This window comes from Geotrypetes seraphini, chromosome 5, assembly GCF_902459505.1.
Source record: "Geotrypetes seraphini chromosome 5, aGeoSer1.1, whole genome shotgun sequence".
Classification (NCBI taxonomy): domain Eukaryota; kingdom Metazoa; phylum Chordata; class Amphibia; order Gymnophiona; family Dermophiidae; genus Geotrypetes; species Geotrypetes seraphini.
Window position 1 is genome coordinate 189,440,766 of NC_047088.1, and position 241,414 is coordinate 189,682,179.

Below are 241,414 nucleotides of genomic sequence, written 5' to 3' on the forward strand. Positions count from 1 at the left end.
CCCATTCCACGCTGGTCATGATTTTATAGACTTCTGTCATATTTCTTCTCAGCCATCTCTTCTCCAAAATGAAGCCTATTTCTTCATGGAGAAATCATTGAATCTTCTTTTGCATTTTGGTCACCCTTTTTTTTTAGCTTTTCTAGATCTACTGTATTTTTCTAGCGATGGGGTGGCCAGAAATGCACACAGTGTAGTCGAACATGAATAGAAACAAAGGTATTATAATATTTTCAGTTTTGCTTTCCACTCTTTTCTGTGGAGGGCTGAAATGTGAAGAGCAAAAGTAGAGTATGTTTTTTTTCTGAAATGGACAGCGAAGCAATTCAGAGAACAAAGGTGCTAATTTTTTCTGTGTGAGCTATGGTAGGTGGTCAAGGTCACGCTAGGTTGTAGGAAGCAACTTTAGAGTATTCTATGGAGTGAAAAGCTGTAACAGGTAGAGCAAGTTTGGAGTATTCTGCATATCTGTGGGTGGGGAGAATGGAAGAGACAGGACTGGTGTTTGGTTGAACAACTGCTAGGTTTCATAGTTGCAGGAAAAGATTTTAGATAGACCATTTCTGGATTTCTGCTAACCCCATTCTTTTGTTCTTTGGGACCTGCAACACTGATTTCAAAGCCACATGTCCATAATGCATTAAGTACTATTAGAGACTACAAATAACTTAAGATAGATGTACATTTAATACCAGAACTGGCCAAATGATCTTCCTCCTGCGACTGCATAACTTGGCTTAACTATGGTTGAATTGAGGAGAGTAGGACTGGACCAAGCTAGAATATGCTGATATGGGCTATGGTTGTAAGCTGTAGGACTGCACCAGGTTGAAATGTACTGTGTGGATATGGGTTGGTTGTGCTTAGCTTGAACCTACTATGGGAAGCTGGGTTGGTATGTGCTAGTTCTGTAGAACAGAACAGACCAGGGCTGAGCCTGCCCACAATGTACTGTTGTGGGTTAGAACTGATGGGAGCAGTGATATAAAGAGATGGAATATCCTTGTGTAAGTTATGGGTTGATTGTAATATGTGGGATGTGGCTATGAGGTACAGTATTAGATAAGACTAGACCAAGGGTTCTCAACCCATTCCTGGGAACCCTCTCAGCCAGTCAGTTTTTCAGAAAACTTATAATGTATATACATGAGATAAATGTCATACCCTACCTCCATTGTATGCAGATTATCTCATGCAATTCATTGTGGATATCCTGAAATCCTGATTGGCTAGAGGTGTACAGAGGACTGGGTTGAGAACCACTCGGCTAGAGTGTGCTGGTGTGGGATGACTGTACTAATATAGGTTAAAATATGACAACAGTGCTGATACTAGTTGTCCTAGGGTTGGTTGTGTTGGTTGTGCTGTAAGGAACAGGTCTGTGCAAGGTTCTACCCTGTTTCTCCGAAAATAAGACTTATCCCAAAAATAAGCCCTTGCATGATTTTTAAAGATGCTCCTAATATAAGCCCTATCCCAAAAATAAGCCCTAGTTAAGATTGATGCAGGGGGAAGGTCGCAAAGCAGCCCATTCAGAGCGCTGCCGCCACTGCTGTTTTTGGAGGCCTTGGAGTGGAGGTATGCCAGTCTCTCGGTGGGAGGGTCGGTGGGGTTCTGCTGCACAGGGCGATGAGAGGGAGGGATAGAGAGATGCTGCACCATCGGATGGGTGAGAGGGGAGAAAAGATGCTGCACATGGGGGGGGCGGGAGAAAGGAAAGAGGAAGAATTGGGGTGGAGGAGAGGAAGGGAGAGATGATTGTTGTACATGAAAAAAAATAAGACATCCCACGAAAATAAGCCCTAATGCATTTTTTTGACTCAAAATTGATATGACACTGTCTTATTTTCGGGGAAACATGGTAGAATGTGTTGCTGTGAGCTATGATTGTAATCAGCATGACAGAATCAGGATGGTTTATGGTGAAGTAGGCTGTGAAGATGTGGGTTGACTGTGCTTTACTGGGTTATACTATGAGAAAATAGAGTAATGAGATGGGGGTAATGTCCTATTATGGATTAAGAACTGGTTGAACGACTGAAAACAGAAAGTAGGTTTAAATGGTCAATATTCTCAATGGAGAAGGGTAAATAGTGAGGTTGCCCAGAGATCTGTGCTGGGACCTCTGCTTTTAACATATTTCTCAATGATCTAGAGATGGGAATAGCTAGTGAGATAATTAAATTTGCTGATGACACAAAGTTGTTCAAAGTTGTTAATTTGCAAGAGGATTGTGAAAAATTGCAAAAGGACTTTGGGCTAGATTCACTAAGCAAACCAATCATGTACCGATCGGTTTGCAACCCCTTTTCGACCTGATTTTACTCCGGCCCGATTCACTTACCTCTCTGCCGATCTGATTCCAATCCACGCATGTAAATGAGGGGAATGGCATGCAAAGTAGGCATGGATGTGATTCACAAAACAAATTTTATGACCCGACTGGACTGGCTGATCAATCCAAGAAGCGACTGCTGGGGACCAGTCACAAATGTCCTTTCCAACTCTCCAGCTCCATTGCCGCCCTCCTCTCTGCCCTGCTCTCTGCTGCCCCGATGCTCTGCCCTGAATCTGTCCTGCCTGCTGTGCCCCGAATCTCTCCTGCCTTTCCATGCACTGCGAGATCATGGTTTTAACCCGTGGTATCACACACTAGCGATCTGTGTCAGCGGATGGGGGCATTCTACCGATCACCCCCATTAGAATATTGCCAGTTTGTGAATCCATCGGACCTTCCCGGATCAGACACGGATTGGTCACGGTCAGGCAGGTTATTGAATCTAGCCCTTAGTGAGACTGGGAGACTGGGCATCAAAATGGTAGATGATGTTTAATGTAAGTGCAAACTGATGCATGTGGGAAAGAGGAACACAAACTATAGCTATGTGATGCAGGGTTCGACTTTAGGAGTCACTGCCCAGGAAAGGGATCTATGTATCATTGTGGAGGATATGTTGAAACCCTCAGCTCAATGCATGGTGGCAGCTAAGAAAACAAATAGAATGTTAGGAATTATCAGAAATGGACTGGAAAACAAAGATGAAAATGTTATAATACCCTTGTATCGCTCTATGGTACGCCCACAACTTGAATACTGTGTGCAGTTCTGGTCGCATATCTAAAAAAAGATAGCAGAATTAGAAAAGGTACAGAGAAGGGCAATGAAAATGATAAAAGGGATGGGACGACTTCCCTATGAGGAAAGGTTAAAGTGGCTAGGGCTCTTCAGCTTGGAGAAGAGATAGCTCAGGGGTGATATGATAGAGGTCTATAAAATACTGAGTGGAGTGTAAAGGGTAGATGTGAATCACTTGTTTACTCTTTCCAAAAATACTAGAACTAGGGGGCATGCAATGGAGCTAGTAAGTAGTAGATTTAAAACAAACAGGAGAAAATATTTCTTCACACAACATGTAATTAAACTCTGGAATTATTTGCCGGAGAATATGGTGAAATCAGTTAGCTTAGCAGTGTATAAAAAAAAGTTTGGATCATTTCCTAAAAGAGAAGTCCATAGGCCATTATTGAGATAGCTTGGGGAAATTCACTGCTTATTCCTAGGATAAGCAGCATAAAATCTGTTTTACTACTTGGGATATGGTTAGGTACTTGAGACCTGGGTTGGCCACTGTTGGAAAGAGGATACTGGGCTTGATGGGCCTTTGGTCTGTCCCAGTATGGGAGTTCTTATTGCACCAGACTAATGCAATAATGTGAACTACCACTGTGGGAAATAGGGCTGGAGTGTGCTGGCCTGGACTGGGACAGTGGGACACAGGGGGGGGTGGCTGGACTGGAATATGGTGATGTGACTGGGGCTGTGGGGAACAGGGTTCCATTGAACGGGGCAGAGTTCTAGGCCCCATCCTACTCAAGACACAGCCTGTCCTTATGCAAAGAGTCATAAATGAGGCTTTTGTTGAGCAGCACATGGCACATCTTCTCCCTCTCCCTCCCCACCCCCCCCCCCCTCCGTGGAATGGCAGGAGAATGAATGTGATTAGAAAAGAGGCAGAAAATAAATGAAAAATAAATAGGGAAGGTCAAAATATAAGGAAGAGCTAAGGTGAGGAAAGGAAGGGAAACCAAACAGAGAGAGAGACAAGTCACAGAAAGGACTGCAAAGAAGTCATGAGCTCAGAACTTGTTCTTATCCATCTGATTTCAAACTCCAAACTACTATATTGGGTTGAAAAAATTTCAAAGCAACCAAGAAGAGAATGATGTGGAGTCACGAAACTTACAAGTTAGTCCACACTTTTCTTAGGCTGAGAACTTCTCAACCCCTGCTAGATCCAACCGAACCATTTCATGCATAATCCAGTTCTGATTCTCTTATATTGGCAATATTTTTTAAAGTGGTAATATAAGAATTATTCAGCCTTTTCCTTACTATATTTAGATATCACGCATGTCCTCAGTTTTCTGAGATCTCTCTCTCGCTCAATCTCTCTTCCTGTGTATCGTATTATTTCAAGTTGTATGCCGCACAGATGGCTGAAACTCTAATCGAATGCATGAGAAAATAAATCAATCAGAAATAAAGTTTCAATAAATTTGAAGTAAAACGTCCAAAACTGGCCATTGATGGGCAAGTTGAAGAGAAAAAAGTCATCTTCCAATTATAAAATCTGGCAATTCTTGTGCAATGAAAGCAAAAACCCCGCGAGGATAGGAGAGAAACCGTGGAGAACTGTTGTGGAATACAAAAGCTTTGCATTTTACGTTCCCCTTCATTTCCGCCCTCCCCAGAGACTTTTCCCTCTGGTTTCCAATTCAGCAAAGTGACGCATCAGCTTATACGGTAAAAACCAGAACAGTTTAGTGTTTAAAATGAGAAATTTTGCATGGAAGAATGAAGTCAGGCAGAAAGAGTCGCCGCTTTTCATAAATTACAAAAAAAAAAAAAATGCAGATACAAGGAAAAAATACACACAGATATTTAGGGTTCACATGATATGCACATATGTACAAATATGTAAATAAAGAACGGACATACGTATACGTTAAAGATACAGCCGAAAATGCGTAGCTTACTTATTATGGTCACCTGTATGCAAGAGAGGGGATTAGGAAAATAAAAATATATCAGTGCGACCTGAAAACGGCAAAGAGAGATCTCAAATATTTTTCAGCATCGCGCATGTTGCTGGTTTTGCTTTGTAAAAAAGTCCCGAGAGGCCCAAACTAAGGATTCTAATCCCCCCCCCTCCGAAAAAAAAAAACCCCTATTTGCTCTTTAACACGCCCTGATATACTAAAGCTGCACTTATTCTTTCATTGCTACCATACAAGATTTACAGTGTTGGCAAATCCATAACTGCTGTATCACAAGTTCCAAAGCAAGTCATTAATCCAAAAGTAATGAATATATATAATTTCCAAGCAAAATGCACAATTCTTGTTAAAAGTTGTGTTCACCTGATTTGAGAAATTAAAGGTGAGGTATAAAGGACGATTCAATCTGTAAATGACATATATTTAATCTATCTACCCTCTTCCCCCCAGTGTTGTATCAAAATTTAAACTGAATTCATCGAATTCCACCTGTTTTTCCTTATAAATCTTCTGCGCCTGGCACAAATAGGACTTATGGGTTTTGCCTATCTTTAAAGTTCAGGGGCTTTTTTTGAACAGGAAGGGAACCTGGGTTTGAAAAATCAACAAAAATCCTGTTCTAATCATGCAGTTATTCAACGACTGCAGTAATACGATGTCGAAAACAAGGTTTATAAGTCATTTATGTCCAGGATACGCTCGAATTTTGCATTCAGGGAATGAAAATTAAATTACATGTAAACTTTTTCTTTAAAGATCGCTTAATGGCTGTAGAGAATAAAGAAGATGACGATAAAACCATTTTTATTAACATAATCATCATTTGACCATGGAAACATTACATCTGAATTAATAAAAAAAAAAAGAAATAAACCTTACTTGATATTTGACAATAAAACCGTCTCACTATGTTAGTGGCTAACTATCTGGAGCAGATAAAACATTAATTTTTAGCTGTTCCAACAATTTCCAAATGCAGTTTAATTATGGCTTCTGTGAGGTAAGTAATAATTAGCCACTGGCAAGGACAACATGTTTATTCTACGTGATAATATAATAATAATTATCATCATCATATGAAACTATGCACATAACTGAGGATAACCATCAATTAGAACAAGAAAGTTAGGGAAAAGGAATGACTAGCTCGGTAAGTGAAGGACCCCCAGTATTTTCTTTATAACCTCTACAGACAATATAGAGAGATCTTGGGCACTCGGGCACTCCCCCCCCCCCCTCTTTTTTTTTTTTTTTCTGAAACGCTTAATCTATCCTGCGGGTAGAAACAGGTCCGCGGAGTCTGTAACTGGCGACAGATGGTCACTTTCTTTTGGCCACAAAGAGATGGAAGGGAGAGCTTGGCTGAATACAAATCTATCTGCTCACGTGACACCCGCGCCGCTCGCTTGACGTGGATTGCCATATGGCGCGTGCCGGGAAAGGTTTGGGGGCGGGGTTTGAAGTCGGTGGGGGGAGGGTAGAGAAAAGCTTCAGCATTAGGAGCATTTACCTTCGGATTTGAGCGCTCTCTCTCTCCCCCACCCCCTCCCCCCTGCAGTGGCAGCCTCACGGGAGCCTCTATATAATCTGAGCGTCCCGTAGACAGCTCGCAGAAATAAGAGGAATAAAACCCGCATACAAGCCCGCGAGTCACGCCAACCACGGCACTGGCAGGGGTATGAGACTATCATTGCCAAGGACATACATACACAGGTAATTTTGCACCCTTTAAGGTTTGTTTGCTTTTTTTTTTTAATACTGTGCTATCAATAAAATAGCAATTTTTGATCCTGATCCTGAAAATTGTATCAGCTGAGAAAGAAATAGCGGATGCAAAATATAAAATTGTTAGATTTTTCTATTTTTCATAGTTTGAATTTAGTTAGAATGATTATAGTTTTCCGATGACCGAGATTTTCTCTAGCACTATGATTAGATTTGGTTGAAAAATTACATGAATGGAAAAGCTATATGTCCTTTCTGGAGAACGCTTTTCTACAAAATTCTAGCAAATGAATCCAGGGAGTACGTGATACAGAGGGGCGCGAAAGAGTATATGCTACCTGTTACAGTGCGAGAGGAAGCCATCAGAGCTGAAACAGGAGTGAGACAAGCAAGCCTCAATTGTTACATTGAATGTGCCTTCGTCTACTACATTTACTCATCAATGAGCTCAGAATTTTTAAATGCAAATATATTAGCAGCGGCATATTATACTCTTTCAAAAGCGAGGCAGCAACCTTCAAAAGGTTCGTGCAATGGACGTATGTATTACTGAGAAATTATTTTGCACCTGATCCCGAAGTGTGCGCTGTCCAGTGCTGAATATAGCCAAGCTCTTGTTATGCAAGTCAAAAAACCGTCGCTGCTATTGGGAGGGGAGGGGGGGGGGGGAACCAAACTCTGAAAGGGGGTAACAAACTGAAAAATAAAAGGAGGTGTCTGAATTTGTGTCTAAAATTTTTCCTTCATTGCGCAATTTATATATATTTACCGGTGATCACTAGTATAATATGATTACATTCCCCAGGAATATCAATAAGTCATGTAACTATTTAAGATTAGAGCTAGTATAATATGATTACGTTCCCCAGGAATATCAATAAGTCATGTAATTATTTAAGTTTAGAGCTTTATATGATGGCGGGAAAGCAATAGCCTGATTTATACAGGAAAATATATTAGGTTTGGGGTAAATTGATGATAATTTACAGTGCTGTTGTGTTAATTTTGAAAGCATTGTGTATTTACAAGAAATATTTTATTCTAATACTATGACTCTAATATATTCTGTTTAATTTATGTTAAGACTGGATTTAACACTTTTATTTTTACGATAATCATGTGGCAATTTTGTTAGGATGATCAATTTACAGAACACCAATGATTTTGATAGTATGAATTTTTTTTTCACTACTCTAAATGTCTTTATTGATTGAATGTCCTTAGTTCTCTTTTTTATGTTTATATTTTTATTTCCTTAAAAATGTAGGATCTGAAAATGACCAAATCCTACAGAGAAAATGGACTACCAGTGTCTGAGACGCGGGGCCCTCGGGCATGGGTAGAGGAGTGTCTGAACTCTCAGGACAAGAAGGACGAGGAGCTGGAGTCCATCTTCAAGGAAGATGAGGAGGAGGAGGAGGAGGAGGAGGAGGAAGTCTCCCTCATCTCCCTGAATCCAGAGGAGGATGATGATGATGAGGAAGATGACGAAGAGGATGAAGAAGAAGACAATGACGATCAGAAGCCGAAGAGGCGTGGCCCCAAAAAGAAGAAAATGACCAAAGCGCGACTGGAGCGCTTCAAGGTGCGTCGCATGAAGGCCAACGCTCGGGAAAGGAACCGCATGCACGGCTTGAATGCTGCACTTGACAACCTACGCAAGGTTGTACCCTGCTACTCCAAAACACAGAAGTTGTCTAAGATAGAAACCCTGCGCCTTGCCAAAAACTACATCTGGGCTCTTTCTGAAATTTTAAGATCTGGGAAGAGCCCAGATTTGGTGTCTTTTGTACAGACCCTCTGCAAAGGCTTGTCACAACCTACCACCAACCTAGTTGCTGGGTGTCTCCAGCTGAATCCTAGGACTTTCCTTCCAGAGCAGAATCAGGATATGCCACCTCATATGCAACCGGCAAGTGCTTCCTTTCCATTGCATCCTTACTCTTATCAGTCTCCTGGTCTTCCTAGTCCACCATATGGTACTATGGACAGCTCCCATATATTCCACATTAAACCACTTTCCTATGGTGGAGCCTTGGAGTCATTTTTCGAAAGCACTCTCACGGACTGTACCAGTCCATCATTTGATGGACCCCTTAGCCCACCCCTTAGCGTCAATGGGAACTTTACCTTCAAACAGGAACATCCATCTGAGTTCGAAAAGAATTATGCCTTTACCATGCACTACACAACTGCAAGTCTAGCAGGAGCTCAAGGCCATGGGTCAATGTTCTCTAGCACAGCCTCACGCTGTGAAATTCCCATAGACAGCATTGTGTCATACGATAGCCATTCACATCACGAACGTGTCATGAGTGCCCAACTGAATGCCATCTTTCATGATTAACTCATGGAAAAACTTTTATCTATAGAAGGAAAGTAATGTAATCAATTGTGCTTACATTGACTGTATTGTTTACAAAGGGCAGTCCATTGGGTACCATTGCTGCAAATATCCAACGCTTCAAGTGATGTATGTATTGTTGTTACTGCCTTTAGGAAAAGGGGGATGAAATGTTCCTCTGCATATAATGTATTGTTTTTTAGAGCTCTATTTAAAAGCTGCATTACAAATTAGTTTGTAATTTTAATAAGATCATGTTAATTATCTGATCCGGATGACAAAAATACAAGCAATAATTAGGATCTATGCAATTTTTAATGGGACAATTTTTAAAAGTATATATTTTTCAACCATTTTATTACTTGTTATCTTTCCCATGCTGAATTATTTTATTGTGATTTTGTACAGAATTTTTAATGACTTTTTATAATGTGAATTTCCTATTTTAAACCATGCAGCTTCATCAATTTTTATACATATTGGAAAAGCGGAATTATATCTAATTTATACAAAATGATTTAAGTAATTTAAACCAGCAGAAAAGTGCTTTGAAAGTTGTTTTGTTGCCTTAGCACTTCTTCCCTGACAAATTTAATATAATTGCACAATCTTTGCAATTTCTTTTCAGCTAATATTTTTTTTCCTAGTAAGTGAACCAGCCCAATAATGCTTGAATGGATGTATATATGAGAATGAGGTATTTTCTATTAAAGCATATCATTTGGACACATTTACTTGCACAAATTGTATAGAAATGTTATCAGCAAATGCCAACGTCCTTTTTTAAAATTCAGAAGCTGCTTGACTATCACATGTGATCTGCACAGGTTTTTTTTTTTTCTTACCTGTGGCATTCTCTGCATCTGCAGAAGGCCAGAAACATTGAGTGATTTTAAACCACAAAACTGCATGTTTTAATCCATATTTACACAATCTATGGCTTTTCATACTCTGAACTGGAGCTTAAAATGAATCGGGTTATTAACTCTGAGCTGTAATCAACTAGTACAGTAGTTTGTTAAATTCAAACCATTTTATCCGTAATTAGAACAATAGATATTGCATGTACAATGCAGTCCAGAAAAAGTGCTGTCTAAAGTGTAATGCTGGTTCATCTGGAATCCATTTGTACTGTAATTTTGTTTGTAATTCTGTATATTATGGTGTAATGCACACTGGGTTTTAAAAACATCAATTTATAATGACAATAGTATTGAACATTTGGTCTAATGTTGCATTTCTTATTAAGTGACTTTTTTTTCTTAGTGTAATTCCTATGGGATTATTGTTTTATTCCAAAACCTCATAAAAAGTGAAACACATTATTTGTAGAATAAAACCAATTAAAGTCTACACCATTTTGTAGTTCTTTTTTCTGCACAGATGTATTCTTATTGTCCTTATGTTGGGATTAAATAATTTAGATTATTCTTGATAGCAACAGATTGGTATGGTTTGAAATTTTTAACTTGGTTTTTTAGGATTATATTACTTAAATTTATTAACCCCAGATTGATATTTTGGGGGGTTTGAAAAATTGGTGTGTGTGTGGGGGGGGAGGGGGAATAGTCTCTATCATACAGCTTTATATGAGGCATTAAGCAAAAGTCTATTTTTCTTCAGATTATTGAAGTTACACAACCGAACTATCAATCATTACAAAGCCTATGTTTTCTATGATTCTAATTATTAAAACAGAGAGCAATAAAAATATTATCCGTTTTCATTCTTATTTTTCATTTCATGTCTGAAAAGGGATAACGTAAGTGTGTGCAGTTTCTAAAAGCTCCGAAAACAATGACAGTATAACCAAAGCTAGAGGTAAATAGTATTAAAATTATGGAACACAGAAGCAAAAAAAAAAAAAAAAAAGTGTATCCTACAACTAGCCTCTCTGCTATTCCAAATGCAATTGATCTTATCTTCCTAACAAACTGGACTAGGCATAGGTACCTTTCCTTATTTCTGGGCAGGATTCTTTCTAGAAAGTAGAACTTCTTACGTTCTCAAATATCGGGATGATAAACCTATTTATGCTGTTTCCCTGAATAGATTAGATTAGTTTAGATTGAGGAAAACATTTGGCAGATTGCAGTCAAACTTGTCACCTTAGTAATGAAGTCTGATTCTTGCAATGAGGTGCTATAACTTTTTTTTCCTGGGTAACCATTATCCAAAAGACGTAGTATGCCAAACAAAAACCTTCCTCCAGACACAGTAAATGGGTTTTAAATAACCGATGTAGCTTGCTGCTTGTTTTACGTATTTTGAAAAACACCTCTGTTCAACGTGGAAGCTTGTTAGACAACTGCAGGATGGAAGCCTTGCAGGACAAGATGGACTTTCCTCATATTACTCCTCTGTTGAAAGTTATTTCCAGTTAATCTGGTAGCCTGCAATTCCGACCTTTAGTCACAGCAGGTACTTCTTCACACAGGTAGCTCTCTAGAATGTCACATTGTATATATTCCAGTTTGACCTTCTATACACCACTGAGTGATCGCTAGCTATGACTAATATAAATTCTGAATCGAATTCACAATGAGACAAGTCTAAAATATCCAAAGATCAAATCAGTATAGACTTGTAAGATTTAAGAAGATGTAACCAAGCTGTACTCTCAGATACCTGCTTGGTAAATCATCAAAGATTTCTACAACCAAATTTGCAGGTATAGGTATCAATCATTGAGTACAGAAGGAAACTCAAAAAGTGCTCTAAAGTGTTTCAAATAAATTATTGCAAATAAATACTTTAAATAAATTGTGTAATATTCAAACAACACACTTATCTTAGTGATGTTGTAGTGATATCTAAAACCGATATCTTAAAGGGTTTAAGATATCGGTTTTAGATATCACTACAACATCACTAAGAATTTGGTTGTAGAAATCTTTGATGATTTACCAAGCAGGTATCTGAGAGTACAGTTTGGTTACATCTTCTTAAATCTTACAAGTCTATACTAATATAAATTCTGGTAATACCTTCTTTGTGTTTCTCTATACTCATAGAAGTTCACTGGAAATACCTTTCCAGTTAAATTAACCATTGGAAGAAATAAAATAGAAAGCATTCCTGGAGAGGTCTAAATTAAACAGCTTTTTAAAAAAAATAATTTAACGTTTTGCTATAGTTAGCAACCCTTTGGTACCTGCTTACTAAAACATATACATTCGATTAGTCAGTCAAAGGGCAATCCGCATGCCACCATCTTTTATTCAAACCAAGAGAGGCACAGATGTTCCTTATGCAGGGGAGGTTTTAATTTATGAAAATGATATTGTTTATACATGAATGCACCCGACAGAACACACTATTTCCATCTGATGAGAGAAATGTCACACAACCGGTGCCAATGACAGGAACATATTCTGCAGATTTAGTTGTTTAAATGTTTATTCTATATTTGAAACTTTTCCCCAAATCTTCAATGACTGCATCTAGCAAAAGGAAGAATTTAGACACCTAGTTAGTAACAAGAAATGTGTTCATAAAGTAATCGTGTTCATAATTAGTATCTTATACACTATTATTGTATTTCTGATACATCAGACAACAATATGGCTTCAGACAAGTAGAAGAAAAAAAAACAAAACCCAAAACACACGTAATTTTTTGTGGTGCATTTCAGTATTCTGTGATGTTGCTTCTTTTTGCTATAGTTTACTCTGTTCAAGCGATGATTTCTTCTGAGTTGCTGCAGATCCTTGTGATTCAGGAAGCTCAGAAGAGTTCCTTTTGCCTGCAGAACTTGGTTTAGAAAGAGCAGCTGAGCAAATCTTCCATGCTGAACTACCAGTCTTGGATTCAGCGGTGCCTCTTGCTGACTCAAAGAATATAGTCCACTGTATATTTTGCCCTGGAATACTGTACTAAGATGATATTTAATTCCCTAATTATTAATGACTCTTGAAGTGAAAGAATCTTCAAGTTTCCCATTCATACGGCCGAAAGAGATTGGCCTTGGATAGGGAGTTGCTTAGTACGATGTGAGTCCCTCTTCTTCCATGGTATTTAGGAGAAGCCGGAAGGGGAGATTTCTAAGGCATAAAAACATTGGCAATAGGCTTGGAATGAGTGAGGGGGCGAGTGTACTAAAGGACACATATAAATGTCAAGGCTTTATTTTATCTAGTCTCTATTTACAACGTCACAGAACCAATTCTGAAGGATTAGCACCTATCAATATGAAATCAAATCTAGCGCTCTTTTGTGAGGTTCGGGTTGCCTAAGTTTCAAATAGCATGAAAACGAAGGAAGGGCAAACTTATGTTTAACTTATAAGTATGAGAGAATGAACGCTGAATGTTTAGGACATAGTAATGCATTCAATAAGGTGTGGAGTCAATCGACTACATATATAGGGTCACATTAGCTGACATGTACTTTTTCTTATTAGATTACTTCCTTGCACATATAGGGAGGGAGGGAGGGAGGATAGTAATATTATGTATGGTATATAGTTTATAGAAACTATAGTTATAAGTATATATTTCTAATTATTGCTAGTTAAGGGAAGGGGGGAGAAAATGATTTGTTTTAAAATGTTTGTATGTGTAAAGTGCTTTTTCTGATTTGCTCTTGATAATTCATTGTAGTGCACTGTTATTATTTAAAAATCAATAAAGAATTTAGAAAAAAAGAAAATGAAGGAAGGGACAAAACTCCCCATGTAATTGTAATGAGATCACAAAATCAAAACACCCCTGTTCAGTCGCATTTACACTGCAATTATAAATCCGCTGACAACCAAGGCCAATTTAGCCACATTGGAGCTCACTGACAAAATCAGGTGCTAAATTGCCCTACTGCAATCCTAAATTTATCACAGATGCAATTTTTAATAGGAGGGTAATTTTCTGCAAAGCAATGCAGAGCAAGTCACAAGAAGCTGATTTTCAACACAGGTACAGTATTGAGCAGCTGAATAGGCTTCAACACAAGAGGTTAGAGATTAGCGGGTGAATAGGGTGTTTCTCAACAATTTTTGAATGGACAGTTTTGTGGGTAATATCTTTGGCTAACAAGTTTGCCCCCGCTTTTTGCTGTAGTTCCCATAGTTCTGGGTGCTCAGTTTTAGTACTCATGTCAAGGGTTTTAACCTCTGCTAATACTGTACACTCTAGTGACAATAGTGATGGATTCTAAATTGTTGTCCTTCATTAGTACCAGCATTATGCTTATACCACCTGGCAACTCCAAATAAAAGAAAATCAGAGTATGTAAAAAAAAAATCAGTACAAGTATGTAGCAGCCATAATTCCAGATAGTTGCATTGAAAAATATCAAAGCAGGAATATAACTGCCCACTAACAGATGCCCTTACACATACATCAATGAAAGGGGAAAATCTGCTGCTGCTCCTTGAAATACTATGGAAGGACATCAACTACACTCCCTTGGTGTTTGCATTAGAGACAATTGAATCATGGTCTCTTATATCTGGGTACTGTACTAGCAGATTTTGTTTCTATATTTGTGTAGTAACTTATGGATAAAAGTGACATAAGGTCACATAGCTCCCAACCTCGTATCTCTATTCAACTTGCAGGAAAAATTATTTATTTAATGAATGCCATTTTTATTTTGTTACTAACTGATTACCCGGCATTGCCCGGATATTTATTTATCCCAATCTTCCGGTATCGATAGACTTGTATTCAGTGATTACGCCTGGTAAAACGGGAAGTATTTGATTGTTTATTTTATGGACATCTTCATTTTTAGCAGCAAGAATGGCCCTCTGTATGGTGCTGAACTTGGACTTAAAGGGCATCGGGAGTGTCAGTATTAATCTCAGCGAGGGCAAAAACTATGGATTAGACACTAATATCTGTTGTTTTTGATAATTTTTACATATCACCCCCCTCCCCCCCCACAGTATTTTTCCCCAGATAGTAAGTCATATGTATACCAAGTTTGGTTGAAATCTCTCCATGCGTTTCAGTTATGTTGAGTATTCATCTCAGCGAGGCCGAAAACTATGGATTAGACAGTAAAATCTGTCATGTTTGAGAATTTTTATATGTCACCCCCTTCCCACCCCACAGTATTTTCTCCCAGATAGTAAGTCATATGTATACCAAATTTGGTTGAAATCTTTCCATGCATTTCAGAGTTATGCTGGAACTTATACACACACACACAGATACATCCGAGCACAGATACGCCCAAGCACCTCCCCAGACCCAGACCCCTTAATAATAGTACTGTATTGCAATTTCTTCCATCCATTTTTCATATACTCACAATATAATCTTATTAATACATAATGGTAACCACAAAATTTAAAAAAAACACAAAGCACAGAAAATGTTAATCATTTATATTCTTGTTTTTTTTAAAGTGGTTAAGGCAGATGACTTTAAAATATGTAATGTTACCCCAGTAACAACTATAGAAAAATATAGTTCAAAATATAGACAGCAGATTTAATTCTCAAAACTGACACATTTCGATCACTAAATTGAAAATAAAATCATTTTCCTACCTTTGTTGTCTGGTGATTTCATGAGTCTCTGGTTGCACTTCCTTCTGACTGTGCATCCAATATTTCTTTCTTTCTTCTCCTGAATGCTTCCTCTCCTCCGGATCTCATTCCCTTCCCAAACCAACATCTCTCTCTGTCCCTTGTTGGGGGGATGCACTTGCAGCTGTTCACATGCTGCACGTGGCTGACCCACAAGTCTTCCCTCTGCCGCTGAAGGAGTTAACTGGAAACATCTCCCCCCCCCCCACTGACCCGGAAGGCTTTCCTCTTATGGCCAGGAAGGAGGGAACCCAAGGGGCGGCTTCCACAGATGGGCGAGCAGGAAGGAGGGATCCCCAGCGGTGGCTTCAGTGGATGGGTGGGCAGGAAGGAGGGATCCCCTAGGGCAGCTTCAGCAGACGGGTGGGCAGGCAATATCCTCGGCAGCGGTCAGTGCCAAGTACCCCCAACAAGTGGCTCACATACTCCTAAGGGTACACTTACCACGTGTTGAGAAACACTGCATTATATGTCATTTGCCATTTTGATGCCCAGTCTCCCAAGGTCCTCTTGCAATTTTCCATAATCCTCTTGTGACTTAACAACTTTGTGTCATCAGCAAATTTAGTTTACCACCACTTTCTTTCAGTCAGCCATTTTCTGATCCAGTTTACCACCTTGGAAACCACCTCCAGGGCACTCAGTTTAATTACGAGTATAAGCCTCTTATCAGGAATAGCATCAAAGCCTTTTGCTGAAATCTAAGTAGACCAGATGCAACACATGCCCTTAATCTAGTTCTCTAGTAATCTAGTCAGATAAATCATTCAGATTCACTTGGTATGAGCTTCCTGTGGTAAAAAACCATTTGGCCTTGGATCTGGCAAGGATAAAACATGCTAAGATATTGTTAAGTAGTTTAAATTAGTAATTCTTTCATTTTATAATCCATCTCTAGGGATTCATTCTTAATATTTTTTAAAAGTGCTGCATATTCAATGAAAGTTTGTTCTACCATTCTGTTATGAATGTTTTTTTCTATTCAACAGATATGCTTGGAAGGATGAGAAACAGATGTTTTCATTGCATCACATGTTGTAAATGTAATATTCACTCATATTGTGTGAATAAGTTTCTCTATAATTGGTTGCAGACAAGCATCTTGATATTTGTAGTGACTAAGTAATGAACTGTTGTTTTAAGAGAGAAATGATAAATTGCATGATAAAGTTAAGAACTAAACCCCTTTTACTAAGCCATTGTAAAGGTTTCTACTGCAGCCTGGAGCACAAAATGCTCCAACATTGCTTGGGGCCATGGAAGAAACCTCTATCATAGTTTAATTTTTTATTTTTTTTTAAAGGTAAAGGAGTCTCTTTTCAATGGTGCTCTTATGCATGAATCTACAGCACACACACATATGCATGGCTTTGGGAAAAAAAGAGACTCACCCCATCAAAGTTCTTATACTGTCCATTATATGTCCTTTAAATTTGGTATGGGTTGGACACACACACACACAAAGATCTATTAGTGGGAGACACAGGTAAACAGAGAAGGAGAGAGAAAGAGGCTGAGTGATGTTATATGCCTTCTATACATCTCTGCTCATTTTTTTTTCTAACAAGTTGGAAAGAATTATGTAAAAAAGTCTTGTGTCTTGTCTGTCCAACTGCATGCAAAATAACTCTCTACAAAAAAACAAAAAAGATAGAAAACTGTTACATTTAACTTGCTGGAAGAAAATTAGAATATCTTGAACAAGTTTGCATACACCTATTTCTTAACAGCGGGACCTGGAGTGACCCGCCTCTATATAACACATTACCCCCTTCCCAACATACCTTTCACCTATCTCAATGAGACAATACACTTTGTTGGTAATACCTGGCCGCAGCCCTGTTTATTGAATATTAACATATTCAGATAACATTTACATAAATCAATATATAAATTAACAGCCATAAATAACACATTAACAATAACCCATAACAATGGTATCACCATTGTGACCTTGATCCCGAGCTACCATTAGATGTAATTGGCCCCCGACCCCGCCGTCTAAGCTAGGGTCCGAGGGGTGGCATGTCCCACACATGCCCCATTATCCAGGGTCATCCGACCCACCAGGCACAGCTCCCAGCCGGCCCACCGCTCATCCCTTGATGAGCCCATTAGCCAGTAGCTCGGGATACCGCCACCCTGACTACCTTACACACCCCAAAACTAGAGGGTGGGCGGGCGGGGAAAGCTGCTTCGGAGGACCCAAACTGTTCGGGTCCTCCGCAAGCCCTGCCTTTTAACCCTTCCCTCCCCCACAATTCCTTTCGGCCGCGACAACCCACGCGATCCCTTCTTAGTGACCGCCCCCTTTTAGGCCCGCTACCCCTACCCCTCCTTCGTCCTAACTAGTCCGATGGGCGATCCGGCGGGCCACCCAGCCCCGCGTTAAGTTCGCCCATCGAGACTAGCTCTTGGGCTTTTTATAACAGCGGGACCTGGAGTGACCCGCCTCTATATAACACATTACCCCCTTCCCAACATACCTTTCACCTATCTCAATGAGACAATACACTTTGTTGGTAATACCTGGCCGCAGCCCTGTTTATTGAATATTAACATATTCAGATAACATTTACATAAATCAATATATAAATTAACAGCCATAAATAACACATTAACAATAACCCATAACAATGGTATCACCATTGTGACCTTGATCCCGAGCTACCATTAGATGTAATTGGCCCCCGACCCCGCCGTCTAAGCTAGGGTCCGAGGGGTGGCATGTCCCACACATGCCCCATTATCCAGGGTCATCCGACCCACCAGGCACAGCTCCCAGCCGGCCCACCGCTCATCCCTTGATGAGCCCATTAGCCAGTAGCTCGGGATACCGCCACAGGCCTGTAACGCGTTACAGGCCCCCCCCCAAGAAAAGGAAAACAGGGCTGCGGCTAGAAGACCAACACACGATCGCAACAGGAGGCGACGTCGCCCAACCGCAAATCACAACTGCTAGTCCATCATGAGTCTCAACGAAGTAGAAGCCCAGCAAGACACAACCCAGGCCAGTTGACCTCCAAGCACCAACCCCGAAGCCCCCAGGACCCACCCAGAGACGGGACGAGGCCCCAAACGGACCCCCAAGGACGAGGCCCAAACCCTGCCGAAACTCCCCCGTTAACAGGACGACAAGGACCCTGCTCGCCCCACACCTCCCCCATGGAGGAACCCCCTGAACAGTCCACAAAGCCCAAGCGAGACAAATCAAGTCGACAGCCCTGTACCTCACCAGAACAGCCCCCCTGCCCCTGAATCTCCAGACTGTAACCCAAGGCACCAACCGCCAGCATAGCAGCTTGGAAAAAACTGGAGGGAAGGCACCACATAACACAGCCGCAGGGCAATCCCCCCGCAGGAAACGGCCGACCCACACCCAGACACACCCCCGCCGGCACCAAGCGTATAGAGAGCCGCTCCGACCGATTGCAACCACGTCAACGAGGCGTCAGGAGAACCCGAAGAACCAGGACTGAGACCCCACACCCAACTCGCACCTATACACCAGAGGGGCGACAAGGAATAACGCGCCCGCATCCGGCTCCAAATCCAGCAAACTAGTCATGACCAAGAAGTCCCCGAAGGAACCGACTGGGACTGACCAAATCCACAATGGGCCTCCCCCCGACACAGCCCCGCCCAAGCATGCACCGAACAACTCTACTCCAACCCAACGGGGCCACCGAATAAAACCCCCAGGTCCAAAAGGGGATGGCCATAAACTCAGGACGGGACCCACCACCAGGTAACGAACAGATATTCCCAGAGCTATTGCGAGATACTGCAGGACCACCCTAGCTCTGCCTACCCAAAACGACCCAAGACAAGCGCCTCGAACTGCAGCAAGCCAGCCAAAGGAGGAAGGGGGAGAGAAAGGGTCGCAGACCGAGGCACCTGGACCGCACCCTATATCACACCGGCCCCCATACAGCCCGCGCCCCAAAGAACCAGGACCACCCACTCCTGCCACCACCCGACCAACCGCAAGTCAGCGCACGACCGAAATATGAAAACAACCAAGCAGGAGCCAATCACCCGAGGAACCCTGATAGCAACTCCACAACACCCACCAACCAGCAGCGAGCCCACGTAGCACCTGGTCCCCTGCCCCTAAGAAACCACCAAACACCTAGTCCACCCACAACCCGCCACCGAGGCACCCCGAAACAGCCCAACGTTGCAGGGCAGGGGAATAAAGTCCGTCCGCATTGGAACCAGGGCCCCTCAGCGCCCCGCACTGCAGCACCCCCACGAACCAGGAGCACCCGCTCCATCTGGGACCAGCACCAACCATCCATCACCACCCCTCGCCCTAGGGGAGGGCACTGCAAACCCATGGAATGCAGGCCGACGCCACGCACCACCAGCAGTGAGCAACCAGAACCACCCAGCCCGCACTGGAAAACCCCCAAACTGACCTAGTCCTCCCTAGGAGGTCTCAAAACCATACCCAGTCTCAATCGTGCTCTAAGGAGATCACCAGAACCTCCTCAAGCTCGCCCCATCCTTGGCTACCAATGAACCTACCCCAGCTAGCCCCAAGGAAACCATTAGCCCTTCCCGGGAGTCCCCAGAACCGTTGCCCGGATCCTCCCCCCCAGGAGTTAACCCAGAACTACCTTCGTTCTGCCCCCCCCCTCCCGGGGAGTCCACAGAACCCCCCCGGTCCTCCCACCTCAGGGAGGCCGCCGAACCCCACCCTGGACCTGTCACCCCCAGGGAGGCCACAGAACCACCTCAGTCCAGCAACCTCCGTGGAGTCCACAGAATCACCCCAGTCCTGCCCCCCCGGGGAGTCCACAGAACCACCCTGGTCCTGCCACCCCGGGGAGTCCACAGAACCACCCTGGGTGTTCCCCCCGGAGAGTCCACAGAACCACCCCGGTCCTGCCCCCCCGGGGAGTCCACAGAACCACCTCGGTCCTGCCCCCTCGGGGAGTCCACAGAACCACCTCGGTCCTGCCCCCCCGGAGAGACCACAGAACCGCCCGGTCCTGTTCTCCCGGAGGGTCCACAGCACCATATCGGCCCAATCCCCCAAGGGGAAGCCAGGCCACCAACCAAGCCACATTTTGCTGCCACAGAACAACTCCATGTCCTGCAGACAGCTGGCAAAAGGGCATGCCACCGTAGCAGTGGCGCCCTCGAAGCAACCACCAGTCTCTCAGCGATCCAAAACCAGACTGGAAGAAAGGATGGCGCCGTTCGCAGCAACCAATGTGTCTGCTGACCCCCAGCTGTAAACCGTGTCACCAACCGCACTAACAGTCCAAGCCGTTGCTCGGCGGCGAAGCAAATGGGAATCCGGTAGGCAGTGGCGCCATCCGAAGCTACCACCAAGTCGTTGGACCCCGTCACACGCTGGCTCCAACGTATCCGAAATTCCGTCCAAGGACCACCAGTGAAGAAGAGACGAACCCCAGAGACTGCCATCACCTGACCTGAAACAAAACCAAAAGAGCAGCAGCAACTGTCCAGGAGCGCCCCAGACCCACTCCCCAAGCATCCACACCCGATAGAACACCCGCCTGTGGCCTCAGCCCCTACTGACATCCCCACTTCCCGGCCAAGCCCCCCCACCAGAACGAACTCCCCCACCTGCCACCAAGGCACCCGCCCTCCAACGGAAGGACCCTGCCTCCCGCCGCACGGACACGAAGCCCGCGCGTAAGAGCAGCGCCCACGTGCAAGAGCAACTGAGAGGAGCCAAAGGGCAGGAAATCCCCCCACAGCAAGGGCCGAGGCAGAATCTGTATCCACCGCGCCCTGAACCTGATTCAATGAGGTTTGGTTTCGGTTTTATTTCATTTTATTTACTTTAATTTTATTATATTTATATTTTTTATAACAGATTGGTACAGAGGAAAAGGGGGGCCAAATCCGCCCCACCGCCTCACCAGAAGGCCTAGCAGCCGCCCATGAGGCAGTCAAAACAGCAGCCCGGCAACCCTGTGAAGAAACAGGCAGCACACAAAGAGCACCCCCACTCCGCCCCTAGTGATCCAGGATCCTTTGCTAAGGTGGCCGAGAGAGGGGCAGCAAGCATGAGCCCCACTGCACACACCAAGCGCCGTCCACTTAAAACGCTAAGAGCGCAGGGGTGCCCCGATCAGTGCCCTCTCGCGCCTGATCCTCTCCCTATCCCCGCCGACGTGACCCAGAGGAGGAAGACGAAGAAGAGGAAGAAGAGGTTGAAGAGGAGGAAGAGGAAGACGAAGAAGAATCTCGGCCTCCCCGTCTCTTTTTACCCTTACCCTTTTTCTTCCCCCGTTTTCCCCGAACACTAACCCCAGCCCCTAGGGCCATGTCACCTGTGATCCGGTCGTCTCCAGGTCTGTGTCCGCCTCCAGCCGCTCCCGAAGTGGCGCCTTCCGCAGCAGCCACCGTCGCTGGACGCTGCTGGTCTTGAGCATGCTCTCCGCCGCCGATCTGTGGAGTTGCAGCCGTTCCTTCACCAGACTGTCCAGTATCCGAAGTCCCAGCCAACTCGACAGGTCCCGCAGCGACGTCCTGTGGGAAGAAGTCCAAACAGGGGCCAGCAACCGGCACAGCAGAAGGGTAAGTTAGCCCCGTATAACCAGCCCCAACATGAGGTCCCCCGCTACCCCCCGACCTCCCAAGCACACCCGGGCCCCCAGGGTAAGGAGGAAACGGAGGAGGGATTGACGCCCAGGGAGTTCCACTCCAGGGCGCGCACCAGGGACCTGTAGACCAGGGAGCCCACCCGCCCGCTGGGCCTGTTGGCCCACCTCCCCCCATTCCTGATGTCGAAGGGGTACCAGGAACCGCGGCAGACTCGAGCGCATTCCCCCCCTGCCCGATCTCATCGGGGACGCGGGCGCCGCCGCAGGCTCTCTCCTCGGCCCTCCTCCCCCCCTGCAGGCAGGCTCCGGGGCCACCCCTCCCGGGTCCTCGATGGCCTCACCGAGCAGTGCCAGTTCCGATTGGATCTAATTCTATAAATTGTGCGTGCAAATTTGCACTCTAATTAAAAGTTAGGCCTGGAACTTTCTAGAATTAGTGGACTGGGGACTCCTTAGCTGACGGATGCAGAAAAAAAAAAACAAAAAAAAAACATATCCATGAAATCATTGCAACATGGTGATGACAAGATAAATTGGGCAGTGGAAAATTAATCTAAGCATAAAGGGGTAAAAAGGAGAGCTTGTCCCAGTCTTACATTGATTCTAGACACAGTGTCAGTACATTAATGCTGAGTAAAGTAGCAGCTTCGCAAGGTCTAAAAGGGGATGCTGCACAGACAAGATGCAGCAATTGATATAGCACATAAAGAGTGTGCTCCAATTCTGCCAGGAGCATCAAGTTGAGTTTAGTAATAGTAAAGAAATACATTCCACACAACCCATCACCGTGATGTGAAACATTCAAAGGGTTTTCAACAATTGCCCTTCCCGCGGCCGGGTTCCGGCTCCTGCCCCTGCGGGTAGACCCCACACCACGACGTGCACCCGGCGCCACCCCCACTACCTCCAGCGCTATAGCAGCCCGTGCCGATGCATGGGAGCGCCTCGGAGGCAACTGCCTGCCCCTCCCCACCGCCGCACTCACCAAGAGGTCCCCGTCGGGGGAGTCGCTTGCAAGTAAGTAGATCTCCGCCGGGTCCGCGGCGGCGGCCTGTGAATTCGCCATGCTCGCCGGCCACGTGGCAGCAAAATATTTTTTTTTAATTTTTTATTTTATACCTTGGCCGTGCGTGCCGGCGAGATGGCTGGCAGGCCCGACGCGAAGCGAGCGACGAGGTAGGCCTCACCCGTGCCTTCGAACCTGGCCGGAAAGCTTAACCCTGAAAGCTGCTTCGGAGGACCCAAACTGTTCGGGTCCTCCGCAAGCCCTGCCTTTTAACCCTTCCCTCCCCCACAATTCCTTTCGGCCGCGACAACCCACGCGATCCCTTCTTAGTGACCGCCCCCTTTTAGGCCCGCTACCCCTACCCCTCCTTCGTCCTAACTAGTCCGATGGGCGATCCGGCGGGCCACCCAGCCCCGCGTTAAGTTCGCCCATCGAGACTAGCTCTTGGGCTTTTTATTATTATGGCATGCTGTTAGAGGCTGCTGAATACTTCCAGAGAGAAGAAAAACTGAAGAAGCTGGCAAAGAATAACAGCTTTCATGTCACCTCCCCCTATCTATTAAACCCCCTTCCCCCTACATACTGCAGACTACTGTACATACACACCACATCTCCTGCCATCTACATTCCTCATATCCATCCTCCATCCCCAACTCCCATGCATGCTTACATGGATCTCCCACAGATACAGAACATCTCTATATACACAAAAGGACTGGGGTAGCCTCTACTAATGAAGTCTCCCTCAAACATAGAAACGATACAGGAGCTCAGTGCACAATGCCAGATCATATTCCAAATGGTGGGCCTACTACAGACGCTACTTGAGCAGCACTGGCCCCCGCAATGAGGGCCATGGACACAGGGACTGAATGGCCATACTAAGACAGCCCAAAGGTCTAACCAGCTCATTATCCTGTTCCTCTACCATGGCTTTGTAAAAGCTGGTGTTAAGTAATGCATCTCATAAAATTATCATAATTATAATTAAATCATTTGAAAGTAACACAGAATAAATGAGTTTTTTTACATGTTCCTAAAAAAAAAAATACATATCCCCCTTTATATTCATGGGGGTTATAGGCACAGCTCCCTTGTGAATATTAAAAAAATTGCGAATAATTCTAGGGTCCCCACCCTCCCAGACCCCTCCACAGTTTACCAGAATATTGTTTCTTTTTATACTTTAATAAAATAAGTTCAATGTAAAATCATAACTATTCAAAGCTTGTGCGGATGGGATCAGATGGTTTGCAGGGACGGGGCGGGGACCGAGCTCATGGAGACGGGGACCAAGCTGGCAGGGACAGGGTAGGGACCAAGCTCATGGGGGTGGGGTGGGGACAGGGACGGGGACCAAGCTCGCAGAGATGGGGACAAACTTTTTCCCAGTGTCATTCTCTATTCCATATTTAAAATCTGTGTTATAGAAGACCTTTCAGTTTTCAGAGCTGTCATTACTTGTTCGTTTCTGAAAGATTAAAAGATCAGACAAAACATTATGCAAGCAAGAATTTTGTTTAGTGTAAAACAAACAAAAATACATCCAATTCCCCTTGCCTCCCACAACTATATTACTTCCAATACTTCAAAGGATATAGTACAGGTCAAAAATTGTATTGCTTATATTCTTTCCAGCAACGTTTGTAATTTTTTTTTTCCGAAATTAAAAAAAAAATAGACAGCTGCATATTATCTAAATAGGTGACAGAAACCTGGAACAAAATAGCTTTCAGCATTTTTATCAATATCATTAAATGTTTTGAGTGAAGCTGTTGCCTGGGAAGTGATTTAAACTGTGATGCTAAAAAAGTAGGCTGTTTATTCAGTTTTCAGTGTGAATTGGTGTAGATTTTTTAAAGCATCATAAAAAAACTAACACTGCATTAGTATTAAAAGTGAAAAGTAGCTGAAACAATGCTGTTAGATTTATTTTATTTTTTAAAGTGTTTTCCATATTTGCTGCTGGAAGGCGGGAGAGACAGAAGACAGATAATTCTCTTGCAAATGTAGCTGAAATGGAAACACTGGATTTGGCAGTAGTCATTTCATGGTATATAGAAAATAATTCTGTATAGGTCATTTAGGTGAGAAAATAGATGTTAAGAGCTATATAAGTGAAAAAAGCGAACAAACTACTGGTTAATATTCAGCCCATAGCAGCAAGGTCAGATTTAAAGGTAGGCCCAGTAGGCACATGCCTCGGACAGAAAGGGGGAAGATGAGGCAGATTCTGGATAGAAAGGGGGGGAGGAGGGACAGGAGCTGATAGAAAGAAGGAGGAAGGGACAGATGCTGGATGAGGGGGAGAGAGGGAACAAACCCAGGATAGAAAGGGGGGGAATCAGACACTGGATGACATGGGGGAAAGAGAAGGCAGATGCTGGATGAGGGTGAGAAGAGGGGACAGACACCAGATGGAGGGGGGGAAAGGAACAAACACTGGATATAAAGGAAGAAGAGGGAGCATACACTGGATGACATGAGGAAAAGAGAAGGCAGATGCTGCATGAGGATGAGGAGATGGGGAAGAAAGGGGGAAGAGAGAGGCAGACACTGGATAAGGGGATGGGAAGCAGGGAGGGAGAAATGCTAGACAATGAGGGAAGAAAGAGATATAAATGTTAGACAGAGGAAGGAGAGAGATGTTGGATAACAGGGCAGGAGAAGGGAAGAACAGCAGGAGGTAGAACTGGATGGAGGGAGAAAGAGGAGAGATGGACCTTGGGGAGAGGGAAGAGAATGGGTCATGGTGGGGGAACAGAGATGGGCCAGGAAAGTGGTGGAGGGGAGAGAGAGAGGAGGTGCTGGGCTACAAGAGTGGAGCAATGGGAGATGCTGAAAATGGTGGCATCATGTGGGAGAGATCAAGGGGAGGGGTGGCAAGGAGATGAGTGAGAACAGTGGTAGAAATGTGATAATGAGGTGTAGAAGATGCAGGGAATAGGAGGCTGGGGAAGGAGTAAAATGGGAAAAGGCAGTGCTACAGCATGAGATAAGGAGATGAAAAACAAAAAGGTGAGAAAGAGGATGAATTTGAGTGGATAGAGGCAGAAAAGAATAATAAAAAAAGAAACTAAAAGGGAACTATCAGTATATCAGAGACAGATGTAGTGAGGGAATGAAACAAGACAGGAGAGATGAGTAAAGTCAAATTGATAACAGAAACTGGAAAGAAAATTAGCAGACACAGAAAGGCAGAAGAGAAACTGGGACTAATATGATGGAAAAACAAAGGGCCTGATTCTGTAGAAGATGGCAAGTCTCAGCAGCCGCCTAAGCGACTTTTGAGAATCACACACGGGTGTTATATACAGGATCGCATCTGCCACCCCGATTCTCTAAACAATGTCCATGTCATGGGCCCATTTAGAGAATCGTATTGCTGCTAAGCTGACCGCAGCAAGGAAATCTCCCTGTCACGATCAACTGAGTGGCAGTAGCAGGGAACCTCCCAAACCCAACCACAAGCTGATTGGCAGAGGGATGCCCACTCCCTCCTGCCGCAAACCCCAAAACAATCCCCGGCACGAGGGATGCCCACATCTTCATGCCGGCACCCACCCCAACATCCCCTGGCAAGAGGGATGTCCACTCCCTCCTGCCAGCACCCCAACATCCCCGGCATGAGAGATGCTCACTCTCTCCTTCCGGCACCCCCCCAAACACATGACCCCCCCCACGGGAGTGGCATTAGGTATTTGGCCAATCAGTCATGTGTTCAGGTGGGGTGCCTGCAGGAGGGAGTAGGCATCTGTCCTGCTAGGGATTTTTTCAGGGTTTGTGAGGAATTTGGCATCCCTCCTGCCAGGGATTGTTTTGTGGTGTTTGAGAGCCAACTTCTGTAGGCACATGAAAACATTTACCAGTAGCTTATAACGTATCCTATCCTTTACCTTCAGCCAATACAGACGTATATAGTACTCCGTCACATGCTCACGTCTTCCCAAAATAAATAGAGATCTCACCACCGAATTCTGGGCAACCTGTAACACACACCAAGCTGACCCTGGCACTCCCCAAAACACCAGACCCACTCATAAACCTTTTGTTGATTCACGGTGCTATGTCCCTATTGAGTCAATATCTGACAGTGAATTTCCACAGGTTTCACTCCCTCTGCCCAAAGAAAGTGCACTACTGCATGTTGTTCTTCGATTGTGCAATCTTGCAATGGAGCATCCATGTTTCTGACCTTGTACCTGCTACATGCCTAAAGGCTGAGCACTGCACTGTGCAAGGATGAACTATCAGCAGGCAATGTACATATGTTGAGTTTTGCTAGCTCTGTTCCAGTTAACATATAATGTAGCAATTGGCTTTACTTTTTGATTCACCCTCATAGTAGCAACATTCCATGCTACTGATTCAGGGCAAGTAGTAGCTTCCACCTAGCCTATTTCAATAGCAGACTATAGACTTTTCTTCCAGAAGTTATCCAAACTTTTCTTAAACACAACTATGCTAACTACTATAACCACCTTCTCTAGCAACAAATTCCAGAGCTTTTGTTCTGGAGTTCTCCTTTTCAGTCCCCTACTTCACTCAGGGTGAGTGGAAAGCTCCCAGGGGGCCTTTACATGCTTTTATGCAGATTAGGTCCTTCTATCTGCTGTAAGGCTGCTATACCTGCTGGCCCATGACAGGAACTATCATGACTATATGTTTTTATTTAGGGATGCCATTTACTGAATGCAGTGATTCATTTGGGCACATGTGTTAGCTGATAGGTGCCAGCTAAGAAGCATTTCCATTATAATTTATAGTTATGCTGTCAATCCACGCATGCAAGCAGACTACCACAAATTTTCTTTTCCAGATATGTCTGCCATTACCACATGAAACAAATGCACATGCAAGCTGCCTCCCTCCTCCTGTGAACAGCACTTTTTTTTTTTTTTTTTTTGCCAAACTTACAATTTGTATCTTATTAGTTGCCCACATATCAAGTGATATAGCTGTCTTCTGCCCACACTCTACCATGTGCTTACTGCATCAACCTCCCAGTTAGCTATCGGTTACTGCATCAACCTCTCTTAGCACCCCAAACAGGAGACTGTCATGGCAGTCAGGGCCAATATTGAGCAACATTGACTATGGGCTGCTTTTACTAAGGTGCGTTAGGGCATTAATATGTGGAATAGTACGTGCTAGATGCTAATGCCTCAATTGAGCTGGCGTTTTGGCGCATAGCACGGGGTTAGCGCACGCGGCAATGTAGCACACGCTAAAAAGCTAACGCACCTTAGTAAAAGGAGCCCTAAGTTCCACCATATATCGGTTCCTAGACTGTTCTGCATCTTTTAAGCTGGCACCTGACAGGAACCTCCATTACCTACATAAACTATGCTGAATATTGACCTCTAAATTCTTGGAGTCATTTTGCTTCCAGATATTTATGACAGATCTCTTACATTATATATAACTTACTTTCCAACTTCGGTTGGGTTACCAATAGTGAAAAGGCCTAGTTAATTATACAATACCTACTTTTCCCCTTCATAAAGGAAGTGAAAACAAATCCCGCATCTAATTAAAACATATCACTGTGATACATTTATGCCGTATGTGAATGACTATTTTCTTTTTAATGAGTTTAACCATTAACCTTGCTTATTTAGGAAAAACCATCTGTTCTACACAAAGTGGGATATTCATAAGTCTCTGATTACTTTAGTCAGAATTTAAAGGACTTTTTTTGTCGAAACTCAGTTAATAGTAATGTTAAAAGGTATTTTCAAGGAGAGGCTCCAGGTTCTGCCTGAACCTGCGCTAGACCTTGACCCTCCGAAGTTAAGCTGGTGTCCACGTGACGTGACCACCACCTACTCTAGCCCTCAGCAGTAGCTGTGCGCCCGTGCTCCTCCTCCCCCGTTGCCCTGGCAGCAGAGAGCGCGAGGCGTGCGTGTGCCCCTGTTACCCTGGCAGCCGAGGTCGCCGGGCCCAATCGCGCCCCAGGTGTCGCTTTCAAGTTAGCTGCAGTTTCCGCCAGCATGGCGACATTTGTGCGTCCCAGGGTGAACGCCTGGTGCGACCAAAAGAAGCTGCAGTCAGAGGCCGCAGAACATCGCAGCCTGGGGGTGGGGAAGAGAACCTCCTCCCTGCCGCTGCTGGGCACCTGCGAACGTGACGAAGCGCTGCCGAGTTCCCGTGGACAGGATGAGCTGAGGTCTGATAGCGCTTCAGCAGACCCAGTTCTCCTGCGTGGGATCTTTGCCATTGGCAAGCAGAGCTGCGACGTGGTATTATCCGCCAGGAAACTTTCATGGAGTCCCATTCAGCCGGAGATACCAGGAGGTAAGACAAGAGCAACACCAGAGTTTTCGGGTCCCTCGATTTTGTAATCTGACTTTTGTTATTTGCGACACCTTAGTTTGTATCAGGGGTCAAAATAATAAAACAAAAATGTGGAGCTATAGTTCCAGGCGCACGCCTTTTACTTATTATTATTATTTTTTTTTTTTAAAGTAAAAAACATTTGAAAATGCAAGTCACAACGTCATAGGTGAGAAGCAGCAATGCCCATAACAAATTTTACAAGTCCTTGCAGTAGTGTAGTAGGATTTCTTTAGTCCCATAAGACCCCACTGTTAGCTGGGTTTTCAGGTTATGGTCAACTAACATACTTGAGATAAATTTGTATATGCTGGGATTGGGGGCCGGAGCCTCAAAACTTAACGTGCCCTTAAGGACGGTCACTAAATCGGTTCCAACAGGTTTAGCATGCCAGTATTTTACTGGCCCATTATCAGAATGGCTCACTGTGGTCTTTTCTGAGCTTTCCAACTCTGCCGTGCAAATGTAAGTATAAGGTCATTAATATTAAAATGAGAGTAAAATTGACTCATTAATATTTAAATGAGCACTCTGGGCGATTTTCTATCATCACCTCAGTGGCGTACCTAGGGTATGTGGCACTCAGGGCCCATCATTTTTTGACCCCCCCCCATCTATATGAAAAATATGATTTTTAGTAACAATCCACATATCGCACAAGAGTGTACCTAGGAAAAGGCAGCACCTTAAACACTGCAGTGAGCACTAGAAACCAACACATACATTGTAAAACTAAACAAGCCAGATCCCGCACAGTCAATTGATCCTGTAGTCAATGCCAACTGAAAACTATGTTCTTTTCATACACACAGAACAGAGATACACCCTTGTCCAATATGGAATAATCACAAACTAAAAATAGAAATATGTAGACAAAAGTTAAACTGAACCGCCAAGAAACCAGACCCTGAATACAATGCAGAGAAACACAAAAACAAAAAAAGGATCCAAAAAAGATCTGCAGAAAAAATCAGCCAGAAGCAAATAAAACAAAACTGCAGACTGTGTACAAGATGCAGGCAAATTTTAATACGCTTTACTGCTGTTGGCTTTTTTGGCGAACTTGACACTCACAGGTATCCCGTCGATATTCTTCATATTTTGTGGCTTTTTTAGCCCCCCTATTTTACCATGGACCCCTGACGAAGGTTTGTCCGAAACACAGACTGTGTCGGGTCCCTTTATTGGTAAAAGGGTTTTATATATTGTGTTCCTGAATACAATGCAACACCACAAAAACAGTAACACAAGTCCTCTAATACAGTGCAAAATATAAAGACAGTAGATGTAAATTTGAAAAAACTGATACATAACAATCACCACTTTACAAATTAACAAATAAAAATAAAACAAATAATCTATATATATAAAATCGGAGGTATGTATGTGTGTATGTGCCGCGATCACGCAAAAACGGCTTGACCGATTTGAACGAAACTTGGTATGTAGATCCCTCACTACCTGGGATGATATGTTCTGGGGGTCTCGCGGCCCACCTGCACACGTGGGCGGAGCTACAAACATAAAATCAGATTTCACCCATTCATGTTAATGGAAAAAATGTAAAAAGCTGCCATTCTCACAGTAATTCAAAAATGGCTTGACCGATTTGAACGAAACTTGGTATGCAGATCCCTCACTACCTGGGGTGATATGTTCTGGGGGTCTCGTGGCCCACCTGCACACGTGGGCGGAGCTACAAACAGAAAATCAGATTTCACTCATTCATGTCAATGGAAAAAATGTAAAAAGCTGCCATTCTCACAGTAATTCCAACTACCTGGGGTGATATGTTCTGGGGGTCTCGTGGCCCACCTGCACACATGGGCGGAGCTACAAACAGAACATCTGATTTCACCCATTCATGTCAATGGAAAAAATGTAAAAAGCTGCCATTCTCACTGTAATTCAAAAACGGCTTGACCGATTTGAACGAAACTTGGTATGCAGATCCCTCACTACCTGGGGTGATATGTTCTGGGGGTCTCGCGGCCCACCTGTACACGTGGGCGGAGCTACAAACAGAACATCAGATTTCACCCATTCATGTCAATGGAAAAAATGTAAAAAGCTGCCATTCTCACACTAATTCAAAAACGGCTTGACCGCTTTGAACGAAACTTGGTATGCAGATCCCTCACTACCTGGGGTGATATGTTCTGGGAGTCTCGCGGCCCACCTGCACATGTGGGCGGCGCTACAAACAGAAAATCTTATTTCACCCATTCATGTCAATGGAAAGGATGTAAAAAGCTGCCATTCTCACAGTAATTCCAACTATAAAACACTTTATATGACACTATAACCACTAGGGACATCTTTTCTATTCTACCACGGACACCATACATATAGAGTTTGTATGTTCTAACTGTGTTTGTAACTGTTTCCTTCATGCACCCCAGTTCATAATGTTATTACATATGAGTACTCACATATGCTGAACTAGGCACACAGGTTCCATTCTGAACCGGGAAAAAACTGCATGGAGTTTCTTTTCAACCTGAGTTTCCACATATTGAGTTGTTTAAATCAATACTGAAACTTTTGGATGCCACTTATTCCAACAGATCTTCCTTTTCAGTTTAAGAGATTGCTAATTCCAGTGAGACTTGCATTCATTCACCACTATAAAGTATCTTTATTTGAATCCATTTACAGTGTTATTGCTATAATTAAATTCCTGTGCAACGCCGGGGCATCAGCTAGTGAGAAATAAAAAAATACCATTTTATTGGACTAATCCCCGTAAGCTCGGTCCCCATCCCCGCAAACCACCTGATTCCATCCACACAAGCCTTGAATTGTTTATATTAAAGTATAAAAAGAAACAATATTCTGTACAATTGTCAATTTATAAATCAGCGTCTTCTCCCCACTCTCTCTTCCCCATTTCCCTTCAGCATCCTCAGCCCACTCTCTCTCCACTTTCCTTCAGTGCACGCACATAAAAACAAGCAAGTAATTTTATATCATTTACATTCTATTCATTCATAGAAATTAAAGTCTAAATAATGCCAGTCACATAACAAAACATGATTTTACAAAACTAATTCCCTGCACAGTCAAGCCTGCAAGGATTACTAGATGTCTTTCAGCAGCTCCCCTCCCTCCCCCCCCCTTACCTTTGTGGCCAAGTCAAAATGATCTACCAACAATAAAATTTTAAAATCACAAAGCACGCTGTACGCAGAAAAAATGTTAATTATCATTTATATTCTGCGGGTTTTCAAAGAGGTCAAGGCAGATGACTTTATGCAATGTCACCTCAGTAACAACTATACAAAAATAGACAAATATTCCCCTCCCTTTTTACTAAACCGCGATAGCGGTTTTTAGGGCAGGGAGCTGCGCTGAATGTCCCATGCTGCTCTCGACGCTCATAGGCTCCCTGCGCTAAAAAACGCTATTGCGGTTTAGTAAAAGGGGGCCATAGTGCAAAATATAGACAGCATATATAAATTCTCAAAACGGACACATTTTGATCACTAAATTGAAAATAAAATCATTTTTCCTACCTTTGATAATTTCATTAGTCTCTGGCTGCACTTTATTCTTCTCACTGTGCATCCAATATTTCTTCCCTTCTTTCAGCCTCCTGTATGCTTCCTCTCCTCCAGACCTCATTCCCTCCCCAAACTTTTTCTTTGTTTCACCCTGCCCCCTTCTTTCTTTTTCTCTCTCTCCATATTCCCTTTCTTTCTGTATGTCTGTTTTTCTCTCTCTCTCCGTTACCCATTTCTTTCTTTGTTTCACCCTGCCCCCTTCTTTCTTTCTCTCTCCATGCCCTCTTTCGTTCTGTATGTCTGTCTTTCTCTCTCTCTCCGTGCCCCATTTTTCTTTGTTTCACCCTGCCCCCTTTCTTTCTTTCTTTCTCCCTGCCCTCCCCTATGCCACCACCATTGGGAAAATGCTGCCACCGCCACTGGGGAATAGGCTGCCACTGCCGCCATCGGGAACAGGCCGGCACCGAGTTCGCCCTGCTTCTCTTCCCCGCGGGGCCGACCAACTCTCGCCACCCAACATCAATTCTAACGTCGGAGAGGATGTTCTGGGCCATCCAGGCAGCGATTGGCTGGCCCAGAACATCCTCTCCGACGTCAGAATTGACGTGAGTAGCGAGAGTTGGTCGGCCCCACAGGGAAAAGCAGGGAGAACTCGGTGCCGGCCTGTTCCTGATGGCGGCAGTGGCACTCAAGTGGCTAAAGAGCCACCCCCTTCCTTATATTTAAGATGATGGCTGGCAGGAGGGATGCCTACTCTGGCCAGGGAAGTGTGTGGTGCAGTGGTTAGAGCTACAGCCTCAGCAGCTTGAAGTTGTGGATTTGAATCCCACACTGCTCCTTCTGACCCTGGGCAAGTCGCTTAATCCCCATTGCCCCAGGTTCATTAGATAGAGTGGGAGCCCACCTGGACAGTTAGGAAAAAATGCTTGAGTACCTGAATAATGTGTAAGCTGCATAGAATTGTAGAATATGCGGAATATAAATTATTAAAAAAAAATTGTGGGCCTTCTCCTTCCCGGTGTATATTTAGTTTCTACCCTTTTGCTAGGCTTAGACTCACCGGTCTATAATTTCCTGGATCACATCTGGAACCCTTTTTCTGTTAATGTCCCTTCTGGATTCCATAAGCTAGGTGTTCAATCCCAACCCGCAATCCGGGAGCTGCAGAAATCCACAAACTTTTCTGAGCACATGCTCCACCCCCTTAGCCTGAGAGCTATCTAACACAGGGTTCTTCAACCTTTTTACACCCGTGGACCGGCAGAAATAAAAGAATTATTTTGTGGACTGGCAAACTACTAAGACCGAAATAAAAAAACACATTTTCGCCCCGTCTCCGCAAGCTCGGTCCCCACAAACCATCTGATCCCTGCACAAGCCTCAGTTATGATTTTATATTGAACGTATTTTATTAAAGTATAAAAAGAAACAATATTCTGTACAATTGTCATTTTATAAATATAAATATTCAGAGCAAGGACCAACAAACCCCTGTCTCCCCTCCCCTTCACATATATCCCCTCTACTATCAAGAAAACTGAACAAGCCAAATTATTACAGAATGCTACACAGAAATATCATGCTAACAGAATACTGCAGTCACACATGATAGGAATAGTGTTAGGCTTTGCAGTCCCCAGTTATGTCTCTAGCAGGATATATATTTCAAATATGATATATTGTAATTACAAAATAGAAATAAAATGATTTTTTTCTATCTTTGTGGTCTCTGCTTTCATCTTCTTTCCACTCTTCCTTCCAGCGTCTGCCCGTTCCATCCACTGTCTGGTCTCTCCCCCTTCCATATGTATCTGACTTCTTTCTATGCCCCTCTCCCCTTTTCATCCAGCCTGTGCCTCCTCTCTCCTTTTTACATCATTCATTCCAGCTTCACTGCTTTCTTCATTTTTATCTCTCCTACAACAGATCTAGCATCTTTATCCGTCTCTCATTTCTCTGCTGACCCCCTTTCCAGCATCAATCTCTCTCCACTTTTTCATTCCTGTCTCTCCCCTTTCCCTCCTCTAATCTCCCTGCCAGCTGTTTCCTTCCTTTTTTCCTTCTCCCTTCCCTCCTCCCCCCTATCCAACAGTAGCTCTCTTCCCATCCCTTTCCCTCTTCCTCTCCCAGCAGCATCTCTCTTTCTATCTCCCTCCAGGTGCAGTAGCAGCTCTCCCTTTATCCAGCAGCTTCCCAGCCTCCAACAGTGGCTTCCTCTCCTTCCAGCAGCTCTCAGTACTTGCCTGCAGCAGTGATTTCCTTAGGCAGCCTTGGGTCCGTTGCCGCCTCTGAGGAAAGGGGAAGTTGCCAAAGTGAATCACTGCCCTGGTAAGTACAGAGCTGCTAGGAGAGGAGACAGCCACTGTTGAAGGCTCCCCATGATCTTACTCCTGCTGTGCCCTGCATATTCGCGACCCCCCACAAGCCGGCAAAAACATCTTTGCACCGCAGGCCTTGCCACCCAAGACGAACTGGAGGACCCTACCCGCCTGCACGTGGGCAGACTCTCAGCACAGACGCTGCTGATGGGCCCCAATCCACATGCTGCCCCCCACCACGCACGCTGACCATCTCCCTTCTACTTGCAGCTTCCCCGCGGCCCTCTTCGGCGACTCGGCAGGGGCAGCGATCAAGACAGACTGCCGACGTCGGGACCGTCCCTCTCTGAGTCCCGCCTATTTTGTTTCAACTTCCTGTTTCCGCATAGGCGAGACTCACAGAGGGAATGCCTGACGTCGGCAGCCTGTCTTGATCGCCTGAGGCTGGGAGGAACAGAAGATTTCCGCGAACACCACCGGGGCAGGAAATTTAATGGCGTCTATCTCGCCGGTTTTGCACGGACCGGCAGGAATTTTCTGCGGACTGGCGGTTGAAGAACTGTGATCTAACATATCCAGTTACAATTTCTGCATGCAATCCATGCAGAAGTCTTTTGCAGTTGCTTTGTTTCTATTTTTTTTTTCGCTTAAAGTTCATTTGGTTTGGTGGCGTCGGAGGAAAGGACGCAGTCCCGCTGCTTCACAGAGAAACTCTTTGATCTGTGGAGCCTGCTGTATGCCACTTTTCTTTAAACCGTGGTTCCTTCCCCTGGGAGTTTGCTTGTTTGCTGACATTGTCACGGGTTTCAAGCGCAGGCTGTGTGCATCTGGAGCGAAACCCGCTGGTTTCAAGGCACAGGCTGCTTATCCTGTGGTGAGGATCCGTGGGGTTGGAGGTCAGAGTCAGTGTTTGGCCAACTGGCAGTCTGAAGATCATCAAGTCTGGTCATTTGGAGTAGTTTCAGAGGCAGAAAAATTATTTCCTACATTCTGACATTGTGAAAAGTCCTGACTTGCTGGTACTGCAGAAACTGAGTAACCCTCCATTATTTCCTATGGGAACTTCAGGGGTGGATTATTAAAGTTGTTTAAAGCTGTTTTTCACAGTTTCTGAGCGTAAGGTTCAGGTCCCCCATCTCCCCAGATGCTATTTTTTTTTTAATTTTTGCCGTTTTTGGTGTGAATTCTTGTCGGTGGCCATCTTGGATTTTAAAAACTATCTTTTTTTTCTAACTTTTTATTTCTGCCTCAGAAAATCCTCAGTTTGATAGAAAAATGTTTGGTATGGACTCCCTAGCCCCTAATCTGTCAAATTTGTACATTATTGTACTGTATGCTGTAGCATGCTGGGGGATAGGGCGGGAGCTTCGGACTTCACCTCAGGTACTCTAGTTGGCCTGGGTCCGTGACTTCAGGATAAAATCTGGCCCAGAGGCCTGTAGTCTGGTGCAAAATGCCTGCATTCCAAGTCTGGGGGCTCTTTTGATGCGGCACATGTGCCTCAACAGAGCCCTGTCATGGTTGCGGAGTGTACCTTTTCTCTGGATTTTATTCAACTTCTCTGGAAGACATGTTCTTCAGACCCCACTCATTTGACGTGGCCGGTGGGCGTGTTGATGTTTTCTCGGCCTGTTGCGGCGGTGGTGGAGCTTTCGGGAGCCCTCTCGTCCGGCTGGCAGACCTCAGTTGCAGTAGTTGCCATGCAGATATTATGCCTTTTCTGTCTCCTGACACTGCTTCTATATTAGATCAGACTGATAACTGGATTTGGGTGAATGCTAGAGAGATGCGTGGGGACAGAAATCCCACCTGTCCCTTCCCCTCTGTCCCCGCCCGTCTCAGCATAAAAGTTACATGTCCCTATAAAAAGCAGCAGTTACTTCTGACCGTTCTGATTTTTTTTTTAAGTCTTAGTTTGTTTAAACCAACAATAAAATACAATATAAACAAATAACAGTGAATAGAAATAACAGATGCATACATCACCGGAAATAATTAAAATATACATTAGGTCATGTGACAAAGTAAGACTGTAGGGTCGACCATTTCTTAATAAAAGAAATAAAAGGGTTGTATTTTTTGGTAATATAAAGCTCATATCTGTAGAGCAAACAAATCATGTTCCACCATCTGGCATAGGTACCATATATACTCGAATATAAGTTGAGACCCCCATTTTTCCCCCCCAAAAGGAGGCAAAATGTTTGACTCAAATATAAGTCAGGGGCTTAATATTCAAGTGCCATGCCCTACCAGGATCTGCACCCAGTGTCCCCTCCGTCACGTCCTCCCCTGCAAGGTTCTGCACTCAGCCCCACTCCCTGCCAGGCTCTGAATACTGTCCCACCTTCCTTCCCTGTACCCTCTTCCCCCTAAAAAGAGCCAACCTCATCAGTGATGTCACAGTGGCTTGATTGTCCCTTACTCCGCTCTGCCCTCCAACCCAGCCAGCAGTGATAGCTAGCACATGGTTCAATACCATGCACTAGCTGTCACGATTGGTGATGGTGCAGTTGAATGTACTATCACCTGAAAAAGAGGCAACAACTGCAGCTGTGCTATCAGCAGCCTGGTAGTGCAAGGCACTGTCAGGATAGGTGCTGTGGCAATTCTCCTCCCCCAATCACCCCAATCACAAATACTAACCCCAACAGCACCCAATCCCTACCCCACACCTCCCAATCCAAACAAATTCACTCCCACCAACAGCCCCTTAACTTAAACCACCTTGTGATAGGCCAGGACAGAAGGAATCCCTCCTGTCTCCTGCCCCAGCCGACACTAACAATTACCACCCTCCCTCCTTCCCTCTCTCGCCGTACCTAACCTCTTAAAAATACCTCCCTCACCGGTAATCCTGGATGGACGCGCCTGCATCCTCCAAACATGCTGTGCAGGGCAGGAGCGATGTTTGCAATCTGAAGCCTCACCCTGCACCTTTCCTGATTGGCTGCCATCAGTTCTCACAATGGCAGCCATTCAGGAAGCAGTGCGGGGTGAGGCTTGAGATTGCAAACATTTCTACTGCCCTGCACAGCATGATTGGAGGAGGCAGCACCTATCAGCGGAGATGTCTTCGGAGTTGGACAGAGGTACACGCAGAGGGGCTTGGGCCTCTGCTCCACAGCTGGCACCAACCTGACTTCAAGTGTCCGCGCTTTCCACCGGCATCAAGTTTGCTCAGGTATTTAAGGGGGATGATTTTTTTAAAAGTTCAGTTACAGTACTCATCTAATGGGATGGCTTATCTAACAGCAAGTTTTAATGTCTTTAGATAAGCTGTCCCATTTAATCAAGCCGCACCCTCTAGGCCGGAAATACGGTACTGTCCATTTTATATTTTCAGATGTATGATTCTCATCCAGTAATCGAGTAGCCAAGATACATGATTCAGTATGCCAGTTATTAATTTACTGTACAGTCACAGTTATGTAGCTGTGATTGCTTTGCTTGTGTGTCCAGAAATCAGTTGTCATCCCAAACTGCAGCACTGAGGCTAACTTCTCCACGAGTGTGATCTTCTGTTTCTCCACAACATCATTAAGATGACGAGAGAGAAAGTTGACCCACAAGTCAACATTCCCATATTTAGCACCTATGGAGATGAGCTTCAATGCCAAGTTCCTAAATCCTTCCCCTTCAACGCAAGAAAAGGCCTGACATCTGTTGCACACATAGCGGAGGGGCATAATCAAAAAAACGTCTATGTCCCCTTTTGGCCTAAGGCCTTAAACGTTGAAAGTAGAAGCAGGGAAAATGTCCATAATCAAAAAAAACGTCCAAATGGAGGTTTTGTTTTTTGATAATGGCCTGCCTCTACATTCAGCTGTTTAAATGCCCAGACCACCACTACGTCTACACTTATACCCCCACGACGTCTACACTTATACCCCATAATGAACCAAAAAAACGCCTAAGCCCCAAACGTCCAACACAAGGGCTTTTAGGCGAAGGAGGAGCCAGTCCTTTGTCTAAAAGCTGGATTCTGTAACCGATGTCTGTCAAAAACAACACCGGTTACACAATCCACACTAAACCCCCCCCCACGACATCGGGGCAGGAAGGAACCCAAACCTTCCTGCCCTGCAGCACCGACCCCCCCCCCCCGATTACGTTTGGGGCAAGAGGGAGCCCAAGCCCTCTTGCCCTGCGGCACCCCGATGTTCCCCGACAACATCGGGGCAAGAGGGAGCTCAACCCCTCCTGCCCAGGCGGACCCCCTACCCCCCACCCCCCACTACAATACGGGCAGGAGGGATCCCAGGCCCTCCTGCCCTCGACACAACCCCCCCAACGACTGCTCCCCCTGAACCCCTGATCAGCCCCTCCGCTGACCCCACGACCCTCCCACCCCCAATCCCACCACCCATACCTGTAAAATGTTGACCGGACGGACGGGTGCCAAACCTTAGCTGGGGCCTAAGGCGCCTGGGCCAACCAGAATGTTGATTGTACATACTGTATATTCTAATTGTAATGATATTTGGAAATTGCTTGTATATCTTAAAAAAAAAAGTCAATAAAATTTTTATGAAAGCTTTTAAATTATTTATTACTCTGATTCACATAATAGGAAAGTGCAAATTTGAATCAAGTGAAGAAGAGGGTGCTGGCCCACAAGCAAGGCTGACCTTCCTCTATGCTGGTCTAAAAGAAAAGGATACATGTGTGTTTATGTTTATTAGATTCTTTATATATGTGGTACAATGAGTTTTTTTTTTTTTCAGATCCACACATACAAAAGCTATTTACTTAAACCATGTTAGAAGCACAAAAACTGTCCATCTCTAGCAACATAGTGGAAATAGGGTATTTAAGCTCATCTACAGATGGGACTTGCCCTTTCTAGATTAACAAAAATATATGGAAAGGGTAATGATAGTTGCTATAAGAGATTCATAGAAGGGGGAACCTTTATACATAGGTAGTGGCAATATAAGTTTATAGCACCCTTATGGACAACGGTGTGTGAGGTGATTAGCTCAGTTGTAGAAGTGGGTATTGCACTGAATCCCAGGTATATTTATTTTAATTTTTTTTATTATTAACTTCTAAAAATTTAATATCAATAATATTTTTGAAAATGAAGACAAGGTTGTCATTACATAATTATATAATAACAAGAGTAAAAGTAATACAATCTGACAATTTCCCAATTTTAAAGAGAATACAAGGGAACAAACAAAGTGAAAAAACACAGAATCCTTCCATTCTAGACCACCATACCCAGCTTGTCATCCAGAATCAGATAAGCTCAGCAACTCTTGGCATGCGAATCACCATCTGTGTCACTTCACAACACCTATCCAAAAGCAAGGGTTCTTATGTAGCATAAAATGCAGCCCCAGTATCCCTCTCTCCAGCCCTTGGCAGCTAGAGCCATACTGGCTTGGATATAGATTGAAGGGCCAGGGGACACTGTATCTGGACAGGAAGTCCTGGGCAAGCCCAATTTGAATGGGCTTTGGGACAGCGAGCCTTTATAATACACTTGATGTCAACACTTGCTGTCAATACTTGCTGTGTGGCTGCATTATCCTGCAGTCTACAAAGTCCCCCATTAGGTAATTAATTGTTTGCATGTCTCTGAATCTTTTCTAGTTATGGTTGACTCATTACAAGATATAGCAGAACTCCACACAACAGATCTAGAATTGTGATGTCCTCTATTTTCCATTTTTTGCCTACTAAATCTTAATATTCTATTTACTCTCTCATTTGATGGCCACCACACAATGAAATAAGTATTTCAACATATTGCCCACAATGACTTCAAGATCTTTAGTTTGCAGTGCCTAATAACCAAAGTCAACCTCAAATACTGCCGGTCACTCTTTTTTAACTGTGTCCCCCTGGCCTAACTTTATAAGTTAATTACCTGACTGCCAGTTCTGGAGTATTTATGATTCACCTCCTCCTGCCCGCTGTGCTCATTGCTGCTCACGCTGGCTTCTGAATCTTACCTTTTTGATTTTTGAAATCCTCTCGGTCTCCTCTGCTCAGGTCTGGACTCGCCTTGGTCTCAAATTAAACAGGCTTCCGGACTCCTCGGGTTTCTCTCGAAAGGATTCCTTCCTTAGCAACAGCAGCAGATGAATCCAGAGACCAATGGGATAGCACACATCTACCAGCAGGCGGAGATAGAAAAACCTATTTAACAAGTGGTCCTATTGGCTGGCACTCCTCCTGTATCTTCAGTATGCTCTATCTCCCAGCAGGTGATGGTCGCTATTCAACTAGCTTCTGTATTCTGTCTGTGACTGGAAAATTATTTTCTCCTGTTGAGGTTTCTCTTCAGTGAGACTGCCATTCTATTTCTCCTGTTGAAGTTTCTCTTCAGTGAGATGGCAATTTTATTTCTCCTGTTGAGGTTTCTATTCAGTGAGACAGGGGTGTCCTGCTGAACAGTGCCAGCTTTAGGGGTTACACCTGGGCCCCCCCAGGTCCCTGCCTCACCCTCCCTCCATTGCTAGAGGGTCTAACTGGGTCTCAATTTTTTTTCTTCTTTCCCTTCTCTGTTTAAAAAAAAAAAAAAAAGGAGACCACAGTAGCTACATTCTGTCCTGTTAGTGCTGCACAACCAGCTCTTACTGGCTTCATCCGGCCCTAACAACAAGCTTGTGAATATGTATGTGTTTTTATACTGTTGTTTGAACTTCAGGTTCTGTTTGGGAGTCTTAGTACTGGGTTCGGTCAACGTACGTTTAAGGAATGGATATTTTATTAAGGCTAAGTTTTATGACTAGAAATCCGTTGAGGGAGCCGGGACTATCCCGCCCTTTGCATGCACGCACTTGGTTTCCTTGTTGGTTACAGCGCGGCAGTACATAGACATATAAATCTGCCCAAGCTTGTCCAACACGTACAACTTGTCTGAACCGTAAAGGAGAGAAGCCGCAGCATACCCTGACCAAAGTCAGCTGGAAATGAACTACCAGAACACTGCAGCTCTCTCACCATCGCCGGAGACCCAAGCGCACGCGCTTGATTCTTGCCGACACGTGGCCGCTGCATCAACGCTCCTAGAAACATAGTCTGATTCAAGCCCCGCAAAATTTACCCTGCCGTGGCCTGCATAGAAAGAAAATCAGACTTGGGGAATAACTAGAAGAATGGTGCGGTGCTTCCCACAGCGCTGGAAAAAACATGTCCCATCTTATGCGCGCTGCTATGAACCGGCACCTGCACAATCAGCTGCACATGGCCGCGACAAACACCGACGAAAGAGAGCCTCGGAATAAACAGGACTACTACTGCTGCACTGAAACCCAATGAGGAGAACAAGCGCGAGTATGAAATCGCACCGCTACTGCCGCGCTGTAACCAACAAGGAAACCAAGCACGTGCAAGCAAAGGGCGGGAAAGTCCAGGCTCCCTCAACGGATTTCTAGTCATAAAACTTAGCCTCAATAAAATATCCATTCCTTAAACGTACGTTGACCGAACCCACAGTTCTAAGACTCCCAAACAGAACCTGAAGTTCAAACAACAGTAAAAAACACATCCATACTCACAAGCTTGTTGTTAGGGCCGACTGAAGCCAGTAAGAGCTGGTTGTGCAGCACTAACAGGACAGAATGTAGCAACTGTGGTCTCCCTTTTTTTTTTTTTTTAAACAGAGAAGGGAAAGAAGAAAAAAAATTGAGACCCAGTCAGACCCTCTAGCAATGGAGGGAGGGTGAGGCAAGGGACCTGAAATTCTGGATAGTAACAAAAATATTGTTTAAATGTTGTCAAATAAACTTGCAGACTTTTGGATTTTTTTTTGCACATAATTTCATCAGGTGTACTGTTTGTTGTACCTCCCTGTGCAGATTGATTTAATTCCAAATTCAACACAATATCAGAAGTTTGAAATATTGACCTTGATATTTTATTAAGTCTCTTGCTTTCTCTCTCTCTGTCTCTCCTCATTGTGGTCGGTATCTTAAATTGTAAACTCTTTGATATGGACTCTAATCCCAGTGTCAGAAATTTCTATTTTTCTTTCTCCATCAACCTACACCCCAGCATTTCCTTCATGGCCTGTTTTCTCCCCATTTCAGAAGGGGACTAAACATTTCTGTCTTAAAGATTCAGTATAAAGTACTCTTCCTTGGGTTCAAAGCTTTCCTTCAAGTTCCCCAGACTACCTCTCTTCCATGACAATACCTTATTCATTTTCTTGTCTCATCAGATCAATAAATGACTTCTGTATGGTTCTATCATGGTTCTACCAGGACCCTGTTTAGCCGTACTTGAGTCCACCCGTGACAGTTATTTCTTTTTTTGTGTGTCTCCTTCCCTGTGAGGAAGTGTGCTATGGTTCAAATAGCAGGGCATGGCAGACTTTCTAAGCTTTGGAGAGTGTGTAGGAAGCAATTTGTGAGTATTTGCAAACATAAGAAAATATACTTGTAAACATTTTTATATGTTAAAGCAGGTACATAACTAGTAGATGACCAAGAAATAAATAATGAGGGTGGAGAAGAAAACATAGGTGAATTTTTGTTGGACCATTAAGGGAATTCGGGGAATAAAAACTTGAATTAAGAATAATTTGTAAGAGGCTGAAATTGGAAAACTGCCTTTTAACTAAAAGACGTTCCTTCCCCTTTATTTTCCTGTTCCTAGTTTGAGACATGAGGGCTGAGTTCAGTTTTCTGTCTTTGTCCTCTGTTTCTTCTTGATCTCAGAGCTGTTTAGTTAGATGTTGGAGTTAAAAGTTTTATTTATTTGATATTCCTTTTTATAATAGGTACATAAAATTGTTTTGTGTGTGGTGTGGTATACATGTTTGGGATCCCAAAAATAAGTGCTTGTGAGTATCTGAATTTAGAATATGGGCAACATTTAAACAGTATTATAAAGAATATATACTCTGCTGTTTTCAACTTTAGAATGGAATGTGAAAAAAACCCAGCTTGGCAGTGACCTCTCAGACCTTTGGCTTCTTGGAAAGGGGCCTCACATTCTGAGACACTAAAGAAGAAATTAGCCTGGTGTATTGAGATCTCTCTTTCTTGATTATTTGTATTTACATTCATGTACATTGACATAAGACTATTTTCTCTGTTTAGAATACATAGGAATTGCCATTCTGGGACAGACCGAAAGTCCATCAAGCCCAATATTCTGTTTCCAAAAGTGGCCAACCCAGGTCTCAAGTGATAAAACAGATTTTAAGCTGCTTATCCTGGGCAGGAATAAGCAGTGGATTTCCCCAAGCCATCTCAATAATGGCCTGTGGACTTCTCTTTTAGGAAATTATCCAAACCTTTTTTTAAACCACACTAAGCTAACTGATTTCACCACATTCTCCAGCCTAGCGTCCTGCCTACAGCCACCACCTTATCATACTGTTCAATGCTTTTAAATTCTCAGACACGATCACCCCAAGGTCCCTCTCCACATCTGTGCATATTAGCCTCTCACCACCTAGCACATATGGTTCCCTTATATTTTTAACCCCCAAATGCATCACTCTTCACTTCTTCGCATTAAATTTTAGATACCAGATGTTAGACCATTCTTCTAACATTTGCAGAAATTAAAAATCAATCTTATGGCCGTATTTTCAATCAGTCTTATTCTTGTTAAACAGTTTGTGTCGCTCACAAACATATTGAACAGAATCGGTCCCAGCACTGATCCTTGAGGCACTCCCTCCGAGGGAATTCCATTAACCATCGCCCTCTGGCATCTGTCCGGCAACCAGTTTCTAATCTAGTTCACTACTTTGGGCCCTAACTTCAGCCCTGAATTTTATTTAAGAGCCACCTATGAGGAACCTTATCGAAATCTAAGTAAATTACATCTAGCGCACATCCTTGGTTCAGTTCTCTGGTTGCCCAGTCAAAGAGTTCAATCAGATTCGTTTGGCATGATTTACCTTTAGTAAACCCATGTTGCCTCAGATCTTGTAATCTATTAGATTCTAAGAATTTCAATATCCTTTCCTTCAGCAATATTTCCATTATTTTTCCAATTGCCGAAGTGAGGCTTACCGCCCTTTAGTTTCCCGCTTCATCTCTGTGACCACTTTTATGAAGCGGGACCACATCCACTCTTCTCCAGTCCCGTGGGACCTCTCCCTTCTCTAAGGATTTATTGAATAAATCTTTAAGAGGGCCAGCCAGAATCTCTCGGAGCTCTCTCATCTTGGGACGGATCCCATTCGGTCTCATAACTTTATCTACCTTCAGTTTTTCAAGTTGTTCATAAACACTTTCTTCCATGAACGATGCAGTATCCACCCCATTCTCAGGCATAACTTTGCTAGCCAATTGTTGTCCTTCTCCAGGATTTTCTTCTGTGCATACCAAACAGAAGTTTTTGTTTAGCTTTTTCCTTGTCACTTTCCACATAGACTCATAATTCCATTTTTTGTGTTCCTCCTTTCACTAATATACTTGTTAAAATTTTATCTCCTTTTTAAAAAATATTTCCAGCCATTTGCTCTTTTGCCAGACATATCTCTCTCTCTTGGCTTCTTTCAGTTTCATCTAATGTTCCTTTCTGTACTCCACTTTTTGAGGTTTTTTTATATTTAATGAACGCCAAGTCTTTTGCTTGATAGGAGAACCATATTGGTTTCCTTTATCTCTTATTTTTTCTTTATTTTCCTCACATAAAGGTTAGTAGCCATTTTTATTGCTTCTTTCAACTTGGACCACTGTTTATCCACTTCTCTTGTATCCTCCCATCCAATTAGCTCTTTCATCAGATACTCCCCCATACTACTAAAGTCTGCACATTTGAAATCCAGGACTTTGATTTTTGTGTGGCTGCCCTCCACTTTGGCTCTTATATCAAACCAAACCATATGATGATTGCTACTTCCCAGGTGGGCCTCAACTCTGGACATTAGAGAGACTTTAATCAAGAATTCTTAGCTGAGACTAGCACAGAAACAGGATTTATGGCCTTGTGCTTTAGAATGGGACCTTTAAACCACAGTATAGGGATGGAGGCAACATCAGCAGAAGAGGACCTGCTGAACTGTACAGATTTGGCAATACCTGCATCAAAGGCCACTCTTTCTGTGCTATAAGGAGTCTCTTTGTCTTGTAGTGGTATCTGAGGTTTTTTTTTGTTTTTTTTAAGGCTCATGAAGGCATACATACAGTGTTTGTTTGTAGGCCTGATGATTATCTGAGCCAAATAGAGTGTGGTACAGTAGTTAAAGCTACAACCTCAGCACCCTGATGTTGTGTGTTCAAACCCATGTGCTCCTTGTGACTCTGGGCAAGTCACTTAATCCTCCCCATTGCCCTAGATACATTAGATAGATTGTGAGCCCGCCGAAACGGACAGGGAAAAATGTTTGAGTACCTGAATAAATTCATGTAAACCATTCTGAGCTCCAATGGGAGAACGGTATATAAAACTGAATAAATAGATGAGATGAGACTACCGTATGTCAAAATTTGCAATTTTTTCTTTTTTTGCAGGTGGGGCAGGATTAGAAGTTTGGCTTTATCTGTGCCGTGGTTCTATGACTGTTGTGATGTGGACAAAAATAATTCTTTTTAAGAAAAAAATAATTAACTTTAAATTAGATAAAAAAACCAATAAGAAGCAATGCTGGAACACCCAAACACAAAAATATTGCAAAAATTGGAGAGCATTCTTTCACATCCATTCAGCAGAGTGGAAAACCAAACAAACCTGAAAAATCTGAGGTGGCTACTGTCTTACTTCTAAGATCTGGGAGAGATGTTCTTTTCTTGTGCGGTCCAGCAATAATATCACTTGTGTGCCTGCTTGTTCACAGAGAATGAGTAAGCTATTGTTATAGCTATTGGTAGCAGATGTATGTGAAATGAATACCCGTAGTCTAGTCTGAATGCCAAAAATGAGACATCTGTTATTTTTGCAAGCAGGCAACAGTATTGCCCACACAGTCCAATTACTTCTTCTAGATCATTGAAGTTATCATTTCATTATCAACTTTTTGATTAATTATGGTTGAATGATAATATTTGAATAATTTTTTATTTAAATGAAAAATGCATTTATGAGACTAAAAAGAATAAATCTATGCATTTGGATCATATATTTAAGATTTGTGATAGGTTACAGTAATCTTAACATTTTGGATTTGAGATTGGAAGGTTGGAAATGTCATAAGAGTACAGTCTCATTCAATGGGTCAATTCATTGTGCCCTTTTCATCTCGGAACATTTCAGTATGGCTGAGATGAAACGGCCGTAATAAATTTTCCCATTACGGAGAGGCTGGACTTCAGGCGGCACGCTATGTGACGAGAAAGCTCTGGTGGCAGCTTCTCCCCCCAGGGCCCAAGCTCCCCACCAGCCACCTCTTCTGCAGGGGGAGATCGTGCCTAACTAACTTATTGCACTTCTTCAAGGCTCACTTCTATGAATGTTAATTTTTCTGCTTGATTTCCATTGAAGAATTGGTCAGGTTCTGGTATGTTAGTTGTGTCTTCGTTTGTAAATATAGACGAATGTCCAGGTCCTCAGTCATCTGACGGAGGAAGGAGGAAAAGGACAATTGATTCGCCAGAGAATAGCATCAAGAGGGTCTCGATGACCTCGAGGCGCCTTGAGTGGAACTCCACTCTCTTTGCAATTCCCAACAACCACAAACTGCCTCAGTTCTGCTCCAGGATATACTCTCCTCATCGCCTCAAGGCAGATGCTTTTCTACTGGAATGGACGAATCTCTTCCTGTATGCATTCCCTCCATTCCCTCTCAGTCTTAAGACTCTTGTCAAGCTCAAGACCGATCATGCCACCATGATTCTAATAGCTCCTCAGTGGCCTTGGCAACCTTGGTATTCTCTTCTACTTCAACTCAGCAGTAGAAAGCCATACCTTCTACCAGTTTTTCCCTCTCCGCTCATACAGAGTAAAGGATCTCTACTTCATCCCAACCTGCAGCCTCTACACTTGACAGCTTGGTACCTCTCAACACAACTCCTCTTCAGTTTTCTTAACCTGTTTGAGACATTCTAGAGGCTTCCAGAAAGCCTGACACTAGGCAATGCTACCACAAAAAATGGACTAGATTTTCCATGTGGTGCATTTCTCATAATAAGGAGCCTCGAGATATCTCCTTATCTTTTGCACTTGTCTACCTCTGGCCTCAAGTCTACATCCATTCAAGTCCATCTCAGTGCAATTGCTGCTTTCCATCAGCCTATCGAAGGAAAACCCCTTTCTGCTCATCCAGTGGTTCCCAAATTTATGAAAGGAATTTTCATTGTCAAACCTCCTCTCAAACCGCATCCAGAGGTTTGAGATCTCAATGTTGTTCTTGCTCAATTGATGAAGCCTCCTTTTGAACCAATGGATTCGGCTCATCTGAAATATCTTTCTTAGAAAGTGGTGTTTCTCATTGCCCTCACATCTGCTTGAAGAGTCAGTGAGACGCAAGCTTTAGTTGCTGATCCACCTTTCATAGTTTTCCATCATGACAAAGTGGTCCTCCATACTCATCCTAAATTCTTACTTAAAAGTGGTTTCAGAATTTCACCTCAATCAATCCATTGTACTTCCATTGTGTTTTCCACGGCCTCATTCTCATCCTGGAGAATCAGCTCTTCATTCTCTGGACTGTAAACGTGCTTTAGCCTACTTGGAACGTACCAAATCACACAGATCTGCTCCTCAACTTTTTGTCTCCTTCGATCCAAACAAGTTGGGATATCCAATTTCTAAGCGTACCATCTCCAACTGGATGGCTGCTTGTATCTCTTTCTGCTATGCCCAAGCTGGACTGCAACTACAGAGTCGAGTCACAGCCCACAAAGTCAGAGCCATGGTGGCTTCAATAGCATTCCTCAGATCCACTCCTATTGAGGATATCTGCAAAGCTGCCACTTGGCCCTCGATTCATACATTCACTTCTCATTATTGTCTGGATACTTTTTCCAGATGGGATGGCCCTTTTGGCCAGAAAGTATTACCAAATGTATTCCCCTAAGTAGCCAACACTCCCTCCTTCCCATTATGGTTAGCTTGGAGGTCACCCACATGCAAGAATAGGCTGTATGCTTGTCCTGGGATAAAGCACAGTTGCTTACCATAACAGTTGTTATCCAGGAACAGCAGGCAGCTATTCTCGCAACCCACCCACCTCCCCTGGTTGTCTTCTCTACTAGTTATCTGAACTGAGGAGACGCTATGAAATGCCCTAAGAATTCTAAGACACATGCCCCTGCACCTTCAGGATGTTGGTTTCAAGCACTGGAATTTAGTGTGAGAAAACATTTTTGTAACATTACATTTTTGTCCTACAACATTCTACCAGACTAATGTGGTTCAGCACCTGCATAACTTCTTGGCAGCTGCATAGGAATTCACTGACTGCATCTTTCAAAGAAGATCAAGGAAAAATCTCAGAGGCGTAGCTAGAAGTTCATTTTTGGAGGTTTCCAATATTTACCTCCCCCCCCCCCGCCCCGCCAGCCATATACATCTCCCCTCTGGGTTGTATCTACTGCAGCACTTAATTTACTTAGGCACGCTTCGATCACTAATGCCAGCTCACCTGCGCATGTTCAGTTAGATCTGAACTGAGCATGCATGATAAACCAGCATTAGCGGCCGATGCGCACCTGAGTGAATAAAATGCCGCTGTTGACACAACTCCATTTGGTGATATCTTCAGTTGGCAGGGCTTGTCATCCTCGCCAACCATGAATGCAGAGGAGTCCTAAGACAAAAGTAAGGGGGCCCAAGCGGTCCCTTCAAAGCTATGCCACATTTCTATTCACTGTTTGGTCAAAGCAAGAAACACATGTTATATTCTTGTATGATGCCTTGAAATGGCATCAAGGGTTCGTAGATTAGGTGTGGGCAACTACAGTCCTTGAGGGCCACAACCCAGTTGGGTTTTCAAGATTTCCATAATATGTGTAAGATTGATTTGCATGTGCTGCTTGCATATTAACTTTGGAAATCTTGAAAACCTAACTGGGTTGTGGCCCTTGAGGACCCTGGTTCTGCATCCATGCTCTTTAGATAATTGCTTTTGTGACGATGAACAGACCACCACTATTTCTTGTACAAAACAAACCTCTTTGGAGATAAATAAGGTGAGTAAAGGTACAGGAGTCAAGAATCTAGGATGTAATTTTTTTTCTAAAATAAATAAATAAAAAGCAACCAGAAAACACTTCCAGAATAAGACACCCTCAAGGTACCAAAAAGGTTTCAGATCTCACCGTGGTGAAGGTAGTAGGTAGCAACCCAAAGCAACAGCATAGGAGACAAAGAAACAAAACAGTCCATGACATTTATCTAGATAAATTTATTGAATGAAAGGTGACGCAACACAATTTGTGCTTCAACCACTAGGCCTGCATCAGGAGTTAGATTTGTGGATGGAAAATATAATCATAGCACAAACAGCAACTCTTTATGAAAATTCCATAGTTTAAAAGCCTGTTTGGTCATGATGGCTTCAGTTCTCGCAAGAATTGAGGAAGCTATTCACGCAGCGGGACAAGGCAGGAGCGCGAAGAGCTCTCACCTGCCTTTTACCTGCTTTGACGCTGCTGCAGCTAGTTCGGGAGTCAGCAGGAAGGAAGGGCAGGACCGCCGGACCGCTGGAGGAATTAAATAAGGTACGGGGGTTGCAAGAAGGGGGCCCTGCCTGCTTGCTTGCCTGCCTTGGGGGGGGGGGGGTGCCCTGCCTGCCTTCCTGCTTGCCTTGGGGGGGCCCAGCCAGCCACTAGGCCTGCCTGCCTGTCACTAGGCCATTAGGCCTGCCCTGTGCTCTGTCCCTGCCTACCACTAGACCACCAGAGGGGGGACAGGGTACAGAGCCTGGCAGGGAGGGGGGACAGGGTGCAGAGCCTGGCAGGGAGAATTTGGTTCAGAATGGATTTTTTCTTGTTTTCCTCCTCTAAATCTAGGGTGTGTCTTATGGTCAGGTGTGTCTTATAGAGCGAAAAATACGGTAATTCATTATATATGAGTCTACTACTATTGGGCTAGCTCATAGGAATTCTATGAGTGTTGGAGCTTTTACTGCTGTGGCTGGTGATAAAAAGCCCTAACGCTATTTCACAAAAGGTGGGATTAAAGAGGAAAGATGCACATAGTACCCAGTGGCATGAGAGAGATGAGAATTTTCATACACTTCCCCAAAAGTTATTAATAACAAAATTAGGATTATTAGGATGGCCTGAAGTCTAAGGGGACTTTATACTTGGGGGGGGGGGGGAGGCCTTCCTTGTAGTGGACTCAGGAATTTGGTGCTGAGTTTTCTGCTGATAATTTAATGATATTTTGTTAGGAAAGCTATAATCTGGTCTCCAGGGCAGATCTTCAAGAAACAATTAAAAATAACCCATAGAATTTACATCACTAGAATTTGTGGATGTCAAATGTACTTATGGGATGATTGTTTGTGCTTTAGGTATAAGAGTCAGAATAGTACCTGGATTCATACTTTTTTTAGAATGTCTAGGGTTAGGAAATTTCTCTTTGTATTTTTTGTGTACTGGAACGGGTCCTTGAGGTGGAAGTTCCACGCACATATGGGTTTTTTTAATGTTGGGGGTTTGGGACAACGATGGTGACAATGTAGTAAGTAGCAGCCTGTCTAAGGCACAAATAAATTTGTTTTATATGTTTTATTGATGGCACAAAATGTTATCTTGAAATGCTGGAAACGGAAAGACTCCCTGAGTTACTAATTGTGGTTGCTCCAAATGGGGGCTCTTGCTAAACTTGAAACTAGACCATGTAAGGGTAGTAAGACATTGAAAGTTCTGAGATGCATTCATTTAAGGGATATTTCCTGAAATGCTTTTTAGGAGCATCATAGAGAGGACTAACCCCCACCGCCCTTTTACAAAACCACAAAAGCAGTTTTTAGCGCCAGCCAGTGCACTGAATGCTCTGCACTGCTTCAGTGCTCATAGAGTTCCTGTGAAAGTTGGGAGCAGTGCAGAGCATTTAGCGTGCTGGCCTGCGATAAAAACTGCTTTCGTAGTTTTGTAAAAGGAGGGGTGTAAGTTTTGGCTTGGAAATATAAAACACCTGGATATATTTGTTTGACTTTGAGAATATTGGGTGAGAGAAGGGGGGAAAGGGGTATGAGTTGGTAGGATTGAAGTATGATTGTGGGTGAAATAGTGTAGGGATATTTGGGGGATATAAAATACCAGTCTGGAGTACAGAAGTGTTCATTTTCCCACCCAGATAAATACATTTCCTCCCCCCCTTTTACAAAACCAGAGTGTGTTTTTTAGCACCAGCTGTGGCAGTAACATCTCTGACGCTCATAGGTTTTGTAAAAGGGGGAATAGTTTTTTTTTAAAACTTTTATTTGGGGGGGGGGGGGGTGTTGGCATTGGACTGCTCTATTTGTTATTAGAGATGACCTGTGTAATTTTTCAGTTCTTTATACTGTCTTATTTGATATTTTGACTTGCCTCTGACTGTTATAAAAGATTATTTAAAAAAAATGAAATATTGGAAAATACTATAATTCTTCATAATCATTTTTTTTAGTCAGCAATAAAACATTGACCAATAACCCTTTCATGGATGCTTTTTTTTAATCACATGCACATACTGTTAAAACAGAATGTGTTGTGCATTTGATACAGATATTGCCTCATTGCCATAAGGAATGCTATTATTTTAGACAGCATCTGATGTGCTAGTCTCAGATTTCCTACTCATATGCTTATGTTTATTTCATAGATGACCCTAAAAACATCTGCTAGGTTTGTGGTAGTGTACTAATTTCCTCTCAGATTTGGTCTTTATTCACTTGCTAATGGGATGCAGTGAATTTAATTTTCTAATTTAATTTTTGATGTTGACTATCAAAAGCTTACAGAAATATTTTCAAGGTATTTTTGTCACACACTTACTTCCCCAGTATATAATCCTTTGACAAAAATGTCACTCCATTGTGAATTGTCACTGGCTTCTCAAAATATTTAATCAAAACAAGCCTCAGACACAGACTGGATAAGCAGTTCCAAGCCAAATACTTTAAGCCAGCAAGGTTACAGGTCATTAATCACAGGCTCTTCTTGCAAGTCGGGAGGAAGGTTCAGTAAAAAACTCAGGCAAAAGCCTGAGAAAAACCTGAATCCCACCTGACTGCAGAGTATTCTATACAGTGTACAGTCACAAAGCAGTGTGCCACAAAGTTAGACAAAAACCAAAACCAAAACACAAAAAGCAAAAAAGCCAAGTTCTTAGCTGGGAAAAATGCAGTTGAAGATCCAATGGGCTGTTTCCAGGCACTGCAGTAGCTCCAAACATTCATAGACCGGCAACTTCCCTTCAAGCTCCACCCAGCTGCTAAACTGGGAACTTGCTGTACTTCAAAGACGATCTAACACAGGGTCCCGGTTCCAGCCTTGTACACTGCAGCAGTCCAATCGTAGAAACACATGATTCTTCAGTCCTGACCAACCATGCCTGGATATACTCAAATTTCACTTTTCCCAGGTTGTACACCAGGCCAATGGTAAACACATTAACCCTTCTTCTACAAGAGCCTTGTTTCACAGGAGAGTTGCTGCATTAAAAGAAAATGGTTCAACAAGAAACACAGCGCATTCCTTCTTATACGTGTATATGGTGAAATTATAAGTTTTAAAAGTAGCACTTAACTTATTACTCATTTAGCTCAGCCCGGGAACCATTAGACCCGACATGTTTTGCTTTCGCTGTCTGAAAGGTCTCCCTATAGGAAAAAAATTATAGAGTAACATATTAATTTACAATGTAACTACACCATCAACCCACTATCAAAACAGTGCTAACATTTATAAAAAGAGCTAACTAACTTAGCAGAGCCGCCAACATCAAATTCCTCACTGATTTCTTAGAGTAAGATGGCGGTGGCATTCTCACATTAGATTTAAATGTGTCAGTTTTAGAAAACAGCTGAGCCCTTACACTCCCATAGGCCGAGCTGTTAGGTTAGTGAGAGCCACTCCAACTCTGCATTTAATCCCCGTGGTTCCACTGTATCAAGACAATAGATCCATCTCTGCTCTTTAAAGTTTAATGCTTTTTCCACATTTCCTTCCACCCTCCCTTTCTTAAGTTGGTCTGTAATATGCTATCATATCTCCTCCACTGAATTATTTTTCATGATAAAGTGTATCTTCTGATTGATAATATGGAATTTATGTTCTGTCAATATAACTTCAATAGGTCTTCCTATGCGCCCGATATAAACTAGATCACACGGGCACAGTATTGCATAGATCATTGAGCAACTATTACAATCAGTATTCTCTCTGGCCCATAATACCCTATTCTTCTTAGGGACTGACCAATCTGTCCCTTCTATAGTTTTCTCACACCACTGGCATCTCCCGCATTTGACATGGTACCCCATCCCAGACCCTCTGTTTCTTCTCTAATTCTGAACTTCTGAAAGTTAAGTTTCTGCCCTATAGTTGTACCTAGTTTATAAGATATCAAAGGGAACTGCTGAAGAGGTAAATGTAATCTAAGAATATGCCATAAACCCTTCATAATACCTACCAATTTATTGGCCGCTTGGGAATATGGAAGCACTCACGTTAAACTAGTTTCTTCATTTTCATCTGATTCAGTTTTTTCCTTTATCAGCAGTTCCTTATTAGCAAACCTTGCTTTCAAAAAGGCCTGCCTAATAGACTTCTAAAACCCGGGCTTGATATTTATAGTCTTCCAGCGATGAGCAGATGCGCCATACTTTTAAAAATTGGCTAATGGGTAGATTAAATTTTAATATTGGGATGGATACTTGCAAAGTGTAAGAAAGTATTCCATGCCACCGATTTTCTATAGAGGGTGGTAATAAAATTCCTATTGTTCACACTTATAAGCAGATCCAAATATTCTATCTGAGTCTGGTGGCAAGACATCGTAAATTTAATTTGATGGTCTACTGAATTCAAATTTTGAACAATACTTTCAAGTTCATCAAATGACCCCCTCCACAAGAAGAAAATATCATCCAAGAAGCGGTTCCAAAATTGTATATTTTATGACTTGGGGAGCTGAATATAAAAATTGTTCTTCAAACCTTGCCATGTACAGGGTGGCCACTGAGGGCACCAAAGTTGCCCCCTTGGCCACCCCTTAGATTGTTTGTAGATGTCCCCTTGATATTCAAAATAATTAAATTGGATTATCCACTTAGCTAATTGAAGTAAAAATTCAGTAGAAATGCACTGGGGAGGGCTTCTGGATTGAAGCACTTCAGATGTTTCTAACGCTTTACATTGAGGAATTTGGGCGTAGAGGGAAGTAACAGCCAGATTTGTTCTAAATTTCCTTCAAAACTGTGCAGCTTGTGTAAAAAATGTGGAGTCCTTTAAATACGATCTCACATTAGACGCCTCTTTACACAGAAAAACATCTATACACTTCGATAAAGGTTCCAAGATTGATTGTCAACTATTCACAATAGGTCTTCCCGGTAGTTTTCTCAATGTCTTATGTCCGTCCGGCCATCAAAAAAAGGTTAAGGGGGTCCTGGTGGGGGTTTCTGGGGGATCCGGGTGGGGGTGGGCTGGGTGGTCTGGCAGGGTTTCAGCAGAAGGGGGGGGTGTACGGCAGGAGAGACTGGGCATCCTTCCTGCTGGTGAAAAATGATCGTGCCAGAGGATCAGGGGCTTGTCTGGCAGGAGGGACTGGGCATCCCTCCTGCCAGTGAAGAGCGATCGCGCGGGGGGTTGATGGGGGAGGAAGGTAGGCGGTGGCAGGAGAGATTGGTCATCTCTCCTGCTGCAATCATTATGGGTGCGGGGGGACAGGATGCCTGGGCTGCCGCAATCAGCTCAGCCTCAGCCCCACCACTCCACCGCTGTAATATCTTGTTACTGCGGGAAGAAATTACATGGTGCAATCATCACTGGCTATTTCATTCATTTATAAGTGCTTTTTGTTTAAATAGTATGTTTAAATAAATAATTTATTAGGTAATAGTAAGAAATACTGAGGTTCAGTGTACTTATCTTATGCCAGCTAAACCCTGGGAACATGACCCGACATGTTTCGCACCGTCTGTGCTGTATCAAGGGTCCCCCTAAAATAGTAACAGGAAGGTGACATTAGTGCTTATTCTATAACATCACCCCACCCGCTAAGTTTTTTAAGTAATTATTACCCAACTTTAAAATCCAGTGTCTTACCGGGTTGCCTATGTCATCCGACTCTGTCTATGTTTGTAAAAGAGCAAGATGGCGTCGGCGTGTACACCGGTGTTTATATAGTGTCCTCCCATTCATGCCAGTAACTCCTCCCCCTAAGTCCTATTGGTCAGAATCGGTCAAAACAATGGAGCCCTATTGGTCAGAATCTATCAAAACAATGAAACCCACTCCAACTCACAATTAAGTCCATAAGGTTCGACTGTATTAAGAAAAAAGATGTTTCTCTGCTCTCGTTCATTCAACTTAATTAAATCTTTCCCACCATCCCTCCCCACAACCTTCTCGATAACCCTCCATCTTTATCTTCTGAAGAGAAATCATTGATGGACTTTAAGCCACTTTGGCCAGAATAAAAATCTGATGGTATGTGGCATTCAGAACCATCATAAATTCCAATACCATAAGGACTTAATTTGTTAACCTCCATAAGATAGTGTAAATGGTCACCTAAAGATACACAATAATAAAAGAAATGTGAAATGAATCAGGGAAAACTTATAAAAACATAATGTTGAAAGGAACAGGTGGAAATAGGATGCCTAAGTCATAGTTTCATCAGAATAAATAAAACATCAGGATGGGCCAGGACCTGTCCATCCACTCTGGACTACTGCAACATTATTTACTTGGGGATACCTAAAAAAAATGTGAGAAAATTGAGAATAGTTCAAAATACGGCCGTCCGCTTAATATTCGGACTAAAGAAAAGCGATCATGTTAGTCCCTTCTACAAACTGCTTCATTGGCTACCAATTGAAGCATGAATTCTATTCAAATTCTCCTGCCTTTGCTACAAACTAATCTGGGGATTGGCCCCCAGCTACCTACTACCTCACTTTGAATTCCACTCCTCTACCAGGTCTACCAGAAACCGCAACCTTTTTACTTACCCGAATATCACAGGCTGTAGATATCGTACCTTTTTTGACAGAACATTCAAGTTCCAAGCCGGTAGACAGCAAACTTGGCTAGGCTACTTCACTGATGCCGCTAGAGAGACATACAGTGTCTTTAGGAAAGAATTAAAAACCACCTTGTTTAAGAAATTCATACCCTAGCCAGACTTTTTACCCCTAAAATCAGAGCTTCCTCCCATCCGAAGTCCTTCTTTCACCATAATAGGAGCCCGTTAATCTTCATCTGCCATAATCGTCCTCACCACAATCGTTACCAGTTTCCTGCTGGTGCCCGATCATCGATAATGTATCATGGAAACAAGTAAATTCTTATCAACTTCCTATGTTATCTTTACATCTATTCCGTCTTGCACCTTGTAATTCATTGACCGCACAATGTTCTCTTATCTACATCCGCTCTGAATTCCGCTGATTGTATAGTGTTACTTATTGTGAACCTTGTAATTCACTGATCCTGTAACTCACCTTGTACTATAACTGATTGTTCAATGTTCTCTCATCAACCTATACTCTGTATAGCTTTTCTTCATTGTGAACCGCCTAGAAGTCGCAAGATTATGGCGGTATAGAAAAATAAAGTTATTATTATTATTATTATTGTACCATAAAGGACATAATGACGTTAAGTGGCGATAGGCTAAGGAATAATCTAAGGAAGTACTTTTTTATCGAAAGGATGATAGATGTGTGAAATATTCTCCCAGTAGAGGTGGTGGAAACGAAGACTGAATTCAAGAAAGTATGGGACAGACACATAGGATCTCTTGGGGAAAGGAGAGGATAATGGATGCTGTGGATGGACAGACTAGATGGGCCATTTGCCCTTTATCTGCGGTCATGTTTCTGTGTTTCTATGTATTCAATTTTTTAAAGAACTTGGTGGCCCTTTTACTAAAATGCACTAGAATCTGGGCTTAATGCTTGTTAATGCAGGATTTAACTGCGTGCTAAGCCCAGATTTAATACATCACTTTTAAGGGATATTAAATTTTTTTTTTGCAGGTTGTGTGCCTATGTTGTCATTAGTGTGCAGTTGACTGTCCTTTATTGAACAGTGATCTTTGGTCAAGTTTTCAACTAGTTATATTCAATTTTATTAAGAAATTGGTAATGAGTGAACTTAAAACAGTGCATTATCCCAGGACAAGCAGGCAGCATATTCTTGACTGATGGGTGACGGCACCGACGGAGCCCCGGTACGGACAATTTTAGAGTGATTGCACTCTAAGAACTTGGAAAGTTCTAGTAGGCCGTACTGCGCACGCGCGAGTGCCTTCCCGCCCGACAGAAGCGTGCGGTCCCCAGTTTCTTAGTTTCCGTGGAGCTAAGAAGACGCACTTTTCAACGGCTGTTGAAAACTTTTTTCCTAATACGCCTTCCCGCTCGCGAAAACCTCTACGGAAATTATATTTCCTTTTTTCTTTTATTATTTTCTTATTTTTAAAAAAAAAAGAGTTTCTTTTTTCTTTCTTTTTTCGTTTTTGCCCTGGCGGGGCCTGCTGCCACCATCGAGGCCTCGGCCTTCGATTTGGCAGACGCCGTTTTTACATTCATGCCCCCCCAACCCGGGTTTAAGAAGTGCCAGCGGTGCGCATGGCCCATTTCTCTCACCGACCCGCATAACTGGTGCTTACAGTGCCTGGGTCCTGACCATCGGGCGTCCACCTGCACCCGCTGTGCCACTTTAAAAAAGAGAACCTTGAAAAACCGTCAGATCCAGCAACGGTTATTGTTTGGTACCGATATGTCGGATTCTGCGGCACCGGCCCCGACATCGGCCCCGTCTCAGTCGGCGCCTACCTCGTCGACACCGCGCCAGCGTCGCATCCTCCAGGTAAGCCGGCTAAGAAGCCTTCCCCACTGGAGCGTCCTCCGGTCTCAGTAGCAGCGAGCCCAGTCCTGCCGACCTCAAGGCGCCCGCGGAAGCGCTCCGCACCGATTGAGGTAAGCCCCTCGACCTCGGGTTCCTCCTCTTCGGAGTGTCGAGCGGCACCGAAGGTACCGCAGAAGAAAAAAGCGGTACCGGTGCCTTCGCTGGATGAGCGAATTGCCGCCGTCCTGCAGGTGCAGCTCAAGGAGCAATTGCAGCAGCTCTTTCCTGCTCTCTTGAAACCGAGCCTTCCAGTCCCGGTCCGGTCTGAGCCACCGGTACCGACAGTGGAGCAGCCTCTTTTATCTGCATCCACTTTGTCGGTACCGGTACATTCTGCTTCATCGGTATCCATGCCGATCTTAGCGCCGGAACCGAGGTCCTTACACCAGGCTGTGCAAACTTCGGCACCGACACAGCCCTTAACATCTCCCGGTACCGCTTCTCTAAGGTCGGGTAAGTCGACACGCAAAACTCGACACCTGGAACCTTCCACACCGGAGTCCCGGGATCGCAGCTTCCAAGTTAGGAATCCTGATCTGTGGGGTGACTCCGAAGAGCCTCTTCTCTCTGAGGGGGAATGTTCAACGGCTGACGAGGATCCTTCTGTTTTAGATCCGTCCTCTAAGCCTGATGCAACCTCTTTCACCTCATTTCTGAAAGAGATATGTGACTCTCTCTCTATTCCCTTGGAGGCTGAGTCCAAAAAATCCAAAGCGTTTCTTGATGCACTGGATTTTGACCAGCCTCCAAGGGAATTTTTGAAATTGCCTCTCCATGATATATTAAGAGAGACTTTTTACAAAAATCTGGAGACGCCTTTAACCATCACAGGAGCCCCTCGCAAACTGGACTCCTTATACAAGGTCATTCCCATTCCTGGCTTTGACAAACCACAACTTCCACATGAGTCTCTCTTGGTGGAATCCACTTTAAAGAAATCCACGGGAGCTAGTGTGTACGCCTCAGTCCCTCCTGGCAGAGAAGGTAAGGCCATGGATAAATTTGGCAAAAGGTTGTATCAGAATGCGATGCTAGCTAATAGATCAGGGAATTATGCTTTTCATTTCTCATTCTATCTAAAGCATCTCATTCAAAATCTGACTGCTTTTGAAAAGTACCTCCCTGACCGCAAAAGATTTGCCTTTCGCCAAACTTCTTCATCACTTTTACAACTTCGCAAATTCATGGTCCGGTAGATCTATGACACATTTGAGCTGACCTCTCGAGCCACGGCCATGTCGGTGGCCATGCGTCGTCTGGCATGGCTCAGGGTTTCAGAACTTGATGTCAACCATCAAGATCGACTGGCTAATGCGCCTTGCCTAGGTGATGAGCTCTTTGGAGAATCCATGGACTCCACTACCCAAAAGCTCTCAGCCCATGAGACTAGGTGGGATACTCTCCTCAAAACAAAAAAGAAGACCCCACCTACCAGGCCTTTTCGGCAGCAATTGGCCTACCAACGCCGCTATGTGGCTCGTCCTTTTCCACCGGCCCCTCAACAACCTAGGCGTCAGCGACAACAACAGAGGCAAAACCCTAGACCGGCACAACAACAACAACAGGTGAAGCCTCCTCCTCCACAAAAGTCTTCCCAACCCTTTTGATTTGGTTCTCTAGGACATAGCCAGTATTGTATCATCTGCCCATCTTCCACAACCCATAGGAGGATGCCTTGCTCTTTACATAAGCCGTTGGGAAATCATCACCTCGGATCAGTGGGTCCTCAACATCATCCGCCACGGCTATTCTCTCAACTTTCAGACTCTCTCTACCCAAAGTCTGCCAAAAGAGTCTGCTTTGAACACTCCGCAGTCTTTCCTCCTTCTTCAAGAGGTTCAATCCCTCCTCCTGAACGCCATAGAGGAAGTTCCTCTAGATCAGCAGGGACAGGGATTCTACTCCCGTTATTTTCTAGACCCCAAAAAATCAGGAGATCTCAGACCCATCCTAGATCTTCGCGATCTCAACAAATGCTTGGTCAAAGAGAAATTCAGGATGCTTTCTCTGGCCACTCTTTACCCTCTTCTCAATCAAGGCGACTGGCTATGTTCCCTCGAACTCAAAGAGGCATATACTCACATTCCAGTCAATCTGGCCTCCAGACAGTACCTCCTCTTCATGATCAATCATTGTCATTACCAATACAAGGTGCTACCCTTCGGTCTTGCCTCCTCTCCAAGAGTGTTCACCAAATGTCTGATTGTGGTGGCTGCCTATCTACGCTCTCACCACCTTCAGGTCTTTCCTTACCTGGACGATTGGTTAATCAAGGCCAATTCATCTCAGACAGTACTTTTGGCCACCAACCAAACCATCCTGTTTCTACAGCTTCTGGGGTTCGAGATCAATCTACCCAAATCTCATGTCATCCCCACTCAGAGACTTCAATTCATTGGGGCGGTGCTGGATACAATCCTCATGAGAGCGTTCCTGCCATCCAACCGTCTTCAAACTCTTCAATCGCTATGTCAGCAGGTGCTTCCACAACGTTCCATCTCTGCCAAGCAAATGATGATACTCTTGGGTCACATGGTCTCCACAGTTCATGTCACACCCTTCGCACGTCTTCACCTACACACTCCTCAATGGACCCTAGCTACCCAGTGGTCCCAAGCGACGAATCCTTGCTCACGACACATATTTGTGACATCATCTCTTCGTCAGTCTCTACAATGGTGGTTGATGTCCTCCAATCTCTCCAGAGGTCTTCTGTTCCATCTACCTCCTCATCAACTTGTCATCACCACCGACACCTCCCCTTATGCCTGGGGAGCTCATTTGAACGAATTCCAAACTCAGGGTCTTTGGACAGCCCAGGAAATGAAGCATCACATCAATTTCCTGGAATTCAGAGCGATGTTTTATGCCCTCAAGGCCTTCCAACATCTTCTCTTTCCTCAAGTCCTCCTGCTCTGTGCAGACAATCAAGTTGCGATGTACTACATCAACAAGCAGGGTGGGACAGGCTCTCGCCTCTTGTGCCAGGAAGCCCAGAAGATTTGGGCTTGGGCCACAAATCACCAACTATTCCTGAAAGCAATCTACATTCAGGGAGAACAGAATTCCTTGGCGAACAAACTCAGTAGAATTCTTCAACCTCACGAGTGGACTCTCGATCCTTTAACCCTACAGTCCATCTTCGCTCAGTGGGGCACTCCTCAGATAGACCTCTTTGCAGCTCCTCACAATCACCAGCTGCCCCTCTTCTGCTCCAGACTCTACACCCCTCACCGTCTAACAGCAGATGCATTTCTCCTGGACTGGTCGAATCTGTTCCTGTATGCTTTCCCTCCGCTACCTATCATGTTGCGAACCTTGTTCAAGCTCAAGAGGGAACAGGCCACCATGATCCTCATCGCTCCACGATGGCCCAGGCAACATTGGTTCTCCCTTCTACTTCAACTCAGTTCCAGGGAGCCTATTCTTCTTCCATTGTTTCCTTCTCTGCTTACACAGCATCAGGAGACCCTTCTGCATCCCAACCTCCAGTTTCTGCACCTGACAGCTTGGTATCTCTCGGGCTGACTTCGAATGATACTCTTTTGTCCCAGCCCGTACGTTCTATTCTGGATGCCTCCAGGAAGCCTGCCACTCTTCAATGTTATCATCAGAAGTGGACAAGATTTTCTTCCTGGTGTCTTCTTCATCATCATGATCCTACGTCCCTTGCAGTGGAGACTTTGTTGGATTACCTTCTTTCTTTGTCTGACTCTGGTCTCAAGTCTACTTCCATCAGAGTCCACCTCAGTGCTATTGCTGCTTTTCATGAGCCAGTTCATGGAAAACTCCTGTCAGCTCATCCTTTGGTTTCCAGGTTCATGCGGGGTCTTTTCAATGTGAAACCACCTCTTAAAGCTCCCCCTGTAGTCTGGGATCTCAATGTGGTTCTCTCCGCCTTAATGAAGCCTCCGTTTGAACCTTTGGCTACGACTCCTTTCAAGTTTCTCACTTGGAAAGTGGTCTTCCTTATTGCTCTAACCTCTTCCAGGAGGGTCAGTGAGCTACATGCAATAGTTGCGGATCCACCTTTTACAGTCTTTCATCATGACAAGGTGGTTCTGCGTACACATCCAAAGTTTCTCCCTAAGGTTGTCTCTGAATTCCATCTCAACCAATCCATGTTCTGCCTGTCTTCTTTCCGAAACCTCACTCTCATTCTGGAGAACAGGCTCTGCATACTTTGGACTGTAAGCGGGCTTTAGCTTACTATTTAGAGCGTACTAAGCCCCACAGATCATCTCCCCAACTCTTTCTGTCTTTTGATCCGAATAAATTGGGACTTCCTGTTTCTAAACGTTGTCAAATTGGCTTGCAGCGTGCATTTCATTCTGTTATGCTCAGTCCGGACTGACACTGGAAGGTTCTGTCACGGCCCATAGAGTTAGAGCTATGGCAGCATCTGTGGCTTTCCTCTGTTCCACTCCTATTGAGGAAATCTGCAAAGCTGCTACTTGGTCCTCAGTTCATACTTTTACATCTCACTATTGTCTGGATGCATTCTCCAGACGGGATGGACACTTCGGCCAATCTGTTTTGCAAAATTTGTTTTCCTAATGGCCAACCTTCCCTCCATCCCTCTTTTTGTTAGCTTGGAGGTCACCCATCAGTCAAGAATATGCTGCCTGCTTGTCCTGGGATAAAGCACAGTTACTTACCGTAACAGGTGTTATCCAGGGACAGCAGGCAGATATTCTTGCGTCCCACCCTCCTCCCCGGGTTGGCTTCTTAGCTGGCTTATCCTAACTGGGGACCGCGCGCCTCTGTCGGGCGGGAAGGCACTCGCGCGTGCGTGGTGCGGCCTACTAGAACTTTCCAAGTTCGTAGAGTGCAATCACTCTAAAATTGTCCGTACCGGGGCTCCGTCGGTGCCGTCACCCATCAGTCAAGAATATCTGCCTGCTGTCCCTGGATAACACCTGTTACGGTAAGTAACTGTGCTTTTTACCTGCACCTTTAAAGGTAGCTAGTGTGAAATTCTAGCATTAGATAGGACAATTATTGAAATTTTTGTCTATTCTCTTCATTGCCTTTTTTGACAAAATTAATTGAAAGGGTAGCTTATGGGTAATTGTTAGACTTGGTGTCAACTCATGAAATTCTTGATAATTACCAATTTGGTTTTAGAAAACACCATGAAGCAGAAACCTTGTTAATTTTACTTTTTGATGAGATATGAGCTGGATTTAATAAAGGCAAAATATACTAGTTAGTAACTCTGGATATATCATCTGCTTTTGACACACCACATCAGGTAATTTTGAAAAAACTGCTTGAGGTCTCTTGGTATAGAAAGATAAAGTGGTGTTTAGATGATTTCAATCATTGGAGAGAAAATTTCAGATGTTTGATAGGAATGAGGGATCTGCAGAGGATGAGATCAGGATAGGGATATCCCAGGAGTTCTGCCTATCAGTAATGTTGTTTAACATACATTTGTTAGCACTCTGTAGACTTTTGAATTATCTAGGTTTACAATCTCTATGCTGATGATATCTAATTTCTAGTGCCAATTGACTAGTTCATGGAATACAGTATTAAGACCTTAAATTTGTGTTTGAGAGCCACTGCCTGACATGCTCCCAACCTGCCCATATCCTCTGTTGACTCATACATACAGTTGCCCACTCTGGAATTTGAGCGAACAGCTTATAGAATACTGACCAAAGCCAGTTATATGCATATCTACCAATTAGCACCAATTAACACTAATTATAACCAATATTGACTGTTAAGGCCATGTAGCAGCTACTTAACTCATGTTATGCACTGCACTGACCTTATTCTATAAGTTTGCATGCAATTTTGTGCACTAGTTGGAAATTTGGGGGCACAAAGTTCTAGAATTAGGTACTAATGTGCATTGTAATAAATTAAGTATTCCATTTTTGTAAGAGCTGCCTTTAGTGTTCAGTATAACTGTTAGTTAATTTGAACTTCAACAATATATTTTTCCATCATATTGGTCATTTATGGCAGATAGGTCCTGTTGATACAGGTTCTCTAGATACAGGAAAATAGATTTAACTAGGTCTACTAAAGCTCTAGAAATGCAAAGGAGCAGATGTTACTCTCTGCACAATTATATGTATCCTAGAAACAAATCTTTATAGAGTATGAACTGATTCTTAGGAAAACAGAACTTGGCAAACAAATGACATAAAATCCCTGACTTCAGCTCAAAGTACAGTACTAGTGATTAAATATAATGTTGTGAGGCAGAGGAAAGTGAGCTTTGTTTAATTAACCTATGGTTACAATTTTTTTTTATTTTTTTGAAAAAAAAAATTAACTGAAACAGCAGCACTATCTAAACTCTTCAAAATATCGGTTTGTCTGTTACTTTATTTTTTCTTTTCATCTTATTTTTGAGTTTCCATTGTACTTATTTCTCAGAGTATGCTTATTTTAAAAATAAAATGTATGCACATTTTATTATAGCAAAGCCACATTCCTTATTTGTATGATAACTGTATGGGTTTATAATTAGCACTTCTAATTTTAGATTTTAAGAACTAAGAAAACACCCATGGTGCAAAAAAATAAAAAGATATTTATTAAATACCACTTCCCTTTTGTAGTCACTCATTCCTGTATTGATTTATCTTGTATCCTTTACTTTATGTGCTGTTTTTGTATTTTCTGCTCTGAGGTTTTCTAAGTGACACAAGCATATGTATTTGATTTCACTGGAAAGTTACCTAGCAGTAATACCCATGGCATGAAAACACTGATAAATATAATTATCCCAGGACAAGCAGGCATGATATTCTCACATGTGGGTGACGTCATCTACAGAGCCCCAGCGCGGACAGCTTTTCAAGCAAACTTGATTGAAGTTTCAAGTTTGCTACACTGCACCACGCATGTGCATGCCTTTTTGCCCACTAGAGGGCGCATCCCCACCTCGTGGTCCTCAGTTCATTCTCTTCCGCGGAGCCAGAAGCCCTGTGGAAATTGTGCTCTTAGTTTTGCCTTCTGTCACCGCGGCTGTGTCTCTTTTTTGACTCGGTCGCTGTGTTTCTCTTTTTTGTTCCTTTTATTTCTTTCAGTTTTCGTCGAAAAAAAAAAAAAAAAACTTTTTCGTTCGGCTCCGGGGGCTCCCAGTAGCCGCGGCCGCGGGACCTCGCTTGTTCCCGGCCGGTTTTTGGGCCCATGTCCCGTCCTGTGACGGGCTTCAAAAAGTGCACCCGGTGCGATCGGCTTCTTTCTATTACCGATCCTCACCGGTGGTGCTTGCGTTGTCTGGGCCCTGAGCACCCCACCGACACTTGTTCCCGGTGCTCCACTTTTCAGAGGAGAGCTCTCCGCCGCCGTCAGGCTCGTATGGCGGAGCTCTTTGCAGTGGACCCCGTGGCGGGGAAGGCCTCGACGTCGGCCTCGGCTTCGGCCCCGGCCTTGACCTCGGCCTCGACTCCTTCGTCCTCGCCCCGGGAGCCCTCGACGTCGAAGCCGGTGTCTTCGACTCCGAAGTCGGCGAAGGGTAAGTCCTCACTTCCTTCTTCACTTTCAGCCTCGAAGAAGCCATCCTCGAGTTCCTCGGCGGGGGCGGGTGGGTCGTCCTCGGCCCCGCCCCGAGAGCCAAAGTCGGGTGCCCCGCGGGAATACTAGGTACCGAGGTCGCCCTCGAGGGAGCACCCGACGGCCCCGGATCTGCCAACTATGATGGGGGTTCCCGTCTTCCAGGTCTTGCTCCGGGCTCTTATCACCTCGGAGCTGTCCGGGGCCATCACGCACCTTCAGCAGGCTTCGGCCTCGGCTGCCCTGGCGTCGGTGACCTCGGTCTCGGTGCCCTCGACTTCGGGCCCGGGGGAGGTTTCGGCCTCGGCCCCGACCTTGCCCTCGGCCTCGGTTGACCAGCCTGAGCGGAGTGTGCGGCCTCGGGACAAGGTGCAGCGAGTTTGGAGGATCTCTTCCTCTTCGTCCTCATCAAGGTCCTCCCGGGGTTCCTCGCCCTCGGGTCGGCCTCGGGCGAAGCGTCGATCGAGGAAGCCCAAACGCCAATGGGCTTCTCCTCGGCGCCGCGGTCGCTCCTCGCCGACCGGGGCCGAGACCCTGCGGGTCTCCGAACTACGCCTCGATAATCCGAGGCTGTTCCGTTCGTCTGAGGTTGAGTGCTCGAGGGACTCTTCGCCAAGACGAAAGGGGCGTGCCTTGGTGCCCCATACCCCGGGGACTTCCCGAAGGGGTTCCTCGGGGCATGGGCGGTCCCCGACCCCGCCTCGATCGCTCGGGGCGGCTTCTTGGGGTTCGGGGTCTGGCACGGGAAGGGAACCTCGTTACTCACGCGAGGCTTCTCCTTCCTTCTTGGCGAGGCGCTCGTCTCGATCTCCCTCTCCACCTTCAAAGCCCTCCTCTTTGGTGGTGTACAATTCTCTTAAAGTTCAAGTAGCGGCCATTGCTTGTTACAGAGGCCATGTGTCGCGATCTTCCCTTGCTTCTCAGCCTGATGTAGTTCGGTTTCTGAAAGGTGTACAGCATATTCGTCCACCTGTTAAGAAGCTCTGTCCGGAGTGGAGTCTTAAGGTAGTCCTTGGAGGCTTACAGAAACCTCCATTTGAGCCTTTGTCCTCTGCGACTCTAAAGGATGTCACGTTGGAAGCGGTGTTTCTGGTAGCTATAGCTTCTGCCCAGCAGGTTTCTGAGTTGCAGGCGTTGTCCTGCAGAGACCCTTTTTTGCAAATCTCGGATTCAGGGGTCTCTATTCGGACTGTACCTTCGTTTCTTCCGAAGATTGTCTCTTCCTTCCTGCTTTTCAAAAGCAAGATTGGGGAGCGCGCTTCTCTTCGCTCCATTGCCTGGATGTGTGTCGACTTCTTCTTCACTATCTACAGGTTACTAACGACTTTCGACATTCTGATCACCTCTTTGTGCTGTTCGCGGATCGCAACAAGGGTATGGCAGCGTCCAAAGGTTCCATTGCTAGGTGGATCAGGGAGACCATTGCTTCCGCTTACTTACTAGCGGGAAAGCGGTTGCCGGAGGGTCTTCGTGCTCATTCAACTAGAGCAATGACTACTTCTTGGGCTGAGTCTAGAGGCTTTTCCTTGGAGGAGATTTGTTGTGCTGCTACTTGGTCTTCTAAGAATACCTTTTCTAAACATTACAGGTTGGATGTGGCAGCGCGTGCGGAGTCTGCTTTCGGTGCTTCGGTCATTGCGGTCATCCCACTAGTCTCTGGATTCATCTGCTGCTGTTGCTAAGGAAGGAAAAATTATGTTCTTACCTGTTAATTTTCTTTCCTTTAGTCGCAGCAAATGAATCCAGAGCCCCACCCTTTCTGCATATTGTCTGTTGGTTTGCCTTTAGCAGGTTTCGGATGTTTTGTTATGGTTATTAGTTGTGTTCTGCATTCATATCTTTGCAATTTGTTATGGGAAAGAAGTTTTTTGCATTCTGAGAATTTTCTGGTTCCGGATGCTTGGGCAAAGAGCGATACTGAAGCTGAAGGAGAGGTTCCATCCAAGAACACCAGTTAATCAGTTCTCTGTCTCCACCTGCTGGTCGATGTGTGCTATCCCATTAGTCTCTGGATTCATCTGCTGCGTCTAAAGGAAAGAAAATTAACAGGTAAGAACATAATTTTTCCATAGATATGTTAAATAGCGCTGGTCCCAGTACAGATCCCTGTGGCACTCCGCTATTAAGAACATAAGAATTGTCATACTGGGACAAATCGAAAGTCCATCAAGTCCAGTAGCCTGTTTCCAACAGTGGCCAACCCAGGTCCCAAGTACCTAGCTAGACCCCAAAGAATAAAACAGATTTTATGCTGCTTATCCTATGAATAAGCAGTAGATTTCCCGAAGCCATCTGAATAGTGGCCTATGGACTTCCCTTTTAGGAATTTGCCCAAACAATTTTCAAACCCCGCTAAGCTAACTGATTTCATCATATTCTCTGGCAAAGAATTCTAGAGTTTAATTACATGTTGTGTGAAGAAATATTTTCTCTGGTTTGTTTTAAATCTGCTGTGTTTGTTTATTGTTTATTTGATAACCCGCCAGTGCAGAAGTTCTAGGCTGCTACTAAATAGCTTCATCGCATGCCTCCTAGTTCTAGATTTTTAGAAAGAGTAAACAAGCGATTCATATCTACTGTTTCCACTCCACTCAGTATTTTATAGACCTCTTTTATATACCCCCTGAGCCATCTCTTCTCCAAGCTGAAGAGCCCTAGCTGCTTTAGCCTTTCCTCACAGGGAAGTTGTCCCATTACTTTTATCATTTTCATCATCCTTCTCTGTACCCTTTCTAATTCTTTTTTGAGATACAGCAACCAGAATTGCTCTCTGTGTTTATGTTTTGTCATTTTGTTCTTTATAATCGTGTCTACCATTTGGGCTGGCACCAACATCAGACTCATTGGTCTATAATTTCTCAGATAACTCTGGAACCCTTTTTAAAAATTGGTATCATGTTGACCACCCTCCAGTCTTCCGATACTATGCTGGATTTTGAAGAAAAATTACAAATTACTAACAATAGCTCTGCAAGTTTGTTTTTCAATTCTATCAGCACTCAGGGATGTATACCATCTGGTTCAGGCGATTTACTACTGTTCAATTTTTCAAACTGACCAATTACATCATTCAGTGTTACAGAGATTTGTTTGAGTTTCCCTTATTTATCAGAATTGAATATCATTTCTGGCATTGGTAACTCTCCCACATCTTCCTCAGTGAAGACTGAAGCAAAAAAATCATTTAATCTCTCCATTTTGGCCTTGTCTTCTCTAAGAGCCCCTTTTATTCCTTGGTCATCTTGCGGTCCAACTGATTCTCTTCCCAGCTTCTTGATTTTAATATACCTAAAATTGTTTTTATTGTGTGTTTTTGCTTCCAGTGCAATCTTCTTTTCAAGATCTCTCTTTGCCTTCCTTATTAATGCCTTGCATTTGACTTGCAATTCCTTGTGCTGTTTACAATCATTTTCAGTTGGATCTTCCTTCCACATTCTGAAGGATTCTCTTTTAGCTCTAATAGCTTCCTTCACCTTGTTCGTTAACCATGCTAGCTGTTGTTTGGTCTTCCTTCCTCCTTTTTTTAATATACAGAATATATCTAGTCTGGGCTTCCAGGATGGTATCTAATATAATAAAACCCTAAGCCATGCATGCTCACTCCAACTGCCTGCGCCGGTTTTCCGTGAGCTGTAGGGATCTGCAGGTAGGAGTGCTCATGCGCGCTTAGGGTTCTGTTTTTCGTCCTGTTTTTCGGTCTGGCCTACTCCCTGCTTGCCTTGCCATATTGTATTTTTTAGTTGAAAGATGCGGCGGTGGCTCCTCTTACGATCCCTGCCTGCGTCGGACTTCTGACGCAGGTGGGGATCATGAGAGGAGCCGCCGCTGCGTCTTTCAACTAAAAAATACAATACGGCAAGGCTAGCAGGGAGCAGGCCAGACCGAAGCTCCGACTTGAACTGCCAGTTGGCCGGCTCCCTTGCCGGAGTTATTTTTCAGTTTAAAGGTGCCACCGCGGTTCCTGTCACGAGTCGCACCTGCTTTAGAGAAGACTTCTAATGCAGGCGGGGATAGTTAGAGGAGCCGCCGCGGCACCTTTAAACTGAAAAATAACTCCGGCAAGGGAGTCGGCCAGATCACCACGGCAGCCATTGCCCCCTTCCCGCCCTCTCTCTGTCTGCCAAAACCCCCCCCAAAAAACCAACAATCGCTGGCATGTAGGGGGAAAGGGGAGCTTGCAACAACCAAAACTCCCAATGCCCGCGACTGTGACCCCCCCCCCCAAAGTAAAATCCCCTGGAGCAAGGGGGGAGAGGGAGATCATTCCCATCTGTCCGAAGAAGGAACCGGCAGGTTAGACGGTCAGCTGGGGCAGGAGCAAGGGAATCAATCATGAGATGAGGGTGGAGGACAAGGAGGAGAATGATAGTTGAGTGGGGGCGGAAAGAGATGCCTGATTGGGAGTTGGGGCCTGGGTTGGTGAGGAGAAGAGAGACATGGGATAGCCACTAGAGAGAGAGGCTTTGGGCTGGTGAGAGAAGCAGGCATTTGGAGTGCAGGTAGGAGAGAGAGAGTGCATGGATGGGGTGGCCCACCACCACCTCAGCGAACGAGAGCTAAAGGAACCCCTCTCCTCCCCCACCAGGAGTATGCGGGCAACTGACTACAGCTGGATTGAGGAAAGGGCAAGGGATCCCTTAGCTGGCACCGCTGGAAGGCCGCTTCAGTGAGGGTCTGGACAGGGAGAGCAACAGAAAAAAAAAGATAGAAATAAATAAATAAAGATAGACAGCAGGAGGGAGAAAGAAAGATAGAAATAAATAAAGAAAGATAGACAGGGCAGGGAGAGAGACAGAAAGAAAAAAGATAGACGGGGCAGAGAGAGAGACAGAAAGAAAGGAAGAAAGAGACGGGGGGGGCAGGAGAAAGACAGACAGACATCTATTCTAGCACCCGTTAATGTAATGGGCTTAAACACTAGTTTTTGAATAGCATTGTTCCTACTATTAGTGCTAATAACTTCAACTTAAAATTTATAGAATAATATCAACACCTAATGTAGATTTTTGACCTTTGCAGCTGCTCCTCTAAGATATTTTTTTTTTTAACCATTATCTTCATGTTATCATAGTCTCCTTTTTTAAAGTTAAATGCTGTTGTATTGGATTTCCTGTGTGAACTTATTCCAGGGATTATATCAAATCTGATAATGTTGTGATTGCTGTTATCTAGCGGCCCCAGCACTATTACCTCCCAGTTCATGCGCTCCACTAAGAACTAGATCTAGAATTGCTTCACCTCTTGTCTGTTCCTGAATCAGCTGTTCCATAAGGAATTTTATCTCCATCAAAGAATTTTATCTCCCTAGCATGCCCTGATGTAACATTTACCCAGTCAATTTCGGGGTGGTTGAAATCATCCATTATTATTGCATTACCCAATTTGTTAGCTTCCCTAATTTCTGATAACATTTCAGCTTCTGTCTGTTCATCCTGGTTAGGTAGATGGTAGTACACTCCTATCATTATCCTTTTCCCCTTTACACATGTAATTTCTATTTATAGAGATTCCAAGGTGTGTTTCTGCTCCTGTAGAATTTTCAGTCCATTCGATTCAAGGCCCTCCTTAACATATAGATCTATGCTTCCACCAATTCGATCCACCCTTTCACTGCGATATAGTTTGTACCCTGGTAAAACAGTGTCCCATTGAGATCTGGTGAAAGGAAGATAACCAGAGTTGCTTATTATAGCTATCTTTTCATTTAGTGCAATATATTCTAACTCTCCCATTTTGTTTCATAGGCTTCTGGCATTTGCGTACAAACATTTCAAACAATGTTTGTCATATCTATTTACAATTTACTCAGCAGTTGACATGGATAATTTGCAGTCTTTAAAATCAGCCTTCTCTGTATTTAAGGAAACCTGATCTACTGTGGCCTGTGTTGCAATCTCGCTATCAGGATGCTCTGTCTTTCCTTTTATTTTGTTATCTTTTAAGGATACCTTGTTCCAAATTATGTTCTTTTGCGCAACTGTCGACCTTCCCCCAATTTCTAGTTTAAAAACTGCTCTATCTCTTTTTTTATATATTGATGCTAGCAGCCTGGTTCCACGCTGATTAAGGTGGAGCCCATCTTTGTGGAATAGTCTCTCCATTCCCAAGTATGTTGCCAGTTCCTAACAAATCTAAAGCCCTTCTCCTTTGCCTTATCCATGCATTGAGACTCCGGAGCTCTGTCTGTTTCTTGGGTCCTGGGTGAGGAACAGGAAACACTTCTGCAAATGCTACCCTGAAGATTCTGGATTTTTACTTCCTTCCTACCTAAGAGTCTAAATTTGGCTTCCAAAATCTCCCTACCACATTTCCCTGTCATTGGTACCCACATGTACCAAGATAGCAGACTCCTCCCCAGCACTTTCTAAAATCTTATCTAGGTGATGTATGAGGTCCGCTACCTTTGCACCAGGCAGGCAAGTGGTCAAGTGATACTCTCATCCACCAGCCACCCAGCTATCTACATGCCTGATAATTGAATTTCCCCTTATAATGGCCATCCTAACCCTTCCCTTCTGGGCAAAAACCCCTGGAGACACATTCTTGGTGCGAGAAGACATTGCATCTCCTAGTGGGAAGGTCCTGGCTACAAGATTGCCTCCTACTTCACCAGGATGATGATCTCTTTTAAGAAGGCCTCCCTTCTCTGTAGCAGCACAGAGGCTGCCAGACTGGCGGTGGAACTTCTCTACAACGTCCCTGAAGGTCTTATGTACCTCTCTGTCTCCCTCAGCTCCTCCAGGTCTGTTACTCTAGCCTCAAGAGATTGGATCCATTCCCTGAGTGCTAGGAGCTCTTTGCCTTGAGCACACACATACTCTTATCAACTGGGAGCCAATCAAACATGTGACACAGTGCAAAAGACTGGATAGCCCCCTTCTTGCTGCTGGACTACTGCCTGCAGCTTAATATTGGTGATTTCTTTGTTAAGTTGCTAAGGGAGTTGGAATATGTACAATAAGGTCCTCTAAGATTGCTAGTTTTATGTTTGGCTATGGTAATATGTAATTTTTATTATTATTTTGTAATTTTGTAATTGGTAGGTAACCCTCCAAGGATTTCTTAGTCTATTTCTTAAGAGCTAATTACTAGCTAACAGAGATTAGCTAATTACTTTTTTAGCCTTCTAATTGCAAGAGTAATTCAAGGACCTATAAATCAGAGATCAGGCCAGGGGTGGGTGGGAAGGAGGTAATTAAAGTCTAAACTGAAGCTTCCTGTTCCTATTAGCTGTGTTTTATACTAATACTGTAGCAATTCTAAAATAGCCTGTTGAAATGCTAGCCTATGTATACTAACAGAGATTTCCTATGCTAATAAAAAAAAACCATGTATATAAAACTCTCTTGTTATGTGAGCAAATACTTTAAAATAAAATAAGTTCCTGAGCTTATCTGTTTAGCTTTTCCTAAGTTTGTATGCAATTTCTCATCAAAGTCATTTGATCTGACTTGGTGGAATACCATTCAGTCATATCCAGGGTGATTCATGTGCTAGACGAGTCTCAGCTGGGTTTTAAACTACTCCAAGAGCCACCTGAATCCTTTGCAGTCTCTCAGGTACCTTGGAGTTTGGTTCAACAGCATGGGCTTGACCTTTTCAAACTCAGGAGAGGTAATGAAACTACAGGCCCAACTGTCTGTGTTGTGCACTAGGTGGATTCTAAGAGCTTGGGATTCTCTTCATCCCTTAGGCATCATGATGGCAAAGTTAGAAGTGGTTCCCTGGGTGCAGGAGCTTGTGTGGCCCCTTTAGCATGTGCTTCTGTCCCAGCATTTTGAGACCTGGAATTTACTGTTTGGCTCTCTCAGGAAGCAGTTGGTGTGGTGGGGATCCTCATAGCAGATGCTAAAATGGCCTCTCTGGACCTGCAGTTCAGATGATTGATGCTATCCTGTCAGGCAGGGCTGTCCATTGTCTAGATTGGTGGTCAGGGCTGGAAGTGGCTTTGCCCATCAGTCACCTGGGCACTTCATAGCTTTCCTTCACCTTGTGAGAGGAAGGGTGTTTGAAATTTGTCAGATAATGCCACAGTGGAGGTACGGCTTGGCACAGGACATCTGCTAGCTATACTGCTGTGGAGGGAGTGAGCTGCAGGTGCTCAGTTGCTCACATAACAGAAGTAGAGAATGTTCAGGCAGTCCTGGGGGAATAGAAGTTAAGTCCCTTGGCCTTCCAATTAGTGGTGAAAAAGTGGAAAACTGTCTTCAGTCCTGACTTATCCGTACTCCAATAAAAGAAAAAAGGTAGCTTATCCAAGACTGATACACTGTTCCAGTGAACAGAGCTTCTGTATATTTTACCAAGCATCCATTTTGAGTTATTGTGGTGGTTTCAAACTGGCTTTGCAGGCTATGACAAGTCAGATATTAGAGCATCATCAGCTTCAGTTGCTTTATGGTCCAAGTATGTTACTTCAGTTACAGTATCTTAGGAGGATTACATATGGGTTTTGACTTTGCCTTTGAGAAGATCCACTTGGAGTGGAAGAAATATTTGGCATCTTTTGTTAGTACTCTGCAGAGAGCTTATAGGAGCTACATTACATCTTTTTGACCTATATGGAGGTCTAGTGTGTTTTTCAATTACGATGTATAGAGCAAGAATTGTCTGCCTGGCAGGTGAGCCTAATTGTTAATGCAGTGGACTAAGAATCTGGGGAATTGTGTTTGATTATCACTGCAGCTTCTTGTGCCTCTGGACAAGTCATTTAAGCTACTATTGCCCCAGGTACCAATAAAAGAAAACAAAAAACACTTAGATTGTGAGCCCACTAAAGTTAAGGAAAGGACCTGTATATATAATAAATGTAAACTGCTTTGATTGTATCACAGGCAGGATATCAAGTCCACATCCCTTCTATTTCAACCTTTTTACAAGGTAAGCTTGTCTAGGGTTTCCTCCTTAGCTATCACAAGGTCCAAATAGCAGTGCTATTTTGTTTCAGAAACAAAGTGAAAAGTTCCTCCTTGGAGGCATATGTGGATATTTCTCTGATTTTGAGCAGGTCTGGTATATATCTCATCATGTCTGTGTGGTGGTTTGTTTACTGGTCTTTCTCTTATTTGTCAAGGCCAGTGCATGATGGTGTTTTTTCTTGATCTCAGACCTCATGGCTCTGCTTCCTGATTTTCCAGGCAGCCGCTACAGGCTCCAATTCATACGGCTTTCGAGCTGTGTTCTTCAACTGTTCTCCTTACCAGTTTTGGTTTGTTTCCTCCCAGATTCAGGGGGTGTATACTTGTGCTAGCCACATCTATTTGATTACAGGGCCGTCTTGTTTTTCCATTTCCTAAACATCTGGTTTTTTTACCTGGTTGTTTTTTCCCTGAGAGATGATTCAGATGTTTTTCTCACCCATCTCCTTTTCTTTACTGTTTCATTTTCGTACCCGTTTTCCTGTCTGTGTTTCTTTGGGGTACTTTTTAACTCCACTCTTCTGAGAGTGTTTCTTTTTTCAGATTGTTTTCAATCTTACACATGTTGTTTCTTTTGGACAACAGACATTCTCCTGTTTCTGTTATGCCACAGGTCAGACTACGTTCTTGGTCTTTTGTTTTCCAGTGGTATTAGGCGAGGGCTTGTCTCTCAAAGTTTGTATATCTTTGATCTCCTCTAAACATAGAAACATAGAGTATGACGGCAGAAAAGGGCTGACGGCCCAAGAAGTCTACCCACTCAAGAATCCTCCCTCCCTCGAGAATCCATCTTTTAAACATTCCTCTGGAGCGACCCCACCTGTCTGTCCCATCGTCCCTTGAAGTCGAGCGTATTACTGGCCTCGACTACCTGACGTGGAAGACCATTCTATCGATCAATTACCCTTTCGGTGAAGAAGTATTTCCTGGTGTCTCTATTGAGGTTCCCTTTTTTATTTGTCACCTCTTTGCATGGTCTTCATGCTTGCTGCATCTATTTTCATGTGGGGGGTTCATGTGGGCATTCTACAGCCTCAGGGTCTTTCGCCTGCCAGACATCAGATTTTTTCCATTTTTTTCCTAATTTTTCTTATGATATTTTAGGACCTCATGATTTTCATCATCTACTCTGTCCTCAAGTCTCTCCTTCCTTGCACAACCAATTCAGGGGTTTTACACTACATGTAATTGAGCAAGGAGTCTAGGGCTCTCTCCTGTTATGTCAGGAGGCCCTGTTTTTGTGACCTTGGAGGTGTTGGTCATCTCCTCTTGCTGCTTTTCATGGGGAGCTGAATTTCTTAGCAGCCAATTTCAACAGTTCTTTTTCTCCTGGATTGGGCGAGCATATTTTTATATGCATTCCCTTCGCTTCTTCTCCTGTTGCCATGATGCATGGTGACCCAGTCAACATGGGCTCTCCCTTCTTCATCCACTCAAATTTTAGGGAGCCCTTTCTTCTTCTCATTTTCCTGCTTGGTTCACTCTGACTCAGGAATCTTTGATTTCTTTCAATCTTCATTGTTTTTTTCTTTGGGCTCTGTTTCATTTTACATCTTTCTCAGCCCATTTGTTGATTTCTGCCGGGACACCAGCCACTCGCCCTTGTTGATATCAAAAGTGGTTTCGTTTTCTTTCCTGGTGTATTTTTTCTGCCTGTTTCCACCTTCTTAACCGGTGGTATTTTTTCTTTGTTTGCTTCTAGTCTCGAGCCTATAGCTCTCAGACTTCTTTTTAAAACTATTGCATTTTTTCCCTTGATCTGTTGAGGAGTGCCCTCTTTCTGATTTCTCCTCAGTGGAGAAGATGCGGTATATAAACCTAAGGCTTAGTTTAGTTTAGTTTAGTTCCCAGTATCATGACGGGTGTTTTTCATGTATGTAACCACCCTCTGTCGTCTGGACTATTTCTGTGGTTCTTCCTAACTGTTGATGCTACCATTTATAACAATAGCGTTAGCTCCATTTGAGTTTATTAACTGGAAAATGGTTTTTCCTTTTTGTCTCTCACCTCTTTCAGGGGGATCGGTGAGTTTTCATGTCCTGCTAGCAGCTTCCTCCTTATCAGTCTTTCATCAAGCCAAGGTGCTTCTGTGTTTATGTCCACAGTATCTTATACTATTTTCATTTCACTCAGTCAGTTTTTCTGTCTGTGTTGTTTCCTGCACCTCGTTTTTCCTACGAGGATCTTGGCTTTATATGTTTTGTCCTATAAGCAGTTTTTTTCTCCTTCTTGTAACTCAGGTCGAAGCCGCGGTGATTTTATCCCAACCTTTTCTTTTGATTCAACTCAGTTTGGTTATCCTATATTCATGGTAACAATTTTCACTTGGCTGATTGCCTCCCTCTCGTTCTCCTTTCCTTGGACTGGCCAGGCACGGGGATTTCCCATAAAGATACTAGGTGTAACTTTGGATCAGTGCCTAACCATGAGAGACCAGGTGGACTCCTTGATCAGAAAGGAATTTTTCACTCTCTGGAAACTCAGATCCATTAAAGCTTATTTCGATACAGCGGCATTCAGAACCCTAGTCCAATCCCTCGTACTGAGTCTACTTGACTACTGTAACATCGCCTATTTAGCAATTTCCCCAAAGAACATGCAGCATTTACAATTGATGCAAAATGCAGCGGTCAAACTGATCTTTGGGCTGAGGAAGTTTGACCACATGACACCCTACTACCGGCAGCTGCATTGGCTGCCAATGGAGGCGCGCGTAAAGTTTAAATTTGCCTGCTCCTGCTTCAAAGCACTACACGGACTTGCCCCTAAATATATAACTGACCTTTTTGTCTTCTCAGCCAACAGACACAAGAGAAGCTCACATTCCAACTTCATTTCCCCCCCAGTGAGAGGTTGTAAACTGAAAAAACACCATGAACATCTTCTCTTGCACCAAGCAGCATCATGGGGTAAAGACCTAGAACAATTGCTTTCGCCCACTACTTATGAGGAATTTAGGAAACGTCTGAAAACACACCTGTTCCTAAAGTATCTAGACAACTGATCCTCTCTTCTCTCTCCCCTCTATAGCGATTAACTTGTTCTATTGATCACTCTCTCCTCAAAAATGGATTTCCTGTCCTATTAACCCTCTTTCTTCCTCCCCTCTTAAAGTCAATCAATTTGTACCTTTGCTTAATCTTTGTAAACCGCATAGAACTTCACGGTATTGCGGTATATAAGCTGTTATTATTATTATTATTTTGTGTCCCAGTTCTAAGTTCAAATTCTGGCAGCTTTTGTTGTTTTCCTTATAGTTACATTACTGAGGAACTCTGTACAGCTGCCACCTGGTCCTCAGTTCATTCCTTCATAAGAACATAAGAACATAAGACTTGCCTCTGTCGGGTCAGACCGGAGGTCCATCGTGCCCGGCAGTCCGCTCACGCGGCGGCCCCTCAGGTCCAGGACCTGATAGTGCTCCTACCCTAAAACTCAGATATGCTTTTCGCTTTTGTCCTGTAGTGTAACCTTCTATCTATACCCTGTAATCCCCTTCTCTTTCAGGAAGTCATCCAGTCCCTTTTTGAAACCCAGTATTGTACTCTGTCCTATTACCTCCTTTGGAAGCGTGTTCCAGGTGTCCACCACCCTCTGAGTGAAGAAAAACTTCCTTGCATTCGTTTTGAATCTGTCCCCTCTCAGTTTTTCTGAGTGACCTCTTGTTTTTGTTGTCCCCGCTAGTCTGAAGAATCTGTCCCTATCCACCCTCTCTATGCCTTTCATGATTTTATATGTCTGTATCATGTCTCCTCTCAGTCTCCGCTTTTCCAGGGTAAAGAGCCCCAGTTTGTCCAACCTTCTTTCTATTGTCTGTTTTTTTTCTCCAGACGGGATGGGCACTTTGGTCATTATAGAAACATAGAAATAGACGGCAGATAAGGGCCCACGGCCCATCTAGTCTGCCCACCTTAATGTCCCTCCCCTACCTTTGCCCTGTGAATAGATCCCATGTGCCGATCCCATTTGGCCTTAAAATCAGGCACGCTGCTGGCCTCAATCACCTGTAGTGGAAGACTATTCCAGCGATCAACCACTCTTTCAGTGAAAAAGAATTTCCTGGTGTCACCTCGTAGTTTCCCGCCCCTGATTTTCAACGGATGCCCTCTTGTTGTCGTGGGACCCTTGAAAAAGAAGATATCTTCCTCCGCCTCGATGCGGCCCGTAAGATACTTGAACGTCTCGATCATGTCCCCCCTCTCTCTGCGCTCCTCGAGCGAGTATAGCTGTAATTTGTCAAGCCGTTTTTCGTATGGTAGATCCTTGAGTCCCGAGACCATCCGGATGGCCATTCTTTGCACCGACTCCAGTCTCAGCACATCCTTGCGATAATGCGGCCTCCAGAATTGCACACAGTATTCCAGGTGGGGCCTCACCATGGATCTATACAATGGCATAATGACTTCCGCCTTACGACTGACGAAACCCCTTCGTATGCAGCCCATGATTTGTCTTGCCTTGGACGAAGCCTGCTCCACTTGATTGGCAGACTTCATGTCCTCACTGACGATTACCCCTAATTCTCGTTCTGCTACCGTTTTTGCTAGGATCTCGCCATTAAGGGTATAAGACTTGCATGGATTCTGGCTGCCCAGGTGCATAACTTTGCATTTTTTGGCATTGAAGTTGAGTTGCCATGTCCTAGACCATCGCTCCAGTAGGAGTAGGTCGTGCATCATGTTGTCGGGCATTGAATCTTCGTCTACAATTATGATTTACAATTGTATTTTCTTTGGCCAACTCTCCCACCATCCCATCTCTATTAGCTTGGAGGTCACCCATCAGTGAGAATATGCTGCCTGCTTGTCCTGGGATAACCTCTTCAAACACTAAATAATTTTCATGAATTCAAAAAAGGCAAAAAAGTCAAAACTCTATCTCAGTGATATAACAAAAATAAGATGATTCTGATGTAAAATATGTGGGATATCAGATTGACCCTAGGAGTTATTCTAACTCATCGGGGCTGTCTCTTCTTCATTCATCCCTGCATCTTAATCTTAATATCCTGTTTCATTGCATAGTTACTTATAAATAGTTTGAATAATTTAAATAACTTAGCTTTTAAGTAGTACTATTTTATAGTCCAAGTGGATTTCTCCAGCATTTCAATAATGCTCCTCTTTTTTTGCCAAAACATTTCGCAACTCTTTAGCAAGGCTGGGGATACTAGGGAAAACACAAGAAAAATAAAAATAAAATTAAACTTCAAGTTTACAAATCTTCTAAGATAAAGTGTAAAAAAGTTACATATCTTAAAGAAATTACATCACTGTCTACTATGCCGCCGGCATCCAAAAGATGGCTGCGGCGTTCTAACCACCCACTGAAATATACTTCACCTCTGACATCACATCCTGCAAACCCGGAGTCGACTAAGCAGCTCCGCTCAAAGTTACAAATAAACTTCGGAGTGGAAAATTATTGAATCAACCTGGGCTAGCCAGTCTGAAGTTTCATTTAACCCTTCCGGAGCCATAGATTTCAGCATAAACATCCACCGTAATTCTTTCAAATTAAGGCTCTCTCAACGTTACCTCCCTCCCACCCTACTATTACTGTGTCTAATACCATCCACTTAAGATCACATAATGTGTGGCCACAAAGCTTCCAGTGACGTACAAAAGGGGAAGCTTCATTTTGGGTATGTACACGGGATTTGTGTTCAGTCAAATGGATTTAATCGATCTCTAGGTCCGTCCAACATACAGTTTCGGGCATGGGCATTGAATAAGATATATTACATGATTAGAGTTACAATTAGTCACCGCTCTAGAGCCATAGGTGTCTCCTGTTATTGGGTGAATCCATATTTCTCCAGGCATGGTGAAAGAACACCACTGACAATGTCCACAAGGCAAGTGACAGCCCTCAACCCTGAGTGTGAAATCCCTGAGAGTGCTATGATTAACATATTCCCCTATATTTTTCTTTCTTTTATAGGAAAAAATTGGTCGGTATATTTCAGATTAAGATGCAGGGATGAATGAAGAAGTGACAGACCCGATGAGTTAGAATAACTCCTAGGGTCAATCTGATATCCCGCATAAGTTACATCAGAATCATCTTATTTTTGTTATACCACTGAGATAGAGTTTTGACTTTTTTGTCCTGGGATAAAGCACAGTTACTTACTGTAACAGGTGTTATCCAGGGACAGCAGGCAGATATTCTCACAACCCACCCACCTCCCCGGGTTGGCTTCTTAGCTAGCTTATCTTAACTGAGGGACCGCGCGCCTATGTCGGGCGGGAAGGCACTCACGCTTGTGCAGTGCGGGCGTCAAAAACTTTTTCAAGTTCTTGAAGTGACCGTATCGGGGCTCCGTCAGTGATGTCACCCATCAGTGAGAACATCTGCCTGCTGTCCCTGGATAATACCTGTTACGGTAAGTAACTGTGCTTTATAGACTGTTCACAGGGAGATGGTAAGGATCTAACAGCACTTAATTTTTGATAGGGTGTTTATAAGAAATAGAATATGAAATATAAATATGGCAAATCACTATATGCAGTATTATATAAAGAGTCTAGGCTGGGATCATTGTATGGATGCTTTATAGCAGGTCTGTGTTGCATCTACTTGTTCTGAAATTAGTGCAAATTTGAGATAATTTAATTTGCAGTTAAAAGAACAGTTAAACATTTCAACATTATTTAGTATCCAAAACTTATTTATATGATTTGTTCCAGATCTATGTTTTAATTTTCATATGCCATACAAAACTAATATTTTATCCATATTAATTATAATTTTGGCACATTGTGTACAGTTGATGCAATTGATGCTGGAAAGAGTCTTTCAACCATCTGGAAGCAATAAACTTTTCTAAAAGGCTGCACTGAGCTATTTAATCCTGCAACTTCTTACTGTGTGTTAAATTAAGGTTTGCTTCAGTTGTGTCATATCATATTGATATCAAATTTACTTTAGCAAAGCTTTAGAGTAAACTTGAAAATATACAGTTATAATTAATTGACCTGCTATTTTCTACTTAATATGTATTTCTTTAGAAAGTATATGCAGCTTTTTCTCAACCAAGGGTATGTGAATCCATCTATTTGAGTACTCGGATATAGTTACAAGTTTACAAAATTATACAAATTCTTCTTCATATTTCTGTTGCAAGATGCAGAATTTGCATGACACTACTTTATTTAACCATAGATGCAAAAACTCTTCGATCTGGATACATGCCACCTAATTTTGATCTCAGTTTTACACACACAATCATCTAAAACAATACTCTATAGTCAAATTAGAAAAACAAAATAAACAATATCTGTGCCATACCCACCCTGTGCAGATCCTTCCATCAAATAACCTGGGGGCAGTCCAAGATGGCGGCATCTCTGACTCGGCTTGGAAGAAACTTTTGAAATTTTACCTTCTGTGCCGATGTGACTCACTCCAAATGCAAGGGGATGTTTGACCTGATCCTTCAGCGGCAAAGACTTCCTTCCCTGTGCAACAGTTGATTTTGGAATCATGGGTTCCCGTGTGGCATCTGGAGAACTGTCTGCAGTGTCATCAGCAAGAAGAGTTGCCGAGGACCTAGACCTGGAAATATCTTTGTCTCCTCCAGAAGTTGTTCCTCCACTGTGTCATACTTCAATTGCGGCTCAGCTTGGGGAACCCTATGGGGATTCCTTCGCGAGGGAGACCCCAATCCAAGGGGCTGTTGCTGTGAGAAGTTGGAGAGAGCAGAGAGATTTGGGAGCCAGCATGGAGGTTTGCTCTCAATTGGTGAGACCAGCGGTGGTGACCTTAGAGAGCATTTGGGAAGCTCTCTCGAAGCTGAACATTACAGTCACCAAGTCTTCACAGGAAGTTGTAGCTCTTGTGAGTACTGTGGAAGTTCTGGGCAGTGGCGTACCTAGGGGGGGGGGGGGGGGGGCGGCCCGCCCCGGGTACCAGCCCTAAGGGGGTGTTCCCGGCCTTGCCGTTCAGTCCCCCGCCACCCCCGAAGGACCGCTCGCCCCACTGACCTTCCTGCACCACCTGTGAAGCAGCCCGCAGCAGGATCGCGAAGTCAGCGTCAGCATCCCTGCGCTGCTTCCTGCGCCGCGATCCCGCCCCTCCTCTGACGTCAGAGGAGGGGCGGGACCGTGGCGCAGGAAGCAGCGCAGGGATCGCTGACGCTGACTTCGCGATCCTGCTGCGGCTGCTTCATAGGTGGTGCGGGGAGGCCAGGGGGGCGAGCGGTCCTTCGGGGTGGGTCGGGGCATCAGGCCTTCAGGGTGGGGCGGGCGGGCAGGCAAGCAGGCTTTCAAGGGGGAGGGGGGTGACAGGCAGGCAGGCAGGCCTTCAAGGGGGGACAGGCCTTCGGGGGGGGGTGCAGACCTTCAAGGGGTGCAGGCCTTCAAGGGGGGCAGGCAGGCCTTCAGGGGGGTGCAGGCCTTAGGGGGGGGGTGTAGGCCTTTGGGGGGGTGCAGACCTTCAAGGGGGTGCAGGCCTTCAAGGGGGGAACAGGCCTTCAAGGGGGGAAAGGCAGGCAGGCCTTCAAGGGGGGGACAGGCCTACAAGGGGGGGGGGACAGGCCTACAGGGGGGGGGACAGGCCTTCAAGGGGGGGGTGCAGGCCTTCAAGGGGGGTGCAGGCCTTCAAGGGGAGTGCAGGCCTTCAAGGGGGAGACAGGCCTTCAAGGGGGGGAAAGGCAGGCAGGCAGGCCTTAAAGGGGGGACAGGCCTACAAGGGGGGGACAGGCCTACAAGGGGGTGGGACAGGCCTTCAAGGGGGGGACAGGCCTTCGGGGGGGTGCAGACCTTCAAGGGAGTGCAGGCCTTCGGGGGGGGGGGTGCAGTCCTTCAAGGGGGTGCAGGCCTTCAAGGGGGGGAAAGGCAGGCAGGCAGGCCTTCAAGGGGGGGACAGGCCTACAAGGGGGGGAGAAGCTACAAGGGGGTGGTACAAGCCTTCAAGTGGGGGACAGGCCTTCGGGGGGGGGTGCAGACCTTCAAGGGAGTGCAGGCCTTCGAGGGGGGTGGTGCAGGTCTTCAAGGGGGTGCAGGCCTTCAAGGGGGGACAGGCCTTCAAGGGGGGAAAGGCAGGCAGGCAGGCCTTCAAGGGGGGACAGGCCTACAAGGGGGGGGGGGAGAAGCTACAAGGGGGTGGGACAGGCCTTCAAGTGGGGGACAGGCCTTCGGGGGGGTGCAGGCCTTCGGGGGGTGCAGACCTTCAAGGGGGGGACAGGCAGGCAGGCCTTCAAGGGGGGACAGGCCTACAAGGGGAAGGGACAGGCCTTCAAGGGGGGTGCAGGCCTTCAAGGTGGGACAGGCAGACCTTTAAGGGGGGACAGGCCTTTGGGGGGGACCATGATTTAGAAGTACACGGAGGGAAGGGGGTGTTCAAAGAGACATGCATATGCCAAACTTTGGGGGGGGGAAGAAATAATGGGTCTGAAAATAGAGGAGAGGGAGAGAGATGATGGACCATGGGATTTAGGGAGGGAAGGAACAGAAAGGGAGAGAAATTGGACACAAGGGATGGTGTGGAGGAGGGATAGAGATACTGGATAGGAGGGTAATTAGGAAAAGAAACGGAGAGATGGTGGACTCTGGGATTGTGGGGAAGGAGGGAGAGATGCCGGATGAAAGGGTATTTAAGAAAAGGTGGATCTGTGGAGGGAGATGAAAAAAAGGAAAGATACCAGACTTCCTGGGAAGGGAAGGGAAATGGAAAGGGAGGACAGAGTTGGCAGATGGATGGTTAGCATGCAGAAAGAAGGAGACCCTGGCAAGCAAGTTATCAGAAGAAAACCAGAGCCTTGGACCAACAAGATTTGAAATATAACCAGACAACAAAAGGTAGAAAAATTAATTTTATTTTCTGTTTTGTGATTATAACATGTCAGATTTGAAATGTGTATCCTGCCAGAGCTGGTGTTGGACTGCAAACGTGAGCTAGGATTTAACAGAAAGAGGAAAAGTCCTTTTTGTTTCTTTATTTTATTTACACCACAGCGCCAGTGTGGTTAGGAGAAGCCAAAGGGGGTGAAAAAGCTATAAAACCCACCAGGAGTTTTGAAAAAAATTACCCAACTGGGCAGGAAAATCGAATTGAAAAACCAATTCAATAGGGCTGAATCGAATCAAAATTTTTTTTTTCCTGTATCTGGCAGCATTAGTTTGCGCTACTGTCTTAGACTTTAGGACCTGGGATTGGGGAGAGATAGCATCCTCAGTACTTTATAATGCAAGTGAAACGAGGATTTGGTCAGACTTTTGAAGGGTCTGCAGAAAAAAAATATTGTATAGGCCGGGGACATGAGACAGCAGGAAATGGGAACTTTTCTTCCTTCTATTTTTGTGAATGGAAAGGCTGAGGATGTCAGAGAGGTCAGTTAAAATATGTGCTTTATAAGAAAATATAATAATGTGTTTTATAAAGTTTATAGCATAGCTGGCCTACCCAGTGAGGTGTTCCTAGTGGTGATGGTGGCAGCGTGTCAATGTGTTGAGAGGAAGAGGTGGTCTGGGAAATTCTGCTGAGCAAACTCCGGGCCCATTTCCACCCCCCAGTTAGTCCACTCCACTCAACTGATTCACACACTGAGTGGGTCTTTGGGTGTTGTTTTGGGATCTCTTCCAGTGGTTTATCTCCTTCTGGTCCAAGGAAGGAAACTTTGTTATCCTTAGCATTGACCTACAGAATATGTTTGTAACAGCGCTGCTTGTGTGGCATTAGGCTATGTAGTGATCGAAAGAAAAAAACAGACCTTTGCACATTTTTGCACTATATGGTGGGTGTATGAGGAGATTCACATTTCCTGCACAGCTAAGTCCATGTGAAGTTACCTTGTGCTGTATTTGACATCTAGCAAGGTCTCTGTTTGAAAGGAAAGATCTAAACTTAAAAATGAAGTGGCCAGAAGTTATGGTAAAAGCAGATAGTGTAGCTGGTTTTAAGAAAGATTTGGACAAATTCCTGGAGGAAAAGTCCATAATCTGTTATTAAGACATGGGGGAAGTGTCTGCTTGCCCTGGATCGGTAGCATGGAATGTTGCTACTCTTTGGGTTTTGACCAGGTATTAGTGTCCTGGATTGGCTACCATGAGAATGGGCTACTGGGCATGATGGACCATTGGTCTGACCCAGTTAGGCTATTCTTATGTTATGTTCTCATCTGTAGGGGCCTTTGTTTTCACTTCTTATTTTAATGTATTTTTTTTTCTGGGAACTTATCAGTGTTTTTTATAATGGGAACAAAAATGGAAGAGAATTAATGTGTGTGGAATGGGGGGTAACTAATTTCTTCAGCTAAATAATTCAATCCACTTCAAACAGACATAGGAGAACTTGTGCACCATTCACACACCCTCCAACCAAAAACGTCAAAAGAAAAAAACTGTTCGACAACCTCCTAGCCATTCGAGCTGCAACACTCGACCCCCAACTCTACAACCAATTGATATCAACCACAGACTGCAAAACCTTCAAAAAGAAATAAAAACCCTTCTATTCAAAAAACACATAAAACCGAACTAACACAATCAGAACTGTCCCAAGCATCACCTGCAACTACTCCATATGTACTTCTAATGTCATGACAATTTAGACATAATTTATGTTATGTTATGTTTGGAATAATGGTTACATATATGAGGTTCAATAAAAGAAAATTTTCACTGCCTGTTTCTATTCTGACCATTTATTCCATTTCATGGTCATTGCAAAAAAAAATAAATTTTTTTACATGGGGGGGGGGGGTGTCAAAAAATGATGGGCCCCGGGTGCCACATACCCTAGGTACGCCACTGGTTCTGGGGGAAAAATTAGATGGTAGAAAAAAAGAATTTTCCTCTGAATTGAAGCAAGATAAAGATAGTGTGGAAAGCCTTCAAGTCTTAACATCAGGAATTATCAAAGACAAAATTTTGATAAATAGGAAGTTTGAACAACTAAAGAACTATAATCGTAGATTGAATATGTGCTTTATGAACTTTCTAAAATCTCTGGGAATGACTCCTATGGAAATATTTCAAAAGTATCTAATTGAGGTTTTGAGGTTTCCCCTGAAAATATTCTGCCAGTGAATCAAATATACTATTTGCCTATAAAGAAAGGAGTAGGAGTTAATCCAGAGTCAGAAGAAATGAACTTAAGCATAAAAGAAGCTTTAAATGTTATGGATTTGCTTGAAACTACATTATCTGAAACATCTTGAGAGAGCCACATTATTAGTATCATTTGTCGTTGAGCAAGATATTAATGCAATATTTAGATTATATTTTCATAACTCTCAAGTACTATTCTATAGAAAAAAGGTTTGGATGTTCCCAAATGTAACCAGACAAATACTAGAGCAAAGGAAATTATTCCCGGCAATGAGAACTGAAACAGTGACTTTGGGTGCTTCATTTCTTTTGTCCTATTCATACATGTACATTCTACTCAACTACCTCGATTCCATAGGCATTTCGGGACAGGTACTAACCTGGCTCACAGGCTTCTTAAAAAACCGCACCTACCAAGTACACAACGAGGGAACCTACTCCCACACCTGGTCCAACCCCTGTGGTGTTCCACAAGGCTCCCCCCTATCACCTTCCCTAGTCAATATCTACATGACTTCACTGGGACACATGTTATCTGACCGAAAGTTGAAATCCTACATCTACGCAGATGACATCACAATTGTGTACCCCATCTACTCATTCTCGCAAGAAACAGAGCAACACATCTCATCAGTACTTACTATGGTCGAACACTGGACTACTCAGTCCAAACTGAAACTAAATCCAGAAAAGACCAAACTCTTCCTAGCAAGTCCCAACTACAAATTAATGAACACCACCTTACAACACAACGGCCTAACTTATCCTATTAACCCCACCATCAAAATCCTTGGAGTCATCCTAGACCGCTGCCTGACCTTCGAAGACCACACCAACGCCCAAGTCAAAAAATGCTTTTATACCCTCTGGAAACTCCGTACCATCAAACATTACTTCGACTTCCCCTCCTTCAGATTGCTGGTCCAATCCCTAATCCTAAGCACACTATAATTTATAATTTATACAATATAATTTATATGGGCTCCTACAAGAAAACCATCAAACGACTGAGACTTATCCAAAACACCGCGGTCCGCCTAATCTTTGGCCTCAAAAAGTCAGACCACATCAACCCTTACTATAGAAAACTGCACTGGTTGCCAATAGAAGCGAGAGTCATCTTCAAATTCGCCTGCCTCTGCTTCAAAACCTTAACTGGCTTATCCCCGATTTATCTGTCTCACCACTTCGTGTTCCTTGGAACCACTCGCACGCGTAATGCCAACCTGTTTACCTACCCTTCCCCAAAGGGATGCACCTACAAAAGATTCTTCAATAGAACTCCCTCATACCAAGCTGGCAGATGGACAAACTGCCTGACCACCCTCATCTCATCTGCCCCATCTTACTCATCCTTCAGGAAATCTCTCAAATCTTTCCTCTATGACAAATTTCTGGAACCTCCCCCATCACCAAATAATCAAATACTACCATCCTATAACTGATACTAGTTATCTTCTTGACATTCACCACCCTGCATTTGTTTTGTACTCTGCTTTGTTCTTTATAATGCCTCTCGCACTGCCTCTCCACTATATACATATCTCTGCTGTATATGTACAGTTTCCTGCATGGTAAATCTACACTGTTCTTTGCTGTATAAACACATTTACTGAATATGTACAGTTCGCATTGTATCTTCGCTGTAAATGTACAGTTTCTTACACTGTAAACCGCTTTGAACTGTTTGTGGTACTGCAGTATATAAAAATAAAGTTATTATTAAATATCTTGGAGTGAAATATGTATTTTATTCACCTGAACATGGCAAGCCTTTTTAGATTTGAAGAAGTTGGTGGCAGGGATTATTTAGCTAGCATAGAACAGCTGTTAGGATGAGTGGGACCTAGCTATTATGCCAATACCACATTACTATGTTCTAAGTAAGATACAGTGTATAGATATTTTTCTTTTTCTTAATATTTCCTTCTGTATTACTGAAGCGATAGTGTTCTTATAAAATAAGTTTAAACCACAATAAAATATAAATTAAAAAAAACAAAACTAACCTGTCTGTAGTTAAGAGTGATAGATGCATGGAATAGTCTCCAAGTATAGGTGGTGGAGGCAATGACTGTGTCTGAATTCAAGAAAGTGTTGGACAGGTACATGGTATCGCTTAGGGAGAGTAGAAGATAGTGAATACTGTGGATGGGCAGACTAGATGGGCCATATGGCCTTTATCTGCCATCGTGTTATGTTTCTATGTTTGTATCTAAGTTATTAAGTATTGTTAAAGGCCTAAACAAAACAACAGAAAACCCACCTTCCTGGCATTTCTTGAATTGCTCTGTATTTATTAACAGATTGCTATCAGTCAGTAACTTGGTCCATTCCTGCTTGAGAAAGATGACTCTTTTCTCTTCAAAGTGTACCTTCAATAGAGTTGAAATAGTCAAATACCATGTTATTTCTTAAGGCTCTACTAGGGATGAACAGATGAAAAATGTTTGTGTTGTGGTGCGCATATCATTACCCATGCGCATACTACAAGAAAAGAATGTACGTCTTTTTCTAACAGTACATTCTGGTGCAAAGGGTACAGGAGTCTTGACAAGTGGATTGTGTATCCCCACACGCGAGTTTATGTAGGTGTTAAATTTTAATTTAGCTTCACCTCCTGCTCTGGGGTGCACTCCATCCCCTCCTCAGTTTTTCCTTCTACATGCAAGTTGGAAGGTAGTTTCCTGATCTGCCCTGAGATCATTTTTACTATTTTCTGGTATTTTATCTGGATTGTGAGTCTTTTGGTGCTGCAGAGGATCCCAGTGCTCCTGGACAGCTCTGCTAGATTTGCACTGGATGGCTGAAAGAAGAGTGTCCATATGCCACATTCCATGGAGCACATAAGGGGGGGGGGCAGGAGCCATGGGCATAGCCCCCTATGATCACTCAAGGATCATGGATTTACAGGTGGCTTGGTCTGTGGGTCAAAAATCCCTCCTGGAGCTTGGAATTTGCGACTCAGCATCTGCAGCAAAGTGATATTGTGTGAATGCCACTGGGCCCTTGAGGAAGTGAAGACAAATCCTGCAGGAGTCCTTGGGGCGCCCTGGACATGTATTTACCCCTGATTTTGAAGGTCTATGTGTGAAGCCTATATAAATTATAAAGGTCAGTCAGCACCATCTGATAGCATGCCTGGACTTGCGCAGGAGGTTGTACTCTCAAAGAGCGTAGTTCCATATTCATAGTGTCATGGGCACTATATGAGAGGTCCAGTCAGAAAAGGACTGGAAAAATTGGGGTTTGGATTTGATTCCTTTGATCCCCCAAAATGAATCTTCAGTGTTGGAAGATTCAGGGTCTCAGATGGAAGACACCTATCAGGAGATCGTGGCAGTCCTGGATCAGGGGGGGAGAATCTGATAGTGTGCTTCCTTTATAAACTGGGAAATTTACTGGAGATTACATAAGAACATAAAAACTGCCATACTGGAACAGACCGAAGCCCCTTTCCAGCTGTGGTCAACCCAGGTCCTAAGTACCTAGCATGATCCCAAGTAGTAAAACAGATTCTATGCTGCTTATCCTAAGAATAAGCAGTGAGTGTCCCCAAGCCATTATGGCCTATGGACTTCTCTTTTAGGAAATTATCCAAGCGTTTTTTAAATGCTCCTAAGCTAACTGATTTCACTACATTCTCTGGCAGTGAATTCTAGAGTTTAATTACACGTTGTGTTAAGAAATATTTTCTCCGGTTTGTTTTAAATATTCTACTTAATAGATTCATCACTTGCCCCCTAGTCCTTATATTTTTGGAAGGAGTGAACAAGCGATTCACATCTACCCTTTCCATGCCACTCAGTATTTTATAGACCTCTATCATATCACCCCTAAGCCATCTCTTCACCAAGCTGAAGAGCCCTAGATGGTTAAGCCTTTCCTCATAGGGAAGTCATCCCAAACCTTTTATCATTTTCATCACCCTTCTCTGTACCTTTTAAAATTTTGCTATATATTTTTTGAGATACGACGACCAGCACTGCATACAGTATTCAAGTTGCAGCTGTACAATAGAGCAATACAAGGGCATTATAACATTTTCATCTTTGTTTTCCATTCCTTTCCTGATAATTCTTAACATTCTATTTGCTTTCTTAGCCACTTCCACACATTGAGCTGAGGATTTCAATGTATCCTCAACAATGACACCTAGATCCCTTTTCTTGGGCAGTGATTCCTGACTAAATCAATTGCAGAATTGTTGCGGGAACTAAAGCTAGAACCTCTGCAAACCCCGGAAGCTCAGTGTTCTGTCCATGAGTGGTTCTAAGGATCAGACCACATTCTTTCCCTCTCATCCTTATATTACCACAATGCTGATGGAGCATTAGGAGGCCCTTGACGGGCCCTTTAAGGTTGCAAAGACCATGGTAAAAATGTCTCCAATAGTTTCTGACTTTCATCAGATGTTTGTCCAGCTTAAGGTGGATTCCTTGGTAGCACAAGTTACCAAGAAGACTTTGTTCCCTAGTGAAAGGGGGGGGGGGGTGATTATAAAGGATGTGCAAGATCGCAGGGTGGATTTAGTTCTCAATTGGCAGTTTTAAGGCCTTGGCTTTGGTTGTGAAAGTGGCTGCAGCAGCTTCCTATGTTGCATATGCTTACAGTACCAGATTGCGTTGGATTCCTTTGTTGGATGATGACATTTATCCCGAGTTATTAATTGCCAGGGCGTGAAGTGAAGGGGTGGATTATGTGGTTGAATAGATGTCCACCTTGCCTTGAATAGACGCCCACCTTGCCTTTTATTGGATTGTCTGGACTTTATGGTAGGGTATTCTTCTCTGTTTGCAGATGCTCTATATGACATTTTTAGAGTAATGAACAAGGTTTCTGCATATTCGATCTAAGCCTGCAGAATGCTCTGGATTAGGCAGTGGGCAGGAGATTTGACTTCAAAGGCCACTTTGAGCAGGCTACCTTTTAAGGACCAAATGCTCTTCAGCAAAGGATTGGATAATCTCATGGCCAGTGAGTTAGATCGTTGGCCTAAGTCTTTGCCAGACAGTAGATCTCATGAGGGTCAGATTGTGGTAATTTTTGAAGTTCTCGGAGATTTTGTCAGCCCTTGGCATGCTGTTGTACTCGGAGATCATATTACGGCTCATGGCAGAGATAAGGCAGTTCAGGCGGACTCAGCCCACTAGTTTCCAGCCAGCAGCAGCAACAGCATCCAAAAAGGGTCTAATGACGCCAGGTCTGTAGCCGCACCGCCACTGATAGGTGGGGGTGGAAGGCTTTCTGGGAGGCTTGGCTGCAGATATGCTTGGTCCACTGGGTATTAGACACCATTTGAGAAAGATACAAACTCAAACTCTTTCATCCCCTGAGGGATGTATTTGTGGACTCCCTGGTCGGTTGGCTGAAGAAAGCAAAGTGCAAGCAACAGTGAGAAGGCTATTAGATATCCGGGCTTTAGAGCCCATACCAAAAGAAGAATCGGGCTTGGACGGATACTCTATATACTTTGTCGTGCCCAAAAGAGACTCAGATGATTGGGATCTGAAGTCAGTAAAATACAGTACAAAAATTTCCCCAATTCTTCATGGAGACCGTTCAGTCGTTAATTGCAGTGGTGACTCCAGGGGGAATTTCTAGCCTCTCTGGATTTGACAAAGGCCTACTTGCATATTCCCATTCTTTCAGACCACAGGAAACCTCTTGAGTTTTCATGTGCTAGGAAAACATTACCATTTTGCAGCACTGCCCTTTGGTCTAACGACAGCATCTAGTGGGTAGCAGCATACTTATGCAAAGCAGGAATTCAGGTGCATCCATACTTGTAGAATTGGCTGATCAGAGTGACATCTAAGACTGAAGGTGAAAGAGCAATGGCACAAGTGGTCCAGCTCTTACAAGATCTAGGCTGGATCATCAATTTATGGAAAAATCACCTGGAACTGACTCAATCCCCAGAGTACTTGGAACTTTGGTTCAACATGGCAGCGAACTGAAGCTAACCCGCCCAATTTCAGACATCCTGGCAGTACAGACACCTACAGTATGACACTATCTGTATGTGCTGGGTTCGATGATAGCAACCATAGAAATTGTACCTTGGGGAAAGGCTCATCTATGCCCGCTACAAGACACATTGTCCTGCTGGTCTTCACAGAAGGATTATCTCCAAATGCTTTTGTCCTGGATGGAGGACACATAGTGAGTTTGCATTGGTGGCTACAGCTGAAGTTGCTGGCCAAAGGCCTACCTCTCCACATAGCCTCCTAGGTGATTTTGACAACAGATTCCAGTCTGTATGGCCAGCATGTATAGCTTTGTAAGGGTCGCCTAGTCCAGCGACATTGGTTGCCCTTTCAAAGGAAATGGTCTATAAACAGACTGGAGCTTAGGGTCATCCATTTGGCACTGTGGACGTTGCAGAGCATTGTGAAAGGCAAAGCAGTAAGGGTCTTCTTAGACAATGCCACAGTGGTGACATATGTCAACAGACAAGGAAGGCACCAAGAGTGCTCTGTTAAAACTAGAGACCCAGGTGTTTCATTGGGTGGAGGTCCACTTGCAGGCGCTGTCAGCAGCACATATAGCTGGCGTAGACAATGTGCAGGCAGACTATCTCAGCCGACAGACCCTGGACTTGGGGGACTGGTCACTGTCATAGTATTGTGTGTCAGTGGGGACATCCGACGTTCCATCTAATGGCATTGGACAGCAACAAGAAATTCTTGCATTTCTTCAGGTGAAGATGCGAACCCAGAAGCGCCAAAATGAACGCTTTAGTACAACTGAGCCAGAATAGAGTCTATTATGCGTATTTTCACAATGGATCATGATGGGCCAGGTCATTCACAGAATTGTGAGCCACCAGGGATTAGTAATCCTGGTTGCCCAAAATTATCCACGTCAGCCCTGGTACACGGGTCTAATTCGATTACAAAGAGATAGATGTCTCAGAGTGCCACTTTATCCACATCTTCTCTCACAGGGTCCAGTTGTCCTAAGCAGTGTTTCCTCAATTTCTTCAAGTCAAATACCCCCTTGATCAATCAATTTTCAGCCGAGTATCCCCTGAGCTCCAAGCAGCAGAGATTTTGAAATGGATATTGTTAAGCAGTAACTAACTAGGCAATATACATAACAAATACAGGTCACTGCAACTGGCATACAGACCAATGCATACTTGGCATGATCTGTTATATTTCAGTCTCATGTAAAATGGTTCTTTGACAGGTGGCGTGTCAGTCTTACAAACTGAGTGAAAATGAACAATGACATTAAACAGGGCCTATTAATAAGAACAGAAGAAAAAGGAAGATCTCCACAAACATTGCCAATAGTGACCAATACAGTTTCATCTTTTCTCTGGGAAAATGAAACATGAAATCTGATTGGTCATTATGGGCAAGTTGTCTTACACATTCACATCCCACTTGCCCTCAGCCACTCTACCCTTCTCTCTCGCACATTCCACTTGCCCTCAGCTACTCTGCCCTTTCTCTCTCTCTCACACATCACACTCACACACATCCCACCTGACCTCAGCCATTCTGCCCTTCTCTCTCTCTCTCTATCAGAGAGTTTGTTGATTTTGCTTTCAAATGAGATTGGGAGTTACACGATCAACATGCTCTTCTTTTCTTGCAGCTCAATACATCAATTACTGCAAAATGTCTAAATCACCGTCTGATGTTTTAAAAATATAGTTTTTTATAAATATAGTTTGTGTTATCACCTCAATAAGGCCAATACATAGTCCTGCCACTGCAAAACACTATGCACAAACTTGTTCAAAAAAATGAGTTGGATTCTTATCATATCTTAACAGTACTAACTCCCAGGACTTAAAGAGCAACAAACTTATGTGTGCAAAAAAATGCACCATAAATATTACACCAATGTCTAAAACATTAATACAATACCTAGTGAGAAAACATAGCAATGAGACTGCTACAAGATTTCTATACAGAAACATTTCAACTAATAAAGTCAGATTGAAATACTTTTGGGGGCGTGGCTACGAGGTTGACTAAGATGGCTCCCTGCTAGTGTGGCTTCGTGCTACCCAGGCACTAAAGGTGATTAATTAGCGGAAAGAGCGGCCCCCTTTTCTTTGAAAAAGTGTCTTCAGCGCGGACTTTTTATTGCCTATCTTTCTTTGATGAGCGTTCGAGCTTTTAGTCTTGATTTTTCAAGTTTTGCTTACACTCCAGAGGAGCGGCCTGCGAAGCGTCTGGCTATGTCGACAATGGATAGAACGCGTACCACACCCGCTATGGCGGCTCAAGATCTGCTCCCCTCGACACCGGAGGATCCTATTTGTGAGATTCATGCGTGGATGAAGGAGATCAGGGAAGACTTAAAAACAGTGCGAGTGGAAGTGGCCTCTCTGGGGGCTGAATTAAAAGCGGAGATCGTGGAACTTGGTGGTAGAGTGAAGGAAGCTGAGTAACGCCTCAAGTAACATGCCAATTCCCTGACTACAGTGGATAAACATTTGGTGACCCTGCGTGATACTTGCACTGCTTTGCAAGATAAACTTGAGGATTTAGAGAATTGTAGTCGGCGTCACAACTTGTGATTTCGGGGTCTTTCCGAAGTCCTGACTTATACTAACTGTGTTTCGGTGATTCAGGGAATTGTGGGCTCTCTTTTAGCGGTGGAAACTGACAAAGTGCATCTGGACTGCGCTCATCATGCTTTGAGCCAAGTGCGAGCTAATCGATTTGAAAACATTTTGGCATGCTTTATCAGTTATCGACAGAAAGAACAAGTTCTGTAAGCGGACCACAAAGTGCATAAATTTTCTTGGGACTCTTTTGAGATTGAAGTTTATCAGGACCTTGCAACCTTGAGATGCCGAGCAGATTTGAAATCTTTCACCCAGCATTTGCGTGAACTTAACATTAAATACAAATGGCGGCACCCTTTTCCCTTGCTATTTTACAATTGTTACTTCTAAAACAGGTCAAGTTGCATCAAGTTTGTACCTTGCAGGAAGCGCGGAAAGTATTTCCTCAGGAGTCTCTGCTTACTACCTCGCAGGCAGACTCTGGTCCTTCAGTTTTGAATTTGCGCCTCAACCCAAATGGCAGCATCTTACCAGGGGCAAGGGGCATTTGAGGTGACATAATGCCTCTTCGGGAGAGCCTGGAGCAAAAACTGCCACTTGAGCTTGAGACTTGCTCTTTTTGGCCTTTGGCTCTTCTGCCTCCTTTTTGGACCTGAGCTCTGTTTTACTTGTCTTTTTTGGACATAATAGCTTGGTGTTTGCAGTATTATTGTAGTTTATCCATTTTTAAGGAGGCTTGCCTTCCCAGTTTTTTTCCAGTGCATGGGTTAGCCTTGTGGTACTCCCCCTCTTTCTTTATTTCTGCTGGTGTAGGTCGGACACCTTTTGGTGTTGGAGCCCATCAGTAGAATCTTGTTGGGGATTGCGGCTGGGTTGTTGGGGATGAGTGGAGAACTTCTTGGTGGTGTTTTTGGGGTGTTTTCCCCCCCTTTCTTTTCTTCTACAGGGGGCACTATGTCTATACTTCAGCAGCTTCGGGTTTGGTTGGGAATTGGTTTGTACTGGCAAATATGTATTTACATATCTTTTTTTTAAAAAAATTTTCTTTGACCTGGTATGGCTCTCCTTAGATGTTTATCTTTGAATGTAAAGGGTTTGAATTCCTCTCTTAAACGTCACCTCCTGTTTAGAGATCTTTTGCGTGCTCGGGCCCAGGTTGCCTTCGTATAGGAAACACATTTGTTGGTACAACATGAATCTTATTGTAAGCATCATTCCTTTTCTCATTTATATTTTGCATCTAGTTTACATACTAATAAGACACGGGGGGTTTTGATAGCATTAACCAGAGATTTGCCTTGGCAAGTTCACAAAATTATTCGAGACAAAGAGGGAAGATATTTATTACTCAAGGTGGCTTTGGGTTCCCAGTTTTTCACGCTGGTTAATGTTTATTTTCCCAGTGAAGGTCATGTAACCTTTCTTCAGTCATTGACACAGCTTATTTTACCTGTAGCAGAGGTTTTTCTTCTTTTGGGAGGGGATTTTAATTTAGCTTTACGATCTTCTTTTGATTGTTCTGCTCCTCGGGTATCCTATGGCGCTTCTGCGAGAGCTGCGTTGGAATTTTTTTTTTTTCCCTTTTATTTTTTATAAGATTTACAATAATTAACCAAGAATTAACTCTTGTACAGAAAAAAAGGGATAATAGTCTATAACAAATTAAAGCAAAGATATATATATTTACCTAAAAAATGAAAATTTTTTATTGCTATGGACTCTTTATGATTTTTGGCGGGAGCTACACTCGGACACACATGATTATACTTGTTATTCTGCAGTTTAAAGACCTTTTCTCGTATTGCCTATTGGTTTGGGGATGCCGGTATTCTTAGCCTTTTAGTTGATGTAGAAATTATGACTCGTACCTTTTGGAGTTTTCTCTTCCCCAGCTTAGTTGTAAGGCTTTTAGTTGGCACCTTAATGATGCTTTATTGTTAGATTTTAAAAATCTGGAGCAGATTGAATTAGAACTTAAAGATTACCTTACTCTTAATGATACCCTAGATCAGGGGTGTCAAAGTCCCTCCTCGAGGGCCGTAATCCAGTCGGGTTTTCAGGATTTCCCCAATGAATATGCATTGAAAGCAGTGCATGCACATAGATCTCATGCATATTCATTGGGGAAATCCTGAAAACCCGACTGGATTCCGGCCCTTGAGGACCGACTTTGACACCTGTGCCCTAGATGTTGAGTCCTCCATTGTTTGGGAGGGCCATAAGGCCATTCTGAGGGGACTCTTAATAGCTTTACAGTCTCATTTGCATCAAATAGCGATGGCGCAGGAAAATTCTTTGCCTTCTCAAATCTCTACTTTGGATTTGCGCCTTAAGAGTGGAGAAACATCTGTCCCACTATATTAGCAGCTTCATGATTTACGTCTAAACTTGCATAAGTTGCATTTGGAGACTCTGGCTTCCGATTTGGAGAAAGCGCGTCAACAACATTTTGAGTTTGGAAATAAGGCTAGTAGGCTTTTGGCGCACAAATTGAAGCAACAAACTGTACGAAAAGCTATCCCTCCTGTATATGGACCAGATGGTTCTCTTTGTGTGTTTCAGGATTCTATTTACGCTGCCTTTACAAGTTATTATACTCAGCTTTATACTCCTGACCATTCTCCTTCTTTAGAGGACATCAAACATTTTTTAGATACGGTATCCTTGCCTTCTTTACCAGCTTCAGCATTGGAAGATCTTTCTCGTCCTATTGATCTGGATGAAATTTTGGATGCTATAAAAGCTTTGCCATTGGGCAAATCACCTGGCCCGGATGGCTTCTCTAATCGTTACTATAAGCGGTTTAGTGTAATTTTAGCTTCTTTGCTTCTCAGGGTCTTTGAGTCTTTGGACCAGTTGGACCTTCTTCCCCATTCTTGGCGACTGGCAGCTATTACTTTAATTTTAAAGCCTGTCAAGGATGCTCCTCAGTGTCAATCTTATAGACCTATCTCTTTGCTAGGGACTGATTACAAGCTTTTTACAAAAATTTTAGCTACTCGATTGCAGCGGTACTTGCCTGATTTAATTCATGAGGATCAAGCTGTATTTATTAGGGGACGACAAACTTTTGACAATATACTTAGGGTTCTTCATTCTATCCAGCTTGCTCGAGATACTGATATGTTCATGCTTATATTATCTCTCGATGCCGAATAGGCATTTGATCACGTATATTGGCCGTTTTCGTTTTCAGTTTTGCAACGGATGGGTTTTGGGGCCGTTTTTTGCTCTGGTTGTGCTTGCTTTATATGGGTCCTTTGGCCTTTTTGAAGATTAATCAGTCTCATTCTACTATTTTTCCTCTCCATAGAAGGACGAGACAGGGGTGTCCCCTTTCTCCCCTTTTGTTTGCGGTTGTGATGGAGCCCCTTGCACAATCAATTCGGGATGCTGCAGAGATTTGGGGTTTTTCGTGGAGCAGTATTCAGCTGAAAGTGGCTCTTTTTGCAGATGACGTGTTTTTTGACACTTACGCGGCCGGAGTAGTCTTTGCCGACTCTTAAGACACTTTTGGCCCAGTATGGCCAGCTTTCGGGCTTTAAAGTCAACTATACTAAATCAGATATTCTTAATGTGATGCTTTCTCCTGAGACGGTGGTGAAGCTTAAACCTAAGTATCCTTTCCGTTGGGCTACAAAGAGTGTAAAATATTTAGATATTAATCTTACCCGGCACATGGGCACTCTATACAGTTAATCTATTGGCCAAGACTCAGGAGTTATTTCAACATTTAGATCAGTGGGAGGGGCTCACAGTTTCCTGGAGTGGTCGGATTCAGGCCATCAAGATGATTCTCCCATACTCAGACCTGAGTTTCACCAAAACGGCTTCCTCAGGATGAGTACAAACTAATAACTACAAATAAAAAATAAAATTACAATTAAAACACGCAAAATTAGTTGTCACAGAAAGATGCTGACAATAAATACCTTCCACTAGTTTTTACCACTATTTTATTCTTCTTATAATTCATTTTTCAAATGCATGAATGAGGCAGCCTGAAAGGGCTGGTGAAACTCAGGTCTGAGTAGGGGAGTGACATGATTTTAAATTCACGGAGCACTTTATCACTTACACTGCAATGAAAACAGAAGAATAGCACCTACTGGGCCGATTGAGCTGAGACATGATATGATTAACATCATGAATAAGATAAGTGATTTTTACTACTGATTTGTCATCATTGTATTAATAACTGACTGCATAGTAGATAACCAATAGCAATTGAAAAATTTGATAAAAATCACTATCGGGGACTTGGAAGAAAAGTGTAATGATGGGTCCTGAATCTGTTTCCCTAACGGCTCGTACTTGTAGGAAACACTTAGACACTGAACACTTTTCACAATATTTATTAATAATTTATTAGAATTCAATATAAGGTACGCTATATATTTGATTGATTTATATTAATTTAAGCATATCATTATAGTCTTTGATCTCCTTAATATTTATAGTTGCTGTTCTAGAGACAAGTATGTACAGTTTCATTCGGATCTTTGTGGGATGGGAGAGGGTCAGTGATCATGGGGGAAGAGTGTGTGGGGGAGGGGGGTCATTACTTAATCCCTCCAGTGGTCATCTGGTAAATTTGGGTATCTTTATTGTACTTAGATGCTTTTAAAACAGGTCTAGCTGGGGTTGAGCAACTTGCATATCGGTCAGTTGTATTGTTTATTTAGCTGCGTGGAGGGGGCCATAAGAATATTGGACTTCCCCTTTTGTTTTCATAAGGTTCTTGTTGAATTATGTTTTCACTCATTTGTACTTTCTTTATCTGACATGTTTCATACGCAGCTTGTCATTTATCGGGATGGGGGATGGGACTATAATTTCTGTATATTGTATGACATGCGTTGTATTGTTAACATTGTCTATGCTGGTATTGTCATAATAAAAATTGTTACTTCTTAAACAGGTCAAGCATTGACGTCTAAAGTATCACTGCAAAATGTCTAAGTGCTAAGCCTGCTCAAAGCCCACCCATAACATACCTCCAACACGCACCCTCGAATTTGGATGCACAGCGGCTAAGAAGCCTAGCAAGACGTCCAGAAAGTCAGTTTTGAGACTCGACAGTTGGATGCTTTGGCGAGAAAAATGTCCAAATGTCGATGTATGTCATTTTTGGGACATCTTAGTGTTTTGAAAATGTCCCTAATTGTGTAACAAATTGGTGCAACTCCTCAATATATCACTGTTAACAGAACAGAATAATATTGTCCAACTATGCTTCAGAATATTTTCCCTTCCATGTCTGAAAAATGCCCTAGTTTAACATTACAATACAATTTCATTTTTGTAAGCACCCTCATTGTGTTTTATTAGTAGCATTAGTGGAATTTATTTAAATAATCTTGACCTTTTTGAAACTTTTCAAATTTTTGCAGTTATTGATTAAAGCTCCCTTTTTCCTGGTGTGATTAAAACCCATTTGGCTCCAGATTTACTTTAAACCCAGTTTAACTTTCTTATTGCCAATTAAATAGTGAACTTGTGTATAGAATTAAAGTATATTCAATTTTATTGCTGCCTGTGTCCTACTGGTTTTGCACAGTGTGAGGTGTATTCAAACAGAATTTCATATTCTTAATTAGGAGATTAGATAAGTAATTTAAAATGACAAAAAATTGCAGGATACCCCCATTGCTTCTAAATCTAATGTAGCATAAATGTGTGCATAAAATACATTTTTAGAGATTTAACAGGCAGGCTTAATTTTTCATGCAGTATATTTTTAAAAGTGGACATGTGCAGAACTGTGAGCACAATTAGTGTCAAGCAGATAAATCCAGCTCTAATCCTATTTATGGTTTACATAAGACAGATGTGCCAAGATTGATTCAGACAAACTGTCCGTTTACAATTATAAATATAAGTGTGTGTACATTATGTATCTATAGGTCTATATCTGTATCCATGCCTGTATTTAAGAAACATTCACATATATACGCATGCTTGCATATGTTATTTATGTCATTCCTTTTAAGCATTTTATGAAAACGTTCAGTGTGACTGGTTTTGCAACTCTTTTAACTACTGCACTAATTTAGTTTATGTATTTCCCTGGTCAGCTATCATGATGATAGGACAACCCAGTAGAAAAGATTATCTTTATTCCCTGTAATTAAATTGACTCCCCCATCAGAAGAAACAACAATAGGAAGTGGGTGCTGAATTAAATAAATAGCATGATATCCAGTAGATGTGTGCCTAAATCCTTGGTAGAACAGATGGCATCCAGTATCCTAGGAAGTAATGTGAGAGGACAGTTAATGTTCTGAAACCAACAGCTATAACCAATATGACACTAATGAACCAATAGTTGTTAAATGAGAAAACACGTTCAGACAAATATTGTTTAACTATTTAGCAGTTTCTGCAGCTGCAAATTTAACATTTTTTTCTATATAGCTTTTATAGGCAATTAAAGATATAAATCAAATGTTTAAAATGTTATTCTGTTCCTTTCTCTATTGAAATATTGTTATCTATAATAATAAAATGCTAAGCGCGCATGCGCACTCTTACCGTGTGCTTCCCTGATCCCTGATCTGTCGGGCTGTGGCGATAGGAGTGCGCATGCGCGCCAGGCAAGCCTCCCTGCTCTCCACCTCGCGCCGCTGCAGAAACGGCCCCACACTTCCGGCTTCAGGCTCACTTACTCCCTTGCCGCTCCCCTTCCCTTCCCGCGATCCGACCGGCTCACTTAGTCCCTTCCCCCCCTTCCCTTTCCGCGGTCCCGACTCCAAACCTGCCGACTCTAGCAACCTGCAGCACTGTACACATGCTGCTTTGGGGCCTTCTACTGCCCTGATTTACTCTGGCACGTCCCTGATGACATCATCAGAGACGCGGCAGAGCAAATCAGGGCAGTAGAAGGCCCCGAAGCAGCATGTGTACAGTGCTGCAGGCTGCTGGAGTTGCAGGTTTGTCGGGACCACGGAAAGGGAAGGTGGGGCGGAAAGGGACTAAGGGAGCCAGCCAGACCACGGAAGGGAAAGGGGGTAGGGGAAATGCTGCTGCTGCACAGGGAAGTAGTGTGGGGGGAGGGAATGCTGGTTAATAATAGGAGAGACAGAAAAAAAAACCAAAAAAACACATACAGCAGCCAAAGAGACAAACGCCAAAACAAACACAGACAGAGAGACCAAAAGTAAGAAATACAGACAGCAGCCAAAGAGATAGACAGAAGGTGACAGTCAAAAAACCACACAGAAGAACAGGGGTCTAAAGAGACAGATTTAAAAAAAAAAACAACAACAACTTTGGACAAGGAGAGAGAGACAAACAGAAAAAAAAGACACACACAGAAGGACAGGGGGGCTACAGAGACAGATTAAAAGAGACAGACACCAAAACAAAGACAGACAGACATACAGCAGCCAAGGAGAGAGAAAGAGAGAGACAGAAAGAAAGACAGACACACAAATCTATTCTAGCACCCATTAATATAACGGGCATAAAGACTAGTAATAACATAGTAAATGACGGCAGATAAAGACCCGAATGGTCCATCCAGTCTGCCCAACCTGATTCAATTTAAATTTTTTTTATTTTTTCTTCTTAGCTATTTCTGGGCAAGAATCCAAAGCTCTACCCGGTACTGTGCTTGGGTTCCTACTGCTGAAATCTTTGTTAAAACCTACTCCAGCCCATCTACACCCTCCCAACCATTGAAGCCCTCCCCAGCCTATCCTTCTTCCTGTACTGTTTCTCTATTAATATGTTCAAGGGTAATTTTATATCTGCCTGCAGCTGAAATTTTAAAAAATTTGTTTAGGGCCCCTTTACAAAGCCGCTGTAGCGAGTCTCGGTGTGGCACATGCAACACAGCTTATAGCTTATAGGAAATGAATGACTGCGTTGCATTTGCTATAAAGGACTTGCTACTGTGGCTTTTTAAAGGGTGCCCTTAGTTTCCTACGCCATTTATGGTAATTTCCAGTGCAATAGGTGAGACATTCTAGACAACAGGGTTATTTCTCCATACTCGCATGGATTGCAGAAGGAATCCACTTCGGATTTTTCACTCTGCCTCCAGTGTACTTCACAGCTCAGTATAGTGCCCTCTAGCAGTCTTTCCTTCTGCATGCATGGCTGTGGCTGTGTGTATTCTGCTTTCCTCATTTTGTTGTTTTAATTCAACATAGTTCGTCCCCTTTGTGGGAATTTTCATGTTCAAGGATTATTAATACTGTGAGAAATTGCATTTTCTCTGTCACTGCACCCACATTATGGAACTCAGCGCCAGCTTATATTTGAGAAATTAGTTCATTAGGCAAATTTAAATCCAGCTTAAAAACTTTGAAAAGGCAGGATAACAAAATTTAAATAAACTTGAAACTATAGCAGACAGGACGATCCCTTTCTGGGTACCTATTAGCCAGTCTGCATAGAATTCCTTGGAACTCGGGGCCATCCCTGAGGTTGGCTCTCCAGCTGTTAGGCGGAGGGTGAGCGCAAACTGCTTGGTATGCTTAGGGGGCTCAGCGGTGTCTCACAGTGTGCTGGCTGCATTTTTGCACCTCTGCCCGTCCTGATGCGCATCCAGTGGTCCATAGGGGCGGACGCATAATCAGACAGGGGAGTTTGACCAGCAGCCCGAAGATCAGCTTTGAGAAAGCATTCCCAGCATTGTGGCAGTGAATTCTGAACCGGCTACTGAACAGAGCTGGAAGCAGGTGCAGCCCAGTGTCTCTGGTAACATTGAGTACAGCAGAGCTTACAGGCTCTTGCAGCGATTTTCAAAAGTTAATTTCAAGGGGTTTTCTATGGTTTCAAGTGTACCCCTGTGTTCCCCCACCTGAAAAATCCTAAAATCACCATTTTTTATTTTCTGGAAGTGTTTTTTAGTGCATTTTTGGCGCAAATTCTGTGCCGGTGGCCATCTTGGATTTTTAGCAATCTTTTTTTCATCTTCTCCCTGATGCTTTCAAAACTCAAATTTTTGCAAGGAAACTTGATGGGATGAAGTCCTCAGGGTCTCCTCTTGTGAACTCATGTGAAGTTTGTGCAAATTTAGTGTTTTTTGAGCATCCTATTGCCATGTGCCACATGGCACAGTGAGGGGTAACGGTAACTACCCCCTCACAGAAGCAGGTGATTCCACACTCAGCTAGCCCAGTGGAGCAGCTATCATTGCTTTCGGAGCTTGACTCGGCTGGTCCTTCAGGCAGCCAAGTGGCAGACCCTCCGCAGTCTAAGAAACACAAGTCTAAGTCATCTAAGGGTGACACTATGCCCCAGGTACCTGATATTTTTTCTGACTTTATGAGATTTTTATGGTTCGAATTTCAGACCATAGGTTCTGTGGCTTGCAGTTCTCCACCTCTGACATCTGTGGGCGGCAGCATGCCCTCAGGGTTCTCCCCTCCTCCGCCTGCTCTGCCCGTTCATGTTTTGACTCCTGTTCTTGGGGATCCAGCGGATGATCCTGACCTCTCTGATCTTTTGTCTGATAGTGCAGCCCTTCCTGGATTAGGGGATTTGGAATTGGGTACTGGATCCGCAGATCCCTTAGGGGCTCAGGATCCTGGGGATGATCCGTCTGTGCTGGGCTTATTTAAATTTGCATCTTTGCCTGATCTGATTACTAAATCATTGCAGGAATTGAACTTGGCCGCTGAATCAGCTCCGTCTACTTCTTCTTTTCCCTGGCTTTGCAGTGTGCGCTCACAACCTGTGACCTTTCCTTGGCATCAGAATATGAGTTGTATGGTCTCTGAGCAGTTTGACTCTCTGGAAGATCGTTTGAGAAATGCTAGGGCTATGTCTTGCTTGTATCCTAGGGTGCCGGAGTGCCAGCAGCTTCTGACATAGCCCAAGTTGGATTCCTTGGGCTGTGCTGGACTGCTGTGTGAATGCTGGACTGCTGTGTGAATGTGGCCTTAGGAAAATTTTTAAGGCAGCAAATTTAGGCATTAAAGCAGTTGTGGCAACGTCCCTTGTGGCGCGTGCCTGTCTCTCTCGGCGGTATACGCTGAAGACTGATGCGGTGGATTCTCCTCCCTAGCTTCTAATGGCTGGGATGGATTACATGGCAGATGCCTTATATGAACTTTTGAAAGTGCTGGCAAAGGTGTCAGCATATTCTATTTTGGCATGCTGAATGCTGTGGGTTCAGCAGTGGGCTGGTGATTCCACCTCCAAGGCAACTTTAGCACGGCTGCCTTTCAAAGTACAGTTGCTATTTGGCAAGGGCCTGGATGATCTCATGGATTTGGTGGTGGACCGTTGCTCATAGACACTGCCTGATAGTAGAGCTCGACCTTCCAGAGGTTCTGGGTGTTCTAATTTTCATGGCTCCTGCCGAAATTGTCATGACTACCATAAGTTCCTTCCTCATCGCAGAGATCTTCACAGAGTTCCCGGGGGTTGGTACGGGGGCTACAGGTGTTCCCAGCTTCTTGCCACCCATCCTGCATAACCTGCCCGAAAGACCGAATGACACCAGGGAGCCGATTGCCCCTCTGAGGTTAGGGAGTCGGCTCTCGGAGTTTCTGCCTGCCTGGATGTGCATTACAGCACACCAATGGGTCTTGTAAATTATTTGGTCAGGCGCTGGAATTTTATCAACCTCTGTCAAATTGGTTCGTGGATTCTCTATCTGGGCACCCGGACAAGGCGCGCAAGGTCCAGCACTTACTGGATATTAGAGCTATAGAACTGGTGCCACACAACCTCTCCGGCTCAGGCAGATATGCTGTATACTTCGTGCCAAAGAAAGGATCTGAAGATTGGAGACCGATTCTAGATCTTCAGCATGTGACTGCGGCTCTCAAGATTCCTCGATTCTGCATGGAGACTATGAGGTCAGTCATTGCAGTAGTGGCTCCCATTTTTCCATCCCACTGCAAGTTTCTGCTTTTTCATGTTCTGGGTCAGCATTACCAGCCCTTTGGGCTAGCGACAGTGCCCTGGACCTTCACCAAGGTGATGGTGGTAATGGCAGCTCATCTGAGGAAGATGGGGTTGCAGGTTCACCCTTTTCTAGATGACTGGTTGATCAGAGCTCCCTCTTTTACAGAGGGTCAGCACACAGGACAGGTGCTCCAGGTGCTGGAAGACCTGAGCTGGATTGTAAACTACAGGAAAAGTCATGTGATGCCCACGCAGTCACTGGAATACCTGGGAGTTTTTTTGAAACGGCGGTGGGCCATGTTTACCTTCCCAGAAGCTGTGTGCTCAGATTTCGGCCCTATTAAAGAAGTCAACTCCTGCGGCGTGGAACTACCTGCAGGTTCTGGGATCCATGGTGGCCACTCTCAGTGTCATCCCGTGGACGACGGTGCACATGCATCCTCTTCAGAATGCCTTGCTTTCCCACTGGGCATCCCACTGGGATGCCTTGCAGATGTGTCTGCCATGGACTCTGAAGGTCTGAGTGAGCATGAGCTGGTGGCTTTGTTCTTAATCGCTTTGCAAGGGTGTTTCATTGCACATTGCCTCCTGGATTGTGGTAACGACAAATGCTAGTCTTCATGGCTGGGGAGCTCACTGCAATCATCGTCCTCTTCAGGGCTATTGGACTCTGTCTCAGAAGAAGTGGTCAATCAGCCGTCTGGAACTCAGGGCCATTCGTCTGGCCCTGAGAGCATTGTAGAAGACCCTGGAAGGGCAGGTGAACTGGGTCTTCTCAGACAATGTGATGGCAGTGGCCTATGTCAATTGCCAGTGAGGGACCAAGAGCTCTCCCTTGGCTCAGGAAACCTGCATTTTTTTTCCTTTGGGCGGAATGTCATCTCCTAGTGCTGACGTCAGTGAATGTGGCTGGAGTGGACAATGTTCAAGCAGACTTCCTCTGCAAACAGACTCTGGATCCGGGCGAGTGGACCCTGTCATCAGAGGCATTCCAAGCCATTGTGAGGCGCTGGGGAAGCCAAACTTTGACCTCAAGCCCACGGCAAGAAACAAAAAGGCACAGCGCTTCTTTAGATGCAGACCCGAGCCAGGAAGTGAGGGGCTTGATGCTTTAGTGCAACCATGAACTCCAGGAGTTCTTCTATGCATCTTTCCTCCCTGGCTCATGATCGGCCAGGTGCTTTGGATGATTGCAGCTCATCCTAGCCATGTCATTCTGGTGGCTCGAAGACCATGGTACACAGATCTAATGCCTCACGGATCTGATGTGGATGTGTGTGGGACGCAGTCTGCGCCTAAGCATCTGTATGGACCTTCTCTGTCAAGGTCCAGTGGCCATGGAAGATTCGGGTCGCTTTGCACTTATGACATGGATCTGGAGCGCGCTGCCCTTGAACATAAAGGATATTTGGATCCGGTGGTTCATACGCTTCTCAGGTCTAAGAAGTCATCCATGGTCTCAGCCTACGTTAAGGCATGGAAGTCTTTCCAGCATTTGTATGCCCAAGACCAGGTAGATCCTTTTTTGGCTCCGATCGCACTTATTCTCGCTTTTCTTCAGGCTGGTTTGGACATAGGCATTACTGTGACTTCTCTGTGGGTTCAGCTGGATGGACTGTCCTGTATTAGTTCCCGCAAGAGCAGATTCTCTTTGGCGTCGCATCTTGCTGTTGCTCATTTCTTGAAGGGGGCTCTTTAGGTCTGGCTGCCCATTAGGAATCCTTTCCTAGCTTAGAACCTTAACTTGGTGCTGTCGGCCCTTGCCGGAGCTCCCTTTGAGCCTCTTCAGGATGCTTTTCTCTTGGATTTGACACTCGAGACTGTTTTTCTTGTTGCCACCACCTCTGCCTTGTTGCCATCACCTCTGCCTCACCCTACAGACCGGATCCTCTCTTTCTACTGCCCCTCTTCTCCCTTTTAAGCTTATCTGCTCTGGCTTCTCTCTCTCTCTCTCTCTCTTCCTTCCATGCCCAGCAACATACCAAAATCCCTACTAGCTGCCTACTCCACCCTTCAGCCACTACATGCTGTTTTGAGCAGAGCCAGAAATTCCTCTATTTGTAGATGTAGCAGTTCTGATCACAGTGAGCCTTTGAGATATCTCCCAATCTGCTAGAATCATATCTTTATTTGCATCAGTTTAAGAGGTAGAATTGAAATTTTAGAAGGTGACAATGAGCGGTCAGAAGTCATAATTCAGTGAAGGCAGGCACAGCATCTCCTATATGCATTTCTTGTCACTGTTTGTCTCCTGTCTCCGCATCGAACTGCAGGCATTGTTTTGTAGAGACCCTTTTCTCCATATTTCAGAGATGGAGTTTTTTTTTTTTGTGTACAGTTCCTTCCTTTTTGTCGAAGGTTGTCTCAAGTTTCAAGTTTATTTAAATTCTTTGATTTACTCGCATACTCCAAATCCAATGCGATTTACATAAGTTAAGAGTTAAGTTAAAATAAAAAACAAACATAACAATTAATACTAATTATAATAATACATTTAGGGAAATAGGGGCCGGCAACAATTGGCTTAAATACAATTCTAAAAAAATATAATAACCAAAAAAGGAAGGTCTAATGACAATCAAGAAATGTGTTTGCCTGCTTTTCAGCTGGTAGGTTCCAGAATTCAGGATCGCCTGCTGAAGAAATTGGACATGAGCAGGGTGTTCCTGCGTTATTTGGAGATGATTAACGAGTTTCAGCTCTCTGACCATCTGTTTGTGCTGACTCATTCGATTAAGCAAGGTGCTTCCGCTTCTAAAGCCATGCTATCCAGATGGATCCGTAGGGCCATTTTGTCCGCTTATATTCTGGCAGGGAAACGGTCTCCTGTTTCTGTCGGGGCAATTCAATCAGGAGTGTGGCTTTGTCGTGGGCTGAAGCTAGGGCTGTTTCTCCTGATTCTTGAAGACTGGTCAGCTCTTCGGGGTTGTGAAGAATTAGTACATATGTTCAACTTGTTAGGGAGTGGTTTCTGAGCTCCTTTGAAGTCTAGGTTGGCAGTTAATGGTATTGTTTAGTTGTTTATGAGCAGAATATTTGTTGTTTCAGGTGCCTCTACTTCACTTGTGTGGGTGCCTTTCTATGCTTGGGTACTGACTGCTAAAGGGCGCTATAGTGAGCTGTGAAGTATACTGGAGGCAGAGTGAAAAATCCGAAGTGGATTCCTTCTGCAGTCCATGCGAGTTTGGGGCAATAACCCTGTTGTCTAGAATGTTTCACCTATCTACTGGAAAAGAGCTAACCAGAATAAGTACATAATCTCTTTTTCTGTTTTGGGGTTTTAATTTTAATTTATTTTTTTTTTGTTTCTAAATCAATATCATTAAAAGTATGTATTCTTCCAAAAGAGTGCACACTATTGGGAAATGTGCATTATTTGCAATAAAAAGTGTACTGTTGACATTTTCCATGTCATTTCAAACAAATGTAACATCCCTAGTACTTTTATTTTTTTTAGTATTTATATACCACTTATAGCCCCTAAGTGGTTTACATTCAGGTACTCAAGCTCATTTCCCTATTTGTCCCGGTGGGCTCACACTCTGCCTAATGTACCTGGGGCAATGGGAGATTAAGTGACTTGCCCAAGGTCACAAGGAACAGTATGAGATTTGAACACACAACCTCAGGGCTGTAGCTGTAACCACTGTGCCACACTCTATGCTATGTAGGCTTTGCCAGATTTCAACAGATTTCAAAATAAAAGTAAATGTATATTTTTGCTTTGAAATTATTCCAAGAAACTTGTGTGCATTCATTTGTACCTGATTTTTTTTTGTATAAAGATCTTCCACACATATATTTGGAGTTTGAAATACAGTAAAACCTTGGATTGCAAGTAACTTGGTTTGCAAGTATTTTGCAAGACAAGCAAAATATTTTATTACATTTTAACTTGATATACAAACAATGTCTTGCAATACAAGTACATACAGTATACATACATCACAACTGAGCGATGGTTCTTCTGTCTCTGACACTGCAAGAGTGTAATGACTGTTCTAAACAAGCAAAGTCTTGCAATATGAGTACATACAGTATACACACATCACATCATCACAACTGTGCCCATGGTTCTTCTCTCTCTGACCCTGCAGGAGTGTAGTGACTGTTCTAAATAAGTGAGGTCTTGCAATACAAGTATGTATAGTATTTTGTATTAAAGTTTTTGGGTTGTGAAATGAATCGTCTGAGTTTCCATTATTTCTTATGGGGAAAATTGCTTTGATATACAAGTGTTTTGGATTACAAGCATGTTTTTGGAATGAATTATGCTTTTAAACCAAGGTTTTACTGTATAAGTAAATTTGCATGCTGCTTCTCCATTCTGTCCCTGGAAATAGCTCTGGTTGCTGCAGGTAAAAGTATAAATATACCGGCCCTACACATATACTTTGGCTTACATATTAGACAAGTATTTTTCTTAAAGCTCATTCCCTCACATAAAATATTGCTTTACTAGCAGACATGATGTGATGCTGAAATTTGTTACTAACCCATGAGCAATGAAAACTATTAGCATGCATATTGACTCTAGAGCAATTGGTGTGTCATTCTGGACAAGTGGGCTATCTACCCATGGCCTCGAGCCCTTGCAGAAGGATTCCACTCTAGAGTTTTTCTATCACCCTACTACTTCACTGAGAGCTCTACTGCCATCTTCAGTTTTTCCCTTCTTCATGCAAGCCGGAAGGAGTATTTCTGTTCTGCTCTGCTCGTTTCTTTATTTTCTTTTAGTTCTTTTTGGATTTCTTCAGTTTTTCAGTGCTTGGATCTTCCCTGTTTGTGGGTACAGCTCTGTCTGCGAGGAGTGGAAGTAGACAGTGGTCTGCAGCCAATCCCTTGTGGTACCTGTTGACCAGCCTGTGGAAGCATTTTTTGAGCTAGGGGCCGTCTCTGGTTAGCATTGTTCACCTACTGCTTGACAGGGATTTGAGTGCAGGCTGTCAGGCATCTGTAGGAGGCTCAGTGGTATTGGCTGTATTTTTTGCATCTCACCTTCTAGTTGTGCATCCATCAGTCTTCAGGGGTGGGGGCTTAGTCAGACACCATGTCCGACTGGCAGCCTGAAGATCAGCGTTGGAGGAGACGTTCTAGATGAGGCAGTGATTTCTTCTCCCTTTGCAGCTACTGTTCAAAGCTGAGGCAGGCTGTAGCACATTGCCAGCACAAGTGACAGTAAGGCTGTTACAGCCTGTGAGGTGAATTGGAGGGAGGGGGGTTGTTCAGAAAATCCAGTTTTCATTGACATATGCTTGTTCCCCTATGTTCCCCCTCCTAAAAATCCTAAATTTACCGGTTTTTGTCTTTTATTTAGTGGGGGGTTTTGGTGGGGTTTTTTAAGTGATTTTTGGTGCCAAAATCCTGACAGCAGCCATCTTGGAATTTAGCAATCTGTTTTTCAAAACTTTCCTGCCTAAAAACTGGTTGGGATGTAGTCTTTAGGCTCTTTACCACTAATCCATGCCAGGAATGTGCAAATTGTGCGCCACAGCATCTGTCCACATGCTGTGCCACTCGGGAAGGAGAGGCAGGAACATCTGGCTTTGCCTCTCCCTTGTGCTGTCGGGCTAAAGAAAGGGCGGCTGGCCTGATGGTTTGGGCATTTATCTTTTCTAGACATCAGAATGACTGTCCTGCACAAAAGAGTGCGGTAGCTGCAGAGCCCAAGAGACACAAATTGGAGTCATCCTCGGGTGACTCTCTGCTACCTTGTACAGCCTTTTCTCCTGAATTTGTTAATTTAATGTGGAAAACCTTTCAGGAAAGCCATCCTTCAAAAGCAATGGTGGGCTGCGCTTCGAATGCTGCAGGTGAGAGCTCAGCCCCTTGGTGCATTTGCCTCACAGTCTACCACTAACCAGGGTTTGGGTGATCCCTTTGATGGGGGCACAGAGGATAACGAGTCTCTCACTGTTACCTTATTGTCTCATGATGTGCCTCAATAATCGGGGGTGGCAGGCCAGCAGTCTGGCGCTTTGGATCCGGTTCTGACTTTAGATCCTGGGGATGATCCCACAGTCCTGCGTTTCTTTAAGCTCACAGCTCTGTAGGAGCTGAACTTAGACTCTCAAATAGCTCCTTTTACTTCCTCCTCTCTTATGAATGGAGTGAGGGTTCAGGCTTCTACTTTTCCCTGGCATCTAGACATTAATGTCTTGGTTACTGAGCAGTGGGATAGATAGTGGCTCTACATGGTCAGGAGCATAGGAAGATCACTCCTGCCCCATTTCACCACTGGACCACGAGGGCTTTCAAGGTAGGTTTTCTAGAGGTCTGGGAGGCAGGAGGAAGGTGTGATGTTTCAGAATCGGCCGGGACAGGAGGTGGGAGGGATCCCTCCTGTCCTGGCTCACTGCTGGGCCATCAAGGCTTACGGCAGGCCTGGAGGAGGCAGGTGGGGGAGCCCCTTGGTCTTTGTCTCAATGCAGATAGTATGGAAAATTGCCACCTAAAAGACTTCCACAGCATATTCAGCAAGATAAATGTCATTAGTGGCATCAGGAATGGAAAAATCTGAGCATGAACATTGGAGAATTCTGGGTAGGAGGTCTGTTTTAAAAAAAAAAAAGAGGTAATATTCAGACAGTATCGGTCAGCCTTCTTTTGAAATGACTGCCTTCACTGAAATTATGCTATATATTCAAAGTTGTGTCATGTCTAGGCACTGGTTTTAAAAAAAAAACCATTTACCATGTGCATCTGACTGGCACTTAACAGGACAAGTGGCAATATTCAGCTCTTAACTGAATAAATTAAACCAGACAAGATAGGACTGCTATATATGTGGTCCTATTTTCCCGGTTAATTCATCCAGTTAAGGACTGAATGTTGGCACTTATCTGGTAAAATACTGATTCTACCCCAACTCTGTCCTGGGCTGCCCACATAATAGCTGGTTTCAGCTTTAGCAGTAAGATGGAATATTCAGTGACATTATCTGGGTAAGTGCTGTTAACTATTTCCTCGGGGTCTGGTCACCTTGAGTTAACCAGATAAGAGCCTCTTAACTGGGTAACTCACTTTGAATATTGACCCCTAAAACAACAAATTTTGATCTGACATAATTTCATATTGAATTATGCTAGATATATAGTTTCCACAGAATGTACAAAGCGTTATCTGAGTATCCCACCTGAATAATGACATCTTGGGACTGTAATAACCTCTGAGGCCTTGTTAGAACATGGGCTCAGCCAGTACTATTACCTTTTAACAACTAATGGCTTCTGTCTACTCTAGGCTATCATCTGATATGGCACTTGCTTAGTCCTTCATCACTGTTGAGCTATCATAAGATTAATTTTAGGGTAGTATGACTACAAAACAAAATAAGCAATAAAAACATTCTTTGTGTACTGGTTACTGTCTTGTTTTATTTTACGGTAAGAAATGGGACTAAATACCAAAATTTTTTCCATAGAGTAATAGTTGATTAAATGCAAAAGCCTTAGTCCCACCACTCCACCGCTGTTAGGATTCTGAACCGCGGGAAGAAATTACGTGGTGACTTTCATCATTGGCTCTTGTGCATTTACCAATAGTCCAATACTAATATCTCTAGATTTTTATATATATTTAAATATTCATTTTCTATTTTTCTTCAGCTATTTTATCATATATGATGTGCACTTATCTCTGCATTGGCCAACATCTGGGAGCATTGGCCAACATCTGGGAGCCTGACCAAATGTTGGCCAATGCAGAGATAAGTGCACATTATATATGATAAAATAGCTGAAGAAAAATATAAAATGAATATTTAAATATATATAAAAAACTAGAGATATTAGTATTGGACTATTGGTAAATGCACAAGAGCCAATGATGAAAGTCACCACGTAATTTCTTCCCGCGGTTCAGAATCCTAACAGCGGTGGAGTGGTGGGACTGAGGCTTTTGCATTTAATCAACTATTACTCTATGGAAAAAATTTTGGTATTTAGTCCCATTTCTTACCATTAAATCATTGCAGTATATAGACGGATATTAAGGTTGGAATAACACAACTAACATAGCCATTATTCAAGTTGTTTTATTTTACAGCATATTTTTTTATTTCTGTTTTTGACAGATGTTTTGAGGACAGAATTTCAGCATAAGGAAGAATTTGTTGAACTGAAGGACATATTTGCTATAAAACTAAAGCGCCGTCGCTCTGTGGGTCAGCAAAATGAGGGCACTTTGCTAGGTATCACAATTTTTATATGCCTAAGGAAAGGAAAAAATAAACTTAAGGACAGCACCATCAACCTTAATAATATAAGCGAAGAGCACTGTAATTCTTGGTTCAGACAGATAAAGGACATTTTAAATGGTAAGTAATCTTGCTTGACAAAACTCCAGACATCAGGTACCCTCATTAGTCCCATATTAGTGGTAGTTATTTTCCATTTTTCTTTAGGGTTGAGTATGACCACAGAGAATGAAGACTTGAACCCAAGTCTCCAGTGCTGCAGCATGCAATGCTAGGTATACTGCCTCAACCTTAAATGATTTATTTTTTTAACAATTGAAATGTTTTCTGTGATAGTAATGTCATATTTACACCACGATTTGCAAAGCACATCATCACATATTTGTTGCATAATCATTTTATAGCACTGTCATACTCAGGCTTATTTGTGAACTAGTTTTATTATTGTACAGCCATCTATTTGTCATATAGAAAAATAAAAAGGATCCTGCCTTTTTTTTTTGTTCAAAGTTTGCCCTATTTTAAATGTTTGTGTTCAGTATATCTTTAAGGATCATTTTCAAATGAAAAAAATGTGCAAGAGAAAAACACACAAAATCAAGCCATTGGGATGTCTGGGGGGCCAGCAGCCTTATAAGGCTGGCCAAACAAACATCTCAGCAGAGCAGTGGGGCAGATTAAGAGGCAATTTGGTTTTATTCTTTATATTTATTTAAATTTTTACATAATCCACAAGAATACTCCTCTTGTACAAGTAAAACAGAAAAGGAAACAAATTAGACAAACTTGCATTTACTGCTACTAGGAAAATAGTCCATCTTTCTTAGACCATTAACTCAAAAGTGGGGAAAGGAATTGAATAAATGAAGAGATATACAACATAAGAAAATTACAATAATTGAAAGGCTTAACAGCTATTTAACCCGTTCTTTTCTTCCTGCTCATTAAACATTCCCAGTAGCCAGACCTTTCAAATCTAAGAAAGCACATAACTGATCTGGTGTAAAGTAGACATATTTAACACCTTGATATTTAATCAAACATTTGCATGGATATGCTAATAAGAATGTCGCTCCAAGGGTTAAAGTCTATACTCTCATAGCTAGGAATAGTTTTCTTCGCTCCTGCGTTCTCGTGACGTCAGGAAACATCCATACTATCTTTCCTAGAAACACTAGTTGAGGATTGCAAAAATACAGTCGCATAACTGCATTCATATCTTATTTGAAGACAAAAGATATGAACATTGTGGCCCTCTCTGTAGATTCAGAAATAGTAGTTTCTAATAATTCAGTAACATTTAAAGAGTCTGTTGGTAAAAGTTCCTCTGTACCTGGGGCAGTTCCTATATTTTTCTTTTTAGGCAAATAGTAAATTCTGTTAAATGGAGATATATGCTCTGGGGAAAACTTTAGTATTTCAGTTAAGTACCTTTTCCACATGTCAAGAGGTGTAACCCCCAAGGCCTTCAGAAAATTCAATAAACGCACATATCCTCATGCATAAAGAACCTCCAATCCTGGGCATTCACAATGCATATGAAACTAAACGAGTCCAAAACAAAACTCCTTTGGCTCGGCCCAAAATTAGACCATCTACCTTCCTCCATCCCATTGTCCTCCGGCCCCCCATTACAGCTCGAGTTCTTAAGCAAAGTTCTGGGTGTCACCTTAGACTCTTCTCTATCCTTCAACGAACATCTCCAATCCCTGGTGAAGAAATGCTTCTTCAGCCTTCACATGCTAAGGAAAGTCAGACCCTATTTTCACCAAAAACACTTCACAGTCCTAGTACAATCCATCATCCTCTCCAGATTGGATTATTGCAATTCTATCTACCTCAGCCTAACCAAGAAAAGCCTCCACAGACTTCAGCGGATTCAGAACGCCGCAGCTAAGCTTGTTTTCGCGAAAAGCAAATTTGATCACGTCTCACCACTCCTGTCTAAGCTCCATTGGCTCCCAGTAATCCCCAGGATCCACTTCAAATGTGCGTGTCTGGCCTGCAAGATCCTACATGGCATCCTTCCTGCCGTTATCCCTCTATCCTGGAACTCCCCAACCCCTACTTCCTCCAGATCCTCCCAAATTTTTAAACTATCCTTCCTTCCATAAAAGGTATTTCCCATGTAGGCAAACTTGGGTCATCCCTCCCCTTTAGAATCACTGAGATCTGGAATAACCTCACCTCCCCTCTCCGAACCTCAAGCTCCCTCCAACTCTTCCGCAAACACCTAAAAACCTGGCTATTCTCAAAACTGTAACACTTCCCCCCTCTTAGGCCTCTCACCTTCCCCCTTTACACCTAACTCTTTAATCTCTCCACTGTAGTTCCTCTCTCATCTTTCTTCCTGTAAACCGTGCCGAGCTCCGCATTCGTGGAGATGGTGCGGTATATAAACCCAAGGTTTAGTTTAGTTTAGTTTAGTTTAGTTAGTCTTCGGTTATAATTTTCCATTTGTTCAATTTTTTTACTCAAAACTGTTCGTTCTTTTATCAAATTATTAGTTACAGCTTGAATATTTACCACATTGTCCTTAGCTTCTTTTATCTCCTTTGAAAAATTTCCTTTAGTTTTCTCCAAGGATTTACCCAGAGCTTACTAATGTTGTTAGTTCTTGTGAAGATCTGGCCACCTGGGAGTTTAACCGCTCGAGAGAATTCCAAATCTTCTCGAGGGTAATGCCTCCGACTTCTTCGAGGGAATTAACAAACAGATGGACAAAGGAGACCCCATAGACATCATATACCTAGATTTCCAGAAAGCTTTTGACAAGGTGCCTCATGAACGTCTACTCCGGAAACTGAAGAACCATGGGGTGGACGGAGCCGTGCATAGATGGATCAGAAACTGGTTAGCGGGTAGGAAACAGAGGGTAGGGGTGAAGGGACACTACTCAGACTGGAGGAAAGTCACGAGTGGTGTCCCGCAGGGCTCAGTGCTCGGGCCACTGCTATTTAATATATTCATAAATGATCTAGAAACAGGAACAAAGAGTGAGATAATAAAATTTGCGGATGACACCAAACTATTTAGTGGAGCTCGGACAAAGGAAGACTGTGAAAAATTGCAAAGGGACTTGGACAAATTGGGAGAATGGGCAGAGAGATGGCAGATGAAGTTCAATGTAGAGAAATGTAAAGTATTGCATGTGGGAATCAGAAACCCGAGGCACAGCTATACAATGGGAGGGATGTTATTGAATGAGAGTACCCAAGAAAGGGACTTGGGGGTAATGGTGGACATGACAATGAAGCCGACGGCACAGTGCGCAGCGGCCGCCAAGAGAGCGAATAAAATGCTGGGGATAATCAAGAAGGGTATTACAACAAGAACGAAAGAAGTTATCCTGCCGCTGTACCGGGCAATGGTGCATCCGCATCTTGAGTACTGCGTCCAGTATTGGTCACCATACCTTAAGAAGGATATGGCATTACTCGAGAGAGTTCAGAGGAGAGCGACACGACTGATTAAGGGGATGGAAAGCCTTTCATACGCTGAGAGATTGGAGAAACTGGGTCTCTTTTCCCTGGAGAAGATAAGACTTAGAGGGGATATGATAGAGACTTACAAGATCATGAAGGGCATAGAGAGAGTAGAGAGGGACAGATTCTTCAAACTTTCAGAACATAAAAAAACAAGAGGGCATTCGGAAAAGTTGAAAGGGGACAGATTCAAAACAAATGCTAGGAAGTTCTTCTTTACCCAACGTGTGGTGGACACCTGGAATGCGCTTCCAGAGGACGTTATAGGGCAGCGAACGGTACTGGGGTTCAAGAGGGAATTGGACAACTTTCTGCTGGAAAAGGGAATAGAGGGGTATAGATAGAGGATTACTGCACAGGTCCTGGACCTGATGGGCCGCCGCGTGAGCGGACTGCTGGGCGCGATGGACCTTAGGTCTGACCCAGCGGAGGCATTTCTTATGTTCTTATGTTCTTAATTCAGAGCCTGCTGTAATGGTGGCTCACGCTGCTCCCTGCTCTCCTTCGATTCTCGAAAGTCCAAGCCCCTGATACAGGGTTTCCCCAGCGCTCACTTCCGCAGAGGGAGCCTCCGATCGGACCACAAGTTGGGCAGGGTGTGGAGATGAAACAGACTCCGGAGGGGTGATAGAAACCTCCTGCCCGAAGTCCCTAATCACTCTTCCAGCTGGAGAAAGCCTGAGCCTACCTCCTAGAGCATCGGGGTCAAAAGAAGCTGTGGCAAAGTTCAGGATTGATCGCTGGATAGGGGTAGAAGTCCAGGCTGCAGCAGGCTCAGAACGGACGCTACCCTTCCGTTTAGAGTGAGACATTGCTGAATTCAATAGATGAAAATGCTCCTGGATCGCTGGTAAGACCGCCAGCTTCATGCTGCCGCCATCTTGACTCCTCCCCGATTAACCCGAGTATCAGATTAAGAGGCAATTTAATGAACTTCACATAAAAGGTCCCAGGTACACATCACATCATATTTTGTATGGTGATCCCTCCAGATAATAGCAAAAACATACTATACCCAACTGTACACCAGTACTATAGCCAGTGTTCTCCCCAGAAATTTTTTCCAGCCAGGTGGCATGAAAAAGTAGTCAGGTAGGGCGGGATGGGGAAATTTGGTGGTGGGGAAAATTAACCCCCTCTTTTACTAAGGTGTGCTAACATTTTTAGCACACGCAAACTCCCGCGCTACGTGGGAAAACTAACGCCATCTCAATGCTGACATTAGCATCTAGCGCGCGTGGTAATTCTGTGCGCACTAAACACACGCTAAAACCATTTTCGCAACTTAGTAAAAGGAGCCCTAAATGTGTACTCTTTTTATTAATTAATTATTATTATTTTCCAATGCTCAATATGACTTCCTTTTTTAAGGTTGACACTTGTGCCAGAATATTTTTACTAAATTTAAGAAGCATCCAATGCTAGAAGGGAATAATTAGATATTTGCCTTCTTCCAAATGGTATAGAGGTTTAAAAAAGGGAAAGGTGTTAATGAAGTCATTAGGTTCAATCTAGCCATTTATTTCTGCATGAATTTAAACAACAACAAAAAAAAGATAAATATGGCTCATCCAGTCATACAAGAAACGCTCTACAGCAGGAGTGCCCACACTTTTTGGGCTTGCGAGCTACTTTTAAAATGACCAAGTCAAAATGATCTACCAACAATAAAATTTTAAAAACACAAAGCACACTGTATGCAGAGAAAATGTTAATTATCATTTATATTCCACGGGTTTTCAAAGAGGTCAAGACAGATGACTTTATGCAATGTCACCTCAGGAACAACTATACAAAAATGGACAAATATACCCTCTCCCTTTTCACTAAACCACAATACCGGTTTTTAGCGCAGGGAGATGCGCTGAATGCCCTGCACTGCTCTCGATGCTCATAGGCTCCCTGCTCTAAAAACCGCTATTGCGGTTTAGGAAAAGGGGGCTATAGTGCAAAATATAGACAGCAGATATAAATTCTCAAAACGGACACATTTTGATCACTAAATTGAAAATAAAATCATTTTTCCTACCTTTTTGTGTGGTGATTTCATGAGTCTCTGGTTGCACTTCCTTCTTCTGACTGTAAATCCAATATTTCTTTCTTTCTGCCACTTCCCTTTTCTTTCTGTCTCTCTTTCTTTCTCTCTCCCCCCTGACTGCCTGTTTCTCTCTCCCCCTGCCCCTCTTTATTTCTGCCTTTCTTTCTCTCTCTCCCCCTGCTCCCCAAGCCATCTGGCTGATTTCTCCACTTCCCCGATTCTTTCCCTACCCCCTAAGCCACCACGCCGATTTCTCCCTGCTGCTTCCCTGAGCTAGGCCAGGCACGTACAAATATCTAATCACAAGACTTCACCTCTGATGTCAATTCTAATGTTGGAGAGGAAGTTCCAGGCCAGCCAGGCAGCGATTGGCTGGCCCAGAACTACCTCTCCAACGTCAGAATTGACGTCGGAGGTGAAGTCTTGTGAGTCTGGCACTTGTATGCACCTGGCCTGGCTCGGGAAGGCAGGAAGAAAAAGATTGCAAAGACAACACAATCGACTCGCATTGCCTTTGCGATCTACTGGTCGATCGTGATCGACCATTTGGGCACCCTTGCTGTTATGGTATCCTATGCTGACCTGAGGAAAGGGGTTTAGTCCCAAAAAAACTGCCTTTTTCAATTTCCTATTTATAAACTTGAATTAATACAGTTACAATACTAAATTCTATGTAAAGCAACAAAAAAATTTTTTTTCTACCTTTTGTCATTTCTGCTTTAATCATCTTTCTATTCAGCGTTTGTCCTCGCTCCCTTCCATGCAACATCTGTCCTCTTTGCCCCTTCCACCCAGCCTCTGCCCTCTCTCTCTCTACCCCTTCCATCTACTGTCCACCCTCTCTTTGCCCCTTGCATCCACTGTCCACCCTCTCTGCCCTTTCCATCCAGTGTCCACCCTTTCTCTGTTCCTTGTGGCATCTTCCCTCTTTCTATGTCCCTTCAATAAACTGTATATCCTGTGCCCTTCCCACTCCACCTCATGGCCTGGCATCTTTATCTTCTTCCCTTCTCTCCCCCCATATGCCTTGACATCTCTCCCCCCCTCTATGGTCTGGTAGCTCCTTTCCTTTCCTTCCCTCCCGTGGTCTTGGCGTCTCTTGCCTCTCCTCTCCCTTCCCTGGTCTTTCTTCTCCCCTCTCTCTCCCCAATTGGGTGCTGCTCCAGCAGCAATTCTCATCCCCCTCCCCCTCCCCAATTGGGTGCTGCTGCAGCACGTCTCTTCCCCTCCCCCTCCCCAATTGGGTGCAGCAGCACTTCTCTTCCCCTCCCCCCTCCCCAGTTGGGTGCAGCAGCAGATTTTCTCTTCCCCTCCCATTGGGTGCACCAGCTTTTCTCTTCCCCCTCCCCCCAAAAAATTGGATGCAACAGCAACATTTCTCTTCCCTTCCCCCTAAAATGGGTGCAGCAGCAGAATATTTCTCTTCCCCCTCTCCTATTCGGTACAGCAGCAGCATTTCTCTTCCCATCCCTCCCAGCTAACAAACCCGTCGGTAGAGTTGCTAGGCAAGTTGTAAGCTTCCCTCCATCGCTGACCTATCTTTCATAGGTCAGCGATGAAGGGAAGCTTACAACTTGCTGCTTTTACTTGCTTCGGGCCTTCCTCATTGCTGGGTTCTGCCTACTTTCTGTTTCCGCGAAGGCAGGACCCGGCAGAGAGGAAGGCCTGAAGCAAGTAAAAGCAGTAAGTTGTAAGCTTCCCTCCGGGGCTCTATTGTGTGCATGCCGGCTTCCCTTCTCTTCTCTCCAAAACCGGAAGTTGTGTCCCTTGGGGGGGAGGGAAGAGAAGGGAAGCCGGCACACACACGATAGAGCCCCTAGAGGGAAGCTTACAACTTACTGCTTTTACTTACTTCGGGCCTTCCTCGCTGTCGGGTCCTGCCTTCGCGGAAACAGAAAGTAGGCAGGACCCGGCAACGAGGAAGGCCGAAAGCAAGTAAAAGCATGCTGGCAAAAAAAAAAAAAAAAAGGCAGGCGTCAAACAAAATTTTTGGCGGAGTCAGCCTGGAAAGGAGCATCAGTGGCAGCAGAAGGATTCGCCGGACGGTCATCTAAATTAGCTGGGTGGTGCGCCCAGCTAAAAGGCCCTGGGGAGAACACTGACTATAGCCCTTATGCCTGCAAGTATCATCTATATGTGGGTTTGGTAGCTATTTTGTGGTTTTGGAGTTCTCACACTTATCCACTAAAGTGTACCAGGTAGAGTGGGATACGGGCCTGGGACCCTTTCTTTACAGTCTACTGCACCAGCCAATAGGTTACTCCATGGACCTGCTTGCTGCTCTAAAAGGAATGAACATCTACAGCTATCATAGAGCCTGGTATACTGTCACTTTTACTTCTTAGGAGGATGGGAGAGGTGTTAGTGACCACTGGGGGATTATGGGGAGCATCACGCCTTTAACCCGTCCATTCCTTGTCATTAACAGCAGATGAATTCAGAGACGTGTGGGTTATGATTATGTACCAGCAGGTGGAGATAGGGGAAACTGAGCTGAATTCTGTCTTGTAGGATGGTATACTACTTGGTCAGCCAGTATTTCCTTTATCTCTAGCAGGTGGTGGACAGTCTCTTACCAGCTCCTGATTTCATCAAATGTCAGGGTAGATTTGATTTAAAGCAAATTGATTTGATTTAAAGCAAATTGATTTAAATTACTAGTTAGACTCAGTTTAAATCATGGCTTTCTAGAGACTCATTCTTGCTAGTGTAATCTTAATATTTACAACCAGATATAGAATAGACCAGTTTTTGATATACTGCTCAAAATAGTCCATTACAGAGTTCCATCTAACATCTTGTGGGAGCATGATTGTTTTATTTTAAATTTTAAATGGTATATCTAAATATATGCTTATATTTTTTTATTAATGTTGTATCGCTTAGTAAAACTAAATAAACGATTCATCAAACTAAAATAAAACTTGAAACTTATTGAATTATATAGCAATTTCAATGACATTAGTCTTTATTTCTGGGACATTGAAGTTTTTCACTAGGAGGTGCAGCACTGCAACCCTATGTTATTAGCTTAGGTATTCCCTTTATGCTTTTCTAACTCCCTCCTTTACAAAGCCGCACTAGCATTTTTTGCTGCTACTTCCTGTAAGTATTCTGCTATAAGTGCATTTCCTGAGGTATCAATTGTTTCTACAAGAAAGACATTCCTTTCTTCTGTTGTCCACAATGATCCTGTTGTATGTGTTTTTATATTACTCCACCCATCAAGACTTACCATAAAATGTAAACATTTAATGAATTTACAGCCTCATACAACATAATTAAAACTATCCTTATTTCCAGTGCAACAAGTGTATCATTCTGGACAAGTGGTTATCTGCTCATAGCCGCGAGCCTTATGCAGAAGTAATCCAATCCGGATTTTTTCTGTGACTCTTCTATTTCACTGGGAGCTCTACTGCCACCTGCAGTTTTTCCCTTCTGCAAGTGAGCTGGAAGGAGTGTTTCTCTGGAGACAAGCAGGGGGAACACTTGCTCGTGAAGTCCTCTAACTAAGCTTGTGTGCCCATGCTATCCCCTAGATACAGTAGTTTTGTTATGGGTTTTTTTTTTTTTTAACTACTGAACATGTGCGGATGCCTTGCCTCCCGAGCTCCACCCCTGGTTACTCAATTTTTTCTTTGATCGGTGCCTTACAAGTCGCAGCTTTCCCCTCTCCTTGCCTCTTCAGTCAGGAATTTTAAAACCCCCCAAAACAAAACCATATATAAATACTTTTTGATTCCTATTACCATTAAAAGAAACCAAACACAAACAAGGTAGTTCTTTTCAAAGGCTGCCACCATAGTTTCTTTATTAAAAAAAAAAAAATTTTGTAACGATGGAGAGAGACTTGCCGGCAGCAATTGAGCTTCTTTTTCTATGTAGCAGAACTCTACACAGTGGTGCTTCATGCCAATGTCACTGGAAAATCTCTGACGCCGCATTCCTCACCGCTCACTCAAAATGATAAAAGAGATATGACTATTCTTGTATGAGGAAAGACTAAAGGGACTGGGGTTCTACAGCTTGGAAAAGAGATGATTGAGGAGGATATAATTGAATTATACAAAATCCTGAGTGGTATCGAATGGGTAAAAGTGAATACATTTTTTTATTCTTTCACAAAGTACAGAAACTAGGGGATACTCAATGAAATTACTTGGGAATACTTTTAAAACAAATAGGAGGAAATATTTTCTTCACTCAAAGAATAGTTAAGCTCTGGAACTCATTGCCAGAGGATGCGGTTAGCGTTGCTGGGTTTAAGAAAGGTTTGAATAAGTTTCTTGAGGAAAAGTCCATAGCATGCTATTGAGACAGACAGACGTTTGGGAAGACACTGTTTGCCCTGAATTGTTAACTTGGAATGTTGCTACTATTTGGGTTTCTGGGACCTGGATTGGCCAGGGTTGGAAACAGTAAACTTGGCTAGAGACTATAGACTGATCCAATATGATTGTTCTTATATTCTAGCCATATTTGTTTACCCTATAGATAAGAAAGATAATGTTTATTTAATATTGTTAAATCATGATAAAAGTAATAAAAGAATTAAGGGGACAGGAACTTGTATACTGCCTTTTTGTGGTTATACATTCAAAGTGGTTTAAATATATAAAAGTACTTAAAATTGATTCTTCATGTATAGTAAAACTAAATTCATCCTGAAGCTGCTGTTTTCTTGTAACTGTTACATCTTTCACTTGCCTAGAAAATAATGGGAAAAAGTAGCACTGGTTTCTTTTTGCAAGAGTTCATGTGTTTCTCACAGTATAACAGAAGAAGTGAGAAACAAAATAGCAACACTTTAAAAAGTGGCAAATCCTTATTAGTCCCTTTGGTATTTATTAGACTATTAGCAATGAAGATGAACTGCCATAAGAATTCCATTGTAATGTGTCATTAACATACTGCAGGTGTTGAAGGCAGGTAATTGGGATTTAAAAGAGCTGTATTCCCAAACTACATCTAGAAATAAGTACAAATACATTCTGTTCTTCTTGTAGCTATTTAAATGGAATCATAATGTATAATTTCTACTTCCAACTTTCAAACACTTGTACCATTGTGTTAAACTTAAAAAATGTTTAATATATTTTTTATTTCATTATTATATGGCATCACCACTCTGTAATTTAGAACAATGAAACTAAACAAAGTTTTGGCAATACAAAGCCAGTGGGAAGCTGAATATTCCTTAAAATAAGAGCTTAAGCATTAGAGAATACTTACTGTATTTAAATAACAGGCTTTTTAAGCAGGAGCTAAAAAGACACCAAGTAACTTATTGTGTAACTCAGTGGGAAGTTTCTTTCACAGAAGGTGGAGAGAGTAGTGGTGGAGATCTGGGAGAGTGTTACGTTAGTTGAAATGGGATAGACATAAAGGGCTGGATTTAGTAAACAGCATTCAAAATTGGCGCTGAATAATATTCTATAACAGGTATTCCAGGATTGGTACCCTTTATAGAATAGCACGTACAGTAATGTCAGGATCTGTGCTCATCTTTGGGCACAGGGAGTTATACCATTAAAACTGGCACGCAAGTTGGGAGCAGATTCACACTATTCTATAACATTGCATACACTTTAACGAACGCCCCTGACCTGTCCTTTTGCATGATGAGTTAATAAATGTGTTTGGCATAGTTAATAGTACACATTGCAAACCACCTGATGTATTATGTCCTTCTATTATGAAATCTTTGAGGAATCTTTTTATTCATGTTTGAGTATTGTGAATGGCTCATTATAGGAGGGTTGTGTTCCATGACCAATTGAAAACTGTGTTAGTTACTCCATGAATTAAGGGCAAAAACTGTGAGTAATAAAGTGGAAAATATAGGTCAGTGTCATTTGTACTATTTTTTAAAGAGCAGTGTTTACCCAATTAGTGACATATCTACAGAGTCATAATAATGGACATGGTAGCAGCCTGTCAAATTAGAGAATCTTCCCCACTGTCTTAGCATGGTTTAGATCATTTATATCAGATAGGAAATTCTGTATAGCATGGAATAGTACAAGTTCATCTGAGTTTGATTGTCTTTCTGAAGTGCCGCAAAGATCTTGTTTGTCTGTGGTATTAATATTTTTATGTTACCTGTATGTAAAGTAATGCGTTATTTGGGAGTTCTTTTGCAGATACACAGGAGTCCATACTTGACCTGTTGATTCCCATTTCCCATAAACTGCAGATGGATATCCCTTTAAGAATTTGAAAACGATTCCCCTTTTGCAGTGGAGCACAGCATACTCCTCAGTTATTCCTTCTGCAAGAGAACTCAGAAGGTATGTTCTGCTCTGCTCTATTTTTCTTGTTTTTGGTATTTTGTTCCACTGGATTTTCGTGGCTTTGGTGCTCGGAAGTCCCCTGCTCAGGTGTACTCTTCTAAGGAAAGGACACATTCCTGCGTGGGAGGACTGCTGCTTCTAGGCCAATCTCTCTGAGTACCTGTGGAGTCAGCTGCTTTGGGTCCTTTCAGGAGCTTGGGGTCCGTCTCCCTGGAAGCAGCTCACCTGCTGATTCGGCCAGAGGCTTAAGCACCAGCTGTGTGGCCCCTGAGTAAGAACCCTAGAAATATCAGGGAGCCAGATACATAATTTCTCTCCCCTTCATTGCTTGAGGAATCCCGGGTGTGGGCGTCAGTGGCCATGGTGCATCCAGCCTGCATCCAGAAGATTTCTGAGTAATTTCTGGGGCATAAATCTTTTTCCTGCAACCAGGCTGATTCAGACAGGCACCCAAAGTCATAATGAGTACTCCCATTATTCCTTATGGGGGAATAACAGGGGGGGAGGGAGGGCGTTCTGAAATTTTGAGCTTTAGTGGTTTTGGGGATTAGTACTCGGGTCCCCCTCCTTTAAAAGCTACCATCGCTATTTTTTATTTTTACATTTAGCTCCAATGGCCCGGTTTTGGCGCAAATTCTTTTATGGCAGCCATCTTGGATTTTTAGCGATATGATTTTAAACTTTTTTTCTACTTTAAAACTGCTCATTTTGATAAGTGATTGCCTCTGATGGATACCTCAGTCTTTTATAGTCCCGGATCCTGAGTCGGTTGCGCAGAGTTGCTGGTTGAGAAGCAGCTGTGTTCCACATGCCGTGGGAGGAAGGGGCGGAAGCTTCAGGTTCGGCTCCCATTCAGTCCTCAAAATCCTGGAAGAACTGGTCTAAGGGGTAAGAGATTCTGCTCAGAGGAACCTAGCAACAATGGAGCAAAATGCAAGTGCATATTGGCAGAAGATGCATCTCCTCTCCAGTCTGGAGGTACTCAAGGAGCCTTAGGTTCCCCATTGCAAGGCTTCTCAGATTTTGTCAGTCTTTTATGGAAATCGGGGCACCATGATCCTCATCACATCTTGCAGGCCATGCCAACCTTGGTTCCCTCTCTTCTTACAGCTCTCAACTTGGGAACCCTGTGCATTACAACTGTTTACAACATTGCTGTCACAGAACGAAGGTTCTCTCCTTCATCTCAACCTTTGCTCATTAGCATTCACAGCATGATATCTCTCTCCAAGCGCATGAATACATATATACTTTCCACTTCAGTATCAGCTATCATTGAAGTTTCTAGAAAACACTCCACACAAAAATGGTGTTATTTCAAATGAATTTGTTTCACTGTCAGTGTGGACCCCATTCTCTAGATCCTGTCACTTGTCCACTATCTTCCATTCTAGACTACCTTCTTTGTCTCTAATTCAGGCTTAAAGACTAACTTGGTTTGAGTTCATCTCAATGCCATTAGTGCATTTCAATCTCCATTGGATAAGAATTCACTTTCTGTTCATCCCTTGGTTCCCAGATTCATGAAAGGACTTTACCATACTAAACTACTTATCAAACCTACGTGTGTTTCCTGGGATCTAAACATGGTACTTTCTGCACTTATAAAGTCTCCCTTTGAACCACTTCCAACTTGCTTGCTCAGACATCTTACCTGGAAAGAGGTTTTTCTCATATCCCTTACTTCTGCATGCTGGGTGAGTGAATTGCAAGCATTTGTATAAGATCTATTCTATTCAAGATTCTGCCATGACAGAGTAATCCTGTGGATTCATCTGAAATTCCTTCCAAAGATCATCTTGGAATTTCACTTCAATCAGTCCATAGTTCTACCTGTCTTTTCCCAAAATCGCATGCTTATCCAGGTGAAGCAGCTCTCCACAGTTTGGACTGCAAATGTGCTCTGGCAAACTACTTGAATCGGACTCACCCCGAAATCACCCCCACGGCAACAGAAGCGCTAAACCTGATGGAACAATGGACCACAGAATTCAGACTGAAGCTTAATTCAGATAAAACTAAATTCTTTATAGCCTCGCCACACCCACCTGTCACCACAACACCACTACGCATTAACAATCTCAACTACCCTATTCAACCTACAATGAAGGTTCTGGGGGTAATACTGGACCAAGGTCTAACCATGAAAGACAATGTGGACTCCCTAGTCAGAAAGGGGTTTTTTACTCTCTGGAAACTTAGGTCCATTAGAGCATACTTCGACGCTTCAGCATTCAGAATTCTGGTACAATCCCTAATACTAAGCCACCTTGATTATTGTAACATTGCCCATCTGGCAATCTCCCAGAAGCAAACGCAGAGACTACAACTGATACAAAATGCAGCAGTCAGGTTGATCTTCGGGTTGAAGAAGTCCGATCACATAACCCCTTCCTACCGACTCCTGCACTGGCTGCCAATGGAGGCACGTGCGAAGTTCAAGCTGGGATGTCTCTGCTTCAAGGTACTGTCTGGTCTAGCCCCTAAATATATAACTGACCTCTTCTCCTTCTCAACCAATAGACATAAGAGAAGAACACACCTGAAGTTCGTTTCCCCACCGGCTAGAGGATGCAAATTTAAGAGACACCATCAACAACTTCTATCGTATCAAGCAGCCTTATGGGGCAAAGACCTGGAAAAACTAATTACACACACAAACAACTATGGTGAATTTAGGAAACACCTAAAAACATACCTGTTCTCGAAATACCTAGGTAACGAATCTGGACAATAGACCCCATCACAATCCCACCCCAAATCTGATCTTGTAAACTGTTAACCACTAATCTCTAACTATGAATGTTCCATTCAATTTGTAGAATCTTTCTAATTCATTGTAAACCGCATAGAACTTTACGGTCCTGCGGTATATAAACTGTTGTTATTATTATTATTATTATTATTAAACCTCATAGAACTTCCTTCCAATTCTTTCTCGCTTTTGACCTTAACAGACTTGGAGTCCTGTGACCAAGAGAACCATCTCCACTTGGCTAGCAGACTGTATCTCTTTTGCATATACTCAGATTGGGCTGACATTACAAGGCTGTGTTATAGCTCATAATGGTAACTTCAATAGCCCATTTCTGCTCTACTTCTATTAAATATCAAACAATAGCTACAGGCAATTTTCAAATGTTTTCTTAATATGAAAAACCCAGAGGAAGAACACCTCAATATCAAAACTATGTAATAGTTCTTCAAGTATGCACTAATTTGGAGTACAGGATCCACTCATAAAATTATTGCAATTATTAATAATTTTGTAATTTGGAAGTTCTCGGTGTGAGTTGCATAAGTCAGATAAGCGCAAAGCATTCAATGCTTATCTTGTGCAAGAGCACTAGGCTCAATGCAGCACACCATCATAGGATCTTCCGGGGTACATAATTAATAGTGCAAAGTGAAAAAAAACACTTCAAAAATAATAATGTGAACAAATAAAGATAATAAAATGAGTGGAGACCAATCTCAAATGCTCCAACACTGCACAACCCAATAAATAGTAAAATAATCAAAATAACTTATCTTGTGCTGGGAAAACGGCTAAAATGTTGCTGTGTGTAAACATTGTTAACCACCCCTTTGTCAGGAACGTCCAAACTGCTGCTATAGTAATAACTCCAAATAATTTGAAAATAATTTTCAATGGAACGAAACATGCATGCTGAACTGGGCAGCTTCTGAAAGGCAGGACGCTAGAACTGCTGTTTTTCAAAGTCCTACTTGTGACATCATAAAACAAACTTTATTGCTGCTGAAAAGAATTACATGGAATCAGATGATCGTGTTCCACTCGATGTTCTCATTTAAGCCACTTGGGGCTACTGAATTTAGCTTGAAGATCCAATATTGTTCCCTCAATTGAATGTATTGTTTCTTTCTTCCCACAAAGTTATCAGGAATCCATTCCAAAACAAATCATCTCAGTTGTTCAAAGGTATGTTGAAACATATGACAGTGGGGCACCATTGGAGCTGTAGTCTTGGCTCTTTACAATCTGCTCTTGTGCAATCTAGTTTTTATTTTCCTTGTGGTATGACCCACAATACATAACATAACATGGACATATGATGACGTAAACCACCCAAGATGAACCACACAAAGTTCTGTGTCTCAACCTGTATTCTTTCTTAGTCAGTGAATGACTCTATGTTGTGCAGGTTAATGAGGTGGCACACATACCACAACTCCCACAAGGGGTGTACCCAAAGGCAATTTCATCAATGGGCTCCAATATTGTATTTTTATATAACAAGTTTATAAGCAATGCAGGGACCTTTGTTAAACACTTCATGGGTGGTAAGTACTTGCCAATGTTGGCATATAATATTGCTATGCACACAAAACTGCTCCACCCGTTCAGCTGAGAGTAATGCCTTTAATGGAAGAAAAAGCCTCAGGTTTGTTTAGGCAGGGCATAAATTCTCAAGCCTCCTCCACCCACATCATTGGCATAAAAAACTTCCATAAAGACTCTACACTTGCTGCTAAGCTTGTTTTAAATATGGGCCAAAAATCACTTGAATAGCAATGTTGCCAAATATATTGAAATGTAAACGTGGCGTCTCTTAAAAGCCAACTTTTCACAGTCCACTACCTCTTCTTCAGGGCTTCCTGACACCCCACATCTTCACACAACTCTGTAAAAATAAAGTATAACTCTATCTCATATCCTTAGCAGGCTCCTTCTATTTTACAAGGAGAAAATCATGCAAGTACTCACTGTGCTGCTTGCTTACGTGATCTCTTCAGCGTCCTGCTTGTCAGGCGGCACTTAGAAACTTTAAAACAAGATGCACCAATAACTCACCTCCACGTCACTACTACAGAGGGAGTTTGGACTATCCTCATTGGATGGCTCACCACGTCAAGCCATAGTAATTATTCATATTTCTTCACTTCGCTGTTGTTGATTTAGTAGGCATATAATATTGGTCATCTTCGCTGATTTGTCTGACTGGGTGAGTACACAGACTTGTTTGTCCATGGAACCATTGGTTTGAGGCTGAAGAATTAAGTCCGGATCAGCATGTAGGGCCTGCAGATAGGCCTGACGTATAGTCTTTTCAAGATAGTTCCTATTGCAAAATCTTGCTTTCAAAACCTTTGCTTCCCTTTTAAACTTTTTTACAGTAGAACAAATCCAGCTTATACACAGGAATTGACTGATTGGTAAAGCCTGCTTCAATCTTTATGGATGGCTACTGTCATACCTGAGATGTATTCCTGTCAGTTGATTTGCTGTATACAGACGTTATCAATTCAGTACCAACTTTAGTGACTCTAGTATCCAAAAAGGTCACAGATTTTATGCTCCATGATATAGAAAATTTAAGATTTGACATCTAATGTATTTATCCAAATCACAAATTGGGCTAGGGTAGATTCAGTATGTGTCCAGATGAAAAAGACATCATCAATGAACCTTATCCACAGACGAATGTACTGAAACCAATGAGAGCCATAAAGATGATGTTCCTCAAAGGATGTAACATAGAGGTTGGCTACACTAGAAGCCATAGCGGTACCCATGGCCACCACATATATTCGCAGGTAGTAAGTGTCATCATATGTTTAAAAATTTTTCTGAAGTACCAACGATGAAAGAGACATTAAAAAGTTCACAGTGATCCTATGCGAGCCGCATGCCTTATTTAAAGCTTGTTGGGTAACCTGCAAAGCAGCCTGTTGAGGGATATTGCTGTACATGACTTCTAAGTCCATAGTAGCCAGGATATCCGATGATTGAACTCCTTGTGTCTCTTTAAGTAAACCCCCCAAATGGGTAATATCACATACATAAGATCTTGCTGTGGAAACTATAGATTTTAAAAAGAAATCCACAAACTTGGACAAGGGTTCTAACACTGTACCCCGGAAGGACACTATGGGATGACCAGGGGGATCACATAGAAACTTATGTATTTTTGGCACTGTATAGAAATTTGAGGATCTCTCAGGTTCCTAAGCCAGAAATTTGGCTTCTCTTTTGTTAATGATCTTCTCCAAAGCAATTTTAACCTGCCCATCAATCAAATTTATCAGAATAGAAGTAGGATCACTAGTTAAAATCTGATACCAATCCAATCTTTGAAGATGTTGATCAGGCTGATTCTTACATTTGGTCACATTTTGGACAACTGCTGCTCCTTCCTTGTCAACAGATCTAATCACTAAATTGGGGTCCAATTGCAAAGACCTCAATGCAGTCAAATGGGATTGGGTGAGATTCATGTAACTCTTTGTTTTACTGTAAACAATGCTTCAATGTCACGTACTACCAAATCCTGAAACACCTTGATATTAGGGTCCAAGGGGCTCGGAGGTACCCACTTGGAGAGGGTTGTAAAAATAGGCCCATCATCAGTACTATGTTTTGGTCAAAAAATAATCCAACTTGGAGATTCCTGACCACCCAAGCAATATCACACATAATAGAAAATCTGTCACTTTTAAAGGTTGGCACATAGAAAAGACCTTTGTTAAGAAACTCAAGTTGGCCCTGAGATAGGATTTGTCCTGAGATGTTAACAACTAGTGATTTTTCTGGGTCTGGGAACGTGTTGCTGGTTGATGTTATTGCGGTGTTCAAGTTGTCTGAGGATAATTGTAATAAGGCCTTATCCCAGGACAAGCAGGCAGGTATTCTCACTAGTGGGTGATGTCATCAGACAGAGCCCCGGTACGGACGTCTCACAAGCACGTGTTGCTTGTAGAAACTTAAAAGTTTCTAGATGCCCGCACCGCGCATGCGCCGGTGCCTTCCCGCCCGGAGGTCCGGGCGTGTCTCCTCAGTTCTTTTCTTTCCGCGGAGCTGAGAAGTTCAACTTCGTCATGCGCTAGCTGAATTCAGTTAAATTTGCCTTCCTTGTCCGCGTTTTCGCTTTCTTTTAATTACAATTAACAGTACTTTTCTTTTTCAGTAAAAAAAAAAAAAAAAAAAGAAGATTATTTCCTCCGGCGGGTCGAACGGGCCGGCCACGTGGCTCAGGCCCACTGGCTTCGACCTCGCGGCGGAGATTTTCCGGCCTATGTCCCGGCCAATCACCGGGTTTAAAAAGTGCAGCAAGTGCCAACGCGCGATTTCACTCACGGACCCTCACCGGCGCTGTTTGCAGTGTTTGGGTCCTGACCACATTCCGAAATCGTGCAGGCCTTGCTCTACCCTTACGGCACGCTCATTCAAACGGCGTTGCCTATTGTGGGAATCGATGTTCAAGATGGACGCAGCTAAGGATCCCTCAGCCTCCACTTCATCTGATACCTCCCCGGTTCGGGCGAAACCGGTATCGACCCCTCCTGCATCGAGTGTGGTGAAACCGGCATCGTTCATCCCGACACCATCCACGAGCTCGACGTCGGTGCCTGCCCCGGTCTCCTCGGTTCAGGTACCTCTTCCTTCCACAGTACCACCAGTGGTCATCAAAGTGCCGAAAGCTACTAAGCAGAAGCACTCGACCTCGAAGGAGCGCGATGACCGTGCAGGAGGACCCCCTTTCGGTGCGGATCCCTCCTTATCGGCTTCGCTACGGTCCATGCTGGAAGCTCAATTCGTTGAGCTCATGCAGACCATCGGACCCGGGCTCATCGCTGCCATACAGGGTGACCTCCCGGTACCGGTCCAAAGGGGCAGTCCGCCCCCTCCCCCTCCTCCACGCCGTTCGACCTCGAAAACCGACGAGGACGAACGGGGGAGGGCGGCGATGCCCATACGGCAAGCCTCGCTTACCGATATGCCGCCATTAGAGCCCATTACGCCTCCGCGCCAACATGGGACCAGACCTCCGATCGATATTCAAAGCCCTGGGCATAGTCAGGAAGAGTTCTTCCGTACTCCTTACCAGACTTGGGTAGCATCGCAAGAATCCGCATCGCAACCCCAGTTGCGATCCACCGCTTCCAGCCCTATCCACCACCTGGGGGCCTCGGGAGACCATGCGATGCACAGACGATCCCGATCCCCGTCCCGCCACCGAGACGGGCACCGATCAAGACACTCATCCTGGCACTCTTCACGCCATTCGGAGGTGTCACCGCAGAAAAAACTGCAACGTATGGGATACTCCTCATCAGAGGTGTCCCCTCCGGAGGGACCGGAGTACGAGGAGACACCCGTACCCGATTCTCCTTGCCACTCCCCGATGTCCATGGACCCGGAGGCCTCTTCCTCCTCCAGCCCGTCCCACAGACCGACGCTGGCGGATCAATTGTCTTTCTCATCATTCCTCCGACAAATGGCGGATGATCTGGATGTGACCCTTGACACGGGCTCCCGATACTCCAAAGAGTATCTGGACACCATGCATTTACCTAACCCTCCAACGGAGTCGCTTCGGCTCCCCCTGCATAAATTGCTGGACCAGACCTTCATGCAGTGTTTCGAAACACCGTACTCCATACCGGCGATTCCCAGCAAACTCGATGCTCGATACCGCATCGTGCACCATAAAGGGTTTGAGGGCCCTCAACTCTCCCACCAATCCCTACTGGTCGAGTCCTCTCTTAAACGCTCTCATCCCTCTCAGGTCTACGCCTCTGTACCGCCGGGCCGAGAGGGGAGAACGATGGACAAATTTGGTAGAAAATTCTATCAAAACTCCATGATGGCGTCACGGGTGCTGAACTACAATTTCTTTTTCTCTTCCTATCTGGAGTTCTTCTTGCCGGTGCTCCGCAAGTTCACTCCATTCATAGACACCCAAGCTCGATTCGAGTTCGAGGAAGTGGTAGCCTCCCTCTCCCAATTACGCCTCCAGCTGATGCAATCCTCCTTCGATGCATTCGAACTCTCGGCACGTGCTGCCGCAAGCGCGGTAGCCATGCGTCGCCTGGCATGGCTCCGTACAATCGATATGGACCCCAACCTCCAGGACAGACTCGCCAACGTACCATGTGCGGGAGCTGACCTGTTCGATGAGTCTATCGAAACTGTTACCAAGAAGCTGTCGGATCACGAAAAATCTTTTCAATCCATCCTGCGGCCCAAACCCAAACCTCAACAGTCTCGACCTTCCAGGCCACCCCTGATTTACCAGCGGCGTTACATGCCCAGACAAACGCCTGCCGCGAGACAACCTGCGAAGAGACAACCTCCCCAGAAGTCTCAGCAAAAACCTCAGCCACCGGCTGCACCTAAGGCTCCCCAGCCCTTTTGACTCCCCTCCTGGGAGCATAACCGACACCGTTCTGCACTCAGCCTCTCCCATAGGGGGCCCGCCTCCATCTTTTTTACCATCGATGGGAGGCCATAACCACGGACCTATGGGTCCTTACCATCATAAGAGAAGGATACTCTCTTCACTTCCATCGGGTCCCCCCGGACCATCCTCCAAGAGAGTATCCTTCAAGCTCGACACAGACCGCCCTTCTTCTTCAGGAAGTCCAAACCTTACTTCAGCTTCGGGCTGTCGAGCCGGTCCCGTCAGACCAATTGAACCTAGGGTTTTACTCCCGGTACTTCCTCGTCCCGAAGAAAACGGGCGACCTGCGACCCATTTTAGACCTTCGGGCCCTCAACAAGTTTCTGGTCAAAGAGAAGTTTCGCATGTTGACTTTGGCTTCTCTATACCCCCTCCTCGAGCAGAACGACTGGTTATGCTCCCTGGATCTCAAGGAGGCCTACACTCACATCCCCATTCACCCGGCCTCCCGAAAGTTCCTCAGATTTCGGGTGGGAAATCTGCACCTACAGTATCGAGTGCTACCATTCGGCCTCTCTTCGTCCCCCAGAGTCTTCACAAAGTGCCTGGTGGTAGTGGCCGCGGCACTCCGAGACAGGGGTCTACAGGTGTTCCCATACCTCGACGACTGGCTCATCAAGGCCCCGTCAGCCCCAGAGGTCACTTCGGCGGTCTTGGCTACAACCTACTTCCTCCAGAATTTGGGCTTCGAGATCAACTTTTCCAAGTCTCATCTACAACCCACCCAGTCCCTCCCCTTCATCGGAGCGGTCCTGGACACCACTCGACTCCGAGCATTCCTGCCTCTGCAACGCATGGAGTCTCTTCTTCATCTCTGCCAGTCGGTGTCTACTCGCCAAACCCTACCGGCGAGACAACTGATGGTGCTCCTGGGCCATATGGCCTCCACAGTACATGTGACACCCTTTGCCAGACTCCATCTCAGGATCCCCCAGTGGACCCTGGCATCACAGTGGAATCAGACGTCCGATCCACTATCCAAACACATCTTAGTCACACCTGCTCTTCGGCAGTCTCTACTTTGGTGGATGACCTCTTCGAATCTATCCAGAGGTTTGCTTTTGCACTCTCCCCCCCATCAGAAAGTTCTCACAACCGATTCGTCGAATTATGCATGGGGGGCCCACCTGGATGGTCTCCACACCCAAGGATTCTGGACCAGTGCGGAAAGACTACATCAAATCAATCTACTGGAGCTCAGAGCCATCTTCAATGCGCTCCAAGCCTTCCAACACCTACTTCACGACATGGTGATCCTCATTCGCACAGACAATCAGGCCGCCATGTATTATATCAACAAGCAAGGAGGCACGGGCTCGGCCCTCCTTTGCCAGGAAGCTCTACGAGTCTGGGACTGGGCGGTACGCCACAACGCCTTCCTCAGAGCTGTCTACATTCAGGGGGAGAACAACGTCTTAGCAGACAAACTAAGTCGTCTGCTACAACCGCACGAATGGACTCTCCATTCCAGCCCCCTTCACCAAATCTTCACACAGTGGGGGACGCCTCAGATAGACCTCTTTGCGGCTCCCCACAACTCCAAACTGCCTCAGTTTTGCTCCAGGATCTACACTCCTCATCGCCTCGAGGCAGATGCTTTTCTACTGAACTGGGGGAAACGATTTCTATATGCGTTCCCACCATTCCCGCTGATCCAGAAGACTCTGGTCAAGCTGAAACTCGACAGGCCACCATGATTCTAATAGCTCCTCGGTGGCCCAGACAACCTTGGTTCTCCCTCCTACTTCAACTCAGCAGCAGGGAACTAGTACCACTTCCAGTGTTTCCTTCACTACTTACTCAACATCAAGCATCACTGCTTCATCCCAACCTGCAGTCTCTCCACCTGACAGCTTGGTTCCTCTCAACGTAACCCCTCACCAATTCTCACAAGAAGTGAGGGAGGTCTTGGAAGCTTCCAGGAAGCCCGCCACTCGACAATGCTACTCCCAGAAATGGACTAGATTCTCCTCATGGTGTGTTTCTAAATCAAAGGAACCTCAGCGAGCTTCCTTATCCTCCGTGCTGGACTATCTCCTACACCTATCTCAATCTGGGCTCAAGTCTACATCCATACGAGTCCACCTGAGCGCTATTGCGGCGTTCCACCAGCCCCTACAAGGGAAACCCCTCTCGGCCCATCCGGTGGTCGCCAGATTTATGAAAGGACTCTTCCATGTTAACCCTCCTCTCAAACCACCCCCAGTAGTTTGGGACCTCAATGTAGTCCTTTCCCGTCTCATGAAGCCCCCGTTTGAACCACTCAACAGGGCCCCTCTTAAGTATCTCACCTGGAAAGTGCTTTTCCTTGTAGCCCTTACGTCCGCTCGCAGAGTCAGCGAACTCCAGGCATTGATGGCGGATCCACCATTCACAGTATTCCATCATGACAAGGTGGTCCTCCGCACTCATCCGAAATTCCTGCCTAAGGTGGTCTCCGAATTTCATCTCAACCAATCCATTATACTTCCAGTATTCTTCCCTAAGCCCCATTCTCACCACGGAGAATCGGCCCTTCACACTCTAGACTGTAAACGTGCTTTGGCTTTCTACCTGGATCGCACCAAACCACACAGAACCACTCCTCAACTTTTTGTCTCCTTCGATCCTAATAAGTTGGGAAGACCCGTATCAAAGCGCACCATCTCTAATTGGATGGCGGCTTGTATCTCTTTCTGCTATGCCCAGGCTGGATTATCACTTCCTTGTAAGGTCACAGCCCATAAGGTCAGAGCAATGGCAGCCTCAGTAGCATTCCTCAGATCAACACCAATCGAGGAAATTTGTAAGGCTGCCACCTGGTCCTCGGTTCACACATTCACCTCACATTATTGTCTGGATACTCTCTCCAGACGGGATGGACAGTTTGGCCAAACAGTATTGAAAAATTTATTCTCTTAAGTCGCCAACTCCCCCTCCATCCCACTGAGGTTAGCTTGGAGGTCACCCACTAGTGAGAATACCTGCCTGCTTGTCCTGGGATAAAGCAATGTTACTTACCGTAACAGTTGTTATCCAGGGACAGCAGGCAGCTATTCTCACGTCCCACCCACCTCCCCTGGGTTGGCTTCTCAGGCTAGCTACCTGAACTGAGGAGACACGCCCGGACCTCCGGGCGGGAAGGCACCGGCGCATGCGCGGTGCGGGCATCTAGAAACTTTTAAGTTTCTACAAGCAACACGTGCTTGTGAGACGTCCGTACCGGGGCTCTGTCTGATGACATCACCCACTAGTGAGAATAGCTGCCTGCTGTCCCTGGATAACAACTGTTACGGTAAGTAACATTGCTATCTGCCTGCTCAATTTCGACTTCAAGGCCCCCCTCTTGTGCCTCTTCCTAAAAATGCAGGACAGTAAGAGCGGGTTGAAGATTCCCCAAATTCACTCCCAGTACTTGTCCCATCAGTTGTAAAATGAATTCCCTGTTGACTAATGAAGCATTCATAGTAACATCAGCCTGTATAGAGTGCAGAACCTCATCAGATTTGGCTTGGATCTCCTTCATTTCTTCCTGAATGGTGAGTGATGCTCTAGGTCAGTGTTTTTCAACCTTTTTACACCTATGGACCGGCAGAAATAAAAGAATTATTCTGTGGACCGGCATCGGTCCGTGGACCAGCGGTTGAAGAACACTGGGCTAAGTCGTGGGCCAGACCCCGCCCATCTCTACCCAATCTCCACCCCAGACCCCGCCCCCATAATAGTACTAATTGCACCTTGCATGTCCCGTGCCTCATCTGAAAGCCTTCCCTCTGACGTGCAACGTCAGAGAGAAGGCTTCTGGTTCAGGCGCAGGATGCCTGTAGGAGCCACTGCCCGTGGCTTTCTGCACTGAATCAGTTAGGAAGAGGGAGCTGGCTTGAAGATCGTGCCGCATCGATAGACCGGCGGTTGAAGAACACTGTTTTGGGTCTGATGCACGTGCTGGCCCTGTGGACCGGCAGGAAATTTCTGTGGACCGGCACTGGTCCATGGACCGGTGGTTGAAGAACACTGCTCTAGGTGTCTCTCCTCAATGTGTGTGTGGAGGTAGGGGAATCAATGCTGCAGGGGAGTTTCCAGGTGGACCAACCACCTTACAAAGCTGCTATCTTTTGGGGGGAAACTTACATTTGTTATCCCTATGTGCAACTTCATCAAATTGCAGCTCCCACTGTATGTTGAGGAAATTGAAAATGCAGGTCTGTACCTATTTTACAAAAGGCTCTACATTTGGTATAGCCTTTTCTAAAATAGTATGGGGTTTCTCCATGTCTTCATTCAGATATGTGAATTCCACATACTGTCTAAAATGTGCCTCCTCACTTTTTGTATGTTATTATGTCCTGCATTTTTAATGCATGTTTTTGTGTCCTAATATGGTAAGCTTGAGATTAACTGATATCTTATCTGTCAAAATGTTTCCATTTAACTAACTTTTAACTTAATATATATTTTACTTAATTTTATAACATATGAGTAAAGGTACATAACTGCAGCATAATTGAAAGTGGTTAATATCTTTAAACATAAAGGAATTGCCATGAAAACGAAATACTAGAAAGAAGCACAGATGTGAATTTGAAAGTAGGTCTCGGCTGTCCTATCTGTCTTTGTTTTCAGAATGCTCTGAATAACCCTCACTATTCATGGTTCACTGATTCACTGATAGATCAAGTTTAAACTAGCACATTTGTTACTACTAGAGAAGCAGTTGGGCCATTTTTTTTTTTTTTTCTTAAACTGCTACTTCATTATAAACTAAGGAGGGCTAAAAAGAAAATACAACTACAAATTGTGAGATTTACATTCACCTCATGGATAGTTTCAAATTTGTACAAACATGTTGACAAACAAAATAAAAAAGAAGATGGGCTTAAATGTTTGAATTCTAATAATTTGTTCTTGTAGAAAGTTTTGTGTTGGGAGCCAAAATGAATATTTTTAAAAGGAGAACTAACAATCACATATTTTCTAATGCATTTTATAGTCCTTTTTTTTACCATGAAGAAATTGCTACAGTATCTCCTAATATGAGTCTGCATTATGCTTTACCAATATTTTTAGTCATGTTTTCTGGTAATTAAGGGCCCCTTTTATCAAGCTGCGGTAGGGGTTTAACACGCGTAATACCGCGCGTTAAACCGCCTGGCGCGCTAGCCGCTAATGCCTGCATTGAGCAGGCGTTAGTTTTTTAGCCGGCCGCGGGGGTTAGCGCATGATGAAATGTCTGACACGCTAACCCCGCTAGCGCAGCTTGATAAAAGGAGCCCTAAGTGATTGTAGGATTTGTGCAAGTTGTTTTGAGTCATTTATTTCATTACAGCCATATTTGTGCAGTAGACTGTCTTGTAGGTTTTATGTTTGATAAGCTTGATATATAGCCTAGCCTTCCCGGATCAGGGTGGTTTACAAAACAAACGATAGACATAAAGAAAGAAAAGAACTCTAACAAATAAAAAGAATAAAAAACCCAGGAAAGATCTAACATACATTCCAAGAGCCCATTCACTTTATCATACTACAGCCCTAATAGTAATAGCAAGTAATGTGTAAATATAATAAATAAGTTCAATAAACAAAAGTTTTCTTAGAGCACAGGCTTTTTCCTGTGGAGAGAATACATCAATAAACTAAGGGTCCTTTTACAAAACTTCAGTAAGCGCTAGCGCATGCTTACCACAAATTAAAATGGTATACTACAGCAGTGTTCTTCAACTGCCGGTCCGTAGACCGGTGCCGGTCTGCAGAAAATTCCTGCCGGTCTGCGCAGGGCCAGAGAGATCATGGGGAGCCTATGATAGTGGCTTTCTCCCCTCCCAGCAGTTCTCGGTACTTGCCAACGCAGCAATTCACTTTGGCAGCCTTGGGGCTTTTGCTGAGTCGTGGCCGCCTCTGATGATGCAACTTCCTCTTTCCTCAGAGGCGGCGTGACCCATCAAAGGACCCAAGACTGCCTTAGTGAATTGCTGCGCTGGCAAGTACGGAGAGCTGCTGGGAGGGGGGAGAAAGTCACTGTTGGAGGCTGGAAAGCTGCTGGACCAGGGAAAATAAAGGGACAGCTGCTACTGGACCTGGAGGGAAGGGAAAGGAGAAGGAGAGGTGCTGCTGGGAGGGGAGGAGGGGAAGGGAAGAGAGTTACTGCTGGACAGGAGGAGGGAAGGGAGAAGGAAACAGGTGGCATGGAGATTAGAGGAGGGGAAAGGGAGAGACAGGAATGAGAAAGTAGAGAGACTGATGATGGGAAGGGGGGTCAGCAGAGAAATAAGCAGAGAGGGATAAAGGTGCTAGATCTGGTGTAGGAGAGATAAAAATGAAGAGGTCAGTGAAGCTGGAATGAATCATGTAAAAAGGAGAGAGGGAGCACAGGCTGGATGGAAAGGGGAGAGGAGCATAGGAAGAAGACAGATACCATATGGAAGGGGGAGAGGACAGACAGTGGATAGAAGGGGCAGATGCTGGATTGAAGAAGCAGAAAGGGCAGACGCTATAATTGTAGTTCTATGTCATTTTAATTTTAAAGTATATGAACCATTGCTAAAATATTTAAAATAGAACTAGAAAATAATTTGAAAATTAAAATTTGACATTTTTCACTTAACCCCCCCTTTTTTTACAGAAACGTAGTTTGATTTTTAGCGGCGGTAACAGCTCCGGTGCGCATAGAATTCATATGAGTGTCGGAGCTGTTACCGCCGCGACTGGCGCTAAAAACCAAACTACAGTTTTGTAAAAAGGGGGTAAAATGTTTTACATCAGAATAAATAAAATCACAAAGCAGTTTATAGTAATAAAACTAATATATTAAAAGGATAATAAAGAAAAAAAAGAAGAAAGGAACCAAAATCCAGATTTATCTACTTATTATAGAGATTTATTAACTTCCTTTATGAAGAGATTCGATATTCACCCAAGGTGGTGTACAGCAGGTACAGTTTCACATAAAACTTATAATTTTGTTAACATCATAACAATGATCAAATATAAACATAATTATAATAAACGAGGGGAAGAGAGGGCCATATTTCATATGACCCATAAATTTGACCATATGTCTCTGTTACTTTTTTGTCGTCTTTGGCTTCCTGTTTAATTTTGCTATCAATTTAAAAATCTTACTGTAATCCATAAAATATATATTATGTGCAATCTTATAATATCCTGCTGAATCCTCATTAATATGTTGCCTACCTAAGCAGGTAGGCAACATATTGTTATTTCCAGTGCAATAAATGTGTCATTCTGGACAAGTGGGTTATCTCCCCATGGCTAAAAGCCATATGCAAAAGGAACCCACTCCAGATTTTTTCTGTGACCCGGAAGTAGTGTTTCTGTTCTGCTCTCTCCTTTTCTTATTTTATTCAGTGTTTTTTATTTTTATTTGATGTTTTTAAGTGCTTAGAGCTTATCACCTTTAATGTCAGCTCTGCCTACATAGAGAAGAAGCAGACTGAAGTCTGCAGCTGACAGGCCGATCCCTGGTGGTATCTATTAACTAGTCTGCACAAGTATTTTGGAACTTGGAGCCGTCCCCGCTTACCTTCCCTTACCTATTGCTTAGCAGGGGTTTGAGCATAGGCTGTTAGGCATCCTTAGGAGGTTCAGCGGTGTCTTGCAGGGTGCCAGCTGCATTTTTTGCTGCCCACCCCCTTCTGGTAGCGCATCCGTCAGTCTGCGGGAGTGAGGGGTGCAGGCAGATGCCATGTCTGGCAACCTGAAAATGAGCATTGAATAGGAATTTTGAGCATAAGGCAGTGATTCTTCTCCTTTCCAGCTATTGTAAAGAACTGAGGGAAGCTGCAGCACATTGCCAGCACAGGTCAGTGAGTAAGGCTGTTAAATCCTCTGAGGTGAATCAGGAGGGGGTGTGTCTGAAAATCAGATTATCCCAGGACAAGCAGGCAGGTATTCTCACTAGTGGGTGATGTCATCCGACAGAGCCCCGATACGGACGTCTCACAAGCATATTTTGCTTGAACAAACTCAGAAGTTTCGAGATGCCCGCACCGCGCATGCGCCAGTGCCTTCCCGCCCGATGCTCCGGGCGTGTCTCCTCAGTTCTTTTTCTTCCGCGGAGCTGAGAAGTTTACTTCAACTCTGCGCCTATTGAACCCGTTTTTTCGCCTTCTGCATCTCCGCGGTTTGAGTTCTTTTGCTCTTGCCGTGCGTTTGTTTCTTTCTTTGATTTCTTTTTTTTTTTTTTTTAATTTTTTTCTTCCGACACCGGGTCGGCCGCGTGGCTTGGGCCCCGCGCCTTCGACCTTGCGGCGGAGCTTTTCCGGCCTATGTCCCGGCCGATCACCGGTTTTAAAAAGTGTAGCAAGTGCCAGCGCGCGATTTCGCTCATGGACCCACATCGACGCTGCCTGCAGTGTCTGGGTCCGGAACACCTTCCGAAATCGTGCCGGCCTTGCTCCACTCTCACAGCGCGAGCGTTTAAGCGCCGCTGTTTTTTGTGGGAGTCCATGTTCAAGATGGAAGCTGGGTTGGAACCTTCGGCTTCGACATCAACTGGTGCTTCGACTCCATCTGTGAAGCCTTCTGCTTCCCCTGCTGCTTCGGGCCTTCTGAAACCGGCATCGTTTACACCGGTTTCGGCCTCGACCTCGGCGCCGGTGCCTTCCTCCATCTCCTTGGAACAGGTACCGACCCCTACAGTTCCACCGGTGGTGCTCAAAGTGCCGAAGGCTGGCAAGCAGAAGCACTCGGCACTGAAAGAGCGCGGAGACCGTGCGGAAGGGCCCCCTTTTGGTGCGGATCCCTCCATATCGGTTTCGTTGCGGTCCATTTTGGAGGCTCAGTTTGTGGAACTCATGACCACCATGGGACCTCGGCTGATTGCCACGATCCAGGGTGACCTTCCAGTCCCGATTCCGAGGGGCGGGCCACCCCCTCCTCCTCCTCCTCCGCGCCGCACGACCTCGTTGCTCGGCGAGGAGGAGCGGCGATCGGTGGCCGGTCCCTCGAGGGAGGCCTCCTTTGGTGACATGCCTCCCTTGGAGCCTATTCCCTCGAGGAAGGCCTCCCTTAGTGACTTGCCTCCCTTGGAGCCTATTACCCCTCCCCATGACACAGTGTGGCATCCACCCTCGGGGCCTCCCAGTCCTGGGCATAGCAAGAAACAGGACGAGTTCTTCCGAACCCCCTATCAAGCCTGGGCGGCGTCTCGGGAGGCGTCGAATCTTCCGCCTCTCCAATCTACGGCCTCGAGTTCTATCTGCTCTTTGGAGGCTTCTGGGGACCAGTATACTCACCGACAGTCTCGATCCCCCTCCAGGCATCGAGAGGGGCATCGAACAAGGCACTCTTCGAGGCATTCCTCTCGGCACTCAACTGTCTCTCCTCAAAAGAAATTGCCTCGTATGGGGTACTCTGCTTCGGCTGGGTCTCCTCCTCCGGGACCGGAGTTCGAGGACCCCGATGTTTTTCACTCACCCTGTTGTTTGCAGGCCTCTGTAGAGCCCGAGGCTTCGACTTCTTCTAGTCCTTCTCGACGACCGGCACTGGCGGACCAGCTGTCTTTTTCCTCGTTTCTGAGACAAATGGCGGATGACCTGGACATTACCCTCGATTCTGGTTCTCGATACTCCAAGGAGTACCTCGACACCATGCACTTGCCTCATCCTCCAGCCGAGTCCCTGCGCCTGCCTCTGCATAAACTCCTCGACCAGACCTTCATGAGATGTTTTGAGTCTCCTTACTCTATCCCTGTGGTCCCTGGAAAATTGGATGCTCGGTACCGCACGGTGCATCATAAGGGCTTCGAGGGCCCTCAGCTTTCGCATCAGTCCCTTCTGGTCGAATCCTCTCTCAAGCGGTCTCATCCTGCCCAAGTGTATGCTTCGGTGCCTCCGGGCCGCGAGGGCAGAACCATGGATAAGTTTGGACGACGCATCTATCAGAATTCTATGATGGCGTCCCGAGTTCTGAATTATAATTTCCACTTTGCCACTTATTTGGAGTTCTTCCTTCCTGTACTTCGGAAGTTTACGCCCTACATCGAGTCTCAGGCTCGTTTTGAGTTCGAGGAGGTAGTTGCTTCGCTGTCCCAGCTTCGTCTTCAGTTGATGCAGTCTTCCTATGATGCCTTCGAGCCCTCGGCCCGGGCTGCTGCCTGCTCTATGGCGATGCGCCGCTTGGCCTGGCTGCGTACCATTGACATGGACCCGAATCTTCAGGACCGACTAGCAAACGTTCCTTGTGCTGGGGCGGATCTTTTTGATGAATCCATCGAGACGGTCACGAAGAAACTGTCTGATCATGAGAAGTCCTTTCAGTCCATTCTTCGGCCGAAGCCTAAGCCTCAGCAGTCTCAACCCTCTCGACCGCCCTTGATTTATCAACGGCGTTATCAGCCGAGGCAAGCTCCACCTGCGAGGCAACCTTCGAAGCGGCAGCCTCCTCCGAAAGCTCAGCAAAAGCCTCAGCCGTCTACTGTCCCCAAGGCTCCTCAGCCTTTTTGACTGTCTCTTAGAGAGCATAACCGATCTCGTTATGCCTCCTCCTGATTTTCCCATCGGGGGGTGCCTCCATCAATTTTATCATCGTTGGGAGGCTGTCACCACCGACCTCTGGGTCCTTACTATCATCAGGGAGGTGTACTCTCTTCAATTCCATCGGGTACCTCCGGACCGCCCTCCAAGAGAGTATCCTTCCAACTTGACTCAGACCGCCCTTCTTCTTCAGGAAGCTCAGGCTCTGCTCCGGCTTCGGGCCGTCGAGCCGGTCCCTGTGGACCAACACAACCGGGGGTTCTACTCCCGGTACTTCCTTGTCCCGAAGAAGACGGGCGACCTGTGACCCATCCTGGACTTCGGGTCCTCAACAAATTCTTGGTCAAGGAGAGGTTTCGCATGCTGACCCTTGCTTCTCTCTACCCCCTCCTCGAGCAGAACGACTGGTTATGCTCTCTGGATCTCAAGGAGGCCTATACTCACATTCCCATTCATCCGGCCTCCCGCCAGTTCCTCAGATTTCGGGTGGGACATCTACATCTGCAGTATCGAGTGCTTCCATTCGGCCTGTCCTCGTCTCCCAGAGTCTTCACGAAGTGTCTGGTGGTCATGGCCGCTGCACTCCGGAACAGAGGTCTCAGGTATTTCCCTACCTCGACGACTGGCTCATCAAAGCCTCCTCAGCCCTGGAGGTCATTTCGGCGACCCTGGCCACAATTTGTTTCCTGCAGAGTTTGGGCTTCGAGATCAACTTCCCCAAATCTCATCTACAGCCCACCCAGTCTCTCCCCTTCATCGGGGCGGTCCTGGATACCATTCGACTCTGAGCATTCCTTCCTCCTCAGCGCATGGATGCTCTTCTTCATCTCTGCCAGTCGGTGTCTTCTCGCCAGTCCATCTCAGCGAGACACATGATGGTCCTCCTGGGCCACATGGCCTCTACAGTTCATGTGACGCCTTTTGCCAGACTCCATCTCAGAATTCCTCAGTGGACCCTGGCTTCTCAATGGACTCAGGTGTCGGACCCGTTGACTCGACACATCATGGTCACTCCTGCTCTTCGGCAGTCTCTACTTTGGTGGATGACCTCTTCGAATCTATCCAGAGGTTTGCTGTTTCACTCTCCTCCCCACCAGAAGGTTCTCACAACCGATTCCTCGACCTATGCTTGGGGGGCTCATCTGGATGGGCTTCGCACTCAGGGATTCTGGACCAGTGCAGACCGGCTCCATCAAATCAATCTTCTGGAGCTCAGAGCCATCTTCTATGCTCTTCAAGCTTTTCAACATCTGCTGCACGACATGGTGGTCCTCATTCGCACAGACAACCAGGTCGCCATGTATTATGTCAACAAGCAGGGGGGCACGGGCTTGGCCTCCCTCTGCCAGGAAGCTCTCAGAGTCTGGGATTGGGAGAGTCTGGGATTGGGCGGTGCGCCACAACGCCTTCCTCAAAGCTGTCTACATTCAGGGGAAGGACAATGTCTTGGCAGACAACTTGAGTCGTCTACTCCAGCCTCACGAATGGACTCTCCATTCCACCCCCCTTCATCAGATCTTTGCACAGTGGGGGACGCCTCAGATAGACCTCTTTGCGGCTCCCCACAACTTCAAACTGCCTCAGTTTTGCTCCAGGATCTACACTCCTCATCGCCTCGAGGCAGATGCCTTTCTACTGGTTTGGGGGAATCGCTTTCTGTATGCGTTTCCTCCATTTCCTCTCATTCAAAAGACTCTGGTCAAGCTGAAGTCCGACCATGCCACCATGATTCTGATAGCTCCTCGGTGGCCCAGACAACCTTGGTTCTCCCTTCTACTTCAACTCAGCAGCAGGGAGCCGGTCCTTCTTCCAGTATTTCCTTCACTACTTACTCAACATCAAGGATCACTGCTTCATCCCAACCTGCAGTCTCTCCACCTGACAGCTTGGTTCCTCTCAACGTAACTCCTCACCAGTTTTCCCAGGCGGTGAGGGATGTCTTGGAGGCTTCCAGGAAGCCTGCTACTCGGCAATGCTACTCCCAAAAATGGACTAGATTTTCTTCCTGGTGTGTTTCCAATTCTAAGGAGCCTCAACGAGCCTCCCTGTCCTCTGTATTAGACTATCTTCTGCACCTGTCTCAGTCTGGTCTCAAGTCGACATCTATACGGGTCCACTTGAGTGCTATTGCTGCTTTCCATCAGCCTCTACAAGGGAAACCTCTCTCTGCTCATCCTGTGGTTTCCAGATTTATGAAAGGACTTTTCCATGTCAATCCTCCTCTCAAACCTCCTCCAGTGGTTTGGGATCTCAATGTTGTCCTTTCGCAGCTTATGAAACCTCCTTTTGAGCCTCTCAACAAGGCTCCGCTAAAGTTTCTCACTTGGAAAGTGGTTTTTCTAGTAGCCCTCACGTCTGCTCGCAGGGTCAGTGAACTTCAGGCCTTAGTGGCGGATCCACCTTTCATAGTATTCCATCATGACAAGGTGGTCCTTCGCACTCATCCGAAATTCCTGCCTAAGGTGGTCTCTGAATTTCATCTCAACCAATCTATTGTACTTCCAGTGTTTTTTCCAAAGCCTCATTCTCATCCTGGAGAATCAGCTCTTCATACTCTGGACTGTAAACGTGCTTTGGCTTTCTACCTGGATCGCACCATACCACACAGAACTGCTCCTCAACTTTTCGTCTCCTTTGATCCAAACAAGTTGGGACGACCTGTATCGAAGTGTACCATCTCCAACTGGATGGCGGCTTGTATCTCTTTCTGCTATGCCCAGGCTGGATTACCCCTTCCCTGTAAGGTCACAGCCCATAAGGTCAGAGCAATGGCAGCCTCTGTAGCCTTCCTCAGATCGACACCAATTGAGGAGATTTGTAAGGCTGCCACTTGGTCCTCGGTTCATACATTCACCTCTCATTACTGTCTGGATACTTTCTCCAGACAGGATGGACAGTTTGGCCAAACAGTGTTACAAAATTTATTCTCCTAAGTTGCCAACTCTCCCACCATCCCATTGAGGTTAGCTTGGAGGTCACCCACTAGTGAGAATACCTGCCTGCTTGTCCTGGGATAAAGCAATGTTACTTACCGTAACAGTTGTTATCCAGGGATAGCAGGCAGCTATTCTCACGTCCCACCCACCTCCCCTGGGTTGGCTTCTCTGCTAGCTACCTGAACTGAGGAGACACGCCCGGAGCATCGGGCGGGAAGGCACTGGCGCATGCGCGGTGCGGGCATCTCGAAACTTCTGAGTTTGTTCAAGCAAAATATGCTTGTGAGACGTCCGTATCGGGGCTCTGTCGGATGACATCACCCACTAGTGAGAATAGCTGCCTGCTGTCCCTGGATAACAACTGTTACGGTAAGTAACATTGCTTTTTTGAGGGTTTATTGCATGTTCCCCCTCCTCAAAAATCCTAAACTCGCCAATTTTTTTTTACTTCAGAAAGTCTGTTGTTCTAAAGATTTATGTGCAAACATCTTAATGGTGGCCATCTTGGATTTTTAGCAATGTTTTTTTTTTTTTTTTCAAAAGTTACCTGCATTTCCAAAACTCAATTTTTTTCCCTCAAGACTGGTTGGGATGGAGTCCTTGGGCTCTTATACGTTCAGATTTATGCCAGGATTGCACAAATTATGCACCTCAGGAGTGTCCTTGCACCATGTGCTGTACTGCACTGACCAGAGAGGCAGCAGCGGCCAACTTAACCTCTCCTCTGCATGCTCAGCTGACAAAAAGGGCAGTTAGCCTGTTGGTGTGACCTTTTCTGTTTTCAGGGCCTGGAAATAGTGACCGTTCTGCGCAAAAGGACGTAGATACTTCACAGCCCAAAAAATGCAAGGTAGTATCACAGGATGACTCTTCGCTCATGATACGGTTTTCTTCTCAGAATTTATGAATTTTATGTGTTCTTCCTGCACAGTCCTGCTACATGTTGGACTACCTCATCAAAGCGTAGCCTCTCAGGGCGTATCTGTTTCTCAGACTGCTGCCATTTGGAACTGGGGTGACCTTTTTGCAGAGGGATACCAATGATGAGGATAATTTTACTGTCTATTTTACTTATTTATTTATTTGCTCAATTATTTAGCCCGTCCTCCAAAAGGAGCCCAAAATGGGTTACAAAGTACATCCACAATATAATCGAGGTAGGACAGAGATGACATAATTTACAATATAGACATGACAATGAAACATATACATTAACCAGCATCTGGTAAGAGTTATGTTGCGTAGGTGCGTTGACTCTGATGGCATTTCTGGGTGCATGTCCTTAAGGCGCTGGGTTTGTGAAGAGGAAGGTTTTCACAGCTTTCCTGAAGCTCTAAAGTCCATCTAGTGTTCTAACGGATGGGGAGATGGTGTGCCATAGTCTGGGTATGAAATGTGAGTAGGAGTGTTTGTGGGCTGTTTTCAGTTTTGAGGGAGCGGCCAGGAGGTATGGTCAGTCGTTTTTCTCCTTGGGACATCAGTGGTCGCTTTGGGAAGTAGATTTGTAGTTTAGTTGTCATGTAGTATGGAATTGTTTTGTGGAAGGTTTTGAAAGCAAGTATCAGGGCCTTGAAGGTGCAGTGTTTTTGAATGGGCAGCCAGTACATGGAAGCTAATGCAGGGTTAATGTGGTCACGAATGCCAATGTTTTTCAGAAGACAGATTGTAGCATTTTGCACCCTTTGGAGGCGAGAGAGAGTTTTGTAGGTAGGTCCACTAGTCTGTTGCAATAGTCTAAGCAGGATAGTACAAAAGCGTACAGTAGTTGGGCGAATTTGGGTTCTGAGAAGAATGCACGTATGGTATTTAGCTGGCGGAGGTAGTAGAAGGAGAAAGATACTAGTTTGGATACGTGATCTGTCATTGATAAGTATGAGTTGAGAGTTACTCCTAGGCTGCAGACATTATCCTTGGGTGTAAGGGTGTTTGTGCCCCAGGAAAAGGACGGGCGGAATATACGCAAAGGTCTTTGTGGATCCAGAGAAGTTCATTTAACTGTAACTTGTTCCCGGTCATCCAAGTCTTTATTTCAGTTTAGCAAGACTGGAGATTTTTGATTTGTGTGTCTCGATGTCGGCCTAGTGGAAGGTACAATTTTAAGTCATCCGCGAAAGAGTAGATTCTGATTCGGTGTTTTTCCACTATGTCCAGTACTGGTTTGACATAGAGATTGAAGAGGAGTGGTGATAGTAAGGCTCCCTGAGGCACTCCATAGTGGAGTGGTTTGGGTTCAGATAAGGATTTCCCTAGTAGAACTCTCTGGGATCTGCCGTTCAGGAATGAGGAGAACCATCGAAGTGTGTTGTCACGGATTCCAATAGTTTTTAGCCTGGATAGGAGGAGAGAGTGGTCGATGGTGTCGAAGGCGGCACTGAGGTCTAATACTACCAGCAATGCATCATTTCCTTAATCTAGGATTTTCCAGCAGTAACATATGCTGGCACTTTGGTTTTTACTTTGCCTCTAGAACCTGGGGACGATCCCATGGTTCTAAGTTTATTTCAGTCCGCTGTCTTTACCAGATCTCATTTCGGAGTATCTGCATGAGTTGAATTTGGACACACAGCCAGATCTTTCTACCTCATGTGTGGCATCTAGACATAATGTCTTGATTTTGGAGCAGTGGGATTCCCCTGAAGGGTCTCTCAAAGTAGCGAGAGCCATGTCCAGGCTATATCCTATGGCAAAGGAGTATCAGCAACTTTTTAGTCAGCCTAAAGTAGATTCCTTGGTTGCACAGGTTACTAAGTTCACCTGCCTTCCGAGTGAAGGTGGTATAATGCTCAAAGATATGCAGGACCACTGAGTGGATGTTCTCAGGAGACTTTAAGAGGCAATGGCTTTGGGAGTCAAAGCTGCCCCGGTGGCATCCTTTGTTACACATGCTTGTCTGTCCAGACTGCGCACTTTGGAGAATGAGGGAGATGTACCGCCTCCTCAGCTTCTTTTATCTAGTATGGATTATGTAGGTCAGTGGTCTCAAACTCAAACCCTTTGCGGGGCCACATTTTGGATTTGTAGGCACTTGGAGGGCTGCAGAAAAAATAGTTAATGTCTTATTAAAGAAATGACAATTTTACATGAGGTAAAACTCTTTATAGTTTATAAAACTTTCCTTTAACAGTTAAAAGGAAAGATATATAAACTATAAAGAGTTTTACCTCATGCAAAATTGTCATTTCTTTAATAAGACATTAACTATTTTTTCTGTTGCCCTCTAAGTACTCTATTTTTTTCTGCAGCACCCACATTTAAAGTTCAATATCTTTTCTTTCTCAAAACTGGCACATTTCAATCACTAAATTGAAAATAAAATCATTTTCCTACCTTTGTTTGGTAATTTCATCAGTCTCTGGTTGCACTTTATTCTTCTGACTGTGCATCCAATACTTCTTCCCTTCTTTCAGCCTCCTGTATGCTTCCTCTCCTCCAGACCTCATTCCCTCCCCCAACTTTTTCTTTATTTCTCTATGTCTGTCTTTCTCTGATTCCGTGCCCCATTTTTTGCTTTGTTTCTGGTTCCCTGTCCCCCCTCCTTTTTTCTTTCTTCCTTCCTTCCTCCGTGCCCCATTTTTTGCTTTTTTTTCTGGCTCCCTGTCCCCACCCCACCTTCCTTCCTTCTTTCTCTCTCTCTTTATTCCTTCCTTCCTGCCCTCCCCCATGCCACCGCCACCGCGGAATAAGCTGCTGCCGCTGCCGCTATCAGGAACAGGCCGAGATCTCCCTGCTTCTCTTCTGCACGGGGCCAACTCTCGCTGCCCGATGTAAATTCTAACGTCGGAAAGGACGTTCCGGGCATCCAGGCAGCGATTGGCTAGCCAGAACGTCCTCTCGATGTCAGAATTGACGTCGGGCCGCGAGAGTTGGTCGGCCCCGCAGGGAAGAGAAGCAGGGAGATCAAAGAAAAATGGTGCCGGCCTGATCCCCGATGGCAGCAGTGAGAAGGGAAGGGAAGCAGGTTGGGCACCACTGCTCTAGATGAGCCGCGAACCGCACTCTAAGGAGAACAGTGGACCGCCCCCCCCTTGGTACGCCACTGGAGCAGCAGCGTGTCTGGCCGGCTTGTTCGTTCAAAGCCGCGGGTGGCGGCTCCTTGCAAGATCCGTGCCTGCGTCTGAAGTCTCTCTGATGTTGTGACTTCAGAGAGGCTTCCGATGTAGGAGTGGATAGCGCAAGGAGCCGCCAACCCGCGGCTTTGAACGAACGAGCCGGCTGCTGCTCCAAAAGGAAGAGAATGATCGCTTCCAGACCGCGGGCCACAAATAAAACCTGGAGAGCCACATGCGGCCCATGGGCCGCGTGTTTGAGACCGCTGATGTAGGTGAAACTCTATATGATATTATATGTGTCCTGGGTAAAGCATCAGTTTATTCAATTTCTGTTCGTAGAATGCTTTGGTTCAGACAATGGGCTAGTGATTCCACCTCTAAAGTTAACTCTTGCCAGACTCCCTTTTAAGGGGCAGTTATTGTTTGGTAAAGGCCTGGATGATCTCATGACTGTGTGGTGGACCGTCACCCCAAGACCCTGCCTGACAGTAGACCCAGAACCCCTAGAGGCTCAGGACACACTAATTTTCATGACTCCAAGTCAATATTCTAGTTCCACATTGCAGATATTCTCCTAGGGCTACTGGTAGAGGTTTTCAGGATCCAGGTGTAACCAGGTCTCAGCGACACATACTGCTCCATACACCAAGAAATCTCAATGACACTAGGCCGAGAGAGGAACCTCTTCATTATCAGGGACAGATTCAACATTTCTGCAGGCCTGCTTTCTGCACTCCTGCCCCACACTGAGCCCCTTCCTGAATGGGCGCCTCGAGTTCTCATGACCCAGTGGTGTACTTGGCATATGAGCGAGCTTTCCTTGCTCCTGCCCAGCACTGAGCCACTTGCTGAATGGCTTCCGCGAATTCTCATGAGTTCTGCGAGAACTCAGGGCAGTTATTCAGCGAGTGGCTCAGCATTGGGCAGGAATGAGGAAAGCTTGCTTCTGCCCAGTACACCACTGGACCAGTAGGGATTCAAAAGGTACGCAGGGGGAGGTAAAAAAAATTGGTAGAGTCAGCTGGGACTGGAGACAGGAGAGGTCCCTCCCAACCAGGCCTTATGGCAGGTCCAGTAGAGGCCTGCAACAAGTCCAGAAGGGGAGGTGGGTAGGCAATGACCCGCATATAAGCCGAGACCCCATTTTTGGCCCCAAAATCTTGGTTTATATTCAAGTATATACAGTAAATCTCACCTTTCAGTTGACTCAGGGCTGTTTAAGAAACATATACCAAACTTAATAACAGGATATGATTACATTTGAAAATCTGGAAACCTGCTTGTTTCTTATATAAATACAAAACTGCTTATTGCTCATTCCAGGTTACTGCAATTGTTGATCTTCTTCTCATCTCTCAGAGAACAGCACTGCCACCAGATTCTGGCTGAAATGTCATGAGATTGATATAGTGCCTGGGGCATCCTAGAACCTGACAAAATTAAGCATGGTTCAATAATCTGCTAATAAAGGCCAAATTGATTATTTTCAAAGTAATCTTTATGAGTATGTTGGGATTAAAAAGAAATATTCAAGGAGCACATGTTGTTAGCAAGTTTCCCTTTAAAAAATATTCAGTATTATTTTTTTGTTTTTCCCTTCCTTTTCCTTTCCCTCTTCACCTTACAGAACAACAGTGAATTCCCTGTGCATCTGCCCCTTCTGTGGCCTAAGTGATATGCAGCTTTGAAATCCAGAAAATTATAGTATCAAATCTCAGTACCAACTGTGTGGTAGTACCATTATCAAATCCCTGCTGAGTTCCCTTTATAATCTTTCTTTTCCCTGCTTCCCATTCAGGTTTGAACTATGACCTTAAACCTTTCTCTTGCTTTCTACATAATGCTATAGGTGGTGATGTTATTGACTTATCTTCATCCCTATGCTTATCTTATAACTCATTAGTGGCTTTATAGTCCTTTAGGTGTCAACTACATGTAATGGGTATATGCATTTGGAAAGTGAGAGAAAATTGGACTTAAAAATTGGTTAACTGCAAGAAAATTTATCTCCTATCTAGGTAAAAACAACAGATGATGGTTCAATGTAAACATATTGTCTTAATTAACAATATTACTAAAGGTTTTGCCTTAACATATATTTCATATCGTGTTAGCTTTTTAGTAAAGTATATTACATTATCAGCATACACTAATGCTATTAACACACATTGGGGGGTCTTTTATTAAGGTGCGCTAGCCGTTTTAGCACGCGCTAAATGCTTACGCACCCATTATATTCTATGGACGCATTAGCATTTAGCGCGTGCTGAATCAGCTAGCGCCTTAGTAAAAGGCTTCATTATTAGTAAATAGTTCCCAGGTAAGGTTAGTCTCAGTTAGGGCATTGGTCTTTGACCTAAGGGCTGCTGCGTTAGCTGACTGCTGGGCACGATGGACCACTGGTCTGACCCAGCAGTGGCAATTCTTATGTTCTTATGTTCAGTGCATAAAATATGACCTACTATAAATAATGCACATTAATGATATTAGCACACTAACACAGTAGTAAATCTAGCCTAATATTTGTAACCCTTTACTAAGCGTTTTCTGTTTTCTGATAAAATTTTGATTTTAATTTTAGAATGTCAGTAGTTTTTCAAAATTAATTATTTATTTTGTGAGTTAAATTTTGTCATTGTTTTGTTTAAATGTAATGTACTAACTGAATTCTGAATATGTTTCTTAATAATATGGTATTTACAGAGCTATCTTTTTCAGACTTAAATTTCTCTTACAGGGAAAGAATAATATTTGTAATGAGGAACAACCAGATGTTAATAAATATGCTAATTATCTACAGGAGAAATTAGGGGAGGTAGAGCCTAGTGAATCTAATGAAGGGGGATGGTTGGGGAACAATGTTGTTGAGCCAAGTATGGGATGGCGATCATTTAAGACAGTAAGTAGAGAGGAGATAGGTCATGTCATGACACATATGTCACCAACATGCGGTTTTGGATCCTTGTAATTCTAATATACTTCGGCAGATACCTTCGGTCTTAAGTACATTTTATTTATTTATGTATTGTGTTAAAATCCAATAAAAATATTTTAAAAATGAATAAATCCTTGGTGGGGGGACAACTCCCTTTAGGATGTAGTTACCCCAATACTAAAGAAAAAAGAATTGGATGTTGAGAACTTGAAAAATTTTCACCCTATTTCTGTCATACCTTTTTTGGTAAGGTGATTGAGAAAGTCATGTTAAACCAACTGAATGAATACATATTACAAACTAATTACCTTGATGCATCTCAATTCGGATTCTGTCAGGCACAAAGTGTAGAATTGTTGCTGTTCTCAGTGATGGAGATTTTATGAGAGGGAATTGATAAACAGATAAACATAAGAAATATCTTATGATATCACTTGATGTATCAGGTGCATTCGACACAGTAAATTTGGATAAGTTGCTGGTGAAATTGAAGCATTTAGGTTTAGTGGGAAAGGTCTTGCATTGGTTTGCATCATATCTAAAAGATAGAGCTTTGCGAGAAAGGAGTGGGCAATCTGTCTCCATAACTCTGGAGGTTAAAAGGGGAAGTACATCAGGGCTGTGCTCTTTCTGCAATTCTGTTTAATATTTATATGTCTACTTTGGGGGCGAAGTTTCAGGAGATGGGAGTGCAATATTGAATATACGCTGATGATATTTTATTCTTTTTTCCAGTTAGTGATGCACCCACTGCTGAGCAATGTTTGCAACGATATATGGAAATGATTGTAGGGTGGATGGATGATCACGATCTGAAATTAAATGTTAATAAAACAGGTGATGGTGGTGAAAAGTCAAAGGGATAACTTTGAATTAGAAAGTGTCGATGTGATGGGTGAGAAACTGTTAGTTAAAAAAGAGATGACGGTATTGGGAGTATGTTTGGATAGTTGTTTGACTATGGAAAAACAAATATTGAAAACAATTCAGATAGGATATATGCAATTGCAATTGTTATATAGATTAAAACTTATGCTACCATCTTATGATTTCTGTAGTGTGGTGGAAACAGTAATACTAAATAGAGTGGATTATTGCAATTCTCTTTATTTGGGAGTTACTAAAGTGAAGATGAGGGCACTGCAGATGTTAGTTAACTCTGCAGCAAGATTGATTACTGGGGGTTTCAAGAATGACTCATATAACCCCAGTGTTAAAACAACTTCACTGGTTACCTATGCAGCAGAGAGTACAGTTTAAGATTCTCTCAGTCATACAGCAAATCTTATATCACGTTTCCCTAAGGGCACTAAAGGAGTTTTTTTTGAAATCTATCAACCCAGAAAATGTTTGAGATCTGAAAATGGTATGAAGTTGAATTTGGAGGGTAAGATGTTAGTTTCTCATATTAAGATTGGGGCAAAAATGCTGTCTGTAGTAGGTGCCAAGCTTTGGAATGCGCTACCTGGTATTCTGCGATTTTATGATGGGAGACTGAATTTTAAGAAAATGTTGAAAACACAATAGTGGAACCTCGGTTTGCGAGTAACGCGGTTTGCGAGTGTTTTGCAAGACGAGCAAAACACTCAGCCAACTTTTGTCTCGCAAACCGAGCACCGCCCCGATAAACGAGCTCTCAACTAACTTTGATTGTAGAACGAATCTTCTCAGTTTGCATTATGACCTATGGGGAACTTTGCTTTGATATATGAGTGCTTTGGCTTACGAGCATGCTTCTAGAACGGATTATGCTCGTAAACCAAGGTACCACTATATTTGTTAATGCCCTACATGTGCTAATGCTATTTGCTGCTGAAGCCTTACCATCCTGTAAATGTTTTTATGGGATTTTGTCTTGTCCATTTTGTTGTATGAATTTGAAAAAAGCTTTTAATAATGATACAGTTATACAGTGGTACCTCGGTTTATGAGTTCACTGGTTTGCGAGTGTTTTGCAAGATGAGCAAAACATGTAATGTAATGTAATGTAATTTATTTCTTATATACCGCTACATCCGTTAGGTTCTAAGCGGTTTACAGAAAATATACATTAAGATTAGAAATAAGAAAGGTACTTGAAAAATTCCCTTACTGTCCCGAAGGCTCACAATCTAACTAAAGTACCTGGAGGGTAATAGAGAAGTGAAAAGTAGAGTTAGAGGAAAAATAAAAATAAAATAAACATTTTAACAAGACAGCATTGATCTAAATACTTTGGAAGATAGAAGAGAGGAGAGAAAGGAATAGAAGCAGAAGGGGGAGCCGTTGAACAGTAGAATTCTGGAGAAATTTAAATGATAGAAATAGAACAAAACAAAGACAAAAGGCAAAACAATAGATAAGATTAAAGATAAATCATAAGCTGGAAAGAAAAATAAAATAAAACTTTGTCTTCAATCCACGGTTTCAGCGTCAGTGATAAAGTGGAGCAAGTAAGTTTAGGAGGAGCGATTGACGTTTCCAGAAAGGGCTTCTTCAGGGAAGAGACTTGGCAGACAGTCCCAGGATGCCTATGTCTCTTCCCCTGCGATGTTCTCCCATCCATGCATTCCCTCCCAGACACACTGCCCGTGCCCCAGCCGCTCCAAGGAGGCAGCCCCAGATGAGGCCCACGGTGAATGCAGGATTCTCTCCTCTGCGGGAAAGCCGCCCGGAGCCGACAGTCGATCTTCTTAGCGGATTGCATGGGGGGAAGAGTTCATACTCTTGGTAGGATCGGGTCTGTGTGCTCTCGGTGGTTGTGGCTGGTCTCGCTGCTTAGGTGTAAAAGCAGTTGATCTCCACTGCTGCTGATATTTAAAAGCAAGCAGATTGATCTCTCCAATGGACTGCAGGGGGAGGAGTTCACACTCCTGGCAGGATCGGGTCTGTGGGCTCTTGGTGGTTGCGGTAGGTCTCGCTGCTGCTTGTATGTAAAAGCAGTTGTTTTTCTACTGCTGCTGATATTTAAAGCAGGTAGATTGATCTCTTAAACGGGATATAGGGGGAGGAGCTCACATGCCTGGTTGGATCGGGGCAAGGGCTCCTATTATAGGCTGCTTAGGTGTAAAAGCAGTTGATCTCCTACTTCTGATAATATTTAAAAGCAAGCATATTGATTTTTCTAACGGAATGCTGGGGGAAGAGCTTACTTGTTTGGCTGGATCAGGGCAAAGGGCTCTCGGTAGTGGTGGCTGGTCCTGTTGCTGCTTAGGTGTAAAAAACAGTTGATCTTCCTAGTGGACTGCAGGGGGAGGTGGAGCTCACACTCTTGGCTGGATCGGGTCTGTGTGCTCTTGGTAGTTGCGGATAGTTCCGCTGCTGCTGAGGTGTAAAAGCAGTTGATTTCCCACTGTTGCTGATATTCAAAAGCAGGTAGATTGATCTCTCCAATGGACTGCAGAGGGAGGAGCTCACATGCCTGGCTGGATCGGGGCAAAGGGCTCTCGGCAGTGGTGGCTGGTCCTGCTGCTGCTTAGGTGTAAAAGCAGTTGACTTTCCTAGCGAACTGCAGGGAGGGTGGAGCTCATATTTTTGCAGGACCGGGACTGTGGGTTTTTGGTGGGTTGGTCCCGTTGCTGCTTAGGTGTAAAAGCAATTGATCTCCCACTGCTGCTGATATTTAAAAGCAGGCAGATTGCAAAATCGACACCTTGGAAACCGAGCTTGCCTCGATTTACGAGCCCCTCCCCGGCGATCCGGCACCCTCCTCCGCAATCTGGCATCCCCCCGCTCACGTCGCTCCTCCCCCCCCTCACCGCGATCTAGCATCCCCCATGCATCCATCCACCCACCCGAACACATTGCTTACCCCCATCTGGCACCGGCACCAACGCACAGGACATGCCGGTGCCAGTGCCCGAAGATCTGCCGTCTTCTTTTTACTGGGCCTTGAGCATGCGAGCGAGAACTCGAAGGCCTTGAGCATGCGCAGATGCTCAAGACACAGCATAAAGAAGACGGCAGATCTTCAGGCACTGGCATGTCCTGTGCGTTGGTGCCGGTGCCAGATGGGGGTAAGCAATGTGTTCGGGTGGGTGGGTGCGTGGGGGATGCCAGATCTCAGTGGGGGGGGGTGCAACACGAGCGGGGGGATGACGGATCACGCGGAGGGCCTTCGTGAGCGGGGGAGCAATGCCGGTTCTCAGGGGGTAGAGCAGCGCCGCTGGCCTCGGGTGGGGGTGGGGGTGGGAACATATCAAGCGAGTTTCCCTTAGTTCCTTTGGGGAAACTCGCTTTGATATACGAGTACTTTGGTTTACGAGCATGCTTCTGGAACGAATTATGCTCGTAAACCAAGGTTTCACTGTATATGTTTTATTGTGTTTGTTCTGTCGAAACATGTTTTATTATTTTTAATATGTATGTATGTAATTTTGTAAACTGCATAGTTTTTATGCGGTATATAAATTTTAAAATAAACAATAATAAATTAAAATGCTAGTGTTCACATCTTTGAATCTTCTTTATTCCTTTTTCAGGGTTTCCAAACAGACCAAAGTCTCTAAAAATAATCATTAACCCACATAGCCATAAAAAAGAAGCAAGGCAAATCTATTCTGAGCAAGTTGAGCCTCTCTTTAAACTTGCTAATATCCAGACTGATGTTACATGTAAGTTATTTTAGAAGGTAAATAAGCTCTATTTGAAACAGATATGTAGATAACTGAGACCAGTCTTATTATAACTAACCCCTGTAGGCTTTTTGGGGGAATTTTATAAATGGTGTCTAGCTTAGGTGCCACTAGGCACCTAGCCAAAATCTGAGTGCAACTTAACTTTTTTAATTAGTTTACTTGGTGTGCTAATTGATCATGCCATTATAAACTAATTTTTAAAAATGATTTGCACGTAGAATTCCATTTGGTGCCTAGTGACATCTAAGTCGAAAAGTAGGCATGGTTAGGGGTGGAGAATAGGCATGTGTGACTTAGACATCTGTAGTAGGCACTGGTAAATTTGGCTAGAAAAAACCTTGACCTAATGTCAAGGCACCTACCACTAACATGCCTAGTGACACCTAAACCTAGTGACACCTAAACCTGCATAGTCCTTTATTTGGCATTGTTGCTCAGAAGCAACATGTGTCTTCTATAGCTCTTATGGGAGATCTGCATCTCCAAATGCCCATTACTTGGCATTGTTGCTCTCGTTCAACATCAAGTTATGTAAAGCAGCCTATCTGCCAATTAAAGGGTTAAATGCTGCAAGGTGTGATTCTGTAAATGGTGCCTAGAGGTTGATTGACAATTATGCTGAATGGTGCCTAGGAGTTAAGTGTCATTAAGCTCTATTTATGGAATCAGACCCTTTGTACATATATATATAGCCCAGTAGACCATCAGATTACATGCACTACTCATGCAGTTGAAGATCAATTCTCATAGTTCTCTTGCATTGTCAGAGACTGAGTTTTAGTTTTTATAATCAGCTAAGGACAGTTTTAAATTTAATGTTTGAGGTGAATTTTTTTTTGTTATTGTATTGATTTCAAACAGAAGAATTATCTTATTTTGAAATTTAGAAATCCACAGTGTGTATCATTTAGTTTGGAGAGAATGTGGGATTCTGTTGGCTAATGTGCTCTGTAATCAGGTGAATCATTTGTAAGGACAGTTGTGAAATCTTTTCACTTGATGTTCTTTTGCTAATTCTGACACCTGCTGGCTGAGTTGTTTATCAGATTATCAACTAAACTTTTTTTCACAACTTTTTACATCTGTTTTAGTAGTTAAAGCTCATTATTCATAAAGCTCATGGGGCAGTTCTGGAACTGGATGCTTCCACTTAGGCACTCTGAAGTTGCACAGTGAGAGCCTATTCTATAATGGCATCTAATGCCTAGATTCCTTTATAGCGGTGCCTCTCAAACTGTGTGCCACAGCACAGTGGTGTGCCCTGAAGAGATTCTGGGTATGCCATGAGAGATTCCAGAATTTTACTTTATCTTTAAAAATGTCATTCATAAGTATACACTATAATAGATGCAAGAGTCTGTCAATGTTATGAGCATATGTGTGCTTAAGGATAGAACCACCCAGACAAGCATCATACTTTGACATGATTGGTCCTTGAAAACTAACAGCAAATAATTTTATTTTAATTTTTTACGCAGCAGTTATCTTAACTTGAGCAACAAAGCAATCAAGGCTTTATTACCGTTTGGATATTCTTATCTTTGCGAGCTTAGATTTTCAGCTCTGACAGAAATTAAATTGAAATAGAGAGAATAACTGCAGATGGTGGATGATGAAATGTGTATTTGCTTGTTGACTATCACGCTGCATTTTGAGTTAATTTGCACTCAAAAACAAGAACATCCATCGCATTGATTAGCAATTCTATTCTATCTACTTTGTTGTTACAATTACCCATACGTAGCATAAAGAACTTTAAATAAATAACTCTCAAATTTAATTTTTTGTTGGTTTTCAAATTTTTTCATTTCAATTATAATGTACCGCAAAAAACATTTGCTCCTTTTAGTGTGCCAGAGCTAAAAAAAAGTTTGAAAGAAACTGCTTTATAGGATACTAATATAACCCAGTATCAGTGTCCCTTACATTCTTTTACCCGCATCCCTGTACACTACTCATATTGACCTGATGAAGCTGCAGTCACAGAAATATGGCAGGGATGAATGCAATTTTCTGTAATCTGAGACAAATAAGTAGGACCTCTGTCCATTATCGACAAATGCTCTGTCCGTGTGTATGATCCTCTTGCATTAAACGCTATGCCACTTATGCTCTCTGTTATTAAATAGTTCTTAGGCACCCTGCTAGATGAGTAAGTGTAAACTTAAAACAGAGAAACATGAAGACAGATAAAGGCCATTTGGCCCATCCAGTCTGCCCATCCAGAGAATCCGCTATTATCTCCTCTCCCAAAGAGAACCCACGTGCCTGTCCCATGCTTTCTTGAACTCAGAAACAGTCTTTGTCTCTACCACCTCTACTAGGATTCTATTCCATACACCTATTACCCTTTCTGTAAGAAAGTATTTCCTTAGATTACTCCTGAGCCCATCAGCTCTTAACTTCATCCTATGCCCTCTCATTCCAGAGCTTCCTTTCAAATGAAAGAGATTTGTTTCATTTGCACTTATGTCATGTATGCCATGCATGTCCTGCTGTAGAAATTAATATATTATGTCCTCATTCTTCTAGACCAGTGGTCTCAAACTCGTAACCCAGGGCCACTTGTGGCCCTCGGTATTTTTATCATAATCACAAAAGTAAAACAAAACAGTTTCTTGATCATATGTCTGTTTAGCTATAAATGACAATATTATTAAGACTTAGCCAAAAAGAAAGATTTATCCTATATAATAAAACCGCTAGCCGCGCATGCGCAGTCCAACTTTCGTGATCTGTAATCCCTGTTCCATGTTCAGTAGGTCCGCGGCCAAGCAGGAGTGCGCATGCGCGAGTCCCCAGCTCCTAGCTACACGCGCAGCACTGACCGCCATTGCTGGACTCCCTGCTCTTCGGTAACTCAGCAGTGGATAAAGACACCGCCGATCTCCGTTCCTCCCGGGGAGGGGGGGTCTGGGAGGAGAGGGATCGCGGCCACTCAGCGCCCCCACCAAAGAGCCCAGCAACTTTCACGCCGCAGCAGTAGGGAACAAGTCGACGACTCCCCCCTCCCGCACCAACCGCTGCCGCTCCTGTTTGAAGCGGCCTGATGAGGTTCGTGGCCGGCTGTAGCGAACCTCGCAGGCCGCTCTCCACATGAAGCACGTTCCCTCTGATGCGATCGCGTCAGAAGGAACATGCTACCATATGGAGAGCGGCCTGCGAGGTTCAATACAGCCGCCCATGAACCTAAGCAGGCCGCTTTGAACAGGAACAGGAGCGGCAGCGGCGGCAGGAAACATGGATGCATGGAGGAAGGTAAGAACGGGAGGGGAAGCCAAAAAAGAAGGGCCCTGGAGCAGCCAGAAAAGGGAGCTGTTTTGGTGGGAGGGTTGTGCTGAGTGCACGAAGCAGGCAGGCAGCCATTGCATAACAGAGGGAGAGGCAAAGGGGGCTGCTTTGGGGGGATGGATGTGCTGGGGGCCGACAGCAATCATGGGGGAAACAGAAGAGGGCCACGGAGCAGGCAGGCATGGCACAACTGGGGGCCGGGGGGGAGGGAAAGGGGGCTGCTTTGGGGGATGTTTGTTCTGGGGGCAGACAGCAATCATGGGGGGGTGGGAACAGAAGGGGGCCAAGAAGCAGGCAGGCATTGCACAACAGGGGGAGAGGGAAAGGAGGCTGCTTTGGCAAGCAGGGAGGCCAGGGAGACAGACAGAAAGAAAGACGCACAGACAGGGGACCAGGGTGAGACACAGACACAAAGAATGACAGACAGACAGCATCCAGAGAGAGAGAGAGAGAGAGATAAATAAAAAACAAAAAACAGACATACAGACATCTACTCTAGCACCCGTTATTGTAACGGGCTTAAACACTAGTAAACTATAAAGAGTTTTACCTCATGCAAAATTGTCATTTCTTTAATAAGACATTAACTATTTTTTTCTGAAGCCCTCCAAGTACCTACAAATCCAAAATGTAGCCCTGCAAAGGGTTTGAGTTTGAGACCACTGTTCTAGACCAATCCAGACCAATGTAGATAGAGGTAGAGAAAAAAGGTGAAGATTCTAATAACATCACTGTTATAACAGGTGATGTAGCTAAGAACCTGTCAGTATTTATCTGCCTCCAACAGTTGGTGCAGTTCAAATTGGTACAGCAGGATTTTTGTGGTAACAAGCCTGACTCCACCAGACATATTATATGACCTGTATTCATTGTTGAGGTTGGTCAGTGGCTTTCAGAAGTTGGATTATGATCCTTCTCTTTGTTCACTGCCCCCATCAAGCATTTATTCATTTCCCCCCCCCCCCAGCCTTGGCCAAATGGCCTTTGCTTAGTATAGCTATCTGACATACAGTAGGTTCTTACAGGGTCTTTCCAGAAAGGGGTACCTTTCTCCCTTTTTCTCCTTCTACAGAATTATAAAAAAAGTAATTTTATTTTGGGATCCCTTTATTTTCTTGCTTTTAAGGGAATAAAGCTGTTGCAAAGATATAGGATTCTGTACTGAGGCTGTTGTCCTCCTCTAGTTGTGATCTTTGCAGATGGTTGTCGCTCATATCTTTCAACTCATCCCTTTCACCAGTGGAGAATAGCTTCCTTTTCAGTTTTTCCTTCTGCAGGCAAACTGAGAAGGTGCGTTTTGATCTGCTCTGCTTCATATTATTATTTTCGGGTATTCTTGTCTGCCATATTCTGTGTGGCTTTGGTGCTTGGTGGTCCCCTTCTTTGGGCTACTCCACTGGGGAAAGAACATGGACCAGCGAGGGTGGGCTTCTGCTTGCAGGCCAGTCTCTTAGGAGTACTTGTGGAGCTAACCTGCTTGTGATCCATCGAAAGCTTGGAGTCTGTTCCCCTGGGAAATTGTTTGCCTGCTGATTTATCGGAAGCTTGAGCGTAAGCTCAACCCTTTGGGTATCAGGGAGCTGGCTGCATATAATCTCCCCCCTCCCCCGATGCACCACATTGATTTATGGGGTTGGAGTCTTTGGTTAGAGTTCCTTTGACCAGCAGACAGAAGATTTCCAGTGATGAATTTGTCTTTCCAGTCTTCTGAGGCAGAAATTATTTCTTGCAGGGAGGCTGCTATAAGCTGATAGGCACCAGTGAAGCAATAGTGAGTATTCCTATTATTCCCTGTGGGGAAAATCAAGGGGGGGGGGGCAGGTTTTTTTTAGTTTTCAGGAAAGCTCTCGCAGGCCATTTTTGATGAGATTTTTCTGGCAGCATCCATCTTGGATTTTTAACAACCTTTTTTTCAAAAGCTTCCATCTGACTCAAAACCCCTCGTTTTGACCAAGGATCACCTGCTATGGATTTCTCAATCCAATCTGCCTCTGTATCATGCCATTTTTGCACAGCTTTGTAGGGAGAAGAGTGGTCATGTTCCATGTGCTGCGGGATGCAAGAGGAAGGGGCAGGAGCTTCAGTTTCAACCTCCTTAGTTCTCCAGGGTGTAAGAACCCTAAAATCCCAGCCAATAGAAACTGCAAGTCATGAGGGTGTGAAACACAAGTGCATGGAAGCAGCGAAGGTCCAGAAACCCCAGTCAGAGATCCTGCAGGGGTCCTTGGGGGCCCCCTGTGTAGGGTCTTTCAGACTTTGTCAAGTCTTTTGTGGAGAGCCCATTTGACGGGCCTAGGGAGAGCTGTGTTGCCTGTGAGCGCACCCACCAGCACCGGAACAGGGAGAGTTCCTTCCTAAGAAGGCTTCCCCACCACAGAACAAGTTGGCTCTAAGAGTCAGTGACCAATCAGAGCAGGACTGGGAGGACTGGAATCCCTTCCCATGCCTTTATTATCTCAAGGCTCAGATGCGTTCTTGGATGATTTAGGGGCCTTGTTCAGGGCTGGAGGTCATAAAGGCTGTGGCTGCTCTTGATCAGGGTGACAATCCTTCAGTGTGTCATCTTTTCAAGTCCACAACTATTTCATGTTATTTCTGACATGTTATTTTAGACATGTTATTTCCACAACTATTTCACATGTTATTTCAGATCCTCAGCAGCCCACCACCTCCCAATGTTCCATCGTGGGCGGCACAAATGCACAGACTGCCTATTTTCTGACACATCTGGACATCACTTCATTAGTCACTGACCAATGGGAATCCCCAGAAGGCTTCCTAAAGGTGGCAAAAGGGTTTACCCTTTGGCTCTGGAATTCCAGTGGCTGTTTTCTCAGCTAATGGTGGATTCTGCGGTAGCTCAAGTGACCAAGCGTACTTCCCTTTTGAAGTCAGAGAGGGGTGATGCTGAAAGGTGCAGTAGCATTGGGAATCAAAGCAGCAGCAGCAGCTGCCTCCTTTGTGGTGCTTGCCTACACACTAGATTGAGGTGCAGTTCCAAGGAACAGGAAGACATCTGCCCTCATTTGATGGAAGGAGTGGACTCTAGCAGATACTATTTATAACATAAGAGTCATGAGCAAGATATCAGTGTACGCTGTTTCTGTCTGCTGGATGCTCTGGATCAAAGAGTGGGTAGGTGATTCAGCCTCCAAGGCTGCTCTAAACAGATTATCCTTTAATGGGCTGATGCCTTTTGGCAATGGCATGGATGACCTAATGGCCAGTATGGTGGATTGCCAGTATGGTGGATTTATATCTCCCAGATAGCAGAACTTGGTGTTACGCTGGGGAGGCAGAGGCACTTTTTGTACCTCTCTGAGATTTTGACAGTTGTCTTCTGGTTCCTCTTCCCAGAGACCTTTCCAAGGGTCAAGACAGAGTTTTGGCAACTACAGATGGCAACAACCCTCAGGTTCACACAGCCAACAAAAAGCCACAATGGTGCCAGGTCGACTGCCATGCCTCCCCACATTGGTAGGAGACTGTCAGCTTTCTGAAGGGAATGGGAACAGATCTCCTTAGATTGCTGGGTCCTGTACATTATTGTAAAGGGTCACAGGAGTGAGTTTTCTCACCTTCCTTCAGGTCTGTTCCTCAACTCTCCTGCTGGAAGGCCAGAAAAAAGAGGTCAGGGTCCAAGTGATGGTACAACATCTCTTTGACATACCTGCCATAGAACCAGTTCCTGAGGAAGAGTTGTGCTCCAGCTGCTACTCTATATAATTCATAGTGCCAAAGGAAGACACAGAAGATTGGAGACCTATCCTGTAAATGTGGCATGGATGGTTCTGCACTTCTGCATGGAGACAGTCCGGTCAGCCATTGCGACAGTGGCTCTGGGGGTATCCCTAGCCTCAATGATTTAATGAAGGCATATCTTCACATTCCCATTTTTTCAGACCACAGAAAATATCTAAGATTCTATGTTTTCCAGAGACTCTTCCAGTTTGTGGTGTTACCTTTTAGATTGGTTACAGCCCTGTGCATCTTCACCAAGGTGTGAAGGTGCTGGTAACGGCTCACCTTCGCAGGATGGGCATACAGGTTCACCCATACTTGGTCGATTGGCTAATCAGAGCTCCTTGACAGAGGCGAGCATGCAGTGAAGCAGGTAGTAGATCTGCTCCAGGGCTCAGTTGGATAGTTAACTTCAGGAAGAATCGGCTAAAGCCAGTGCTTGGAGTATCCATTATCTGGGGTCCATATCGACACGGTGAGAGGCTATGTCCTTCTTCCCAAGCCATGCAAACAGAAGCTCAGGAAGCAGATTACAGAGATCTTAGTGATGCCAAAGCTAATGGCCTAACACTACCTTCAGGTACTGGGATAGATGCACCCACTCCAGGATTCCTTCCTCTCCAGGTGGTCCCCGCAACAGCATTCTCTTAAGATGCTGCTCCTCTTGTCATGATAGGCAAGGAACAACTTACCTTGGTGGCTCCAGAGGGATTCCGTCTTGAAGGGCATATCATATATGAACCAGGTTGTGATGTAATTATTTTGACATTGATTACTTTATGTCATGTATTTTGGTGCACTATTACCTATCTTTCTGTGTATTTGTGGAGTTGGGGGGGTTATCAATATTTTCTGTATATTCAAAAAACTTTTGTATAAATATTAGAAGTTTTATATTTGTTACTGCCAGATCTTATTCACTTGGGAGCTATTTCTTTGCTGTTTACCTGCATTTTGTCTCTCTGTTCTTCAGAGCTTTTCTTGATTTGTTGTATTGCTCCTGAGTTTCAATAGAAATGCTTCTATTAAAAAAAAAATTGATTCACTTGTATTCGTTCTACACCACTCAAGATTTTGTATACTTCAATCATATCTCTACTCAACTGTCTCTTTTCCAAGCTGAAGAGGCCTAACTGCTTTAGTCTTTCCTCATATGAGAGGAGACCCAACCCCTTCATCATCTTAGTCGCTCTTCTTTGAACCTTTTCTAGTTCCACTATAACTTTTTTTGAAATAAGGGGACCAGAATTGAACATAATACTTAAAGGTGAGGTTGTACCATGGAGCGATACAGAGGCATTATAACATTCTTAGTTTTGTTAACTCTTCCTTTTTAAATAATTCCTAGCATCTTGTTTGCTTTTATGGCCGCAGCCACACATTGGGTAGAAGGTTTCAGCAAATTGTCTGCAATGACACCCAGATATTTTTCTTGGGCATAGGACTCCCAAGGTGGACCCTAACACCTGTTAACTATGATTTATTTGGGTTATTCTTCCCAATGTGCATCACTTTGCATTCCACATTACTACCACTAGGGGGCATTTTTCCATTTATAGAAAATATATAGAAAGATCTACTCTAGTAATAGTATTGCAAGACTATTGCTAGGGGTCATTTTTCTATATATAGAGAATATCTCCTTACATTGAAAAATGTCCTATAGCGTTCATACTGTGATACTGTGAGACTATCGATAGGGTCAAGGTAGATATTAGGATCCTGGTCTAGGCCCAACCAGGAGTAGAGGGAGACCACTCTAGCACACCCCCCACTGACCACTGTGAATATCCCTAGATAGGTACTGAGGGAGGATTGGGGTGGTAGGAGAGGAGATTTTCTTCAGGGACAGTGCTTTTGGATGGGCCAGGGTTTGTGTGCAAGGGTGGGAGGAAACTGGAGGGGGGCCTTCATGGAAGGGATCAGTAAAGAGGGGTTGTGGGGTATGCCGCCGTGGCTACCATTTTTTTGTGTGTGCCCCCATCCCCTCCACTACCACCATTGCTACTGCAGTGACAGTTAGTGCAGTACTCCTTAATTATCTGCTACTCTACATAATGCAGTAAGTGTTATACAGCTAACACATGGTAAGTACAAAACTTTATTGCACTTTAGTGAAAGACCTCCTAAGAATTTTAGTGGAGAGAATGTGCTGGTTTTTCTTGTATGATATAAACTTATTATACTGAGCCAACATGAATAATTTAGACTTCTCTTTCCCTTAGTGACTCAAATATTCCCTGATCTTTGCCTGCCAGAAGCCAAAAAATATTTTCTGTGAGTTGAACCTGCCACGAAAACAGAAATACAGTCATTAAAATGAATTTTAAACTTCTTCAGGGGCAGCAGTCTTCTTCTGGTTGTGTAAGAAGATATTAATAGTCAAGGTAGCTAATGTTTACAATAGTCTATTTTTCCACTGATCGAAGTACAAAGTGGTGCATATGGGATAAAGGAACCCACATGGTAGCTATGTGATGCAAGGATCCACATTAGGAGTCACTGCCCAAGAAGATGATCTAGGTGTCATTATTGACAATAGTATGAAACCCTTTGCTCAGTGTGCTATTGCGGTGAAGAAAGTGAATAGAATTTTAGGAATTATTAGGAAACAAAAGTGAAAATGTTATAATATCTTTATATTATTCTACGGTGCAACCACACCTCAAATACTTGTGCAATTCTGGTCACTACATCTTAAAAAAAAGATATAGCAAAATTAGAAAAGGTACAGAGAAGAGTGATGGAAATGATAAAAGGGAAGGGATGACTTTCTTATTAGGAAAGACTAAAGTTGCTGGTGCTCTTCAGCTTAGACAAGAGATGGCTCAGGGAGATACGATAGAAGTTTGTAAAATACTAAGTGGAGTAGAATGTGTAGATGTGAATCACATGTTTACTCTTTTCAAAAAATATTAGAACTAGTTTGGCACACAACTTATTAAGTAGTAAATTTAAAACAAAAAAGAGAAAATATTTATTCACTCAATGTGTAACTAAACTCTAGAATTCATTGCCAGCAAATGTGGTGAAAGCAGTTAGCTTAACACAGTTTAAAAAAGGTTTGGACACTTTCCTAAACGAAAAGTCCATAAGCTATTATTAAAATGGATGGGAAAATCCACTGTTTATTTCTAGGATAAGCATCATAAAATCTGCTTTACATTTTTGGGATCTTGCTAAGTACTTGTGACCTGGATTGTCCACTGTTGGAAACAGGATACTGGACTTGATGTACCTTCAATTAGAGAATGACACGGTGGCGGTTTACCCGCGGCCACCGCATTTTAGCCGCGGGTCACCCGCCGAAAACGGGGAAGAAAACTAGCAGTCGCTGCGGCGACGGGGACAAGGCCATTCACCGCCCGCGGGGCGGTGAATGGTCTTGTCCCCGCAGTGAGGCATGAAGGATCGCGCGGTCCCCGCAGCTCACACCCGCCTGCCCAATCGATTCTAGTGTTTAGCCAGCTCTCTCCCTTCTCCTCACCTTAGTTTGTAGATTTTCTTTTTCGGCGACCCGCACGCTATCAGAGAGCCGCGCACACGCGGCTGCTCAGTGTTCAATCTTCTGCTCTGACGCAACCGGAAACAGGAAGTTGCAGCAGAGCAGAAGATTGAACACTGAGCAGCCGCGAGTGCGCGGCTCTCTGATAGCGTGCGGGTCGCCGAAAAAGAAAATCTACAAACTAAGGTGAGGAGAAGGGAGAGAGCTGGCTAAACACTAGAATCGATTGGGCAGGCGGGTGTGAGCTGCGGGGACCGTGCGATCGCTAGTGTTCCCGGCTCAAATTGGAAGGAGGGAGTGAAAGGGAAAGAGATTCTGGGCCAAGGGGATGAAGTCGGAAAGAAAAACCCACAGCAGGAAAGAAAGGGAAGGACTGGCAGGTGAGCCAGATGCTAGAAGCAGGAGGGGGGGGAAGAAAGAGGGAAAAAAGCTAGATGGGGTTGAAAAGAAGAGACACACTGGTATGGAAGAGGAAGATAGGGGAAATCTGGACACAGGAAGGTAACAGAAAGAGGGGAAATTATGTGCATGGGGCATAGGGACAGAGACATAAAGGGGACATGCCATGGGGATGGTATATGGACACAGGGGGGGGGGGGCAATGGCAGATACATATGGGAGATATTAGAAATGGGGAAAATAGGAGCACAGAAGCGAGATGGTTTGTGGGGATGGGACAGGGACCGAGCTCGCAGGCTCCAGTGGCTTGCACAAATTACATTGTAACGTGCCATGAAAATAAGAGGGAGGAAGGTAGATAGATAGGCCACGCGAGAGAAGCTGAAGGGTGGTAGAAAGGAACAGATGGTAAAGGAGGGAGGGAAGGGTGGTGGTGGAAAGGAATAGGACAGACATTGAAGGAGGGTGGAGAGGAACAGATCCCGAAGGGAAATGTGGAAGACAGAATGGGAAGAAGACAGATGCCAGACTATGGGGGAACGGAGGGAAGAAGATGGGTGCTAGACCAATTGGGGGGGGGGGTTAAGGGAGAGGCACAGTAACAGCAAATGGAAGACGCAGAGAGAAGACACACAGTGGATGGAAGGAATTCAATGAGAAGATGTGGAAAGCAGAAACCAGACAACAAAGGTAGAAAAAAAAATTATATTTATTTATTTATTTTTTGCTTTAGGATAAAATAGTATATTAGTTGTGTTGATAAAAATTTATAAACAAAGCCCTGCCAGCTGAACATCTCTTTCTCTAGTTCAGCAGCAGGAACTTTGATTTATAAGAAAGGAATAAGCTAAATATTACAGTACTAAGGCTTATATGGATGCAGCGGGGACGGTGACGGGGCGGTGAATGGGATGGCAGTGGCGGTGACGGGGCGGTGAAAGGGATGGCGGTGACGGTGACGGGGCGGTGAAGGGAACGGCGGTGACGGGGCGGTGCAGAGGATGGTGGGCCGGTGACGGGGACAGATTTTTTCCCCGTGTCATTCTCTACCTTCAATCTCTCCCATTATGGTAATTATATGTTCTCAAACACTGGAGCATAAATGCTTTTTAATGACCCTTCCCATGACTCATCTCATTTTTATGCCAAGCAAAAGATATAAGGTATTAAAAACAGTTGTTCTGATGCTTTTTATAATCTCATGTTGCATATAATGTATTCTTTTATAGTAACTGAATATAAAGGACATGCATTGTCATTACTGAAGGAATGTCAGCTCCAAGAATATGATGGGTATGTTGATTATTTGTGTGTTTGTAGTATTTTGTAGGTATGTTTTATAAAACTTCGCTTTCATAAATAAAATTAAAATTAATACTTTACACTGTTATAGAAATTTAAGTTTTAAAGAACGTTACAAGGAATGTAAATCATATCAATAGGTTACATATTAAATTAACTACTTCATTAATTGATTATGCAATCATATAAACAGTAAGTGGATACTCTGGAGTTAATTAGATAATTGGCATATTCAATAAAGGGAAGTAGGCACCTGCTTTCCTATATATAATAACTATCATATTAGATAGATATTGCATATATGTGTTTAAGCTTGAACACTTACAGTATGCCAGCCATATAGTTGGCATGTATGAGCCTGTATTCCAAAGATACAATAACAACACCCTGCCAATGATTTTTTTGCCCATGCATGAGCCCACCTACAGTATAAACCATGCAATACTAAAGATATGCATCTAGTTACAGAATAGTGCTTAGGCACATATCTGGCATTTCCTTAGTGCTAGCAGCAGATGAATCCAGAGACAAGTGGGTTGAGTCCATCTACTAGCAGGTAGAGATAGAGAGTATTGAGTTGAACTCAGCCTTATTAGATATACAGCCTCCTAGTCAACCAGCATAGTCTATCTCTAGCAGGCTGATGGATATGTCTCTCCAGTTCCTGGCCTCTGCTGCTAAACTGCTGGCCCAGCCTGGTTCAGTGGAGTTGAGGGGTATATTGATTGAGCGGTGAGCCCCCCAGGTCCCTTCCTTTCCCTCCCAAGGTAGTACTGTGCAACCCTTTTCCCACACTTAAAAAAAGGAGATAGCACGAGGAAGTTTGTACTACCTCAGTAGTAGCCCCACTAGCTACAAGTACTCATAATCGTGACTCTTGCCTGAGGCTCTCCCTCTACTTCAGTTGCAGAGTGAATAAGTAGCCCTGCTTGCCCATCCGGTAAGTGTTTGTGTTTTCTTGGCGGGTAATTCATTGTATATTTGCTGCTTATCGTGCCACCTGGTCCACGTTGTTTTGGGTTTTTGTGGCAATATCTTTTGTCCTCTGGTTCAGATGACACCATTTCAGTAGCTTCAGTATCCGCAGCTGTGATCTCTGATGGGGCAGGGTAACGGTTTGGCATTGCATGGCGGCTGGAGATTTCACACGTGATGTGGAAATCCATGAGCAGTGCCAGCAGTCTGTCTCGGTGGCTGTTTAAGATCCTTTTATGGCGGAACAGCAGTTGCAACCGCTGGGCTCTTTGCCAATGTGGGAAGGGCCTGCTGCTTCTCCTTAGTGCACTGTTATAGTTTGTTCAGCTAAGAAAACGGTTCCTGCGTTTTTTTCTGCTATGATGGTTTTGCCACTTGGGCCTACCTTGCCATACGCATCAGCAACTTTGGAGGAAATGGTATACGCTAAGAGTGCTGAAAAGGGGCATTTTTTTCTTATAGACCACCAATGTGTTAGTTGCTGCACATAACTTGTTTGTTCTGTGGAATGGGGGTTTTGTCTGCAGGGGCTTTGCCAGCTTCTATTCAAATTTTGGATCCAGCATGGAGGCCCAGATAGCCTCCAGGCACGGCAGCCACTCATCAACGGGTAGCGTCGGATCCAGCAGTGGGCTTCTTATCCCCTGCTTCTCCTTCTGGTCTGGTAAGGCTAGGCTGGATCCATAGCATGGACTCTCTGTGGGTAGTTAGAGGACACAGAAGCCCTCAAAGCTTCTGTCCTCACAGCAGTGTGGGTCTTTTGCAGAGCAGAGCTTCCTACTTATATTGTTCTAACACTGCCAGCTCTTAACATTTCTATGCCTAGGCAGGTCTCCCTGCTGCTGCATCTGCTCTGGAAAGACCAGCACTCTCAAGACATGGTGCAATGCAGGAGCTGCTCTCAGCTCTGGAAGGGCACTCCAGATGGGTTTGCTCATGCCTAATGCTAGGGAGTGCCTTCCTAGAGGGGTTTTCTTTAGTGGCTGCAGTACCATCCCTCTGGGCAACCTAGGGATTAGACATTTTAGGCTTAATGGGTTGCATATTTAGTGACCTTGTGGCCAGGCAGTATCTTTCCCTGCTTCATAAGGCAAGTGCCTTTATGGTCGGTGCTGGTTATGGCCATGGAGTCCACATACACTTCTCCCTCCCTATTTGCGGGGGTTAGGGGCAGAGCCAGCAAGTGAATAGTGAAAATTTGCGAATAACTTTCGGGCCAGCTCTGACCCACCCCCGGACCTTACCTGGTGGTCTAGTGGTGACACAGGGCAGGAGCGATCTTAATACACTCATGGCCCCAAGTGCAGAGCCATGCTGTGAGTTCCCGTGGTCTCACGAGACTACAGCAGGAACTCCCATTGTAGTCTCGTGAGACCACAGGAACTCACAGCATGGCTCTGCATGGGGCAGGAGTGTAGAAAGATCGCTCCTGCCCCGCGTCACCGCTAGACCACCAGGCAAGATCTGTGCTCCTGGGGTGACTGCTCACCTCCTCTGCCTCAGATTGCCTCCTCCTCCTCCTCCTTTGATCGCCTCCCTCCTCGCCCCAATCCAAGTCCTGGGGCCGTGGTTTTTTTTATGCGGGCTGCCAACGAGCAATTCTCGGGGGGGGGGGGGGAGTGTACTGGAAAGACCATTTGGCTCAGCAACTGGTAGCATCTTGGGATGAGTCACTTTTGGCATCTTTGCAGTGTTTCCATATAAGTTTTTGGTGAGATCTCATTTGTGTACAGTTCTGAAGAATGCAGCTCCAAAAACATATAAGCAGGATGGAGTTAGTTCAGAGAGATGCTACTATATGGACAGTGTTCTTTGTCATAAAGTATATGGGACCAGACTTAAAGATCTTAATATGTATACTTTGTTAGAAAGGTGAGAAAGGGAAGATATTGTAGAGACATTTAAATATGTCTATGGCAGGGGGGCAAGTTTCTTTCAGTTAAAATAAAGCTTTGGAGTGAGAGTTATAGAATGAAGGTGAAAGGGGATAGGTTTAGGAAAAATCTAAGGAAAAATGTATTTACAGACAAGGTGATGGATGCATGGAACTGCATCCCAGCAGTGGTGGTGGAGGTAGACACTATGGGGCTCATAATTATTAAATTCAAACATCCAAAAACTGTCATAAATCATTACTTGGACGTTCAAATTGCTGGGAAGTCCAAGTGCCGATTTTGGAAGCCGTTTTTCTGGACGTCTAGTGAGGCGTTTTGTGTGTCCAGAGTTCCAGGGAGCATGTTGGGAGGTGTGTTATGGGCATGCTTAACTTGGATGTGTTGCGGCAATAATCAAATCTTTCCCAAGATGGACAGAACTTAGATGTTCTGAGTTAGACCTGTTTTAGAAGTGTCCAAGTGCCACAAAGGTACCCAAACTGACCAGCTGACCACTAGATACATGAAAGTATGACTCCCCACACTCCCCCATTGGTCATGGACCCCCCCCCAACACACACATACACACACACACACACACTCCCAAAAATTTTAAATGAAAGAGTATATCCCTGTCTCTAGAACAGCAGTATCTAGTATGGGAAAGCCTAGTAGTGTCTTAAGTAGCCTGGTGGATGGGCTAATGAGCCACAGAGAAGGAGGACTGAGGCCCATGAACCCCTCTAACCAGTACATTTATGGTGGAAAGTGATCTCACCAAAATCCACCCAAATCCTACTATACTATCATTTAGGTACCACCTGCAGCCATAAGGGTTATTGGGCTGGTAAACAGGTGGGTATAGTAGGTTTTGGGGGAGTTTTGAAGGGCTTATCATAAATTATAAAGGGGTTATAGTGAGATGTACACCTGACACCCTTTATGTGAAATTCACAGCAGTGTCCTCTACTCTGTTGACATGCCTGTGTAGCCAGTTCATCACAGTGATGGCCACTCCCACATTCAAATGGTCTAGATTTGGATGTTTTCAACTTGGTGATTTAAAAAAATGGACATTTAGCAGTTCAGCTTTCAAAAATGGACATTTTGGTGCTTCGGACTTTGGATGTTTTGTGGGGAAACATCCAAGTCAGATTTAGACATCCTTTTTGAAAATGGCCCTCCATGTCTGAATTAAAGAATTCATGGGAATATTACAGATGGTCTCTAAAGGAGTGGAGAGGATTGCCGAGCTTAGTTGGTATGATTAGAAAAACTGGGTAAACCCTATTGTCTTTATCTATTACCATTTTCTTTATTTTCCATATTTCACTTTATTCCTGTTGTCTTGTTTCCCTTAACCTTGTGATTCTAGTCCGATTTTTCTTGTTTCAAGTCTGACTACTTGTAAGGTATATTGAAGGTTAAAATTTATTTCTGTTCTGCCTTTAACAAATCAGAACACAGTAAAAGATTCATAAGAATAACAAATATATAATAAAATACAAACAATAATGGAACACAAAATGAAATCCTGAAAAATAAACAATAAAAAGTACCATACATCTGAACAATCATATTTTAAATGACAAACTGCTTGAACATGCTCATTTCACACAAATGCATACTACTTTTAGCATTAACAATCCGCAGATAATCCATATGCTAGTGTAAACAGATGACCCTCTAATTATCTTTTGGATAAAGTGTATTATCTGTTTGTGTCCTAATGCAAACTCATTCCATCCTGTGGGACTAGTAGCTGAAAAAGCAGTTTCTAGTCTCCTGTAGATGAACTAATTTAAATGAAGGGACTGTAAACAAATATAATCCTTCAGAACATAAGGACCTATTAGAACATAGAGGTCAATATTCAGCTTTCAGTGGTGAATGTTTTGCTCACTGCTGACTGCGTTATTCCCAAATATTCAATGCCGGGACCTGTATGGTTTTTGGCTTTAAATATCTGGTTATTTTTAAGCCAGCTGATACATGGCTGCTTAAGATGATATTCCTCACTTAAGCGGCCATGGTTTACTTCTTAAAAATAGAACAGACTTTTCTGCGGTCCCATTTATGTGGCAAACCTGGCTACTTAAGGGCTGAAAATCAAGTGCTGACTCCACCCCTAGAATGACCCCAGCATAGCCAGCTTTGTATTCAGCACTAACTGTGATATTCGGTGGCACTTAGCTAGTTAAGTGCTGCTGAATATTAGAGAGTATTCCCTACCAAATGATTTAACCATTCAGTAATTGGCTAAATCGCTTCATATTGGGCCTATAGTTACATTATACATCAATCAAATGTTTTGGGAGGAGGGGTCTACATGATGATTTCATCAGCAACACCTTATAAGTAATCAAGAAGTAGTAGGAGTTCCAGAGAAATAACCTCACCCCAAAAAATGTTCCAATGCAAATTTAAGGATGAAGCAGTTCCAGCTTTTGATACACTGAAACATAGCAGTTAGAGAATTGATCCTTTCAAACTGCCTCACCCCCCCCCCCTACACTCTCCTGGTCACAGAAACACACATGCATATACATATATGGAAGGAGTATTTTAAATGAGACCTGTGCCAATGTTCCTTCTAAGCTTTACAGCAGTCCTCCACATTAATTCCTGCCTGTAGGGAGCACTGTTTCAGTATCACTGTTTCAATAGCAAGGGGCAAGCCAGGTTAGAGGTATACATGTTAGAAAGAACTCCATGAGCAATGCTTTTCCTACGTTCCCACGTATGTCAAGTCACAATGAGTGAGAGGTTTACTTTACTTGCTCTAATATCTTCTTTAACACAAAAATTAAATATTTGCATGAACTATGGATGCCAGTAACTTGGATTGGATTTGGATCTGAGGTTTAATTGCTCATCTTTCTTAAGATCTGAACTCAAGCAAGTTATAAGCTGGTATGTAAGTTAGGTATTTCTCTGCCCAATTGGTATTTGCAATCTAGGCTGCACCTAAGGCACTAGAGTGTGAAGTGACTTGCCCAAAGTCATAAGGAGCATCAGTGAAAGAAATGAGATTATGAGCTAGGGCTTCCTCGGTTCTCACCCTTTTGTTCTAATCACTAGGCTACTCCTCAAATCGACAAGCTAGATGAGCAGAGCTCCTTATGGTTATGAATGGTGTACAAAATCAATATGGACTCTGTTAAGACTATTGTTTTATCACTAGCTCCTTCTATTCTAGCAAAGGTTTTATTTTATGCAGTGAGATCTAGTTACTAATAAATGAGGTTAACAGTAAAATACTGTGTTTCCCCGAAAATAAGACCTACCCCGAAAATAAGCCCTTGCATGATTTTCAGGATAGGTCTTAATATAAGCCCTATCCCCCAAAATAAGACCTAGCCATCAGCAGCAGCGGTGCCCTTGCTGCACAGTCAAACTGCCACTGACCCTCCAACCTTCCTTCCCAACCGAACTCTTCCGACCGTGACCATAAATACTTTCCAGCAGCACTCTAAACTGGCTACTTCGTGGCCTTCTCACTGGGGAATTCCCTCTGCTGCATCACTGATGATGTCATCAGTAACGCAGCACACAGAAGGCCCCAGCGAAAAGGCCACAAAGCAGCCTGTTTAGAGTGCTGCTGGCCCGATGCTGATCTGCCGAAATGTATTTATGGTTGCGGTCGGCAAGGTTAGGATGGGAGGGAAGGATGGAGGGTCAGGGGGGGTTCGGCATCGGGGGCAGTGGCAGGTGCTCAAGGGTTCTGCTGCACAAGGGATGGGAGGGAAGGATGGAAGCTGGGCAAGGGGTCTGCTGCACGGGGGGATGGGAGGGATGAAGGGATAGAAAGATGCTGCAGAGGGAAGGCACAAGGGGATGGGTGAGAGGGGAGGAAAGATGTTGCACATTTGGGGGAGAGAAAGGAAAGAGGAAGAATTGGGGTGAAGGAGAGGAAGACCTATTGCATTTTTTGGACCCCCAAATGAATATAAGACACTGTCTTATTTTCGAGGAAACACGATAACCTGTCAGTGGTAGCCCATGTTGATAACTTTCCCCCAGTTCTCTTACTTTAGTTATCTATAAAGCTGAACAATATAAAAAGGCTTCTTTCTTGCTAACCAATTAAACCTCTTATGTTACAGATTGGTGTGTGTTGGTGGTGATGGATCTACCAGTGAAGTAGTCCATGGTTTACTTCTCAGGGCCCAGATAGATGCTGGAAGAGATACAGATTCCACATTCATGCCTGTGAGAGCACAACTTCCTGTTGGCATAATATCAGCAGGTGAAATAAGAGGCCACGATCTTATTTAGATATGTATCTGCCCTGAATCTCTCAAGTACCATCCCTCATATTCTGTATTGCCTAAATTTGGGCACAGATCATAGATGTGCACATAAACTAATTAGACAATCAGGCATTAATAATTATTGGATTCTCAATTGACACTAATTAAGAGTTTGCCCTTAACTGTCCTTTGCCCTAGGGGTAGATTCACGAACCTGCCCGATTGGGACCAACCCATGCCCTATCCAGGCAGGTCCGATGGATTCTTTAAAGTTGAATATGCAGATGGGGGCGATCGGAAGAACGTTTTTAGCCTAGTGAGCCCATGGTTATAACCTGCAGGTTAAAACCGCAGGCTCTCAGGGCGGGGAAGGGCAGGAGAAAACCGGGTGGCAGGCAGGAGAAAACCGGGGCAGAGATGCAGCGATTCGGGGCGAGCAGGCAGGAGAGATCTGGGCAGAGTAGGGTGGTGATGCGGCGATTTGGGGCAGAGCAGGCAGGAGAGATCTGGGCAGAGCAAGGCGGCGATTTGGGGTGAGCAGGCAGGAGAGATCCGGGGAAGAGCATAGGGGTGGCAGGCAGGAGAGATTCGGGGCAGCAGAGATCAGGGCATGCAGAGAGCAGGGCTTCTATGGAGTTTGAAAGTCGGAAAGACATTTTCGACTGGTCCCCAGCAGTCGCTTCTTGGGTTGATCGGCCAGCCCAGTCGGTTCAAAAAATTTGGTTGGTGAATCGCATCCCTGTCCACTTTGCATGCGTTTCTCCTCATTTGGAACTCCTCATTTGGAACTCCAAATGGAATCCATGCATGTATGATGCAAAGCGGTTCGCAGGAGAGGTTAGTGAATAGCGCAGGAGGGAAATCTGGTCGCAAAGGGGTCACAAACTGATCGTTACACGATTAGTTTGCTTTGTGAATCTAGCCCTTATTCTTTAACATGCATGTCTAAATTCCATAGTGTGCAACTCAAAAGGAAATGGGCATGAGCAGGTCATGGGCATTCCCAGAAAACAGGTGCAATTTAATACAAAATACTTAGATTTGTATGCCCAACTCCCTTTAGTTGGATGCAAGCATTTATACCAGTCGTTGACAGGTGTAAGTGTTCATGCCAAAAGTTAGGCAAGGAAAGAGCACCAGACTACTATTTATATATTGGAATTTATTAACCACCTTTATGAAGAGATTCACCCAAGGTAGTGTACAGCAGGTACAGTTCAACATAAAATTTACAATTTTGTTAACAGCATAACAATAATAAAATGACCAAATGGAAACATAAGTACAATGAATAAGGTAAATTCAAAATCAGCAAACTGAAACTTAGGACTACCATGAAACAGTTTCAAAAATATTCTTATTTAACAGCACTGAAATTCAAATAGCAGAGATATAATACAAAGTGGACATGACAGCACGAAAGGACGCCACTTTTGGGTCCATGGTTTTCACAGCATGCTCATCTGCCTCACCCTAGACTCAGGGAACTGCTTTGGTACAACCCACTGGTTCAAGACTCGTATGCCTTATGCACTAGGTTCTTACCATGATAATCCTCTTTCTAGCATAAGGGGTACTGAAAAGTTCTCAGCCCAACCAACTTCCTAAATTCTGAGCATTATGCCACTGTAGCTGAAAAGAGTGTTATTTTATTTTGCAAAGTGCCAATCTGCAGAATCATAATGCTATGTTTTGACATTGTTTCAGATTATTGATGATTGAACCATGTTAACGAAAAGTGTGGAATTTTCAAGTGTGGAACTCTAAGCTATCATGAAGTTCCTATTCTTGCAGAAGAAAACTCCAAATGGAATCCATGCATGTATGATGCAAACATTGAGTGACAAATGCCCATCATACTCCACAGTGAAGAAGTGATGTGCAAACTTTCAGCATGGAGATGTCAAGACTGAAGGTGTCAAGACTGCAAGGTCTGGGAGACCTCAAACTGTATCAGTTCCTGATATTTGTTGACCATGTCCATGACCTGATTTTGGCAGCTTAACAAATATCGGCTACAACAATTGCTGAGACACTTCAACTAGTCAGATTACCACAAGCTGCTGGGTATGCAGAAGCTGTCAGCCAAGTGATTTCCCAAATATTTGAATGCTGACGAGAAACGACATCAAGTGGAAACTTCCAAGTTGATTTTGCAGCATTTTTAGGGTGCTGGTGCCAAATTTTTGGAATGACTATTTACTGTTGATGAAACATGGTTACACAACTATGATTCTGAGACAAAACAATAGTCCATGCAATCAAGGGTGAGTCAGGAATCGAGCCAGGGAGTACAAATGCCCTTAAACTGAGAGAACTACAGTACACTGAGATGGGACTCCAGCTTGAAGACATGGGTGTTAGCTAAGCTAAGTATTTTAAACAGTCTTCAACTTACACTTAAACAATTTTTCTTCTTTCTGTGCTAAATCTTTCCAGAACTTCCTTTTCTATTTTTATCCTTCTTTCCCAAACCAGCTTTCGATGCATACTCAACATACACACCCTTTCAAGTGATCCTCTGCATAAGGTATTAAACGAATGCTCAATAGTACTTATAGTAGTGCATGGTTGGGACAAAGTAATGAGAAGAGCATGTTTCGTTTGTGGAAAAAAGGTCATCACTTCTTTTACTAATTGTCATCTCCTTCATATTGTCATTCTTTGCTTTGCTTTCTTCTCTCGCCAAAACTTGTACCAGAGCTCTACCTCACTATCAAAATTTTCCAAATTATAAAATCACAGAAACACTGCACTTTTTTTGATAAACTCTTTGATTGACATCTCCAACATAACATCAGGGTGCAATAATAGAAAAGAAAATGCAGATAAATTTTCATTGTAAAATCTTATCAAAGAATCTAGATAATAAAAATTATCCATTTGAGTCCAGTCAACTGATAGAAGCTCACTTTATTTCAATTAAGCCTAAACAGAATCTAATGTTTCAATGCTATCTAAAAATAATGTTGCAGACAGTTACAAGATTTAAAAGCTTACCTCCAAAAAAATGTACTTATATCCATTGTTTCACTTACAAAGCCAAAAAACAAGTAATTACACTAAACTGCTGTAAGTCACTTCACAAGTTGGTTTAGACCGACTGACTGAAGCAGAAAGCACTAATTTTATATGTTTCCAGAGTGTAGTAGCATCCATGTCCCCTCACCCCACCACCTCTCTTGCTTGCATCTCTTCTTCCCTTCACATCTTCCTTTCTGGGTCACTTTCTTTCTCCCCCACTTATGGGTCCAGCATCCATCTCTGTCCCCTCCCCTTCACCCTGTGGGTCCACAATCCATGTCCCCTCCTCTCCCCTCCCCCAATTGCAGTTCACCATCTGTCCCCTCCCCCAATTGCAGTTCACTATCTGTTCCCTCCCCTCCTCCTGTCCTCTCTCACTCGCCAACAACCCCCCCATGCCATTCCGACAACCCCCTCCCTCCCCATGTGGGCTGGCCTCTGGACCCCCTCCCCCGTGTGGAGCTGATAGTTCTTACCCATGGGCCCTTCCAAAGCAGCAGCAGCCAGCCAGCAGAGGAAATGCTGTAAACAGGTTGCTTATAGCCCGTCCCACCAGGGCTTTACCTCTGCTGTGCTAGAAAGGCCCTAGTGGGGCTGGCTGCAAGCATGTAGCCTTAATTTGTTTTTGGTTGGGTAGGGGGGGTGCAACTGCACCTTCCTGCACCCTGCTGACTACACCCATATATGCAATGGCAGCACTCAGATTCTCCAAGGCCAAGGAAATTTAAGACCCCAAAGTCAGCCGGAAAGGTCATAGTCACTTTGTCTTGGGATCAGAAAGGTGTTGTAATGACTGACTATCTTCCAAGAGGTCAAACAGTTAATGTAGACTATTACTGTAACTTGCTGTGCCGATTAAAGAAGACATTGAAAGAAAAAAGGAGAAAGAAAGCTGCGGAAAGGAGTTCTCTTTTTGCAAGACAATGCACCTGCCCACAAGGCTGGCAATATTATGGATGTTTTTTGACATAGTTGGGATTTAATTGTATATAGACCATCCACCCTACTCACCAGATCATGTTCCATCTGACTATTTTCTGTTTCCAAACCTTAAAAAGAGTTTGAATGGTGACAATTTTGCAGCGATTCAGAGGTGATTGCAGCAGCAGAGTAATATTTAAATGACCAGACAGAGTATTTGGGGGGGCTACAGAAACTTCAGACACAATGTAGCAAGTTTGTTGAACTTAGGGGTGAATATGTGGAATAACTTGTAAGTTTCATGGCTCCACATCATTCCCTTCTTGGTTGGGCTAAGAATGTTCCAGCACCCCCTCATAGAAAGTCATATGAGTCTTGAAGGCCCACCCTGTCAGATTTAAATTAGCCTGCTTTTTGTATAAATTAAGTAAAAAAAAAAATTAAAATGCTAATATGCATTGATAATTGCACTGTAAATAATATAATGCAGAACTTGACAATTTGTATGTTCTATTTCTATAGAAAATTATAGATGTGTGTGAATTATAATTTTAAAGATTTTCAACATGTGTTTCTCTTTTGATTAAAATGACAAGTATATTACATCATATTTCCTATAAAAATGGCAAACTATAGGAACATAACATAAAAATTGCCATACTGAGACTGATTAGCAGCTTGCCCTTCATTTGTCATTATAACTTTAATAAATATGGTGTTTTGGCATGGAATCTCTCCAGCTTTCACTGCAGGCAAATTGGCTATGCGTAGGTCACTCTTTCTTCATTAGTACTTCTGATAAACAGATGTGCTGTATATTACCAGCCTTTAAGAAAAGTGCACTCAAAGCTAACTTTCTATTTTTAGATGTCTGCAAGTTATTTTTTCTTTTTTTTTAAAAAAAGGTGAAAGTAATGCTTGTTAACATTTGATTGGGAAAAATATTCTGCAGAGTAAAATGCATATTTTGATGTGGTATATGTGCATTTTTTGCAGTTATCCATAAGGAAAGAAGCTTTAAAGAAAAAAACAAACATTTTTTTTTCAACTTGATAATAGAAGCAAGAAACATTGTGTATGGCACACTTTTTTAAAAAAAAACTTCTATAATGTATTTCCTGCCCCTGCCAAAGCAGCTAATCTTCAAGGTTCAGCACAGATGCTGAGAAGGTTTACCTCCAGAGCAGTTGGTCTCCTGGGAAGTAACACTCAGAGGGAGAGTATTTTAATGAATTACTACATTGAGCCAGTACAAAGCTCTAATATTATGGTAGGAATCAAATGGATCAGATGTGGGGGAGCTTACAGTTGCACTGTTAACTAACCATTTACATTTGTTTTTGTTGCTATGGAAACTGGATCTAAGTTACTAAAGAGAAAACTGAAATAATTAAAAAAAAATATTAGAAGGACATGGACAATGTAAGACAAATTCTTCTATGAAACAAGGTCATAAAATTGCTTGGATTGTATGCATTATGTAGGCCTAAATAGTTAATTTAAATAAATTCATTGTATCCAATTAATTTAGAGTAAATAAAACATTGCTGTGGGACTGTTAATTTCAGTGATATTTCAGGCAAGGAATCACAGTGTTGGTGCAATTTTTATGAAAAATTTCAGATATGCTTGACTAGCTAGTCATTACATCACATTTATCTGTTTGGATGTGGGAGACATTAACAATCTAATGAATATTCATGTAGTCTGGTTAATTAAGTTAATTGTTCTGCTGAATTGCATGCAGTTCCAAGGACAGTCATTTTCAGGATTTTTGCCTATTGCTATTAATAGTCAGTTGTTACATTCCCTGCTGAGCTTTTTGTACTTTGATGCTTTGACAAAACTTAAAATAAGTAAAAACATTTACTTTTTAACATGGTAACATAGTAGGCGATGGCAGATAAAGATCAAAATAGCCTGTCCAATCTTCCAAGTAAGTTTGTTTGATTTGTAACAGCTGATTCATGAAAGCAACCCCCTTGTCTTTTCTTTGTCCTTTGATTTCCTACTTTTATACTCCACCCTATGCTTTCCCTTACACCAGTGTATCACAAACTGTGTGTTGTGGCACACTGGTGTGCCTTTTGATATTTTAAGTGTGCCGTGGCTCACAGGGCAGGAAGAGAGACTCCAGCGCCTGTCGCATAGCACGAAACTGCCGGGACTCCTGTCTTCCTCATCTCCATGTCCCCGGACCAACAGCGGCAGCTCTGTGTGTTTTTAACTTTGGCACACAGCTGCCACTAGCAGTAGTTTAGCCTGGTTTCATCAGGCAGCCTTGGGGCCTTTGCTAGGCTGGCCCGCATCGTATCATCGAAGCGGGCTGGCCTAGCAAAGGCCCCGAGGCTGCCTGATGAAACCAGGCTAAACTACCGCTAGTGGCAGCTGTGTGCCAAAGTTAAAAGCATAGAGTGAGCTGCCGCTAGCAGTGACAGGAGAGATATTTCTGGACAGGGAAAGGAGAAGGGGTACTGCTGAACATGGGGAGCAGAGAAAGGGGGAAGTAGTACTGCTGGACAGGGGGGAGGAAGGAAGGGAAAAGTGGTAATGCTAGATAGGGGAGGAGGGAAGGGAGAAGGCATACTGCTGGACATGGGGAGCAGAGAAAGGAGAAGGGGTACTGCTGGACATGGGGAGCAGGGAAGGGGTGCTGCTGGACCTGGCAGAAAGGGAAGGAAAGGAAAGGTGCTACACACTGGAGGGGAGAGTGAGATGGTGCATGGGGAGAAAGCATGTTGGATTGGGGAATGGGAAGGAGGGATGCCACTCAAGGAAATAGGCAAGGACAGAGAGAAAGTGTTGGACTCATGGAGAGGGTGAGATGGATGGGGAGGACAGAAAGGAGGGAAGGAGAAATGTTACACTCTGGGGAAGGGGGAGAGGGCAGAGAGTGAAAAGTTGGACTAGAGAGAGAGAAATGTTGGTTGGGGGAAGGAAGGAGGACCAGAGGAGAAGCATGCAGGAGTAAGAGAGAAAAAATGTTGGACTGGTGGAAAGGAGGGAGAAATGTTGGACTGGGAGGGGGGTCAGAAAGGAGGAAGGGAAGAAAGAGGGCCTGCAGGGGGAAGAAAAGAAGAAGGGAAAGAGAAATGTTACACTTGGGGGGGGAGAGAGATGACTAAAGGAAGGGAGAAATAGACCAGGGAATAGAAGGGAAGGAGGGGAGTCTGGTAGCGCTATAATAGTAGAAATAATAGTAGTATTGTAGTAATAGTAGAATAGTAGAAATAGTAGAATAGTAGAAATAATAGTAGTATTGTAGTAAAGAGAGATGCCAGATTATGGGAAGGAGAGGAGAGAGATGCTAGACTAGGAAGGGGGGTAGCAAGGAGAGAGATGTCGGACCACTGGGGGGGAAGGAGGGAAGGAGAGAGAAAGAGTAGATTTTGAGAAGAAAGCAGAAAAATGGAAATATTGAATGTTAAGTTAATGCCAAAGATAGATGCAAGATAAATACAGAAAAGACTGATTTCGAAGTTACAGTTTCCAAGGAGTGTTCAGATTCTATATAATGCGCTCAGAGATATGAAACTCCAAAATTGGTGGGGGCGGGGTAAGAGTTTACCACCCTCACGGTAAGAGTTTACCGTCCAGTCATTGCGAACTTTATATATGTGGTCACTCTCTGAGACTTGATTAGGTTTATTTTTTAAATTCTTTCATTTCTTCATTTCATTTTCTAAGATGATTCATAAATATCTTAAATTGCAAATAGGCAAAGAAATCACTGGATTAATTAACTCTTCACTTAGCTTTTCAAAATGATCTGAGGGGGTCCCAATGTGGTCCCATTTCGAGATCTGCTTCAGGAGAACCAATGGAAACTTTCAAAATTCTCAGTTCAAAATGAAGCTTAACGGGTTTATAAATCGATCTGGCATACAAGAAGCCCCTCTGATGTCCCACTGGTTAAAACATCAACACGACCATGCAGATTTAAAATATTCCATATCGGATACTGTCATTAGCACCAGAGGAGGCGATGTAGCACACATATTGTGGAAAAAAGAACAAAAATGGATCTACACTCTCAACCCGCTTCATCCACACGGACTCAACAATGAATGGCTGGTTTTCTTCTGAAGAACATTTGAATTCTATAACTGTGTGTTGCTTGCATGTATGGCATTTTGTTGTTTTGATTTTTGATTTCATTACATTCAATACCATTGTTGTGTTTTGAAATTTTTGAACTTTATTTAGTTTTGGAATGCATCTTTTGCTACTTTAGTAAGGTTTGAAGTCATCACGTAGCAGTACGCAGAGGGGGCCTCCCCCTTTTAAAAACGGAGCGGAGGATAGCGTCTTTTGTCAGTTGAAACTCCTTGCACAAGCATCGACATTCAGCAGTGGTATGTAATGACTTATGCGTTTCTTTTTGCATGTTTTGGTAATGAAACTTAGTACTTCGGCATAGTGTGGTTATGAGGTCTAGTCCACACAGTATATGCTATTTCACATTTTTTGTATTGCAGATACGACCGCAAATCACGGAGATTTATAAACCCATTAAGCTTTATTTTGAACTGAGAATTTAGAAAGTTTCCATTGGATCTCCTGAAGCAGATCTCGAAACGGGGCCATGTTGGGACCCCTCAGATCATTTTCAAAAGCTAAGTGAAGAGTTAATTAATACAGTGATTTCTTTGCCTATTTGCAATTTAAGATATTTATGAATCATCTAAGGGGTTAAAGTCATTGCAGGAAAAGTGTATGAAGTGTATGAAGCGTTCAGAGGACAATACTGAAAAACAAAAATGTTTTGAAAACTCTTCTTTCTTACTGAAGTAAGATTGAATGTCCTTCATATTATCAGTGTATCCAGTGAAACAAGAAAATATATTTTGTATATTATTACCCTTATGCATAGAATATTTTTCTGATTACAATGTATTTTCATTTGCATAGGTTCCACTAATATATTGGCATACTCACTTCATGGAACTAAACATCCAGTCACAGCAGCACTGCATATTATAATGGGTAAATATTCTTTTTATCATCTATAATTTTGGCTTGTTAAATAAATATAAATCCCTTTTTCACTCTGAAAATCTAAATTTTTATGATGAGGCTATTTTCCCTATTTTTCATTTTCTTTACATTTGAAATCATGCTAATCATTTTCTGGTTTTACTGTCTTCATATGTCAAAAACTTATTTTAAATTTGTCATGCTACAAGTTTCAAGTTTATTTAAAATTTTTATACCGCCTAATCAAACTTGTAGGTGGTGTACAAAAATAATACTATATAATAAACAGAGAAGATACCATAAAATCAGATTAAAAATTAACATTGCAAGACAATACCAGGGTATGTTAGTACAACAAATAACTTGACATACAGACTTACTTCAAAGAAATGGGAGATGAGCAAAAGAACTACAATCTTTGAAGAAAAGAACACAGAGTAGGGAAAAACAATAGGGAAAAAAAAACAGAAGAGCATTGTTTTAGACCTTAGTTATTGTCCAAACGCATCCTGGAACAAGAAGGTTTTTAGCTTGGATTTAAACTGGCTTAGTGTGGACTCTACGTGTAAGTAATTGGGTAACGATTTCCAAAGAGAGGACAGCAAAATTATTAGATCTCAAGGTGTTGATTAACTTTAAAGGTGAGGAGATTCTGTGACATAGAACAAAGTGATTTGGATGGGCTATAAGGGATTAGAAGACTATCAATGAATTCTGGCTGGTTACTCGAATGGATTTTAAAGGTTAGAAGTAGGATTTTGTAGCTGATTCTATGTTCTACAGGTAGCCAGTGTGCTTTGAATAGAAGAGGGGGAACGTGATCATACTTTTTTGTGTTAAAGATGATTTTGATCACTGTGTTCTGCACAATCTGGAGGTGTCTTATTTCCTTTTTTGTTATGCCTTTATAGAGGCTTTAAAGTAGTCTATGCTGGAAATCACAAGAGAGTACATCAAAGTATTCAAAGATGCAGGTTCAAGTAGTTTTGAAAAATAGCAAATCATTCTAAGTCGATGAAAGCATTTCTGAACAACTGTACTAATATGAGCGTGGTAAGTAAACTTACTATTGAAGGTAACCCCTAACAGCTTTAAAGTGGGTACAATTTTGATTGGTAGGGACTCAAGTTTAAAGGGGACCTGTAAAGTTAATCCATCTTTGAAAGGGAAGATCATTAATTTTGATTTATTAATATTGAGGGACAGCCTATTTGTGTCTAACCATTAATCAGTAATTTTTTCCAATTTCTGATTAATGGAAGCTACTTCTTCTGGGTCATTAAGATTGATTGAGTGGATTAACTGCACATCGTCTGCGTAAGCGAATGTAGTAAAGCCAATAGACTGACCTAGAGTTAGAAGAGGGGCCATGAATATATTAAAGAGCAACGGTGATAGGATAGAGCCTTGCAGGATACTGTGTTTGTGTGTGAAAGACTCAGAAGATGTTCCATTAAAAATTACATTTGATGACCTTTCTGAAAAAAAATAAATTAACCAGTCAATGACATGACCCATTATACAATTTCATAAAGCCCGTGTTAATAGCAGCTTATGGACGATGGTATCAAATGCAGAAGAAAGATCTAAAGAGATAAGAACTGACTGATGGTGATTGAAATGGGTAGAGTACCTTTGTAGTTAGGCCTATAAGTGAAAGTTCAGTGGAGTGATCTTGGCGGAAACCAGTTTGATTGGGATGTAAAGGCAGAACTTTTGATTTTTGGTCCTTTCAAATACCGTCTATAACAATATGTGTCATCACTGAGCACAGACTCTTGCTGCTGTCAAACCAGTGCTTCTTAACATTAAAATAATTATATTTTCAAGAGCAATGACTGATTTACTAACCAGTGTGGTAGAGAGGGTTTTTTTTAGGTTTTATTCGTCGTCGTTGTTTTGTTTTGTTTTGAAGGACATTTGGGTAGTCTACAATTATGTAATCAAAAATTTATATAAATGGGATTCAGTTGCTATAAAATCTTATATTTCTCACGCAATTGGTTTATTTAATGCATTTATGACTCACCTCTTATTATGGTTGGAGGCAAGTGGTTAGAGCTACAGCCTCAGCACCCTGAGGTTGTAGGTTCAAATCCCATGCTGCTCCTTGTGACCCTGGGCAAGTCACTTAATCCCCCATTGCCACAGGTACATTAGATAGATTGTGAGCCCACTGGGACAGATAAGAAAAAATACATGAGACCTGAATGTAAAACACTAAGGGGCTCATAATAAAAAAAAACATCTAAAAAGTGGCCTAAATGGGTACTTGGTCGATCAAAAAGCCTGATCGTCCAAGTACCCATATCCAAAGCTGGTTTTAGACGTATCTAAAACCAGCTTAGGCTTTTCTCCTGCCTCTAAACGCATAGAGTGAAAATAGGTGTTTTTAGAGGAGGGGAAAGGGCGGGAGGTGGGCTGACCTAGACCTAGGCATACAGCAGGTATAACCAAAACTTAAGGCAAGTTGCTTAGTCGGCACTTATACGTTTTGACTTAGCGGCTGGCGCGATCAACTCAGCGGCCCAGCAACCTACCCACCCCCCTACCACAACCATCCTGGCAGGAAAGATGGCTCATGTCCCCTGCCGCAATGAGATCACCCCTCTACCCGAATTGCTGCAACCCGTGACATGAGAGATGCCCAATCTCTCTTGCCGCGGTTTGTGGCAATTCGGGTAGAGGGGTGATCGCATCGTGGCAGGGGAGATATCCAATCTCTCTTGCCGCAATTCTTCACCCCCCCCACACACACACACAATGATCCAGGCAGGAGGGAGCCCAAGCCCTCCTACCCCATTAAGCCGCGACCCCCCCCGCCGACAACATCGGGGCCGGAGGGACCCCAAGCCCACCTGCCCCGGCGAGCCACAACACCCCCCCTCTCCCCGCAATTATGATCGGGCCAGGAGGGAGCCCAAGCCCTTATGACCAGGCGACCCCCACCCCGCCGACTATGATCTGGGCAGGAGGGAGCCCAAGCACTCCTGCCCATGCGACCCCCCCTCCCCCACTAATATCTGGGCAGGAGGGATCCCAGGCCCTCCTGCCCTCGGTGCACCCCCCTCCCATGATTGCCCCTCCACCCCCAACTTCCCTCCCTGTACCTGTAAATATGTTGGCCGGATGGATGGGTCCCAAGCCCATCCATCCAGCAGGCCCACCATCCGTCGAATGGCAGGCCTGATTGGCCCAGGTGCCTCAAACCCTGCCCACAGGTGGGGTCTGAGGTACCTGGGCCAACCGGAATCGGCCCAGTAGCCTTAGGCCCCTCCTGTGGGTGGGGCCTTAAGCACATGGGCTGGGTTGGGCCATGGGAGGGAGGGGGTGTTGAGGGGGCCGATCGGGGGGGGAGATCGGGGGAGGGGGGTACGCCGAGGGCAGGAGGGCCTGGGATTTTGAACTGCCCGAATCTTAGTGGGGGGTGGGGGTAGGGGGGTCACCTGGGCAGGAAGGCTTGGGCTCCCTCCTGCCCAGATCGTAGTCGGCGGGGTTGGGGTTGCCGGGCCAGGAGGGCTTGGGCTCTCTCCTGGCCTGATTGTAATCACGGGGGGGGGGGGGTGGCTCCCTCCTGCCCAAATGTTGAAGGGGGAGTCACGGCTTGCCGGGGCAGGAGGACTTGGCCCTCCTGGCCCGATTGTAATCGTGGGGGGGAAAGGGGGGTCGCGGCTCGCCGGGGCAGGAGGTCTTGTGCTCCCTCTTGCCCCGATGTTGAAGGGGGGACGCGGCTTGCCGGGGCAGGAGGGCTTGGGCTCCCTCCTGCCCGATGTCGGGGGGTCGCGGCTCGCCGGGGCAGGAGGGCTTGGGCTTCCTCGTGCCCCGATGTCGGGGAGGGGGGGGTTGTGGCTCGACGGGGCAGGAGGAACTCTATGAGCATCGGGAGCAGCACGGAACATTTAGTGCGGCTCCCTGCGCTAATAACTGCTATCGCATTTTAGCGATTCAACAAGTTAAAAATAAACTTAAAAGGGGGGGGGGTAAGTTAGGTGCCTAACTCTGTAGGCCCCATTTATAGAATTAAGCACTCAAAGAGGTTACAGTGGAATTACCTTTAAAACAAAGAGGAGGAAATATTTTTTCACTCAGCAAATAATTAAGCTTGGAACTCATTGCCAAAGGATGTTTTAATAGCAGTTTGCATATCTGGGTTTAGAAAAAGGTTTGGACAAGTTCCTGGATGAAAAGTCCTTTGTCTGCTATTGCAACAATCATCAAGGAAGCTGTTGCTTGCCTTGAGATCCATAACATGGAATGTTGCTATTATTTAGGTTTCTGCCAGTAACATATAACCTGTATTGGCCACTATTGGAAACAAGATACTATCTTAACATTTAACTATTATAGTTAATTGCAAAAAAAAAAGAAAAGTGTGTTTAGTTATTTTTACCCTTAATTATGTTTCAGGCCATCTTCAACCAGTAGATGTCTTGACTTTCAGCAGCCACAATAGGCTTCTTCGCTTTGGCTTCTCTTCCATGTTTGGTTTTGGTGGAAGGGCTCTAGCCTTGGCAGAAAAACATCGTTGGATGCCTTCTAGTCAACGAAGGGAATTTGCAATAATCAAAACATTAGCAAATCTAAAGTAAGTTAAAGAACACTGCTTTTTGTTCACTAAATCTATATTTGTATAGCATCTCAGCAACTATAAATACCAGAAATATACAGTGTTCCAGAATGGTAGCCTGATACCGTATTTTCACGCATATAACGCGTGCGTTATACACGATTTTTACAAACCGTGCATAACCTTGCGCTTTATATGCGTGAGCGTGTTGTATAATTTTTTTTTTAATATAGTTCCCCCCCCCCCCGACGCCCAATTCATCACCCGGAAGGAGCGCTCGCACACCCACCCCGAAGGACCGCTCGCACCCCCACCCGAAGGACTGCTCGCACCCCCACAGCCTCCCCCCCTCCCCCTCCCACATGGAGAAGCTGCCTACCTTGTTTCTGGATGCCAGCAAGCCCAGCTGTTTCCTCTGCCGGCGGTCCCGCCCCTTCTCTGAGCCCTGCGCTACGCTGCTTCCTCTTCCGTCGGTCCCGCCCTTTCTCTGATGTCAGAGAAAGGGCGGGACCACCAGAAGAGGAAGCAGCGTAGCGCAGGGCTCAGAGAAGGGGCGGGACCGCCGGCAGAGGAAACAGCTGGGCTCGCTGGCATCCGGAAACAAGGCAGACAACTTCTCCAAGGGGGAGGGGGGAGGCTGTGGGGGTGCGAGCGGTCCTTCGGGTGAGAGTGCGAGCGGTCCTTCGGGGTGGGGGTGCGAGCGGTCCTTCCGGGTGATGAATCAGGTGTCGGGGAGGGGGGGCATCAGGCTTTCAGGATGGGGACAGGACTTCAAGGGGGGACAGGCAGGCCTTCAAGGGGGGACAGGACTTCAAGGGGGGACAGGCAAACCTTCAAGGGGGGGGTCAGGACTTCAAGGGGGGACAGGACTTCAAGGGAGACAGGCAAAGCTATAAAATAAACCCACCAGCGTGTCAATGTGTTGAGAGGAAGAGGTGGTCTGGGAAATTCTGCTGAGAAAACTCCGGGTCCATTTCCACCCCCCAGTTACCCTAGTCCACTCCACTCAACTGGTTCACACACTGAGTGGGTCTTTGGGTGTTGTGCCTGGGTAGTTGTTTTGGGATCTCTTCTAGTGGTTTGTCAGTATCTCCTTGTGGTCCAAGGAAGGAAACTTTGTTAACCTTAGCATTGACCTTCAGAATGTATTTGTAACAGCGATGCTTGTGTGGCATTACCGTAGGCTATGTAGTGATGGAAAGAAAAAAACAGACCTTTGCACATTTTTGCACTAGGTATATGGTGGGTGTATGAGGCGATTCACATTTCCTGCACAGCTAAGTCCTTGTGAAGTTACGGTACCTTGTTCTTTCTGTATTTGACATCTAGCAAGGTCTCTGTTTGGAAGGAAAGATTTAAGTTATGGTAAAAGCAGATAGCGTTGCTGGTTTTAAAAAGGTTTGGACAAATTCCTGGGGGAAAAGTCCATAGTCTGTTATTAAGACATGGGGGAAGCGTCTGCTTGCCCTGGATCGGTAGCATGGAATGTTGTTATTCTTTGGGTTTTGACCAGGTATTTAGTGACCTGGATTGGCTACCATGAGAATGGGCTACTGTGCATGATGGACCATTGGACTGACCCAGTTAGGCTATTCTTATGTTCTCATCTGTAGGGGCCTTTGTTTTCACTTCTTATTCTAATGTATCTTTTTCTGGGAACTTATCAGTGTTTTTTATAATGGGAACAAAAATGGAAGAGAATTACCGTAATGTGTGTGGAATGGGGGGGGGAGGTTTAACTACCATAATTTCTTCAGCTAAATAATTCAATCCACCTTAACCAGACATAGGAGAACTCACGCACCATTCACACACCCTCCAACCAAAAATGTAAAAAAAAAAACTGTTCATTCTTATAAACATCCGTATAACTTTTAATCTAGAGTTAGTGAGTATGAATTCAGCAACAAGAACAGAAATCACATGTTCATTCTTATAAACTATAACATTTACCGGTAATCTACGGTAGATCAAACGAAGTATCGAGGACAAAATAATCTAAATACAGTTACCGTAGTTACAGTAAAGTTGTAAATAAACAAAGTTTACAGGTTTATTCAGTCATCATCATCACAGTCATCTGAATCGTTGAATCCATCAAAATCCGAATTGTCATCATTGTCATTAAATAAAGTGAGCAGGCCTGCAGACGATCCTCGTTTATTTTCGAAGTGATATCGTCATCGTTGTCATCATCGCTGATATCCGTGTTGTTGCCTCCTTCCGCTGCACTGGTAGTAGCCGTAGTATCATTGGTTTCATAAACAATGCATGCTTTTCTAAATCCGTTTAGAATAGTATCTGGTGTTATTTTGTCCCATGCTGAAGCCACCCACTTGCAGACTTCTGTGAAAGTTGCCCGCTTCAGCCGCCCCGCGGGTGTGTACTCGTGCGTGCCGCTCTGCATCCACTCCTCCCACTCCTTTCTAACAAAAGTCTTGAATGGATGATTCACTGCGATGTCAAGTGGCTGCAGCTTACACGTCAGGCCTCCAGGTATCACAGCAATGTGGGCACCAGTAGAATTAATGTAGGCCTGAACATTTTTTTCTTTGTGGGCAACCATGGCATCAAAAATTAACAAGGATTTTTTTGCAAAGAATCTACCCTGTCTTGCCCTAAAGCATTTATCTACCCACAATCTCATTACGTCGCAGTCCATCCATCCCTTCTTGTTGCAGTGCACAACCACACTGGTGGGCAGCTTTTCACGGGGCATAGTGACCCTTTTGAAAATGAGCATGGGCTTTAACTTAACCCCGCTAGCTGAGCAACCAAGAACTACTGTAAAACACATTCTTTCATGCCCAGTTGTGGTGATGGCAACAGATTTAGTACCTGTGGGGGCTACGGTTCTTGTCGCTGGAATGTCGAATGCCATTGGAATTTCATCCATGTTGATGACGTCCTTTGCAGTGATGGCAAGTTCAGATATTTCTTTGGCAACAAAGTCACGGAAATCAATCAATTTTTGCTGCCAGTCATCCAGAAGTCGCTGGCCAACAGTTGTTCTCATTCGAACTGATAGTCCGTTCCTTTTCATAAATTTTGAGATCCATGTGAAGCTAGCTTTGAAGTCGGGTATTCCTCTTCTATTGGCAAGTAGTTTTGCCTTCATCTGAATCGCAACAGTAGAGACTGATTGATTTTGCTCCTTTCTTGCCAGAATCCACTGCTTCAAGTCATCCTCCAGTTGAGGCCATTTTGGTTTGGCCCCATGACGTGCCCGTTTGCGCAGATTGCATTTCTCCAGTTCCTTCTTATCTTTTCTCCATTCACGCACCGATGTTTCTCCAACATTGAACTCTCTCGCTGCGGCCCGGTTGCCTATTTCCTCAGCTTTCGCAACGACTTTAAGCTTAAAGTCCGCTGTATATGACTTTCGTCTCATTCCTGGCATTATGGCGGTAAATTTAAATTTAATTGATAAACTCTACTACCGGGTAGATAAATGCAGAATACCAATCTGAAGAGATCAAATTAAAATGTGGGCTCTACATGCAGCATTAATCTTTTATAGGCTTACCCAAAGGCTGAGATACTGTTGTAAAGGCAAAATGGTATTTACTGGGCAAATTACAAGGCCAGATAGAGGGGGAACAAAGCCACGTGGTCAAAAGCACGCCGCGACAAAGGCCCGCCTTGGTGACAGATCAAAAGCGCGCCCCGACAACCTGGCGCAGAAAACTGAGCAGCAAGCATGCTCAGATCATCTTCTTTGTCTCTAGATGGTCTGCGCATGCTTACAGAGCTGGGAGCAGGACAGGGCGGGGAAAGGAGAGTCAGGACGAGAGGAGACTCGAGGCAGGGCTGGAAAGGAGAGTCGAGACCAGAGGAGACTCGGGGTAGGGCTGGAAAGGAGAGTCGGGACCAGAGGAGACTCGGGGCAGGGCTGGAAACGAGAGTCGGGACCAGAGGAGACTCGGGGCAGGGCTGGAAACGAGAGTCGGGGCGGCGACAGGAGAGTTGGGGCGGTAAGCAGCATGCGCGGTATATGCGTGTGCATGCTATATAAAATTTTTTTTACATATATTTTGGTTTCCCACGCGCTATACCCGTGTGCCGTTTTACACGGGTGCGCGTTATATACGTGAAAATACGGTAGATAGTGCAGTGGGCTGCAAACCTGGGGAACTGAGCTCAATTCCCACTGCAGCTCCTTGTGACCCTGGGCAGCTCACCTAATCCTCCATTGCCCCAAGTACAAAACTAAGATTGCACACCCAATAGGGACAGAAAAAGTACCTGCATATAATTTATGCAAAACACTTTGATTGTACCCACAAAAAGGCAGTATATCAAATCCATGACCCTTTACTTTTATCATTACATTAGTCTGTAGGTGCATTTAATAACAAACTCTAGTCTTTGAAAGCTTATGCAGCAGTAAATATTAGAGGCTGGTGCCACCTTAAAGACTGTTTTGTGGCCAAGATAGCATCTTGAGCAGATGCACAAGAGAGAGCTCTTCAATGCATCATTCTAGACTTGCCTGACAGACACCATCTCCAGGGCAGATGGGCAAGGGAAGGGGAAAATCTCAACCTCTGACTTTGGGCAGCTCTCAGTTATTGAGACAGCCTACGCATGATGCATTTCTCAAATCCCAACGTAGTTGAAAGAGGAGACTGTTTCAGCCATGCTGAAGGTGTGTTTTCCCAGCTACAATGTCAACGGGATTTCTTGGCTCCATCACAACCTAGAAGCTCTTTTGTGGCTGGGTAGGGCAGCAGTCAGAGAGGGTTCTCTCTTCTGCACAGTATTTGGAGGACCTTCTGGTTTGCACATTCATCCCACTGGAGGTCTGAGACCAGACTTCACTGTCTTCAACAGTGAGTACTGTGAGTAAGGTGGAAGAGGCTCCTGTGGAACTAATGAGTAAGCTGATTAAGCCAACGGTTGTTACTTTGGAATGTTCTATGTACTTTGAACTCTCACTTGAGTAAAATAGTGGTAAAGTTTCTTCTGATTTAAGTTCTTTATCTGAAATGTTGAATGTTCAGGCCCAAGCGTTGGACCAGTAATCTGCCAAAGTGGTTTCTTTAAAATCTAAAGTTTCTGAATTACAGGAAATTTGTGGAAATACAAATGGGTTGATATTCAGAGTGATTTAAGTGGGTCAGAGAGGCTCTGTCCTTAGCTATTAATGGGCAACCACCAATATTCAGTGTCACTAAGCTGGGCAGTACTGCTGAATATTGGCTCTGACTGACCCCCCCAAAACATGGGCTAGTCAGGAACAGGCATTCCTTATGTGGACTCCAGAAATATTCAGTACCACCCTTTGGCCTGCCTCTAACTAGCCCACATTTTGGTGAGCCTGTCAGAGCCAATATTCAGCATCAAGAGTTTCTGGAATCCAAGAACAGAATTTTCCAAGATATTTCTAGAAATATCCAGAGACATTGCCAAGAAGTTTTGAACCTGTGCCCACATGCATAGATTCTAAGGATGAATTTTTTTTTCTTCAATTTCCTTGTACTTGGGTCATTGTTCAAAGTAATTCTTATATTTTTGTAAACCTAAGCAACTTTTATAATTTGTGGTTTCTAAGGAAGAATTAAGGGCTCCTTTTACGAAGGCGCATTAGGGCCTTAACATGCAGAAAAGCGCGCGCTAGCCACTACCGCCTCCTTTGAGCAGAAGGTAGTTTTTCAACTAGCACACGCTAATCCGATACATGCGCTAAAAACGCTAGCGCATCTTCATAAAAGGAGCCCTAAAAGTCCAGATGATTTTCCTACAGTTATTTAGGGAACATTGTTAACACTGGCTATATATTGTTTGTTCTTTGGTTATTTTCTTTTTCTTTTTTATTTATTCTTATATCTTGGCCCTATTATTTAGATTTATGGATGAATTGAAGAAATATTTTCTCTTAATTTTCTTTTGTTTCTGTTTCTTTTTGTTTCCTGTTTCATCAGCTACATTTGATGTGATTTAGTAATTTGAAATTTATTTTTTTTAAAAGGTTTGGTATTATGAAATCAAAAAGCCAGTTGTCCTTAAATAGAAATTAATTGTCTCATCTTGATGACAACATTGTTTATTTATGAAGAATTAAGATGACATATATTGTGCTGTAGTTTGGGTTTTTTGAGTTAAACATTAATGCCCATATTCTTTTCAGGATATGTTCTGTTTTTGGCTCATAATTGTTTATTTATTTATTTTTAAATAAAAGCTTGTTTTGTTTTGTTATTTTGAAAAAATGAAAAACAGAATCAAATACAAACAGATTACAGATTACAGCCAGTGAAGATCAAACACTGCAACCAACAACACTCACAGTAAAACAGACAAATGCAAACCAAACCCCTCAGTAACCTCTCCATAGCATTACCCCCCCTCCCCCAGGACAGATCCCGTAGCTCATACCCCAGGCAAATGGTCTCTACCAATAAGAATAAAGCCCAAAGGAACAAAAGATCACCCCCCAACCACTCCCATAAACCATCAGGTCCCACACACTACGCCCACCCCCAACCCTACTACTGAACCCTACAAACAGCTCACCCTGAAGTTCAGCCAAATATGAGCATACCCATGCTGTTTACCATGCTGCAGAGCTGTAAGGTGGTACAGAAGCTGCCAGTACTGCAAACGCTGCTCCACCAAACGATTCCAGGTAGAAGCCAATACCAACCTGGCTGCAGTGATAGCCAGCTTACAAAACAGGGATTCACCCCATTTTAGATCTAGCTGATGCCAAAACAGTAGGGCATGGCACCAGTCAACAGGGACTGGCTTACATAGAATCTGGGAGATACGAATGAATACCCCAGTCCAAAAGCCCCACACCCTCCCACAAGACCACCACATATGGAGATAAGTACCCACCTCCCTGCTCATCATTCTTTTCTATTAAAAATCTAGTTATTTAAAAAAAAAAAAATGAATAGTATGCACAGCCCTTAGCACCAGTAACATGCAAAGGTATTCAGCAGAATCATCGTCAAAGAGTAAGATTATAAAGAGTCAGTATTAAGAGGTTTTCACTTCTTTACATTACTTATAGTACATTTTCTGTAGGACTTGTAAATGCAAACTTAAAAATGCCATTTTTAAAATAATGCTTTATTGTTTTTAGACCTGAAGACTTTGAGTTACTCTTTCTACCTATAAACTGTTTTCAAGCAGGATCTCAAAGAGGTAGTAGGTAAGTAAAACAGAATAAAAACATAAGAATTGCCTTATTGTGTCAGACCAAAGATCTATCTTGCCCAGTATCATACTTCTAACAGTGGCCAAATATCTGGCAGAATCACTGGAGGACTGTGTGGCGGTCTGTACTTTTTCCGAGCATTTGTTATCTGGTCACTTTGGATACCTTCTGGGCACTTATGCGTTGTGACTTAGGCAATCTAAAAACAGGTCTAAGTTCCTTCTAGGCAGTCTCGTTAGACTTTCGATTATCGCTGCAGGACAACTAAATCTAAGTCGGCCCACATCCCACCTACCTCCTGCCCTAACCACTCCTTCAAAATGTCCCTTTTCACTCTGGGCATACAGTGGCAGTGAAAAGGCCTAAGCTGCTTTTAGATATGATTAAAACCCATTTCGATTATTGGCACTTGGACGATCTGCCGTTTTGATCGTCCAAGTACCAATTTAGGCAGGTTTTTAGATGTATTTCAATTTCAATTATGAACCTCATAGTGCCCATACAATGAATCCAGCACTGTTCCCTCCTCCAAAGCTGTTGAGACAAATTACCACCTCGGATTAGGGTGGGAGCCTCCAATACAGCATATTTCAAGTCATCCAAAATGTGAAATTGTACTTTCCAATGCTGTACTAAAGGTGTTTCACTAACATACATTTGCAACTCAAATTTTCCAGGACTCTAACCTGAACCTTATGAGCAGTATGGCCAATTTCCTTAGCAACAGCAGCAAATGAGTCCAGAGACCAATGGGATAGCACATATCTACCAGCAGGTGGAGATAGAGAAACTGATTAACAGGTGGTCCTATTGGCTGGCACACCTCCTGCATCTTCAGTATGCTCTATCTCCCAGCAGGTAATGGTCGCTATTCAACTAGCTCCTGCATTCTGGCTGTGACTGGAAAATTATTTTCTCCTGTTGAGGTTTCTCTTCAGTGAGACAGGGGTGTCCGGCTGAATGGTGCCGGCTTTAGGGGTTACACCTGGGCCCCCCCAGGTCCCTGCCTCATCCTCCCTCCAATGATAGAGGGTCTTACTGGGTCTCGATTTTTCTTCTTTCCCTTCACTGTAAAAAAAAAAAGAGACCTCAGTGACTATTAAACAATTCTGCCCTCATAGTGCTGAGCAACCGGCATCTCCCGGCACTATCAACAAAGTTGTGAGTATATGTTTTATTTGAACTTCTTTTCTGGTTTCTGGATATGGTGGAGCTGCGGGTTCGGTGTAAGTTTACAGAAGGAATATCTTTTTTATCAAACGCTATATTTTGTAGAGTTGTGGAAATGGTTTAGTGACTGACAAGTAAATTTACATTTGTATGAAGTTTATTCAGTAAAGAGCTTCGGGTGTATGCATAGAGCTCCGTTGATGGAACTAGTGCCTTCCCGCGTGTTGTAGACGTGCGCTTGTTTTCATACTTTGGCAGCAGCGCCACAGCGGTAGTGGGATTTCTCCCTGAGGCGGACTTTGCTTGGCAGTTCCCGCGGCCGGGTGGAGGTAAATATTTGGATGGCTTCGGGTGTGTTCTTCACATAGCCGGTTCCTGACTGAGCGCATAAGGCGTGTGCATATTTTCCTAAGTTGAGAACGAAGCAGCATTCATTTATTTCTCCAATGTTTATTTTAAGCATTTTATACCATGACAGTGGGAAAAATATTTTAATGGTTGGCTCCGGGTAGGTTTTTTAATGCATTGTTGATAGAGCCAGCTCATTTCAGCATGAACAGGCACGTGCTTGGGTCTCCGGCGCTAGCAGGAGCACCGCAGCATTCACGGAGTTTATTTTGCAATTGACTTAGGTCACTATCCCGCAGCTTCCCTGTTTTCGGGGTTCTATGCGTCAGGAGTGTTTCAACAGCTTTTGCCACTGTTGCGGTGATATACCTTGTGTATGTGTTTCCCCACTCTCTCTTCTTGAAAAGATTCAACTACTTTAATCGGGACTGTACTATTACGCCTCACGGTGCTTAAGAAAGAGATTCTGCCCTGTGCTCAGCCGCCCAATCTCAGTTTTTTGCCGTTATGGGTCAGCAGAAAGCAAATTGCTGCACAGTGATGTCAGCGGCATGAGAGTACCCTGTGTTTCATACAGGTATCTTCTTGTCTCTCTCGGTGTTCCTGAAGGCTGAGTCTAAGTAGGTTTAGAGGTTTTCTTGTTCTTTGTGCCTCCGTGCAGCGCTGTGTGTGTCTGGTAGCACAAATGCGATGTGTGTGTCTGGTAGCACTATAGAATTGATTCCTGAACTGTCTTTTCTATTTCTAGTGTGCCAGGGACTGCAAATTTCAAAGCTTCTCGCACAGATTTCTCAGGTCGCCATCTTCTCATGGCACCTGCTAGACAGTCCCTCAAACTGGCAGGAAGAGCAGTGTGGCTCTTTCTAACCAGGGACAAGTTATCTATTCTCCCAAACCCACAGAGTAGCAAATGCTACTCTCACAGTAGCTGTCACTGTGGCTGTTGGAATCATCCCTGAAGCTCTCTTTAGGGATGTGAGCTTTATCTGATAACAATTAGGGTGCAGATTGTTTCCCATGGGGCGGTCAATGCAGCTTCTAGATTACGTCTAGTATGTCTTCACTTTAAAGGCAGTCAGTTTTTTGCTAACATTACATGGAGTTAGCACTGTTTTCTGAATTCCAACATACTCCATTTTACATTGCAAAGCTGGATTTTTTTCTGGGAAAGTTCCTTTCTTCAGAATTTACAGCTCTTGTCCAGCCGTCCCTCGACTGTCTGCTTTTCATTCTGAAGGGGTCTTCACTTCCTCTGGTAACTCTTTATGCTTTCTCGTGAGGGGGGAGACACTATGATGTCAGGTCAGGGAGCTTTGGGCATTTTTCAGGATGCTTGCAACTTTGAATCTTCCTCCCATTTCAGATTCTTTCTTGGAGTGACCATATATTGAGCTTCCAAAGGTTACGTTCGTGCGAGACCCCTTTTAAGTGTTACTGGTACTCGGGGCAGAAGTTTTAGTTCTTCCGGAACTAAGGGCAGTTATTCCATTTACTTCATAGTGCCTAAGAAGGGGGAATTGGTCAGACGGGGGCTGGATCTCATTCTTGTAAATTAGTTTCTCAGAGTTAGACATTTCTGGAGAAAAACTGTGAGAATATTTACAATTTCCCTATGGACACCGAATTTGCACTATCTTCGCTTAGCTCACATCGAGCAGCGCTATTAGTTTTGGCAGATGCCATTTGGCCTAGCCATGGCTCCATGAACATTTTAGAAAATGAGGGCAGTAGTGGCATTTTGGCGCAAACAGGAGATTCAGGTACTTTCTTTCTTAGACGACTGCTTGATTCGGATGTCTTCCAGCCAGGTCAATTTGTCAGACACAAACGGGTGATTTCTTTTATTTGAACTTTTTTTCTTCAATTCTTTGGATGTGAATCTTCAAATTTCCAAAGAACTCTTTTCTCCTGTACTAATTATTGGAATATCAGGGGATGTTGTTCATGTAGGAGAGGAATGTGTTTCTTCCCAGAGACTGGGGCGACAGGTTACAGTCTCAGGTTTGCCTTCTTCAGTCACCAAGAACAAGAGTATTGGATTCTGTACAAATTCTAGAATCTATGGTGGTGACTCCACTGGGAACTTCGGCTTGCTTTCACATGAGAATGCTCTACAGCAGTTGCTTTTGTTCCAGTGGTTCCACGTATCTCAAGGCTCCAATTGTAGTATCTAGTAGGCTCCTCAAGCATCCATCGCTCAATATAATTTGGTGGCTCAGTGAGATTAATGTTTTCAAAGGCATGCCTCAGTCTTTGCTGGACTGGCTCAAAGTCACCAAACATCCCAGATTGTCGGGTTGGGAGGCTCAGTGCCTTCAGTCCTCAGCGCAAGAAGTCTGGTATTAAGAGGAGACTCAGTACTCATTCATTCTTCTGGACTGAAGCATGGTCAGGCTGCCATTTCAGGAGTTTCAGACCATTCTTATGGAATGACGATAAAGGTCTTTTAGGACAGTGTTATGACAGTGGTATTTCTCTACAGCCAGGAAAGGACCTGATGTACTCAGATGACGAGTAAAGTAATGGTTTGCTTCAATGGGTGGAATCTCATCTTCCTCTTCTGTTAGCGCATAATTTAACAGGTGACACAACCCCAGCCTTAAGACTAGGGTTGTGCCAGGTCTATCTCCTCCAAATCCAAGCCTTACCCTGAAAAGGGCTAACCAGAGTGACAGGCTAAGCTCAGACAAACAGATAGGGTCTGAGTTCCCATTGAACCACCAGGTTACAGAACCCTGGGGAGGGGAAGATGATAGTGAGAACAGCCTGGAGCAGCAGGAGGTGCCTTACAAAAAAGAACAGCCTAAGAGGCAGACTCACAGCTCAGCTAAGGCACAACTGCTGGTTCCAATTAAAGCTAAACATAAAACTCAGCAGCAGCAACAGGTTGTCCTTCCCCCTTACAGGTTAGGGCATGGCCAGCTCAGGGCTTTAGAGGCTGAGCTGAGAAGAAACATTTCAGTCTGTCCTGGGTCAGCCCAGGAAGGAGGTTTGAGGGACTGGGCTCCTGAATCATCACAGAATCAGGACATTGAGATGGCAGATGTTACCACTGTCCCTGAGGTCAACCAACCAGCCAGCCAGGACACCATAGAACTCATGGATACTTCCCTGGAACCAGAGGAAAGCTACATGGATCAAAGCTAAGTTGGATTTCTTTGCTGTTTTGTTTGCTTTTGAATCTGGTTTCCTTTTGGAGCTGTCTGGAAGCACAAGGCGAGTGCAAGCAGCGTGAGCAATGCTAGGTTCACGGCTGCAGGTGTGCCTTATTGCCTGAGGCAGTGAAGAAAGTGTTTTGTTGAACATTTTTACTTTTGCCTTTTTCTTTGGATGGGACTTTGTGGCTGACCAGGTGAAAGGGGTAGTAGTGGAGAGAATCCACGTAAGATCCTCAGGGCGGGATTGTGGGGCCAATTTTTGGCAAGCTTTAAATAAGTGGATTCTGCTACTCCCCTCCCCCACGAGCTGTTTGTTAAGTTGGCTGGGGAAGGCATGTTAAAAACCAGGCCTAGGCTGCACATTCTAACAGTGTTTAAAAACCATAGTGAATGACCAGTGTGAAGGCTGGGTGTTCCGGTAGCCTTATTTTGCCCTTTTTGTGACTGTGAGACTGACAGGGCAAGGCTACAATAGAACCATTTTGGACTTACCTGCAAGCAAGGTGTGGGCTGTATTTTTTGTAAGCCCAAATTTTATGTTTATGTTTGAGTGCAAAGCCTAAACTGTAGCTGTTTGCTACCGGAGAAATAAAGTTGGACTCAAGTTCTTTTTGAAACACTTTATTGTTCCTGACATTTGTTTTTCTTTATACTATTAAGAACCAGCAGGACCTTCAACTTCCTTTGAAGGCACGTCAAGGTCGGTCTTTACTGAGCCCTGGCCGGTGGCCATTTGCAAAACCCGGCACCGGCAGGCTCACACAGGACAGGAAAAGGGTTTAGATAGACTTTCTCACCACAAAATCTGAGCATGGACCGTCTATTGCAGTGTTTTTCAACCGCTGTTCCGTGGCACACTAGTGTGCCGCGAGATGTTGCCTGGTGTGCCACAGGGCCGCCATCAGGGCAGTACTACCAGTCCTGCATTCAGGGGCCCGGAGCTGACAGGGGGCCCGAGGCAGGGGCGCCAGTAGCTCGCCAAGGCAAAGTGAGTCGATCACCCAGGACTCACTTTGTCTTGGCGACCTAATCTATCGAGCCGATAAGTCTTCTTCTCCCCGACGTCAATTCTGCAGTCGGAGAGGAAGTTCGGGCCAGCCAATCGCTGCCTGGCTGGGCGGAACTTCCTCTTCAATTGCAGAATTGACGTCAGGGAGAGCATGCGTCGGCGTCGGCTTTGGGGCCTGTTATCCATTGGTGGGTCCTGTTCGCCGATGGCAGCGGCAGTGGCAGTGGCTTGGGGAACGGCAGGGAGAAAGAAAGAAAGGGGGCAGGCAGGGAAACAGAAGGAAAGAAGAGAAACAGAAAAAAAGAAAGAAAGGTCAGGGAGAGAGGAAGAAAAAGTTGGGGGAGGGAATGAGGTGTGGAGGAGAGAAAGCATACAGGCTGATAGAAGGGAAGAAAGATTGGATGCACAGTCAGAAGAAGAAAGTGCAACCAGAAATCACCAGACAAGGTAGGAAAAATGATTTTATTTTAAATTTAGCAAAGTGGAGGCAGTATTACCACAGTTTTCAAAGGAATTTGCCCAAATAACTTAATAGTTAACTGGGTAAATTCCCAGAGATGAAAACTTCCCTTCACTTACTATGCACAGTTCTGAATTTATATCTGCTGTCTATTTTACAATATGGTCACCTTTTACTAAACCGCAATAGTGGTTTTTAGCACAGGGAGCCTATGAGCGTCAAGAGCAGCGCTGGGCATTCAGCGCAGCTCTCTGCGCTAAAAACTGCTATTGTGGTTTAATAAAAAGGATGGAGAATATATTTGTCTATTTTTGTATGCTATAAAAACCAAATACAGAGAGAGACTGAGAGCTGTTGACGAAGAGCTACGTGTGTGTCTTTCTTCGATTCCAGCCAGAATATCAGCTTTGTGTTCAGCCAAACAGGCCCAGGTTTCGCACTGAATAAAGTATTTTATAATTTTTCACTATTCTGTTTACTTAATATTTCATAATAAAGTAATTATAAAATACTTTCTTTGTGTTTATTTGATTCCTATTCAAGAGAATTACTTTATATATAGTCAATATAGGCACAGAGTTAAATTTTTTAACATTTTCTAATGGTGGTGTGCCTCGTGATTTTTTTCATGAAACAAGTGTGCCTTTGCCCAAAAAAGGTTGAAAAACACTGGTCTATTGTATGTTAAAATGTACAGCGCTGTGTACACCTTTCAGCACTTTAGAAATAATAAATATTAGTAGTAATAGTAGTAGTAACATCTTCTACATCCTGGAAATTGGGAACTATTTGCTCAGGCATTCCAGCTCTTTGTATAAAGATGAGATCTCCTAGAACTAGACCTCATGGCCTCGTCTTGAAATTCAGTGCTTCCTAGCTTCTTCAGCAGATGCAGGTAGTGGCAATCAGAGGGGGCAGCTGCGTTGGTTCTTTCTCGCCTCTGGTTTCTCTTTTTTTTTTATTTATTTATTTGTTTATAATTTTACAAATTGTTAAACAACAATGTAATAGAAATAGACATTTAAGAAGAAACATAACATGAATTATAAATCAAAGATTCCACAAATTTAACTAAGTTCATAGTCCACAAACTAGGGAGAGAGAATCCTACACCTCCAAGGGAAGTTGGTTTTCCAAGAAATGTTCATTCAAATTAAATTAAATTAGGAGATCAAACAGTTGGATTAAATTAAATTATCATCCTGGTTAATAGAAAAGGCATGGAGGGGATTGGAGCTTAACCAGCTGCCTTACCCTCAAGAAAAAATTTCAACTGATCAGGTTCATAAAATATATATCTATTATTCTGATAGGTAATACAGCATTTACAGGGAAAACGTAACTGAAAAGTTGCTCCTATACTCAAAATTGGCTGACGATAAATTAAAAATTTCTTTTGTCTATCTTGAGTCCATTTTGATACATCAGGAAAAATTAAGACTTTTGAACCATGAAATTCTGAATTGTCAGTTTTATAGAATAGACGAAGAACTGCTTCCTTATCTTGTTGAAAAACAAAGGTTACCAATAAAGTTGCTCTTCCCATAATTTCTTCTTGTTGAGATGTTTCCAGGATAGCTGTGAGATCTAAATCTCCTGCTACGGTTCCTTTTCCTTTATCCTCTTTAGGAATATTTAAATAATAAAGTTTATGTACCGGTGGTAAATTATTTTCAGGAAATTTAAGTACTAGTCTCAAGAAGGAATGAAACAGTTCTCTTGCCGGTTGGAATTTGGAGATAGGAAAATTTAAAAGTCTAAGGTTCAAACTCCTGTTAGCATTTTCCAAATTTTCCAATTTTCTAACAAGTAAATTTTTACCCTTCAATTGTAAATTAATTGAAGCTTTCGCTTCAGTCATAGATTTTTCTAGTTTGTCTATTCTATCGGATTGCTTTAGAAGTTTCTCATCAAAAGTCTTAAACTGTATGTTAGTACTCTGGGCTGAAGTGACGAATTGAGAGCATACCTTATACAATGATTCCAGGCCACTCTAAATAGCCTCCATGTCTATAACATCAGGTCTTATCAAAGGAGGAAGCAAAGTTGTACCGGGAATCACTCCACCGGATTCCACCTTCTCCTTCTCTGTAGCATTACAGGTTTCTGTTCCTCCATTCTCCATTGTCGGCTGCACGACAAGCTGACATCCGGGGTCAGAGGGGAAATCGGCAGCACCACCGGAGGAGTCAACTCCGGAGCTTCCTGTGCTGCAAACATCGCTCCTAACACCGTCCCGGGGCGAGGAGGAACTCCAGGTCCCATCGGGCTGAGCGAAGTCTCGCCCTCCAAGATCGAGGTCTGCCCCCCTCGATCAGCAGACACGCCCGCTCCAACTGGGACGGCAAAGCTGGTAATCGCCGTCTGCGTCGACGGCGAAGAGGCAGAGAAAGTAGGAAGAACACCCCTCTGTCTTCCCCTGCGCTTCGGCATTGTAAAGAGAGGAAAAAAAGGCAAGTAAGTAAATATTTTGCCGGTTGTGCAGGAGCCTCTCGCCGACACGACTTACTCCGTCGCCATCTTGGATCCCCTCTCCTGGTTTCTCTTTTTAAGTGTTTTCCCCTGGCTTTCAGGGCACAGTAATTAGAGAATCTCTGGATTGGCTGCACCATCCTTGCTATGCAGATCTGATGAGTCTTTCGACTTCCGAACTTTTGAGATTCCTGGTATCTCCAGATTTACTCACCTAGGGTCCGATCAACATGGATATTCATCCTATTTTGGTATTACGACCTAGCTTTTGAAAAGTCATGGCTGATGTGTAAGGTTTATGCGAAGCAGGTTATTTCTTTTCTTCTCCAAGCGATACAGACATCTTCACCTGTGGCTTATGCTTCCATTTGGAGGCTTTTCCTTTCTTGGGTACTTCTCAACATTGACACCCTTCCAGAGTTGACATGATTAGTGAGCTGAAGAGGGTGTTTTCTTGAAAGGGCCAAAATAGAGCACAGTGGGGGATATTGGTCTGTAGAGGATTAGATCAGTGTTCTTCAACCGGGGCTGGCATCTCCATCGGGCCCAAGACAGTGTTCTACAGCTGCTGGTCCATGGTGCGATCAAAGCGGCGTCTTCGGGCTGGCTCCCTGAATGCTGCAGTGCACAAAGCCATGGGAAAAGGCTCCTACACGCGGCCTGCGTCTGAACCGGAAGCCTTCTCTCTGACATCGCAATGTCAGAGAGAAGGCATCCAGATGAGGCGTGAGATGTACGTGAGGAGCCGCTGCCCCCAGCTTTGTGCAATGTAGCATTCAGGGAGCCGGCCCAAAGATATCACCGTGGGGCAGGCCAGAAGGCAAGGCAAATGGAAGGAGAGAGACAACAACGGTAGGGGAAATGCTTTTATTTATTTTTATTTAGTGATTGATTTGTCTGTTCAGGAAGAAATGTATTTGTTTCTTTTCTTCTGGGGTTGTACTGCTTGCAGAGTCTTGCATCTTAGGGTGTGTTTGTAAATATTAGTACTTCTAGTTTTTAGTCCTGCATTTGCGTGAGGTTATCTGTTTTCTGGTAGGAATGAATGTTAAAAAGCATACAGTGTGCTTTGTATACAGTACTCTCCCAATATTCGCAGGGGTTCCAGGAACCCCCACGAATGTCAAAAAATCACGAATACGGTTTTTAGGCAGGGGAGACAGGAGAGGGCAGCTGGAGATGCAGGAGTGTGGGCTAACGATTTGTGTGTGCTAAATGCTAACGCATCCATAGAATATAATGGGCGCGTTAGCATTTAGCATGCGCTAAATTGGCTAGCGCACCTTAGTAAAAGAGGAGGTAAGTGTGGAGGAGGAAGGAAGGTTACATATACAGTATTACTTAAGACTGACATGACAGGGGAGGAAGGTACAAGAGGAGGTAAAAAATACATTGAGATAAAAAAATATATAAAGGTTGGAGGGGGATAGATAGAACATTAGGAGTTAATTCGCCTCTAGGGAGGTGTTTGGAGTTGAAAACCTGAAATGAATATTATTTCAGGGAAAGAAAAAGGGCCTCTTGGATTAGGATGCTTTAGGATGAAGACCACTGACTATTTTAGTAGCTATCATCTAGTCTGACTCTATCCTATTTATATCTTTTAAAGATGAAGTCTCCAAAATTGCACACAGCAAGCATTTTAAATTGAGGTACTATCGCCTTTTTTTTTTTTTTTATTGCTGGTTCTTAATTTCTCTGACGTCAAGCCCTCTTGCCCCGCCAACTCCCTGACTCCCCGATACGATCGGGGCAAGAGGGAGCTTAAGCCCTCTTGCCCCCTCGACTCCCTGACACGATCGGGGCAAAAGGGAGCCCAAGCCCTCTTGCCCCGCCGACTCCCCAACTCCCTGACAATATCGGGCCAGGAGGGAGCCCAAGCCCTCCTGGCTCTGGCGACCCCCCCCCCCCCCCCGCTAGTTGTTCGGGCCAGGAGGGAGCCCAAACCCTTCTGGCCACGGCGACCCCCTACCCCTACCCCGCACTACATTACGGGCAGGAGGGATCCCAGGCCCTTCTGCCCTCGACGCAAACCCCCCCCCCCCCCAACGACCGCCCCCCCAGCCGACCCGCGACCCCCCCTGGCCGACCCCCCCCACCCCCCTTCCCCGTACCTTTGTGTAGTTGGCCGGACAGACGGGAGCCAAACCCGCCTGTCCGGCAGGCAGCCAACGACGGAATGAGGCCGGATTGGCCCATCCATCCCAAAGCTCCGCCTACTGGTGGGGCCTAAGGCGCCTGGGCCAATCAGAATAGGTCCGGGAGCCTTAGTTCCCTCATGGGGTTGGGGCCTTGAGCACATGGTCGGGTTGGCTCCCGGGCCTATTCTGATTGGCCCAGGCCCCACCAGTAGGCGGAGCTTTGGGACGGATGGGCCAATCCGGCCTCATTCCGTCGTTGGCTGCCTGCTGGACAGGCGGGTTTGGCTCCCGTCTGTCCGGCCAACTACTACCGAGAGCCCTTTGCCCTGATCCAGCCAAACAAGTAAGCTCTTCCCCCAGCATTCCGTTGGAAAAATCAATATGCTTGCTTTTAAATATTATCAGAAGTAGGAGATCAACTGCTTTTACACCTAAGCAGCAACGAGACCAGCCACAACCCGATCCTACCAAGAGTGTGAACTCTTCCCCCCATGCAATCCGCTAAGAAGATCGACTGTCGGCTCCAGGCGGCTTTCCCGCAGAGGAGAGAATCCTGCATTCACCGTGGGCCTCATCTGGGGCAGCCTCCTTGGAGCGGCTGGGGCACGGGCAGTGTGTCTGGGAGGGAATGCATGGATGGGAGAACATCGCAGGGGAGGAGACATAGGCATCCTGGGACTGTCTGCCAAGTCTCTTCCCTGAAGAAGCCCGTTCTGGAAACGTCAATCGCTCCTCCTAAACTTACCTGCTCCACTTCATCACTGACGCTGAAACCGTGGATTGAAGACAAAGTTTTATTTTATTTTTCTTTCCAGCTTATGATTTATCTTTAATCTTATCTATTGTTTTGCCTTTTGTCTTTGTTTTGTTCTATTTCTATCATTTAAATTTCTCCAGAATTCTACTGTTCAACGGCTCCCCCTTCTGCTTCTATTCCTTTCTCTCCTCTCTTCTACCTTCCAAAGTATTTAGATCAATGCTGTCTTGTTAAAATGTTTATTTTATTTTTATTTTTCCTCTAACTCTACTTTTCACTTCTCTATTACCCTCCAGGTACTTTAGTTAGATTGTGAGCCTTCGGGACAGTAAGGGAATTTTTCAAGTACCTTTCTTATTTCTAATCTTAATGTATATTTTCTGTAAACCGCTTAGAACCTAACGGATGTAGCGGTATATAAGAAATAAATTACATTACATTACTGTACCCTTGGGTTTTTAAAGCTGAAATGCATAACCATACATTTTTTTTACAATAAAATTTTGGATGCCAAATTCTAGATTATTCGCTAGATCCTCCTTCATGTTATCCACACTTCCAAAGTTTCTGCCCTTTTGCAGATTTTGGAATCATCGGCAAAGCTATATTGCTCACTAAAATGTTAAAAAGAACTAGAACATGTTCCTATCCCTGTAGCACACCACTAATGATAACCTTATCCTCAGAGTAAATGCCATTGATTAGTACTCTGTCATCTCTTACTCAACCAGATCCTAATCCAATCAGTCACTTTACACCAGGGGTTCTCGATTCACCAAGCCAGTCAGGTCTTCTTGATATCTGCTATGAATATGCATGAAAATAATGAGTGTGCACACTGTCATTGTATGCAAATCTGTGTCATGCATATTCATTGTGGGTATGCTAAAAACCTGGCTTGCTAGGTGTGTCCCAAAGACTAGGTTGAGAACCCCTGCTTTAGGTCCATACAAGTAGTACTCAGTTTCTTTATAAGTTGTCTATGCAGAACCATAGCAAATGCTTTGCTAAAATCTAAGTACACTATATCTAGTACTCTCTATCAATCTACCTCTCTAGTCACCCAGTCAAAGAAATTAATCAAATTTGTCTGACAAGACCTATCTCTAGTAAAATTATTTTGCCTGGAATCCTACAATCCTGTGTTTTCCAGAAACTTTAGAATCCTCTGTTTTAGCAGTATTTCCATTAATTTATTCACCACAGAGGTCAGACTAACCAGCTTGTAGTTCTCAACTGCCTCCATAATTCCACTTTTGTGGAGAGATAACTCATCCACTCTTCACAGCATGATATAAACAAGATAATTACAATATAAAATGTTAATACTCATGTGTTTAAAATCTCTAATCCACTGACTAATCATATGGAATATTTTTTTATTTAGAAAAGAGAAAAAAGAGATGATTGAAGAATATGGTAAGTTTTATCTGTTTTGAAAATTACTTTATTTTCTCAATGAAAGAACATATGGAGTTACTGCATGTTTATTTTATAGTCTATCAAGATCAGTGGCAAATCACAAATGGTCATTTCCTGAACATCAGTATTATGGCAATTCCCTGTTTATGTTCAGTAGCACCACGAGGTTTGGCACCCAATATCAGGTCAGTAAAGTTCTATATATATTAGAATAATAATTATATTTTTTATGAGATCTTGCTTTAAAACCTTGGATGTTTTCCCAGGAAAATAGTCTTTGTATTATCCTTGGAAATAAATTGCAGTTGGCTCTTTAATCTCAGGAACTATAGTAAATTTTTGGATTAATTAGATGAAGTCAAATCATGTTGTACAGAATTGTGTTGCAATAATTGTTATGATTAAATTAACTGGCAAATCATTTTTTGAAACAGATTTTTCTTAGATCTGCATAGAAGGGTGAAAGCTTGAATATCTCATAGCCAATCAGCGTTTGAAAGCATTTAGAACTAAATTCTGTAAATGTTGCTTAAAAATCAGCACTGAGAAAATGAGTGCTATGTGCTTTCTATAAATAGCACTTTAAGTTGAAGCACTCTTTATAAAATAGCATTGGTGCCAGGATGCACACCAAATTTTAGGTGTGAGCATTTACACCAACTGAAACCTTCCATAGCCTTCCCATATTTGGATCTGCTCGTAAAAATTTATGTGTGCATCTTCAGAGAATAGCAACTAAAAGATATGTATGTAAATTCAAACTATTGCCAATTAGTACTAATTGAATGTTAGAAACCAATTACCAATATTAACTGGCTCGTTCTGCAATGAAATTGCACATGCAAATTGGGCACACACCCAAATTTGCGTACATAATTTCTAGCCCCATATATAGAATTAGAGAGCTAGTTGCTAGGAATTTCATTCTGAAAGTTCTTTTTTATAGACTTAGGAAGTCTCTATAGAAGGCTTGCAAAGTTTCTACTACATGTAAATAGCGGCATTTACACATATAAATGCCCAATGTATGTAAATAACTGTTTTGGAAAGCTGCTTTGGATCTACATATATAAACAGCATTTCCAACAGAGGAAAATTATGTATATACAGTCAAACCTTGTAATCCAAAGCACTCGTATATCAAAGCAAATTTCCCCTTAGGAAATAATGGAAACTCAGATGATTCGTTCCACAACCCCAAAACTTTAATACAAAATGCTATATGTACTTGTATTTCAAGACCTCGCTCGTTTATAACAGTCAGTACACTCCCAGAGAATCAGAAAGAGAAGAACCATCAGCTCAGTTGTGATGATATGACTGGTGTATACTGTATGTACTCATATTGCAAGACTTTGCTTGTTTAGAATAGTCGCTACACTCTTGCAGTGTCAGAGAGAGAAGAACCATCGGCTCAGTTGTGATGTGTGTATACTGAATGCACTTGTATTGCAAGACAAAGCTTGTATATCAAGTTAAAATTTAATAAAATGTTTTGCTTGTCTTGCTAAACACTTGCAAACCAAGTTACTTGCAATCCAAGGTTTTACTGCAGTGTTCTCCCTAGGGCCTTTTAGCCGGGCGCTCCGCCCGGCTAATTTAGATGACTGCCTGGCTGCCATCCATCACGAATCCTGAAGCTATGGCCGCTGCTCAACATTTTTAAAAAAACCCACCTCTCACCGGCTTGGAGATTTGCCGCCTTAGCCTGTAGCAAACTCATGCTTCGGGGCTCTAAGGTGTGCGTGCCAGCTTCCCTTCTTTTCCCACTGAAACCGGAAGTTATGGCCCGGGGGGGGGAGTAGAAGAGAAGGGAAGCCAGCACGCACACTTTCGAGCACCGGAGCAGAAGTTCGCTATGGGCAGCGACGGAGGGAAGCTAAAGGAGATGGGTCAGTGATGGAGGGAAGATTACAACTTGCTTCAGGCCTTCCTCGCTGCCAGGTCCTGCTTACTTTCTGTTTCAGCGAAGGCAGGACCCGGCAATGAGGAAGGCCCGAAGCAAGTTGTAAGTTTCCCTCCATCGCTGACCTATGGAAGATAGGTCAGCGATGGAGGGAAGCTTTCGACTCTGCCAATGGGAGGGATTGGACGAGAAATGCTGCTGCTGCACCCAAAGGGGGGAGGGGGGAAGAGAAAAGCTGCTGCTGCTGCTGCACCCAAGGGGGGGAGGGGGAAGAGAAAAGCTGTTGCTGCTGCACCCAAGGGGGGAAGAGAAAAGCTGCTGCTGCTGCACCCAAGGGGGGAGAGGGAAATAAAAAAGCTGCTGCACCCAATTGGGGGGGAGTGGGAAAGAGAAAAGCTGTTGCTGCTGCACCCAATTGGGGAGGGAATAGGGAAAGAGAAGTGCTGCTGCTGCACCCAATTGGGGAGGGGATAGGGGAAGAGAAGTGCTGCTGCTGCACCCAATTGGGGAGGGGAAGAGAAGTGCTGCTGCTGCACCCAACAGGGGAGAGAGAGGGTTGAAGGAAGACCATAGAAGGGAGAGGAGAGGAAAGAGATACCAAGACCATGGGAGTAAAGGAAAGGAGCTACCAGACCATGGGGGGTGAGAGATGTCAGGGCATATGGGGGAGGGGGAGGAAGCAGATGCCAGACCAGGTAAAAAGGAAGGAAGGAGAGAAAGGAAGGAGAAGAGATGCCAGATAATGGAGTGGGAAGGGGAGATGGAAGGAGAGGAGAGAAATGCCAGGGCATGGGGGAAGGAAGGGAAACTAAAGGAGACAAAATGCCAGATCAGAGGGAAAGAAAGGAGAGGAGGTGCCAGAGAAGTAGGGAGAGGGAGAGATGGGAGGGAGATGCCAGGGCATGGAGGGAGAGAAGGGAAGGAGATAGAGATGCCAGACCATTGGGTGGAGTGGGAAGGAAGGAAGGAAAGGAGAAGGGAGAAATGCCAGAGCATAGGAGAGGGGGTGAAGCTGAAATGAAAGGGCACAGGATATACAGTTTATTGAAGGGACATAGAAAGAGGGAAAATGCCATTTGGAACAGAGAGTGGTTGGACACTGGATGGAAAGGGCAGAGAGGGTGGACAGTAGATGGAAGAGGTAGAGAGAGAGATAGTGAGGGCAGAGGCTGGATGGAAGGGGCAAAGAGAGAGGACAGATGTTGCATGGAAGAGAGCGAAGAGAAGATGATTAAAGCAGAAACAATAAAAGGTAGAAATTTTTTTTTTGTTGCTTTACATAGAATCAAACAGTATTGTAACTGTATTGATTAAAGTTTATAAATAGGAAATGGAAATAAGGCAATATTTTTGGGACAAAACCCCTTTTTCTCAGGTCAGGACAGGATACTATAACAGCAGTATACTGTACTGCAGGGGTGCCCAAATGGTCGATTGCAATAGACCCGTAGATCGCAAAGGCAATGTGAGTTGATCGCATTGCCTTTGCAATCTTTTTCTTCCTGCATCCCCGAGCCAGGCCAGGTGCGTACAAGCGCCGTACTCATAAGACTTCACCTCTGACGTCAATTCTGATGTCAGAGAGGAAGTTCTGGGCCAGCCAATCGCTGCCTGGCTGGCCTGGAACTTCCCCTCCGACGTTAGAATTGACGTCAGAGGTGAAGTCTTATGAGTCCGGCACTTGTATATGCCTGGCCTGGCTCGGGGAAGCAGCAGGGAGAAATCGGCGTGGTGGCTTTGGGGGGCAGAGGGAGAGAGAAAGAAAGACAGGCAGGCAGGGGGAGAGAGAGAGAGAAAGAAAGACAGAAATAAAGAGGGGGGCAGGGGGAAAGAGAAAGAAAGACAGGCAGGCAGGCAGGGGGGAGAGAGAAAGAAAGAGAGACGGAAAGAAAAGGGGAGGGGCAGAAAGAAAGAAAAGTAGAAATAAATAAATATTGGATTTACAGTCAGAAGAAGGAAGTGCAACCAGAGACTCATGAAATCACCAGACAAAAAGGTAGGAAAAATGATTTTATTTTCAATTTAGTGATCAAAATGTGTCCGTTTTGAGAATTTATATCTGCTGTCTATATTTTGCACTATGGCCCCCTTTTACTAAACCGCAATAGTGATTTTTAGCGCAGGGAGCCTATGAGCGTCGAGAGCAGCACGGGGCATTCAGCGCAGCTCCCTGAGCAAAAACCACTATCGCGGTTTAGTAAAAGGGGAGAGGGTATATTTGTCTATTTTTGTATAGTTGTTACTGAGGTGACATTGCATATTTTAAAATCATCTACCTTGACCTCTAAAAAAAAAACCCGAATACAAATGATAATTAACATTTTCTCTGCGTACATTGTGCTCTGTGTTTTTTAAAATTTTATTGTTGGTAGATCATTTTGACTTTGTCATTTTAAAAAGTAGCTTGCAAGCCAAAAAAAGTGTAGGCACCCCTGCTATACTGTCTTGAAAGATTTGGCCTCTGAAAGCTAATTGAAAAATGGATTAGTCCAATAAAATGTTATTTTCTTATTTCTCATTATTTGTTTTGTTTCCATTTGTTAATTTGTAAAGTGGTGATTGTTATGTAGCAGTTTTTTCAAATTTATATCTACTGTCTTTATATTTTGCACAGTATTAGATGACATGTCACTGTTTCTGTGGTGTTGCATTGTATGTAGAGTCTGGTTTCTTGGTTCAGTTTAACTTTTGTCTACATAGTTCTATTTTTAGTTTGTGTATCTGTCTGTGTGTATGAAAAAGACATGGCTTTCTGTTAGCATCAACTGTACAGGATCAACTGACTGTGCAGGATCTGGCTTGTTTAGTTTACATTGCATATGTTGGTGTTTAAGATGCTTCCTTTTCCTAGGTGCACCCTTGTTGTTTGACTCATGGATTATTACTAAAAATATCTTTTTATATTGAGGAGGGGGTTGTTAAAAAATGATCAGCACTGGCTGTCATATATAAACTGTTATTATTATTATTGTTATTATTATTATTATTATATACTAGGTATGCCACTGGATTTAATGACCCTATTCTAACTTTACTGTTGATGTAGGTGTTGTCCCCCCCACACACACACTATAAAGAATTAAATTAAGTTGAATTAACATCAAGCAGCTTTCAAATGACATTATAAGCAAATAAAAAAAAATATTTTTAATACATTGCTAATTATTACCTGCATCTTTACCTAAACTGTCTTGCCCTAGCTCTCACTTTACACAACAGCAAAATAAAAAAGTTGCAGATAAAGATCAATCACACAGGTCTCTTTCAAGGCTCAGTAACACCTCTCCATAAATTATGTGGAAGCGGGGATTGCATCAATTTCATATCCTCAGTGAGACCTCAGGAAGGAACCTAGTAATCAAAACATTATTAGAGGTGCTGTAGAGCCATTTCTTGTATGACTGGATGAGCTATATTTATCTTTTTTTTTTTAGTTGTTTAAATTCATGCAGAAATAAATGGCTAGATTGAACCTAATGACTTCATTAACGCATTTCCCTTTTGTAAACCTCTATACCATTTGAAAGAGGGCAAATATCTAATTATTCCCTTCTAGAATTGAATATTTCTTAAATTTAGTATAAATATTCTGGAACAAGTGTCAAATCTTAAAAAAGGAAGTCATATTGAGCATTGGAAAATACTAATAATTAACTAATAAAAATAGTACACATTTAGGGCTCTTTTTACTAAGCTGCGATAGTGGTTTTAGCATGCTCTTGGTGCATTGAACTGGTATTAGTTTTCCTGCGTAGCGCGTGGGTTTGCATGCGCTAAAAACGCTAGCGCATCTTAGTAAAAGAGGGGGTTAATTTTCCCCCCCACCAAATTTCCCCATCCCGCCCCACCTGGCTACTTTTTCATGCCACCCGGCTAGAAAAAAATTCTGGGGAGAACACTGTACTGTATTTCCAATTTACCAACAGCAACACACAAATAATTAATACAAAACTAGACTCGACATTTATTTCTTCTCTGCAGTAAATGTGTCAGCTAACTGCTTGAATAGATTTGGGGTGTTTTCGCTCAGCGCCTTACATGCACTTCCTGAATGTTCAGGTTTGTAAAATTCAGTATTTATACACATGAATGCCAGTAGTTGCATGTTCAAACCCCCAAATGATGCAACTCCAGAGGCAGTTTATAAAATTGCGCTAAGTACCGTCCTTTTTGGCACTGATTTTTTAGGCAGCTTATGTAGAATTTAGCCTATAACCTGTAAAACAGAGTTTCATGAATGAAAAAATATTTGTAAAATTACCCCCATAAAGTTCAGTTTTACATAAAATGTAAAAGGAGATGCCTAGGTCAGGGCATTCAGAATGCTTTAATAACATGCAAGAGCACATGTGTGTTAGTTGGCACATTAGTGCCTTCAATTTTGTTTTATTTTGTTTGACTGCTGAATGGCTGCAAAAATAAAGCTTGTCAACATTGTTTGAAGAGTTTTCCTCTTTGTTAGTCTCCCAATATTGTCTTTAATCATTTTTCAACAACAGCATTCTTTCCAGAAAGTTTCTTTCTCCCTTCAGGGACTGAGAAGTAATATTTGCTGCATTCCACCTCTTTGATTTTCTCATAAACTATCTTGCAGCTTTACAGCAGGAATTGTCTCCCTGTTATCTCCTTCTGCGGCCTATTTTGTTCTGCCTGAAAAAAAAATTTGGCTTTTTTGGAGTTCACCTCTAAACTCCCTAATTGGCTCCAGGTAGCTGATTACCATCACATGAGCACTAAGCCTGCTTGCTTCTGTAAACTTCAGGGCATACAAGAGCTACATCTCTCAGTATTCATAGGAGCTCACCTTCTCTCAGAGCTCTGCTATGATCTCTGGAGCTCTCTATAGTATCAGACCTATATATGCACAATGGTAAGTGCTCCAGCTTATCACATTATGAAGGTCATTTTAGAAGCATCTATATATATAAATAGTGGTATTTACACCCATAGATTGCATGTATAAATAGCATGTTCAGAAAGATACTTACAATGTGGAATTCTGAGTATTGAAGAGAGTATGTCAGCATGATTTGGGTAGCTCAAAAATTATCATGATTGTTTTAGAAGCTCTAATGTGATTTAAACATGTAAATATGGCAAAGGAGCATGATCTGGGCCTATTTTGGGTGGGATTAGATCAGGGCCAAGAAATGCACATGTATAGGGTTACCAGATTTCATCTTTAAAAAAAGAGGACACATGGCCCCACTCTGTTCTGCCGTGGCACTGCCCCCATTACACCCCCATATCTGCAAACCTCATGTCTCCTTCCCCAAGCTCTGGCCTGCATCAAAAGGGCTTCTGCGCATGCGTGGACGTCAACACGATGATATCACACTCATGCGTGCATGCATGTGATATCATCACGTTGACATCTGCACATGTGCAGAGGCCCTCCAGACAAGTTCCAGATCTCAGGGCCTTCTAAAACCTGGACAAACTGCCAACAAATATCTTCCTTCTTGGGGACATGACATCAGTAAACTTCACGACATTCATTTCTAGCTGAACACCTGGCCTTAGTTACATATGCAGAACACATAAGCCCTATGCAAATACAGGACCGCAAACTAAAATTCCTAATATACTTAAATGAAACCCTAAGATGCATGCAGTACAATGGAGAAATAGAAATATATTTCTTCCCGAACAGTGCAAAATATAGACAGCAGACACGTTTCAATCACTAAATTGAAAATAAAATCACTTTTCCTACCTTTGCTGTCTGGTGATTTTATTTTTCCATTCATCTTTTTCCAGTCTCTGGCTAAATTTCTTTCTCTCTGTGCTCTTAACTCTGTTTCCGAGGCCTTCTTATCCATTTGCTGTTTTCTCTCCTTCACTTTCTGCCCTACATCCATCTTTGATATTAACTTTTAATATTCAACTTTCTTCCATCTTTCTCAGATCTATCTCCTCAGATCTATCTACTTTTCCAAGTCTTCCCTTCCCATTTATCCACATGCACTATCTCCTCCCTTTTTGTGCCCTTCCCCACCATCCATGTGTGCCATCTCATCCCTCTCTCTGCCCTTCCCTACCATCCATGTGTGCCATCTCCTCCCTCTTTCTTCTCCCCAATTTCCATCTTTCCACAAATGGCATTTCATCCATCTCTCTTCCCTTCCCCATCCCTCCCATCCATGTGCACCATGGCTTCCCTCTCACTCTCTTTCCCCTCTATTCCTGTGTACCATATCCTCCCTCCCTCTCTTTCCTTCTCCTATGGTCTGACATCTGTCTTCCCCTCCTATGGTCTGGGATCTTTATCCTCTCCTTTGCACAGTCTAGCATCTCTCTCCCCTCTTTCCTTTCCTTCCCTCCCCCCCCTTTGTGGTTTGGCATGTCTTTCCCTTCCTCCAGCCTTAATCTGGAAACCCTCCCTCCTCCTTCCTTTCCCTGGTCTAACCTCTCTTTCTTCTTCACCCCACTTTCCCATCCAGTGGGCTGACATCTTTCTCCTTACTTTTCCCCTGTGGTCTGTCATCTTTATCTGCCCCTTCCATTCCCTCCCCTGGAGGTCTGGCATCTTTCCTTCCCTTTTCTCCCCATCCTCGCGGTCCAGCATCGCTCTTACCCTCCTCATGCTACCACTTCCCTCCTCCCTCCTCACTCCCCGAAATTCGGTGCTTCTGCAAGTCTTTAGGCCGTCAGCAGCATGACTGAAGTAAACACGTTGCCTTTAGGGACCTAGAAGCTTTCTTTCTCCTACTTCTTTCTGCCTATGCGGGGACAGAAAGCAGTAGAGGAGGAGGAGCATCCGGGTTTACTGAAGGTAGTGTGTTTACTTCAGTCTTGCTGCCGATAGCCTGAAGACTGGCAGAAGCTCCGGGTGAGCAAGCACCAGATCCCGTGGGAGGGGGGGACTACAAAAGGAGGTGGGAGGGAAAGAGGACTCCGTATAGGTGCATGAGCTGCTTAGGGGGTACTAGATGTACGATTTCCTCAGACAAAAGTTATATAATTAAAAAGCTGCCCGGACTCCCGCCACAGTCCTCAAAAAGAGGGCATATCCAGGAAAACCCGGACATCTGGTAACCCTACATATGTATATCCCATTTAAGAAAGAGAATGCATCTCTGTGACCTTCAAAGATCAAAGTCAGGATTTATTTGTGCAATTTTTTTTATGTTAGAATAATTGATCAAAGAAGAAATAAGATTATAGAATAAATTTTATACAGTTCAGTTATATGGGGATGTTTGTATGTTGTAGGTTGTGTTCTACATGGAAAAGGGGAATGTACTGTAGGTATGAATGTTGCTGTTTGTGAGAGTTGGTTTTGTACAAGTGTTAATAATTTATATATGTTTATTTTGTAACCTGCCTAGGAATAGGCAGGATATACATTTTTAAATAATAATTTAAAAAAAATCTGTTCCCAGAGACATCTAGATCATAAGAACATAAGAGTTGTCCTACTGGTTATGCCAAAGGTCCATCTAGCACAGTATCCTATTTACAACAATGACCAGTCTAGGTCACAAGTACCTGACAGAATCCTAAAAAGTAGCAAGATTCCTTTTTTAAAAAAAAATTCTTTATTCATTTTGAAAACTTACAGCAAGCGTACAGGAATATATCATTAGTAACAACAATAACACTTGTAATTCTCATATAATTCTAAAAACACAAAAATTATATCCCGTCCCACCTACCTTCTTTCAAATATTATAATCAATTATATCATAAATATAATATAAACATAATTTAGTGAAATTTCCAGAAAAACTCCCCCCCACCCTCCTATGTGTACATATATTCATCCAAGGAAAATGATGTTTACTCATTACAATATCGTTCCAATGGCCCCAGATCTTTATAAAATTATTATAGTTCCCTTTCTGTATTGCAATTGCTCTTTCCATCTTAAAAATATGGCATACCGAATTCCACCAAAATGTATAATTAAGATTAGTATAATTTTTCCAGTTATTAGTGATATGCTGTTCAGCAACCCCAGTCAAGATTAATAATAGTTTGTTATTATGTGCTGATATTTGACTTTTTTTCCTCATAGGCATGCCAAACAGAATAGTATCATAGTATCCAGGATTCCATGAAACTTAACTCCAGGGACAAGCTATGGCTTACATAAGAACATAAGAAGTTGCCTCCGCTGAGTCAGACCGGAGGTCCATCGTGCCCAGCGGTCCGCTCCCGCGGCGGCCCATCAAGCCCACTGCCCGAGCAGTGGTCCGTGACTATTTCTATAACCTATCTCTACTCCTATCTCTATATCCTAACCTCAGTCCTTATCTGTACCCCTCAATTCCCATCCAAACCTTCTTTGAAGCCCTGTAACATGTTCTGGCCTATCACAGCCTCTGGAAGTGCGTTCCACATATCCACCACCCTCTGGGTGAAAAAGTGCTTCCTAGCGTTTGTTCTAAGCCTGTCCCCTTTTAATTTCTCCGAGTGCCCCCTTGTACTTGTGTTTCCCCATAATCTGAAAAATCTGTCCCTGTCCACTTTTTCTATGACCTTCAGGATCTTGAAGGTTTCTATTATGTCTCCTCGAAGTCTCCACTTCTCAAGGGAGAACAGCCCCAGCTTTTTTAGCCTGTCAGTATATGAGAGGTTTTCCATACCCTTTATCAGTTTAGTCGCTCTTCTCTGGACTCCCTCGAGTACTGCCATGTCCTTCTCCAGGTCTACCTTAATAATGGTTTATGAACTTTTTCTCCAGGAATATGTCCAAATCTTTTTTAAAACCAGCTACATTAGCTGCTTTTATCACTTGTTCTGGCAATGAGTTCCAGAGATTATAGGATCCTTTTATTAAGTCACGCTAATAGATTTAGATCTGGATTCTGTAACCAGTGCTGTTGGCGACCACATGTCAATCACGCGATGATGCCAGGTATAGAATCAGGCCTCCTGCAAAGATAGGTGCAGGAAATGTAGGTCAGGGTTTTCCTGGTCTACATTTCTGGCACCTACTTATGATTTGAATCATGCTTTAGGCTGCCTAACACCACTTCTATGTTAGCCACGCCCACAGTGGCATTAGGTGGCCTAAAGTGCCTACAGTGGTGCAATTCTGGCACCAATTTTTTAGGCATCAGTAGGTGCCTTGAAACTCAATTAAAAACGTTGTTTCATTGGCTTATTTTACCTAATTTGGGCGCCTACTGGCGCTGTTTAGAGAATCCAGGCCTTAGTGATTTAGTTCTGGAAGTTTGGTGTTTATATGCGTTTACATGCATATATACTGTTCTATTCATTTATGTGCATATTATGTACATAGAAACATGATGGCAGATAAAGGCCAAATGGTCAATCTAGTCTGCTCATCCGCAGCAACCATTCTCTTCCTATCTGTAAGAGATCTCATATACCTATCCCATGCCTTCTTGAACTCAGACAGTCTCTAACTCCACCACTTCTTCTAGGAGACTGTTCATGCATCAACCACCCTTTCTGTAAAAAAAAAAAAATTTCCTTAGATTACTCCTGAGCCTATCACCTCTTAACTTCATCCTATACCCTCTTATTCCAATGCTTCCTTTCAAATGAAAGAGATTGTACTCATGCGCATTTACACCCCTTAGGTATTTAAATGTCTCTCTCCCACCTTTCTTCTAAAGTATACATATTGAGCTCTTTAAGTCTGCCCCATAAGCCTTATGACGAAGACCACAAACCATTTTAGTAGCCTTCCTCTGGACTGACTCCATCCTTTTTATATCTTTATGAAGGTGTGGTCTCCAGAATTGTATACGATATTCTAAATGAGGTCTCAACAGAGTCTTATACAGGAGCATCAATACCTCCTTTTCCCTACTTGGCCATGCCTCTCCCTATGCATCCTAGCATCCTTCTAGGTTTTGCCGTCACCTTTTCATCCTGTTTGGCCACCTTAAGATCACACATATAATCACACCCAAGTCCTGCTCTTATGTCATGCACATAAGTTTTTCACCCCCCTAAACTGTTCCGTTTCTTCAGGTTTTTTGTAGCCCAAATGCATGACCTTGTATTTCTTAGCATTAATTTTAGCTGCCCAATTTCATATCATTCTTTAAGCTTCACTAGGTTTTTCTTCATGTTATTCACACCATCCAAGGCGTCTTCTCTATTGCAGATTTTGGTATCATTTGCAAAGAGGCAAATCTTACCTGACTGCCCTTCAACAATATTGTTTATAAAAATGTTAAAAAGAACGGGCCCAAGAACAGAACCTTGAGGCACACCACTGGTAACATCCCTTTCCTCAGAGTGATCTCCATGAACCACTACCTTCTGTTGTCTTCCACTCAACTGGTTCTTGACACAGCCTGTCACTCTGGGGCCCATCCGAGGGCACTCAGTTTATTTATTAGACATCTGTGTGGAACACTGTTAAAGGCTTTGCTAAAATCTGAATACATCACATCTATTACACTCCCTCTACCCAATTCTCTGGTCACCCAGTCAAAAAAATTGATTGGATTTGTCTGACAAGACCTACCTCTAGTGAATCCATGCTGCCTCTGGTCCTGTAATCCACCGGATTCCAGAAACTTCACTATTCTCTGTTTTAAAGCATTTCCACTAATTGCTTACCACAGAAGTCACTCACCGGCCTGTAATTACCTACTTCTTCCTTACTTCCACTTTTGCAGAAAGGGACCACATCCGCCCTTCTCCAGTCCTCCAGTACCACTTCCAACTCTAGAAAAGCATTCAAAAGGTCAGTCAGCGGAGCCACTAGAACTTCCCCAAGTTCCTGCAGCATCCTTGGATGTTCACCATCCGGTCCCATTGCTTTGTCTACCTTTAATTTAGCTAGCTCCTCACAAACACAACCCTCTGAAAATCGATCATGGTCTACCACTTCTCCATCCCTATTCGCATTTGTCTTCTGCGGTCCCACTTCCGCCACTTCATCCATGCACGCAGAACAAAAATATTTATTAAGAAATTCAGCTTTTTCTTTATCAGCTTCTACATATTCCTTCCCTTCACTTTTGAGTCTCACAATGCTACTTTTGCACTTCTTCCTATCACTGATATATCTAAAAATATGCATTACTCCCTGTTTTACCGTGTTAGCTATTTTTTCTTCCATTTCTATCTTTGCTTTCCTGACTTCTCAACCAGACTCTTTTTACTTTCCCAGATATTTTTGCAATTCCCTCTTTCTGTGATCTTTTGTGGTTTATGAAAGCTAACCTCTTATTCCTTTCCTTCTCGGCTACTACTTTTGAGAACCAAAATGGTGCTCTTTTCCTCTTACTTTTACTTACTTGCCTCACAAAAAGGTTTGCCGCCCTTACAAGAACTCCTTTCAGTTTTGCCCACTGTATTTCTACTCTTTCCAGACATTCCCATCCAGATACCAATTTCTTGATGTAATCCCTCATCTGAACAAAGTTTGTTTTTTTGTTTTTTTAAGACTAGAACCTTTATTTTTGAATGAGCCCTCTCTATACCCGCCTTAATATTAAACTTTACCATACAGTGATCACTGGATGCCAGATGATCACCCACTGTAACCTCAGAAATATTTATCTCTGTTTGTAAGCACTAAGTCCAGTATGACCCCCATCCTGTGTGGGTTCCATTACCAACTGCTGGAACAGTTCTCCCTACTTCTAGAAGACCCTGCAATAAGGATACCCCAATCAGCATCTGGCATGTTAAAATCACCTATTAGTAAAACTTCCCCTTTTTAGATATATTCTGAATGTCTACTATTAAATCTCTGTCCACTTCTTCCATCTGTGAAGGAGGCCTGTATATCACACCAATGTAAATATATTTACCATTCCCTTTTCCAAATTGATCCACAGTTCATCTTTCTTGCCCTGCAGATCCTTCAATTGTGTGGCATTAATATGATCTTTAACATATAATGCTACTCTCCCTCCTTTTCTTCTTGTCTTTCCTGAACAGGTTATAGCCCAGTAGAACTACATCCCAGTAATGGTTCTCCATGAACCATATCTCTGTGATCTCACTATATCCAACTCATCTTCTTCCATCACAGTTTCTAGATCCAGAATCTTGTTTACCATATTTTGAGTATTAGTATATACCGCTTTCCAGACATTGCCCACTTTTCACATCCGTGTAGATGTATTCTGTGATTTACTTATCTGAGGGCTTATACTCACCTGGGGACTTTGATCACCTTGCCCTATCACTTCTAGTGTAAAGCCCTCTTCAATAGATTAGCCAGCCTGCCGCCGAAGACATTTCTTTTCTTCTTTGATAGATGTATACCATCCCTTCTCAGCAGCCCTTGGAAAATCATCCCATGGCCCAGGAAACTAAAACACTCTTGACGACACCATCCACATAGCCACAAATTCATCTCCAAGATGCGTGCTTCTCTAACCTGGCCCTTATTCTCGACAGGGAGGATAGGCGAGAATACCACCCTCCCTGTTAGCACCATCTGTAGGTAATTACTACTTTAGTACCAACTGCACCCCTATTGTGCTTATTCTCTACCCTTTTGTGAATGAGTACACATATATTATATAAAAGTAGATGCTATAAGAGTAATTTTTAAAATCTTTCTCTGTATGTACAACATGTTTTACAAGTTGTAAAACCATGCGGGTAAATTGCATGTTGAGTTATTCGCGTTGTTTCTGCTTTGTATAGTTCATGATCAGGCATTGGGTGAAGCAGTGTGATTATATGTTGCCCAAAAAACTTTAATATCTATAAATATTGATTTACCTTCAGGTTAAATGATGGCTTCATGTCTCTTGTTGTTGCACGAAATACTTCACGTACAGAATTTGCAAAACATCTAAAACGATACACCAGTGTGAGAAATCAGGTACTGTAAGTCTGTTGTATAATAGAAAGAACTATTAATCAGAGATTGAGATAGGCTGAAGTGCCTGTGCCCTCATTACAAGATTTAGTTTCCCTTCAGAACATATTAAGGCCTATTTAAATGATTTTTCAAAATCTCTAATCTGTTTAGTACAGATTAACCCATTTCTATCCATCTGTTGTGGTTTATTTCTACAATAGTGTAAAACTCCTTGAACTCCAACCCCCAGTAAAAAATGGAATGAAATGCTATATTTAAATATACAGCTGTATCAAGACTTAGGGCATCTTCAGTAGTGGAGGTAATATATAGAAATAAAACAAAAAACAAAGGAAATAAGGTAATACCTTTTTTATTGGACTAAATGCATTTTATGATGAGCTTTTGAAGATAACCCTTCTTCAGATCAGAAATAAGCAAATGTTGAGTCATCACAAAATGCCATGTGGTAGTAGTGGAGATTTCAAATCTTTTGGACAACTTATTGATCAAGGCTTCATCATCGCTTCTAGTTCAAATGCTATCGACTTCTCCTAGAGCTGCTGGAGATTGCCATGAACTAACAGAAATACTATCTGCACTTGTTCCAGAAGCTGGAGTTCACCAGAGCTCTCTTTGACACATCTCAAAGTCGAGATGGCCTCTTTGTTTTTTGTTTCTTTTTACTGTTCATTTCTTTTCATATCAATGAAATAAAATAAAACAACAATAAAAAAGTCCAAGCAAAATTCTAAACTGAATGAAACAAATTGTGAACTGCAACCTTTACTGTGTGACACAATGATGTGTTTCCTCTTTCTACATTTACATGTGAGGGTACAAGTTAGCTTCTGTAGGGAAAGGAGATAAGTGTTTGTGAGGAAAGGCTTTGGGAGATTTTCCCCCTTATTCTATAAATGGCATGTACAGTTCAATGGTGCATGTAGTTATAGAATACTTCAGCTTGTGCACATAACTTAAAGTTTATTATTTATAATCAATCTTTGTCCAAAGCGGATTGTAAGAAACATATATAATAAAATGTTCAGCACACTTCTCAAACAAATACTCGAGCATGCCACAATTCAGCAGTCCAGCACTGCCTCCAAAGAAAATAAATAATCAGTTCTGAACAAAAACCTCATGCAGCAAATACAACTGAAGCTGTCTCTTAAACAAAGATAAATTTGTTTGCTGCTTCAGTTTCATAGGTAACTTGTTCCATTCATACGGTCCAGTCACAGAAAACACAAATCTAATCTTATTCAGATTATATAGAATTGCCTGTCAAATGGTGCAACTTTGTAAGGCTGGAAGTGTCAGAGTGTATATATATATATATATATTGTGGATTTTGTGTGCTATTATAGGGGTAGGATTAATTCTTCGAGAGCCCCTAGGTCAGTAAACTATACTTCTGTTACAGTATTCCTGTCCTGACCTGAGAAGGGAGCTTTGGTCTCTGAATTAGTAAAAGTATTAAAATTAGTCCAATAAAAAGGATCACCTTATTTCCACTAGGAAAAAGAATGGTCTGAAATTTGGCAGCTAAAATTTAATGCTAAGAAATGCAAGGAACTGTACAGTTTAGAGGGTGAAGAACTTATGTGCCCGACAAAAGAGTGGGACTTGGGTGTGATTGTATGTGATGATTTTAAGGTGGCCAAACAGGTTGAAAAGGTGACAGCAAAAGCTAGAGTGATGCTAGGTTGCATAGAGAGAGGTATGGCCAGTAGAATAAAGGAGGTATTGATGCCCCTGTATAAGACTTTGATGAGACCTTATTTAGAATATTGTGTACAATTCTGGAGGCCGCACCTTCAAAATGATATAAAAAGGATATAGTTGGTTCAGAGGAAGGCTACTTAAATGGTATGTGGTCTTCATCATAAGGCGTATGGGAACAGACTTAAAGATTTCAATCTGTATACTTTGGAGGAAAGGCGAGAGAGGGGAGATATGATAGACGTTTAAATACCTATATAATGTAAATGCACATTAGTCAAGTCTCTTTCATTTGAAAGGAAACTCTGCAGTGAGAGTGCATAGGATGAAGTTAAGAGGTGATAGGCTCTGGAGTAATCTAAGGAAATACTTTTTTACATAAAGGGTGGTAGATGCATGGAACAGTCTCTCAAAAGAGGTGGTAGAGACAGAGACTGTGTCTGAATTCAAAAGGGCCTGGGATAGGCACATGGGATCTCTCGGAGAGAGAGAAAGAGATAATGGTTACTGCGAATGGGCAGACTAGATGGACCATTTAACCTTTATCTGCCATCATGTTTGTATAAACGTTTATCAACACAGCTACAATAATACTTTATCCTAAAGCAAAAAGAAATAAATAAAATGGGAAGGGGTAAAACGCGGACCTCACGAACCTCGCGGATCTAAACCCGTATGGCCTTAAAAATCTGAGGTCCGTGTCAGTCCTTGTCCGTGGCGCTTGTAGTTTCTGTCGCTGACAGACCTTGATGAGATTTTTGCACTGACGGATCTGTCTCAGCATAGGGAGGGAAAAGTGTTAGGATCCATCAGCGCTAAAAATTTCTTCGAGGTCTGTCAGAGCCAGAGACTAGTGCTGGAGTTTGGAGACTTCTTTTCCATAACGCACGTCCAAAACCTATGTCCCCGCTCTCTTGGCTTCTGCTCTGTCGCTCCAGCACTAGTCTCTGGCTCTGACAGATCTCGAAGAGATTTTTAGCGCTGACGGATCCTAACACTTTTTCCTCCCTATGCTGATACAAGCACCACGGACACTGACCGACACGGACATCAGATTTTTAAGGCCGTACGAGTTTAGATCCGCGAGGTCTGTCAGGTCCGTGTTTTACCCCTTCCCAAATAAAATAAATAGAATTGGTTTTTCTACCTTTGTTGTCTGGTTTCTGTTTTCCTCATCTTCTCATCATTCTCTTCCTTCTATACACTGTCTGCCCTCTCTCTGCCTCTTTCCTATGGCATCTGCTCTCTTTCTATGCCTCTTTCAGAAACTGTCTGCCTCTCCCTTACATTTTTCCCTCCTTCCCATTAATCTACTTTCCTCTGCTCCCCCCATGGTGTGCATCTGTCTTCCTCCCTCCCAGCAGATTTTAGTATCTCTCTCTTCTCCTTTCTCCCCCCAGATCTGGTATCTGTCTCTTCCCCTCCCCCCTCCCCATACTCTGGCATCTCTCTCTCCTCTCCCTTCCTCCTTTTCTTCCCTGGTCTTCCTTCTCAATTTATTTTCTGACTCGTCTAAATTCTTTCTTACTATTCAGTCCTCAATATCCCTCTTTCATTCTGTCTACCTACAGCTTTCCACCTCCTTCTCTCACCCCTTCCATTATCTAACTCTGTCCTTTTCCCCTAATCCAGCATGTGCCTTTTTTTCTCTCCTCCCCACTTCCTTCAGCGTCTGTTCCTCTCTCTCACCTCGCCCCCCAACTTCCATTCAACATCTGTCACCCTCTTTCTCCATACAATAAACCTAAAGCACCACTCAACTTCCAGATCGCGTCAGAGGACAAGCTTTGGGGCAACTGCGTGCTTGCAACTAGTGAGAATGGCTGCCACATCAGGGCCCCTCTGAGAGAGAAAACTGGTTTGGAAAAGCACCGCAAAGGTGAAGAGAGGGAGATGGCCCGACAACGGGAAGAGATCCCCAGACAGCAGGGGCCAGGGTAGCTGCCCTGTTTGCCTTCCCCTTGCCAGCCCTGGTCATAGCTCCACACCAGTAGGCCCCCTGATGTTTTCGGGCCTGAGGCATGGGCCTGCCCTTTAATCCGGCCCTGGGTATGATGGTATGCACTGCGGAGGAGATTTATGAGGAGGTAAGATAGGGGGTGGTATATGAGTGAGTTGAAAGAAAGGAGGGTATATGGTAGAGGTTCATGTGTATAGTGGGAGATCTGCACATTGAAGTCAGTATCCTCCCAATTCTATAAAGCTGTGATGCAAATGTATGATTGCAATTTATAGAATAGGGTCTCTTTCATGTGTAACTTAATTTAATAATTAGATGCTAATTGGCCTTAACTACCAATGATAGGCTACAATTGGTATTAACTGGCACTTAAACACTTTTCTGCCCATACTCGATATTCTATGAGGTGTGCGCTCAAATTCCAAAGCATACAACCCCAAGAGGAATGTGGACCTGGGAAGGGCATGAGCAGGTCAGAAAGTTATGCACCCATGTTATAGAATACCAGCATTTATGTGCCTAACTGCCTGTGGTTAGGTACAAGCATTTGCACCAGCTATTTAGCTAGTGCAAGTGCTCACACCTAAATGTAACCATGTAAATGCAGATTTGTGCTAGCATTTTAAAGTGGTAGTGTACACACGACTGCCATTATAGAATTTGTGCCTACTACTTTTTAAGAATTACTCCCTATATCAGGGGTGTCAAAGTCCCTCTTCGAGGACTGCAATCCGGTCGGGTTTTCAGGATTTCCCCAATGAATATGCATGAGATCTATTTGCATGCCCTGCTTTCACTGTATGCTAATAGATTTCATACATATTCATTGGGGAAATCCTGAAAATCCAACTGGATTGCGGCCCTTAAGGAGGTACTTTGACATCCCTGCCCTATATGGTGATGGGGTAATACTTGGGTGTTTGTAGAAGTATTATGTGAATAGAGGGGTGTCTGGTAGGAGAAAATAAAGATATGTGTGACTGTGTGTGGAATGGGGGAATGGGAGATGAATTTGCATGAGTCTTTGAGTATATGTGGGAGTGTAGAGGAGTGTGTCTGTGTGGGGGTGCACATACATGACAGTGTTTCTGTTGCATGTGGGATCTGTATATTGAGGATGAGGGTGAATATGCTTGTGTGGGTATAGTGTGGGGGATGGAGGGTCTGTAGCTATGTGGGGGAGTCAAGAGATGAGGATATTGGGAGAGAGGAAGGTTTATATGTTAGAATGGTGAATATGCATAGGTTGAAGGAGTACACATGGAAAGATGTGTTTTTTCATGTAAGATCTGTGTGTTTGCATATATATTTCTGTGATGACAACCTATAGTTCTCTTTCTCTCTGAATAGTTCATAGATTTTTTTTTTAATGCATATCTCCTGAATGGAATTTAGATCCTCAATTTCAATACTTAAGGATTCTAGTGAATTGTTTTAAAAAATGTTTTCTGACATATCAATGTTCTGTTTAATATTCATTCTTTGTTTTAGTTTGATTTTCCCTTTGTTGAGACCTATACTGTTAAAGAAGTAAAAGTACATCAGAGCAATAGAAGTGGATCTACTGATAAGTTTGCCAAATATGTGAATTTCCCTACCGAAGAGAAATATCCTTGGAATGTTGATGGTGATTTAATGGAAACAGCATCAGAAATCCATATTAGGTGAGTGCTAATCCCTTGGATGTATATAACTGGTTATAATATATATTCTACTACATAGTTTGACTGTTAGCTGTACTAGAGTTGTACATTAATGCAGCCAATAATCTTTATAAAGCCTGTATTTTATCTGATATAAAAGTCTTGAAAATAATATCTTTCTACATAATAAATGTTTATGACAATGGTAGCAATTAATTTTAATTTTTCATGCAATTTTCTAAGCTCCATGTGCATTAATAGCTAAGTTACTAAAGTACACTACTATTTTAGCAGGCAGGCCCCATTTTTTGCAGTGGAATCCAGTAGTAATTATATTAATGGCTTTTGCATGCACAAAATACTTACAGTAGCGCATAATACTAACTAACTGTAAATGAAAGCAGAAAAACTGATTTATTATTTTAGTATTAGTCTTTTAAATTTTCATTTGAAATGCTTCAAATAAATGTAGTAGTGTTAGATCAGATCTCATTGCTAACAATGGGGCATGTTTTTTAAGGTGCAGTGGCATAGCAAAGACTGAATGGACCCCAAGGAAAAACATTAAGATGGGCCTCCCCTATAATGTCATCTCTTGCAAAGTAGTGGGGGTTGAGGGAAGAGGGAGGAAAAAAGAGAAAGTGGAAAAAAAATCCCTTAAAAGCTCCAGTGAACAAATTGTGCAAAAAGTAAACAAAATCCAGACCTATATATAGAAAACTTGTCACAGTAATAAAAATAGAAACAGAAATGTAAGGTATCAGAGATGCACTTTTCCCAAATCTGACGTGTTTACAATTAATACATTTAGAAAAAAGAGCTTTTTTATTCATTTGTTGTCTAGTTATTTTTTTGGTCCCAGCATCTCTCTTCTATCGAACTCTATTTCTAGGGCCCCTATCCTTTTGACATTTCTTCTCTATGTCCACTGTCTATTTATATTATGTGTCCCTGTCCATATGCTCCCTAAATATTCAGCAACTATCATCTTGGTGTCCATATCCTCCCTCTATAGCAGCATCTCTTCTCCTGTGTTCCTTCCATGGTCTACATTTCCTGTGTATCTCTCTGACCCTTCTCATGTCTAGCTTCTCCCTTCTTTCTTCCCTTTCCCTTCCTCCTGCATCCCCACCCCAGATCCAGCCTCTCTCTCTCTCTCCCTTTTTTTTTCTCTCTCTCTCTCTCTTCCTCCACCCCCATTTGGTTCAGTCTTTTTCCCCCTGGTCCAGTCTCTCTCGCCCCCCTCAACCAACTCCTAGTCTAGCATTTCTCGTCCTCTCTCCTTTCCTCTATGTCTTTCTTTTTTCCTTCCATCCACTTCTCCTCTCCCCCTGTCCACATCCCCTCTCTCTATCTCTTATTCCCCCCTCAATTCCAGCATACATCTAATCCCTCTGCCTCTTCCTCTCCCTCTTTCCCTATGAAGACCCAGCTTTTCTCTACCCTTCCCCTTTCCCACATGAGCCTAGAATCTCTCTATCTTCCCCCCTAACAGAGGCCCAAGATCTATCTGCCACACCCTCATATCACTCCATCCACAGGAGCCCAGCATCTCTCTGCCCCTCTCCCCTCCTCGTGTGGTCCTCAAAACACATGAAGGATTGCCAGCAGAAGCAGCAATTGAAACAAGTTGCCTCTGCTCAACCTTTCCTGTGCTGTGTTCCACCTATATGATGTAACCTTCTGTAGGTGGAATGTGGCCTAGGAAGGGACAAGGTAGGGCTGGGCAGAGACAGCCTCCCTCAATCGCTCTCTTTGCTGGCGACCCATATGTGCTCTCTGAGGACTATGGAGAGATAAGAGAGATACCTACTGCACATTATTAGTAAATATAAGTAGGTCCCATTGCATGAAATTGCCCCAGTGTAAATAATGCACATTAATGTGTCTTAGCCCATCCTAACGCTCTTATCTTTATAGAGAAGATGCAGTATATAAGCCTAAGGTTTAGTTTAGTTTAGTTAATTAATGCACTTTATTAAATCTAGTCCCAAAAGCACTATGTTTTAAAGTTATTATAATCTAATTTTTTATTCCCTTTATAGAGTACACCCTCAACTTATTAATCTATATGGATGCAACACTGAAGAATTGGATGAATCCAAAGCAAACTGTAGTTGCCTGTAGTATGTTTCTAGGGAAAAGATATACCAATGAGAAAGACTCAATGTTTGTGAGTGAAAAAACTTGGTGAACTTAAGACTTGCTTAGATTTCTAAGTTTTATAAGAACTTTATCATGTTAAAAATTCATGTTAAAATTTTACATGACAACAAAGATAGCTTTTCACCATACAAAATACTGTAGAGAAAAAAATGAAATCATATACTTACAAGAATTTCTGTAACAAAATTTGTGCTTACCTGGACTTTAATTACAATTTCAAGTTTAAAAAAACAACAACATATTTTTACAACATACAAGAAATATGTAGTTCATATTTTTGGTTTATGAGTATATGTTTTACAAATTGTTTGCTTTTATAGATCTGATACAACCTTCAGTTTGTACTGATTGAGGAAATTGGATTATTATCACTGAAAGCAGCATTTATTTAAACATTTTTGAATAGACATATTGCAAATATTCCCATGAAACAAAATAGATTTTTACAAATATATTCCATAGATCTTATTTACAGAATTTGTAAAACTTTTTACATTATTATTTCAGGTTTTTTTTTTAACAATGTATAGCAACATGGTCATGTTGCGGTTAATCTAGAGGCTGAATATGTCATGGTAATGTCTAATTAAGATTAAAACAATTCTTTTGCATATGCATACAATTGTTTCCTACATTCAAATAACATTTACTGAATCTGACTTAGAAGACAGGGTCTACATCCCCAAATTTGAACCTGTGATTTAAATCAATGTTTCTTACCCAAGTCCCTATGGACCACAATGAATATATATTCAGGATCATATTTAATAAGCTATGCTAGCAGTTGGGAGAAGTTCTAAATGGGGCACCCTAGGTGCTCTGTGGGTAAGTGATTGGAACCTATTCTATAACAGAACCTAGGTGCCTAGGACCTGCCTTAGCAACTAGCATGCGCTAAAGTCTATTAAGCACCTGCCAAAGAGGATAGGGATGAGCAGTAAATTTGCTTTACAGTTAATACAGAGGTAGTTATCACACAGAACAGAATGCTAGGAATGATAAAGAAGGGGATCACGAACAGATCGGAGAAGATTATCATGCCGCTGTACCGGGCCATGGTGCGCCTTCACCTGGAGTACTGCATCCAGCACTGGTCACCGTAAATGAAGAAGGACACGGTACTTCTCAAAAGGGTCCAGAAAAGAGCGACTAAAATGGTTAAGGGGCTGGAAGAGTTGCCGTACAGTGAGAGATTGGAGAAACTGGGCCTCTTCTCCCTTGAAAAGAGGAGACTGAGAGGGGACATGATCAAAACATTCAAGATACTGAAGGGAATAGACTTAGTAGATAAACCCAGATTGTTCACCCTCTCCAAGGTAGGGAGAACAAGAGGGCACTCTCTAAAGCTGAAAGGGGATAGATTCCGTACAAACGTAAGGAAGTTTTTCTTCACCCAGAGAATGGTAGACAACTGGAACGTTCTTCCGTAGTCTGTTATAGGGGAAAACACCCTCCAGGGATTCAAGACAAAGTTGTACAGGTTCCTGCTAAACTGGAACGTATGCAGATGAGGCTGGACTCATTTAAAGCACTGGTCTTTGACCTAAGGGCGTGAGCGGACTGCTGGGAAGGATGGACCACTTGTCTGACCCAGCAGCGGCAATTCTTATGTTCTTATGTTGACTATTAGCATGGAATATAATGTGGTAGAAGTAATGACACCTCAGTAGGTGTAGCTAACCACACTACCATGTAGTTAACACGCAAAACATTTTTCTATGCAATAACTGAATGTGAAATTGCTGTGAACTCCCCCTACAATTTACATTGTGGTTTTGCAGCTACTGTGCTTTAATTTTGATGATAACTCTGTGGTATAAGCAAAACTTTACCACAAATAAATAAGCCCTTTAATCTTGGCAGACTAGGTGAGAAATGGCTTTTATTTACTTTCATTTACTATTAAGTTTTATTGAAATTTGCTATATCGCTTGTCTAGTTTCCAAGCGGTGTACATATATAAAAATATAAAATACGGTAACATGGACAAACAGACTCACTGGAACAAGGGAAGATGGGGGAGAACTACACATCAAATAGGATAGAAAGCCATTGAAGGGGAGTTGGGGGTCTTACGGATGAAGGAGTTGAATGTCGTCAGCATATGCATAAGGTATAAAAGCCTATTGATTGTCCTAGTGTGAGTAGCGGGGCCAGGAAAATATTGAATAGTAGTGGGGATAACATAGAGCCTTGAGGTATTCCATATTTGATGTTAGTACTATGTACCCTAAAGGAATGGTCAGCGAAGTAGGATCTGAACCATTCAAGAACCTGATCCGAGTCTTTGAAGTAGTAAGGTATGGTCAATTGTGTCAAAAGCAGCTGAAAGATCCAGGGAAATAAGTAATGCAGATTTGTGATGATCTATATAGTAGAGGATATTTGTGGTTAGACCTATTAAGGAATGTTTGGTTGAATGATGTTGCCTAAACCTTCATTCTTTCCACAGATTCAGAAAGTTGATTGAAAACAATTATTTCTGCTATTTTTACTAAGAATGGGATGTTTGTGATTGGTCAGTAGTTAGATAACTTGTATGTTTTGGCTTTATGGTCTTTAATGATCGGGTGTATTGTCGATTCTTTCCAAGCTTTAGGGAGCTTTCCTGAGGATAGACTGTGATTAGTTTGTGGATATGTTAACCAAAAATTGAAATATATCATTTTATTAAGAATGGAGGAAATATATTGGAGCTGTTGCCTTTTATGTTTAGAGATTATATGACACGATGGATGTCAGTTAGTTTTGGGAGAGCAAATTGAGAGCATTTGCATGAAAGTAAGGTAAATAATACTCAAATATATGTCATGTATTTTGATAGTGAATATCTTCAGAACCAGCTTTTCTATAATTCTTAACATAATGAGAATAGCCTTACTGGGTCAGACCAATGGTCCATCTAGCCCAGTATCCCGTCTTTGCAGAGGCCTATCCAAGTCACAAGTATCTGGCAAAAACCCAAATAGTAGCAGAATTCCATGCTACAGTCCCATGTCTGTCTCAACAGCAGACTATGGACTTTTCTTCCAGGAACTTGTCCAAACCTTTTTTAAAACCAGCTACATTAACTGCTCTTACCACATCTTCTGGTAATGCGTTCCAGAGCTTAACTATTCTCTGAGTAAAAAAATATTTCCTCATCATCTGGCATAACATAAAATCCAAAGAATAGACTGAACACAGTTTTGGAGAGCCTTTAACTTGTAGTTAACTTAAACTCAGACTGATAGAAGTATACGTATGTTTATTTATTTATAGGATTTTATATTCCACACTATCAGTTTCATGGCAGATTACAAAATAGTAATCAAGTATTTTTCCCTATGTGTTTTGGCAGGCTTACAATCTAACTGAACCTGGGGCAATGGCGAGCTAAGTGGCTTGCACAAAGTCACATGGAGCAGACTGGGTTTGAACTCACAACATCAGGGTGCCCATATGAAATGCATTGTTGGTCTCAATTTGCCAGAGAACAAACTCCTTGATCACGAAGACCATCCATATATTTTGGTACCAATTGCTGCCATTTTGACTGTCTCAAGAGAAAGGTGGCATACAGCATTGGTACGGAGCCTGAATTTCACATTTAGAGGTAGTCCTTCCAAAGCAGACAGTATCACATTAGCAGCATGAGAACTGCCACTGTGTGTGCTTGTACTGTACTGTGGCCTGTTTTCAATGCTGTCTGTTTACTAAAGGGTGCTAATGTCTTGCAATTGCTGCACCTTAGTAACAAAAGCTAAGGTGAACACTTTAATCACTAGCATTTGGCACTATCCAGACAGTACAGGGGTAGTCTGAAGATGGAATCTGGATGGAACCGGGAGTTACCCAGTTAGCTACAATATTCAGTCCGCTATCAAGATAACATTAGAACAGCAAAAGACTGTCTTAACTTTATCCAAATAGTTATCCAGTTGCTGGAGTGACTATTACTGGTACCCAGCAGGAACTGGTGTTTTTAAAAAATACTGACTGCCAAGGGCTGAATACTGACCCCAATGAAGGAAAGAACACACTGAGTTAAAGAAATGTTGCATGCCCTCAAAAGCATCAAGTTCCTGTTTATATTAATTTTATATCAGTGTAAAATCTGAAGAATATTTCTGCTTTAAATTTATTTAAATGTGCTTACTTAAAGCCCAAATGACAGATTATTTACAACTTCAGAAAACTAATATATGCAGCTGAACAATTGGTAAATGTATTCTCTTCAGTGGGTATTGCAGATTTATTTTAAAATATATTCACTCATTACATCTGCAATACCAATTTTAATTCTATTAGCAATGAGGTATGGTTTTTAGAATATTTAATTTCTAAGACATTTATTTCTGAAACATGCTGTTTGACTGCACTTATGTTTGTATATTTCAGTGTAAAATGGTTTGCAGTAACGTAGCATGACAACAATATTTCATTTTAATGCACAAAATGTATTTAAAAACAATAATATTTTTAGTGTTGTAAAATTGTTATTCACAACTATTTCAAACCAGAAATGAATTCTTCACCACTCTACGGCCCCCTTTTACTAATCAGTATAGGGATTTAAAGGACTTCAGTGTGGTTAATGTGCCGGCCCACGCAAATCACCTTAGTAAAAGGGAGCCTAAGTATTTAATTTTATTTTTTTTACTATATTATCGTATAAATAGTTTTTGTTATTGAAAGGACATCAAAGATAAAATAACAAAACTGAAGAGATTTCATGCTAATTCCTTTCTGACAGCTGAACATTTAAACTCTGGTGATAATCATTTCAAAATTCATGGAATACAAGTTCAATTTCCAGTTACAAATGGAAAAATAAGTCACTGATGGTGGCACAAAGCTCTCAAATATGGTAAGATGACAATATAC

At 43.5% G+C, this 241,414-nt stretch overlaps 2 protein-coding genes across 4 annotated transcripts; both read left to right on the forward strand.

Annotated features, from left to right (window-relative positions):
- Positions 1 to 6,686: 6,686 nt before the first annotated feature.
- NEUROD1 (neuronal differentiation 1) lies at positions 6,687 to 9,130 on the forward strand. Its single transcript, XM_033947108.1, has 2 exons — positions 6,687 to 6,771; positions 8,051 to 9,130. The coding sequence occupies exon 2, from the start codon at positions 8,060 to 8,062 to the stop codon at positions 9,128 to 9,130; it is 1,071 nt and encodes a 356-aa protein (XP_033802999.1). The 5' UTR covers positions 6,687 to 6,771; positions 8,051 to 8,059.
- A 19,969-nt stretch (positions 9,131 to 29,099) lies between these two features.
- CERKL (ceramide kinase like) lies at positions 29,100 to 237,167 on the forward strand. Of its 3 annotated transcripts, none has more exons than XM_033944113.1 (13): positions 29,100 to 29,549; positions 115,305 to 115,547; positions 161,305 to 161,436; positions 173,626 to 173,689; positions 180,654 to 180,796; positions 189,657 to 189,731; positions 194,130 to 194,307; positions 201,380 to 201,448; positions 214,357 to 214,388; positions 214,468 to 214,576; positions 228,979 to 229,075; positions 234,231 to 234,403; positions 236,428 to 237,167. In XM_033944113.1, exons 1-13 carry the CDS (start codon positions 29,246 to 29,248, stop codon positions 236,507 to 236,509), a joined length of 1,701 nt encoding a protein of 566 aa, XP_033800004.1. In that variant the 5' UTR covers positions 29,100 to 29,245; the 3' UTR covers positions 236,510 to 237,167. The 3 variants fall into 3 exon arrangements, with proteins under 3 accessions (XP_033800004.1, XP_033800005.1, XP_033800006.1); XM_033944114.1 differs by having other exon boundaries at positions 115,305 to 115,421; XM_033944115.1 differs by lacking the exons at positions 228,979 to 229,075; positions 236,428 to 237,167 and having other exon boundaries at positions 234,231 to 234,397.
- Positions 237,168 to 241,414: the final 4,247 nt, after the last annotated feature.

Bases quoted from the DNA above. Each gene is read 5' to 3' on its own strand.
- NEUROD1 (XM_033947108.1), top strand. From the start codon at position 8,060: ATGACCAAATCCTACAGAGAAAATGGACTACCAGTGTCTGAGACGCGG.
- CERKL (XM_033944113.1), top strand. From the start codon at position 29,246: ATGGCGACATTTGTGCGTCCCAGGGTGAACGCCTGGTGCGACCAAAAG. The intron at 194,308-201,379 runs GTAAGTTAAAGA...TATTGTTTTTAG, and splicing joins AAAACATTAGCAAATCTAAA to ACCTGAAGACTTTGAGTTAC. The intron at 234,404-236,427 runs GTGAGTGCTAAT...TTCCCTTTATAG, and splicing joins GCATCAGAAATCCATATTAG to AGTACACCCTCAACTTATTA.